Source organism: Dipteris shenzhenensis, chromosome 6, assembly GCF_047967505.1.
Source record: "Dipteris shenzhenensis isolate YYH24624 ecotype China chromosome 6, Dip_SZ_1.0, whole genome shotgun sequence".
In the NCBI taxonomy this organism is placed as follows: domain Eukaryota; kingdom Viridiplantae; phylum Streptophyta; class Polypodiopsida; order Gleicheniales; family Dipteridaceae; genus Dipteris; species Dipteris shenzhenensis.
The window spans coordinates 6613118-6901475 of record NC_141601.1 but is presented as its reverse complement, the minus strand read 5'-3'; the positions used below and the strand labels follow the sequence as shown (position 1 = coordinate 6901475).

Sequence of the window (288358 nt, the reverse complement as noted above, 5' to 3'; positions counted from 1 at the left end):
GCTTGATATCTTTAAATTTTGAGGCAGAGGCTCTAATGGTTTTGCCATATCATGTGAAGAACAGGCCATATGTGGTCGAGAAAGGTCATACCTTTGCCCTCAATTCAAATAGCAGGTCCATGTTCAATACAGTTTTGGGAGAATGCCTGGCATTACTTCAGATGCTTGTAAACATGGCAATTCTAAGGTTTAATACCATCGGATTCTTGTTTTACCTGTCTTTTCCAGTGGCTCCATGTTATCTCTATCTGTTAATGCTTTTTTATCGCTATTCAAAATTTGTGATCTGATAAGTTCAATGTTTTACTGTTTTCTGATCTGGCCAGCCTGGACATTTGGTTTAAAAATGCCTGATATTTGGTTTCCAAGGTTTTGGCAATCCCATTCCATGGGATTCTATACCACGTTTGCCTCTCAGATTCTGTGATCCAGGTGGGATCTGTTTATAATTCTCTGAAGGGTTGTTTGTTCCATGTCCTCTTGCCCCTGCAAAATGAATTGGGAGGGAGAGAGAGAGAGAGAGAGAGAGATGAACTGGAGCTCTCTATTATTAATTATCATGGGAGACATCGGAAAGATTGGAATGTACTTAATATAGCTTTCAATTGTTTTGTTGCTTTAAAAGGCTTTTTGGTGACACGTAAACCATGTTGTGTTTCTGTCTCAGCTCATCTTAGCCTCTTTGAGCTGCATATCTTAAAAGTTCTATTTTCTGTTAAATCTTTATCCATCTATAATGGGTCTCTATTTCATGTATATATTTATTTACATGTGTGCGCACATGTGGGGGGGGGGAGAGAGAGAGAGAGAGAGAGAGGCAGGGTGCAACAGAGAGAGAGAGAGAGAGAGAGAGAGAGAGAGAGAGAGAGGCAGGCGTTGCACCCTGGACACAACACGGTAGAAGTTTTTATCTACTTTCTATGTCTCTGCATGCAGCCAGCACTCTGAAGTGGGAGAACTTGAATTTTTTAATCTTACTGCCCACACTGTGTGTGTGTGTGTGAGAGAGAGAGAGAGAGAGAGAGAGAGAGCTTTTAAAATTCTGGATCAATTGGCACTTTCGTAGTCTAAGGGTTAGGCCTCTAGTCTCGTTTGCCTTGGGCAGTGAAATGTTGTAGTTATGGTCAGGAGTTTACTGGACATGAGTGCTGGACACAAGGTTTACCTCTACGTGGTTCATTTTGAGACTTGGACGCTGTAAGTGAAAGAGAGAGCTTCAGCAGGGGGTTTTTAAGCCCAGGAGAACAAAGGGGAATATCCATGGTCGAGGGAACTGAATTTGCTAGCTATTCAATATTTGGTTCCACAGCTGTTCAATAGATCTTTGTGAGCCAGCCGTATTGTGTAGTTTTAGGTCATCTAACTCAATGCTTTGAGATGTATTTTACAATTTCTCTCTTTGATTCTCGATTGTGTTTTCTTGTAGTTAATGCTTGTTTGCAGCACTGTTTAGAGCAGTAGTGTGGTAAATATCTGAAACATTCCATAGGTAGGTGATTTTAAAAGAATTGGATTTTGATGATTATTTCTACCCAGCTTCGATCAGTGTACTTTCTAACAACTCTGTGCAAACTGCCGTGCTTCTGTGTACGTGTGGTTTTATCTCACAGTTCAAGGTTTGAAGCTGCTGTAGGATGCCTGTTTTCAAGGGATTTGTAGAAGCCAAAATATTGTAGCTCTTTGTTTCAGCTGCATTGTTGTACAAAAAGATGCTTGGTACAGAGTTTCACTATTTTTATTTTGCAGCATCTAGATGATATTTTACTGGAGGATTGATGTTTCCTTGTTGAGACTAAGTTCTGTAACGTGACATCTCAGTTGCTGAATGTCTTTGATGAGCAGCATTCCTCTCTGATGTTCTGACAATCATCACAAGGTCAAAAGTTTGAAATTTCAGATGATACAACCGTCGAGCATGCAAAATTTCCTTTTTTCCCCAAAATGTGAGGTAAAGGTATGCCGGGATGGAAATATTGTTTCTGAAGACTATAATTGGAGTAAAATATATTCTATGGGCTCTGTATGTCGGCTCTGATTCTAATGTAGAAAGTCTGAGATGGTTGTCAATTATTTTTCATTGGTATTAGAAATCAATACAACGTTATTGTATGTTTGTATGCTTTGCTACGTGTGCATGTGGTTAATAATTGTTAGTGGCTTAATTAGATTAATGAGTAGATTCTATGAGAGTTATATGTGAAACATATGCAAACTGAAAAACTGCCATAGATGAATTTTCCTACTCTATTAGGAATGTACATAAAGTATATGTATAATGTTAAGATACAATAAAGTTGTTCAATACCTATGTGCTCTTGTGCTCATTTGCTAGTTGTTGTGGAGTTGCGAGTGGTGAAGACCCTTGTGGAAATGACGTGCTGTTTTCAGATTTGGAGAGTGGGAAATCTCTTTCGAAAGTTTACATGAAGAATTTTATTTCTAATCAAAATACTTAAATTTGACCCTGAAAATTATGCTGTTGGATGTACTTACATTTGTAACTTCCAATCTTTATGGTGGGGGAAAGTTTTCTTTTTTGAGCTCTCGTTGAGCGATGTGTCACAATGGGAGGTGTTGATTTCGTATAGATCTAAGGGTTGAATTTCACATTATCTTATGTTAATAAAAGTACATGCTTTAAATTAGTCATCTTAGCTTTTAGCTTTTGATGTTTTTGGCTTGTGTTACAAAAACTGAAAATCGAACATGCTCACAGATTCATGATTTACCAAAACCATAGAAACTAAGAATAAGGAAACAAGTGGGGGAGAGAAAAGAAGAGAGTTACATTGCATGGGGTCCAATTTGCCTCCCCTAGATGGTGGCTCTTTGCTTCCTATCTAGAGTTTTATAATTGTAATTCCAAAAAGCAAAGAGCCAATAATAGAACATCCAAAAGCATCCCTTGTCCATAATTAGAGGGATTGTCTAACAAAGCTTCATGAACTTAAAATATCACAAGGCTTAATATGCCATCGTCCATAATTAATTAAAATAAAATAGCCCACGGCTTAAAACTCATTACTTTACAATATGGCCCAAGGCCTTTGACATCCAATAGATACTACGATCAATCCAAATCACCTTCACCATCTCCATTCCTCGTTATCCAACTCATCATGTGTACTCAAGTCACCAATTGTGTTGTTACAATCAATTGATGAATCATCATACCAACTAATTTCAACACAATTGTATGCTTGCTATATAGACTGATATCAAAATACACACCGTGCGACCAATTGCAATAACACTAGTAACACTAGTGACATTAGTATTAACATGGAATCACCCACAATACTAACCATCTAGTCTGGCAAAACACAGGTAGTTAAGCGTCTCCAACCAAACCCCACAAAGCATCCACTAGAACCCATGTCGCATTCGGTGCGCTCCTATGGAATACTTTACCATAGTCACACTTGATAAAAATAAAATAATTTTCATAGCTCAAGAAATATCGGAAATACAATTCTGTAACAGCAAGGGTCTTAGGGACAGGTGGTATTTTGGTGGTTAGGTTAGGAAAATGTGTTTGTGTGTAGACGGTCAATTTTAATTAGGTTAGGGGGACCATTAGGTTAGTGGGATTATGAGGTTAGGTTAGCGTTTGGAAATTTAGGCTTGGCTCTTACTCTTACACTCTAGTTGCTTCTGTCTCCTCCCTTTGCCTCACCCTCTTCCCTGTCTTCGGTTGTTTTTTGTTTTGTTTTGAGAGTCGACTTTGCTGTCTCCCTCTTCCCTCTTTATCTCTTCGCCTATCTCCATCTCCTCACTCTCTTCCCTCTTCGTTTTTCTCCATCTCCTCATCCTTTTATGGTCTTGGGTTGCCTCTATCTTCGAATCTCTCGGCTTGTTTCTCTCCTTTTTCCCTCTTATGATCTTGGTTTGCCTCTGTCATCGGATCTCTACCGTTTGTGTCTATTTACCCTCTTATGCATGGAAGGCGGTTGGTGCTGGATGCCATGGGCAAATTTTTGTTTGTCCGATTCTGCTGGTGTGGTAATTGTAGTTGCTCTGCGATTAACATAGACTTTTGGTACCCATATTTTTAAGTATATTCACTATTGAAATAGTTGAAATCTGAATTCATAATTATTGGGAGAAGTGTTCGAGCAATGCGAAAACTTTCACCCCCTATTAAAATCCTATATAACACAATATTGTTTGCACCCTGTAAGGCTAAACAATACTTAGATCCTTATTCTTATGGCCTACTCGAAAAAGCACCATCGTCTAGCAACTAGTTTACTGTGCTGTCGTTGATTATTTGTCCATAAGTAGCTATTGTGGGGTATTACAAAACGTGGCTATGACGATGATGATGACAAAACGTGACGATGACAAATAAAAAATAACAACAAAAATTCTACTTATCATGGAAGAATATAAACATTCCACCGCACGCTTCATTAGATCATTGAAGCCTCCGAACACATTCACAATTTACCACTTATTATGTGCAACTAGATGTACTAGATTGTTTGTTATAACAACTACTTGAAGCCAGACTTCACACTTATCGGACGGAAGTTTCAGCATCGCTCAACTACTTATCCTCGTGTTAATGTGATATACAAGACATCACTAACCTTTCAACACCTAATGCCTAAACATTTACTTTATTATATTCGAATTATTTTGGAATCACATCAACGTATAAAAAACCCATGTTAAAAATGAAATTGAATTTATACCATTGCATTCTAATACCAATCTCATCAACTACAACAACAAACCAATGTGGACATATCTTCACAACTTAATCTGTTCCTTTCACAACCGTACTCTTCCCCAATCTTTTAAGATCGATATAGACATTCATAAAAACACACTCTTCTACCAAATTTTTAAGGTCCACACAAATATTCAAACTAAAGTCATGGACATGGCAAGCAAACACCCTTCCGAAGAAATAGACATTGATCCAAAATTCCTTGAATTGTATTCATAAAATAGGTGCATCTTCCTGTGCATATCTTATATGCTAGAATTCCATATTACATCAAAAGTATTAACGAAGACAATGTACTTACAATGTATGAAGCTTCCGCAAATGCCTGACTTTGAATAAGCAGAATGGGGTTGATAGTTCTTTGAATCTAAGCTCTTTTAAGAACTTTACCCATGTTGAGAGTTCACGCTCAACATCATGTGATCATGTGTGCATAGCACCATTATGTGATCATATGTGCATAGCACTAATCCAATAGAGTGCTATAAAGGAAACCCTAACCATAAATGGGTTTGTATATATTCTACATTTTTAACTAAATCTAGTGTACAGTTAGTCATTTGTGCTGTGCTCTCTAGTTGTGCCCTCTCTCCTCATCTCCACTCTTCTTCTCTCCACTCTTCATATTTTGTCATGGTATCAGAGCTCCCTTGTCTTCCGATGAGGCATTGCGATTCTTGAGGGTGCGAGAGAGATTGAGTGATTGTGAGTTCTCTTAAGTGTTCTCCGTGAGAGTTCACTTCCGGTGAGAGACTCCCATCTATTAAGACAAATTTCCGTCCACTGAGAGAATTTTCGTCGAATCCTACTCATTTCATCATTGAGAGTTTTCTAATTGAGAGAAAGAGATTTCAATTCAATCTTTAAAAGAGATTTCCATTTGTTTGAAAGAATTTCGTCTACTTTGAGACTATTCCGCTTATTCATTTGGTGAGAAACTTCTGATCATCTCCTTTGAGAGTTTGTGGTAGAATTCTTCCTTGTTCGAGTGAGATTAAAGAGTTTTTTGTGAGAGGAGTTCTTGGCAATGATTCTCTGCCTTTGCTAAATGAATAGCAGAGCTAGGAGAGACCTAGAGCAAAGGCTCGCATTCGCAACACGCTCTAGCAAAGACTTCTACCTTTGCTTATAGTAGGACTACACGACCTGCAAACGCCTCGCATTATCTCCTAAGTCCAAGATCTCAGTAGCAAACGTCTCGCATGCCCGTCTAAAGCTGCTTCTCCAACAGTATAGCAAAGCTCCTAGCTCCTCCAAGAGCTCTACGCTCAGCCACTCCTCTGCCAAAGTTGGCTCTACCTCCAGCCAGCACTTGTGGCTCCAACGAAGCTCCAAACGACACTATAACTGGCTCACCTGCAGACTCCAGCTAAGGCTCTATAACGACTGCTCCTCCAAAGTGCTGCAACCGCTTCAGCACCATAGCCTTCTACTTGCAGCTTCCAACGCTCTCCTTGAGCGATCTCCTCAAACGTCCCCTCCAAGGACCTCTCGCTTACCAGCTTCAACGAAAGCTAAGCTGCCCACAGCAGCAACTCTAGGAGTCAGGTTAACCCTTGGCTGGTCACCAGAGGATGGTTTAGTTAAGAATTTGACACGTGGCACCTCTGACACCTCATCAGCCAGTCAACAATTGACTAGTCAAAGCTGAGTCGCCAGAGTGCCACATCAGCATCCAAGTCAGCTGCCACATCATCAATGCCACGTGGCATACAGTCCCCTGCAGGCACAGTTACCTCTACATAGGCACTTCATGTGACCACTCCTGCCACCTCAGCATAGGGCTCCATAGGCACACCTCTTGCTGGGAACAGTGCCACATCAGCATTCGAGTCAGCTGCCACATCATCAATGCCACATGGCATACAGCCCCCAGCAGGCACAGTTACCTCTACATAGGCACTTCATGTGACCACTCCTGCCACCTCAACACAGGGCTCCATAGGCACACCTCTTGCTGGGAACAGTGCCGCAGCATTACTGCATGTGACCCACAGTGACACATCATCATTGAGCACATTTGCACTCCTTTTTGCCCCTCCACCTAGATCAAGTTGTATCTCTTGATCCAAGAAGAATTTGAGGGCACTCCAAAAAGAAAAGTCGCTCGATTTTTTGTGCTCTACGCGCTCGTCACATCATGTGCACACTTCGATGCAACTATAACTCACTTTTGAGCCTTGCCGACAAAACCACTTCCTACATGCACATTTGTGCGAGAGAGATTGAGTGATTGTGAGTTCTCTTGAGTGTTCTACGTGAGAGTTCACTTCCGGTCAGAGACTCCCATCTATTAAGAGAAATTTTCATCAACTGAGATAAATTTCGTCGAATTCTACTCATTTCATCATTGAGAGTTTTCTAATTGAGAGAGAGAGATTTCAATTCAATCTTTAGGAGAGATTTCCATTTGTTTGAAAGAATTTAATCTACTTTGAGACTATTCTGCTTATTCATTTGTTAAGAAAGTTCTGATCATCTCCTTTGAGAGTTTGTGATAGAATTCTTCTTGGTTCGAGTGAGATTAAAGAGTTTTTTGTGAGAGGAGAGGTTTTTGGCAATGATTCTCTGCCTTTGCTAAATGAATAGCAGAGCTAGGAGAGACCTAGAGCAAAGGCTCGCATTCGCAACACACTCTCGCAAAGACTTCTGCCTTTGCTTCCAGTAGGACTACATGACCTGCAAACGCCTCGCATTATCTCCTAAGTCCAAGATCTCAGCAGCAAACATCTTGCATGCACGTCTAAAGCTGCTTCTCCAACAGCATAGCAAAGCTCCTAGCTCCTCCAAGAGCTCTACGCTCAGCCACTCCTCTACCAAAGTTGGCTCTAGCTCCAGCCAGCACTCGTGGCTCCAATGAAGCTCCAAACGACACTACAACTAGCTCACCTGCAGACTCCAGCTAAGGCTCTACAATGAGTGCTCCTCTAAAGTGCTGCAACGGCTTTAGCACCATAGCCTTCTATGCGGAGCTTCCAACGCTCTCTTTGAGCGATCTCCTCAAACGTCCCCTCCAAGGACCTCTCGCCTACCAGCTTGAACGAAAGCTAAGCCGCCCACACCAGAAACTCTAGGAGTCAGGTTAACCCTTGGCTGGTCACCAAAGCAAGGTTTAGTTAAGAATTCGACACGTGACACCTCTGACACCTCATCAGCCAGTTAACAATTGACTAGTCAAAGCTGAGTCACCAAACTGCCACATCAGCATCCCAGTCAACTGCCACATCATCAATGCCATGTGGCACACAGCCCTTGTAGGCATAGTCAGCTCTACACAAGCACTTAATGTGACCACTCCTGCCACCTCAGCACAGGGCTCCATGGGCAAACCTCTTGCAAGCAACAGTGCCACATCATCACTGCATGTGACCCACAATGACACATCATCATTGAGCACATTTGCACTCCTTTTTGCCCCTCCACCTAGATCAAGTCATATCTCTTTATCCAAGAAGAATTTGAGGATATTCCAAAAAGAAAAGTCGCTCGATTTTTTGAGCTCTACGCGCTCGTCACATCATGTGCACAATTCGATGCAAGTATCACTCACTTTTGAGCCTCGCCGACAAAACCACTTCCTACATGCACGTTTGCCTCTACATTGATGCATCTGACCCAACACTTAAAATATTTGTTGTTCTTTCATTGATTGAGGGTTGGTATAGATCTAGATTAGAGTAGACTAGATCGCCATAGAGGGAACGCTTTGAATCTCCCCAAGTTGCCAATCTAAGCCATGCTCGAAATTCTCGACTAGTACCTACTCAGAGTCAGTCCATACGCTCACATACGGTTTCACATTATCACATTACTTGAAACCTGGCGTTCATAAGTTCAGTGAGTAGACTTCAGAGTGGTCAAAGGCATTGCCGATACTTAAATAGGTGCATCTTCCTGTGCATATCTTGTATGCTAGAATTCCATATTACATCGAAAGTACTAAGGAAAACAACGTACTTACAATGTACGAAGCTTCCGCAAATGCCTGACTTTGAATAAGCAGAATGGGGTTGATAGTTCTTTGAATCTAAGCTCTTTCAACAACTTTACCCATGTTGAGAGTTCACGCTCCACATCATGTGATCATGTGTGCATAGCACCATTATGTGATCATATGTGCATAGCACTAACCCAATAGAGTGCTATAAAGGAAAGGGTTAGATGCCCTAACCCTAACCCTAAATGGGTTTGTATATATTCTACATTTTTAACCAAATCTAGTGTACAGTTAGTCATTTGTGCTGTGCTCTCTAGCTGTGCCCTCTCAAATCATCTCCACTCTTCTCCTCTCCACTCTTCATATTTTGTCATGGTATCAGAGCTCCCTTTCCTTCCGATGAGGCATTGCGATTCTTAAGAGTGCGAGAGAGATTGAGTGATTGTGAGTTCTCTTGAGTGTTCTCCATGAGAGTTCACTTCCAGTGAGAGACTTTTCGTCCACTGAGAGAATTTTGATCGAATTCTACTCATTTCATCATTGAGAGTTTTCTAATTGAGAGAGAGAGATTTCAATTCAATCTTTAGGAGAGATTTCCATTTGTTTGAAAGAATTTCATCTACTGTGAGACTATTATGCTTATTCATTTGGTGAGAAAGTTCTAATCATCTCCTTTGAGAGTTTGTGATAGAATTCTTCCTTGTTCGAGTGAGATTAAAGAGTTTTTGTGAGAGGAGAGGTTCTTGGCAATGATTCTCTGCCTTTGCTAAATGAATAGCAGAGCTAGGAGAGACCTAGAGCAAAGGCTCGCATTCGCAACACGCTCTAGCAAAGACTTCTACCTTTGCTTATAGTAGGACTACACGACCTGCAAACGCCTCGCATTATCTCCTAAGTCCAAGATCTCAGTAGCAAACGTCTCGCATGCCCGTCTAAAGCTGCTTCTCCAACAGCATAGCAAAGCTCCTAGCTCCTCCAAGAGCTCTACGGTCAGCCACTCCTCTGCCAAAATTGGCTTTAGCTCCAGCACTCATGGCTCCAATGAAGCTCCAAACGACACTACAACTGGCTCACCTGTAGACTCCAGCTAAGGCTCTACAATGAGTGCTCCTCCAAAGTGCTGCAATCGCTTCAGCACCATAGCCTTCTACTCGCAGCTTCCAATGCTCTCCTTGAGCAATCTCCTCAAATGTCCTCTCCAAGGACCTCTCGCCTATCGGCTTCAACGAAAGCTAAGCCACCCACAATAGCAACTCTAGGAGTCAGGTTAACCCTTGGCTGGTCACCAAAGCAAGGTTTAGTTAAGAATTTGACACATGGCACCTCTAACACCTCATCAACCAGTCAATAATTGACCAATCAAAGCTGAATCACCAGACTGCCACATTGGCATCCTAGTCAACTGCCACATCATAAGTGCCATGTGGCACACAACCCCCTGTAGGCACAGTAACCTCTACACAGGCACTTAATGTGACCACTCTTGCCACCTCAGCACAGGGCTCCATAGGCACACCTCTTGCTAGGAACACTGCTACATCATCTTTGCATGTGACCCATAGTGACACATCATCATTGAGCACATTTGCACTCCTTTTTGCCCCTCCACCTAGATCAAGTCGTATCTCTTGATCCAAGAAGAATTTGAGGGCGCTCCAAAAAGCAAAGTCACTCGATTTTTGGTGCTCTATGCGCTCGTCACATCATGTGCACACTTTGATGCAAGTATCACTCACTTTTGAGCCTCGCTGACAAATCCACTTCCTACATGCACATTTGCCTCTACATTGACGAATCTGACCCAACACTTAAAAAGAACAAAAGACAAGGAATTATTTGCTGTTCTTTCATTGATTGACGGTCGGTATAGATCTAGATTAGAGTAGACTAGATTGCCATAGAGGGGACGCTTTGAATGTCCCCATGTTGCCAATCTAAGCCATGCCCAAAATTCTTGACTAGCTCCTACTTGGAGTCAATCCATACATTGACATACGGTTTCACATCATCACATTACCTGAAACCTGACGTTCATCAGTTCAGTGAGTAGACTTTAGAGTGTTGAGAGGCATTTCCGATTCTTAAATAGGTGCATCTTCCTGTGAATATCTTATATGCTAGAATTCCATGTTACATTGAAAGTATTAAGGAAAACAACGTACTTACAATGTACGAAGCTTTTGCAAATGCCTGACTTTGAATAAGCAGAATGGTGTTGATAGTTCTTTGAATCTAAGCTCTTTCAAGAACTTTACCCATGTTGAGAGTTCACGCTCAACATCATGTGATCATGTGTGGATAGCACCATTATGTGATCATATGTGCATAGCACTAACCCAATAGAGTGCTATAAAGGAAAGGGTTAGATGCCCTAAACCTAACCCTAACCCTAAATGGGTTTGTATATATTCTACATTTTTAACTAAATCGAGTGTACAGTTAGTCATTTATGCTGTGCTCTCTAGCTGTGCCCTCTCTACTCATCTCCACTCTTCTCCTCTCCACTCTTCATATTTTGTGATGGTATCAGAGCTCCCTTGCCTTCCGATGATGCATTGCGATTCTTGAGAGAGCGAGAGAGATTGAGTGATTGTGAGTTCTCTTGAGTGTTCTCCGTGAGAGTTCACTTCCTGTGAGAGACCCCCATCTATTAACAGAAATTTCTATCCACTGAGAGAATTTTCGTTGAATTCTACTCATTTCATCATTGAGAGTTTTCTAATTGAGAGAGAGAGATTTCAATTCAATCTTTAGGAGAGATTTCCATTTGTTTGAAAGAATTTTGTCTACTTTGAGACTATTCCGCTTATTCATTTGGTGAGAAGGTTCTGATCATCTCCTTTGAGAGTTTGTTGTTTGAGTAAGATTAAAGAGTTTTTTGTGAGAGGAGAGGTTTTTGGCAATGATTCTCTGCCTTTGATAAATGAATAGCAGAGCTAGGAGAGACCTAGAGCAAAGGCTCGCATTCACAACACGCTCTAGCAAAGACTTCTACCTTTGCTTCCAGTAGGACTACACGACCTAGAAACACCTCGCATTATCTCCTAAGTCCAAGATCTCAATAGCAAACGTCTCGCATGCCCGTCTAAAGCTGCTTCTCCAACAGCATAACAAAGCTCCTAGCTCCTCCAAGAGCTCTATGCTCAGCCACTCCTCTGCCAAAGTTGGCTCTAGCTCCAGCCAGCACTCGTGGCTCCAATGAACCTCCAAATGACACTACAACCGGCTCACCTGCAAACTCCAGCTAAGGCTCTACAATGACTGCTCCTGCAAAGTGCTGCAACCGCTTTAGCACCATAGCCTTCTACTTGCAGCTTCCAACGCTCTCGTTGAGCGATCTCCTCAAAGGTCCCCTCCAAGGACCTCTTGCCTACCAGCTTGAACGAAAGCTAAGCCGCCCATAGCAGCAACTCTAGGAGTCAAGTTAACCCTTGGCTGGTTACCATAGCAAGGTTTAGTTAAGAATTTAACACGTGGCATCTTTGACACCTCATCAGCCAGTCAACAATTAACTAGTCAAAGCTGAGTCACCAGATTGCCACATCAGTATCCCAGTCAATTGCCACATCATCAGTGCCACGTGGCACAAAGCCCCCTGGAGGCACAGTTACCTCTACACAGGCACTTAATGTGACCACTCCTGCCACCTCAGCACAGGGCTCCATAGGCACACCTCTTGCTAGGAACAATGCCACATCATCACTGCATGTGACCCATAGTGACACATCATCATTGAGCACATTTGCACTCCTTTTTGCCCGTCCACCCAGATCAAGTCATGTCTCTTGATCCAAGAAGAATTTGAGGGTACTCCAAAAAGAAAAGTCGCTCGATTTTTTGTGCTCTACGCGCTCGTCACATCATGTGCACACTTCGATGCAAGTATCACTCACTTTTGAGCCTCACTGACAAAACCACTTCCTACATGCACATTTGCCTCTACATTGACGCATTTGACTCAACACTTAAAAAGAACAAAAGAAAAGAAATTATTTGCTGTTCTTTCATTGATTGACGGTCGGTATAGATCTAGATCAGAGTAGCCTAGATCACCATAGAGGGGATGCTTTGAATCTCCCCATGTTGCCAATCTAAGCCATGCCCGAAATTCTCGACTAGTATCTACTTGGAGTCAGTCCATATGCTGACATGCGATTTCACATCATCACATTACCTGAAACCTGACGTTCATCAGTTCAATGAGTAGACTTCAGAGTGTTCAGAGGCATTGCCGATTCTTAAATAGGTGCATCTTCCTGTTTATATCTTATATGATAGTTTTCCATATTACATCAAAAGTATTAAGGAAAACAACGTACTTACAATAATGTACGAAGCTTCCGCAAATGCCTGACTTTGAATAAGCAGAATGGGGTTGATAGTTCTTTGAATCTAAGCTCTTTTAAGAACTTTACCCATGTTGAGAGTTCAGGCTCAACATCATGTGATCATGTGTGCATAGCACCATTATGTGATCATATGTGCATAGCACTAACCCAATACAGTGCTATAAAGGAAAGGGTTAGATGCCCTAACCCTAACCCTAAATGGGTTTGTATATATTCTACATTTTAAAGTAAATCTAGTGTATAGTTAATCATTTGTGCTGTGCTCTCTAGGTGTGCCCTCTCTCCTCATCTCCACTCTTCTCCTCTCCACTCTTCATATATTGTCATGGTATCAGAGCTCCCTTGCCTTCCGATGAGGCATTGCGATTCTTGAGAGTGCGAGAGAGATTGAGTGATTGTGAGTTCTCTTGAGTGATCTCCGTGAGAGTTCACTTCCTGTGAGAGACTCCCATCTATTAAAAGAAATTTCCATTCATTGAGAGAGTTTTCGTCGAATTCTACTCATTTCATCATTGAGAGTTTTCTAATTGAGAGAGAGAGATTTCAATTCAATCTTTAGGAGAGATTTCCATTTGTTTGAAAAAATTTCATCTACTTTGAGACTATTCCGCTTATTCATTTGGTGAGAAAGTTCTGATCATCTCCTTTGAGAGTTTGTGATAGAATTCTTCCTTGTTCGAGTGAGATTAAAGAGTTTTTTGTGAGAGGAGAGGTTCTTGGCAATGATTTTCTGCCTTTGCTAAATGAACAGTAGAGCTAGGAGAGACCTAGAGCAAAGGCTTGCATTCGCAACATGCTCTAGCAAAGACTTCTGCCTTTGCTTCCAGTAGGACTACACGACCTGCAAACGCCTCCCATTATCTCCTAAGTCCAAGATCTCAGCAGCAAACGTCTCGCATGCCCATCTAAAGCTACTTCTCCAACAGGATAGTAAAACTCCTAGCTCCTCCAAGAGCTCTACGCTCAGCCACTCCTCTGCCAAAGTTGGCTCTAGCTCCAACCAGCACTGGTGGCTCCAATGAAGCTCCAAACGACCCTACAACTGGCTCACCTTCAGACTCCAACTAAGGCTCTACAATGACTGCTCCTCCAAAGTGCTGCAACCGCTTCAGCACTATAGCCTTCTACTCGCAGCTTCCAATGCTCTCCTTGAGCGATCTCCTCAAACGTCCCCTCCAAGGACCTCTCGCCTACCAGATTCAACGAAAGCGAAGCCGCCCACAGTAGCAACTCTAGGAGTCAGGTTAACCCTTGGTTGGTTACCACAGCAAGGTTTAGTTAAGAATTTGACAGGTGGCACCTCTGACACCTCATCAGCCAGTCAAGAATTCACTAGTCAAAGCTGAGTCACCAGACTGCCACATCAGCATCCCAGTCAGCTGCCACATCATCAGTGCCACTGGCACATAGCCCCCTGTAGGCATAGTTACCTCTACACAGGCACTTTATGTGACCACTCTTGCCAGCTTAGCATAGGGCTCCATAGGCACACCACTTGCTAGGAATAGTGCCACATCATCACTGCTTATGACCCACAGTGACACATCATCATTGAGCACATTTGCACTCCTTTTTGCCCCTCCACCTAGATGAAGTCGTGTCTCTTGATCCAAGAAGAATTTGAGGGCGCTCCAAAAAGAAAAGTCGCTCGATTTTTTGTGCTCTACGTGCTCGTCACATCAGCAATTACATTTATGAAAATGCTTTACTGCAACCCCATCTATTAGAAATGCATCTTCCGATAGGTCCAAGGCAAATCTGAGTTGAATTTGTCCACAAAGAGTGGCTGCAGCCTGCAATGAGGAATGCAACCTCAAGCTTTGAGGTTCAAGGTTCTGAAAATCAGGTTTATCGGCTGAAAAAAGCCCTCTATGGATTGAACCAGGCACCTCGGGCATGGTATGCCAAGATACATGCACATTTGACATGCCTTTGATTACAAAACAGCCCTACAGAGGCCAGAGTGAATCAGAACTTTGATTTTAATTTTTGATGTGGATGAAATGCCTATCACTGGGCTTGATATGCAAAAAATTGTAGATTTCAGGGCTGATTTGCAAAAATCATTTGCAATGACAAATATGGGCAAGTTGCACTACTACTTGGGCATCCAGTTTGCTTGTGTTGAGAGAAGAATAATGATGAGCCAATCCAAGTACATTAAACATCTCTTACACCGCTTCCAATTTGAGGATTGCAAGCTTGTTTCTACACCATTGGAGCCTGGCTTTCATTTCTCTTCAGAGGATGGGTGTGCCCCGTTTGATGCCAGCCTTTATCAGCTGGGTGTGGGTTGCCTCATTTACTTATGTCATACTTGGCCTGATCTACAGTATGCCATTTCCCAATTAAGTAGGTACATGCACAAGCCCAACACTCAGCATTGGCAAGCCGTGAAGCGGGTCTTTTGTTACTTGAAGGCCACGCAACATTTGGGACTGTTGTATGACGATGAGTCTTCACTAGTTTCGCATGCCTTAACGAGACAGTGATTGGGCAGGTTTTTATGACACGAGAGTGTCTCACAATGGCAGCTGTTTCATGTGGATCTTCATGCATTTCATGGCTTAGCAAGAGGCAGCCTACAATTACGACTTCGAGTTGTGAAGCTAAGTACAAAGAAGCCTTCGCAGCTTAGTAGATCTCCACAAGTTGCTTGCAGATCTTGACATTTGCCAGCCGTCTTCTACTATTATCTACACTGATAGCAAGAGTGCTTTAGCTATTGCACATAATCCAGTGTTTCATGCGTGTACAAAGCACATTGACGTCCACTATCACTATGTTCGAGAGCGACTATTAGCTGCAAATATACAATTGTCCTACGTTCCCACAAAGGATAACTTAGTAGAGCTCTTCACACAAAGGCTCTACCATGGCCCAAGTTTGAAACTTTTCGTCATGCCTTACACTCGGCACCATTTGTTACATGATGTTGATCTCCCTATACTATCATAGGCTACTATATCCATCTTGGACAAACATGTGCAACCATGATCTAGTTTCTAGGTATACTTGAGACATTTCCAGGATACTTCAGCCATACCATGGAGGGGGGTTTGTTAGCACTTAGCCCTGGTATGTGCCTTGTAGGATCAGTCAACCCTTAGGTTGACTTCTTTGGTCAACCCCTATGGTTGACTTTGAGGCCTATATTGGCCATCTCTTGTACTTTCTCATTATCCATTTGCAAGTACACTCAGTTCCTTCATCTTGTTGTCTGCTCCCTTGCATTTCTCTTCTCTTCCATTGCTTTCCCCACCCAAAATAGATAGTTGCCACATGAACAATAGACCAAGATCCTCTTTTAGGTTTATTTAAAGCAGTACTCATGTTCAAAATTTAGGCTTGATATATGGCTACATGCAGCTAGCCATGGGCTTGCAGAGATAGGCCAATTGGATGGGGCAGGGAAGCCACAAAAGCAATTATCAAGGGCTACCAAAGGGCAGTGCAAGGGACTGCAACAGCGTGGCAGAGGCTTGAGCAGTAAGCATGGGACAATTCGTGTAGGTATGCAGGCAATGCAAAGGCGCGAGACCCAAAAAGAGGCAATAGGTGCAGGGCCAGTAAAAGGGCGCATGAAGGGGATCTTACATAGGCCCCATGGGCATCTGGGTCTGTAGGGCAGGAAAGCCACAAATTGGGTTTGCCTAGTCTATGGGCAGACACAGACTAGTCGTCGAGTCTGTGAGGCTTTCCAGCCCTATAAAAGTCCCCCCTTGGATGGCATTCTTTAGTTGTCTTTGGGAAAAACAGCTTCCTCCATGGTGGAGACTTACAGTAGACTGTTGGAGAGTATAGGAGAGTGCTTGTGTGCTGCAAACAAAGTTCTCACAAAATAGGAGTCTTAGAGCTCAGGTTAGCCTGGGGAGGCTTAGAGCTAGGCAGGCTTGATTCTCGGGTTGAGTGGCAAGGGTACAAACTATTTATAGGTCTTCGCTATTTTTGGCACCGGGGCCCGAGTCTATAAAAGAGGCCCAAGGGGTTCAGTTCTCAGTGTGCAGTTGGGAGCAAGTCTCGTTCCCAGGTGCTAGGTCTGATCTTGGATCGTGTCGCAGACGCGCGCCTGCATCTTAATGTAGCCCAAGGCCCAGTGACAGATCCAGGGCTTCACAGCGCCACCTGGTGGTATGGGACACCAGGCTGGTTTGGATCTGATTGGGAGTTCGTGCCAGTAGCTCAGCTCGTGGCTCGGAGGGGACATCTTCTAATCCGGGATCACATCCCGTAGATGTCACGGTTGGGTGGTGAGCAGCCTGCTCAGATCTGATGTTGTGTGTGGTTTGTTTGTAGATCAGGGGTTTCAGGAGTGCTGGGATGTGTCAATTGGTATCAGAGCCAACTCCTGAGGTAGGAACTTCTGATGCGAGAATTTTGACGGATTTCTCTTCCAGGTATGCCCTAAATTTCGAAATTTCCTGCTGCATTTTTGCTGGCTACTTGGGATAGAAGGGGTGAAGAGATATCTGGAAAAGAAAGAAGAATAGGAGAGAGAGAAAATCGAAATTTCTGAAGGCCTCTGAGAGAAGTTTAGAGGGTGGAGAAATAGAGCAAAAAAGTAGGAGAGATGTGCAGGAAAAAGAGCAGCAAGGGAAGCGTGGAAGGGGCGCCTGTAATGGTACAGAGTAGGCGAGGCAAAGAGAGGCTTGACAGCCTGTGCAACAGGCTGTCAACAGCCTGCGCAATAGGGTGAGTACAACCTGCGCAACAGGCTGCGAACAGCCTACGCCTAGGGCTGCGTGCAGCCTACACAGGGGGGGTTGCTTTTTTCGAAAAAGCACCCCTCCAAAACTGGAGGGGCTTGGCCTTTTTTGGAAGCTCAGCTTCCAAATAAGGCTGCCCTGCACCCTATATAGGTGGGGGCAGGGTACTAGCCTACCCACAAGCAGCCTAGATCTTCGAGCCTCTACCTCGATTTCTGTGCCAGCCATCTAGCCTCGTCCGAACATCGCCTGCGTCAGCATCGCCTTGCCTCGAGCAGTCTCCCGCATCTGCCCCTACTTGCGTCAGCCTGCGCAGCCTTCGAAGGCCCTGCAACAGCCGTACAGCCTGTATGCCAGACTCCTATAAGTTGCAGATAAAGAACAACAAGTGCACAACGTTGCAGGAGGCCATGACATATGCACGCATATATGATGATACCATGGCCGGTACCAAGGCAACCACAGTTACCGATACGAGTGGAAAGAACAAACGCAAGTTCTTTCAGCATGCGACTGGTATTGGGGAGACGAAGTCTACGGACAACGCCTCCAGGAAAAGCTTAACTCCAGCAAAGAATGGTAAGGCCCGTTTCCTTCGCACTCTCAGGCTCAAGAAAGAAGGTCGATGTTTTTATTGCGAGGAGCAGGGCCACACAAAGAATGAGTGTCCTAAGCGGAAGAACCAAAAGTTGGTGCTAGGACCGAAGCTCCAGGCGGGTCCACGTACCGCAGCCAAGGGAGCCAACCAAGTCACGATGACAGGTATTTCAGTAAATGTCGTTACCTGCCCCCTTTCTTGTAATTGTACCTTTAATACTTCGTTGTTTGGTTCCCATGATCTTTTTCGAGTTTATGGAGAAGTTAGGGACCAACAGGTTCACATTCTCTTTGATTCGGGCAGCTCTCACAATTTTGTTAATTACAAATATGTGCAGAAGATGGGGCTGTCCACAGTACCTAGCGACCACACCTACGAGGTGCAGCTTCCAGCTAGGAAGCAGTTTTGGGATCGCAAGGTTGAAGCGCTTGCCATCCGGATTCAAGCCTACACGGGAGCTCTTACATGTTATGTTATGCATCTGGAGCATGTAGACTTGCTGATCGGGATAGAGTGGTTTAAAACCCACAATATTCAGATCGGATGGACGGAGCACACGCTTTCTTTTGTAGACAAGGACACCCAATTTTGTATTCAGTGTGATCAAATCCCCCCTTCTCAGGGGCCTATTGTAACTGCGATGCAGCTTCAGAATATATTAAACAATTCTCATTATGATGTCTATCAGTGTGTTTTGATTCCACTTTCTTCATTTGTTGTTTCGGTCATTAACAAAAATGAATTAAGTGTGTTTGAACACCGTGAATTGAGAATGTTATTAGATAATTTTAAGGACGTATTTCCAGCTGACTACCGGAAGGTTTACCTCCAGAACGGGCAGTAGATCATCGCATAGACTTAGTCCCAGGGGCTCAACCTATCAGTGTACCACCTTATAGGATGAGCCAGGTAGAGGAGGATGAGTTAGCTATCCAGCTTCAGGATTACCTGAATATGGGCTATATCCGCCCAAGTAAATCACCTTGGGGTGCACCTGTCCTCTTAAGAAAGAAGAAAGATTCTTCTTGGAGAATGTGTATAGATCATAAACGATTAAATAAAGTTACAATTAAGAACCGCTATCCTTTACCTCGTTTTGATGATTTGATAGACCGTTTTGCCGGAGCGAAGTATTTCACTAAGATTGATTTGCGCACGGGTTATCATCAAATCCGTATCTATGCTAAACACATAGATAGGACTGCATTCCGGACTAGGTATGGTCATTACGAGTTCCTCGTATTACCTTTTGGTTTGACCAATGCTCCTGCTACTTTTCAGCAGATGATGAACGATTTGTTCAGGGATTTTCTGGGCAAATTTGTTGTAGTGTTCTTAGATGATATCTTGGTATATAGTAAAACGCTTGAGGATCATATAGGACACCTCCAGGTTGTCTTAGTTGTTCTAAGACAGCATAAGCTTTATGCCAAGATGAGTAAATGTGACTTCTTTATGAAGGAGATCATTTACTTAGGACACAAGATTTCTTCTGAAGGTATTAGCATTGATTTGGATCGTATCCAGAAGGTTTTAGAATGGCCTATCACTTAGACTGTGAAACAACTTCGTTCTTTCCTAGGATTTACGGTATTTCTTCGGAAGTCAGTGCGTGATTATTCACATATCACGGCACCCTTGACCAACATATTGAAAGGTCATGGACGCAGGTCTACTCAGCCGATCCCTTGGAATAATGCAATGAACAAGGCTTTTGAAACCTTGAAGTTTTCTATCAAGGAAGCACCCGTTCTTGCATTACCCGATCCTACCCGGCCTTATGTTTTAGAGGCCGATGCGAGTGATTATGCGATTGGGGCAGCTCTATTCCAAGAGGACAGACCTGTAGCTTTCGAGAGTAAGAAGCTAGACGACACCCAGTATCGTTGGCCCACACTTGAGAAGGAACTTTATGCTGTAGTGTATGCACTCAAGGTTTGGAGACACTACTTGTATGGTTCAAAGTTCCTTGTATTGACTGATCACCAGTCAATTAAGTATGTGTGTGATGGATCAGAATTGAGAGGAAGGAAAGCTAGATGGGCAGAGCTAATGCAGGATTTTGATTTCGAAATACGTTATCATAAGGGTTCGTTGAATAGTGTGGTGGATGCCTTAAGTCGAGTTAAGTTTGTAAATGCTTTGTCATTTACGGAAATATCCTCAGACCTATTTCAATCCTTGAGAGGGCTATACGCAACTGATAGTCATTTCAGTTCTTATTGGCAGAGAGTCCAGGATGGGAGCTCCATGGTTGACCAGGACTCAGGGATTGTGCCACCTAGGATACAGGCGGCGGGAGGTCAGTGGATGATTAGGAACGGCTTGCTGTTCCGGAATGAAAAGATTTGTGTGCCTGATGTTCTGGACCTTAAATCCAAGATTCTCTGGGAGTGTCATGATGCTCCTAGTGCGGGACATCCAGGTATACATCGGACTCTGTCTCTTGTGAAGCATACCTTTTATTGGCCTAAGATGCATGCATTTATAGAGAACTATGTAGTAGGTTGCCGAGTTTGTCAGGTTACTAAAGCTGAACGCCTTAGAAGCACGGGCTTATTACAGCCTTTACAGATTCCAGGTAATAAATGGGAAAGTATTTCCATGGATTCTATTACTGGTTTGCCTCGAACGTGCAAGGGTCATGACTCTATTTGGGTCATAGTCGACCGTTTGACAAAAATGGCTAGATTCTTACCTACAAGAACAACTATTTCAACTGTTCAGTTGGCTCACGAGTTTGTGGACCACTTGTTCAAGCTGTATGGTTTGCCATCTGACATAGTCAGTGACAGGGACTCAAAGTTTACAAGTAACTTTTGGACACTTGTTTTTGAGAAGTTAGAAACTACTCTAAGTATGAGTTCCACGGATCATGCACAATCTGATGGCAGTACAGAGAAAGTCAACCAGTTGGTTGAAGACATGCTTCGGGCATATGTATCTAAGAGACAGTCTTCATGGGAAGATTATCTACCCATGATTGAATTTGCTTACAACAGTGCAAAGCATTCTAGTACAGGTTATAGTCCTTTTATGCTTATGTACGGGTTTCAACCTAAGTCACCAGTTATGGTAGGATTAAAAGGGATTCAAAATGATGCTGCTAAGAACTTTTTGCAAGACATGCAGAAAATGTTGCAGTTTGCCAAGGAGTCTATTAGAAGTGCCCAAGATCGGGACAGATTTTATGCTAATAGACATCGTTCACCCAGAGACGTTCACCCAGAGAGTTCTCTGAAGGAACGATGGTATATTTGAGAATTCCTAAGGAATCCAAGAGCCTCAGTACTGGTTTGGTTCCGAAATTATCCCCCAGATACTGTGGCCCATTCAAGGTCATTAAAAGAATTGGATAGTTGCATATCGACTAGAATTGCCTCCTGATGTTAAAGTACATCCAGTCTTTCATGTCAGTAGACTGAAAGAAGTATTGGGTGCAGATGATCAACTTGTTTCTCCTCATGAGATTATAGAAGTTACAGAATTGACTTTTATTCCTCACGAACCTGAATCTATTCTTGAATTTCGTGAAAGACAGATTCGAAATCGTACTATCACTGAATACAAGATTAAGTGGAAGGATCGTGTTGAGGAGGATGCAACATGGGAGACATTACAAAACCTCCAAAGAACATTTCCGGATTTCTTAGCGAACTCAAGAGTGAGTTCTTAGAGGAGGGGGAGTATGTCATGTGCACGGACTGGTATCTGACGTGTACTAGGTACACAGAACTAGCTCAGGTTCGCCTGGGGAGGCTTAGAGCTAGGCAGGCTTGATTCTCGGGTTGAGTGGCAAGGGTACGAACTATTTATAGGTCTTCGCTATTTTTGGCGCCGGGGCCTGAGTCTATAAAAGAGGCCCAGGGGGTTCAGTTCTCAGTGTGCAGTTGGGAGCAAGTCTCGTTCCCAAGTGCTAGGTCTGATCCTGGATCGTGTCGCGGACGCACGCCTGCATCTTAGCATAGCCCAAGCCTAGTGACAGATCCAGGGCTTCACAGCGCCACCTGGTGATATGGGACACCAGGCTGGTTTGGATCTGATTGGGAGTTCGTGCCAGTAGCTCAGCTCGTGGCTCGGAGGGGACATCTTCTGATTCGGGATCACATCCCGTAGATGTCACTGTTGGGTGGTGAGTAGCCTACTCAGATCTGATGTTATGTGTGGTTTGTTTGCAGATCAGGGGTTTCAGGAGTGCTGGGATGTGTCAATTACTCTATTTACGGGATTTGTTTGGTTGAGTATCTTTGTGTATTCTCTCCATATCTAGAAGTGTTCTCTCTATAAGTACACTAAGTACGTTGTGTTCCACATTAAGCAAAATGAGAGAGAGAAGAGAAACACTAATGTTTTGCCACATGTATGATGGAGGAAACGGATGAGCAGGACCCATCTATGCCATAGTGCTCACCAATTTCTCTCAGTTTTACCAATTTCTTAGCTGTTGTGATTTAACCAACATTTAGTAGCTCACTTGCAAGGAATAAACTTATCACTCTCTATTTGTATCAAAATTTTCCAGTTGCCTTGCTCCTAGAGCATCTCACAGAGCATCAAGCAATCTCCACACACACCAACTTCTCGTATTTGAAATTTTTTATTCACCCAGAACAGATAGATTGCAGTCGTGGAGTACTTACACTCATTCGCAAGAAAAACTAATTACACATTTCACCGAGGGTCAGTCGTAAAGAGTTTTTTATTGCAATAAAGACCTTCAAGGGGGTCCAGCCCTTATTTCTAGGCCCTGGTGCTGGTCTTGTTCTCTTTCTATCTCTCTTCCTCCATTGTGATTCATGTTTCAGTTACATCGTTGAGTTTTGATTGCTGAATTGAGTTTCTAGCCAATCTTCAAATTCATTTTTGAAGTGGTAAGTAACTCAGATTTGCTGCAAATGCAATATTGTAGCTGTGTTTTGGTTCAAGAGACGTTTCAATTCGTGAAACCATTGTATGCCATACTTTTTTTTCAGATGTGTTTAAACCTCTTGTAGTGTTGAATAAGTTTCATTGTGTAGTTAGTTCTTCTTGCATTCTCCATACAACTAGGAGACCAGAGGCCCTAATTTTAAATACTAGGTTAGCTAGCTAGAAAACATTTGCTTTCTAAAAGCTAGGCCTGCTTTTCTTGCAAAAAATGGACACTTTTTTTCTAGAAAGCAATAGCTTTCTTATCCAAGTAGGCGATTTCCTCGCTTTTAGCCTTGTGGGGGCCCTTTTAGGTTGCTCGTGTCCTTTGTGTGCTTTCTCCCTGTCACCACAATGTAAATATCCTAAGTCAAAGTACAGTTGACCATTTATTTGATCATAATTAAAGAGTTTTATATGTGTTAATTATGGTCAAAGAGTTCTTTTAATGGTCAAAGGATTGACTACGGTCAAAGATACTTGACTCTAGTCAAGTAAACCTGACTTCGGTCTGGGAGACTTGGTTTATTACCAAGAGGGTTAATTGCGGTTAACCAGAGAACTACAAAGCTGACTACAGTCAGAGAGTGTTGACTTCGGTCAACGAGACTTGGCATGCGCCAAGAGGGTTAACCACGGTTAACCAAGATGTGCCAACTTCGGTTGGAGAGTTGTGCCAACTTCGGTTGGAGAGACTTGGCTATAATTAAGGCGCCTCGACCCTTGGTCAAAGCTCCTTAATTATGATCAAGAGTGTTGACTCCGGTCAACTAGAGAATAAATATATATTTTTATATTTGTTATGTGTGCACACATGTGTTCAGTGGGGACGCCCACCGTGACTAGAACTAGTCTACAATGTGTTGTTTGCATGCAAAGCGCTAACAATTAATGGGTGCCATGGTGGTGCGCTTTAATTAATTGTTGCAGGTACTAGGAAGAGTTATTTTCCTAAAAGGTACAGGAGCCTAACAAGCATCTAGGAGGCGGTTCGCGTGACCAAGTGCTTCGAAGACTCCAGAGTTGCCCTTAGTGGCATGTAATAGGACTCAGTCTAGATTTTAGACAAGTGGCATGTTGCCAATTTGAAATGAGCTTGAAGCTCTTGTAATATGGATTCACATTGGATTTTTGTATCAGGCAGCTTTACGCTAAACTCTTGTAATGGATTCTCTCTTCAAGAAATAAAAAACCTTCGGGGGGTCCAGCCCGACATGTTTTTCGGGGCCCTAGCTGTGTGTAGAGAGAGAGAGAGAGAGAGAGAGAGAGAGAGAGAGCTCAGTTTATGCCTAAATAGTTTAGAGATCATGTTCTTCAAGATTGGGACAATTTGCATATGGATGCAGGAGATACAATGGATGTGTACAACCAAAAATTTTGGGATGCTTATTTGCAGGTTGCACCTTTCAAAAAGATCTCCAAAGGAACCCAAATGAGAAAGTACAGAGCAGGTCTCAGTCCAAGAATCCAGGTAGTAGTGAATGCATTGGGGGCAAAGAACATTCAAGACCTTATGCATTCAGCTTCAATAGCTAGTCTTGTGCCATTACAAGATCCATCCATGGTACTATCCTTGCATGCAGGACGTGCCGAAAGAAAGAAAACTGATTTTTTAAAATCAGAAAAGAAAGAGTATCCCAAGGTTGAAAAGAAAGGGTTTCAGCCTCAGAAGCCGAGGGGTACTCAGTTTTCAAAGTCATATAAAGGCAAATCTCCATTCACCCCTGAACAGATAGCTGAATTCCGTAGAGATGGGAAATGCTTCAAGTGCGGCAAAGAGGGGCATGTGGCTGCCCAGTGCCCAGAAAAGCCTTCAACTTCGAAGGAAAAAGAGGCAGAGAAGCCACGGGGACCGCAGAAGCCAATGGCAGGAGGAATTCCTGACATACTGGGTCATGTTTCAAACCCAGAAGAATGAGAATTGCTACTATCATGGGGCAAAGTCAGGGACCAGCAAGCGCTAATTTTATTTGATCCAGGGGCTACTGATAATTTCATATCAGAGGACATAGCTCTGAGGTTGGGAATAAAGACAGAGGAGTTGGGCAGGGCTTTGGATGCCGATCAGATGTTCTGTGGAAACCCTGTGCCAGTCACTCCCTTGATAGGGAAGCTCCGTCTTCATATACAGAGTTATGTGGATCAGGAAGAATTCTTCATTTATCCACTGAAACATCATGATGTAGTCTTGGGTATGCCTTGGTTTCATCACAAGGCAGTGAAGTTGACTCTTCCTGAAAGAGTGATATAGTTTGTACATAGGGGCAAAGAATATCGTATGGTTGCTAGGAATAGAGGGGAAACTATTCCCATTGTATCAAATAGTGTGTTGGAAAAGAAATAAAGTCTGCAGTTTCAGCTTACATGATTTTTGTAAAAGAGAGAGATGTGGAAATGTATGCTGAAACAAGTGAGGCAGATCGGAAAGATTGCTTTTCTGACGCTTTGCCAGGGGAGTTACCCCCTGAGAGACCTGAGGATCATGGCATAGAACTCATTCCTGGAAGCGAGCCATCCAATAGGCCCCCATACAGAGTTAGTGCAACTCAGCGAGAAGAGATTATGACTCAGGTGCAAGACTTGTCCAAGGGGTTGATTCAGCCCAGTTCTTCTCCTTTTTGTTCCCCTGTACTGCTAGTACAGAAGAAAGATTCCTCATTTCGTATGTACGTCGATTACCGCGCACTGAACAAAATGACCATCAAGAATAGATTCCCTATTCTGTGCATTGATGATGTGCTAGATCAGTTAAATGGAGCTGTAGTTTTCGGCAGGATAGACTTAAAGAGTGGCTATGACCAAGTGAGGATACAGCCTCAGAATGTGCACAAGACAACGTTCCGCACTACTTTTGGGTTGTATGAATATCTAGTGATGCCTTTTGGATTCACCAATGCCCCAGCTACCTTCAATAGGATGATGGATCGTATCTTCTGACCCTACAGACAATTCTTCGATGACATAATTGTCTTTTCAAAGTCCAAAGAAGAGCACAAGGAACATCTTGCTATAGTGTTTCAAGAGCTGAGAAATCATCAGCTCTATGCAAACAACAAGAAAAGTGAATTCTTCTTGGAAGAAATCCATTATCTGGGGATCCAAGAATGAGATACAGATGGATCCAGCAAAGATCCTATAATGAAGGTGGGAAAAAGAAGGATTTTAAGGGGGAAATAGATGGGAGAATAGTAGGGGAAATGTGGGAACTGTGGGGGACTATATAAGTCAACCCAAAAGGATTGTAAGGGACTTTTTGATGTGACATCTAATCCTATCTACTCTCCCTTCCTCCTTCCTGCCTACGCTCACTCACTCTCTCTCTCCCTCTTTCCTACTCCCTCTCAATCTCTCCCTCTCTTCCTACCTCATTCTCTCTCTCCTACCCTTCCTCTCCCTCTTCCCCCCCCTCTCTCTCCTCTCCCACTTCTGCTCCTCTATTCCCCTTTCTCCAAATCTGTCCCTACCCCCTTCTCTACATTAGTATCAGAGCGTCGACTCTGGCACCTTTGCTTCCCCTTTCACCTTTCACTTCAGCTCCTACACGAACCGCAGAGCGGTGAATCTGGCAAGAGAGAACAACTATGGTCTAGCGAAGTACAGATGCAGGAGTCAAGAGTTTAGACTTGACTAAGGTTGCCTGCGTCAGAGCTTCAATTTGGAAAGACAGCGCTCCACAGTAGCCCACGAGCAAAGAGCAAATCCACGAGCAAACAACTAACAAGAGCCCTCCGACCAGAAGCAAACAGCAACTTGCCTGATGACCACGAGCAAACAGCAGATCCACGATTCTACCACAACTAATCCGGAGCTCCACACCTCTGTCATCGACGGCAGTCTTGCCCTCGAGCCGCCCGTCGCCACGCCCTTGAGCTGCTCGTCCCATCAGACCACGCGACCAGACCTTGCTCTGCTGTGCGCCATCAACGTGATCTCCGAGCTACCAGTAGCTTCTGACCATTTCGGGGCCGCTCTCCTCTGTTGGGCTCTGCTTGGATTGCTTTATGCGTGGACCGCTGTGGCTGTGACCTCCGAGCTACCCATCCATCTTCTTCGCCACGCCCTTGCTGTGCTGCCATGACACCCGTCCCCCATTGTGCCGTGCCGTCGTCCACTGTCGCTACCCATCGCTACCCGTCGCTGCCATACTGTCGCTTCTTGCAGTTATCAGGTTAGTGTGACTCGGGTTAGTCAGGTTAGTTGGTCAGGGTTAGTTTGGGTTGGTAGGTTTGTTTGGGTTTAGTTAGTGGGTTAGGTTAACCTAACTAGGGTTTAGTTAGTAGGTTAGATTGGGTTAGACTAAGTCCTTGTACTAACTGTCATAGGGGTCTTAGGTTAGTGCTGTCCTAACAGTCTTAGGTGACAAAGGGACCCCCCTTGGGAAGGGGGCGGGAGGTGAAAAAGGGCAAAAACTCAGATTCCAGCCTCTTCACCGAGCTTTCTTCGAACCTCTTCAACGACTGCATTTGAGCCTCTTTACTGACACCTCTCGAGCCTCTACATTGAGCCTTCGACACTGGGCACATTTTCCTCGTGTCACTCATGGCACCCAAACGTGCACCCCGGTCGGATGAGTCATCTCAGCACGGTGACGATGTTGCTCAGCAGGAGCAGATGCTAGTCCCAGAGGGTGCATCTCCTTCACAAGCAGTTTCTGCTATGACTACCGACACACAGTTCTAGATGCATTGGCCTCGATGCTTCAGGGGGCTTTTCAGCAGATGGGTCAGCAGTTGGGGCAGTAGCTCACCACTGCTATGGCTATGCACGATATAGCTTTCACCCAAATGGGTAAGAACCTTGGGCAACAGATCACTACCACCATCAGTATGCACGATAAGGGTAAGCAGCCCGCACCCCAGCACGGGGATCAGTCGGATAGCCAGGGTGATTTTCCTGACCCACACAGGGGATTTATGGCTGATGGCCGTCGCACTTATGATGTTGGTTCTATGCATGCACCCCAGCATGGGGATTATGTTGATTTTGATGATGCCTTGCCCGTGCCGCCGAGCACTTCTCTTATTGATTCCAGGCCTCCATTTGGCTCGCAGATTTCATTGGCTGAGCTATCCATTTTGGGCCGGCCCATTGGCACATTTTTGCCAACGGCGAGCATGCCTGGATTGGGTGTTGGGTTTCACGGCAGTTGGGAGAGGGGCCAGTCCTCTTCTCAACCTTTTTCTATGCCACCCACCCACCGAGATGTTTATGGCAGGCAGACTCAGCAGGGATTGCATGCTTCAATGACACCTCCTGTTAATACATTCAGTCAGACTCAGCCTGCATATCAGGGAGGTAATGCTTTCAGTCAGACGCACTTTATGCATCAGGGGAGTGGTTCTCCTAACCAACATGATGCTGGAAGTAGGCAGCATGCAAACATGGATGATATGCTTTCAGATGCCTTACGTTCATATAGGGCTTTGCCTGAGGATGTTCGTAATGAGATGTCCTTTTCACAGTATGTGAGCTTCAAGCGTGAGTATGCTGGTAGTCACTATAGGAATAACGCAGCCAAAGATGTGAAAGATAAAATCTCTGTGCATAAGTTTAAGGGTGACACTCGCACTCCCAATGAGTTGGAGGAGTGGCTCACGAAGCTTGAAGATTATTTCCGCTTCTACCCTAAGAATGATGAGGAGAGGATCATTTTTGCTAGCATGCATTTACAGGATTATGCACATACATGGTGGCGTTACATGCGAGAGTCACCTCAGAAGCCTACCACCTGGAAACAGTTCAAGGAGCTTATGGTCACGACCTTCGTCTCGGCCCTGATCCTTGAACAGTACCTTGCTGAATTCTATGCACTATCACAAACAGGTACGGTCCAGGAGTACTTGCAGCGTTTTTGGAGACTTTCTTTGTTTGTACAAGAGTTGCTACGTTTTATACAAGGCTTAGATCCCTCTCTAGCTACTGATGTGAGAGCTCACAATCCTCTAACCATTGAGCGAGCAGCCCAGCTTGCTGAGGTGTTTGAGCCAAAATATGCTGGCAAGTACAAGCATGTGTCACATAGCTTCTATGGTACTGCTTATGATGCTGACAGGAAGACAAATTCTGCTGATTGGATTGATAAGAAACCAGCAGCTGCTTCCTCCCACGATATCCAACGGTTTCTGGAAGTAAGATGCCATATGCAAAGCCATACAGGCCCATGGATGCAAAGACAGGTGTCAAACCCAGCGCTGGTTTTGGCAAATCAGAAGTTAAACAACATTCCAGAGCCATAATGGACAGTAGGAAGAAGGCAAATTTATGCTTTAGGTGTGGAGAGAAATGGACACCTGAGCACCGAGATGTGTGCAAAATGAAGAATGTCAGCTCAGCCAAACTCAGCATGATAATTGAATTATCTGATGATGATGAAGTGGCTGATGTAGCAGACCCCCATGATGTCTCTCATGAGGAATTGACAGGAGTTCATGATGTAGATGAGTCTCCTGACACAGATGCCACAAAGGGGACTGTTTTTCCTTTTAATCCGGGTGGGGCTATTGAGCAAACCACTCATGTGATGCATGAGATTGATATTCAGCCTACATGTAGCAGGAAAGGCCGTAAGCTGACACTCTCTGTGTTGGAGCATCAACCTACAATGCCTTTTCCTGTCAGAGGTGATGCTAATGGTAATGTTCCTGTGGATGATGAACAGATTTATTGGGATGCCCAGCCCACACTGTAAACCATCTCACTACATGCCTTGATGGGTGCCAAAAGTGCTGACACAATCAGGTTGAAGGGAATGATTAATGGTAGATCTGTCCATGCAGTTGGTACTATCTGTTGTCCAGCATTGGCTGGATCCGGTCTCGGCCTCACGTCCACCCCATTAGCAGTGCCCCAAAGCTCGTATGCGCTTAGGATGGTCTTCATCTTGAACTTCTAGAGTGGATAGTTAGAGCCGTCCAACTTTCCGCTTTCGCCGAATGATGGGATTCGCAGTCTTGCGGGCTGGGCCATCTCTCACAATCTACTCACAAACAGAAACACACTACCAAATCTTCTTGCTAGAGTCCAAGCTCTGAGACCATGTAAGAAAATAATACAACGTCTGTGCTCAACAGATAACAGGATCTCGTACGCAAGAGAGAAAACAGGATAGTATGGAGAATCAAAAATTTGATTACTGTAGAACTGATACAATAGATGGCGCTGCCTCCCAACCGTGCGCTCCTGTGAAAGAATCTTCGATGGCATGCTGGAAACAGTAGAAGACGGAGGCTGGATGCTAAGGAATCAGGGTTGCTGTAGCCACAGCGATAAAATGGGCTTCACGGGCTTGCTCTTATATAGCCACCAGTCGTAGTCGGTTAGGCGCAATAGTCACATTATTGACCTGGGGTCTTCGGGACAAGGCATCTGCCACTCTGTTCCAAATTCCTAGGGTATGGACAATCTGAAAAAGATACATTGACAACATGTTTGCCCATTTCATATGCTTCTCGGAAAGCTTGGTCTGAGTCAAAAAGTATCTGAGACTTTGGTGATCTGTTTTAACAGTAAAATTTGCACCCAAAAGATAGTGCTTCCATGTATGGATGGCACGAATTACAGCCAATAACTCTTTCTCATAGATTCCCAGATATCTTTCTGCATCCCGGAGTCTCCTGTGCTCATAAGCCACTACATGACCATTCTGATGCAATGCAGCCCCAACACACTCCCCACAAGCATCACAATCCACATCAAATGGTTGATACAAATCTGGAACGATTAAGATTGGCTTTGTAGTCAGTCTCTCCTTGAGTGTGGTGAAGGCTGTCTTTTGAGGAATTCCCCATCTGAAAGCTGCATTTTTCCTAGTAAGATCGTGGAGTGGAGCGGCTATATCCATAAAATGCCTGATAAACCTTCTATAGTAAGAACACAGGCCTAGGAAACTTCAAACTTCATGCACAGTTTTCAGCTTTGGCCATTCTTGAATGGCACGGATCTGTAGAGAAGGGGGTAGGGACAGATTTGGAGAAAGGGGAATAGAGGAGCAAAAGTGGGAGAGGAGAGAGAGGGGGGAAGAGGGAGAGGAAGGGTAGGAGAGAGAGAATGAGGTAGGAAGAGAGGGAGAGATTGAGAGGGAGTAGGAAAGAGGGAGAGAGAGAGTGAGTGAGCGTAGGCAGGAAGGAGGAAGGGAGAGTAGATAGGATTAGATGTCACATCAAAAAGTCCCTTACAATCCTTTTGGGTTGACTTATATAGTCCCCCACAGTTCCCACATTTCCCCTACTATTCTCCCATCTATTTCCCCCTTAAAATCCTTCTTTTTCCCACCTTCATTACAGCCATCCCTTCCCAAAGAATTTTGCCCTCAAAATTTCCAAGAGGGTGCCCTGGATGAGAAGGATACAACAGAAACTGATCAGCTTTGTAGGAGATAGGGGTAGTCCTGCACAATGCTCTCAGGTTGCCAAGAATTCTCATCTTCCGTTAAACCTTTCCATTTGATGAGGTATTCTGTGTAGGCTTTGTTCCTGAGTACATGATCTCTGAAGCCCTTGATTTGCTCCGGCACATAGATTATGTGGCCCTCTTCATCCATAGGAGGCAGCTCAGGAAGAACCTGGACAAGCTGTCCGACATGTGGTTTCAACAAGGATACATGGAAAACATTATGGATCTTAGAGGTACTGGGTAGTTCCAACTGATATGCTACCTGCCCAACTTTGCGGATGATTTTGTAGGGGCCATAATACCTGTGGGCAAGCTTTGTGTTGGTATTACCTTTCAGCGAGGAATATCGATTCTTATGGAGGCGTAAATGCACATAATCCCCTTCTTCAAAAGATAAGTACCTCCTTTGTTCATCCGCATACTTCTTCTGCTTGGCTTGGGCATCCTGCATATTCCTCTTAGCCAAGTGCAGAAGGGCATTCATACTCTCCAAATCATTCCTTGCTTGCTGATTTTTCACAGCCAAGTCTGCAACCCTGGAAGGCATTCCCACTTTGCATCCATACATAGCCTCGAATGGACTCATGCCAATAGAGAGGTGTTTGGTGCTGTTGTAGCAAAATTCAGCCAATGCTAACCATTTGTCCCAAGACTTCTGCGTGTCATGACAGTAATGCCTTAGATACTCCTCCACCCACTTGTTCACCCTCTCTGATTGACCATCTGTCTGTGGATGATAAGCAGTACTAGGCGCAAGGGAAGTACCAACTGCAGTGAATAACTCCTGCCAAAAGTGACCCATAAATTTAGCATCCCTGTCACTGACAATCTCCTGAGGAAAACCATGGTGCTTGAACACATACTCAATGAATTGCCAGGCAACCTGTGAAGTGGAGTACTGAGTTTTAGTCGGTATGAAATGGGCCTGCTTAGTCATCCTGTCAACCACCACAAATATGCTATCCCAACCCTTATCTGTAGAAGGCAAGCATGTAATGAAGTCCATGGCAATGTGAGTCCATTTGCCTTCAGGAATGGGTAGCGGTTGCAGAAGGCCTGCGGGTAACCGGCTATCCACTTTATTTTGTTGGCAGGGCAAACATTCACTGACAAACTTAACCACATCTCACCACAAACCATCCCAAATAAAGCTCTCCTTGACTTTTTCATATGTTTTTGTGATACCCGTATGCCCTGACATAGGGGATGAGTGCATTTCCTGTAATACCATCAACCTGTACTTGGAGTCTGGCACAAGATAAATTCTGTCCCTGCACCATAGCAGTCCGTTGCAGAGCTGAAATCGAACATGTCCTTAGCTGGACAGATCTGTAACTCCACAAAAATAGGAGCTGCATCAGAATTTTGCATGTATTCCTCCTGAATCCCAAGTATCCACTCCTGATGAAGCGTGGAAATGGCAGACAGTTTGCATGACCACATCCTGGACAAGGCATCATCAACCACATTCTCTTTCCCCTTTCTATATTCAATGTCAAAATCATAGGACTGAACTGCAGCCAGCCATCTCTTCTGCTTCATGGATAAATTAGGCTGCGTTAAGAAGTACTTGAGTGTCCTGTGATCCGTTTTGACCTTAATCTTGCTACCGTACAGGTAGTGGTGCCATTTTGCAAAAGCATGCAAGATTGCCAGCATCTCTTGATCATAAACATGATAATTCATTTCTCTGGCATTAAACTTCCTGCTCTCAAAAGCAATCACACCATGCTCTTGTTTTAGGACAGCCCCTAAACCTTTGCCACTGGCATCCGTCTCAATAATGAAAGACCGTGAGAAATCAGGGCACACCAATACAGGTGCATTGCTAAGGGCATTCTTGAGGTTATCAAAGCTGAGTTGTGCTGCTTCTGACCATTGGAAGGCATCCTTTTTCAACAAATCAGTGAGAGGGGCAGCCCTTTTGGCGAAGTGCGTAATGAATCTCCTGTAAAAAGAAGCAAGACCCAAGAAACCTCTGAGCTGCGTGGTATTTTGTGGCTGCGGCCACTCCTTAATGCATTTCACCTTAGCTGGGTCTACCCTGATTCCGTGCCTGCTTACAACATGACCAAGATATTCAACCTCCTCTGCCATAAATGTGCACTTGTTGGCCTTGGCATAAAGCTGATGCATTCTCAAGATTTCTAGCACTTGTCGGACATGGTCAATGTGTTCCTGTGCATCCTTACTATAAATGAGAATGTCATCGAAAAATACCAGCACACATTTTAAAAGAAGGTGGTGTAAGATCTTGTTCATGAGTGCCTGGAAGGTGGCTGGTGCATTAGTCAAACCAAAAGGCATCACCTTGAACTCATATAATCCTCTTTCTGTACGAAAGGCAGTCTTATGCTCATCACCCTCTTTCATCCTGATCTGATGGTAACCTGACCTCAAATCAATCTTCGTGAAATACTGAGCACCCTTGAGTTCATCCAGCAGGTCATCAATCCTGGGAATAGGAAACCTATTCTTAATGGTGGTCTTATTCAATTCTCTATAATCAATGCACATACGAAAAGAGCCATCCTTCTTTTTCACCAGGAGTACTGGAGATGCAAATGGCGAGGTGCTATGAGCAATGAAGTTTTTCTCAAGCAAATCTCGCACCTGTGTTGCCACTTCTTCCCGTTCAACCTTAGAGAGTCGGTACGGGGCCTTGTTTATTGGTTTACTACCATGTTCCAGGACTATGGCATGATCAACATCTCTTTTTGGGGGCAACTGAGATGGCATATCAGCAAACACATCCCCAAATTCTAAGAGCAATTTCTGCATTTCACAATTATCCACATGGGGAATACCACCCTCCTGAGGTACAGAGACATTCAATGCATAAATGGCACTTTCGTTCTTGAGCTCCCTAGCTAGCTGCCTTGTTGAAATGACCTGCAATTTCTGATTCACAATGCCCTGCAATGTAACAGTTCTACCTTTGTAGCAAAACTCAAGAGATAAAGCATTCAAATCTATACTGATTTTCCCCAGGGATTTCAGCCAATCACAACCCAGGACAGCATCTATGGGTCCCATATCCAATGCCAAAAGATCACCTGCAAACTCATAATGATCAGAAAACTTGATCCTGGCATCCTGACAACAATGTCTGCTGATCATGTGCTGTCCATTCGCGATCTCCACTTTCAGACCATGGTCTATCTCTGTAGCAACTAATCCCAATCTTTGCAATGTTCTACAATTAATGAAACTGTGAGTGCTACCACTGTCTACCGCCAATGCTGGACAACAGATAGTACCAACTGCGGATGAGATTCTCGCGTGGACAAGAAGAAATGCAGATGCGCTGTGTTCTATTGTCTGCAGTGTTAGTGATTCCGTCATGGCGTTAATTCAACATGTCACCAAAGCGGAGGCGGTCTTTAAAAATTAGTACGAGACCACGAATCAGAGGCGGATTCAGAATCTGGAGACTCAACTCGCGAACGAGAAGTTGTCTGAGTCTGAAGCAGCACAGAAGTTCATCACCAGGGTGAAGAATCTGCGCGATCAGATGATTGCGATTGGCATCACCATCATTAGCGAGAATCTAGCACGAAGGTGCATACGGATTCTCCCACCAAAGTACGATGGTCTTGTTACGGCACTGTTGAATATGCAGAACAGAAATCCGCCCCTCAACTTTGAGGATTTCAGCGCGATGCTTCTGGAGGAGGAGATGCGTCAAAAGACGAGGACTAGAAAAGATTCGGCTTTCTGGACCGGATCAAAGAAAGGTAAGGGTAAGGACTCTGGTAACCCATCTTCTTCAGATGATAAAAAGAGAAAGAAGAAGATCAAGTGCTTCTATTGCAACAAGGCAGGGCACAAGCAGAATGAGTGCCGAAAGAAGATTGCAGATGAGGAGAACGGAGTAAAGAAAGAGTCCAGCAACAGCGCGCAGGCAGTACCAGTAGAGCTGTTCGTCGCAATTGAGGAGATTTGCACGCAGACAATTCATGTACCTGCGGATGAAGCGTGGATCATTGACAGTGGTGCATCACGCCACATGACTAGTCGGAAGGATTGGTATACCTCTCTACAGCCGGTAGGGAATAACATCCTGATAGCAGTCGGCAATGATGCAAAATGTCTAGCAAAAGGAAAAGGTACGATTGCTCTCAAGTCAAATGGAGTTGTAAAACAGTTGTCCGATGTTCTTTATGTGCCAGATATCAAGAGGAACTTATTGTCCGTTTCCGCGATCACGGATCGGGACCTCAAAGTTCAATTCGATAAGAATGATGCACAGATTTTGGATCTTTAAGGGAAGGTCATTGGTAAAGGTACACGGCGCAACAACATTTACGAACTCTCAGCTTTCAGTGCTCGAGCGGATGTGAAGAACACTAAGCTGTGGCATGAGAGGTTTGGTCATCTAAACCTTAGTTCTTTGAAGGAGATGCATAAAAGTGGAATGATTGCAGACCTACCAAAAATTTCAGATCTGCCCGATGTATGTGAAGCTTGCATGATGGGCAAGCAGCATCGGCAGCCCTTTCCTAAAGAGGCCAGCAGGGCAAAGGCTTCTCTAGAGCTCGTTCACACAGACCTCTGCGGAAAGATGGAGATGGAAGCTTTGGGTGGTTCCTACTACTTCACGACGCTGATCGACGACTACAGTAGAAGAATATGGATATACTTCATGAAGACTAAAGACGAGGCTTTTAGTAGGTTCAAGGAATGGCATGTAATGGTCGAGAAAGAAACGGGGAGGAAGGTGAAGAAGTTGAGATCAGACAGAGGTGGAGAGTTCACATCAATTGAATTCAAAAGTTACTGCAAAAGTCACGGAATCAAGAGGCAGAAACCCCCGCCACATACATCACAGCAAAATGGAGTAGCAGAACGCAAGATGCGCGTCATCTGCGAAATGGGCCGGAGTATGATGAGAGGAAAAGATTTGCCAAAGACTTTCTGGGCTGAAGCATGTAACACTACAGTTTACATCCTGAATCGTAGCTACACGAAGGCTGTGAACGGGATGACTCCACTGCAAGTCTTTTCTGATAAGAAACCTTCAGCTGCACATTTCAGAGTTTTTGGATGTGACTGTTTTGTGCATGTCCCTGATGCTACCAGGACCAAATGGGAACCGAAGAGCCGGAAGTGTATTTTCTTGGGCTACAGTGAAGAGGCGAAGGGTTACCGTCTCTATAACCCTGTTACCAAGAACGTAATTGTAAGTCGCGATGTGGTCTTCTCAGAACAGCCGCATCAATTGGAGGATGCTTCCTTCCCAGACAACCGAGACCAGGATATCCATCCAGTACCGCCACCAATAGCAGACCGAACTTCCCCAACGGTGCTTGGGAGGATTCAAGACAAAGAAGATGAAGAAGAGCCTGCAGAACCACAACGGCAACGGCCATTCCCGAAGTGGGTAAAGCAGCTTTTGGACGGCAGAGAACCTCCAGCCATTGAGGAGGAACCATCCCAACACTGCCGGTCCAAGAGATTAGAGGAGCAAAGAAGGGCGCAGGAACACTGGGTCAACTATGCTTTGATGACAGAAGTGATCCGTGCTGATGAACCCAAGTGTCTTGAAGAGGCACAGGGCGATGATAGGTGGATGGAGGTTATGCACTCGGAGTATGGCTCCATAATGAAGAACAACACTTGGGACCTTGTGGATCGACCACCAAAACGTAAGGTAATCGGAACCAAGTGGGTGTACAAGACCGAATACAAGTCCGACGGCACGTTGGATAAGTACAAGGCTCGGCTCGTGGCAAAAGGATTTACACAGGTACATGGTTTTGATTATCAAGATACTTTTGCTCCCACAGCTCGACTAACCACATAATACAGTACATAGCTCTATAGGGAAAGTCCCCTTTGAGGTCATTTATGGGAAGGTGATTTTGCCACCTATCCTGAGGACCAAGGATGAAATATTTGTAGCTGATCAGTTTGTGAGAGACCTCCAGACAGCTTACAGCCAAGTCCAGACAGCAATCGAAAGGTCTCAAGAGAAACATAAAAGAGCTACCGATAAGCATAGGAGACAGTTAGATCTCAAGGAAGGGGATTGGTTACTTTTGAAGTTTGAAAAAGCTAGGCTCCGCAAGTTTAAAGGCAAACAGAAAGTGTATGCAAAGGAGATGCAAAGTTATCTCCCAGATGATACTATGGCCCTTTCAAGGTTACATAAAGAATAAATGAGGTTGCATACATGTTATCATTGCCAGAGCATTGGAGGATTCACAATGCATTCCATGTGAGTCTTCTAAAGAAATTCCAGGGGCTAGAGCCTACAGAACCAGTATCAGAGGATCCACTAGAAGTGGATGAGCTGGAGGAGGTCCTTTAGCCAGAGTAGATTGTGTACCATACTGTATGTACGCAAAGGCCCTCAGGGCAAGGAGTTTTACAGGTATCTTGTAAAATTCAAGAATTATACGGCATTAGATGCCAAGTGGATGGACGAAGACATGTTATCCGATCATCCACAGCTTTTGGATGTTTACAAGGAAGCTTTTCAGTTGAGGTCAACTGAATAGAAGCTGAGGGGATGTCACCACAATGAAAATATCCTAAGTCAAAGTACAGTTGACCATTTATTTGATCATAATTAAAGAGTTTTATATGTGTTAATTATGGTCAAAGAGTTCTTTTAATGGTCAAAGGATTGACTACGGTCAAAGATACTTGACTCTAGTCAAGTAAACCTGACTTCCATCGAGGAGACTTGGTTTATTACCAAGAGGGTTAACTACGGTTAACCAAAGAACTACAAAACTGACTACGGTCAGAGAGTGTAGACTTCGGTCAACGAGACTTGGCATGCGCTAAGAGGGTTAACCACGATTAACCAAGATGTGCCAACTTCGGTTGGAGAGTTGTGCCAACTTCGGTTGGAGAGACTTGGCTATAATTAAGGCGCCTCAACCCTCGACCCTTGGTCAAAGCTCCTTAATTATGATCAAGAGTGTTGACTCCGGTCAACCAGAGAATAAATATATATTTTTATATTTGTTATGTGTGCACATGTGTTCAGTGGGGACACCCACCGTGATTAGAACTAGTCTACAATGTGTTGTTTGCATGCAAAGCGCTAACAATGAATGGATGCCATGGTGGTGCGCTTTAATTAATTGTTGCAGGTACTAAGAAGAGTTATTTTCCTAAGCGCTACGCGAGCCTAACAAGCATCTAGGAGGCAGTTCGCGTGACCAAGTGCTTCGAAGACTCCAGAGTTGCCCTAAGTGGCATGTAATAGAACTCAGTCTAGATTTTAGACAAGTGGCATGTTGCCAATTTGAAATGAGCTTGAAGCTCTTGTAATATGGATTCACGTTGGATTTTTGTATCAGGCAGCTCTACGATGAACTCTTGTAACGGATTCTCTCTTCAAGAAATAAAATACCTTGGGGGGGGTCCAACCCGACATGTTGTCCTGGGCTCTAGATGTGTATATATAGAGAGAGAGAGCTCTCTTATGAGAGTGTTTCTACAGTAAATTATGAGCGTGAGGTTCCACGAGAGAGCTAGCTATTGCACTCCCCCAAATTGGGTGCTACATATCTCCTTTTCTCCTATGGGATTGATTTTTGTGCTCTTCCCTCTAAAACAAGGGCTTGTTTGCACTCTCCAAGGTCCTACCACAATATCCAACACACTTTAACCCATTAAAGGTTAGATAATGCATGCGTTCTACTTCTTTGGACTAATCCTAGTTGTCCCCACCATGTTATTTAACCAATGCAGTGAAAAGGAAAATAAAACTTGTTCTAGTTAATTGAAGTCAATTTTCTTTGACCGAAGTCAATCCTAAAGATTTCTCTTTATTTCTTAGAAGAAGAAAGAATTTCGTGATATCCCCTCAACTTCTAATCAATGGTCCTCCATTGAAAAGGTTCTTGTGGATACTATGAGGAACACTCCTCATCCACCTACTTGGCATCTAGGGCCAAGTAGTTCTTGAGCTTCACAAAGTACCTGCTAGGAACCTTGAGCTCTTTCTTTTCTATGTAGTCTAAAATCTATTCTTTCTTAGTAAACACACGTCTTTTGAAATCACTCAGAGGGTAGTGGAACTAAACCTTTAATCACTTCAACACTTATTTACAGCTCACAAAGAGCTCACAAAGCATATATCACAACCATTAACCATTAACCATTGCATGATCACCATTTGGCATTTACCCATTTGTTCACAAACAAAACCACTGAAAAAGGGATGGAGGCTAGAATGCCCCTGCTCAACAAACATAGACAAGTGCACCCGATTGGCCCCAAACACCGTGGTGCCCCTTTTGATTTCTTTATATTTCACAGTGAAATGATTACAAGTTGCATCTGGGAGACCTTCCCTGCAATTGAGCACGCATCCCCAACTCATTGAGCCTTCGCAAGGCTTTCAAGCATAGAACACCATCACATAAGTGCACTTAACCCATAGGCTCAATCCAAAGGAATTCTCTTTTCCAAGTGCAATTCCATTGGCTGTCCAGATGCAATCACACTGTACCTCAGCTACACTCTCTTTGAGTGGTTTTCACATGGCATTCACAAAGCTTTTCAAAGCTCCAAAATAAAATCAGCAAAGTACCCAACCAAAGAATGACTCATGTAGCACTGCCTGGGCACCTGTGAGCCAAGAAAGAGGCGGCACACGAGGCCAACTAATAGCTTATGGCAAAAAGAAATTGCAGCAGCAAAATCACAACTCACCAAGCCTTGAAAACTCGAACCAAGTCTTGAATCGCCAAGAGGACATAGTAGCCAATGCCCAATTGCATTCTCAGCCAAAGAGGAGTGCAAAGGCATGAAGAAAGAGCATTTACAAGAGCCGACCAGCAAGAATTCCACTAAAAAATGCGAAAAGAAGCACTACTGCGCGAAGAAGTGGGAGTTCTTGGGCTCAAAAGAAGCGTGCTTCAGAGAGGAATGCATTGAGAAGGTTTTGGAGAAGTTTCATCGCCGGAAAGTTCTCCAAAACTGAGAAAAAGCAATCAACCAGCATGTGGGACCACTCGAAATTCAACAGAAAGCTGTAGCTTTGCAAGAGGAGAGGCCCAAGAGAAGCAAAAAGGTCCAGCTAAAGCCACTTTTGCAAATTCGACCAGCAAAAGAAGTGCTCAGCTCTGCCCGTTCTTCTACCAAACGCACGGAGGGAAAAGCATATCACTACGAAGGGGAGGCAGAGGGGAAGTCGAGGAATCCAAACGGGTGAGGAGTTATGAAGAAAAACGATCCGTTCAAAATCTCAACAAAGGGAGAAGATGAGAGAGAAAACCACACATGTGAAGTTTAGAAGGCCCAAGAAGATCCAGGAATGGCAAAGGAGCATGTAGAAGGTACTAGAGCCACCTGGAACTCTAGGGGGGCCACTGAAGGTACATGGCCGTCTAGGGGGCCCATTAAAAAGGCCACGTCATCATTTCCCAACAACCACTCTTTTAATTCCTTGGAATGCCTTTGGGCCTAGGGATTAATTACGCTTATGTGCTAGGCACCAAACAGCTTGTGTCTTTTCAACTCTTGAAACACAATAGTAAGGTGTTTCTTGTGCTCCTGCTCATTTTTAGAGAACACAATAATGTCATCGAAAAAAGTGCCCACAAACTTTCTGTGTGCTCTAAAAATTTTGACCATCATTCTATTGAAAGTGGCAGGTGCATTAATCAAACAAAAAGGCATCACAAGGAACTCATATAAGCCAAATGAAGTGCGGAAGGCAGTCTTGTAGACATCTTCAGGTCGTATCCTTATCTGATGGTATCCACTTTTAAGGTCAATACGACTGAACATTGAGAAACCTTCCAACCGATCCAATATATCATCAATGCATGGAATTGAAAAACGGTTCTTAATTGTGACTTTATTCAAAGCCCTATAATCAATATACATTCTCCAATTGCCATCTTCTTTTGCACAAGCAACACAGGGGAACAGTAAGGAGAATTACTTGGATGTATTAATCCCTTTTCCAAGAGTTCCTTTACTTGTGACATTATCTCTTCCTGTTGTGCCTTACTGACACGATAGGGAGGTATATTAGGCGGTGAGCTTCCTGGAATTATATCAATTTGATGATCCTCGGGCCTCTTGGGAGGTAATTCTTGAGGAAGTGCATCTGAGAAACAATCCTGAAAATCTGAAATAAAAGCAGCCCTTTCTCTATCTAAAGCGGAAAGAGTAGAGCCTTCCTGAACTGGTTGGATGTCCTCTTTGACAAAAATCGAGTACGCTAAAATACGACGCTTTATTACATTGGAAATACAAGAAGCTGAAACTACAGGGATGGACTCCCCTTTCAACTTTACATCAAGTACATGATTTTTGCCTCTCTGAGTGAAAGAAATCTTCTTGTTTCTCATCTGCACATCAGCCCCCACCCTGTACATCCAAGGCATCCCAAGCAAAGCATCACACTTTGGCAAAGGCATAATGTAGAAGTCCTCTGCATCCTGATATCCCTAAATATGCATCCTCAACTTGCCAATGATAGGAGTGTCAGGTGTGTTGAGTTCAGGGTTGGCCATATCACACATGTCGGATGGCCCCATTTCCTCAAGCTTGATGCCAAGCCTTCCTGCCATATCAGGAGTTATGAAATTCGCCTTTGCCCCAGAATCAAAGAAAAACAAACAATTCTGATTTTGATTTTTCCCCATGCTCTACACATCTCAGTCTTTTTTGTTTCCTCTTCATCATGTGCATGTGTCAAACTCCCAATCATATCTGGAAGAAGTTTTGCGGAAGGTTTAGGCCTTTTGCCCTTCCGATCAGCTTGTTTATCATCATTCTTATCATTACCTGACATGTCTCTTTTCTTGGATGGGCAATCATAAGAGCGGTGTCCCTCTCCTTTGCATATAAAACATTTGTTTTGCTCCATGAGTGACTTTTTCTCTTCATCAGATAACTTGGTACGGGGCTGTTTATTAGGCTGTCCACACCTTTGACCAGCTTTGAATTGGGCTTTTCTTTTCTGTTGAAACGGACGGTCGTTTGCCATAATTTTTATTTTCAGATTTGATGTCCTTATCCTGGTGTTTGGCAGATCGTTTACTATCTTCTTTCTTGCTGTCCATAAAGCCCAAATTATTCTCCTGCATCCATGCATATGCTGTCCTTGCATTCTCAATTAATTGAGTCATAGAACCCACCTTGGTTTTGATGCAATAATCACGTAGCTCACTAGGCAATCCACAACAGTACCTCTCTATTTGCTCTTTCAAAGAAACATGCCTGTAAGAGCTAAATGGCAGCAAAACATCCCAAAACCTCTGGGTGTAATCATCAAGATTCTTGCAAAGTTTGTATGACAAGTCATGCCAGTGTGAAAGTACTTCAACTTCAAAAGTTGGAGTAAGCCAAGTAGAAGAGAACACTTGCTTAAATTCCAGCCAAGTGGCAGGTGCATCTTCATGAAGCATAAGGTTGGTGTACCACGTAAGTGCATTGCCTTTCAAAAATGTGGCAACCTTCCTCATCTTGGATGCTTCTGTAAACAAACCCCCAAGAAATGCAGCATCAAACTGTTGAAGGAATGTGAGGGCTTTGTACCTGTCCTGTACTCCATTATATGTCTTAAACTTGACATGAGAACCATCATCCTTAAATTCTTTACATACATTTGATATTGGCTATCCCAAAGATGGTTGTATTTTTGCAGCATTCCCTTCAATAGGGAGAGCCATGCTTGGTTGAACATTAGGCATGGGAGCATGTGTTGTGACTTGCATGCCTGGCTGAATTCCCACATTGTCATACATGGCTTGCTTTCTATGCCCAGTGGGCAGTGAAATCAACATAGCATCAAAGATAGAATCTGTACCAAAATATTCAAGTTGTTGTCTCAAATATGGCTGAGGTGGCTGAGCCACATTTATGGATTGCACATTATTATTTTGAGGAGTAGAAGTACCCAAACCAAGGCCTTGTGCTGGCTGCTCATACTGTTGCACTGGCTGTACTTTTTGTACCTCTTTCTCAAGTGCTCCTTTAGGGGATTCCTCTCTCTTGGAAGTCACTTTCTCAGTCATTTTTTATGGCTGTCCCTCATGGGAAACTGATGCATGAGTGTGCTGTCCGCCATGAGAAGCTGATGCATGTGTGTACTCACTCTTTCCGTGCTTGTGCTTTCTTGATTTCTTCTTCTTCTTGGCATTTGTTTGCACAATCTGAGCCAAGTTTTGAGTCAGCTGAGTCAAAGCAGTCAGTGCACTTGCAAGTTGTGTATTCAACATAGTAGCATCATCTGACTCACTGCTAGAACTAGTATCACCGTTGAGCTGAGTTGTAGCTTAATGTGTGGCCTGCTCAAAAGGCATTTGTTGTGCTCCCTGCAGTTGTATACTAGCTGGATCATTAAGGCTTTCCTGCCTTATCCTTTGAGGAGTTGTGGAGCTCTCATGGGTACTCACCATGTTTATGGTTGTAATATTCAGCTGTCAAAAAGTGCAACAAAGATATCCTTCCACCAAACTACCGAGGCCCACCTCTTGAGGAAGAGTGTGTGGTATCCCGGCAATGGAGCCAATGGAACCGGCCTCTAATCACTTAGAGGGCACTGGAACTAAACCTTTAATCACTTCAACACTTATTTACAGCTCACAAAGCATATATCACAACCATTAACCATTGCATGATCACCACTGGGCATTTACCCATTTGTTCACAAACAAAACCACTGAAAAAGGGATGGGGGCTAGAATGCCCCGGCTCAACAAACATAGACAACTGCACCCGATTGGCCCCAAACACCATGGCGCCCCTTTCGGTATTTCTTTATATTTCACAGTGAAATGATTACAAGTTGCATTTGGGAGACCTTCCCTGCAACTGAGCACGCAGCCCCAATTCACTGAGCCTTCGCAAGGCTTTCAAGCACAAAACACCATCACATAAGTGCACTTAACCCATAGGCTCAATCCAAAGGCATTCTATTTTCCGAGTGTAATTCCATTTGCTGTCCAGATGCAATCACACTGCAGCCCAGCTGCACTCTCTTTGAGTGGTTTCCAGATGGCATTCACAAAGCTTTTCAAAGCTCCAAAATAAAATCAGCAAGGTACCCAACCAAAGAATGGCTCATGTAGCACTGCCTAGGCACCTGTGAACCAAGAAAGGGGCGACACACGAGACCAACCTATAGCTTATGGCAAAAAGAAATTGTAGCAACAAAATCACAACTCACCAAGCCCTGCAAACTCGAACCAAGCCAAGAGGACATAGTAGCCAATGCCCAATTGCATTCTCAGCCAAAGAGGAGTGCAAAGGCATGAAGAAAGAGCATTTACAAGAGCCGACCAGTAAGAATTCCATTGAAAAATGCGAAAAGAAGCACTTCTGTCGCGAAGAAGTGGGAGTTCTTGGGCTCAAAAGAAGCGTGCTTCACAGAGGAATGCATTGAGAAGGTTTTGGAGAAGTTTCATCGCCGGAAAGTCCTCTAAAACTGAGAAAAACTAGTCAACCAACGCGTGGGACCACTTGAAATTCAACAGAAAGCTGTAGCTTTGCAAGAGGAGAGGTCCAAGAGGCTATAGAAGCAAAAAGGTCCAGAAAAAGCCACTTTTGCAAATTCGACCAGCAAAAGAAGTGCTCAGCTCTACCCGTTCTACCAAACGCACGGAGGGAAAAGCATATCACTGCAAAGGGGAGGCAGAGGGGAAGCCATCGGGCCAAACAGAAGTCGAGGAATCCAAATGGGTGAGGAGTTATGAAGAAAAACAGATTTCAGCTGAAGGAGGCTGAAAAACCAGTCCAAAATCTCAACAAAGGGAGAAGATGAGAGAGAAAACCACACATGTGAAGTTTAGAAGGCCCACGAAGGTCCAAGAATGGCAAAGGAGCATGTAGAAGGCACTAGAGCCACCTGGAACTCTAGGGGGGCCACTGAAGGTACATGGCCCTCTAGGGGGTCCATTAAAAATGCCACGTCATCATTTTCCAACAACCACTCTTTTTCTTGTGGAGTTGACTGCTTCTTTGGTTTACACAAGCCCTACCTCTTGAAATTAAGCTAGTGGTGGAAACCCATGAGTGCTTCCAAAGATATATACTCTACTTTTGCCTTAACATCTTCCTTATGGAATGATTCTGGAATAAAACTGGCTGTCTCCTCAAACGGTTTTGTGTTTCCCCTCGACTTCTTTAGCTGAAAGTTCGTCTTTCTACTTGTCCATAACAACTGTATGAATGATCATAAAAGCTCCAAATCCTTCTCCAATTATCTACTCTCAAAGAAAGAGAACCATAGAATTGCAGAACACTTGGTCAATGATCAATATATAAACTACTGCCATATAAACAATTCTTAAGCTCATGCTAATTAAGCTTCTGATTCATGAAGTGTCTTCCTGCAACAAATTTAAAAAAACAATTCATGTTTCTCCTTGCATTGACATACAAAGGTTAGGTCTTCAAATAACATAAAGCAAACTTTATAATCATGAAAGAGATACTTAGACATCATCTTAGGTAGTCTTTCCAAATCTTCTTTAGCAACCTTATAAAAGTTACCCATATTCCCACATTGGATCTTCAAAAGCAGCTTCCTATCTATGATAAATCTCTCTATACAATGGGAGAACGACTTTGGACCACAAAAGTATCTCTGTGCATTTCGTGACCGTATTACCCATAATAACCTCTCTGAATCCTTTTTGTCTAATGTCAAGCTGCCCTTGGTAGCGAGAATGACTGATATCTACCCTTATCATATGGACTGATTGCTTTGGAATTAATTGAGAGACCAATCTTTGCATCATGGATCATATAAGGTCCAACAGCGTAGTTCTCAATATCTACAAAAGATATCCACACCCCTTTGTAATGGCAAAACTGCAAGTCTGTAATCTTGGCTAAATAGAAGAAACTGGCTTCATAATATAACTGAGATATTATAATTGAAATCTTGCAGAGCTTGAGATAATATAACTCGGAACGAAATAGCTATGTGAAAACTGATATCATACCCCCTTAGTTGAAGTCTTAGCCTCGAGATTAACTTTTCAAACTACCTTGAGCTATAAAAATTCTCTGTTTCTGAAAACAACAGACTTCTCTTCAAAACTTTGTTGGAGCAGATTCCCAAAAATTAGCTCACACATCATGGACTGATTAACCAAGAGACCAATCTTTGCACCAAGGATCATACAAGGTCCAACTGTGTATTTCTCAATATCTATGAAAGATATCCATACACCAATGGCAAAACTGCAAGTCCATAATCTTGGCTAAATAGAAGAAACTGGTTCCATGATATAACTGAGATATTATAACTGAAATCTTCCAGTGCTTGAGATAATATAACTCGAAACAAATAGCAGTGTGAAACTGATTTCATACCAAAATTAACTGAAGTCTTACGCCTCGAGATCAATTTTTCAAACCAGCTTGAAGTTTGAACTAAGTATATTCTGTGTCCTTGAAACGACAGACTGCTCTACAAAACTTTGTTGGAGCGGATGCCCAAATATTAGTTCAAACTCATGGAGATTACGTGATCACTTACAGCACAGGTGTGGAGCTGGCAGGATTCATGACTCAGATTGGGCAAGTGATTGGGACACCAGACCCTCGAGATCAAGCTACTGTTTCATGCTTGCATTAGGTGCCATCTCATGGCTTAGCAAGAAATAGCCGGTAGTTTCCGTTTCTTCAACAAAGGCCGGGTACAAGGTTGCTTCTATTGCAGCGTGCAAGACACTCTGGCCATAGTTAGCAAGGAGTGCCGTTCTCCCTTTCAAGATGGGGAGAACGCCATTCCCTAATTCCGAAACGTGGACCACAGACCAGGGGCCGGTGTTGGTGATATTCACTGACCATTGTTGGCTTGGTCAGTGCAGGGTACTACCTATATAAAGGAGGGCACACAGCCCTATTCCGTATCCCACTGAAGCCTTTCCTAGGAGGCACGCACGAGCAAAGATAGGGTGTCTTCCTTGGCTACCAACTTCAGTTTTTCACACTCAAATCAGCCTGCCCTTTTGCCCAGCAGTTCACGAGATGACAGAGCTTCTGCCACTCTTGTGAATGGCTATTCTTGGAAGTACTTTTGCTGCTCTGTCTCTTGTTCATTTACAGTTTGTGGGTTCAGATTAGTTGTGCGGTCATAAGTGTTTGGAAGGAGTTTCCTAGATCTATCCGCTGCTGTGTAGACTTTCAAGTTTTTTTACCTTTATTTCTAACAATTGGGCAGATGGGTGGATGGCAAGCACCTCAAATATGTGCCTTGGTGCTTGCCTTGGTTGCTTTGATGGCAAGTACAACGAGATCTATTCTCAAAGGAGGCTACATGGGTAGTCAATTCCCTGCTTGAATTGGCGGACTACGACATGGGTAGAGATGACTATTCCCTCTCTTTCATTTGTGATTTCGATAGACATGGTCTAGCTAGATATTCTCAGGGATTTGGAGATTGGAATGCTCATTTCCTTTAGGACAGACAAATGCGGAGACTTCCATGTAGAGGAATTTGATACCTTTTGAAAGATGGCCGTGGTGCATAAATATGTGGTCTTTGAGGATATTGGGTTTTTGTTAGAGAGTTGTTTGAGAGGCTACTTGAAGGTTCCCAAATGCATGGAGCCACTAGCGAAGGAAAATGCTATGGAGACTATGTAGGATGTGTGACAATATTGAGTATAGCTCATAATGAGCCATGAGATTTGAGACAAAGCCGGAGAAAGAGTCAAGTTTTTTTAATCAAATGTTTGTGGAGGAAATCAATGTCAAGCAACCACAACAATGTATCATATGTGGAAGTGTGCATACTTCATACAATGGTGTACCGCTTAGGCCTAGAAAGTTTGGTACCAAAGCTTTTAATACCATAGGGGGCATCAAGGCCTAACCTAGGGTAATATTTTGTACAAAAGCAAGCACATATGGTGCACATTAGAGTTTTGATGTTTCTTTCCTCCTCTCTATCAACATCATTTAGGTGGCTATTGAGGGGACGATTCATTGTGTTAAACACGAGCTTTGACACCTTCCATTGGTTGAGATGAGGCCATGAAGGAAGGAAGGAAAAGCTAGAAATGGGCTGAGGATGAAAGGATCAAGGAAGGAAGAGGAAACAAAGGATTCTCCGCAAGAGATCAAGAGTAAAGATGCTCAAGAAGAGACACATGTTGTTTAAGCACTTAACAGAAGCAAGGATGTTGATAGGAGTGACAAACCAAGGTTAGAATAGACCATAGCATACGTGATTTGTGTTAGCACTTAGCCCTAGTATGAGCCTTGTAAGTCAGGTCAACTCTATGAGTTGACTTCTTTGGTCAACCATATGGTTGACTTGGGGGCCATATTGTTATGTCAATTGTAATACCAAGGTCACGATAGAAGATGGGAAACCAAGAGGGCTCGACAATGCTTGCATAAATGGGAGTGTAGAGGGTCAGGGACTAGGGATTACCCTAGGCGTAGGCAACAATATGGAGTGCATACGTAAGGGCCTAGGCACATGGCACTTAAGAGGACACCATGTGGAAAGCACTGGGCTAGGAGGGAGGATTGGGTTAGGAGGGAGGATTCCAGAAAGAACTTGAGAGAGAGCAAGTTCACGAGATAATGGGATCCGTGGCAGGGTGGAACGATATGGTAGAGTCCTCTATGAAGTTGGAGACGTTACATCTGGTATCAGAGCTAGAACCCATAAGCTACGTTGTTCTACTGCAATTCAAATGATTTCGGGTTAGTGCGCAAAGATACGGCAGCACCACCCGGCAATACAAGTGCTGTATTACCATCCAAAACGGTTTCAGCAAAGTTTCTACGTGACTATTACTAAGAGCAATTCGTTCTTGGACTCCCAATCAAGAGCCTCTGAAGCCGTGGTAATATATTGCGTGCCTCTGCGTTGAAAATAAAAGTCTACAACTTGTCGTCAATCTTACGCGAATACGTCAACGACTTGAGAAAAGAGCTGGGCGAAGCAGTTGGCAAGACTGCAAGGAAGTAGAGCAATGTCGCTGCAAGCATCAAGCAGAAATCGGAACAACTGCAGGTTGACAGCCGAACATCCGGGTAATTCCTTCTCCACTTGGCGATGAAAGCAGCAGGCTGCAGAACCAGCGAGCTTTTAAGATGTAGAGACCGATTCCAGGTGTAGCGGCCAATTCCGTCTGTTCAGCAACATCGACCACCGAACGATGAGCCCACAAGGCCACCTATGCCTCCACCTCGTGCCTTCCTTCTGACGGGCTGCATGCAGGAGTTCAAAGCCATCCAACCATCACCCCTTCATGGTTGCAGCCGCTGTCGATCTGTTAACAGAAACCCTGCCTACTTTGCAATAGAAGCACAGAGCCACATCATTCAAAGTTTCTATACTTTGGAAAAAGCCATGTCACAATAGTTTTTTTTTTACCCTGCTCTCTCTAAGTTTCATTCTTTTTCCCCCACCACCAAGGACTTAAAAAGTCACCTTCTCTTTCCTAACTCTTCCAACCTTCTTAGCCTCTCCAAATTTAAAGAAGAATATCAAAGAACTAGTCAAGGAATTCAAAGCATAAAGTATAACGGAGAGAAAGATTGAAAGGCGAGATTGTGAATTAAAAGAACGAGATAATAAAGAGGACGGTTCGACTTCAAAGACAAATCCAAGGCCATCGAGCAAATCCCAGAGAAGTGGCAATCATATTCTTCTCTCGATAAAGCTTTTTGCTTTATAAAATCTAGAAAGTTCTCATTTTAAAAATGGCAACTCTAGAAAAAGATGAAATGGTCAGGAAGAGCGAGGAAAGGGCTAGAAAAGGAAAAGCTATAGCTGGAGAGGAAATGCATGAGGAAGTACAAAATGAAACTCAGGAGGATAACGTGGAAATATAAGACATAGACTATGGTGATTATGGAATTCTATATACGGAATTCATAAAACTTGAAACTCGAACACAAAATATGGACACATAGTTAGGAGCTATTAGTGATACATTGAAAACCCTAACTAAAGTCATGACCAAGTTATCCGATTCTCAATCGGTAACTCCTATGGAAAAATCACCGACTCCTCCTAATCAAGTAGAGAGGTATGTCTCTTGACTTAGAGAAACCTCTAACATTCTTAAGGATTTGAAACCGCCAATTTTCAATGGGGAAGAAAAGGAGCGTAATATAGATGCGATTAATACGTTCTTGCAAAAATGGCAAGACTTCCATTGACTCAGGAATACCCATCTTGAAAATTAAGCCGTGGAAGCAAGTCTTTCCCTTGGAAACAAGGCCTATAAATCGTGGATGAGCCTCATAGAAAATGATAGAATTCCTAGGTATTGGGCTGAGTTTGAACAAGCCTTCTTAAAAGAGCTTTTACAAGAAAATGGATTAGAAAGAGCATGTGAGACTTGGAACAATTGCACTATGGGTAAAAATACTCTATTCCAATATATAGTGAATTAAGGGAGGCAGTCCTTAAGCTGAAAGGAATTGATAAATTCTAGAAGATAAGGGGTTTCGTGAGAGGTCTCAAAGACACTTATAAGGTTGAGGTGAGAAGAAATTCTTTGAAAACCTTTGAAGAAGCAATTAAGTATGCCCAAATATATGACAGTACGATGGGGAAATCCAAAGTTGGAACTTCAGAACAAACATGTTTTGCTCCTAAGTTCAACAAATTTTCCAATTTGAAAAGGAAGGGGCACTTTAAGAAGGAGGCTCCTCAACCACCTAAGAAATCTCAAACACAAAATTATCCTCTCTTGAAGAAATAGGATTATGAAAGTGCCAGATAGGAAAATCTTTGCTTTAAATATTTGGGCAAAGACCATGCTGCTTGGAGCTACCCTAGAAATAAACAAGAGGGAGCTAAAGCCCCAAATAGACCTCCAAAAAAACAAGTACATACGGTGCAGGTATTGTCGCTTCATGGTACTGAAGTAGAGGTCTATCATGAGGATAGCACCCACATGTGTTGTCTATCATCAGCAATGTGACAGCCCACCTTTAGTCCTCATTACTTAATGAGGATACATGGAAAAATAAAGGGGCAAAGGGTAAGAGTCATGGTCGATGATAGTGCAACACATAATTTCTTGAACTACTCATTAGTTAAGAAATTAAAATTGCCTGAGAGTCTAAGTGTCCATAAATATGTGGTCTCTTTGGCAAAGGGCAGTGATAAAAAGGTTTGGGACACCATGATACATGGTGTAGAGGTGGATATTCAAGGCTATCAGGATGTCTCGGATTTCCAAATCATGCATCTCGATGATGTAGTGCTTGGTCGACAATGGTTGTATAGTCTTGGGCATAGCTTACAATGGAGTTATCTTAATAACTCCATTATTTTTGAAAAAGATGATAGAGTCTTCCAGATTTAGGGAGAACATGATTTGCCCAACTCCTCTCCTCTTATTTGTTCGATGGAATTAGAACTACTACTATACCAAGAAGGATGTGAGGTATATCTCTATGAACTTACGTTTATTGGTGATTTTATGTCTTCTGCATCGGGAAGAAGTAATATTGTTTTTTATAATGTTAAAAGTATAAATCTTCTTTCAATGATTTAATGCTTGAATTTAAATATATTTTTTTGTCTGATTTGCTTGATGGTTTACCCCCTGAGAAAGAAGTAGATCATAAAATAGATTTGATTTCTAGATCTATCCTTGTTTGTAAACCCCCATATAGGCTTAGTCAAACGGAGGAACTTGAGGTCGAGAGACAATTAACTGAATACCTTAGAAAGGGCCAAATTCAACCAAGTAGCTCACCTTGGTCTACACCAATTTTACTGGTAAAGAAAAAGGATGGTACTATGCACTTATGCATAGATTATCGAGCACTAAATAAAATCACCATAAAAATAAGTATCCTATGCCTTGCATTGATGAGCTCTTTGATCAATTGCAAGAGGCAAAATATTTTACTAAAATTGATTTAAGGTCAGGATATCACCAAGTACGAATTAGGGAAGAGGATGTCCCTAAGACATTATTTCGTACTAGGTATGGGCATTATCAATTTAAAGTAATGCCATTTGGATTAACAAATGCTCCAACAACTTTCATGACACATATGAATAGTGTCTTAAGGCCATATTAAGGAAAATTTATTGTAGTATTTTTAGATGATATCCTTATATATAGTTAAACTAGAAAAAAGCATTAGAACATTGCGAAAAGTGTTCCAGCTACTTAGAGATAATTCACTCTTTGGTAAAGAATCCAAATGTGAATTCTTTGCAAAAGAAGTGAAATACTTAGGACATAATATCCCAAGAAAGGGTTCGTATGGATCTTGAAAAAGTAAGGGCCATATTGGAATGGCCACATCCTACAAACCTAGAAGAATTACATATATTCTTAGGTTTGTCTGGATTCTACAGGAGATTCATCCAAGATTATGCTAAGATTGCTGTTTCGATGACGGACCAGCTTAAGGGAAAGGGAAGCACCTTCATATGGGATGAACCTCAAAAGAGAAGTTTTGAAAAATTAAAAATAGCCGTAGCAGCAGCTCCTGTCTTAGAGGTAGTGGATCCCAATGAACCATTGGTGGTGGCTGAGATAGATGCCAGTGATTTCGCTATTAGGGTGGTACTTTTACAAAAAGGTGGACTAGTGGCTTTCGAGAGCAAAAAGTTAGATTATGCCCAATGGAATTACTCGGCATATGAGAAGGAATTGTTTATTATAGTCTATGTTTTGAAGAAGTGAAGGCACTATTTATATGGTGCCAAATTCGAGATCATCTTTGACCATGAGAGCATTAAGTGGATTTGAAATCAGCCAGGGCTTAAAGGTAGAAAATCTAGATTAGGTGAATTAATGCAAGAGTTTGATATACAATTGACATATTGAAAGGGGAAGTTTAATGTGGTGGCACTCTTAGCCAAATGCCAATTGTTAATGAATTGAGTTTTACTCAATTTCAGAATGATTTCTTAGAATCCTTAAAGGGGAAATGTGAGTTTAGTCCTCACTTCTCCGAAATATGGAAAGCAATTAGAAATATGGATTCAACTAATTGAGAGGCTTTCACTGAGGAGTCACATGGAAATGGTGGCACACCACATGTTGGTGATAAAGGAATCAAGTGGAAAAAATGATGCTATTGAGGATGGCTACTTGCTCTACAAGGGTAGAGTATGTGTTTTGGATAATAATGACATTAGGCATTGAATTTCCCGAGTGCTAGACACCTAAGAATTCAAAAGACATGCGCGCTTTTGAAAAGGCAATTCTTTTGGCCTGGAATAGGTAAGGACGTCCAAGATTATGTATTGAAGTGTCAAAAATGCCAGGTCAATAAGGCTGAATGCTTTACGAAAGAAGATCTCCTACACCAATTGGAGATTCCATTTGGTTAATGGGAAAGCATCTCCATGGATTTTATTGTGGGATTCCTTAGGACAAAAAGGGGGCACAACTTTGTGTGGGTAATTGTTGACCAAGATGGCTCATTTTATTCCTGTCAATGAAGATGTTAAAACCCCATAATTAGCCGGGCTGTTTATGGAGCATATTTATAGATTGTATGGGCTACCAGCCGGTATTATTAGTGATTGGGATAGCAAGTTTAATAGCCATTTTTAGAGGACTGTGTTTATGAGGTTAGAAACTTGATTGAATATGAGCACCATGGATCATCCACAGAGTGATGGTCAAACTGAAAGGGTCAATTAGATCATTGAAGATATGCTTCGAGCATATATAAGTAAATGGCAAACTAATTGGGAACAATATTTGCCCATATTAAAATTTGCATATAACAGTGCCAAATATTCAGCTACAAGATTTAGTCCATTTATGATGATGTATGGATTTCAACCAAGAGCCCCAATGATGGCAATTCAACTATAGGTTTTAGTCCATTCATGATGATGTATGGATTTCAGCCAAGAGCCCTAATGGCAATGAGAATCAAAAAAGAGAAGGTTCAAGTGGCCAAAGACTTTCTTGAAGATATGAATCCAATGCTTAAGTTAGCATAAGAAGAGCTTAGGATAGAGCAAGAAGTTATGCAAACCCCCACGTAGAAGGTTGGAGTTTAAAGTAAACGAGAAAGTCTACCTCAAGGTACCTGAATCTTCAGAATCTCTAAAGACAAGTAAATGTCCGAAGTTGTCTCCTAGGTATTATGGACCATTCACAATACTTAAGAGAATTGGAGAACTTGCTTACAAATTAGCCTCACCTAAGGGATGTAGAGTAAATCCAGTTTTTCATGTTAGTAGGCTAAAACGAAAATTAGGAGATGATGATAATGTCATTGGAAATAAAGTCCTAGTTGAACTCATTGAACCTACATCTTTACCACATGAACTAGAAAAATTTTTAGATAGACAAGAAAAAAGAACACGACATCCAATATGGCAAGAATGTCTGGTTAAATGGAAAGATAGACCTGAAGAGAGTCAACTTGGAAAAGGGTAAGCAATCTCCAAAGGAGGTTTTTTAATTTTGTTTTCGAGGACGCAAACCATTCTTAAGGGGAAGGGAATGTTATGTCAATTGTAATATCGAGGTCAGAAGATGGCTAACCAAGAGGGCTCGACAGTACTTGCATCAATGGGAGTGTAGAGGGTTGGGGACTAGGGATTACCCTAGGCCTAGGCAACAATATGAACTGCATAGGTAAGGCCTAAAGGGACACAGAGGTTCTAAGGTCCATATGGACACATGGCACTCAAGAGGACACCACGTGGCAAGCACTGGGCTAGGAGGGAGGATTTCAGAAGGAACTTGAGAGAGAGCAAGTTCGCGAGATAATGGGATCCATGGCAGGGGGGAACGATATGGTAAGAGTCTTCTATGAAGTTGGAGACATTACACATATAGGCCACCCTTTATATTTCCCTCTTACCCATTAGATCAGTACTACATTTTGCTCTAGCTTGTTGTTTGCTTCCCGTACTCCACTCTCGTTCCATTGCTTCCTGCACCTAACAGTGCTATCAGAGCAGTTTCTCTTGCTCCTACCTGCCGTCCCTCATGCTCTCCCATTGCTCCTACTTGCCATTTTGCTCCAGCTCAGTCCGATGCCTCATTTCATTGCCAAAAACCTATTTTCTAAGCAGAAAAACAGTCCAGCGGCTGTTTATTGACTTTTTGAGGTCCAATTTCGATGTTTTTTGAATTTTTTGAGCTGCTCGCTTACAAACGACCCTGTCCCATACCATCTCGTGCGAATCATTGAATAAAGATTTTTGTTTCATCATATTTATAGATGATTCCTCTAGAAGGGCATGGATCTATCTTCTCAATTGAAAATCCAATGCACTCAATGCATTTAAAGAGTTCAAAGATTTAGTGCAAAAGGGAATTGTAAAGTGTATGAAGATCCTCTGATGTGGCAATGAAGGAGAATATGCATACAAGTCAAATGAGTACGATCAATTCTACACACATGATGGCATTAAAAGACATTTTTTGTACAACAAAATGGAGTTGCAAAAAATAAAGAATGGAGCAACGTTATAGCATGTCTATGGGAGGAGTGCGACATGGTTTTTCATCAATCTGATGAAACAATCATTCTCAAAATGTTCTTCTTGATCATTTTGACCATTGATTGATTGTTAGGTTTTGAGTTTGTATGCAAAAGCTATCAAATATGCTTTAAAAATTGACACTTCAAAATTGTGATTAACAAAAATGGCCCGTGTTTGCTTGTTCAAAGTAAAAGTTAGTCAAATTAGCATGATTGTGTTCTACACTAAAAAAGCTTCAAATATGTCTTCACACCTTGAATTTGGATAATACATGACAAAGTTACATGAGTTTGAAAGGAGTTGGGTTTTAATATTTTAGTTTTTTATTTTAAACCCCCCTCATCAAAATGACCCCCCCAATGGGTCTCACATACTACAACACTAATAACAACGAAAAGCACATTTTTTTTAAAAAACGGGTATGCAAAGTGTCAAAAAATTATCAGTATATGAGCGTCGATATTAGTGTCAGTATACACTGACACTAATAAGCATCTGCATATACTAACACCTTACATAAGACTAAAAAAATTGTGGGGCAGAATAGGGCTTGTTTCAGCCCCATTCTACCCCTCTATTGTATGTATATTATTAAAAGGTAAGAGTTACAACATGCCCGTGCAAAATTGCCTAAAACTCTCAAATCATCATATCTTATTACAAAATGTTCCTTTTGAAGAGGGTAGTAAAAGATTTGAAGTTGAGATACAAAATGGAAAAATTGCAGAAGGTATGCTAATACAAAATGGGAAATTTGCAGAAGGTATACTAAATACAAAATGGTAAAATTGCAAAGGTATGCTAAATACAAAAAGGCAGTACTACTAATCTAACTCCGAACTACTAGAATCAACCCCACCTCTCCCTAATCCCTTGGCTTCTCCCCCTCTACTTGATCTCTCGACATCTTTGCCTCTATGGTCTGTACAGTTGTACATACGGTCGTATGGTCGTATGACCTATACAGATAGGTGTGTGATGCTGCCAAGAATTCGTACAACTTATCAGAAGTTGATTTTGAGCATTTTTGGACTGTTTAAGGAGGTTTTTTGCTCAAATTTGGACTCTTTTCAATCATTCGGACCTTCCTCCATGTGCTCCAACTTGCTCCAGCACTATTTGGTTGGGATTCTCTAGCTCTTGACTCAAATCTACGTGGTACAGTCGGATTTGAAGCTCACATTGCAGTGACATTGATGCGATTCTTCTCTAGAAATTGGGGCTTTTGTGCCACATTTGCAGATTTTGCAGTGACATTCACTCCTTTTGGTCACATTTTGGGGCTTTTGAGTATTTGCCCTATTTGACTTCATTTCCACTCCAACATTGGGGATTTTGGATCTACTACTAGCAAATTGCGGGATATTCTTAGATGTGTAGGTTATTTTGTCGCATTTTCTTTATTTTGGCAAAAAATGGGGCTTTTGGTCATTTGCCCCAAATTTGACAGTTTTGCCCTTGCAGAAATTGGGGGTTTTGTCAATTTTGTTGAAATTTGCAGTGACATTAGCTTGAACTAGTTTTGGGCATGATATTGCATGTAGGAACATTGACATTGGCTTGAAATTGCAGCACATTGAGTCACAATTGCAACTTGTTGCACAATTTGGGGCTTTTTTAATTTGCCCTCTTTTTGGCATATTTTTGCCATATTTGTTGTCCATTGCAGTGACATTTGCTTTATTTGGCTAAATTTGGGTATATTATGCATTTGCCCCTTGATTTGGGCTTGTTATCCTATCAAATTTGAGGCATACAACCTCCATCTAGAACATTTACAACTCAATTGATCATTGGATACATTTGCCCCTTGTTTTGGGTTGATATTTTTGCAGGACAGCTATCTTTGGCAGGGGGTGCTTTGATCGGACATATATTGTTTTGCAAGTCATATTTTTGGAGACATCACATGCATTTAGCTCATTGTTTGAGCAGTAAATTTTTGGTTGGTCACTGCCTGACATTTGCTATCGTTTTTGGACAGCTAACTCATTTTGCAGTGAAAGCCTTCAGGCTACTCTTGAGCATGCATTTTTCCTTTAGGGATTTATTTTTACAATGGGACACGATACAGGACCAAAGGTGAAGGTCATCAAGGAAAAACTCTCAGCAGTTGGTCAAGTGACGGATTCGGCATGTATGGCTAGGCTTTTGCTTGGCATGCTTCCCAAGAGCTACAAGCCTTTCATCACGATGATGATAGCAAGGCAGAAAGCAGTGCTAGTGACATTTGAGGAGTTGGCTCCATTGCTTCTATAGGAAGAAGATCAAGAGCTGAAGTACAATGGGTTTGGAGAGAATAAGGCCTTGTATGCCAAGGGTAACGGCAAAGGTGAGAGCAAGGGCAAGCCGAGCAACTACAAGCCTAAGAAGAAAGGTGAAAAATGTCACGAGGACATGAAATTATGGGACTTGATTTGCGACTCTCATAATTTGCGCATGATTGCCTTGAGCCTCTAGGATGTGAGGGTCTGGCCATGGGGTGGCACTTGGGGAATTAAAATTCCCCAGTAGACTCTTGGGAATGGTGAATGTGCACCTAGTTTACTAGGCAATTAATTCATTAAAAGAATTGCTAATTTTAGCACAAGACTCCAAAAAGAGCAGAGAGCATTGTTTTTGGTGATAGAAGGCCAAAATTAGTTCCAGGGGAGCCAGATCATCGATTGTGAGCTGCCAGAGCCTGCCAGGTATTGCTAGAGCGAAATTGCCATCACAGCCAGGGCCAGAGTTCCAATGCATCCAAAGCCTACTAGAAGAAATCACACCAGATCTAGGAGCCTGTTGTTGCAGATTGCGATTTCTGCCAAGGTGTCTTCTTTAGATTGCGATTTGATCTCCAGGTCTTCTGGGCTATTCCAAGTGGCTGAGACTTGTTCTAGGGCCATTCTAGGTCATTGTGACCTGTCCAGGCTATTGTTGGAGATTGTGATTTGCTTTCTAGGATTTCCAGGCTCTACAGGGGACTTGCGATTGATTTTAGGAAGCTTCTGGGTGTTGCTATTGATTTTGGTAACTTTCCAAGCGTGGGTGTTCTCTTTTAAGCTACTTTTGGTGCTGTGCCAAAGTAGAATCATCTTTTCTCTGCATGATCTATGATTTTCCAGCCTCGGTGACCTATCTTCTATGGATACTGGGTCAAAGAAGGCTTGCTTTTTGCCTGCATTTGCCATTCCCTGATTGGTTACTAGCTAGTTATTGCGTTTGGGTTTCTTTCCTCATAAAGAAAGGTTGATTTATGCTATTGGGCAGTGGCTAGAGAGGCTATAGATTGAGGCAACCTGTTTGGAAGTGCTTTGTTGATTGATTGCACCAGAGTTTGGCTGTTGAGGGCTTGTCTTGCAATGGAGTTCCAGCATGTTGTTGAGCATCAGGATGATCAGACTGATGAGTTTATTTAGGGCACAGATGCAGAGTTTCATTAGTGCTTTTACATAGTTCACACAGGATCCTTGCTTCCATAAGATGCTGAATTCTGATCTGTAGCCGAAGAAAAGGAAGCCCGATGAGGGGATAGGGATGTTGAAGCCAACAAGAGACCACATGTCTGCTTTTAGGATCAGCCCTCTCAAAACCTCTATGGTCTCAGCAGCCTAATGCTACTTCAGGGCCAACTCAAGGTAATAATTTTTAGTCCATGGTTTCTGGAAAGCAAGGATTTACGGCACACTCAGTGCAAGCAGGTTATTTTGGTGGTGGTTCAGTGTTTTAGGCCATGGTTAACCCACAAGCCCAATTCTTGGGTATGCTTTCTAGTCAAACAGTTGGGTTTTAGCCTAGTTTACAGCCCATGGGACAGAATATGATGTATGCAAATGTTGGAGCAGCCCCAGGGATGCAAACAGGTATGCCTAATGCAACAATAGGTAACCTTGGTTTGGGAAATATGTGCACATTATGGGTGCTGGTCTGAATAATACAGCTTTCCCCAATGCTGGTAGTGTGGGAGATAGAGTGAGTGCTGATGTCCCTTTTGCCCAGGCACCTGTGCCTAATGCAACAACAGGTAACCTTAGTTTGGGAAATATGTGCACAATATGGGTGCTGGTCTGAATAATACAACTTTTTCCAATGCTGGTAGTGTGGGAGATAGAGTGAGTGCTGCTGTCCCTTTTGCCTAGGCACCTGTGTATGATAATTTGGCACCTCAAGGGAAGATGAAAGACTTTAAAGAGGCTGGTGCACCAGTAAAATTTGAGACATTTAGTGGGGTGCAGGATAAACTTAAGGCCTTGACCTTTTTGCAACAGTTTGATGCAACCTACATAAGAGGAAATTTCACAGAGTCATCCAAAATACGCGGGCTGCAAGTGTTCTAAAGGGGAATGCACTTCGGTGGTGGACCACTATGCTCATGCAAAACACCGCACCAAACACATGGGTAGGTTTCAAACAAGTTTTTTTAGCTATGTGGCTTACCACCATGACTTTCGAGGTGGATATCATGACTGCTTGACATGAGCTGAATTCCAATAATTACCATAATTTAGAGGAGCATAATAGTAAGTTTTGGTGGCTTTGCTACCTGTTAGCTCCTACCAGATTGTTCCTTTTGCTAAGCAGGTTGAGAAATATGGATGCGGACTACCTACAAAGTTGAGAGACTACTGCACGAAGACCAAAGTCTTCTCTAATCCTTTAATGGTTAATTATTGTAGTATTGTAATGATATGAGGGATTTTGCTAGAAAGGTCCTCTAAAAATATTATAAGTTATCTATTGCAAATATTCCCTATGGCTTTAGATTAAAGGAAGTGTAAATGATACATCTCTAGCTCATAAGTAGACAGATGCCATGGTGTCAACATTTAGAGGACACAACATGGCTCCCAATTGGAGCATCATCATTTTCATTCCATGGCCTGTGCACCATTTCTGACTACAACATTGATGGACCACACGCATTCACAAGAGAGTATGACCTTGTAAGTTTATTGTAACTTTGCCTATCATCTTTAATTTGTGCTAGATGTTGTTGCAATAGCTTTAGATATATCATAGTCATTGATTTTATTGATCTGGTTAATAGGGTAAAGAGAAATCAAAAGCATGTACCAAGTAGCAAGATGATACATGCTTTCAACATGATGAGTATTATTACTTCTCCATAGCGGAGGTGTAATATAGTTATGCATTTTTCTAGAAGGAATGTAAAAAATGTTTTTCATTGACATGGAAGCTACATTATACAGAGACTAGTAAATCCATCATGAACCTATACCAAAAGCCACAATGCTCGATCAACCAGCTTTTGGTTTCTTTTATGAGTTCAAATGATTGGGTTTGCAATTTTTTTCCTAGGACAAGGGCAACCATAGTCTATGCTCTCAAGGAAAATAGACACTATGTGGTGGTCAAGAAAGATCCCTTGTAGGAATCATTCATCTTGTAATGGGTGTGTGCTACTTCTTGGAGCATATATGCAAGTAGTTTCATGGTGTTCAAAACACACTTCAGAATAGAAGCGACACAACCCATGAACCCTTCTTGCACTTCACAAATTCACCATCTTAGAGCTGACAAAGTGGTTTAGAAATGGCCATCCAATAGTTCATATACTGCCAGCACTGTGGTATGGCCCTTTTGTGGCACAAATAGGCCACGATAGCAGTAGACCTTCCTAACAATACCCACACCCACCAAGGTGATACTATAGGTACTAGGTACCATACATGTAGCACAAGCACTGGTAGGTTGTGATGTACGGGAAAATGTAAGGTACTTCAACTTTGTAAAAAGAAATCCCAAAAAAAAAAAGACGGGGGCAAGGGGGAGGGGGGGAGAGAGAGAGGCAAGAGGGACAATATTCTAGTAGCTATAGTCCATAGAATGCAATACATTGTTAATCACCATCAACAATTAAGAGATTCTCCCATAGTTACAATTGATGTACATACATCATACATGGAACTAAATAATACACAAAGAGATTCAATTTAAACTAAACGCTGAAAGTTTAAACCAATCATTAGATCGACATTGTACAGCATACTATGGCAACAATTCATAAGTTGGAGTCTATAGTCTACAGTCTATGGGGTAGCTTGGAAGAGAAGGATGTGTAGAGGGGGCTGTTAGGGCTGCAAGAAGGGGTAGAAACCAGCCTTGAGGTAGGATGACAAAAGAAGAGGTGGCAAATGTACACAAACAAGTGCAAAATTGATTTAAAGCAACAAAGGAATTCAGGTACATCTTATAATTACAGGTATACATTAAGTGCCAAATCGATTCACATTATAGCAAAATTCAAGATGCCTACAGGCACAGCAACATACCAGGTTCATAGGTTAGTCAAGACTAGCTCATAGGCTGACAGATGCAAAGTCAAACAACACTAGCAACCTATCAAAGCCTATCCACCCTCATCAAGGACCTAGGCATGCACGAATTTGACGTTCACTTGAAGGCGTAAAAGATGCCCACAAACCGTTTGGGGGCCGCAGTCCTGCCATTTGATTCCTAACGGGGCTGAATTGTCAGCCCGAACCAACAAGTTCCATCACTCCCCGTTGCCTTGTGTCGTGACCTTGCTTGCATTGCCTCAAACCTGCTCGCGTCATGCACACCACCCGCACCACATTCCGTCAGACCTGCTCACCTTGTGCATACCGCCTCGTGTTGCCTCTTGGATGGCTGAGCTCAATTCTAAAGCTACTTTATCATTACTCCTCATAAAATCAAGGTACTCATTATGAAAGAATCTAATCCTCTAAATAAACGAAGTACCGTGCCGATAGTCATTATCATTTTTATGGTCCCAAGCAAGAGGGCAGCTTCTTCCTTTGTAAGCTTACACTCTACTATTTAAAAATGCATAAAGTGAGGACATTCTGTGCATAGCTACCTATAAGCCCTTTCACTATGACATCCTCCATGATAAAATAGTCATAGGAATTGGCATTTGAAATATCAAAATTGCCCTTGTCTAGGCAGGGAGCTGGATCTCAACAATCATCACCAAAAATCACACATTGGCAAAGGGATTAATCTTCATTCTAGCCCTTAAATTTACCACATTTAGTAGATGTGGCTCTCTAACTTCTAGGGCCCTCTTCTTCCAATATTTGGATTAATAGGGGGCCTTCAAATCTCAAAAGTCCTCATGTCCACAAGCTTTGTTAGGTGAATACATTCTTATAGAGTATTCTGTTGTCTTCATCTTTGATAAGGGTACTATTGGTTATTCTATGCTTTGGGATCTTCATTTGGGTATTGTTCTACTGTTGTTGCTAGGAGCCTTTGTGAAGGTAATTTAGGGTTAATAAACCCTCTATATTGACCATGAGAAGCAAATAACTTTGATTTAGCAACCAAAGATATAAATTTAGTCTTGTTTTTCTTTACAACCTTGGCAGGTGTATGCTCAAGGGTAGAACCTAGGGGATCACTTTCCAAAGTACTCCTCTTCTTTTGTACAATGTTCACCTTGAATGGACTACACAAAGAAAAGGAAAATTTTGGCAATTGGATTAAAATCCATTGTAAAAATTGAACAAAACTATAAATACAATAGAAAATAGACTTTCTCAAGGCAAAGAATTTGTTTGTTATCACAAAAACTTGTGAAAATGGGAAAAAAGCTAAAGATTCTATTAATAATGATGAGAAAACTCTAAGGAAAACTACCCTAAAAAACATATGAAATCGATCTTGAGGGTCAAATTATAGAATTAAGACTGCATCATATGAAACCAATCCTTGGGGATCAATTTTCAAATATCACGTAAACTCATGCCAATCCCATCCCACAAGCCAAAAAGCATGCAATCTCACATGAATCCAATCCTTAAGATTGGGTGTGTGTAAGCTTCCAGGCTACTAATCTGATCCTTGAGATTGGATTAGCAAGAGACTTCAAGCTAATCTAATCTTGGGGATTGGATTAGCATGCATCCTCTAAAAGAACTGCACGCTATCCGATGCCTTGGATTAGATTAGCATGCTAATCCAATCTTGGGCACATGCTATTTTGATTCATGGAATCTAGATTAGCATGGAGACTCTTAGATTTTTTATTAGAAAAAAAATCTTTGAAATTTTTTGTTTTCCTTTTTTATGAACATATTTTTAAAAAATAAATGAAAAACTTTTATAGAAATAACTTAAGAGAAAACCAAAAAACAACAAAGCGGAATCTTTATATTCTAGTTACTTCTTTGGATTTGTGCCCGTTTTGTCTACAAGTATGGGTTTGGAAAGATGTTAGTGTTGGAAGTAGGGAGATGTCAATTTTGGGGAATAGTGAACAAGGGCAAAGACTTGGGATTTTATAAGACTAAGATAATCAAGTCAACATAAATAAAAATTTTAAGTCAGGTTTATATTTTCTAAAGTAATATAATTATATTTACTTCTTCAAATAGAGACCTCACAAGCCCATTTTTTTCTCTTAGTTTAGTGGGCTTTTTGGGTTCCATTTCTACCTTCGAATGCCTTGTCTCTATATAACCAATGGCTTTTATATGGGCATTTCATAATTGTGGGTGTGCCAGTTTCTCTTTGTGCTTGCTGTGAAGTTTAAGATGTCAGTTTTAGTCTCAACTTAAGGTCTTTCAATTGCATCTTCCTCTATGTCATCCCATAACTTAAGCTTCATCAATCCCCGAAAGCCTTCAATCTCATTATACAACCCAGAAGTTAATTATGGGGATGTATTTATCTCTTCATAGCAAGCCATTGGGGTTTTCAATGTCCTCATATGAACATCAATATTTTAGAGGGATTGAGCTAAATGAAGTAGTGCATGAATTTTAAAGCTACTAATGCATGTCTAATGTGTAGTTTACTTCCACTAGGACTACAAATGGGCCATTGTCACATGTGATTTCTTTAATCGCATATGTGCCTTCACCTCCAAGAGCTGAACATAGTGCATCTACTCCTTCTAAGAAACAAATAAAGTGAATGCTGCATTTTGATAAAAGATTCATGAGTTATGGGAGGAGGAGAATGTCACTTCAAAATTGTTTAGGGAGAGTAGGGGTGAGAAAGCTGAGAGTTATGAGGATGCAATACTTTGGATTGAATTATGAGAAACTAGAGTATTACGATGCAACAATCACGCATTTTCTAGAATGAGAAGGATAGAGTATCATTTGGGGAGTATGCATAGATCATATTAAAATATCATGAAAAGGAGAATAAAATATGATAGCCTATATAGGATCTAGGATAATCTAGGTGAGCTAAGAGTTTTTTATGACCAAATAAGCATGATTATGTGCATTGATAATTTTTATTCTCGTAACACTGGCATCAGAGCCTGGCTACACTCTAGCCTAATTGTGGTAGGCAAGCGACATGATTTTCCTTCAAAATGACAATCGTTCTCAAAATGTTCTTCCTGACCATTTCGACTACTTGATTGCTAAGTTTTGAGTTTGTATGCAAAATTTATTAAAGGTTCTTTGAAAATTAATGCTACAATTGTAATTGATAAAAACGGCCTACAATGGCTTGTTCAAAGGGTATGTGCTGGTTCATTTGAGTGGTTGGATCACTATAGTCTAACTTGAGTTAAGAAATTTATGGTTGTTTCTTTTCATAGCCTACTGTCAAATGAATTGATTTTGGATAGGAAGATGAATAGCCACGACCAGACGAGTACTTCTATGAGAGTAAGGAAAATAAAAATATGGAAAAACAAAAATATGGAAATAGATAGGTATCTCCTTTGTCCTTTAAAATGTTTGCTTGCTTGCTTGAGCTCCAATCAACTTTCTTTTGCTTCCCGTTCAATCGTCAGTCTGATAACTTTGTGGTTTGAAAGAGATTCCTTGTATAGCCTCTCTTTCATGTGACCTCATCATTTGCAACTTAAGAAAAGCAATTAAGAAAGAAGAAGGATAAAAGGTGCATCTAAAGATGCCTTGGTCGTCTTGTCACAATGCTTGTATGCTTGATTGTGTCTGCTAAGCTAACAAGAGAAATTGTCAATTGTTATCGAAGCAATAACATGTATATAGTGCATCTATTTGTCCTTGTTTCATTTACAGCTCTCGATTCTTGATTTAGTCCTATTGCTTTCTTCCAAATTAAATCGTTGTGATCTTTCGCTTACAAGAGCGACATCCATGTTGTGATTTTCATATGACTTCCATTCTTGAAATCACATGATGCTACTATTACTTCAAATATCATTCATTCTATAAGAATATGAATCTTTTATATCCTGATGCCTTAAGGTTAAGTCTTTTTCATTGGTATGTCGAGCGTAGTACTAATTTCTGGTACCAATGAGACAACCTATTTTGGTTTAATCAGGCTGGCTGGATGCACTATAGTTTTTGCCTGCTTGGGAATCTCAGGTTGTTTGGGCATCCATTTTTCTTTAGGACCTTGAGGCTAATCATAATTGTTTTTGGTCTTAATCATTTGTGGACAACTCTTAACTGTGTGGTCTGATAGATTGCATAGAAAGCATGAGTTGGGAAGGTTCTTATATAGAACCTTTTGTTCTCTTAGTACTCCTCCCATCTAGTTAAGAATTACGATTGTATTAGGAGGCTTGGTTGGGGTTGGGGATTACCTCTAGGATTAATGAATTATTCCCTTTCTACACTAACTACCTCTCCTAGATTGCTGCATATTGATGCAGCTTGGTTGCACAGTGAGAAAGGCAAATCTGGAAGCTCTACCCAAACCGAGAGAATAGCTGAGCATGGGTTATCTGAACAAGCGAGACCACTTGTCGAGGTATAGAGGCTAGTTGTGCACTGTCTAGAGACCATGCAATAAGACTCTCATAGCATGTTCAACTTTCTTAAAGAGAAAGATGAAGTAGCCTCGACGAAGGAAACAACATAAGTGACTAGATTTCCTCTCCTACTCCAGCTGGTTCTAAACCAATTCTCAAGGAAAGTGGTAGGGGCACATATTTGATAAGTGCATGCGATTCAAGCCATTCGACCGATTCATTAAGATCTTCATCAACTTGAGCAAAAACGGTTTTACCTGGTTTAAAAGGCATCCTCTCTCTTGGAACGCTTGAGCTCTACTTTTGAAAGCCTCGTGCAGCATCAGATAATCTATTTCCAGCTTCTGTTCTTTTGGGGGTGAGGACATGAACTTTGCGGGGGATCTTAATGGACAACTGGCCTTCCTCTTGGGTCGACTTCATAGCTGTGGTTTGGGTCCCGTTCTTCTCTTCTTGTATGCCCACTTCTCTGGGAGCTACTAGAATGTTTTTTCTTTCTCTAAAAGGGGTAAAGAAGAAGCCCCCTCTGTTTTGCTGAAGAGCTTCCATGTACATGGCATCGGGTGTTGAAGCTTGTCCAAGGTGGCCAGGAGACGCTACTTTGGTGTTGAGAGAACCATGACCTGTGGCCCTTCCAAGTCTGCTACCTCCATGACTGACGATGGCAAAGGAGTATCCTCGATCACTGGTTTCTCTTTGGGTTCCTTCTTGGGAACTAGTAGGTGAGGTCCAGGTATCTTTGTTTCCATCTCTGACATTTGTTTAGGTTTGCACAGGGAAGTTTCTACTAGCGGCGGGAAGGCAGTGAGGTTTGTGAAGTCAGGGTCAAAGTATTCTCTTCCAAAAGAGGGAATGAGGGGTGTAACCACCACTACCACATCTTGCATGTAGAACGAGGGATTCTCAATGAGTGTCATATTTTGTGACATGTGAGTTGAGTGGGACAAGTATGACACAGGGAGGGAGCCATACGTAGGTTTGAGAGGGAGCCTAGATTGCGAGGGACCCAGGTTGCCATCACGATCTCCATCATCATCCTCCATCCAACCCTATCTCGCCCTCTCGTGTCTCTACAATTTTAGCTCACTTTAAGAGCTTATTGCTCCTCAAAATTTTTTTAATGATGTCATTTCCAAATCTTTGATGGGGTGTAGAGGCAAAAAATGAGAAGGTGCCTTGCACCTCTTCTGGTGATTGTGCTACGTACACCTTGCTCCTCCATGATCACAAATACTATGTGGATAGCAATAAAAGGTGGTGATGATGGAAGAGGTATGAAGGTAGTAGTGGGTGAGGAGAGTAAGGAGCCAGTTGGAGACACAGAGAGTAAGGAGACAGTAAGGAAGTGCAAGAACAAATGATTAACATGACTGAGATCCAAAGTTAAGTGTGGACGATCACGCACTAAAAATGGGCGTCTTGTCACTTGAATGATTGCATGGTTAAGTGGAACACCCCCTTCTTGGATACAACCATCCTAAATTAATGCCCCCATAATGTTCAAACTACCACATGTCTGCATGTAGCATATCCTTTCCACTGTCACCAAATGGCTGACTGGCATTTGTGTTGGCACAAAATTCACCAAGGCATTGTCAACTGAGTGACCCTCAACCAAGTTCTGTGTACTTCTTTTTCCCTCTCTTTCATCCTCTTTTCTCTCTTTTCATAAGCATATGTATTTGCGTATGCTTATGCTCATATGCTTTCTCTCTTTCATCCTCTTCTTTCTCTTATTTTCCCCTCTCTTTTTTCTTCTCTCTTCCTCTCTTTCAATCGCTTCCTTCTCTTCTTTTCCCCTTTCTTTCATCCTCTTTTCTCTTTTTTCATAAGCATATGCATTTGCATATGCTTATGCTTATGCATGAGCATATGCTCATATGTTTATGCTCATGCATAAGCATAAGCATATGCTTTCTCTCTTTTTCTTCTTTCCCCTCTCTTTTTTCCTCTCTTTTCTTCCTTTCCCCTCTCTTTTCTTTCTTTTTTCCCCTCTTCCTTCTCTTCTTTTCCCCTCTCTTTTCCCCTCTCTTTCATTCTCTTTAATCTTTTCATAAGCATATGCTAAAGAAGATGGAAGATGAGGTCTCGAGTGACAACTCATGATGTGTTGCCTTATATGATGTGCTAGGATGAGGTGGTAAGTAGGGCCTTGCATGGAATGGTGTGATAGTAAGCACATTGATGACAATGTATCTTTCATATGTCAACATGTATAAGGTGGTAGCATTAGTTGGCAAGGTGATATGGCATGATGTGTCACAGTAGTAGCTAAGGTGGTAGATGGCATGTATCTTATGAGTTGTCACCACATATATGAGGTGGCAAATGATATGTGCTTGATTACATGTCTTTTTAATAGGTTGCAATATAAGGTGGCAAGGGATGGTGATGATGATTGTGTACGATGACTTGAGAGGTTAATAAGGTCACCATTGTTGAATTTGTATGTTGACACTGACCATCTAAGATGATTTGATAGGTCAACAAGGTCACCATTGCTGACTTGGTATGTTGAGGTGGCATTGTGATGTTGTCAATACGGTCTCAGTTTGATGATGTGGCAATTCATGCTTGAATCTAGATGATGTGTCCTTTGTGTCAGAGCCAAGAATGGACTTCTACATGGATAAGGATTGGTATTAGCCCAAACCTAGATTTCCAAGACTAATACCAAGCCTATGTTGCCTTCCTATTGCCTTAGTACTTGGTTGGTGTGACCTTTTTTTCTTCCATGGAGTGTTTTTCATGTAGGAAGGAAAAAATTTACCCTTATCCCTCTCCTACACCGATGGCTTAACCTACTGTCCAGCCGTCCCCTCTAGCCCCTTCGACTGAGGGGTCATCACTTGGGCATGTCCATCGTAAGGGAAGGAAGAGTAGGAGGGGTCACTTATGTTATGCTGACTCGGGAGATGTAGACGAGTCAGCACACTCACATCCCTACAGGTCTCCACTTGGTAGACCTAGTACTAATCAGGTCCCTTGCCCTCTCGTACTCCCATTGCTACTCCTCGCTCCGTAAGCACTCGCAGTAACACCACTCGCTCTTACTCTGCCACTACCATGAGTCCTCCTTACCCAGTTGAGGACCTGTCCTATGAAATCATGACTGCTAGAGAGATAATAGAAAATAAAAAGGGCTCAGCAATGATGGCCACCATGAGGCGGTTAATGAGCCACCACTTCAGGAGCGGCATATCTACTGACTGGTAGTACCAAGATGAGAGAAAGAAGCAGGTAGTCATTGATGAATTGAGAAGACAATATCCTAACCCTCCAAATTGGGAGTTCAATTTGGATTACATGAAAGAGCACATGGGGGTCCTCTTGAAGCATCGTAGGTCAACCTTGCATACTTAATTGCAAAAGGTTAAACCTAGCTGGACAAACAAAGCTGGAGCAAAGCTGATTGGAAGTTTTTCAAGAAGTAGTACAAGGACCATCCCGAACTATTCAAGGGTCAGAGGAGGATTGCAAGGAGATGGCTGGACTTCTAGGTACTTCCCACTTTAGTGCAGGCAGACGATTGGCATTCAAGGCAACCATGGTAAGTCTACTTCTTCTCATTTAATGTTTTGTTCTATTTTGTTTAACTACATATTGCATGCACTTTATCTAACTCTCAAAAATTGTGCCTACAGTAAGCTGCAATGGTCGCCTTCCTAACGACACAGAGATGAGACGCGCACTTTGCATAGGAACAAAGCTGTGGTTTATTGAGCAGGAGGCATTGGGAGAGATGGTCGATTGGGATAAGGTGGCTACTTGCATGGTATAAGTCTACTCCTACTTATAATCTCACTTTTTAAACTGTTTTATTCTTTAAGTTCCAATCTAATTTCCAATTAATATGGTTTCGCTCTTAGAATTAAAGCTCGAACGTCCCATCAGTAGAGGTGAGTGGCGATGATGAGGGATTAGGCTTACATGGCTTCGACAAGGGCCAGGGATCAGGCTAGTAAGACGAGGACGAGGATGACGATTCGGATGAGTAGTAGTAGTAGTAGTTTGCATATACTTTGCCATGTATATGCTTTTGTATATCAGCTCGTTTGAGCGATTTTGTATCACCCTTTTTGAAAAAGTAATTTTGTAACAAACAATGTTGTGTATCTTCGACATGTATATGCTTCTGTCGCTCAGTTCATTTGAGCGATTTTGTATCACCCTTTCTATAAGGAAAATTTTATAACAAAAAACATTCTTTTGTAATTACTAAATAAAAAACATTAGTGGGGCAAAACAAGGCTTACTGTGGCCTTGTTTAGCCCCACTAATGTTTTTTTAAAGCTTCTGTTAATCGTCACTATATAGCAATGTTTACCAGTGTTACTATATAGCGACATTTACCAATGTCACTATATAGCGACACTTATATAGCGAATATTCTTTTTCGATGCTTATAGCAACATAAATACCGACCTTTGCATCCATCAAAGAAAAACTTTTTAGTGTAAAAAAGGTCGGTATTTCCATCGGAAAAGGGCCTTTGCCTTGTAGTGAAATGAGGGAGGTATAGTTGATTTAATATCATAGTGTCTACTTGTTAAAATCTATATCGGCCTGGTATACCTAGACTATACACATGGAAATGAGGACTTATATTTCTCCAATCATTAATCAAATGGTGACAGAAAAGGGCCTTTACCTTGTAGTGAAATGAGGGAGGTATAGTTGATTTGATATCATAGTGTCTACTTGTTAAAATCTATATCGGCCTGGTATACCAGACTATACACATGGAAATGAGGACTTATATTTCTCCAGTCTTTAATCAAATGGTATTATTTCATGCACAACTAGAAGTATTATGCTTTATTAGAAAATTACAAAATGATATTTCTTAGGGACCTAGGGGAGATTGGTGATTTGGTCTAGAAAAATGTTGCTTTTTCCCTTAAAGTAGTTTGAGCAAGGTCCATTAGAAGCTTGTAGCCAACCAAATATTCTTTCAATTGTGAAAGATTACAACACATTATCTAGAAAACACTCAAATTTAAAACACATAATAGCCTCTAAGAACTCACTGAAAACAAATACACAAATGTTCCCTCTTTATGTAAAACCTTCAATATTGCATACACAATCCAACATGTCTTCCTCCTTTTATCTCTTTTGCTTGATTGAAGAGTCAAGCATGATAAAACTATCATGGACTTTGAGCATATATAAGAAATGTCATTCTTACCTTTATAGAAAATGTCATTCTTACTGATAAAGGTATTCATACAAATACATAATTCATAAGCTTTAAAATACTCATACGAATACTAAATAATGACATGCCCAATTCTTAAAAACATGTGATGTGGCATTTTATTTTCTTTGTCATTTATATGTTGGTCTGAATATGCTACAATAAATAAAGATGTGTTTCCAATGATGAGGCTTAATGAATATACACTATAAGTACATTAAAACTCAAATCTAAGACAACAAGTGTGTAGAGCATGATCCATTGTGTATTTTTTCTTTGTATAGTACCTCAGAATTCTAAAAGGTATGACACTTTGCATATTTGCCAAACTTTGTTTAGAAGAGTGCTCAAAATACCGATATGGCATGCATAGGTAATGTCTCACTCTATGGGCATATGTTACATTAAAAAATGCACCTATGTGGAGTGCCTATGCTATAGAACAAATGTGCCTCTATAGCACAACTTAGAAGAGGTATCATTGTACTAGCTGGTTTGCTTCTTGACTAAGACCCATATTCTTATCATTGAATATCGCAAAGCATGCATGTAAGGCTATATCCAAATTTAGCCTCTATTTTAGTTCCCATTAGAGTTATAGTTCCTCACATATAGGTATTCAAATGGGAGATGAAGGTTGAACTAAAAATTGAAGAAGAGAAAGTAGTGTGGTGAAACAAAAATTGCAGGTGCCATGGAAGACGGGGAAAATACGATCTCAAGAATAGTATGGATAGTTAGGGTAGAGCAAGTGGACCTTGGATAAACATAAAAGAATAAGAATCATGGGTGCCATGGAAGAGGACGTCAATATGATCGAAAGAAGGGTACATATATCTATGATGGAGCTTGAGGATGTATAAAGAAAACAAACAGATACGAGCCTTATCTAGAGACTAGATCGTAAGTGCAACCAGCTTAGTGTTTGAAAGTCGTTGATAGTACATGCATTAAAGCTAACAAGACATGATGAAGGATTCAAATTCTTAGCCTTCTCATGAGCAACTATGATAAAAAGAGCAAGGTCCTCGAAGTCTCATGATAGAAAATCATGAAGAAAGATGGGTACGAAAAGGATGGTAATGAACCTCTAATAATTAAGGTATTGCATCTAGTCTTGTAGAAAATTCTAAACAAAGGTGGGAAAAGAATGGGAGAGGTCTCTAATAAATTAAGATATTACTAAGAAATTGTAAGGGTATGTAATAGGGTTTACAATTCTTGGAAACGGCGCTGTCATAAGCTCACCACGCGAGCTATCTTATTAACTTCTAGACACGGCTTCTCAAGCTCAAACGTGGTAGGATTTATATGAGGTTGCAACTATTAAGAAGTTTGTAAGCGGAGATGTAAGGTCACGACATCACTCATCGAGTTCGACGTCTGACGAATCAGCACCCACTTCCTCATAATCCTTTTCCAGAGCTGCAAGATCTTCTCTAGCTTCGGAGAATTCGCCCTCCTCCATGCCCTCCCCCATAAACCAATGCAGAAAGGCTCTCTTCGCATACATCAAATCAAACTTATGATCTATCCTGGAAAACACCTCTGCCACCGCCGTGTTGTTGCTTATCATGCACACAGCCCTCTGCACCTTGGCAAGATCCCCTCCTGGTACCATCGTTGGCGCCTGGTAATTGATCCCGCACTTGAATCCTGTTGGGCACCTGCTTCAGACCAGTTCACGCACTAAATCTGGTTGATTTGGGTGTGTAAGATTGTTAAAGCTTGTAAATCTGAGGAGATCCTCCGTTTGTAGCAGCTAGCTCTTTGAGGCTGGTTGATACGGTTCTGGAAGGTGGTGCTAAAAGCAAGTCTCCGCTCAGATTAGCAATTATCTTACCAGTCGACAAATCCAACAGTTCGTTTCGATTTAACAGTAGCAATTGCATCATTCACGTCCTTCGGAACCACGTCCCCTCTATACAGGAGGCAGCATGCCATGTACTTTCCATGTCGCGGGTCACACTTTGCCATCATGCCGGAGGGCTCGAAGACAGCGCTTGTGATCTCTGATACGGACAACTGCTCGTGGTAGGCCTTCTCTGGCGAGACAACCGGAGCGTAAGAAGAAAGCATGAAGTGTATCCGGGGGTAAGGCACAAGATTTGTCTGGAATTCTATCACGTCGACGTTCAAGGCCCCATCGAAACGTGAGGAGGCGGTGATAATTTGTGAAATGAGCCTGTTCAAGTTCTTGTAGGTCGGCCGTTCGATGTTCAAAGATCGCCTGCAAACGTCGTAGATGGCTTCGTTGTCGAGAAGCACAGTGACGTCGGTATGTTCAAGGATGGACTGGGTTGACAGCACGCTATTATAAGGTTCCACAACTGCTGTAGAGACCTGCAAATCGTTATGAGTGTCACATGAATAAGTTGTACAGACGAATGAACGGCATTACAATCAAGACGGCGCATGCGTCTGCAAAGCATGGCAAATCGACATCCACTTCTCTTCTGTGAATTTGGATGCTGATGAAGAAGCATGAGAAATCGCCATTCATTTTCCTGCCTGCAGCTGCGCCAAAATGTGAACCTTGTACCTGAGGCGAAGGGTAGATTGTAAAGCCAAGCTTGGCTTTCTTCCCGTAGTCCACTGATAGGCGCTCCAACAGCAAAGAGCCCAGGCCTGAACCTGTCCCGCCTCCCACAGCACTGAAGACCAAAAAGCCTTGAAGCCCACCGCAGTTATCGGACAATTTTCTCACTCGGTCGAGGCACAGATCCAGGATGTCGTTTCCGACTGCAGAACAACAAGCGACTTCTTTAACAGGTTGAGATCTCGTGCATGATGGCCAAAAGCTTAAGTGACACGTAAAGAACATCCTTCTAATCTAATGTAACTTAAAGAAATGAGACCCCCTAAAGGCGGAAGTAGCCAACTACGACTTTCTCGGAAAAATATTAGAGAATGAGTGGAAGTTCATGGGTCATGTTTGTGGCATTAGTTACTCTTATGAGTGACAAATAGCATCCAAATGTACCTCTCTAAAGTCCCATCATATCAAAATAGCATCCAAATGCACCTCTTCATAAGAAACTTTATCGTTGTGAAACAAGTAGACAATAAGCAATCGGCGCTATCATAGCCACATTTAACCTCTTAGGACCCCATCAAGTCCCAATGCCCATCCTCTCTATGGTGGAAGCATCGGACCCCATGGAAGGCTTATCCTGTACATGACCTAGTATGAGCAAATGATCAATATGAGGAGATTTCTAGGACATCATTATTCTAGATTTTAAAGATTCCCATATAGTCAAGAGTTGAAAGGTCTCATATTAAATTTCTATAGGCCCTTTATGTATATGAATGCTATTAATCAAGAGTGACATGTAAGGATGTGCACTAAAAGGTATGTTACCCTTGGCCCTAAGATCTAAAGAAGGGTATTTTTCACATTTATCTATATACATTAAAGAAGTTTTAAAAGTTTTGAGTTTTTAAAGAAAAAAATATGTTACAGCACATATGTAAGGAGGAATTTTTAAACAATCTTTTGAATACACATCAATATATATTGTATAGGGTTGTAGCCACTCCCCCCTTGAGAGGAGGCTCACAAACCCTTCGCACAATGTGGTTTTAATGTATTATTTTCAAGAAAGTTCATGTAATGTTCTTGTGATATGACATGTAAGTTTCTAGTGTGTTCCTTTTTAGAAAGTTCATGTAACTTTCTACTGAGGATAACATGCCTCACATCTCAAATTCTTAAACAACACAATAAAAGTCAATTGGATGGTAGAAATTAATCTTCAAGGACTAATATTCTTCACAAGTTCCAATGTGAGATAGGAGGGAAGTAGTTGGTGGCAATGATGCCACACAATCATGCAATCTAGAAGTGCAAGCATTACATGGGTGATAAGGGGCAAATGATGATGACCTTATATCAATAAACAATGTACAATAGTAGTTAATTCAAATAATGCCAAGGGGAAGCAAGCATATCACTTTCTTGAGAAAGAAAAACCTTGCTTGAAACTTGATTCTTAGAGTGACCTTAAAACATAAGAAAAAGACACATATTTTGGGCTTTTAACTATGACAAGAGACTAGTATGGACCACTATGAAGGTCCCCTAACAAGAGAATTTAGAGCATAAAATACATTTGATCAAGCCATCAAATGGCTATGCAACAACTTGGTTATAAATGAGCTACATGCTACCGTTCCAACCTAATTATTGACTCTTATTCTAGCATAAGTCACTTTTTATTCTTTTACAAGAGAGCATGAAAGCTCATGGGCACTCCTCTTTGTTTTACATGCATTGATCATGAATGAAAAGAGAGAGGGGAGGGGAGATCCCAAAACTAGGTTGACGGGAGATGGGGAGGAAATTCCCTAAAACGAGTTTGAGGCTCCGGAGGGGAGATTCCATGAGGATTTTCTTTAAAATGAAAAAGCATGTGGAAATTCCTACAAATCAAAATCCAAGTCTCCATTGGGTCTCCAGCATTACACATTCCCCTATGTAAGGAGTGCTAATGTGGAAAGTCCTACAAATTAAAATCCAAGTCTCCATTACACATTCCCCTATCTAAGGAGTGCTAACAAGTCTCCAATCATTGCATATTTTACATAGAATAGAATAGTGTTTTGGAAAAATCTTAAAAGCTCTAAGACTTTTGGTAAGATGTTCCTCATCATTTTTAAGGACTAGACCTCCTCTCGACCTACTAGCAATATCATCAATTGAAATGCACTTCAGATTGCATTGGGATAAGACTAACCCAACGAAGGTATGAAATTTTTTCCACCTAATGGTCCTCATCTTCATCACATCCACATTGAATGATATTGCACCATGAGCTAGTCACAACATCCATTCTGAGTTTTCTTACCTAACTTAACTCCACGATCCATCAAGATTAAAATCTACCATTAAATATGCACTTTGATATGGAGCATTCAATTCTAGCGAGCTTATGTCATCGAGGGAAAGGAGTAGGAGATGTTTTTTTCATGAGACAAGAGCATGGAGTACTATTTCCCTTGGTCCCCTCTATTTCCCCTACTTCCCCTCTATTTGTGTTGGTGGTGGAAAGGAATCCCTATTTCTCCACGTGTTCCCGGGAGTCCATGACAAGCACTGAGATTATAAGGTCCGAAGCGTGAAGACAGGAATAAAAAGAGTGTGTAGGACTTGAGCGAAAGGTCCTTTGCTGCTGTACAAGGATGGCAGTATACCTGTATAATGGCCACGCGCGAAGTTGTTGGCTGCATCTTCTTTTCCCGATATAAGCTGTTCCGGATGGAAGAGTTGCCTGTACATGCCCGTGCGGATCTCGTCGATCACAGTCGGCTCTAAGTCTAGCATGATCGCCCTCGGTACATGCTTCCCTGCCCCCGTCTCGTTGAAGAACGTGTTGAACGCATCGTCGCCTCCTCCGATTGTGTAATCGCTGGGTGTACAACGCAAACCGCCCATACACATTTTCAATGCAATGCCATTTCAGTTCCATTCACTTTCACACTTTCTAGCCTTCGGTAGATTAACTAGCACTTCGCGAGCTCCACTACGAAGCACATCCAGGGTCCTCTAGCCAGCACATCTTGACAATGTACACTGAGGCGTGAACAAAGGCTATGTGGGCAAGCGCGATTTCATGTCTTAGCTAACGTTGGTGCAATGGTTCAGAAGTTATCAGAACATGCTTCAAGAAAGTTTGATGTCTTTAAGGTGTGGAAAGAGCTGACCAGGGATCCCAGTTCTACAGTGCCCATAATTTCTTGGCATTACCGACGATCAGAGACAGATAGAGGTGGACCTGGGCATGAGTCCATCGGGTAGAATGCCATGTTCTAGGCAAAACAGTTCCCAGCACGCGTTGCCCACCTGCACGCCGGCCTGCCCTATATGAATGCTAATGACTTCTCGCATGGTGGCGGACAAAGGCTCAATATGATCGGAAGCCCGAGATGCAAATGGCAGCTGCTTGATCGTGGGATGGATCCGCGGTATGACCAAAATCTCCAAATCCTTTAACCTCGTATCGTCTCCGGTTACAGTCGGACAAATCGCAGTTGAGGGTGCTACGGCCTAGTCTACTAAAAATTCTTGATAATGTAGTCGCGAAGGTAGAAAATCACTCAAATTTTTATCAAGGAATTGATTTGTTAAATCAGGCGGCAAGGAGAGCATAAGGAGGAGGGGTAGGGGAGCTAGACGGAGCGGGAACCGAGAGGGATGAAATCACGGGTTTGTCCAAATCTCTCAGCAGCTGCGGCAGCACGATGAAGAATGATCGGCATGGTGCAAATTCTTTGCGAAAGAGGAAAAAAGAGTAGAGGGTCGATTTCAATGGGGAGACGAGGATCGATTTAGGTTGTGCAGGAAGGCGAAGGAGGTGAAGCAGCATGTTGCAACCAGAGCGCCGGAATCAAATCCGATGAGTCAGGATCGATTGAAGAGACATGAGCATCGAATAACATGTTGCAAGAAGCAGGATGGAGACGCCAAGCATCGCGTTGATGGCCTCTACGTGATGCTTCGCATGCAAAAATACGAGTATTTTCAAATTATGTTAAGTAGACACTAAGGGGCTTAGCACATGGAAGAAATAGGATCTAATGGAAAAGGTGGTCCCAAGTGGTCCCATGCATATTTCTATCTTATTCCCATCCCACCATGTGCTAACAAAAAAAGAACTAGGGATGGGTTTAGGCAGAAGAGGACACATGGCATCATTTCATGTGTTTAGAAGGTGGGGTCCACGTGGGGACAAGGACACTTGCCATCCTCCCATGTTTTGGAATCCCAAAAAAAGAGGAACCCATTCTGGTTGCCAAGGTCTAAATTTAGGCCATGGTCTAGGATGGGAGAAAAAGTGGCTACTCCCATTCTAAATCCATGCTAAACCATTTGGTCTAGGATGGGTGTAATAATGACAAAAAGATTCCCATCCTAAACCCATGCTAGCCCCATCCATGTGATAAGGCCTTAAGCCTCCCATGCCCAAATTGAACTCCTTCCTTCGCTCCTTCGCTCGTGAGGTTTAACAACGAAGGTCCAAAAACAACCCTAGCGTGCTTATTGGTTGGAAACTAGCAGCACCTGACCAGTCAGCCCTATCTTGTGTTTAAAATTTGGCTCATGTGCGTCGTTGATGGTGGTCAGTACGATCAATATGGCTGAGTTATCATAAAACTTTTTTAAAACCCTTAAGAATCAATCTTTTAACCTCAATGATATAAAATAGCGTTGTTTTGATCTTCTACGTCGTGCACAATTTTACTTTGCACATAAATGCTAATTTGGAACATAATGCATTTTTAGAAAAGAGGCTAAAAAAGTAGAAAATTTTTAGAGACGAGACACAGCATCAAGTCTATCAGACCTAATCTTTCCTATAAATATCAATTATTTGTACAAAGAGTAGCGCTTTTTGAAAACGGAAGCCCAACAAAGACAAAAATAAGGAATTGCTTGCATGAGATTGTGAGTTCTCTTTTCGACAACATAGAAGCAATCTTATGTGACGTAAGAGATATAATGACATAGACTATGATCACTTGAATGATAGATTATTGGTGCTTCATGATGGTCATTTCTTTCAATTCCCTAGTGCTCGCTCACCATCAAATTTAATTTATGATGGACTCTCACCCAACAAGAATGTAAAGAATGGGGAGACAAGTTGTGGATCTCCACCCAATAAGAAGGGAAAAAAGAGTAGTGAGGATCTCTATAGAAAAGCTCCTTGAACATAGAATGGATGGCGGAAACCTTAAACTACCACAATGGCAAACATTGTTTGCATATGCAAATCAAATTCAAGGAGAGAGCAATGATGTTCATGATAAAAGGACGTTTGAGCACTTTGTAGTGTTTTTTAAGCACTTTGAGTAGCACTTTGTGTGTTTTACAGACTTTCTAAATGCGGTATAATTTGAGCACTTTGAACTTTTAAAGCACTAACTAGCACAATTATTTCGTTTTATGCAGTTTTAAAGCACTTTTAAACACTTTAAGCACTCTTTGAGAACATTCAAGCACTTTTAGTACATTTTGTGCACTTGTTAAGCACCTTCTAGCAACTTTCAAGCACTTTTAGGGACTCTAATTTATGCCTACATAAACAAATTATCCAGTATCATACAATTTAACCAATCCAAATAGACAAGGAAAGGCATTGCCACTAGATTGCACTTGTGGATGTCATGAGTGAAGAGCACAAGGCCAACATGTCCATTGCATATTATACAAAATTCTATTACATGGTGTTATATGAAATTAGCTTGACTTATATATGAAATAGTTAGATAATTTTTCACATCTTGCAATTTGAATATGTATCTTACATCTAAATGATTTAACACCATGTTGCTCATTCATTATCGGCATGGTTATGAGACTTTCACTTGCTCTTTCTCGCAATGGAATCTTCCTTGCAATGCTCAATACAAGCGTCATAGCAAGATAGCCATCAAACATATAATGGATGTGGCTGACACTACCCGCCAACCAACAAGGAGGGAAGAGGCATGTGTAATAGCGGCTACAATGCGAGTCTCTACCATGATCCATAGGGTCAGAAGTGGGAACGTGTGAAAACTTGGTCACAAACGAAGAAATAGAAGCAGTAAATAAGGGAGAGGCAATGCCACACATGGATGTTGGCCCATAAAAAAAGAGCTATGAAGGAGAATTCACATTATCTATATGAGATAGTGCATTTAAAGAAGCCTCATATCAAATGCATTCCACTATACTTTGCAAAGATGTTGTATGAATCCAGTTTCATTCACTATAGGAGTTGCTACAAGGTTGTGACAATACTTTCATAGTCGAGGCTTGCAGATGAGGCATGGATGTTCCACACTCTTCCCATCTCGTCTTTCATCCTATTGTATTAGGCATTTAACATGTTGTGACGGGCAGCATCATAACTGGGCATTGTGAAACTAGGTCCAACTCTTACCACATAGGCCATGGCTTTTTTCCAATGCGGGCTTTTAATCATGCTCAAAGTATAGCTAGTGTGATAGATAGCTTCAATCACATTTTGTTGTGCCTTCTCAATGTGTTGTGCTTTGAAAAAGGCTTCCAAGGACTGTTGTTGAACTCGTGCACGTGCATGGGAACAAGCCACATTACTGCATTGTCCCCTTTCCATATGCATATTCGAGCAACTCATCAACTATTCCACGAACCTTGTGCCATTACTATGCGCTGTTGCACTTTGTGAGCAACTTTCTATAGTCGTTGACTGCTCATTGGGAGATCTAAGACCCATGCTTCTATCTTCCAAGTTGGGATTGGTGGCCATATTGTCCACATTCATATCTGCACTTGCAGATGTTTCTCCTTCCAAAATGCTCCCAACCTTCTGCACTTCTTGATCTATCTTTGAGGATTGCCTAATTCGTGTTTACACATTCTACTACCTAAACCTGTGTACTTTTTGTAGCACATGTTCCATCTCCACTTCGTACTACCTAAAAGCGTAACATAATCGCTTGCCTTTACAAGGTTTTTTCCTCGGTTCTCTAGAGCCATGTTCTTCTCTATATACACATATAAACAATTCAATAATGTGAATAAGTTTTGTATTCATTTTGTCAATAAGTTTCTTATCTATGTTGTAACAGGAACAACGTGAGTTATCGCTTATCAACTAACTTACTTTTTCTTGGTCAAATTTGTTTCTTAATAAGTCTTGCATTGAAAATATAATTTCATTCAACATTATTCTGACAACATTATGTAAGTGAGCTAGACCTCGAGAAAGAGCAACCATCCAATCACCTTGCCTCCTCCTGACTTAATTGGATGATTATAGATGTGGTAATCTATGTATGGAAATAGGCGTGGGATGGCAAGTTTCCTTTTCCCACGTCCCTCTCTCTCTCTCTCTCTCTCTCTCTCTCTCTCTCTCTCTCTCTCTCTCTCTCTCTCTCTCTCTCTCTCTCTCTCTCTCTCTCTCTCTTTCTCGTAAGCATTTATCTACACTATGATCATTCGCAATATCGTGTTTTGCAAACACATATTGGTATTTCACACACACTAGTGCACTAGCTAGCAATACTTACATCTATGTGGCAGTTCTTTGGCAGGACGATGACTACCTTCCAACCATAATCAACTATTTCAAACATTTGAAATTTTTTGACTTATTATAAATGGTCTAAAATTCGTAGACATTTGAGCCATGTATTACCAAACAAGGCATGTATGAAATTAGCATTTGATTTGCAATATCCATGTGCTCCAAATTGTTGTCACATTACATTGGCATATTTGTACATGTTCCAATATCACTCATCTACAATTTTAGGCTCTTCATGCATTAACTACTTTCTATGTGGGTAATGCCTCGTAGGATGGCAGTAGAAAATTTGACACCTAGTCCCTTACACCTCTTTATTTATTTTTGTTCATTGCCCATCAAATGTTTTCTCATCCTTAAGGAAGATCTTGTGAACACTCAGTTGCAAATGTTGCATCTCCACTTCTGATGATCTAACATTGTAACAAACATTCAGCCATCTCTTATCTCCAACCTAAGATGTCGAAGACATATCCTGGTGTGATATTTCATGTAATCAGAATCAAACTCATAATCCAAAGGGTTTGGAAATTCCCTCCTGAGCTCTTTATGATAGCATCCTTTGTTGCCTCACTCTGATTGTGCCAGTCTTTGAAGATATCCTTGGGAAAATATACAAACATCAGGTGCCTCATATGAGCAATCACTTGTTTCCCCTTCTTACCTCAAAGATCTCTCCCAATTGATTGAGAGTGTATGAGACATCCTCGGGGTTGATATGCTCTCGTACCGATGGAAAGCGTGACGTGGGAGTGGCAGAGAGGCAGAGAAATCAATGGAAGCATTTTGATGTGGAGAAATTTGTGGCAGAACAAGAGCTCTAAGAAACTATGGATTCAAGACAGAGTCGATGCTCAAGCTACTACAAGCTTGAGAAGATATGAAGATGAAGCTGCAAGGCTCAGCTTGAAGAAGAGGTTCAGGCCTGCAAGCAGCGATCATTATTTTCAAGATATTAGAATCAAGAAGGAGAAATGGATAGAAGAAAATTATAAATGAAGCTGAAAGAATTGTCAAGCTCGAAAGATGATGAGATGGAAAGGCATTGCTGCTAGATAAGGCCATCAGAAAGTATTGAAAGCCTGCCAAATTTAGAGGGGATGTTTAATAACAGATTCATTCGGCAATAACATTCAACAGTTTATTACATCCACTTGCCATTAATTTATATCTCGCGAAGACTAATAAATGGGATTTCCATTTAAAGTTGAGTATGGGGACTTATTAATTAAACTATGAGCTGCAATGGAGATGATGTTCTCTTGCAATGGAAATTGTGAGAATGTACGTGTGCATTATTTAACCAATGTGATTGATAAATGACAATAAATTTTAACTTTATTTCACATCTTCTCCCTGCCATGAAGGTATCTAGTTGAACATGACCTTATCTAGAATAGAAGCACACAAGCAACTCATTAAAGGTAAACCTTCCACATCTAAACTATGAAAAGCAAAACACGAAACTAAGCAGAAAACTGATTTGAAAGCAGAACTTAAAGCAAAACTGAAAACAAAAGCTGACCAAAGAAGGACACACTCTCCCATATTATAAATAGCTGGAGAGAAAGTGTGCCACCCCTCCCCATACGTCATGTATCTTTTTTTTATTTTACAACTTTCTTACTTTCCTCAATTTCTTAACTTTTACACTGCTATTAGTTTGGAGTTTTTTCATGCATTTTTGTATGTTCTCACTTACAAATTGTATGCATAATATTTTCTTTGTGTGATGCACTTGTCCCTTTGTATCTCATGCAATGATATGTGGCTAGGAACATCACTATACAGCATGTTTACATGCCAACCGTCCTCCCCTCAAGGAAATAGAAGAATATACATGAGTGGCATGTATGATCAATGCAAATTAGATATTCTTTGACACATCCATTGTAGCTTAAAATTTGAATGTCTCTATTTCCAACATCAAAGTCACCTCCTTGTCTTGGCATGATAGCAGCCTACAAAGATAGCTTAATCACATCATTGCAAAATGGCAACCTAGCCATGTGCACCTCCTGTGCTATGCGATTACCTCAATTTGCTTATGGACTGAAGCTAAGATTATTGCCTAGTCACACCCCTCCAGGCTAATTGGGTATAAGGAATATTTCATAACCCTAGAACCAAGATTCCCACACAAAAGTTGAAATAGAATCATTTTTGGGGGACTACCTATGATAGAGAAACCTTATTAACACAAGCACACAAAGAACAACTCTAAAAGCCCAATAATTTTCAACCTCCTTGAGGTGGAGGTGGGCAGTTGTAACAATGATTTCCTTATTTTCTTCTCTTTCTTTGGGTTCTTCCATCCCCAAACAAATCGACATTTTATTCTTGTTATGACTTCTCCTTTTTCTTAAAGAAAAATGCTTCCTTGTGTTTGAACCTCTTGCATTAGCGGCATTGGATCTTCTTTCCAGATTTCCACTTGGATGAAGATGTGAATGTTCTATCTATCTCCTCAATGCTCTCAGATTTGTCTACTTTATTCCTTCATCCTTCTCAAGGAGTAGCACAAACACTTTGAATGTAGGAAATGTGACATGAGGTGCTTCCTAAGAACACTAGGAAAATGGAGTGCTTCTTTCATGGAAACTAGAACCATCCTCATCCTTAGGAAGAATTTTAATACAAGTGGGTTGATTGGTGATAGAATACATACCAACTAGATGATCATTGAGCTCAAGAAATTAAAAGATTGTAATCTCATAGCATTTTAGCTTTAAAGACAAAGATCTTGAAAATGGTAATCTCTTTACCGAAGATACCTTTGAGTTAACCCAGACTTATTTGCTAATAATTTAAAATCAATATGGTGAATGAGAGAACCAGCAAGTACAAGACCAAACATGGCAATGGCATGCAGATTTCATTGCTTCTAGGTCTTAAAGTACTTGTTTTGTGTGGTGGTGGAGTATTCTCATCTCTAGAGAAAATTTCCCGTAATTCTAGCCTCTCAAGGTCAATGTTCATAGAAAACGTTTTTCCCACCAAATCACAAAACTTGTGGTTATAAAAAATTTGAAGGTTTTTTCTTGAGAATTTTCCTAATTTAAAGCTAAAATATAACTAAATAGCCTAAAGTTTTGCAATTTTTGTAAATTTGAGAAAATATTTTTCACAATTGAAAATGAAAATATTGCAAGTTCATTGTATATAGTTTACCGGTTTTTCTATTAACACTTTCTAAGTCAATCAATAGGCTAAAGCTAATGTAAATTTTTTGTATAGCGAAGGGCTGGTGCCTCTCTAAGAAAGTAAATTAGGATCTTCATCTCTGCTAGCTCTAATTTAAGAAGCAACCTCAAATAGTTCAAAATAGCATCATCTAAATAACACTGACGAGGATGTTGATAGCAACGTTGGTCATCTTTATTCTTCAAAACAACAAGCAGATCACAGAAGGTTGCAACAAAATTTACCATGGAAATGGGAAGTAGCTCCTCCATGCTAGAACCTCAAAAAGTGGTGGCCTCTATGTAGATAGAGAAATGCAACAGCAAAAGATGTGGCCATTTTGGCTTGAGTTTGGTGTCCAAGATGAGGGCAAATCAAAACTGAGTGTCAATTCCTCCATGAAGATAATGAAGCACAAGATCTCCCATAGATGATGCTAGAAAGTATCTCAAGAGCTCCGAGCTCTCATACCATGTAGAAAATACACGAGAAGAGAGAGAGAGAGAGAGAGAGAGAGAGAGAGAGAGAGAGAGAGAGAGAGAGAGAGAGAGAGAGAGAGACGGCATCAAAGAGATGGAGGCATGACTGGGGCAACACCAAAATCCATCAATGTGATTGATTAGCAAGTACAAAGATGCCTCCTTTTGAAGGCAAGGCCTGCCTTATCTTCCATACATATCTACATCATAAATGATGTACTAGAAAGAATACACTTGACAACATTGATGATGTCACACAAATCAAAAATAAAATTTGATGTATCCCAAGAGCCAAGAGACCTATCAAACTTACGAAGGACAAACCCAAACTCTCAAAAGAGAACTCTTGTAGTAAGTGATGGTAACATCCATGGATCTATATTCCCTTCTATTGGTGATTCAGAAGGAGAACTATTAGTTAGGTGGTGATACTGAGGATGATGCCGTCTATAGTAGGATGAATGAGGATGAGTCCAGCCATAGTGAGATGAAGTGTGAGGTGGTTGGTAAGAAAGACAGTAGCGTCAGATTAGAATATGGATGTCAATCTGGTAGGAACATCAAGGAGGCATGGCTTGTTGGCAATGTAGAACAATGAGAAAATGAACCAAGGTATGTATTCTTTTGCGTATTACATTTTAAAGAATCTTGCATGCTACAAGAATGTTTTTTGTTCAAGTGTAAGCTGAATACATTTTGAGCAAATAGTGGGAGAATTTGCATCAAACAAGCACTTTAGGCCTTTTGCTTATTGGTTATGAAAGTTGAGCTCCCAAATGATGAGGAAATGTGGGTTGGCAAAAGAGCGGGGGGGATGATCATGACATATAGCATAGGATGGGATGAAGGGGGAAGGATTAGGGCTACACATGGGCAACTAGGCCCCTTGGGTAGAATATTCTAATCCTTCTTGTATTTTTTAAGGGTAGCCACATACACCATGCTTGTCAATAGTTTTGGCTAATTGTATGCTAATATCGAGGTTGGTGCTGTGGTTAATTTTTCTGATAAAAATAGAGTATACTTGAAGTGAACATAAGTAAGCTATGTCTTTTCTTGGCACAAATTTGTGTAACCACTGAGGCCCCAAAAACACTAGTGTATAAGAGGAAAAAACTGGTGTTAAAGCTGAAATTCCTGACTCATTTGGTGCGAGGTATACTTTCTTTTGTGTATCAATGGATGAAATCACCTCAGTGATGACATGTGCATCTATCTTTGCCCCGCTAGTAATTGGCACTACTAGTACTGCTATTGTACTATAAGGGAATACCAAGAATATACTAATCAGATCAAGGATCCAACCATGAGCCCGTCTAGCATGCCAATTGTCTAGAGAACTACAAGCCATAGAAGGCAATGCAGTAGCACAAAGATTAGGGGGCCACATGGTGCTAGATTGATAGACTACTAGGTCAACAATCTATTAGGTTGGCTGAGAGTGGGGCTATGTCAATTAGGTCTATAAATATCATAGGTCTGACTAGGTCGCCCAATCTTTGAAATCGTTCCCTATAAAAGAAGGGCCTTTGGGTCCCTCTTGGTAGTCAATCAATAGTAGCAAATTTTGAAGCCTTCTAGAGTAGGTTGTGGGGCAGATCTACACATAGTACGGGACCGAGTAGGATATACTTGTAGCACTTGAAGACTACAAGAAGGCATGTAGCACAGAGGATTCATATATCTCAATACGTATATATGTCTAGAGCCATCTACAACATCTAACTAAGTGGTAGTGTGATGTATGCACTTGTACCTATATTGGCAAGTTTGTAATGGGTTGGATTAGTGTCATGGCAAGCTCTCCTACTCATCTGAGACCCCATACTTAGCTTTAGCCACTCAAATCTCCTCCACTTAATTGTTAAGATATCACTCTGGTACAAATCATCTGAGACCCCATATTTGATTGTAGCCACTCATATCTCCTTCATTCAATTGTTAAGAGATCACTAACCTAGAAGGATGATGTCTATGGTTGCACCAAGGTATTAAGCAACCATCCCTTTGTCAAGAGAGCTTAGAAATATGCCTAAAATCTATGTCACTCTATTCAATGGGCCAAGCTCCCCAACCTCTCATTACATGAATCATCATGAATACTGACCCTATGAGGGCTGCCCCTAGATAAGTGTAGGGATGTGTAATCTTCCCTAGCTTCCATTGGACTATGTAGATGCTATTGACACTTAGCCGAGTATGACCTCGTAGGCTCGTTAGGACACTTAGTCCTAAGGACACTAGTCCATTGGGACACCTATACACTTAGGGCATTTTATTCCTAAGTTGACTTTGGCTTTTTGGTCCATATATCGGCCGTTGTTGTACTTTCAAATTATCCATTTGCATGTGCATTTTAGTTCCTTTATCTTGTTGTCTCCTCCTTGTATTTTATCTTCCTTCCATCACTGCCCACATCCAATAGTGGTATCAGAGTAGGATCTCTTGCTCCTACTTTCCTCCCCTATGCCCACCTTCCTCTCAAAGATTTGAACGCTATAGGTGAAGATGAGAGCCGACCTGATACGTGATGGAGTAACGGTGGTATTTTCTTCTATTTGTACAATTCAAGAATTAGTGCAGGGTAGGCAAGGAGAAATGTAGGGCCTCAACTCACAATTCAAAGTTCCAGGACCAGTCGACTAGATTTGTGCCACCATAACTTTTGCTTCAGCTCCAAGCAACCATGACATATTCCACATAGCTATAAGCTACATTGTGCCGCTAATGACTAAAATTATAGGATCTCGAGTCTCACGGTTCGTAGTTCTAGGTCGATTGACTAACATTTTCTCCACCATAACATTTGCTTTAGCACCGCGAACAACCTTAACCTGTTCCACACAACTATCAATTATGTTGTGCCATTGACAACTAAAAATAGTAAGACCTCAGCTCATAGTTCATAGTTCTAGGGCTAATCGATTCGTAGTTGTGCCACCATAACCTTTTCTTTATCTCCGAGCAGTCACGACCTATTCCACATACGTTTTTCCTACATCATGTGACACTAACAACCTGCATCAAGATTTTGGGCTACACTTGAGCTGCTCTTGCTAAGCTACCTTCTATGCCATTTCCTACGAGTCCAATCCAACCACAAGATGCACCCATAAACAACCCATAAGGGTTGGAGTTAGCATCTCACCTCCCAGCCCTAGGCTTTGTATGTCAAGCCACCCCCGAGCTAGAGGTCTAGACTATTCAGAGAGCCAGCCAGCCTCAAAGGCCATGCATCCCATACCACATACCCTTAGCTGTAACTGTTGGAGAACTGTTGCTCTCAGGCTAGCAAGTCTATGTCCAGAGGAGCTCACTCCTCGAACCCCTGATAATGAGCCCCTAGTCTATACTTACAGACGAGGCCTGACTATCTTTAGTTGTGAGCCTATAGTTTAGCATGTGAAGTAACTTTACTTTGTGGCCACCCTTTACCAAAACTATAGCTCCATGCCTTTCCTTTAGTGAGCCGCTAGCTCTATCCATAGGATCTAGATCACACCTTTGCTAGCTCTAGTCCAAACACTAGGTTATTCCTTACCCCAAGTTAGACCACATTCTAATCTTAGATCTATAGGTTAATCAGGCCTAGGGTTTGATAAGCCTATACCATAGCTACTCCAGTCATGGATGTAAAATTATTTATATGGACATAAATCAAGGTAGGAGAGTTAAATGAGTGATTCTTGCCAAATCACAAAAATGGCACTATTTTTGGATAGCTAGTCTATTAAGGCAGAGTTGGAACAGGTCGGTGGGGTGTGTGGGGGGAGGGGGATTTAAGACGTCCTTTGTAGATGGCCTTTTTTCTTGATTTTTTTAAAGAATTGTCTATTTGGGGCCATGGAGAGCCAATCCATTTTTTTTAAATGAAAAAAAACGGGTCAGAGGGCCCTAGTGTGAGTAGGCACAACTAGGGCCAAACAATGATGGTCCAAGTTTGTGCATGCTCGCACTTGGGGCCTCCAGACTACTTTTTTTCAAAATTCTTTTGGATACTTTCTAATTGGGGCCAGGGAGAACCATTGCCCCAAAAAAACTTTGAAAAAAACTAGCCCAGAGGCCCTAAGTGGCTCAAATTTGGGCCACACGAAGTCACAGTCTGGTCCAAATTCTTGCCTCCTTGCAATTGGAGCCTCTGCTCAGCCTCTCGGCTATTTTTGTTCAAATTTTTTTAAGGGAAATGGTACTTGGGTCCATGAAGATGCATTCCCCAAAAAAAAAAGTGAAGAACAATGGCCCACCAACCCTAAGTATGAGCAGGCGCAAATTTGGTCCAGACCGCATCATCGTCTAGCCCGAAAATCACACCTACTCACATTGGGGCCTTTGGGCCTTTTTTTGGGGGGGGGGAATGGATCTTGGGTCCATGGAGAGCCATTGCCCCCAAAAAAAATCAAAAAACAAGGACATTTGAATGGCTTTTTTTTCGTGAGGAATGGCTGTGTGAGATAGTGACAAATTTGATAGTGAAATTGCATCAGATTACCATTATTTTAAAAAATTTTGATTGCATGTTTTCCTTAAAAATGTGAAAGGATGAAATAATTATATGATTAAGCATTATATTTTTTTCCCCTTTATCTTACCACGAATTCTTCCTCTCATGCACAACCCTTAAACATGTAACACACACACACACACATTTTTCTATTTTGTATCAATTAGAATCCCATAAAAGAGCTTTTGTTAATTGACAAACCCGCACACACCTATACAATACACCCATTCACACACCCATACAGATACGCATACAATGCAAACTTTGTTAAATGATTTCTTGATCTTGCTCAAACTTAATTGACATGGTCACTTTTCTTTGTTTATACAGTACTTATTCTTTTTGGCACAACTAAGTTTTAGTATAGATGTTTGGCTAATGGATTGTATTGGTTTTCATTAAAGAAAAAATTGCTAATTACTATGAAGGAACTCATGGCATAAGGCACATCAAACAGTTAAAATAAAAAAAAGGCTCTTGGTTAAGCATGCATTCAAGTAAAAACAATGACACCGTCTGACCACAGATTAGATTCATTATCTTTAAATTAAATATTATTTAAAAAATTTTATTTGATTAAAAAATAGAGAGTTCATACTGCTAAGTATTATCATTGTGTCCTTTTTAAATAACCCTATGAGCCATAATTATCATGGAAGGCATCATCATCTTTCTCTTCATCCACCAACCTCTCTCTGATCGAGTCATGCGAGTCCATCTCTTCATCATCATCATGTGGGACATTATGATCTTCAAGTTCATCATCCATGTCATCAGTCTCCTTGTGCTCTACCTCTTTTTCATAGCCTATGGTTAGAGCCACTTGAAGCTGAAAATAGGCCATGAAATGCTTGTTTTCAATAATATTTGTGGAGTACCCTTTTCAGATGAAATCCTCAAATAGATATCCCATCCTGCACAAGGTGACCTTCGGACAAGAGGCTTTTCTTTGAATAAACACCAATAAGTAGCAAGAATAAGACAACAAGAACAAAGCAACAAAAATTGTTACTTTATCTCATGAGAATGGTGCTTGAGCTTTTTCCAACTAATTTAGATAGGAACCCTATACTCTCAGCAACATCTCTATTGACTTTTTGCAAAAGATGATATCTTCTTAAATTGCATTATAAAGGACAAGTACAAGGAACCTCCATTGGGGAGCCAAAATATAGTGTCCATAAAATGACATGCTACAATCACTAGGTGTCCTCTAAACGATAATAAATCCTACAAGCTACATATAATATTGATGGGTTTAGTGGTTAGTGCTAAAGAATGGACTTGTACTGGATCCACCTCAAAAAATGATGAATACCATATAAGATTCTTCCCTTTGCCAAATGTTTTTGTCCATCAATGTTCAATGCCCTTGAAATCCATTCGAGATTTCTCCCACATGTTTGGAAAGTTTGAATGATTTTCATACAACCACCTACAAGGAGAAGGTAGCTAAGAATCTCTAGAAATCGTCCTTCATGCAACATGTAGCCCTATCCTTGTTGCTCCACCGCGAGCTGCCAAAGTACACATTTTGTCACATGAGCTTGTACCATTCTGAAATAGAACCATGATGTAAGAAACAAGATTGGAGTGGGAGTTAAGGCAATAAGAAAATTTAGATTATTACAATGAGAATGCACCATGTCGCATGTATTCTATGCTTTGTTGTTGCACTTTCAACTACCAAGCACCACGTCAAAGGGGAATCTTGCAATGGAGCCATGACAAGGGTTGGAAATAGCTTGATAGATTATGGTGAGAAGAAGGATTCAACAAAGATTTGGGATTAGAGCATGGCAATATGGTGAGAAGAATAAGAAGAGAGTTAAAGCAACAAAAATTAAGATTGGAATGTAACAATATGCTAAGAGGAATAAGGATTCAAGGGTTGCTAGTTGGAAATGATATGACAAAGGAATGATTTAGGGGAAGGTTTGAAAGGGTTGGAAAGTGAATGTGGTGAGAAGAAGAACGATTCAAAAGTTGGAAAGTGAATATGGTGAGAAGAAGAAGGATTCAAGGGTTGGAAAGTGGATATGGTGAGAAGAAGAAAGATTCAAGGGTTGGAAAGTAATTATGGTGAGAAGAAGAAGGATTTAGTGGTTGGAAAGTGATTTGCGTGCATTGCCATGGTTTGGGGGAGGGTTGGAAAGTAATTATGGTGAGAAGGAAGGATTTAGTGGTTGCAAAGTGATTTGGGTGCATCGCCATGGTTTGGGGGAGGGTTTGGAAGGGTTTCAAGTCATTTTTGGCACTTTTAAAAATATGCAAATTTTAGGGATAGTGGTACCTGCAAGATATTGTTTGAGACTGGAGACAACATTGGGGTATAAAGAGAGTGAACTTCGTGCAAATAGGGCTCCCCTCCAAGTGGGAGAGGATGGTACACTTTTGGGGCCACCAAAGCCTAGGGACATATACCTTTTTGGACTCATACGGGGTGATGGAACCTCTGTAGAGGCCTTCTTAGTTCTTAATCCATTTTGCTAATGAGGTCGCTTTTTAATCCTAACTTCCCTAATGGGGACATCTAGTATAATTAGGACATTTTAGTTCGAAGTTGACTTTGGTTGACTTTGAGCCATATATTAGCCATCTCTTGTACCGTCACATTATTTGTTGACTTTGAGCCATATATTAGCCATCTCTTGTACCGTCCACAAACCTTAAGATAGCCCATAAAAACCAAGAACGCTTCTACTAGACAAAGATCTAGACACCGACTAGGCAAACTTCAAAATCTTTAATAGACAACAAGCCGGTGACATGCCATATTATTACTTGAAACTAAGATGCCACCTTCGATAGACGACCTATCAAGTTCTTCTTTGAACTAAATGATGTAGCCTTTAATCTCTAAACTCGCATCCGTTAGATGACCCAACATAAACGAAGGAGGATAAGCAAGCCTAGGAGCACTATAGAAAGCTTGAACCTTGGCTCTTAACGCTACTCGAGAAAGGCAACACTATTTGAGAAACACAAGGCACTAACGGTAGCGAGCATAAAGAATTATACGCTTGCTCCGCAGGACAAAGGTATAAGAAAGAAGCAACTTGAATAGGAACCCCCCAGCGTGAAAAATTAATTAATTAGTTCGGGTGTGTTGGGAGGTATGTTTTTGGGGGGGGTGGGGGGGGGTTATGAGGGGGTAATGCATGTGGTGGCACGTGGCACGATCGCGTGCATGTCAATACATGTGTCTTGATCTGGCCCTTTATTCTGTTATTCCGTGAGAAACCGAGATTGCAGGTGTGTTCAAAAAAAAAAAAAAAAAAAAGTGTGGTGATCGGTGTGATTTCGCGGGTGTTCGGGGTGATGATGCTTTCCTTCAAGGATTTCGTTCATGGTGGAGAACCGGTTGATTTCGAGCGTCGTTTCGATGATGGATTGGAGGCTGATAAAGCCGCGCTGTGGCGAGCAGGATTTGCTGTGGGCAGGATGAAGGCACAAAGTGTTTGGCGAGGCGGCGAGCGGATGAAGTTGCGAGCAGAGGGTGGATGATGTGTAAGGAAGGTGTCTGCTGTTTTTGTTGTGTAGGAGTCGTCGATAGCTTACTGATTAGTCTGGAATGTTGTTTGCAGGACTAGAAGGAAGGTTGGAAGGCCGAAGGCAAAATTAGATGCAGAGAAAGTTTTCGAGTTAAGCGTGACGATTGGTGTAGGAGGAGATGATGTTGATGTCCGTTTGATCGATCGTGTGGAAAGGTTTCTTCAAGAGGCTTGTGTGTCTGGTTTTGGCGCAATTGAGAAAGGGGGCGCACTGTCGCATCTTCATTTCCAGATGGTGATAAGGATTTCTGCGAAAAGTATTCAGTCGGTCAATAAGCTACTGGCGAAAGCGTCCTGAGGGTAGATTGATAATGTGTAGGGCTTTGAGGCAACGTAATCTACATACCTTCCACGGTATGCTGGGTTACTGCCTCAAAGACTATGCGGAGCCTCACTTTAAAAGTGTGTGTAAGAACGTCAGTCGTGAAGATGTTCCGGTCTGGAGCTGTATGTGCGATACGGAGCTGACGAAAGAAAAAACAGGGTCTGTCTGAGTAGCGGAAATCTGTTCGATCGTTGTTTCATTTACTGGAAGTTTAAATTGGGTTGCAGATTGGGCATGCCTCTGAGCAAATGTTTACTGAAGATGCTGAGGTCGGGTCAGTATTATCCTTCAGCAGCGTGCGTGATTCCTTACCAAGGGAAAGGCATGGACGCGAGTAGAGTGCAATCTTTGTGGAAAGCGATGATTACCCCTGGCGCACTGACGGCAACTGATGTTAGTTTTATCTTCTTTTGTAATGACTCAAGGAGCGTGCAACCTCGAGCAGATACCAAATGAAGGGTGTGATAGAAGCGCCTCGTTATTTCGATTTTGGCCTAATGCCATCTCCACGTATTGTTCTTCCAACTGATATAGGCAATCTTCATGACCGTATAGATGTTCCTGATTCGAATACGTTGCTATGTAATGAAAGCCCGATATCTGTATCTCGCCCGAATAGCGTGCAGTCTGTTCAAAAGCATAGACCCGGCAAGGAGCCAGTCGTTTCCGTTGATTCAAGTGAAGAATCCAGTAGCGCTGCACATCGTATTCCTGATTTTCTGCCTCTAGTAAATCGATGCGACACCGGAATCCATATCGGTTAGAGACTTGTATACACATGCAAAAGTTTTGTTTTTTGCAATGCAGTCACCAAGAAGTCACAACTAGGTGGTCGCGTGATAATGTAAAGCACTAAGAAGAATTTCCCTTGGACAGAAAGAATACTCTCTCCATGTTATTTCTCTCTCCATATTCCCTTATCTAGATTCAATTTCACATGCTTATGTTGAACTAAGCTCATAAACTAATGGCACAAAATAATAGAGAGTTAGTCAAGAATACCCAAAGTAGAAGCACATAAATAGTCTATAGGAAACTACACTATATTGCGTGGAGAATCACAAAAGAGTTTTTTAAACATCACTTTTTTGTTTAAAAATGTATGCACCATTTCACCATTTTTTTTGGATCGCATCTTAACACGGCGAATTACTTTGATAATAACTTTGTTACAACCTGTATCAATTGTGGTATTTGAAATCCATGTGTATGTAATCTTTTAATACTTGACATATTTGTTTTGGTGCACCTCTTTCCTCTTTCATATGTAAAGTAATGCTTGGATTTGCGAAATTATGACCTTGTATGAGTAGGAAATAGATTTATTTGATTATCTCCGCATAAATTTTGTTATTTTAATTTATAGGCACTCTCTTTTCAAATATTTGGTAATAAATTATGTTTCAAGCTGACTGACATGACAAATATTTCTGTCTTCAAAAACGTTGTGCCCTTCTTTACATTCGATAGTTTTTAGTTTCCACTTTAATATCCACATATCTAAAAATGATTGGTTTGGAAGAGACTTGCTTATTTATTTATGAATGCTAGAAAGTATATTAAAGTAGAAGAGGTAGAAATTGCACCATATAGGTGAACAAGAAAAGCCCATTGGTATTGCTTCCATACCTTATCTACCAAGCAGAGATACATGTTTTCCATGAGCCAATTTGTTAAGTTTACTAGAAGTTTTTTACCATTTTTATCTTCTTATCAATCCACTCACTGCAAATTGGTTTCTTTGGTCCAAATGGGAGATGAGTATGTTTTTTCTTCTTAAAATTGAAGGCTAAGATAATTACCATTTCCATTATTTCTTGTAGCCCTTTTAAACCCATTATTGGAATTGCCCCATAGCATTTACTTATATCAACAGCATACACAACACTATATATGTCCTTGGGTAGATTTAATGATAATCATGTGTGTATCAGCATATAACATCTTGCCCCACTTCGCAAATCGATTTCAGCTTAAGTTCTTACAAACTTCTTGAAGTGGTTTCATATGGCTTTTTAATAAACATGTTGCTAGCAATGCCACCTATGAAAACAATTATGAGCATTAGTCATCCATCTAAATATTTTTTGTAAGCCTTATAAGAGGCTGTGTTTTGTGGATATCTGCTCATTTGAATTTTGACACACGTTTGTGAATCCCTCATCTACAATTTTGTCAAGTCATATGAAAGTCAACCCCTCACTGATATCTTAGTTTCTGCATATAGAGGCTACAGTATTCTAAGCCTTATGCGTATAGCACATATATAGATCTATCGTCAAATGGTCTATTTGACTTTTCATTCATCTCAGTATGTCAAGAGTTAGTCGTCTTTTCCCTGAGATGATTTTTTACATTTTTCCTCTAAATAGTTTGTGAGGATTTGAATAAAATCTTCACTCCCTTTTATCTACAGGTTTCGTGTATGTTAACATTGTAAAACCTAAGCTTATGAGAGAACAAAAGGTGAACCCTCCATTATAACCACCTGCAAAACAGATTATCATGTTTTGAAGAAAGCTGTTTCTAACCTTAAGACGTGACTCAAACTTTCTTATTACCATGACTGTTTGAAAGGTTCTTCTAAAGAACCTAGAACGTGTGTTTAACTTCACACTAGCTTCCAATTGACAGTTACTGAAAAACTTTCTTATTACCATGACTGCTTGAAAGGTTCTTCTAAAGAAAGAACATGTGTTTACCTTCACACTAGCTTCCAATTGAACGTTGCTGAAAGATGAAGACATACACAAATATTGAGTTATGTCATGACAGAATGATCTAGACGTAACAAGACGTTCAATTTTCCTTTTCATACGTGCTCACGTTCATGCATAAAAACAATAAATAATTCTGATAAGCTAAGAATACAGATGTATCAGGCATAGGAACTGTGACAAAAAGTGAGCTTGCTAACAATTACAGCTACTGAAAAGGTAAAACAGCTCAAGTTCTGACTCATGCAAGGAAAAACTGTTCCTACAAGTGTACTTAGTCACCATCAGAGTCCATATTCTTGGGAGTAACAGTCACTGAATCGCGAGTTCTAGCCAGGATCTGTTTCTACAAATCTGAAAATTTTTCAGTCTCCAAAAAATAATCAGATCCTTAACCACCACCACCACCCACGCCGGCCCCCCCCCTTTTCGCACCCCAAAGAAAAGAAGGAAAACCCTGCGAGAAACCCACATACCAATGGTGTCACCTGCTCTAAGCATCTCACTAACCAAGCACAAGCTCAGCAGCTGCACTCATAGCATTACAACCTCCCCTCTCAAGGAGTGCAGCAGCAAGGTCATATTCATGCCACATCCGTAATCCTAGAGCTATCTTCTTTAAAATGTCTACTTCAATGTCCAAAATCCAATTTGGTATGCTTGCTACTAGCAGGGACACAAAACCCAGAGTATATGCTTTCCAAGTAGTTGACTCACATGCTAAGGATATCGTACCATTTATTGCAGTGGCTAAGAATCCCATGTGGAGTCCTACCGCATGTCTTCTTCGTGAGCTAATTGTTGAATTCAATTTTGGTTCAGAGACCCCCCATGCAAGTACCCCTGACATGATTGTAAAATATGCCATCGCATAACCTTCAAGCAGTGGACTGCTTCCCCTTTTGAGACCAACTGACTTTTCTCTAGATTTGTCACTGGATAAAAACCAAGTGGGCAATGTCTCTGTATACAGCAATTGTGCTAAGGTTGTACCGCCAGAAACGAATAGTAAAATGGCTGCCAGGTTTGATGCCTGTGACATTCTTGCAGCAGTTGTAGCCAGCGAAGGATGTAAGCATCGCAATCGTGACCCAGTCTTGACAAGACCATGTGTTCCCCCTTCATTTCCAATCAACCCTAATTCCCTCACTGAGTTCACCAACAGTGCAAGAATTTCTCCTGGAACAAACATGATATCATGTAGGGATGGGAAGACGCGCAGGTAAAGAATGCCAGGTGGGACAGGATATCGACCTCCAGGAACTGCATGTAACCAGTTACCATGGCCTAACAATGCACCAACCCCTCCATGAACTGTTAACTTAGAAAGTGAGGTGCTTGTTGTGCCCAGAGTGACTCCAAAGCAGCTACGTAGTAGCTGAACAACGGTTTTTTTATCCTGCTTAAATATGGTATTTGTTGAAGAGAAAACAATAAAATCATGCCATCTACGAACTTTCTGTGCCCATAGAGCTGCAACAACTGGCATGCTAGGCCATGGGCTGCCACCTCCAGCACTCTCTAAGGCTGGACCAGCAACACCAACAACTAACTCTGTAAGCTTATCCACTTTAAATGTGATTGTCAGGCTCACTAGTGCCGCTAATGGAAGAGGAAGAGAGACTGGTGCATTTCCAAAAATGGATCCTGTTGCAAAGCATTCAATTGCAGCACAAAGACGATGCTTAAAATTCTCTTCATAATCGAAAACTTCCTAGTTAATCCAATGCCAAAAGAAAGTCTATACCTGCCACTGAACTAGGTACATCAACCCCTGTAGCTGCTAGCATCTCCCTGATCTCTGTTACTAAAGACAGAAGATTGGCAGAGGGGCTAGGCCAATCTTTTCCATTCATTGGTGCTGGCTTCCATAGCCCACGTGTCACCTCAGCTGCCAAGTAGCTCACAATACTAGCAAGGGATGCAGGGAAAAAATCCACCAAATCTCTAAGCCCTTTGGAGTACACAGCAGTGTCAGCAGATCAATACAATCAGTTCAAAACTGGATATTACTGGTAATTTGACTTGCAATCATACTTTCTTGACTCACAGGGTATTAATAATAGAACATCTCTCTCTCTCTCTCTCTCTCTCTCTCTCTCTCCCTCACACACACACACACACACACTTTTTTTTTTGGTGAGAAGAATATTTTCTTGCTGTGAAATAATTACATTCATAGGTACTCCAAAAGCGGAGTAACTACTACTCAACCGAAAATTTCAGTATAAGCCATATATACATCATGGTCAATCAAATGAGTTTGAAAGCAATCATAAAACGATTGCCGCAGAGATCGTTTGAAAAAAACAAAAGATGGAAAAGTAGGATCACCAAAGACTCTATGATTTCTGTCCATCCATAGAGTCCAAAGTGCCTAGTAGCGCACTCAAACAAAAAAATAAATTAAAACCGTGTCTAGCTGGATGAAAACCAAATAACCAAAAGAATCTCTCTCTCTCTCTCTCTCTCTCTCTCTCTCTCACACACACACACACACACACATTCCTATCCACAAGGCAAGGGATCCCATGGATACAGGCAGCTACCAAGCCATCATGGTTGGCTGCTTGATGGTCAAGGTATATGGATTAGTGCTTAAGATACATGTCAGTGAGTGTGCTGACATGCAGGCATGCAAACGACTGCTCAGGCAGATTTCAAACAATACACTCCATCTTCACCTTCAAAGCTCTCATAGAGGAGGCCAGACACCCAAAAGAAACATATATTGCTACTTTGTGGATTTCTGGAAGGCCTTCGTGTTTGTACATGGGCCCACCTCACCTTACAAAATTCGGACTTTGGGTATTGCACACAGTTATATATGGGCAGTCTTGGCTTTGTATGAGAGACTGCAGTAATTGTGCCTGCACAGATTATTTGAGTAGGTGAGCAGCACCATTGGAGTGAGACAAGGGTGCCCCCTATCCCCTATCATGCAAGTCCTAGTTTATCATGAAACCAGCAGCATGCTTGACTAGAGAGCATGCATGCATCACTAGCAAGATTGGAACAACAATGTTTTAAAGCACACATCCAACACATTAATACGAACCCCTACTTTTCAGTACTGTAGACAAAACAATAGCCCTATATACAGGAGCTTTTTGGGGGTGAACCTGTTACCTAAGAGAGGATGATTGGCAGAATTTGAGAGGTTATAGGGCATGGTGCTCTCGGACATGATTCCGGGAAAGACAGCATGACCTGACTGGGGAGGGCAGATAGGGGTCACCATGGAGGGCTCTTTCATTATCCATGCAGCTCACAACCGAGGAAGATAAGCCTTGTTGGTATACAGTGGTTACCAGAGGGTTTAATGCACATGACATGTCCGTTCATCATGGTATTCCCTAGAACCTCCCTTCTTGCCACTGACTAAAGATCCATCAGGTCACATGACTATCCATGGCCATCCCAAACCACAGCCACATGCCGCCAAAATGGACTTCTACAAAGAGCATTTCCTCCGCTTGATTAAGAATGGCTTTATTCAGGCACCAAGGTACCTTTGTATCCACCTCTCCCATGTGGTACAGCTCACTATGGCTCAGCTCCATATCTCATTTGGAAGTAATAGAGGCAAGGCACGAGATTCCAAGAAGAACTTGTTTGTCAATTCGCAACCTACTTGTGTTGGCAAAATTTTATCATGTGGCAACAGTTCTTCTTATCCTATAAAAGGAGTTGGGAAGATTATTCTATAATTAGAAGATGGTACTGACTTGTGTCTTCCACGCCCTTCATGTTCCAACCATGAAGAAGAATTTGCTTTCTACAAATCCTAAGAATGATCGCAACACGGTCAGACTCAGAGGGATTGGCCAAGTTAGTATCGCAGCCACTTTCTTTGGATCCATTCTACCCCCTCTGGAGTAATTATGAATCCTAAATATTCAAGGCTAACCATACACAGTATAGTTTTCTTTTTATTTACATAAAGACTGGCTTTCCTCAAAGTATTGAACACTATTCTTAAGTGTTCACGATGCTCAGTAATACTTTTACTGAATATCAGGATATCGTCAATAAAATGTACTACAAACTTTCCGATATACGGACGTAGTAAATCGTTCATAAGCATGACGAAGGTCGCTGGAGCATTGGTAAGTCCAAAGGGCATTACCAAAAACTCATAATGACCAAACCTGCTTCTGAAAGCGGTTTTATGCACATCCTCGGCTCTAATCCGGATCTGATGGTAGCCACACTTAAGATCTATCTTGCTGAAAATCACGGCTCCATGTAATGCATCTAGCAAATCATCAATCCGAGCCATCGGATACCTGTGCTTAAACGTGATATTGTTCAATGCTCTGTAATCTATACAGAGGCGAAACGTATCATTCTTTTTCTTCTTTAATATCACTGGCGAAGAAAAAGGTGAGAAACTTGGTTGAATCTGCCCCAACTTGAGGTATTCTTCCAGTTGTCTACGCACCTCTGCCTCTTCAGTAAAACTCATTGTATAGGGAGGTCTATTTACAGGTTCTGCCCCCGGAATCAGTTCAATCTTATGCTGAACATTCCGCTCTGGAGGTAACCCATAAGACAGTTCATCCCTAAAACATTCAGAGAACTCCTCTGTTATAAGATTAGCCAGCTTGGCCATCTCACCACTTTGCGTAACATCAGTGCTAGCCGAAGAATCATCAACCGGCTCTACCGATACTGTGCAAAGGAATAAAAACTCTTCTTGAGCTTTTCGGATTTCCATCACGGAAACCAACGGTCCCTGAGGTATATCTTTCTCACCTCGCAAGACATAAAGCACATCATTCATCTTGAATTGATATACGTGCTTTTTCCAATCAATGGCTGCATTCTTCCTAGAATGCCACGCCATACCCAGGGCTATATGCGCATGAGCAAGCTTGGTCATTTCAAAATCAAGCTTCTCAGCATAGTCCTGAATACGAAGCTCCAACTGGGTAACCCTTTGGTCCAATACTTCACTTGAACTTCCATCTGCCATCCTGACTGTATACGCATAGTCAGATGGACTTGTCTTTAAATTCAGCCTCTTCACGAGCTTGGAGTTAATCACATTGTGAGTTGACGCCGAGTCAAACAACACAATGACATTCATGATTGGCCACTTGCCCTTTCATTTTAATTAACTCCGTATCATTAAAGGCTTTATATCCCGTTGCTGCGCACGCTTAGATAGGATGTTATCAGGTGCACTCGTTACTAGCTTAGCAACAGACACACATATCAAAAACATACGTGAAAATCACATTCTCTTCTCTCTCTAGCTTCAACAAGCCTCATCTCCCTAGATGGATCTAGATGCCACATGTCATCATCACAGGGCCTTCCTAATGCAACATTTCACCCCTCTCTTGGGATGCATTAAAATCCTTTGCCCCTAGGCACATTCCTTGCATTAGGCCCTTAGCCTTAGATCCACCTAGTCTGGTGCTATCAACCCTCACCTAGGACCTTGACATTAATTCCCTCCCGATCATTTACATTAAGCGCAAACAAATAATTACAAACATAGATCCTTTAGGGGAAATGTCGACTGATTCTTCCGAGGTCATGCTACCTCGGCTAGAGCGTAACATTCCTTCCCTCTTCAGACATCAGCGTCCTCGATGATAAAATCTGGGAACACTCTCCGCAACTGGTATACGGATTCCCAGGTAGCTTCGGATAGAGGTTGACCATGCCAAGCAACCAACACCGTGGGTATCTTCCGATTTCGTATTTGCATTGTTCTTCGGTCCAGGATTCTTGTTAGTTTGCGCCTCGCATTATCTTCTATCTCCTCTGAGAAGATCCCGCTAGCTGAATCTGCATCTCTTCCTCCATCTCCACGTCGCATTCTGAGATCACCATCTCAGCCATCCGACGATCTTTGTTACGTGGGCGTGACACCTGCTGGGTCGGCCGAACTCCTGACTCACCAGGGTCCCTCCTGGAAGCCCCTTCTTCTGCTTCCATTCAGTTCAATGGGTGTTTTGTTTTGGTTTGTTTTGGTTTTTTTTTTTTTTTTTAACACCGCTAGAAAACTGCAATCACAAACTGACGCAATTCGGTGTACTGACACTCTGACACAATTCCCTACACTAGGGAAGCAATCCCAGATTCACACTGACTAGGCATTTGACACAGGCATATATCTCAAATAGCGCTTTTCCCTTTCCTAGGGAAGCTCCTGCAAACTAACTCTGACTGAAGCACATAGGCATAACCTCAAGCATAATCTGTCCCTGCTACAGCATCAAACCTTCATGCAGCCTAATTCTTTACGAAATCCTGTTTATGAAAGCAGAGCATCAACCGACTAAATCGAGAATTCTTCGAGAAAAATCTATATCCTCTATCACAACTTGGTCTCGTAGGCCATGTTAGTGTTGAGATAACATGGTGAAAGTAAGAGAGAGTGAGGATCACATGATGGTGGAGACAAAAGATTGAGGCAAAGTACTCATAGATTGATGTGATATGAAAGCAAGTACATAAGGCCTCCTTTTAGGCAAGGGCTATCTTATCTTCCATACACACACACCTCACTAATGATGTCAATCAGAGGATGTCACACAATCCAATCTAATCTAATCTACTCCCAAAGGTCAAGTGACCTTGAACACTCAACCAATCAAAAACCCAAAACCCCTTTCACACTCACGCCTAGTTATCACACTAGCTCCTTAATACCCAACAAACTCCCCTTTGGGAGCAAAGGTGGTGAGACCCAAACACACAAAAAAAGTAAATAACCTCCAACTCCATCACATCATTTCAGAGAGGCGACCTAGCCATGCGCACCTCCTGGGACATGCTATTCCCTCAATCAGCTTATTCTTGAAGCTGAGATTATTGCTTAGTCACCTCCCTAGCACCTAAGTAGGTATAATGCATATTTCAGAAACTAGAACCTAAGACTCTCACACAAAAACTCAAATACAATCATTTTTTGCATACTACCCAAAGTAAAAAAACCCTTATCAAACAACACACTCGAGTCGTCGATGTGATAGATGACAATTTAATATTCCGAGTAGTTAAGTAGCAGCTTGGATCTCTTTCCAAATATGTTTGGCTATGGACTTGAAGCCAATGTGATGCACAAAAGAGTTTGCAAGACTTAGGCCAATTAGAGCAATGGCTTTCTCATTGCATTGTAGCCACACTCTGTCTTCATCTGGCTCAATTTCTCCTATATCTCCATCATCTCCTGTCTGAAGGTCTACCACGTGGCAGAGTGGTATGTATTTGACTTCGTATGATGCATTTCATCATCCAAATAATTGACACGCAATCGTTGACAAGCGGTCGGTGCACGATTTGAGAAAAAATGGGTGAGTGCACATTCACCAACCAGTTAGGCTTCACTTTTCCAGTGCCTGTATACAAAATGGTGACATTGAGGATTTATTCACGAGGCCTAGCCATGGCATCGAGAGGCATTGCATAGCCAGGTGGTTGGTAAAAAAGAGCATTCAAAATTGGTGGTTAGAAACAAGTTGGTCATCTTTGTGCAATCTTGTGGTCAGAAACAAGTTGGCCATCTTTGTGCAATCTTGAGGTCTACTAAGTATGAAAGAAACTCCAAGAGCAAAGCTCATGGGAGAAGTACATCATGCAAGGCATGAGAAAACAAACACCTAGTAGCGCAAAATCAAGCTCATGTAAAAGAGCTAGAGAAAATCCAGGGTTGGGGCTGAAAGCTCCACCTCAACCCTGAGGAGGACTCCAAGAAGAATAGGGAACCACTCTACACCCTGAGAGAAATGGTCATTCTAGTAGAGGCTACCCAGGAAGACCCTTGCATGCTCCCCAAAATGGCTACCAAGGTGTATACAATATTTGTCCAAATACTAGCCAATGTGTGTGCACAGTGGACAATCTAAGGCCACTGTGATCTTGATCTATAAATATGCCATGCTGATATGCTAGAATCTCCCATGAAGTATCCAGAGGCATGTGCACGTCTATAAGGAGAACCAAGAATGTCATCTAGAGAGAACAACTCTACAAAATGTCATGTCTCTCATAAAACACTCGAGGCCCCAAAAGAGGAAGTCAAGCCACCAAGCCCCGAGCCATGAAGAAGGTAGAAGAATAAAGATGCTCAATAAACTAGCTATCTGCCCAACCTAGCAGTACCCAACTGACCACCACCACTCTCGAAGCAAAGTTGAGTTTGGTTAAACTCTAAAAAAGGAGTTTTCTCTTTATACTCTTCAACACAGCACGGACAAACTACTGTGAAAGAGAGATGACCATGCTAACCTGCCAGCCTAAGTATTTGACAGAAACACCCCTTTGCACAACCCAATATGAAGCCTCCCAAAATGAGAAGATATTATCAAAATGCTTCTGGCATGCACTATGTATCATAAATAAGATCCGTAAGAATGGGCTACAAACGTAGACTCATAGCTTTGGCCAAAATCTTATAAAAGGTTTCCAAAAGAGTGATGGGTCTCCACTAGGATATCAAATTTTTACAACCTCACTTAGGACAACATGAATGAGACCCTCTGTAAGTGAATTAGGCATAGTACCAAAGTTCCAAACTCCTTGCAAGGCTAAAGTAACATGTTTCCCGATCATGTCCCAAAAAGCAATAAAAAAGGAAGGAATCTGAACCCAGGCATAGGGCATTTGCTGTTGAGAAGGCCAAGAGGTGCAATCCTAAATCCCAGATTGGTGAAAGGTGCATCAAGTGAGACTCTCATATGTGGTTTCACTAATGCTGGAATACCTTGCCAAAATATGTGACAGGCATCATCTTTGGTAGGTGTGTCACGATTTGTTGAAAGATGGGAGACACAAAAATCTATAGCTATACGCAAGACAGCATCAAGACCTACAATGCAAGGGGGCAGGGACAGATTTGGTGAAGGGCCAGAGATGGCAGAAAAGAGGAAGAGGATAGGGGAGAGGAAGGAGGAGAGAGACATAGGAGGGAAAGGTGTAGAGGGAGAGGGAGAGGGAAAGGGGTAGAAGGAGAGGAAGAGGGAAAGAGAGAGAAAGGGGGTGAGGGGAAGAGAGATAGAGAGAGATTGGGGGAGAGAGTGTAGGCAGCACGTAGGAGGAAGGAGGTGGGAGTAGATAGGATTAGATGTCACATCAAAAGGTGTACAATACGGGGTGGATGGTCCCTCCATATTTCCCACCTAAGACGCCTCTAAAGGTCCACTAAATTGGCCCCTTTTCCCCCTTCATTACAGCCATCCCTTCCCATAGAATTTGCCCTCAAAATTTCACAGCATGGCTGTCCAAAAAGTGCAGCAAACAGCAACTACTAATCAGCCCGGTAGGAGATGGGGGTGGGTCCCAGACAATTTTTTCTGTCTGCCATGGATTCTCATCCTCACGGAGTCCCCGCCACTTGATAAGATGCTCTATGTAGACCTTGAGTCGGAGTGCATGTCTCTGAAACCCGTGATGCGCTCCGGAACATACAGGATGTGGCCCTCCTCATCCATAGGTAGTAATTCAAGAAGAATTGGACATGCTGTCCCACATGTGGTTTCAGCAAGGACACATGGAAAACATCATGGATCTTGGAGGTATTGGGTAGCTCCAATTGATGTGCTACCTCTCCAACCTTGCGGATGCTCTTGTAAGGTATGTAATACCTATGAGCAAGCTTTGTGTTGGTATTACCTTTCAGTGAGGCATAATGGTTCTTATGGAGACACAAATGCACATAATCTCCCTCTTTGAAAGACAAACATCCATCTCTTGCGTTCGTCTGCATATTTCTTCTGCTTGGCTTGGGCATCCTGCATATTCTTTTTAGCCAACTGTAGAAGGGCATCCATCCTCTCCAAGTAATTCCGTGCTTGCTTATTTTTCACAGCCACGTCAGCAATTGAAGAAGGCATCCCAACCTTGCACCCGTACATTGCCTAACACAGGCTCATGCCAATGGAGAGATGCTTGGTACTATTGTAGCAAAATTCAGCAAGTGCCAACCATTTATCCCAAGACTTCTGAGTATCATGACAAAAGCACCTCAAATATTCCTCCATCCATTTGTTCACCCTTTCCAATAGTCCATCAGTCTCAGGATGGTATGCAGTGCTAGGTGTGAGTAAAGTACCCACTACAATAAATAACTCCTGCCAAAAGTGACCCATAAATTTCGCATCTCTGTCACTGACAATTTCCTAAGGGAAACCGTGATGCTTTAAGACATGCTCAATGAATTGCCAAGCAAGTTGTGAGGTTGAATACCGGGTCTTAGTGGGTATGAAATGGGCCTGTTTTGTCATTCTATCCACCACAACATTGATGCTGTCCCATCCCCTCTCTGTAGAAGACAATCCAGTGATGAAATCCATTGCTATGTGCATCCATTTGCCCTCTAGAACACCCGTAATGGCTACAAGAGACCTGCGGGTAATTTCCTGTCCACTTATTATGTTGGCAAGGGAAGCATTCAACCACATATATAACCACATCCCGCCACAAGCCTTCCCAGGTAAAGCTCTGCTTGATTCTTTCATATGTTTTATTGACACCTGCATGTCCAGCCATGGGAGAGGAGTGCATTTCTTGCAAAACCAACTGTCTATATTTTGAGTCTGTCCTGGCACCACAACAACAGTCCATGATGCAATTTGAATTTCAGATGACCCTAACTAGAGGGCTTCTGCAAATCTGAAAATATGGGATTTGCCTTGGAATTCTGCATATACTCTTCTTGAATGCCATGAATCCACTACTGATATATGGTAGAGATAGCAGACAAATTGCAAGCCCACATCCTAGACAAGGCCTCTGCAACTATGTTTTCCTAACTTTTCTATACTCAATGAAAATCATAGGATTGGACTGCAACCAACCACCTCTTCTGCATATATGACAAATTTGGCTATGGGTGAGGAAGAAACTGAGTGTCCTATGATCTATTTTCACCTAAATTTTACTCTCGTATAGATAGTGGTGCCATTTCTTGAAAGCACGCAAGATAGCCAACATCTCCTTATCATAAACATGGTAATTGAGTTCTTTGGCATCAAACTTCTTGCTTTCAAAGGCTATTACCCTTTGTTCCCTCAGAACGGCCCCCACTCCTTTGCCACTGGCATCTGCCTCCACAATGAAAGGACGTGAAAAATCAAGACAGGTGCATGAGTGAAAGTGAATTTCAAGTCTTCAAAGCTACATTGTGCTTCCTTTGACCACCGAAAAGCATCCTTCTTCAAGAGGTCAGTAAGAGGACCTGCCCTCTTGGCAAATTTGCAAATAAAGCGCCTATAGAAGGAAGCAAGCCGTAAAAATCCTCTCAACGGGGTGGGATTTTGTGGCTGTGGGCAATCTTTGATGCATTTCACCTTTACGGGATCCACCCGAATGCCATGTCTACTAACAATATGCCCCAAGTACTCAACCTCCTCTGCCATAACAGTGCATTTGCTAGCTTTTGCATAAAGCGGATGCATCCTCAAAATTTCCAGCAATTGCTTTACATGCTTAATGTGCTCCTACCTATCCTTGCTGTAAATGAGGATATCATCAAAGAAAACCAACACGCATCTGAAAAGAAGTGGCTGCAATATCTTGTTCATCAGGTTCATCAGTGTCTGGAAGGTGGCCGGTGCATTAGTCAATCCAAAAGGCATCACCTTGAATTCATACAAGCCCTGTTCTATGCGGAAGGCCGTCTTGTGCTCATCTCCTTCTTTCACCATGATTTGATAGTAACCAGAACTCAAATCTATATTTATGAAAAACTGAGCACCCTTGAGTTCATCCAACAGGTCATCTATCCTAGGGATTGACATGTTCTTGATAGTGGCCTTGCTTAGATCCCTGTAATAATCAATGTGCATGCGGTATGATCCATCTTTCTTCTTCACCAGAAGCACAGGGGAGGCAAAAGGAGGAGTGCTATTAGAGATGCAGTCCTTCTCAAGTAATTCCCGCACCTATACTGCCACTTCCTCCCTACTCAACGTTAGACAGACAGTACGGGGCTTTGTTTCTGGGCTTACTGCCAAGCTCTAGAATAATGGCATGATCCACATCCCTCTCGAGAGACAATTGGGATGGCATATCAACAAATACATCAGCAAACTCTGAGAGCAATTGTTGCATATCACAATCCTCAACACGGGGAATGCTACCCCTTGAGATACTGACACATTCAATGCATAGAGGGCATGCTCCTTCCCAAGCTCTATGGCCAACTGCCTTGCTGAAATAACCTGCAATTTAGGAGTGGCAATGCCATGCAATGCTACAATGCTACCCCTGTGGACATAGCTGAGTGATAGGGCATTTAAATCCATGCTGATTTTAACCAATCGCATCCCAGGACAGCATCTATTGGGCCCATGTCTAGTGCCAAGAGAGCCCCAGCAAATTCATAATCCTCAGAGAGCTTGATCCTTGCATCTTGGCAACGAAATTTACTAATCAAATGCTGTCCATTTGCCGCCTCTACTCTCAGCCCATGATCAATCTCAGTAGCAATCAGTCCCACCTTTTGTAAGGTCTTAGAATTGACAAAACTATGAGTGCTACCACTGTCCACAAGCATGTGAACAATCCTGCCATTAATTTTCCCTTTCAATCTAATAGTTTCAGCACTTTTGGCACCCATCAAGGCATGAAAAGAGATAGCATAAATTGTTTGCTGCGCATCCCAATAGATCTCCTTGTCCACAGGAGCATTTCCATTTGCATCCTCCCGCGCATGAAAAGGCATAGCAACCAGGTGCTCCACATGAAAAATAGTAGGCCAACGGCCTTGCATGCCACAACTGGGCTGAGTGTCATTTGATTGTATACCATGCATATTATGTTCAATAGCACCACCGGGATCAAAGGGGAAATCAAACCCTTTGTGGCTCTAGTATCTGGAGCTTCTTCCATGTCATGTGCATCCTCTGAATCATCATGAGTGGCACCCAAGGTCTCAAAAGCATCCATTAAATCCTCATCATCCAAAATCTCAATAATCATGCGGAGTTTTGTAATGCCACTGTTACGGATTTTGTAAACTTCTCAATGCTCATAAGTCCACTTCTCACCACACTTAAAGCATAAGTTTGCTAGCTTTCTGCTGTCCATAATAGCCCTAGTGTGTTGTTTAAATTCTGATTTTTCATTTCCAGCACTTGGCTTAGCATCAAATGACCTGTATGGCTTAGCATATGGCATCTTGCTACCTGTAACAGTGGGAAACCTCGGAAATGGTGTTGCTGCTGATGTCCTATCATGCCAATCAGTCACCTTAGGCTTCTTCTCAGCCTCATTTGCAGTCCCGTATGCGCTGCCCGCTGCCGTCTTATACTTGCTGGCATATTTGGGCTCAAACACCTCTGCCAATTGGGTTGAACGCTCAATTGTTTGAGGGTTATGTGCCTTCGCATCTGCAGCCAGGGAAGGACTCAATACCAGGATGAAACGCAGCAACTTCCCTTTGTCATATACGTCATGTACAAGCAAGGAAAGCCTCCAAAAGCGCTGCAAATACTCTTGGACTGTACCCGTCTATGACAATGCATAGAATTCAGCCAAGTATTGATCCAAGATGAGTGTGGATACGAAGGTAGTAACCATCATTTCTTTAAAACCCCTCCATGTGGTTGGCCTTTGAGGTGAATGCCTCATATACTGCCACCAAGTATGTGCATCTTGCATATGCATACCCGCAAAGATTATGCAGTCCTCATCCTGCTTTTGGTAGATGCGGAAATAATCTTCCAGCTTTGTAAGCTACTCCTCCAGCTCATTAGGTGTGTGAGTGTTCCTTTTGAACTTATGCACTGTGAGTTTGTCCTTGACATCCTTTGTTACGCTCAAGTCGAGGTAACATGACCTCGGAAGGGTCAGTCGGCATTTTCCTTTAAAGGATCAATGTTTGTATTATAAGTGTTTGGAAATTGGGTTTCATGTAAATGATCAAAAAGGAATAAAGGTCAAGGTCCTTGGTAAGGGTGACATGGCACTAGACTAGGTGAATCTAAGGCTAAGGGAATGCATTAAATGTGCCTGGGGGCAAATGTTTTAAAGATATTCCAAGAGAGGGATAAATAATGCATTAAGGAAGGACCCTACAATTATGACATGTGGCATACTAGATTCATCTAGGGAGTTTTGGGGCTCATTGAAAAAAAAAGCAAGCATGAGCTTTTACGCAATTAGATCTATCCGTGAGCTTGCTACCAACGAGGTTGGCTGGGAGAGAAACCAAGTGCCGGTGCCCGTGATTCCACGAAAGGAAGGCAGAAATCAGTTCGTAATGGTTCATTTGGTATCAGAGCACAGTATGGTTGGGATCAGTATCGAAACCTTCGTCAGAGAAATTTATCAGTGGCAGAATACACTGATAGGCTTAGAGAAAGTGTAATGAAGGTTGATGAACCCCTACCTCAGTCAATCCAAGTAAAAGATTTTATCTTTGGATTGAATGATCCGATAAAAATGGAAGTTCGGGCTAAATATGTGACTACATTAGATGAATCTATTGCAGTAGCCCTGAACTATGAGGATGCCAGAGGCAGACCTAGTGGGTTTGTGCAGGCAAGGACTCAGCATGAGTACCCGAGAAAAGGGGGATTTCAGAGGAAATGGACTTCAAAGGCAAGTGTCTCGCAGCCAAGTGGCCAAACCAAGCAGGTGAAGCCGGTTGAGGGACAAGCAAAGACAAGTACCACCGTTGGGGTAAAAAGAAAAGTAACTCCAATGGCAGCCCGGCCTTGGTCAAAGTCCTCGTTGACCCCTGAGCAAAAAGAAAAAAGGATTGTGCTTCGGCTGCCTTCAACAACATCAGTGGAAAGATTGTCCACTAAACAAAGACCGTCGCACGTCCAATATGATAATATCTAAATGCGACGCGGAAATGCAGGAGAGTCCCAATGCGGAACATATGCAGATGCAATTGGCGGGACCTTCTCAGAGGTTAGTTACCTGTGTTGTTAAGTGTGTCTGTTACTAAGTTAGTAAGCGGTGCACCCGATAACATCCTTTCAAAGCCCGCAGCAACGAGATATACAACCTTTAATGATACGGAGTTAATTAAGATGAAAGGGCAAGTAGCTAATCATCAGGTCATTGTGTTATTTGACTCAGCGTCAACGCACAATGTAATTAACTCCAAGCTCGTAAAGAGGCTGAAACTAAAGACTAGCCCATCTGACTATGCATATACGGTCAGGGTGGCAGATGGAAGTTCAACTGAAGTATGGGACCAAAGGGTTACCCAGTTGGAGCTTCGAATTCAGGACTATGCTGAGAAGCTTGATTTTGAAATGACTAAGCTTGCTCATGCAGACATAGCCCTGGGTAAGGCTTGGCATTCTAGGAAGAATCCAGCCATAGATTGAAAAAAGCACATTTATCAATTCAAGATGAATGATGTCTTGTATGTCTTACGAGGTGAAAGGAATATACCTCAAGGATCGTTGGTTTCCATGATGGAAATTCAAAAAGCTCAAGAAGAGTTTTGTTTCTTTGTACAGCATCGGTAGAGCCGGTTGATGATTCTTCGGCTAGCACTGATGTTGCTCAAAATGGGAAGATGGCCAAGCTGGCTGATCAAATAACAGAGGAGTTCTCTGATTGTTTTAGGGATGAGCTACCTTATGGGTTACCTCCAGAGCGGAATGTTCAGCATAAGATTGAACTAATCCCGGGGGCAGAACCTGTTAATAGACCTTCCTATAGGTTGAGTTTTACTGAAGAGGCAGAGGTGCGAAGACAACTGGAAGAATACCTCAAGTTGGGGCAGATTCAATCAAGTTTCTCACCTTTTGCTTCCCCAGTGATATTAAAGAAGAAGAAAGATTATACTTTTCGTCTTTGTATAGATTACTGAGCATTGAATAATATCACTATAAAGCACAGGTATCCGATGGCTCGGATCAATGATTTGCTAGATGCATTACATGGGGCCGTAATTTTCAGTAAGATAGATCTTAAGTGTGGCTACCATCAGATCCGTATTAGAGCCGAGGATGTGCATAAAACCGCTTTTAGAAGCAGGTTTGGACATTACAAGTTTTTGGTAATGCCCTTTGGACTTACCAATGCTCCAGCTACCTTCGTCATGCTTATGAACGATTTACTACGTCCGTATATCGGAAAGTTTGTGGTACACTTTATTGATGATATTTTGGTATTCAGTAAGAGTATTACTGAGCATTATGAACACTTAAGAATAGTGTTCAATACTTTGAGGAAAGCCAGTCTTTATGTAAATAAAAACAAAACTATACTGTGTATGGTAAGACTTGAATATTTAGGATTCATAATTACTCCTGAGGGGGTAGAAATGGATCCAAAGAAAGTGGCTGCGATACTGACTTGGCCAATCCCTCAGAGTTTGACCGCTTTGCGATCATTCTTGGGATTTGTCCAATTTTATCGAAGGCATATCAAAGGATATTCCAAAATAGTATCGCCATTGACTGATCTGACCTCAAATAAAGTACCTTTTATATGAGGACAGAATCAACAGGAAAGTTTTAACACCATAAAACAAGCTGTGGTCTCAGGACCGGTGTTAAAAATAGTTGATCCCCAGAAACCGTTGTTCCTTGAAACCGATGCAAGTGGCATTGCGGTAGGAGCAGTTCTCCTCCAAGAGGGAAGGCCAGTAGCCTTTGAAAGCAAGAAGCTTTCTCCCTCTCAACGAAATTTACCAACTCATGAATTAGAGTTGTATGCTATTGTCCATGCTTTGAAAACATGGAGACATTATTTATATGGATCATAGTTTTATGTGGATGTTGATCATGATACTCTGAAACATTTTTGTAAACAACCTGACTTGAGAGGCCGCCAAGCTAGGTGGGCAGAACTCATGCAGGAGTTTAACTTGATGATTCGGTACTGAAGAGGGAAGGATAATAAAGTTGCTGATGTGTTGTCACGCATTATGCATAACATGAGTTTCACAGTATTAGAGAGTGCTCTGATGGCCAAGATTAGAGAAACTCAAAAGGTGGACGAGTTCGTCCAAAGCCTATGGCCTAAGGCTCATATGTTAAAACCCGGGAAAAAGGATGACCTAGCATCCAGAAAAGGCCAAACTTATGCAAGATATGCCATAAGGGATGGTATGCTGAAAAGAAATGGCAAGGTAGTAGTACCTAATCAGAATGATCTCAGGCAGAGAGTCATTCGACAATGCCATGATAGCCCATGTGCGGGACATCCAGGAGTCGAGAAGACATATGATCTCGTGAAGCGAGATTTCTTTTAGCCAAAGATGAAAAAGCATATTCATGAATATGTGACACGTTTTTCGTATCAGGTAAGTAAGGCAGAACGGGTGAAGCCACCCGGACTTTTACAGCCCCTGGAAATACCAATAAGTAAGTGGGAGAGCATTTCCATGGACTTTATTGTAGGTTTGCCTACGACACAAGGTGGATATGATTCTATCCTTGTGGTGGTTCATCGTCTTACCAAGATGGCTCACTTCATTCCAACTAGAGAGTATGTTAGTGCCCCGCAAGTGGCGGATCTGTTTATTAGACATATATTTTATTTGCATGGATTACCTAAATCCATAGTGTCAGACAGGGATGTCAAATTTACCGGTCGTTTTTGGACTGCGGTATTTGAGACACTAAGGACTGAGTTGGGAATGAGTAGTGGGGATCATCCAGAAACGGATGGTCAGACAGAAAGAATCAACCAAATTTTAGAGGATATGCTTAGAGCATATGTGTCATTGAGGCAACATACATGGGTTGCCATTGTTAGAGTTTGCCTACAATGATAGAAAACATTCCTCTACAGGGTTCAGTCCGTTTGAACTGAACTATGGTTATAGACCAGCGAATCCAACTATAGTTGGAATACCTCAGAAAGTGCCTAGTGCCGCGAACTTTGTGGTTTAGATGCGGGAGATGCTAGCACTTGCGAGAGCTAACATCCGCCAAGCTATGGATAGAGCTAAGGCGTATGCGGATGAAAATCGATCCGCTAGAGAATTTAAGGAAAGAGAAAAAGTTTTTCTCAGAGTTCCTTCGCACTCCAAGTCTTTGACTGCAAGAGAGTATGCTAAGTTATCACCTCGATATTGTGGGCCATGGTTAATTCTAAAAAGAATAGGCAAGGTAGCCTATAAATTAGAATTGCCACAGGGTTGTAAGGTGCACCCAATGTTTCATGTTTCTCGTTTAAAGAAATTTTTGCATACATGTGACTCACTAATCGAGGGTGTTGTTTTGTTTCAGGAGATAGAGGATAATGCAAGACGCAAACCAACAAGAATCCTGGACTGAGGAACAATGCAAGTGCGCAATCGGAAGATACCCATGGTGTTGGTTGCATGGCATGGTCTACCTCTATCAGAAGCTACCTGGAAATCCGTATACCAGTTACAGAGAGTGTTCCCAAACTTTATCATCGAGGACGCTGATGCTGAAGAGGGAAGGAATGTTACGCTCAAGTCGAGGTAACATGACCTCGGAAGGGTCGGTCGGCATTTTCCTTTAAAGGATCAATGTTTGTATTATAAGTGTTTGGGTTTCATGTAAATTATCAAAAAGGAATAAAGGTCAAGGTCCTTGGTGAGGGTGGCATGGCACTAGACTAGGTGAATCTAAGGCTAAGGGACTTTAATGCATTAAATGTGCCTAGGGGCAAATGTTTTAAAGATATCCCAAGAGAGGGGTAAATAATGCATTAGGGAAGGACCCTACAATTATGATATGTGGCATACTAGATTCATCTAGGGAATTTTGGGGCTTGTTGAAAAAAAAAGCAAGCATGAGCTTTTACGTAATTAGATCTATCCGTGAGCTTGCTACCAACGAGGTTGGCTGGGAGGAGAAACCAAGTGCCGATAATGATAGGAGAGGCCACGAATGCAAACTCAAAAGTCCTGCAATCCCCTTCAAGACAACCCTGGCTTGTCTGCAATTCCATAGGCAATCCTAAATGGACTCCTTCAAAGAAAGGCAACACAATCCATGAAGAGGGAGTCCCAAACCTAAATCTCCACCGATTTATTGTCAATCCCTCTATGAATAGAATGCCAAAAGAAAAGAGTGAACTTTCTATTCCTGAGAGACTTCTATAGCCTTCTTCGAGAAAACTTTGGCAACTCTGAAGAATAGCCCCCTCCCAATGACAGGATCTGGAGGGATTCCAACCCCCCTCGCTAAGCTAGAACCTCCTTGCATTGCTAACAATGTAGTGGAAGAATAAAGGCTCTTCTCATGGTTTCTTGCATCAATTCACTCCTACTCCACCGAGTCCCACTACAAGTACTTTATGGGATCCCACGACAAGTACTTTATGCGAACACTCTCATAAAGCCAAACCCTCTAGGAGCCTAGGGGGATGTCCTTCGGACAATGGTTACGAGGATCGACTGAATGGGTAGCCATTCACCAATCTTAGATCGAAGGCTGACTTGAAACCTTTTGGCTCTCCCTCCGATATTTGCAAGCGTCACCAAGAAAGGGAGGGGAAAGAAAGTAGGTGGAGAGAGAGAGAGAGAGAGAGAGAAGAAGAAGAAGAAGAAGAAAATATTATCGTCCTCTGAAGACCAAAACCGGCCTATGGGACCTGAGCAATACAATATCACAAGTACATGAAAGCTCCTCCCGAAGATGGGAGGGTGGAAAGAGAAACCACCTTCTAGGATTCAGGTGGATTCCTATGCTTGAAGAGCTTATACACAAATGTTCCTAAAGCTGAAGGTGACCCTTTATGCAGCAAATCAGCCAGTTTGTTATGTCCCTCAAGGAGGTGATTGAACTCTTCCCTAATGTGTTGTGTTCTTCTGTTTCAACCATACCTTGATCACATAGTTGGCATATTCTACTCTCCCTTGGCATCTTTTTCCATCCCCCTGTTTCTATTTGCAGCAAAAGGTCTATGAGACTGATACAAAAGGTCTCAGGAATACCAAAAGGTCTATGAGACTGATACAATGATCTAAGGGGTGGAGCCGCAAAACGGGCATCAACGCCCATGATAAGTACAAAAAAGGAAAGTCCATGATCATCATCATAATGGCACCAATACATAAAGAAGCTCTCCGAGGTGAGGCGTCAATCCTAAGAGGGGGGCGTCACCATGTGAGGCTAATGTAGTAGTATAAAACCTGTGATGGGACGCTGGCGGCTATCAGCTTGTGTGACCTGTTGTGGTCTCCTGGCTATTGGCCTTGCAATGAGCACATGCAATATTCACCCCTATGGGTCAAGACTCCGGTCTAGTGAGCACGGAGGGAAGGCCCCCTACTATGATTTGTGCCTCAATCAACTCGTGAGTCTGTCATATCTCTAGCTCGAGTTCTTGAGTCCCGCCGTCTCCGTAAGTCTTGCTAGTGTTGCTATCTCGCTCAAACAATTCAGTGATCATGCTCTGAGAGGAGTCTAGTTGTGTACCCTGATCTCGCCTACATGTCCGGAGCAACAACTCCCTATGTCAGACTGCCTCATGAATGAAAGCTGCCGAGCATCTCTGATCTGGGTAGGAGAGGAAGCTGGACCGGGGTCCGAAACCATCCCTAAAGAGGCAATGATAGCAATTCTAATCTCATAGTACACGGGACATCCAAAAGCCAAGTGCTCCTCTAACTTGAGCTCTTGGTGATCGTGTAGAGTGCACATGCAACCCTCAGTGGGTATGCCCTCTGCCCGACTACTCTCAATGCAAAGGCGGTGTAATGAAACGCGGAACTGTCCGATCTATATCCTCAAGGAGTGGGGGAGGTGGATTCAAGCGTATACTAAGAAGTTCCTGAGCTGCTAACCAAGTCCAGAATGTAACTGTAAGAGATCCTCATGGATGACCTCGTTCACCTCGTGATATGTAAGTGGGATGGAGGGGGCCTTGACATTGTACTGGAAGGGAGATAACCTATCAATGAGAAGCCCCAAGCTTTCAAACCATCTGCATATGTGTTCATACCAACACCTCCGGTCGCCCTCTGCCGCCAGTATTATGGATGAGGACAAGGCCAGCCAAGGAAGCCTACGTCACCTTGTGGTACTCGAGCCATACTGTCTAGTGAGAGAGAAAGAGAGAGAGAGGGAGAGTATGTGCAAACTTTGGAGAAGAGAGTGGGTATGAGAGGGGGCGAGTGTGAGTGTGAGTGGAAAGTGTGAGTGTGAGTGATAGAGTGTGTGAGCGGAGGAGAAGAGTGGGTATGGGAGAGCTGAGGGTATGAGTGTGAGTGGACAGTCTATGAGTCTGAGTGTGAGAGTGTGTGAGTGTGGGGGGAAGGCAAGCATGAGGAGCAGGTACGGGTAGGAGCAGAGAGGTAGAGCAGGGAGTGGAAGAGAGACAGGAGAAGTAACAGAAAGCAGATGGGAGAGGGCAGACAGTACAGGCAGGGAAGAGGTGAGCAGGGGTGGAAACAGAGGCAGAAGAGGAGAAAGGGGCTGAGGGAAAGCAGGTGATGGGGAGAAGCAGCAGCCCTCCTAGCTGTCTTTTTTTTCACCGCCGTTACTTTGCCTGAAATTGGCACTTTATAGTGGAATCAAATAGGATCTATTGGATTTAAATCGATGGAAGTTGTATGCCCTCCTCGTTAAGTCTAGTGTTTTGAAATTTTTGAAAATAGGTTTTATGCTTGTAAACACCTATATTGTAAAATGACCAGACTATACTGAACCCTTTATTTGAATTTACTTCTATTGCTTAAAAAGCAACATGCTGTAGATACAGGTTCTTGAGAGAACTTTATTGATAAAAAGATTAACTAATTTATCGTCTCTTTCTTTGAGGATGAAATGACGCTAGTAGCTCACAAGTGAGAAAATATTCTACATTTAACTTATTATCTGCAAGATAAAGATGGAGGCAGGTAACTAAAACTAGTTATCTCTTACAAAATCAGAGAATATTGCATTCCCTTGTTTTATATAGAATGTACGCCCAAGTACTTTTGTTGCAAGTATAAATTGGAATGCTTTGTGCCAACAATACGTGCAATAAGAAAGCCCAAGTACTTTTGTTGCAAGTATAAATTGGAATGCTTTGTGCCAACAATACGTGCAATAAGAAAGTTTAAAGTTAACTTTTCTCTTTTAATTTCCTATATATGTCTACTGCTCTTATTTATTACCCCCCACAAGATATTTAGCCATTTCATGGTGAAGTTGTTTCCTATCAAAGTCTATGTTGCATGGAGGATGACCAAAGCCACATGCGCAAGCCATATAATGACTTCGTTCTAGCAAAAGTAGTAGCTTTTGCAATAAAAAATTTCAGTCATCAGACTGCTTTGAAACACTGGAATAACTTGATTCCTACTAATCATGCAGTCAGTAACCATAAGCTAAGCATCATGCAATAAACCAGGTTTGTCACCCACATCCCTTGGTAATTTATATAACAACGAAGTGGAGGTTCGGCTACGTAATTTAAAATATGTATTCCTTCAAAACGAAGTTTTTTACCAGCTAGTAAGTAACTAAATTGTAAGAATGCAGCAGCATACACTTCAAAAAAACAGATAAAGATAACACCTTAGATGGTGTAGGCGGCATATGATCAGATTATTGGATCCAGACCATACTGTGATGCAAAAACCACTCTCAAACCTCAATTCCCAGGCTTCAGATATCTCCAAAGGATGATTGCAACCAAGTATCAAAAGCAATTCATGGAATGTGCTGTGAACATGAATATGCCAACATGTGAAGCTTGTGCTGCATTCATATTTGATTTCCTGGCACATATATCATCATGATATAACAAGGGCATGGAGAACAATATAACATTATTTCTAGCATTCATGACATAATAAAGGAAGTATATCATTCCATAGTCTCTAGCAAGATATCTTGGTTGGAAAACTGCAAACCTGTTGTTAAATCACGAGGAGAGAGCTTGCCATGGCCACATGCTGTCAGCAATGCATCCACAACAAACGGAACTGCTGCCAAAAGATCCCATGCAGGTACCAGTGGTTTGCCTCCTGTATCATCACCCCCACTATTGTTGGCTGAAGCAGCAGGTGTGGTAGACACATTTCCAACTTTACCAGTCTTTTTCATCATCATGTTCAGTAACCTGTCAACCACCTGATGCACTGGATCACCATGTACAAGTCCCGAAAGAGAAGAGGCAATGCACGCCTGATGTTGCAAATACCAAGCCTTCAGCTTGGGGAAGGAGTCCAGTGTTATGTACCGTGGCGAGGGTGGTGACACCACAAGCCCTTTACTTGCCTGAGAAAATATGCTGGGTTGCATCCTTCTATGCAGATTCTGATCATCCTTGCCTGCCTTCTCCATAGGGGTCCCCATCAAAGAGGACACTTGCATGTTGTGCCGGACAAGCAAATATTCAAGGCTTAAATCAGAACCAAGTGGGGCTCCTCTTCCTAAAAGACGATACTCAAGAGGAGGCCGATGGAACTTCCATAGCTTGATTACTATCAAAAATCCCAAGGAGAATAGAGTAAGCACAGAGATCTCATCTCCAGAACCTGTTACCAGAGGCACAGAGGGAGATAGAGACCCGAAAACCTCACAGATGGGCAGTAAGGCGGCAGCCAGTTCAGGAAACTGTAACATGAGAAGATCACAGCCCATCAACAAATTTAAACAGATTCGATGAGCTTATAATACCAAACAGATACGCCAATAATGACAAGAAGACTGAGGAGCATACCATGCCATACATTGACAAAATATAAATAGCATCATCCGAAGAGATACCCACAAGAGCAGAATGTAACATTGGTGCATATGGAACTAGAAAATGGTTGCCCCCCCTCGAATCAGATGGAGGAGGTGAAAGTAAACGTAAAACTAATTGGACGGCATGTTCCTGCATTGCATTGACAAAAAATAAACTTTAGAAAACTATGATCAACAATGTCACCATAACATATGGCCTGTCTGTCTACTGAAGCTCATCTAATGACTTACGTAGTCAATCTACACAGTTTGAAAAAACTTGATGGAACCTCTCTGCCCCACATTTTGGATGAACAAGTTACAAGTATATATATTACAAAATCATGCTAATTTGGACTTGCCGAAATAGACTACATGCTGCTGTTGTTTACAGGAAACCTAACAACTTATAGGAAACCTTATGACTTACTAAACACAAACTCCATGAGAAAGCTGCGACAATCCCAGGCATCGATTGCAACAACATATAAAACCTACCAAAAAATGTGGGATTGTATCTTCCCCCATTTTATGAATACATCAACTAAGAGTTCAGAGCATGCTCTGAAACGTTAGTTTCAAGCAAAAGAACCCCATGGCATACATGTATACACACACACACACACACACTTTTTTTTTTGTGAAACCAGTAGCTATAAAATTAACATGAAATCAATGTACATGACATTAGACTCCAAAAGAGAGCCTAATGGAAGAACTCAAAAACAGTGAGAAAACACTTCAAGGCTAGTAGCATCCAAGTCCCTCGTAGCATAACTATCATATAAAGATTGCTTGAGGGACATTCTGAAGAAAGCATATGCCTGAGGAAACTGTTGTCCCATCCTAAAATGCAATCTCTGTGTCCAAATAGTCCATAGTACCCAAAAACGAGCCCAGTGAAAGAAAAGGAGGAATGGAGACATCTGAGATGATAAGCATCCAAACATCCAGAAGAGTTTCCCGAATCTAATAGAGGGAAACCGAAGCCGCAGCAATTGAGAGACATGAGTGATCAATATCCGAGAGTGCGGACAAGACCATAACAAATGGGAAACTGTCTCGCTGTGATGAGAGCAACGGGGGCAGGAAGAGGAAGCAATACGACGTGCTTTCAATTTCACCCCAATGGAAAAAGCTCCCACTATACATCTCCAAAAGAAAAGCCTCTGTTTCAATGGCAGTTTAGCTTTCCAAATTTTCTTGAGTTTTGATTGCCACCAAGATAAAGGCCTATCCAAGTTCCAAAGAGTGTTGGCATGCTTATCAATCCATGGCGGTGGAAGAAGAAATCTGTAGACCATCGAGGATGTCAAATTATGCATTGAAAGTGAACAGGTAGCAGGAGACAAGGAATTCAGATTCCAGTCCAGTAATCTGTCCTGTACAAACAGCGGAGGGACAGGAACAAATGGCTGCAACATAGTTGTAAGTATTCTCCAAATGGGCCTATGATGCAGACCCAAGGGGAATGTCCTGCAAGCTTGTGGAAATGAAAGCACATAACCATGTTGATCCACCACATCTTCGACCAATCTTATGCCCAATTTCATAAGATTATATGCTTTAATAGGTGCCTGTAAAGCAAGAGGCGATTCAAACACCTTGCTCCAATGGACGCTTTCCAAGCGAAGAGAATTACCATGATGGGAAGAAGCACCTGACCATTTAGCATAAGAGAGAATTCTCTTCCAATCATGAATAAAAGCAGTAGAAACAGGACAGCCAGGAATTTTTCCCTGAAATGTGGTCATGACTGCTTCCCAGTGATCTGTAATCCAATGCCCATATGCGTGGGACTTCATGTTTCCACACATACACACACACACACACACATACGTGTATATATATTTAAAAAGTCATGATTGTTTATATTACAAGAAAAGCCACCTCAAAGCGAGGGGCTAGAAATTACATCAGCTGAAAATCTTTGTATATGCTGAATATACATCATGATCGATGTAGCGAGTCTGCAAGCAGTCAAAAAGAGATTGCTGCAGAGAACGCGCATGCACGCACACACGTGTGTGTACATATATACACATATGTGTGTGTGTGACGTGTGTGTGGGTGGGTGGGTGAGGTGCGCCATGGAGAGCCATGCTGTCTGTCTCCTCTTCCCTGGTCGTACCCTTGCAGCCCTCCGTCCCCCTCCAGCCCTCATCCATACACCCTCTGTGCCTCCTTGTGCAGCCCACGCCCTCTTTTGGTCCCTCTCTATCCTCGTCCGCACAGGTGCCGCTCTCCGTACGGCTTTCTGCTTCATCAATATCTTCTGCTCGTCAGCCTGTTTCGTTTCAGCTGCCCTGTACAGCTTCTCCGTTGCTGTCCGTACCTGACCTGCAAGTGCCTTTTCCATCTGATGCTACTGTTCCAGCCGTTCGGCCTGCCGTACAATCTGTAGAGTCGATTGTTCAGTCTCAGCCTGCTGCAGATTTCGATTTTGTCCCTAGTCCTTCAGCTCTTGCTTCGTCGTCTATACCTTCTTCCCTGTCGTTACAGCCTATTTCTGTTCCTCCTTTCCCATCTTTTCAGTTCCAGCAACAGTCCTCTTCACCTTCGTCTTTTCCTGATGTATCATCCTCCTTTCTTCCTGCTGCTTCGCCAGATGGGTCCTTTGTTTTCTCTGCTTCTACTCCTCCTTCTGCTTCAATAGGCTCAACAGTTTGGGATCTGTCTATATTTTATGGGCAGGATTCTTTCTGCAGCTCAGCTCCGTCACTGGGCTGAAGTTGCAGTGGGCAGGCCCAGATCTTGTTTCTTCCTTTATTTTTCTGGGCAAAAGTTTTTATTATGCTCGGTGTTCTTCGACTGAGGTGGAAAGCCTTGTCAGCCGTGCTGGTGTTCCTGGGGCTGGTTTCTTTGCTTACGTGATGCCCTGGGATCCACTTTTTGATCTGGCTGCTTCTCTTCTCACTCACTGTCCAATTTGGATTACTCTAAAAGCACTGCCTGTTCCTCTTCTTCTGCATCTTACTACCCTTGCAGCGCTTTTGGGGAGGCCTCTACATGTTCCGAGACAGGAGTTTCTGCAAGCCACTCGGGATGTTCGCATTTGTATTTTATGGGATATGCTGCAGCCGGTGCCCCCTTCTCTGGATCTGGATTTGGGATTTGTTCATCCTTTGCGCATCCAGTTGCAGTTTACATCTTTTCCTACGGCTTGTTATCGGTGCTGTCAGGTTGGTCATTTCACACGGGCTTGCCCTTCTGCTGCTAGGACCACTCCTCCTGCTCCTTCCTCAATTGTCAAGATTCCTCTACCTTCTCCTCTGGTTTCTACTATGGCTTCCCTAGATAAGCTTTTTTTTTCTGCTCCAAAGCACTATTGGAGGAAGGTAGATAAATCCAAGGATGATCTTTTTGTTGCTGCAGTAGTTCAGGCTTCCTCTCCTATTGAGCACCATCAGCCTCTTTCTCCTCAGGATATGGATGTGCCTTTTGAAGAAGGGATTATACAGGATGTTCCTGCTACCTCTCAGGTTGATACCCTCACTGAAGCTGACATAATAGGTCATGATTTGTCTGATGCAGCTCTTTCGCCAGATGCTCCTTCTTCAGAGAGTACAGATGTTGATCCAGTTCACATGCCTATGAAGACTGTGCCAAAGTCTACTTCTGTTGCAGATGTTTCTTTTTCTCTCGAGTCTTTTCATCCTATGTTGCAACAGGTTTTTGACCCTGTGATTCAAAAGTTCAGGCTCCCTGCTTATATTAAAAAGAATCACAAGGACAAAAAACAGGTGGTTTTTTTTAACGGTGCAGTTTCTTCACTACATCTCTTTTTACAAAGCAACAATCTTAAACTGGAGGATGTTGTGTTTGATCCTCCTCCAGTTTGATCTTGTAACTTTTTACTTGGCTGCCTCATGACTTTTGCTCTGAGGCTTTACTTGTAAATTTTTCCTTTGTATTTATTGGTGGGTTTTTACCTCTTTTTGGGGTTTCCCACACAAAAATATAAGATTTCACTTTTTTTTTTGAAAGTGTGTGTGTGTGTGTAAGGGGTACATGAAATGCTTCTCCTCCAATACTTAATGATAAAGGCAAGGCAAAATTGTAGGCCACACCTTCCAAGGTGGTTGACAAATCTTCAGAGAAGCCCTCCTCTTCAGATTGGCAATCAACGCAAAAGGTTTTTAAGCCAAGGACATTAGCGAATAGAAATTGGACAAAAAATGCATCTTCTTCTAAAGAAAATGCAGCAATGGATGGATTTGGAGTTGGTAAGCTTTGGTCGGCAGTGGTTCATGCAAATCCACTATGTTTGCCTTTGATGTCAGTTGTGCCTCTTGAGAATCTTTCTTTCCCCCCCTCTTCTCCTGATCCTATTCCAGATGATGACGCCAGGAATGCAATGTGCATATCAGGAGGTTGCAGGTCCACCAAGGCCCAAGTAAGGTTTCCCACCATCCCTAGTCCCTCTGGCAGGAATAGTTTGGAGTTTTCTATCACCTATACCAGTTTGTAAATATGTGCATACTGCTTAATTGTCTTACTTATAATGTTCAAGGCCTCTGCAACATAAATAAAAGAAGGCTACTTTGGGATTACATTATTGCTCATAGGCTATAGGTGGTTTGTTTGCAAGAACTAATCAACATTCTTTCGTGGGCCATGAAGGCTTCTTTGCGGGTCTTCACTTCTTTTATGCAGGCTGAACTTCTTTCTCGGGGGTTGCAATGCTGACTCATTATGATTTACAGCCACACTTTATTTATCATTTGGCTCAGCATCCCTGGAGACATCATGCATTTGTATGTAGATCAACTGGTACGCCAATTGGGCTATCCTATAGGATAGCATATTTCTTTGTCATAAGAAACTCTGGGTGTTGCAAAAGCATTTCCACAAGTTAGATTATTGCAAGTTATCTACTTGCCGATACATGTTCTCCTTCAAAATGTTCAATCTATTGGCACGGCTTATGTGCAATTTTACTTGCCTCTTATCCGTTGGCCTTCTCGGGATATTCAAAAGTTTATCACTAAGGTGATGGAATGCTTTTGACGCACCAAACATGATCGTAAGGCTCTCTGCCTTCTCAAAAGCAATTATGTATGTTCGCCCAGGCTCCATGGAGGTTTGGACATTCTTGATCTTCACACTATTTGCTCGCCCCACAAGGCCATGCTCATGCCCACCTTTTTTGGAGTAGCGTCAACCTTGGACTCTCACGTTGTCTTATTTACTTAGCTCTTTGCATACGGATACTTTTGGCCATTGCGTTCCGGCTATTTTTGATGTGATATTTTGGCCACTTTTTGGTTCGTATTCCCCGTTCTCTACTCGAGTGATTCAGGATTGGCAACAATTTGTGGATTATCTCCACTGGTCTGGTAGAACTCCAAATCCTAGTAACACACTTCAATTGTAGAGTCAACACTCGAGTCGGGTCTTTCCTGTTCCTTTGCCTCACTTGCAGCCCCGCAAGGCATATTTCATGCACCGTTTGGGAGTTTCTATAGTGGCAGATGTTGTGGATGATCAGGGTTATACACTTTCCTTTCCATAGACCACGAGACAGTATTGCTTAGGGCTGCATCACTGACCTATCTGGCGTATTATTACTACCTTGTTGCAGCCTCTTCAACCTGTCCCGTGTCTATTTTCTACTCTCCCCTTGCTGGATTGCCGGTTTGATCGTGAGACTCTAGAACACTCCTCCTTTTCATTTGCAAATCTTTTTGCCAACAAGGCATATCACTTCTTGCTTCCACGGCCTTGTATTCAGGATTATGGCAATCACTTTTGGCACTTAAATAAGTATCTTTCTTGGTGGAGAACTTCGCTTCGGCGCATCTGGAGCAACAAACTCCCTCTCAAGCAAAGAGTCTTCCTATGGCGATGTTTGGTCGGGGCTTTACCAGTGAAATCTTTCTTGGCCTCCAGGTGCATTGCTTCTTCGACTTGTCCCACTTCCTCTCATGCAAGAGAGACCTTCTTACATCTCTTCTGCACCTATCTTTGTGCACAAGATTTCTTTTTCCAATTGATGAAAGGGCTTCGAGCTCGTTTCCATCCACTTCCCTTGGAAAGCAGTTTTGGTTGTTTGGAAAGTCTTCTATCCCAGAGTATGATCATTTCTTCTCCTGGTGTCACTATTCCGCTCTTTGACATTTATATCTTGCTCTTACCATCAACTTTATAAGCACTCTTCAGTAACTGTCTTCCCATATTTCCGAGCTTCTTTGCTTCGGTCTCTGCAAGATACTCATTCCTTTGAGGGGGTTTCCATTTTTTGAGCGAAAACCCCCGAGTAATGTGTGAGGGAATGGAGAGTGAGAGAGAGCAAGAGAGTGAGAGCTGAAAGCTGAAAGCTGAGTTGCAATAGAAGAGTGTGAAGAGTACAACTCAATGAATGAGAGATAAGGTTTTGTCCTAGTGACAAAACCTTAGTAGTCACTAACCATAGTTAGTGAACTAACTCCGGTTAGGGGGGAAAACCTCTTAAAGAGGGAAAAGTGCCCCTAACTAGCTTATTGAATTACATTGGTCACTGCTGAATTATATCTATAATTCTAACACCCCCCTGCAGTGCCAATGTCATGTACAAGGCTGATCAATCACCAAACGGATATAAGTTCAGGGCACTGCGAAATGCCTCAAACTTTTCACGTGGTAGTGCTTTGGTGAAAAACTGCAACGTTGTCATGTGTGGACACAAAGATCATACTGATCTCTCCTGCATGCAACTTCTCTCTGACGTAGTGATAGTGAACCTCAATGTGCTTCGTGCGAGCATGAAACACTGGATTCTTTGCCACTACAATGGCACTCTGACTATCAGTGAGAATTGGAGAAGGACCCTCCAAAGACAGATGAAGATCAGTAAATAGACGTCGCAGCCAGACACATTTAACTATTGCTGTGAAAGCTGCCCTGTACTCAGCTTCACATGATGAGGTAGCCACTGTAGATTGTTTCTTGCTCAGCCAGGAACTGCAAGATTTACCCAAAAAGAAACAATTGCCACTAGTGGACTGCCTAGTGTCATAATCACCAGCCCAATCTGAATCACTGTAGGCATGCATCTGCAAGTCACCCCCCCTGGGAAGGAAATAGCAAGCCAAAAGACTTCGTGCCCTGCAAATAACGGAAGATGCGCTTAACTGCCTGCCAATGCATAGTTTTTGGGCTGTGCATGTACCTGCTCACCTGAGATACTGCAAACTGAATATCAGGTCTAGTGTTGCAGAGATATATGAGGCATCCAACAACCTGACTGTAAAGTGTGGCATCAACTAATTCTCCTCCATCATGCATTGTGAGTTTCAGCCCCGGCTCCATGGGAGTGGCTATGGGCTTACAATCATGCATGTTAAATCTGTCCAAGAGTTTCTGAACATACTTGGTCTGAGACATAACAGTGCCACGTCTCTCATGAGAGAACTGGATCCCCAAATAAAACTGAAGCAGCCCAAAATCTGACATGTCAAAGTTGGTATGCAAATCAGCTTTGAAATCTGCAATTTTGTCTTCATTGGACCCTGTGAGCAGTAAGTCATCAACATAAAGAAGGATGACTAAAATTTCCCCCCCATCCATCTTGATGTAGAGGGTGCTCTCAGTAGGACTATTGTGCAGCCCCTTGCTGGTCAAAAAGGCATGGATCTTGGCATACCATGCACGAAGGGCCTATTTCAGCCCATATAAAGCTTTGTTGAGCTTGCATACTTGAAGTGCATTTGCTGTAATTTCAAAGCCCGGAGGTTGTTTGACATACACCTCTTCCAGCAAGTCCCCATTTAAGAAGGCTGTTTTTATGTCAAACTGATGAACATTCCACTCAAAATGTGCAGCGAATGTCTCCTCATAATCTATGCCCTTTTTTTTAGCATAGCCTTTAGCAACCAGCCTTGCCTTATATCTATCAATGGAGCCATCTGGCTTCTGTTTGACCTTGAAAACCCATCGTGTGCCAATGGCATGTTTACCCGGTGGCAAGTCTACAACATCCCAAGTCTGATTTTTTGCAATGGACTGCAACTCATCGTGCATGGCATTCATCCAATGCACATTGCCCTTTGCCTCTTCGAATGTGGCAGGCTCCTCCTCATCAAGAAGAGTACCTGCATATGCTGATTCCACTGAATTAGCACCTTCCATGTGCCTTGCTGAGAGTCTGTAACAGCCAGTTTGGGACTGTTTTTGCTGCATGTATGTCTGCAATTTCTTGCTGCACCACCTGTTCCACTGCCTGTGGAGGGGGCAAGACATCCTGTGGCGGAACTAAAGCATCTGGAGGTGGCTGTAAATTCTGATTTGCATCAGAAAAATCAGCAGGGGAACCCAAGCCAATGGGTAGCAACCCCTCAAAGACATCCTCTGAAGACGAAGGCATTTGAAATTCAGCCTGAGTGTGAGCTGAATTTTCAGAAAATATCACATCTCTACTGACTATGATCTTGCGTGTAGCAGGATTGTAGAGACGGTACCCCTTGCTTTCTGCACTGTACCTAACAAATATGCACTTAATGGCTTTATCAGACAATTTGTGCCTAAATTCAACTGGCACATGAGCATAAGCAAGGCATCCAAAGACTTGGAAGTGATCCACTGAACGCTTCCTATCATTCCAGACCTCATAAGGAGTTTTTGTTTTTAAAGCCTTAGTGGGAGCCCGATTCAAAATGTAATTGGCACACATCAGGCCCTCAAGCCAGAATTTGCGAGGCATGTGTTTGCTTTTCAGCATACATCTGTCCATCTCCATGAGAGTTCTATTTTTCCTCTCAGCTTTGCCATTCTGCTGAGGGCTCAACCTGACTGTCAGCTGATGCACAATACCCTTGCCTTTCAGAAATGCATCGAATTCTGCAGACATAGAAAAGCATCGTATTCCCTACCTCTATCTGTGCGCAATGTCTGTATCTTGAGTCCGGTTTCATTTTCAACCATGGCTGAAAAGTGTTTAAACACCGTGAACACTTCTGATTTGCGTTTCAGCCCAAAAACCCAAGTGAAATTGGAGTAATCATCAATAAATGTAATGAAGTGGAGATGACCACCCAACGATGGAGTCCTCATGGGACCACAGACATCACTGTGTATAAGCTGTAATTTGCAGACAGTTTTAACTGAACCATCGTTCTTGAAGGGGAATCTATGCATCTTGCCTAAAATGCACCCTTCAGAGGCATGTGGAGGAGGTATCTCAAGAGGTGGCAATGCATCAACCATGGAATACTTCTGAAGTGTCATCAAGCTGTTGTAATGCATGTGGCCATATCGGGCATGCCATAATTCTGCATTTTGCATGGCAGATGTAGGGGTAGAAGCTGCAAGAGCATGGGCTGCTCTTTTCTCAAAAAGATCAAGCTGAAAAAGCCCACGCAGCAGAGTACCAGATAACCTTAAGGCATAGTCATCTTCCCTGTCTCGGACAGCACATTTGTCATCCTCAAAGATGACCTGAAATCCAGCTCTGTTAAGAGTGGACACTGAAAGAAGATTTTTGGTTATACCAGGCACATACAAGACATCTGAAAGTCTGAAAATTGAGCCATCAATGGCAGTGAGCTCAACATCTCCTGTGCCACGTACTGAATATGATGAGTTGTTGGAACAAGTGACTTTCTTACCAACGGGAGGTGGATGCAAGGAAGTAAAAAGACACTTCCTAGAAGTGATGTGTTTGGATGCACCGCTGTCAAAATACCAAGTGTTCAGTGTTTCATTGACACTGAAAGCAGATGCATCCGTAGAAGAGTCATAACTGCAAGTCAAAAATGCATATGTATCATCACTGCAAGTGGCTGTACTATCCCGAGCATTTGGAGCAGCCAGCCTAGAATCTGAAATGCAAGATAAAAAGGCATAATCCTGTCCAACAAAGTTGGCTGCAGCATCCCCACTGTCAGATGCATGAGGAGCTGAATCTGAAACAGCCATACCTGAGCTGTTTTTCTTTTCTTTTGCAAGCCTTTTCCTGCATTCTGCTATGTGATGACCTGGCTTTTTGCAGTAGTGACAAAAACCCTTCTTCTTGGGCTTACTTGCATCATTTTTAGCCTTTTGTGAAGGCTGTCCTGACCCACTGGAAGGCTGATTTACTGATGTCTTTGCCTGTCCCTTTGTTTTTTATTTAAACTTTGGGAGCATGGCTTGTTCACCTGCACATGAAGCCAAATTTTTCCTGGTCTGCTCTTCCTAAAGCAGAAGTCCTATCAACTCATGAAAAGTGAGAGGATTTGCACCCCCCCTCAATGATAAGTTCAGCGAGGTATGAAAGCTGAGATAAGACTCAGGAAGAGAATTCAGAGTGGTTGTAATCATCTCTGAATCAGGAATAATTTCATCTATGTTTAACAATTGCTCTCTGAGATCCTGTAGCTTTGTGAGGTGGACTAACATGGAGTCACCCTCTTCCATATGTGTATTACTTAACTCTCTTTTCAAGAAAGATACCCTTGCATCATTCCGGGCTGCATACATGCTTTCTAAAATATCCCACGCTGCCTTCGAGGTCTTACACGACCGGATATGCGGAATGATAAATCTTTTCACTGAAAGAGAGATGCATGAAAAAGCTAAGGCATCCCGTGAATCCCATCTCTTCTGCTCTGGAGTAGTGACTGTAGCTACACCACCAACTTGTCCTGCAGCTGCACCCTGTGCACGACCTCTTCCACCTCCTTGCTGGGGAGGGGTAGCAGGTGCAATATCTGCTGGTCGGATCTCACCCCCATTCACATAATCCCATAAATTGCGAGAAATCAGAATATTGCGTACCATGAAACTCCATAGGGAGTAGTTGGTACCATCCAACTTGTCTTCCTGTGAAAGACCACCGAACTGGAAGTCATTCTGATTTTGATGGGCCATATCTGAGAAACAGATTTAAGCAGATACAAAACTGAATTCCCTTACTGGGAATGAAATGCACAACTCCCAAAAAACACAGCCAAGCACGGGCTGTAAATGCAACTCAGATTTCTGTACTTGCACTGTCAGAAATATGTCCAAGCATCAAAAACTCTCCAGAATCTGCCAAAAGTGCTGCAAAACACTCCAAGAAAGGCAGTATGAACTAAAACTCCAGAAATTGCTCTCCCAACACAAAAGCCCCAAAATAGGCCTGAAATTGCAACCGGAAAGGGGCAAATAGATCAAAAGCCCCAAATGTTGCAAGAATTGCGCTCTGTCTGCAAAAGCCCCAAATTTCACTGCGAGATTGCAGTGTAATTACAAAATCCCCAAATTTCTTCAAGAAATTGTACTGCAGGACTGAAAGCCCCAAATTTCGAGCTTGAAATTGCAACCAAAAAGGGGCAGAAGTACAGAAAGCCCCAAATTTTGCAATTTCAGCAGAAAGCCCCAAATTTCAGACCAAATCTGCAATGTTTGCTCCAAGTGTAGCTCCGAAACTACAAAATGATTGCAATGTCTGCAACAAACAAAATGCCCCAAATGTACTACCAAAAAAGTGAGCCAAACAATGGCTATCTGCAAAATGTGCCTGCCAAAGATCACCTGCGAGTTTCTCCTGTACGAAATCAAAGGACTACCTGCAGTACGGAAGCAGGTTCAGTACGGAAGTACTGTACGGCTGACAGTACGAAGAACGTACGTGCTGTACGGAAGTACGAAAGACGGCGAGCTGTACGACTGGTGGCGGCGAGCTGTACGGCGAACCGTACAGTCTGACGGCGAGCTGTACGGACGACCACATCGAGCTGTACGGCGCAGATCTGCAACGCAAGTACGGTACGGTACGGTACGGATTTTGAGTCTACACGTATGGATGGTACGGATGCAGCTGAAGCAGTACAGCAGGTACGGAAGTGCAGGGACCACGTACAAGTTCCGTACAGTCGTACGGACTGTACGGATGAGGTGTAGCAGTGAAGCATGGATTGTAGCTGGAGCTCAACGGGGAAGTCGTAGGGAGCTGGATCTAATGCTCTGATACCAAATGTGAGAGAATGGAGAGTGAGAGAGAGCAAGAGAGTGAGAGCTGAAAGCTTGGAAGCTGAAAGCTGAGTTGCAATAGAAGAGTGTGAAGAGTACAACTCAATGAATGAGAGATAAGGTTTTGTCCTAGTGACAAAACCTTAGTAGTCACTAACCATAGTTAGTGAACTAACTGCGATTAGGGGAAAAAACCTCTTAAAGAGGGAAAAGTGCCCCTAACTAGCTTATTAAATTACATTGGTCACTGCTGAATTATATCTATAATTCTAACATAATGAGCAGACAAAAGGTGGGAGGGGTCAAAATATATAGTCTCAAGTTATTTTTGGGGAGCACGAATTCCAAAAATTTTCAAGGAATATGTAAGTAAATATGAAATATTGATTAATAGAGATAAGTATAAATATACCTTTATATAATGTCCAAGTGGTGACTTATTTTATGACTTTCAAATATCCTTTTTTTTTATTTTCACCATTGAATAGATCATGAAATTTTGAACAAACCTCCTTTTTACAATTCCTGAAGTTGAGCTAAGAAAAACATATAACCCCTTTTTGATAGACCCTCGAAGTATATTCTACCAGAGGAATATGGTTTGAAGAGCTTGCCCCAACCCTATTCTGCAAGCGTAATACCCTTGGAGGGAAGAAGGGGTCATAACTTTTGCTCCTTAGCTCGGATTGAGGAGCTATAAAAAGGTAAAAGGTCATAATCTGGTGGCTTTAAAGTATAATTTTGAGAGGTATAAAAGAGATAAATTGGGAATTTCAACATGTATATGAGAGTTACAACTTCTCCCTAATTCGTATTATGGTAGGAAGGAGTTCAGTAGGGACCACTTAGGTTTGGAGAATTGGGAATATTTTGAAAATCCCTCCCTTGCCTTCCAAGTATGAGGGTTTTCAATATCTCTTTCCTACTCATCCAAGGAATATGGTATACATTGCTACATGAGGTCTTCTCAATACTTCAAATATGGAATTTCTAAAGCTAAGGGAAACTCTTCTAAATCTATTGAATTACCATAATCCTCAAAAGAGAGTATGATAGGGAGGGGTTTATTAGAGTTTCTAAAGTGTTCACTATTTGTTCATATATAGATGATGTTTGAGGAATTAAAAAAGAATCGTATATTCCGTTGAGAAATATTCCCACTCTGGGACAACTATGAATGTAAATTCTTTCCTAATGCAAAATATGTTCTACAAAAAAAAAATTTGTGTGTGTATGTGTATGTTTGTTTCCCTCATCTTTGGTTGGTGCATTGCTTTCTTCATTCCCTTGAAGACCTTACTCAGACCCAGTTGGAAGTTTCTTATTACTGTTTTTAATTATCTAAATCCATTGAATTACCATAATCCTCAAAAGAGAGTATGGTAGAGTATGCCACTCCAAAATCATCCCGTCCTCATGAAAAGGAATTGGCACCTAATTTTCACCCTTGTTTTCGATACCATCTCTGCTATGAATATGTATATGCCACTCAAATGCGTTACCTATAATGGATGTGGCCAATAAATGGAGGATTTTTTGGGATTGTGTGAATAAAACCAAACCGCATATCATTTGCCTTCACTAGCACAACCAGAATGCTTTTGCTGATAGACAATGTTTTTTTACACGCTATCATATATTCTATGCTGGACAAGGTTCTCTTTCGAGTGTTGCTATGCTGCAAAGATATGAAGTTCAGCCAATTATGGTTTTCAAGGTCGATGAACGGTCATACAATGTATGCTAAATGGAGAGATTTATGAATTTACATCCTTATATGACCCACAAAACTCTATTGAAAAGACAATCATGTGGAGGTGTCATAGGGATGTGATTTTTGTTGTGCAAATAAACCGGAGGACATTGAAAACCCCTAAGGTTTGATGTAAGGAGTAGGGTCTAATTCCTAGGTGCACCCACTAGGCCCAAATGCTAGGGGCAAGGCAAGGTTTAGAGGGGTCATAAAGTTAGACCCAAGGGAACACCAAAGTGTATCATTGGTTAGGGATTGGAGGCTTTAATAGCCACTAGGCAATCCCATGTGTGCATGTGTTTTAAGTGTTTATTTTCTCTCTCTACTTTGGACCTCCTCTCTCTAGCCTTGGACTTTGGAGCTTGTTGCATGTTTTGACATACAGTGTTCTCTCTCTCTCACCTCCCGTGAGCACCCTTCACGCAAATCGGAGCGCATTAATTGCCGTGTGGATTGTACGGGCACCTTTGCACGTTAATTGAGGTTGTTGCTGTTGTACGGTTGATAGCACGCTTCCCAAGACGAGTCATACAGCTGATTGGCATGCATTTTTAAGGCTATACGGACTGGTTTGGCATGCATCCTAAGGCAGATTGGCTACTTGTACGGTCTATTTGGCACACATGACAATGTTGTTGTACGGCAATTTCACGACTCCCAAGATCTTTGGCTGATCATACGATTCATTTGCCACACACTCCCTCTTGCCTGTGATCCTCTTGCACTCTCTCTCATTCCAGCCCATTCTCTCTCTTCCTATCTCTCTCCTAGCTACCCATTCTTCCTGCTATCTTTTGCTTGGTGGATCTACTGCCCTCTAGAGGTGAACCCTTCTTCATTTGATCGTGACCGAGGGTCAACTGTGCATTGTTGGGGGCCTAGACAGAGGATAGATGCAAGAGTAGAGCTTGCCCCTCTTCCAAGGATAGCGGGTACGGTCATTCTGACCCTCATTTTGGTTTCCATTTGCTATTTTCAAAGCTTGTTCTTGCTCTTTTGTTGTTGGAAACTCCCTCTTGGCCAATCAGGCTGTGGACAAACACTCAATTACTAAGGGTGTGCCTAGATTTGGTGCCAGAGAGGCAGTGTTGTGGATTTCTTCCTGCTTTGAGGTCACGTGTGCAGTTTGATATCTGTGTTGTTGCACTGTCACCCTGAAAGGCTGGACATTGGCTTGTGGGACTGCCAAACCCTTTGGACTAAGTTGGATGCCTTGTGGAATGCCAGGACAGCTTTGCAGTGGACACAAACAGTGGGAAATGTCTTAGCCTTGCCTTGACAAATGGGTTCTAGTGTGTGTTGGAATTAGATGCAGTTTGAAGCCAGGAATAGGCTTGGACAGTGGATTTGCCAATGAAGCAGAGTGTAAGGGAAAGAGCCCTTGTTGTAAAAGCATTTTTCCATTGTAAGAAGATTTAAATAAATATCGAAAGGGGCGCCGAAGAATTTGGGGCCATTTGTGTCTCTTGCATCTGGTTTCTGAGCAGGGGCACCCTAGCCTCCCTTTAGTGTTTTCAAAGGTTGCGTCTAAGTGATGTTTAACTAATGGAAGTGGCTGGAAATGATGCAATGTGGCTGTAAATAGTGTGGATGCTAAAATAGTTACAGTTTACTGCTCTTTAGTTTACTGAAGGCCAGTTTCAGGAGGTCATTGGCCACTTATCCATGCATAGCAAATGCCTTTTTGTGTGGGGGCTTTGGTAATAGCACTTCTCACCATATGCGCACGACTGTTACTAAAAGACGTGATTGGACAACTGCAATGGCCTTCATGAATGCGAGTGACTTAAGGAAATACCCAATGCCATGAATACGTATTTTGGAATGACTGTTAATGCCCAGCCACTGCCATGCAAAAGACTCTTGCTGCTGAATAATGCCTATCTTTCACATGATGATTCACTGCAGCGGTTGAGCCTTTACAACTGCAGGCTATGGTAGACACTAATATGGCATGGCAATGCTTTGTGACCCACATCCAGGATATCATGTGAGATTATGAATGTCATTTTATAAGTGTACAAGGACAATTACTTACTGGCTGATGCAAACACACTCTGCAAGTTTTATTAGTAGCAAGTCATTCTCGAGGGCTTGCTCCTCATGAGATTGATGCCTTGACAAGAGCTCAGCTTTTTATTCAGAGGAATGATCAAAGGAAATTGCTTGAATGGCAAGTTAGAGCACAAAAGCCCCTAATGGATTAAGGTTGAAAAGCCTTCACACTCCTCAAAGAATGCATGCTCTCCATACGCAGTTAGTGGACTCAAAGCTCTCTTGAGCTACCAAATGAAGTCCATAGTCACTTTCAGAGCCTCTTTGCTGCCCCTGTTCCATCAAATCAGCAGGTTATAGATGCTGGAAATGCAATGCTTGATCTTCTTAATCCGATTATCATTGCTTCCCAAACACAATAAATGGAGTCTTCTTTTACCATGGACGAATTGGATTCAGCAACGCACTCTCTAGGTAAATGGAAATCCCAGGTTGGAACGGTCATAACTTTATTCTTTGTGGCTTAATGAGTTCTCTTAAAAAATCCACCGTTGTTCATGATCGATCGGTCTTGGATTTCTGGCTGTCTCCTTTCATGCTGGAGGAAGGCTTGCTACGTCGCTGGCTAAGAAGCAGTTATGTGAACATTTATCAGACTTGTACCCAATCACACTCATGCATGAGTGTAGTGTGATCTACAAGTTGGTAGCCAAAATGATTGTCAACCTCATCAAAGAAAGTCTTTGTTATGGTATGCACCTGAGGCAATATGGCTTGTAACAGCATGGATAACATTGCAAATATTTATGTGGATATTGAGTATGCTAAATATACAAGCCAAGATGCACTTATTATGCAAATTGATATTGAAAAGGCTTTTGTGATTGTCATGCCAAGATGTGGAAAGCGCTCTTCTGCAGGAAGAGGTGAGGCGTAAGAATAGCAGTGAAAATAAATCCATTGAAATTTTGTAGCCTTGGTCATGAAAGGATACGGTTTGGTAATGAAATGAAGAATGTCATCTAATAGCTTTATAAGGATGGCCAAGCAGGGTCCATGTATGCCCTGGAAGATGGGTCGTTCTGTTAGACAGGGCTGCCATATGCTATTGCAATGCACCCAATGCTATTATGCAAAGACAAGCTGGTAGAGAATGCCATCTTACATGGTATCACCATACCTGGAACAAGAGATTTTGTCGGTCAAGCGTGTGTCGATGACTCCTTCCCCAAAAACACACCAAAATATCTTCAGAACGTCATGGATGCCTTGCATTTATATGGATTGGCTGCTGGCCGTTTTGTGTATTCTCAGAAATCCGAGCTCTTGCCCCTAAACTAGTGTGACTAGCATAGTGCTATATGGCTAGGACAAGTTTTCTCACCCACAGAAATTGTAAGACAATTGGGATATCCTACCGGTTGGGATATTTGAGCAAGAAAGGCAACGAGTGCTCCAACATAAAATCAACTACTGGAAGCTATTACGTGGCCCTTGCATGAGCATCTAAGAATTGTACAATCCATTCTCATGGTGTATGTTCAGTTTCACTTGTCATTATTGCCTTTGACAAAATCAGATTTGGATGTGTTCATGTCAAAGCCCTTAGAATGTCTATGGCCTACAAGTACGGATCATATTAGTACGGATCAAAAACCTCTCCGTCTTCTCAAAAAGGACTTGGTTTGCACTCCAAAAATGCATGGTGGACTCAGCATACTTGACATTCATCTACATCTCATTGCTCGAAAAAGCACCCTTGGACCAAAAAGCACCCTTGGACCATCATGGTTTCTCAATTGGTGGCATCATGCAAACCAAAGCTTTTGGGGTATTGATCTATTTCTCTCACACACACACAGGTTTTGTAAGATTCAGAGGACAAATCCCAGGTTGCTCTGTATGTCACCAGGCTGATTCAGGATTGGCAAGTTATTATGGAATACCAACATTGGCATGGGAGGCAGCACCCAATCGGTAATTCCTTGTGCCTTGAAAACATTCGTTGGCGCAGAGTTTTTCAAGAGCCTCTGGCTGCTTTAGAACCTCGCAGATCTTATTTCATGGATGCACATGTGTTGTGTAGCATAGATGATGCCGTTGATATGTATGTACTATGGCATGATACTCTCCTTCTCTGAAGCGAGGCAACAAAATGGATTGGGCATGCATCATTGGCATATTTGAAATACACTGGTGGAATTGATTGCCCCATTACAGCCTCTGCCTCCTCTTCAAAGCCACGAGAGACTAGATGATCCGTCATTTGTTCCAGGGAGCCCTCAACTCCGCCCCTTTTTTATGCCTTTCCTTTCTGCTGCAAAAGACATCGCTTGTTATTGCCCCCCAAACCCCCCACCCATTGATTCAGCAACATGGCAATCGCTTATGGAATCTAAACAAGCCTGAAAGATGGTGGTGTGATGTGCTCCACGTGTTTGCAAAAGTAATCTTCGGCTTGAGCAAAAGGTCTTTCTCTGGAGATGTGTTGTGCGAGGCATTTCTTAGCACGCACGGGCATTGCATAACCGGATTGTAGAAGATGCTCTGAAACAGAGGAAACGGTTCCCCAATTGCTATGGTTTTGCACCTCTGCTCATCAGTTCCTCTACAGTCTCTCGAGATGTTTATGCATCAGATTCACAGGTTGGAAATTCGGTCAAGACTTCTGGCTGTATTCCACAGTTTCACCACCAGATTATACACCCTTCCTTACTTGGACGGGAGTTTGGGCTCTGTGGACCAATGATACAGTCCAGAACTATCTTGTCTTTCATATTGCTGACTTCTCTTGCTTCAGTACATCATGCGATCCATTCTTTTGTCTTTCCAAGATTGCCATGGAGTTGGAGGTGTTCTATCACTATTTCTGAGTAGTGTGTGTCTTGCACTACGTCACACACACATGTATAACAGATGCAAGAGACATGTAAGCACAAAGTACAGGTGAGCAAGACGTACACGAGGCCTCAGGACTGGGGTACTTACCTGTACATTCCAACCACGGATTAAAGAGGCACCACACAAGATGCTAGCTGCTGCTGGTCTCTCATCTTCTGGACCATTGATTGCTGCCTGATAAACCCTCTCCAATTCTGCCAGACTACCATAATGAAGACTAGAGTAAACATGGAGTGCACAGGAAGGTTTACATGAGACAGAAACTCAAAGTTCATTTTCTAATAAATTCAAGTTTTGTTATGCTTGCAAAATGCACAGAACTATACCTTCCTGCAGGGGTGGTCATTAAAGAGCTTTTAAGAGAACCAGTAAGTGAAGCCCCATCCATATATGCATTCCAGGGGGAGGTCTGTGATGCAGGAAGAGATAATGTGCTAGCCAGAGTACCCAGATATCCAGGCCAATAGTATGCCGTGGTGTCTATCAAGCCTCTGGCAATGCATGATTCCACAATTAGATGTCGCAAATTTGGAACTGCACCCAATTGAGCTTCAAATTAGACAAAACAAACCACAAGCAAGGTAGATTTTAATACTACAGAATTTCAAACAGAAATCTACAGTGTACACAAGCGTTCAAAACACATAGTCTGTGACGCCCCCAGGGTGCATCCCTCCCTTTGCTTTACTCCTCCATTCCCTCCACCTGTCCTGACCACTTCACCCTTCTGCCTCCTGCACAGGAGGATGAGACACACCCTCTGCCTCCCCCCTGATGTACCCCACTTTCTCTCCCAAGTTTGACCTACCCTTTCTCCTTTTCCCACCTATGCCCTCCTCAATGCCCACTCCATCAGCCTTCTCTCCGAGGAGAAGTGCAAGCCAGGATCCCCAGACATCCAGCCAAAAGCATGCTTCAGAATGATTATTATTACTATTATTTGGCAATGCAGGTTTCCACACTAATATACATATTTAATTAGCACTCACACAAAAATTGGGCTTCAAATTACAAATAAACGAACCATAAGCACCTTATATTTTATGTAGACCTTACACTCCCAACATGTGACACTAAAGCAACATGCAACAGCACACACGGTATTGCAGGTCCCCTCCCCCACCCCCTGACCCAGCTAAATGCCTCACTTTGTGTAACTGCCCCTCAACCTTCTTTCCCCATCCCTCCCACTGCACTGACCATGTCATCTTCACCGGAGGCTAGCATGCTCCCCTTCTGCTCCCTCCAAATCTGGCCCTGTACAGCTTACCCCCAGTTCACCCTTTTCTGCCTGTGCCCCTCTACTGCCTCTTCAAACTCCGGCATAGGAGTATAAAACATGGCAGCCTCCTCAACTCGCACATCCTACCACATCATTTTACACTTAACTCCTACATTCATATCAATCGACTATGGATTCCACACCAGGTGAGTCAGAGCGAGGAGACAAAGATGCGGGGTTTGATGGGGTCTTGGACTCAATGGAGTGACAGAGGATCAGAGAAGTAGGTTGTTTGGGGCTGAGCTGGACCATTGACCCGTGCCTTTCGTTATGGGAGGGCAGATCCATGCGTAGTCGTTATGGCCATCCACGGTAGGGTACTCAGAGCAAGTAGAAGAGATACCTTTGTTCTCCTATACCACCCGCATTGGCAAAGGACTTCACTTGGATGCGTTGGCTTGGACTTACAAGCGGCACTGGCTTGAGAAGCAGGTGCCACATGAGGTCCTTACCAGGCTTTAGTCCCGCTTCTAGACTAGCCAGATCTCTTATTTCCTCTTGCTAGTAGCCCATGGAGGTCTACCCATAGGATCCTAGTTGGAGCAGATGAGGGTAGATTTTCTCCTTTGTCATTACTTCACCCCCTGTAACCCATGTACAAATGAATAATACCAACAATCTTGAAACCCAAGATAACCTACTTGAATACTCTTTACGATGTCTTTCAACCTCATCCTCTTCCAATATGCCTTGCAACATGAAACAGATCCATCATATGATGTAAATCTCCAATCACACCAAACATTAAGCAAACCATGAGCAAACACATTATAGACCCTAGACAAAAGTTCTTTCATAACTTGATTCTTTTCTATCTCAAAACAAGAAACACGAAAAGTAGTGGGTGTGGACATGGGCACAGACAGGGACGGAGCAAGGGCAGGGGCAGGGCATGGGAGCATGCATGTGTGTAGCCATCCAATGACAAAGCTAACTGTGAGTTTTCAGAAATTATCTCACAAACAATTGCTAAATACCAGCACAAGTTAACACCAGGAACAAATCAAGAGAATGAAGAAATCCATATAAAAGACTGATCAATCAAGATCATGGTAAGACCAGTCTTACCTGTTCTATTACTCGAGCTCCCATCGTTTGCACCCAACCCTTCCATGGTCACACTTCCACCGTTGAATCCAGCAACAAACACAACTGCTGCTGTTGCTGCTTGATGCGCAGCTGCAGCCACATGCTGAGGAGCAGAAAGGAGACCCTCAAATTGACCTAGAATCTGCAAGCTGGATACAAAGGCTGAACGACGGTTGCCAAAAATCTTTTGTTCCTTGTCATCGACACAGTTGGTCTCTGAGCTAGACGCTCCACCTATTGACTGCCTTTCTTCTTCTTCAATTATCAATGCTGAAGCAAGTGGCACAATAGACAGCAGCATACAGAAGCCGGACTCAGAGTGTTGTCTAGGACCTTCCATGTTATCACGCTCCTGCATTTCATTCATTCAGGCTCCTGTTACTCTCCATCTTTCAACAGTGATCTCTCTTCCACAACCTGTCAGCAGCAACCCCAAATTTCTCACAATTCTCATATGAATTTACAGAATCTGAACTGACCCGTTGAACTAAGCGCAACGCTGAAATCCAAAGAGCTACAAATGTATCATGCCATGAAGCACCTTGAACGGCCTGCAAAGACTTAACAACCTCTGCATGCAAACAAAGATACATAAGAATGAGGGAGCACAAAGTGGAAAGCAGCACCTGAAGCAAATATATGAGCTAGCTAACTGACCAGCCAATGTATCAATTACAGAATTGGCAGGAACCCGTCTCCCAACCATGGCGTCCTCCATAAAAATATCAAAAGGTATCCATGCAGCTGTGCGTCCGACACCAGAGCAGTTCCCAAAGGACCAGCTACGAGAGCTTGTTTCCATAAGGACTTGAATGACTGGGAACTGACTAGGTTTCCACTCTTGGCACAGGCCTTGCTGCATAGACCCAACCAAGCGTGTTAAGGCTTCGACAGCTCCTTTTGGAGCTGCAGATGACGCATCACGTGTAAGGGCCTCGAGTGATTGTAAACAGCGTGCAAACATGCTCCACTGATCAGACCTGCAGAGATGCAGCCTGCTTATAAAGAGCATGTGTGCCTCTTCAGAGCAAACACCTTTTTTAAGATGTGACAAAATTCATCATACATGTTGCAAGAAACTGAACCCAAAAATAAGGTCTTCAGAAACCAATAACCAAAGCAATCTACAGAAAAATTCGCTTCAGACTCCGCACCCAGAAGATTTAACCAGTTAAAGCAAATGCAAGTTTTGATAGTCTACAAAATGAGCAGCTTTGAACTGCCTTCGCGGGCAAAAAGATGCAAAGTAGGCCCACCGCTTTGTATTTGGACATGTCTGTATCTATACTATATTAAGGAGACTAAGTGGTTAGGCCCATTAAAAGAGTCTCAGCCCTTGGATTTGATCTAATTAATTTGGATCGTTAGATGAAATAATTCAGTTACAGAGTCCATCCTCTCACATCTCAAGTCGCCTCTGTACGCCTCTCTCTCTCTCTCTCTCTTTCTGTTTGATAGTTTCTTTTGCTCTAGGTACTCTCTCTCGTTCTGGCCTCAATTACTCCTTATTAAAGGTGCTTTCACTGTACTTAGGGTCTTTCTTCATCACACGCTGTGGATTATGTCTCGAGGGATGAAGCTTTTCTTTCGAGGGGATTGCATTGGTGGGTGTCTTGGATGTAGAACCACGAAATACAATCACTTATATTTGTGCAGGAAAAATGCAATTGGATGGAAATCTTGTGGACATAAGTTTCAAGAGGGACGGAAACTTCTGTGTAGGTGGTCACCGAGAATTTTCCAAACAGCTTCAAAAGACACTAAGGCTGGAGGGAAATCTGCAACAATTGCCTTGATGTTGCTCGCCGTCAGGCTATCCTTCCATCCAGCTAGCACGAGAATTAATGGGCCTCTGGCCTGCAATCGCCTGGCGATGTTCTTGAAAGAAAATCAATTGGGATTTTGCATGTAAAGGATGAATTCTTGATGCGCATCAACTACTGATCAGCGGAGGAAAAGGATTAGATACAGTGGTGACTGCATCCCAATCAATAAAAACAAGAGAAATTAGTGGAGATCATGTACTTAATTTACTACCGGATGCACGGTGAAAGACTCCAGTAAGAGACCCTTGCCTTTCTAGACATGCTGATCATTGGCGCTGCTTGTGATGCTACCTAGGCTTTTTGAAAGCGAGTGAGAGTTCTCCCAGATCAAGTAATTCAAAATAGGGATGTCCTCAAAGAAACCAAGACACGGAAATCAGTAGCAATGCTGCTGAGCGGCAGGCATAATGCTTTCACCTTCTTCCGTGAAGAAAGCATGATTCCACGCAAGAGATTGAAGTGACCCGTTTTCTTATTTTTCTTTTTCGCAAATGGCTCTAAGGGTGACAGCACGTCCGTTTGCTACCCTGGTTCAGCACAAGCTGGCATTCATTCTTGTGCTTGCCGGTCGTCCGGTGCGACAGGACTCAATTTGAGATCCCGTGTATCTAGTGCTACACACATTGATTGGCAATACCACTTAGTCAGAAGAAAGTTTCGAATTGAAATGAACTTGCATGCTCCAGGATCAAATGTAGTTGGACCAGAATCACACAAAAATAGTCGCTACAGACCTTGGACAGAGAAACTGCAGAGAAGCTGCAGTGAGATAGCATTCCGATGCAGACCACCTACAAAACAAAGGGGACGAAAGCAAGATAGAGTTACTGGAGGGCCAATGAGACACATTGTGAGATCTCCACTAAATTAATTCTTCTCCGAAGGCAACAGGCTGCCATCCTTTGCAGAAACATCAATGAGAGAGAGCTGCGATTGCTTACTTTTGGAGGAGGAAGCGGGCGATTTTCCGTAGGGTCAGGTCATCTTTGCAAGGGGAGGGGAGGAAGTCTCTGGACCATCGTCATGCAATAGCCATGGCAAATCGACTTTTCTATGCAAGCTACCTCAAAGGAGCATCTCTCCTGCACTAGCATCTATGGTGAAGGTAAAGGGAAGGGGGAGGTAGGCGATGCGTGAAAGAAAGATGAGGGTTGAAGAAGCCGTAGCCACAGCCATAACCGTAGTTGGAGGAAGAGCGCAGCGAGTACAATCACATCTGCACATGACACTACCGAGTTTCACCAAAGCATCAAGGTTGCGCCCGACAGACGTCTAATTTTGTGAGCAAAAAGCTCGCTCTGTCCATTACAGTCCAGCATAATGGATACAACATAGCCCTAAAAGCAAAACAGAAGAGAGCAGAGCTACAATCTTGCCGCAATACTGGTTGCCTACTATATGTATCGAGGTAACATCTTCTCATTGTTACTTCTTGTTCAGTAACAAATTAGCATGGTGATGTGCTCCACACTCATCACCAGTATCTATAGGAAAGGCTTGGTTCTATCTAGCTGTCATGTGCACGGATCGGTATCTGACGTGTACTAGGTACACAGAACTAGCTCAGGTTAGCCTGGGGAGGCTTAGAGCTAGGCAGGCTTGATTCTCAGGTTGAGTGGCAAGGGTATGAACTATTTATAGGTCTTCGCTATTTTTGGCGCCGGGGCCCGAGTCTATAAAAGAGGCCCAGGGGGTTCAGTTCTCAGTGTGCAGTTGGGAGCAAGTCTCGTTCCCAGGTGCTAGGTCTGATCCTGGATTGTGTCGCGGACGCGCGCCTGCATCTTAGCGTAGCCCAAGGCCCAGTGGCAGATCCAGGGCTTCACAGCGCCACCTGGTGGTATGGGACACCAGGCTGGTTTGGGATCTGATTGGGAGTTCGTGCCAGTAGCTCAGCTTGTGGCTCGGGGGGACATCTTCTGATTCGGGATCACATCCCGTAGATGTCACGGTTGGGTGGTGAGCAGCCTGCTCAGTTCTGATGTTGTGTGTGGTTATTTTGCAGAGCAGGGGTTTCAGGAGTGCTGGGACGTGTCAGTTGGTATCAGAGCCAACTCCTGAGGTAGGAACTTCTGATGCGAGAAATTTGACGGATTTCGCTTCCAGGTATGCCCTAAAATTCGAGATTACCTGCTGCGTTTTTGCTGTCTACCTGGGGTAGAAGGGGTGAAGGAATATCTGGAAAAGGCAGGAAGAAGGAGAGGCTTGATTTCGAAATTACTGAAGAGCCTAAGTGAGAGAGGGAGTGAAGTTCTAGCTAGGAGAGTGTGGAAGAGAGGCGAAACAGGGCTGTTAGGTAGGAGATGGAATCGGGATGCTGGTCAGGGCTGCACAGAGGTAAGTGTCGCTGGTAGGTGAGGCTGAGGAGTGCGCCATCTGATGGTGCAGAAATCGGCCCAGGTAGGGGGTGCGTCAGGCTGAGCAGGGTGCGGTCAGTAGCATCTAGGGGTGGCTGAGGTGCGAAAAAGCACCACCTTCCAAGCTTGGAAGGTGGCGCAGAAAAAAGCATCGACCCTCCAAGATTGGAGGGTGTGCATGCTAAATTTAGCCCCAAGCCCCAATTTTGGGAGGCCAGCTTTTCTGGAAAGCGTGGCTAGGCTTTTCTAGAAAGCACAGCCTCCAGAATAGCTGTGCTATCTTCTATAAAGACTGGCGAGACCTCAAGTCCAGCCATAGCCTCAAGCTTGACAGCGCAAGAACAGCCTGCCCCTACCAGAGTTCCGCCATCTAGCTACGGCTGCAATAGCAGCAGCTCTGCGACCTGCCTCTGCCTGAGATCCGCCTCCACGAAACGGCTGCAACAGTAGCAGCTATTCCGTACTGTACGGCCTGCAGCGGACCTGCAGAAGGACACCATCACCTACGCGAGCTGATCGTTGGTGCACGACATCTTCTTGTTCCAGCCAGCTTCTCTGATCTTGGAGGGACGGTTTCTTTCCTCTACTCTTCTCCTTCTAGTTTCGATTCTCCCAGCTATTTCTCTCAGCCTGTAATTGAGTCAGTATTCAGCCATGTCTGATGCTCCGAATCCCGAGTTCACTATGGGAGAGCAGGAATTAGATTACACTCCAGTGGGAGAGGATGATCAGGGTCTCTATGATGACCTGATCACTAAGAAAGCCTTCAGTGAGTTCACGACTGCTCTGGATGGTAAATTTGAGCAGGTCAACGCTAATCAATCGGGGTTGACACAGCAACTCCAAGGGATACAAGCTACTTTGACTCTTCTGGCTAGCACAGTTCAGGCACTCACGCATGTGGATGCCATGGCCTCCGTGCTAGGCCCGAATATCACTCCGGATCCCTTTCCAGGTGACCAGAAATCAAGAACAAAGGAGGTGGTCGACACTTGGTTGCACAAGTGGCAAGTTCACTTCCAATTTCACCCCTACCCAGATGAGAAAAAGATTCAGCTAGCAGCAGGGTTTATGTCAGGTAAAGCCTTGCTTTGGTGGAAAGAACTTCAACCTAAGCCTGACAATTGGACAGAATTTGAGGGTATCTTCAGGAAGGAGTTCCTGAAGAAGGAAGATGACTATGATATCGTCGGCAAGCTCAAAGCCCTCGATATGTCAAAATTGAATTTAACTTTTGAAGTTTATCTTCAGAGATTTAGGGATCTGCAAACCAAGGCCACCAAAATGGATCCTATAACCTTGTTAGGTTTTTTCGTGGATGGTTTGCCAGACTCCTATAAGTTACAGATTAAGAATAACAAGTGCACAACATTGCAGGAGGCCATGACATATGCGCGCATATATGATGATACCATGGCCGGTACCAAGGCAACCACAGTTACCGAGACCAGCGGAAAGAACAAACGCAAGTTCTTTCAGCATGCGACTGGTATTGGGGAGACGAAGTCTACGGACAACGCCTCCAGGAAAAGCTTAACTCCTGCGAAGAATGGTAAGGCCCGTTTCCTTCGCACTCTCAGGCTCAAGAAAGAGGGCCAGTGTTTTTATTGCGAGGAGCGGAGCCACACGAAGAATGAGTGTCCTAAGCGGAAGAACCAGAAATTGGTGCTAGGACCGAAGCTCCAGGCAGGTCCACGTACCGCAGCCAAGGGAGCCAACCAGGTTACGATGACAGGTATTTCAGTAAATGTCATTACCTGCCCCCTTTCTTGCAATTGTACCTTTAATACTTCGTTGTTTGGTTCCCATGATCTTTTCCGAGTTTATGGAGAAGTTAGGGACCAACAGGTTCACATTCTCTTTGATCCGGGCAGCTCTCACAATTTTGTTAATTACAAATTCGTGCAGAAGATGGGGCTGTCCACAGTACCTAGCGACCACACCTACGAGGTGCAGCTTCCAGCCGGGAAGCAGTTTTGGGATCGCAAGGTTGAAGCGCTTCCCATCCGGATTCAAGCCTACACGGGAGCTCTCACATGTTATGTTATGCATTTAGAGCATGTAGACTTGCTGATCGGGATAGAGTGGTTTAAAACCCACAATATCCAGATTGGATGGACGGAGCATACACTTTCTTTTGTAGACAAAGGCACCCAATTTTGTATTCAGTGTGATAAGATTACCCCTTCTCAGGGGCCTATTGTATCTGCGATGCAGCTTCGGAATATATTGAACACTTCTCATTATGATGTCTATCAGTGTGTTTTGATTCCACTTTCTTCATTTGTTGTTTCGGTAATTAACAAAAATGAATTAAGTGTGTTTGAACACCGAGAATTGAGAACGTTGTTAGATAATTTTAAGGACGTATTCCCAGCTCAACTGCCGGAAGGATTACCTCCAGAAAGGGCAGTAGATCATCGCATAGACTTAGTCCCAGGGGCTCAACCTATCAGTGTACCACCGTATAGGATGAGCCAGGTAGAGGAGGATGAGTTAGCTATCCAGCTTCAGGATTACCTGAATATGGGCTATATCCGCCCAAGTAAATCTCCTTGGGGTGCACCTGTCCTCTTAAGAAAGAAGAAGGATTCTTCCTGGAGGATGTGTATAGATTATAAACGACTCAATAAAGTTACAATTAAGAACCGCTATCCTTTACCTCGTTCTGATGATTTGATAAACCGTTTGGCCGGAGCGAAGTATTTCACTAAGATTGATTTGCGTACGGGTTATCACCAAATCCGTATCTATGCTAAACACATAGATAGGACCGCATTCCGGACTAGGTATGGTCATTACGAGTTCCTTGTATTACCTTTTGGTTTGACCAATGCTCCTGCTACTTTTCAGCAGATGATGAACGATTTGTTCAGAGATTATCTGGGTAAATTTGTTGTAGTGTTCTTAGATGATATCTTGGTATATAGTAAAACGCTTGAGGATCATATAGGACACCTTCGGGTTGTCTTACTTGTTCTAAGACAGCATAAGCTTTATGCCAAGATGAGTAAATGTGACTTCTTTATGAAGGAGATCATTTACTTAGGACACAAGATTTCTTCTGAAGGTATTAGCATTGATCTGGATCGTGTCCAGAAGGTTTTAGAATGGCCTATCCCTCAGACTGTGAAACAACTTCGCTCTTTCCTAGGATTTACGGTATTTCTTCGGAAGTCAGTCCGTGATTACTCCAAATCACGGTACCCTTGACCAACATATTGAAAGGTCGTGGACGCAGGTCTACTCAGCCGATCCCTTGGACTGATGCAATGAACAAGGCTTTTGAAACCTTGAAGTTATCTATCAAGGAAGCACCCGTTCTTGCATTACCCGATCCTACCCGGCCTTATGTTTTAGAGGCCGATGCGAGTGATTATGCGATTGGGGCAGCTCTATTCCAAGAGGGCAGACCTGTAGCTTTTGAGAGTAAGAAGCTAGACGACACTCAGTATCGTTGGCCCACACTCGAGAAGGAACTTTATGCGGTAGTGTATGCTCTCAAGGTTTGGAGACACTACTTGTATGGTTCAAAGTTCCTTGTATTGACTGATCACCAGTCAATTAAGTATGTGTGTGATGGATCAGAATTGAGAGGAAGGAAAGCCAGATGGGCAGAGTTAATGCAGGATTTTGATTTCGAAATACGTTATCGTAAGGGTTCGTTGAATAGTGTGGCGGATGCCTTAAGTCGAGTTAAGTTTGTAAATGCTTTGTCATTTACGGAAATATCCTCAGACCTATTTCAATCCTTGAGAGGGCTATACGCAACTGATAGTCATTTCAGTTCTTATTGGCAGAAAGTCCAGGATGGGAATTCCATGGTTGACCAGGACTCAGGGATTGTGCCACCTAGGATACAGGCGGCGGGAGGTCAGTGGATGATTAGGAACGGCTTGCTGTTCCGGAATGAAAAGATTTGTGTGCCTGATGTTCTGGACCTTAAATCCAAGATTCTCTGGGAGTGTCATGATGCTCCTAGTGCGGGACATCCAGGTATACATAGGACTCTGTCTCTTGTGAAGCATACCTTTTATTGGCCTAAGATGCGTGCATTTGTAGAGAACTATGTGGTAGGTTGCCGAGTTTGTCAGGTTACTAAGGCTGAACGCCTTAGAAGCGCGGGCTTATTACAGCCATTACAGATTCCAGGTAATAAATGGGAAAGTATTTCCATGGATTTTATTACTGGTTTACCTCGAACGCGCAAGGGTCATGACTCTATTTGGGTCATAGTCGACCGTTTGACAAAAATGGCTAGATTCTTACCTACAAGAACAACTATTTCAGCTGTTCAGTTGGCTCACGAGTTTGTGGACCACTTGTTCAAGCTGTATGGTTTGCCATCTGACATAGTCAGTGACAGGGACTCAAAGTTTACAAGTAACTTCTGGACACTTGTATTTGAGAAGTTGGAAACTACTCTAAGTATCAGTTCCTCGGATCATGCACAATCCGATGGCAGTACAGAAAAGGTCAACCAGTTGGTTGAAGACATGCTTCGGGCATATGTATCTAAGAGACAGTCTTCGTGGGAAGATTATCTACCCATGATTGAATTTGCTTACAACAGTGCAAAGCATTCTAGTACAGGTTATAGTCCTTTTATGCTTATGTACGGGTTTCAACCTAAGTCACCAGTTATGGTTGGATTAAAAGGAATTCAAAATGATGCTGCTAAGAACTTCTTGCAAGACATGCAGGAAATGTTGCAGTTTGCCAAGGAGTCTATTAGAAGTGCCCAAGATCGGGACAGATTTTATGCTAATAGACATCGTTCACCTAGAGAGTTCTCTGAAGGAACGATGGTATATTTGAGAATTCCTAAGGAATCCAAGAGCCTAAGTACTGGTTTGGTTCCGAAGTTATCCCCCAGATACTGTGGCCCATTCAAGGTCATTAAAAGAATTGGACCAGTTGCATATCGACTAGAATTGCCTCCTGATGTTAAAGTACATCCAGTCTTTCATGTCAGTAGACTGAAAGAAGTATTGGGTGCAGATGATCAAATTGTTTCTCCTCATGAGATTATAGAAGTTACAGATTTAACTTTTATTCCTCACGAACCTGAATCTATTCTTGAATTCCGTGAAAGACAGATTCGAAATCGTACTATCACGGAATACAAGATTAAGTGGAAGGATCGTGTTGAGGAGGATGCAACATGGGAGACATTACAAAACCTCCAAAGAACATTTCCCGATTTCTTACCGAACTCAGGAGTCAGTTCTTAGAGGAGGGGGAGTATGTCATGTGCACGGATCGGTATCTGACGTGTACTAGGTACACAGAACTAGCTCAGGTTAGCCTAGGGAGGCTTAGAGCTAGGCAGGCTTGATTCTCGGGTTGAGTGGCAAGGGTATGAACTATTTATAGGTCTTCGCTATTTTTGGCGCCGGGGCCCGAGTCTATAAAAGAGGCCCAGGGGGTTCAGTTCTCAGTGTGCAGTTGGGAGCAAGTCTCGTTCCCAGGTGCTAGGTCTGATCCTGGATTGTGTCGCGGACGCGCGCCTGCATCTTAGCGTAGCCCAAGGCCCAGTGGCAGATCCAGGGCTTCACAGCGCCACCTGGTGGTATGGGACACCAGGCTGGTTTGGGATCTGATTGGGAGTTCGTGCCAGTAGCTCAGCTCGTGGCTCGGGGGGACATCTTCTGATTCGGGATCACATCCCGTAGATGTCACGGTTGGGTGGTGAGCAGCCTGCTCAGTTCTGATGTTGTGTGTGGTTATTTTGCAGATCAGGGGTTTCAGGAGTGCTGGGACGTGTCACTAGCCTTGACAGGTAGACCCCACCCCGGACCGATCGTCAATTACATGTCCGTGGACATGCTTGATAGGTTCCAGAATCCATGCTTCAAACCTACACTATTTAGGCTGTCGCCCTAGCATTTTTTTCAACATCGTGGGTATTTCCTGCTTGGCATCTTTGTGTGTAATGCTGATGAACCTACTTCACTATCACAACAGTGCAGAGGAAGTGCTAGGGGACAATTATGATTTTGGACCACGGATGCACTCAAGAGCATGAGGAAAATCAAGCGACAAGCATGCAAGCATACTTTCCTAGGAAAAATCAATTAGGTCTGCAATCTAAAACAACACTGGCTTGCTAAATTATCTATGTCAAAGCCCTGGCTATACACATTTTCATTCTGTGATTCAAGAATATCAGACCAAATGCAATGGTTGCAAAGAAGTGCCTTTATAAGCTCCCTCATTCTGTGATTCAAAAATATCATAGCAAATGCAATGGCTAAGCGATGGGATATCCTTACGCCGTGGCTTGCCACGGGCTTCCCACTAGTATGTGTGAACAACATTGTATTTTCCTTTTGCATGCATGTATTTTTGAGCGACTGAACATTCCATTCAGTTCAACAGGCTAAACTCCCAATTAAATATGGGTGAAATAGGGCTTCAACACAGTATGAGTGTGCATGAAAATTTGTGAGTGCCTGCAATTGTTTCTGTATGCACACACGTGTAAATTTGCACCTAATTGTTAGTTGCTGATAGTATGTTGTCATTATTTGAAAAGGTAGTATTTGAAATACAAAAGCGTAATTTACCAGCCCAATGTTGATAACTCAATTATCATCTATCATTACTTGTGGTCTAAGAATGACCATCCTTCCCTTGGCACACTACTATGGAAACACAGCATCATCAAACAAATAGTGGGAACAAGAGCATTGAAAATCATACCTGAGCATGTTTAAAGTGAATTTCGGACATATTAGAATATCAATTGCAAACTACAATCTATAGGAACATTTATTTGCATATCTATGGGCAGATTTGGTCACGTCTCTTCCAAAAACACGACACAAGGCTCTGATGAGAAAAGGAAGGAACTGACTATTTAATCACAAGCTTTGCTAGAAAGGCTTGTTTCTCTTAATCCGGGTCTAGACTAAAAATCCTAGATGCTTAGCATTCTACTTCCTTTTTGCAATAGAACATCCGTCTATTAAGCTGAAAAGAAAAACACAAGAAAAAGTGTGCCATTTTTTATACAAATCTCTGCAAGAAAGCCACGGCAACCTAAACCTGATGGCTTGACACTTGAACAACAAACAATCAGCAGATCACGGGAGAGTACTGCTAATCACAATCTCAAGCACCTCAACAGAACAGAAAATTGTTTCCGTGTCCGCAAAACAGCCTCCTATCGGAATCTAGCATTCCGAATCCAATCACAACCTCAAAATGCCTGAATACAACAGAAAATTGTCACAAAACAGCCTCCCATTGGAATCTAGCATTCCAAAGCCAGCTCATGTGTTGTGCAGTCAGACACCCCTATTGAGCAGAACATGCAGGCTCCTTACCAAAATGGGTGGGTATCCAGATTACAACAAGCAAAGGCATCACTTCTTTGCAGGCAGGCCCACTTGTTAGGATGTCTTAGAGGCTGAAACAAACATGCAGAGAAATTTCCTTCCATTCAACATGCAAGCTCAGACTAAGGCCTCTCAACAAAAAACTTGGAAGTATGCAAGCTGCCTAAACTGGGAAAACAACACCATGCAGATGACACTTCCTGTGCAGCTTGCCAGCCTTCAACAGGATGATACTAGAGTGGACCACCTCAAGGACAGTCAGAGAATTCAATATACGAAAACAAGTACAGAAAGAGAAAGGGTTCTTGTGTTGAAATTGCATGTCAGCCTCTGCAGAAGGTCGTCATGTTAGGACAGGGCGATAGGATCTATTAAATATGCCTAGTCAAGAAAAGCAGTCAAAGTGTAACATGAGCCAAACCCTTCCACATCAGTATGCATGCAATGCAGCTTTCCTCCTCTCTCCACTGCAACTGCCTCTTGCTTCACTGTCCCTTTTCTATCTCCTTTACTCACTCCTCTTACTGATTGGTCAGTAATGCTAAGTTGGAGCACACAGCTTATATCATTATTTCTTTGCAGGAAGGCCCAAACATGCAGATAAATTTTCATACAAACTAAGGAATCTCAACAAAAAACTCAATAGGAACCATGCAAGCAGTCGAAACTGGGAAAAACATAGCTTGCAGATTACCAAAACAGGAAACTTTTCTGTGCAGCTTGCCAGCCTTTGAGAGGCTTATACTAGAGCGGACCACATGAAGGACAGGCTGATCATTCAATATAAAAAAACAATTATTCTTGTATTAAAATTTATGGTGGACACAAACACACCAAGCATGCAGACACATGCCAGCCTCTGCAGAAGTTAGAAAAAGTCTTGCTACAACATGGCGATAAACTCTATCAAGCCTAATCCAGCACAAGTGAGTTTAGTCCTAAAACGTGACCACATTCAGGTCATCTATGGGAAGGAAGTTTTTCCACTCCAGCTCACTCAGGCCCTGGTGGAGCAGAACCCAGCTTACCTTAGGTCTCATTTGGTTTTCTCATCCCTTGGCACCACGGCTTCACAGTGGATGAGATGAAGACGACGCATCATGTACCGAGGTATCCCATAATGGTGTGCCTCCCAAGCCTCCCCAAGGAGTACATATCCATTTTGCCTTCTATCAGGGCCTATTTCAACACTACTCAAGACACTGATCACAGCAGCCTTGGTACTCTAAGGAGTTGTCCCGAAGGTCCAATTGATGTACATGCCCCAGATACCATACTAAAGGAGGTACTTCTAGAGACCCTAGTGGACAGAGGGTCAAGGTCTCAGGTCTACCGGAGCAATCCTACATTGCAGACACATGGGCCACTAGACAGTGCCCGCCCACCCTTTGTGAGCAATCCCTCCTCTCACCCCTAGGGCCCCTCAAACCGTCAACGAAAGGGCGGAAAGTAGGACCTACCTCCACCCTACCAAAAACCATAGCCTCCTCAACCACAAAACCCTTACGTCGCCCCTTCAGAGGGGGTTTGGACTAGTGTAGAGGGAAAGAAATTTGGTAAGAACAGCAAAGAGCCGAAGGAGACTGGCTCACACGCAATAGCCGGCAAAGATGGGACCTCAACCAGAGGCCTCTGCATAGACAAAAAAAACTAGACATACATTGTAGAACTTCTTTGGGATACTTCTGCTCTAAGCTTCTAGCAGCACTCAAGAAATTACCTTTAAGTCCATTTACACAATTTTTTTGGTGAAATTCTTGTATCTCTATATTACAAGAAGCTGTCTCCAAAGTGGAGATTAGCGAATACAAGCTCGGAAACTTTCATTGTAAGACAAGTAGAGAGTGTAATCTATTTGACGAACTGACAGGCAATCATAAAAGGATTGCCTGAGTGACATCCGCAAATAGTAGAACAAGGAAGAAGTAGGCTCTCGAAAGAATCCATGGTTCCTGCTCTCTCCACAAAGTCCAGAGTGCCCATTATCGAACCCATGTGAAAAACAAATCAAAATCCACTCTCCGTGGGTGAATGCCAAAGATCCAAAAGGACTTGCCAAAGCAAGCAACGGGAAAGCGGACCCAAAAGCGTTGTTGAAGAAATAGCAGAAGTCATGGTGACAGGGCAGTTCCAAAAAACATCGAGCAAGGATTCCCTAGGAGCGGTGTCACAAGAAACGTTTCTAGGTTCTAACAGGCGAAACACCTAGAAACGTGGTCAAAATGCATTTTTTTCATAAAATAAATATATATAGTATAAATATTTACCTCCAGATTCTTCTCTCTCTCTCAAAAGAGCTCTCAAATACATTGTTACAGCCTACAGGTGACAGGTGAACCGTGACAACCTACAAGCTACAGTCAACTCAGTGCTGCGGCCTGCCTACAACCTATAGGGCCATGGCCCATAGTACATAGGCCAAGAGGGCTTAAACTTTAAAGTTTAAACAGCCTATGCATAATTTATATAATTTAAACTTTAAACTTTATAATTCACAAATCAAAATCAGTTTAAACTTTTCTCCCAAGACAAGCCGTTTCGAGAATTTCGGCAAAATGTTTCGGGGCGTTTCGGTTTCGGTGCCCCGAAACGCGGTTTTTGGTAACACTGCCTAGGAGCCAAACATATGTGACATAGAGTAGGAGCAATATGTCTACGTGCCAAGAGTCTGTGAAAAGGAATAAAACCAAGCATCACTTGCCATTTAAAAACTTGTTGACGAAGCGGAAGTTTGCAGGACCAGAGCTGCTGAAATCTTTTATGCCACCATTTGGCATTACGATGCAAAGACCAAAGCTGATTCGCATGATGCAATATCCAAGGAGGAGGCATCAAAACCCTACATAAACCAGCCACTGAAGGAAAGAGTAGCAAACCCTGACGATGTAAGGTCTTGTCAAAAAGGCGATACATAAGCTCCAACTTGGGTACCGGTAAAAAGCAATGAAGCATCTGAGAAAGATAGTGCCAAAGAGGTCAATAATGCATCCCCAGTCCATATTGTTTTGCCACCAAAGGAAAAGGTAATAAAGTACCATCATCACAAAGTACATCATCAACAAGAGCAATTCCCTAGGATGAAATAATATATGAGTGCCTGGGTGCTTGTAAAGCAAGGGGTCGATCAACAGCCTTTGATCAATGCAGGTTCTCAGCACGCAACAAATTCCCATCCAAAGTCATGACCATTCTATTTAGAATGAAAAAGAATCTCCTTCCAAGCCAAGAACATTTTGGAAACAAAAGGACAGCCTTTAACCATGCCATCAATAAAAACCAGAATGAAATCCCATGGAGTAGGATGCCAATGGCCAAAAGCAGTAGTAGTCAACTGCGAGAGTAGATGACACATCATGGCATCCCAAGGCTGATCACCCTGCAAAAATTGCAGCATCAGTTTTCCCTTGTGAGCTAAAATATGGATGTGAATATTTATAAAATCAAGATGTTCCAGCCACCATGCATCTTGGGGAAACAGAGATGCTCCATAAAGAGTACTTTGATACTCTTACGGCCATGTTTTGAGCACCAGAAAGTCCACCAAAATTGATTGCACAATTCGGAGCCGAATATGAAGATGCCAAGTGGCTAACTTCCAATATTCCAATTTCTCCCTGAGCTTTGCAAGGGCCCAACCTGTTATCTGACAACGAGTGATATTCCATTCCAAAGGATAGCCCAGATGACGAACAAGCTGATTGGGCAAAACAATTTCCCCAAGCCACAGAGAGCTATGCCAATCCTTAACAAGCAAAGGCAGAACTAGGACTTTTGAAAGTTTACCTGCAAGCCAACAACTATTCCATACAAGGATAAAGCACTCATGAGTTGCAAAAGATCGGTTTTTGTGTTCATTGCAGTGAAGAATGAATCATCAACATAAGCTTGCGCAATCATTGGGCTTTCTTCCGTGTATCTCTAGACCATGCAAAACATCAGTGGCCACATGATGATCAATATAACAAAGCATCCGATGAGTAGCGATTGCATAAAGCAAAGCACTAAGAGGACATCCATGTCTCACTGAATGATGTAAAGTCCATTGATCATAAAGATCTCCTGAAAAAATACGCGCAGCTTTACTATCAAAGTAGAGCCAGTAGATAGCATGTTGCATTCGATGCCCAAACCCTAAGGATTGCATGGTCTACGAGATAAAATCCCACTACACAGCATCAAAAGCTTTGGCGATGTCCACTTGGAGCAAGAGTACATTCTGTTGAGTATACTTTGCATATTCTATCCCAACATAGGCATCTGCAATATTATCAATGATGTGTCTGCGACCACCATTTTGGCCACCACCTTATAATGTCTGGCATAAGTGTAATAGGCCTCCAATCAGCAAACGATTCACAAAGATGCTTTTTGGGAATCAATTCAACCAGCCCTTTCTTCCAAGCAAGTGGCATTTGCTGATTTTGCCTGACACTATTAATCATATACAATAAAACATGCTTAAGAGCATCCCAATAAGCCAGAAAGCACTCCAATGTAAGACCATCTTTACGTGAAAGGTGACTCGGGCTGTTGAGCCTGATCAGGAGCAATAATGGGAGAAACATGCTACAATAGCTTCCGTCTTACCAACGGAACTTGTGAACAGTACTACAAATTCCCAAATTATCGGGCAAAATGATCAACACACTCTTGAGCAAGGTGTGCCTCTGAGGAAGTCCAGAGACCATCAGATGTCGAAACTCGACAAATATTCTGAGCCTGCTTTTTATAGTGTAAGCTTTTGAAAAACTCTTTAGAAGAGCAACCTTTATACAAAAGAGCCTTCTCCTTAGCCCTGGTTTCCCATTCGACAATTTTCCTATGATCATTCTTTTGTAGCAAATGCTTTGCACGACATAGGCAGTCAAGCTCAAGCTGAGTTAAATCCCTAACATGGCTGAGTTCTAACAACTTTTGATAGTTGACTTTAGCATCTGCAACCGCTTTCCTCAAGTGATGCAAATAATGCTTGCCATAACCACAAATAACAGATTGCATGCAAGAAGCGAAAGCATTCCAAGCACAGTCAAGATCAATCTAGCAGTGTTCCCACAAGGGTGCAATGGCATTACCAACCATTTGCTTGTACTCATAATGCTGCAAATAACTATTATTGACTATAAGAAGTCTTTTATCCGACAGCCTGTCATGCGGCATCTCATGAAAAGACAACCTCATCCATTGTGTAGCATAGAATGACGGAAGGCATAATCCACCCACTTTCGATAAGTAAGAGCATCATATTGCTGCTCCATTGTGTAACATGATCAGAACCCACATTTGATAAGTAAGAGCATCATAATCCACCCACACTTGATAAGTAAGAGCATCATATTTATCATGTACCAACGGTTTAACCTAGCCCGATATGCAATGGGAATTATGTTGAAAAGTATATCCCAAAAGTGTAGGCTTCAACTCTATCCAAAGACCTACAAGACAAAGCTCATTGATCAACTGAGACCAATGTTGATGTTCCAAAGCCAGCATGTGAGTATTACCAGAAGTATTATCCCCTTGCTGGGGTGCATTTTTTAAAATCCCCACAAAGAAATGCATGTTGCCTCCAAGGGTATTGGTGCATATCCTCCAAGGTATTGCTGCATATCCTCCCAAACAAAAGCTCTTCGATAAGAAGATTGAGGAGCAAATTCAAGTATTTCACCCTAGATGAGACACGGAATGATGATCCACCTGCCTTCTTTATCATTTAAAGCCAGAATTGGGTGAAGAGCATGCTTGACAAGAAAAGCCAAACATGAAAAGGAGTGCTAGCCAGCATAGAATATATCATAACCAGCATAATGACATGTCTTGCCTGCATACATATGATGATTGTGCTCTTGTAGAACCACTATACCAGGCTGTAACTCATTGACATATGCCCACACAAGTTTTCCGAGTGTCACACAGACCCTGTACATTGAAGGTCAAAGTTCAAGCATATTTATAGATGTTTTATACAGCTATGTGCAGCTGAGAATCTTCCAAAACATAAAATACATAAAGTTTGCATGTCCACCTCAGGGTCTGGACCTCATCCCTAAGGTGACACAACAACCTAATGGGAAGACAACAAACCAGCAACTTCTTCTTCTGGGAACAAAGTACGGCTGGCTGTTATAGCAACCCAGGTAATCTCAATCCCTGAGTTTTTTGCAAGAGTATGACCATTGGAAGAACCACTATTCCATGTTCGAGGAGGTAAAGGTCTCCTACCTGAGACAATTTTCCTCAAGAGTCTGTCAAGTTTTAGAAGCATTCTTTTCCTTAGCTTTAGGCTGAGACATAGAAGACACTGAGCCAGAGGCATTCCCATTATTCAAGACTTGAGCCTTTCCCTTATCCGGTGCTGCATTTGCAGGTTTATTGCCTTTATTTTTTATTGCAGAAGGCCCAAGGGTATCCTTATTTTGCACTGGAGAAGGCATGGCATCCGGGGCATTTTATGTAAAACCCAAGGGACATTGCGAAGCCATGTGCCAAAACTTTTTGCACTCAAAGCATGCACTTACAAAAAGACCCCATTTCAGCCTATAAAAGGCACTTCCCGTAGCCACATTGTCAACTGTGACAAAGTACGATTCTAGTATGGGTGTATCCGTGTCCCAAAGAATGCAAAGCCTATTAGAATTTCCATTTGGGCGAGGTGGGCATGCAACCTTTTCCAATGACGTTGCAATTTTTGACAAAAGTGAAGCCCAGCATTGAGGAAATCCACTACCTCCACCCAAATCGGGCAACAATGCCTAATCAATGCTTGGTAATCCCGAGTAGGTGACCAAGGTAAGACATGCACCATTTGTTGCCCATAAAAAAGCGGAGAATGCTCAATGCTATTCATGATAACTTCAAAAAAACCCTTAGCTGCATAATGTACCTTGCAAGCAAAACAACCTCCCAAAGTCCTACGAACCGGGAAAAAGATAATGACAGCATGCTTAGCATATTCACGAACCAGGTCTACTATTTCATCAACTTCCACCATAATACCAATAGTGGGAGGAGCATCTTTCCATCCTTACGTGTGTCTTTAAAACCTTTGTGCATAACGTCAAATACCAACTGCGTTTCTTGAGAGGTGTAGACAGGGTCATCCTGATCCAAAGCCTACTGCTACTTCTTGTTCTGAGCCAATCTTTCTTTGTTAAAAGTCTTTTCACATTCATAACCCGCCATTGTAGGCAAGGAGAGAAGAAAATCTGAGAGCAAACTATATATGAAAGGTGAGGGAAAACTGAATTTACAAACCAAGGTAAAGTAATGGGCAAACGAACGATGGCAAAAGTCCCAAGCAGACATGCCACAGAAGAAGAGAATAGAAAGTCGAGACTATTTGTGAGATAAGAGAATAGAAAGTCGAGACTATTTGTGAGATAAGAGGCTTGCAAAAGAAGAGAGAAACAAGGCGAAATGAGCAGAGTTGAAAAAACGGAGTAAAGAGAGTCCAATGCTAGAGAAAGAGAAGGCAAAACGAACCTATTCACAGATGCTTGCACTAAGCACTCAGAGACGAACTGGAAAACCCTAAAAAGCACGCGAAACAAGAAGAGGCAAGAGAGCAGCAAGTGACAAAATCTGCAGCAGCTGCAACAGACGCGCACACAACTCGAAAACGCCCTAGAAGAGCTCGAAATGCCCCTAGAAGCAGGAACAAAGCTATCGCAAGTAGGGCTGACAGCATTCAAACCCTGCCCTCCTTCACTACACCTACTCTCCACCTCTCACACGCACTGTCCATTTACACACACACACACACAGTTTCTAGAGGAAAGAACCGTGTATTAGAAAAATTTGAGAAAAAACAATCCAAATTATCAATCCATGAGACACATGAGTTCTACTAAAGACATTTTTTTGCTATGCAATGGGCTTCCTAGGGTCCCAGCTCACTATCTAGAGTATCCTGGAATGAGTTGCCAACAACTAGAATAGAGGGCTATATAACCAGCGGATTCCTCAGTTCGTAAGAGTGTAAAAATTGCCTTGTAAAAAAGCTCCTGCCTTTCGCCCTCTATTCCCTGATCCCAAGTGGCTCGCGCGGTATCGATAATATCGTGCCAAACAAGGGTGGCTACAAGCCAAGTTTGGTTGCCCTTCCCCCCCATTAGAACCTATTTTTACATTGGTTTAGGGGCCTCTCAAAGTTGAAACCCTAGAACAAGTAGGGTGGAGCAGCGAGCTACACGCTGCTCCGATGGTGCCTCCTTTGGGAGCTGCAAAAACAGAACTGAGATCTCCAAGGCCAAAGGGTAATCCTCCACTACCTCGTGTAATTCCAAAGCCCCAAGTGCCAAAACCCACATGGGAGGGGCTGACCCTGGCTAGGCTTTCATCCTAGAAGCTGAAACATCGGGCAAAGAGTCTGGGAAGACTCTAGGCCACGAAGAGCTTGAAGAAGCTTGTGTATGGCTTTGAGAGGTTGGGGGGTGGGCAAGAGGACAACGAAGGAACCTAAGCGTACGGAGTGGGCTCAACAAGGGGTGGTGAGGCTTGGAAGGAGGATGGATGACAAGAAAGTGGAGAGGCCGTCATATCTGCTAGAAGAGAGGGGGAGGAAAGGAGCGGTAATAGTCAATGAGAGGGGAGCGAGGGGAGGCACAAGGTCAGGCCAAGGGCGGTGGTGGAAAGGGAAGGGGTGAAGAAGGAATCAGAGGCTGGGGCAATGGCAAGGGCAGCGATTGGGAGGGTAGGATGGAGGAGGGAGGGACATTTGGCACTGGTCATGGAACTGTATGCACATGTGTCGACGGAACCTAACCTATGCCTTGAGGCACCACATTTGGTTGAAGATCGAAGAACTCCCTCTCTAGGAAAACTGACCACCCGGGAATGGAGAATAAAAAGCCACCTAAAAGAAGCCTCGTTCCAATAAGCAAACATCAGAAAGGGTGGGGGGCAAAGTCCAAAGGTAAGGCAGCAAGCATCCAGCCCCTAGCTGGTGATCAAGAGGGGTGGGAAAAATGGACGTGTGCAAAGAGGGTGGTGGAGCTCTTGAACTCCAAATTCTTTTGAAGCTGCAGAAACTATTCTTAGAAAAAGTGCAGGTCCTTGAGGCCAATGGTAGTCGTCAAGGATTGGTTGAAATGGTCTGGCTGGAAAAACTCAGTGATCATGCTCTAAGAGGAGTCTAGATGTGTGTCATGATCCCCCCTACATGCCTTGAGCAACCGCTCCCTATGTCGTACGGCCTCATGAATGAAGGCTGCCAAGCATCTCCAGTCTAGGTAGGATAGGAGACTAGGAAGGGAGCCAAAACCATCATTGAAAAGGCAGTGGCACCGACCTTTAATCTCATAGTACACCGGGCACCTAAAAGCGAAATGCTCCTCTAACTCAATCTCCCGAAAATCGCACAGGGTACAAATGTGGCCCTATCTAGGTATCCCCTCTGCCCGAACACTCTCTATAGGGGCCGTGTGATTAGACCCAGAACTGTCCAATCGAAATGAGGTGGATTTGCGTGTATACAGGTGGGTCAAAAAAGCCCTTCTTTGAAACCCATAAGCAATCGTCTCTATAGAAGCTGAGCTTCACAAGGAGCTCAACCAGGTCCTCAATGTGTGTGACTAGAGGAGATCCTCTCGGATGACCTGATTCACCTCGTGATGTGTAAGCAGGATAGAGGGGGCCTCAACACTAACAGGAAAGGGATAGAACGGGATAGAGGAAAGGGGAGAGACTGAAAGGAGAGGATAGGCTGAGAGGGAGAAGGATGGGGAGGGGCTGAGAGAGAGGAAGAATTAGGCAGCAGGGAGAGGCAGAAATTAGCAGCAGGGGGGCGGTTTAGCAGCAGCAAAGGGACAAAATTAGTGTGCCTGGAGGCTGGAAGGGTGGCAAGGAAGTAAGCAGCCGACTAGGCAAGGAGTTAACAGGGTGAAGCGGGTTAGCAGCAGGCGGAATAGCCTCCAGTAGAGGCGGGGAGGACATTGGGCTAGGATTGCAGGTGGGGAGGGCAGAAGAGTGGCAGGGAAGGGCAGGAAGTAGGCGGGGAAAGGCCGGAAGGTTTGAAGTAGGTGGGGAGGGAAGGAGAGAGGAGGGGTGGGGCAGGGAGGGCAGAGGGAGGCAGGGAGAAGGAGGGAGCTGCGACGGGGAGTTGCTGCAAAAAGGAGATTTAATGTATGTCCAATTGCATGATCATTCTCTGCCAAATCCATTCTACAGTATCATCCAGTCTAGACTCTAAAGATGATTCTCTGCCAATCCATGGTGAGAAATGCTCCTTAGAGCTAAACATTAGCCAATTCTAACTATGGTATAACACTCTTTCAAATGCCAAAATAGATTGTATGACAGCACTTATTACAGAAAAGTCATTAATGAATGGCAACGGATATTACAAGTTCCTATGTGCAAGACGAAGTAAGGATGCAGTCTTCTTCTTCTGCATGATTTTTGAGACAAGGTCGATAGCTGCAATGCTATTAGCCTTGCGTACTTGCTCACGCTCTTCCCTTCGCTTCTCTTCTAAAGCTTCATCGAGTTCGATGCCTGTGTCTTGTGCAGTTTGATTCTGCAAGATTTTATCTCGTCTATCAGATCGACCCACAGATACACCCCAATCTTCAGACGTGGCATCCACCAATCTCCAAATAAAAGTAAGCATGAAGTGCACAACTGCCGAGCCTAGATCGCATACTGCCATCCCAGATGTTGATAGCTGAAGTATCTCATCAACAGCTTTGACGACCCTGCAGCAACAACAACAGATTCACAATCACTGCTTATATCAAAACACCAAATTTTGATACACATCTAGAGTTTCATTATGGATCACAAATTATATGAACATCTTGAAAACTAAATGATTACAAACAGGTAAAAACTTCAAAACTGGAGGATACAAGTGAAGGATATGCATTGACATGCAAGTGAAAGATTGGATCAGACCCACAGGAACAAATAGAAGTTAGATTGCACACAGAGAGAGAGAGAGAGAGAGAGAGAGCTTGTAACGTTCATGCAGGAAAACATTCTTAAGGTGGGCATTGGCATCAAGTGAAGGATTGGATCAGACCCGCAGGAGCAAATATATTACCTACAGCAAGAAGTTAGAGAGCTCAGGCTTCTAGTCACAGCTCTTGGAAGAAAGGTGAAGGAGATGGAGAGTAAAGGCAAGCAGGAAATCATTGACGAAGTCATGGAAAAATGCAGCACATCTCCACCAGCACCAACGCTTATTTCCACGGTCAAAGAGATGATCAACACTTAGGTCAGCTCAGCCAAGGAAGAGATGGCCATTGTGGCCAACAACAAACTTAATAAAGCAGGTCTATATGCAGAAGTTAAAGAGTAGAAGCTATAGTATGGAATAAAAAGATATTGTGTATTGGGGGGCTGCCCAAGGATTGTATTGGCTATTTTAATGAAGACAAGGGCTACACAGAAGACAAGAAGATCGCATGCCTCAAGAAGAATATACCACAAATTGAATGGGATTGAGAGCACATTAGCTATATCACTCAACAAGGAACACAGGTGCAGGTTTACTTCAAGGAAAGGGCAGGAAGAGTCGACATTCTCCGACAGACAAATAAGTTGAAGGGTACAAGGATATAAACATCTGAAGAGCTCACTCTAACTCAGCTCAAACAAAGGAACACTGAACTTATTAAAGTGCAAATGCACGCAAAGCTGAAATATGTGGTCTACCAAGATGGAATAGCATTGAAAATCTAAACTAAAGACTCTCAGTATTACAATGATGTAATAAAGGCCATTTTGATATAGGACTACAATATAGGGGACCTTGGAATGCAAAAACAGACCCTTCTTGGGCCTCATTGGGCTGGCTTTCAGGTGTGTGCTAAATAATCTCAAGATGTGCTGCCATGTGCACTCCTCGACTCTTTGAGATTCAGAGATGCAGTTGTTTTTCTCTTTTGCTGTGTACTTTGTCTCATAGGCCCGTACGGCCTCTCTCTCTCTCTCTCTCTCTCTCTCTCTCTCTCTCTCTCTCTCTCCCCCCACTACAGCTAGATGCAGCATTCCAGACTATCACCTACCTCTACTGCATGTGCGCCTATGGCTCATGTACCACAGGGCGACGCAGGCTACCTTGGTTGGCACTAGCATCGTCTATGGCATTAGCAGCTCAAGGTGATCAAAGATGTTGGTTTGTGCGCACATGCGGGTGGTTTGAGAGATTGGGTTTCCATATAGACAGGCTGCCACCCTTCCAATACAGCATTGACGCTCCATTTGTCCCGTTCCAAGGCAACGCATTCAACCCAATCATCCGGGAGGATCTCTTACAGCAACTACACACATTCAGGACCTGGCTAGCATAGGCAGAGCTTCCTGTGAAGCTCAGTTTCTATCGGGACCACTGCTTGCACATTTCAGCGGAGGGTTTCATCATCCCACCGGAGTACACCCACATCCACCTACCACATTCACCCAGGATTGCCCTTGGACTCTGGGATGGGTCAGGCACGGTCCCCTGCTCCTGTCTCCTCAATCTGATGAGACGATCTCTATGCCAGACTACCTCGTGAATAAAAGTTGCGAGGCATCTCTGATCTGGGTATAGGAGTCGTCTGGAGAGGCCCTCGAATCCCTCTCTAAAAAGGCAATGGTATCGTCCATGAAACTCATAGTAGACTAGGCAACGGAAGATAAAGTGCTCCTCTAACTCCACCTAAGGGCACTCACATGATGTGCAGATACGACTCTCTCTAGGTATCCCCTCTGCTCGCCCACTCTCGATACGGAGTCGATGCGATGACACTTCTTCCAAAAAGAGCAGGTTATCCTCCCAGCCACAAATAGCAGAAGAGGCAGAGACCCTAAGACCGAGACGCAGCACACCCGACAAAGGATAGACGCACAGATCACACTCAGTGCTGATTTTGTCTGATTTGCGAAAATCTTTTCATGTGCACGCGGATGCCTGTGGTAAGAATGGTATTGGAGCTGTTCTAACACAAGATGGGCACCCTATAGCCTATGAGAGTCATATATTACAGCCATCTGAGAAGCATTTGCAAATCTATGAGAAGGAGATGTTGGTTGTACTTCATGCCTTGTCCACCTTGAAACATTACCTCCTTGGAGCTGATTTTATAGTGCAGACAGATGATCATTCCTTGCGTTACTTTTTACGCAATCCAAGCTCTCTGAGAAGCACATGAGGTGGGCAAACTTCTTGTCTATGTTTCATTTGCAGATTATACATGTTGAAGGCAAGAAGAATGGGGTTGCACATGCCTTGTCTCGAAAGCCACAAGTTTCAGCTGTGACAATCGCCTATCATAATGAGCTTGAGGTTATGAAGGATCAGTATGCACATGATGAGCAATTTGAGTAGGCCATTCTATGGGTTATCCATAGGTGCCACTTATTCCTTGGTATGTGCCTTGTAGGCCTAGTTATAGTCAGTTAGGACTATTGGTACAGTTAGTTCATGTACCATCTAGGTCAATTAGGACAATTAGTCCAGTTAGGGTAGTTAGCCCTAGGGTTTTGTTAAGTTGGCTCTCCCTTGAGCCTCCACTCTTCCTTGAGCCTCCTCACTTGTACTTGGCATTTTCAATACAACATCTCGTTTTTGAGCTTCCATCACTCTTTTTTGAGCTTCCATTGTCTCCCATAGCCAACATTGGTATCAGAGCACATCAGGGTTTCACCCTCCAGCCATTGACAGCCTCCCCAAGCACTAGTCCTTGCATTTAGAGCTGTTTGGCAGCCTACTTCTCTGCTGGTCGGCCCATTTCTCTGTGCATTTCCACACGTGCACATTCGAGGCCTCTCCAAGCAGTTTGGTCACGGGAAGCTTGTGTTTTGGAGCATCTGCTAGATCCTTCGCTGCATTTTGCACCTCCTACAGCCATTTTTGACCAGTTTATGCTGCAGCCGCCTCACACGTGACTGTACGAAATCCGTACAATCTGTACAGTCTATACGGATTGCATGCAGCTTCATTTATTGATTGTACGATGCTGTATGGGTCATTTATTGCAGCTAACTTCGCACGTGCAGGTCCATACACAGTACGGACTGCTGTACGGGGTGTTTATTGACTGTATGGAGGTATTTGCAGCCTATACGGACTCTATCAGGGTCTTTCACTGTAGGTACAGCTGTCGTACGGACTGTCGGTGCATTTACTGCTGTATTGATTGCAATCCTGCATCCGTACATAGCTGTCAGAGCTGTACGGATTGCATTTACTGCATCCAGCTTCAGGTTTTTGGTCTGTACACCCTGTACAGAATTTGCAGCAGAGTTTTTGAGCAGTTTCAGTTCACCTTGGGGCTCGTGCCAGCTGTACGGACAGTTTTTGGACAGTTTTTTACTGCATTTATTATTCTGCTATTGCAGTACGGACGGCTGTACACTGCTGAACAGTTTGCCTCGTGAAGCGTGCCTTCATTTTCAGCCTTTGGGACTGTCATACATTTGCAGTTGAAAGCCTTGAGGCTTGTGCAATCATTAGTTTTTGTAGTTGAAAGCCTTGAGGCTTGTGCAATCATTAGTTTTTGCAGTTGAGAGTTGAGTCTCTACTTTGCCTTTCTCCGTTGTAGTGTTGCTCCCCAATTATCCCATGTGGTCATACATGATGGGACATGTTTTGGTTGCCAAGAATCTATGGCATATTGTTTCAGATTCTGAGGTCAAGCCTACACGCACTGCTACTTCTGGTGCTGCTCCTACTGCCTCTGGTTCTTCTTCAGGTGATGGGTCTTCACATGATGGTTCTAATGCTACTTCCAAAACACCTGCCCCTCTTGCTGCTGCAGGTGCTTTGCCTCCTACACAAGAGCAAATTCAGTGGGATGGTCGTGATGCCAAAGCACATGCCTTGATTGCTCTTTCAGTGAAACGGGTTATTATCCCTCATATCCGATCTTGCAAGACAGCTAAGCAAGCATGGGATCAGCTTACATCTTTGTATCAAGTGCGAAATGAGGCGAGGGTTGCCTATCTCCGCAAGTAGTTGAAAGACTTGAAGCTTGAAGAGGGTGGTAACATGGATGCCTATCTCACTAATGTGAAGGATTTGAAAGAGCAGTTGGCCAACATTGATGAGATTATGCCTAATTCTCAGCTTGTTTCTAATACCCTTGATGGGCTGCCTGATTCATATCAAGGCTTTGCTACTACATTGAGGTTGGTTGTAGGGGGTGATGCCAATCATTTCTCATTTGACCAGCTGGTTGCTCTTCTTCTTCAAGAGGAGCAAAGTCCTGCGAATCGCAATGCTTCTATGGCTAGTGATCAAGCATTTACTGTCCATCACAAACACAAAGGTAAAGGCAAGGTTTCAGCTGGAAAACCCTCTCATTCCCATGCTGATCATTCACATGGTGCCTCTTCTTTAGGGGATAACAAAAAGAAGAAGAGATGTAATTATTGCAGGAAACCTAGGCATGATATTTCTAAATGCAGGAAGCGCATTGCATCTGAAAAGAAGAAGAAAGAGTCTGGTCTTGCAGTATCTAGTTCTTCTAGTGCAGAAGATCGACATGAGTCCGTTAATTTCGCACAAGACCAGCTCATTAGAGCATACATCTCATGGGGGCAATGTCACATGTGCCAATAATGCATCCTATACCGGGAAAGGTATTGGGCAAGTTGCTCTTACTTCCGTCACTGGCGGTATTGTTACTCTAGAGCATGTGCTTTATGCTCCAAGCATTCGTAAGAACCTCATTTCTATTTCAGCCATTGCTACATGTGGCTTTCAGGTTCTTTTTTATGGTGTTTGGTGTGTAATGTATGATGCTACACATGCCTTTACCATGGTCTTGACTGGCACATTGACTAGAGGTCTTTATAGACTTGATGCTTATGACAAATGTTTGGATGATGACGTTGCACTTGCACATGCACATGCCTTTGCTCTTGATTCTACCATGGCAGATACTCATTTGTGGCATGAGAGGTTTGGACACCTCAATTTTGGAGCCCTGGTGAAGTTATATAAGGAAGATATGGTTGTTGATCTTCCCAAAATGCATATGCCTACAAAACATGTTTGTTAACCATGCTTACTTGGTAAGATGCACCGTGCTGCGTTTCCTAGGACGGGAGAGTTGGTGCTTCACGTAATCTTTAGTTCATAGTGATGTTTGTGGACCCATGAGGGTTGTAGCTCTTGAGGGGTTCTACTATTTTGTCACTTTTATTGATGACTTCACTAGGTACACTTGGATTTTCGCATTGAAATCCAAAGCTGAAGTTTCTTCATGATTCAATCACTTTATTGCCTTGGCTGGGCTGCACATTGCTCACCTTAATACAGACAAGGGGGATGAATACATGTCAAAGGAGTTTGCTGTTTTTTTGGCTTCCCGTGGCATCAATCATCGATGCATGGTGCCTTATACTCCTCAACAGAATCCCGTGGCTGAGCGGAAAAATAGATCAGTGATGGAGATGGCCAGGTGCATGCGGTTATGTGTGCAAATTACATCTTGAATAGATGTCCTACAAAGGCACTGCAAACTATCACACCTTATGAGGCTTGGACAGATCGTAAGCCTCGCATTTCCCACGTGAGGACTTTTGGATGCTTAGCTTATGCTCATGTGCCTTCACAGACACGCACTAAGTTGGATGATGAAGCTGTCAAGTGCATTTTTCTTGGGTATAGTTCAGAGAGCAAGGGCTATAAGCTATATCAGCCCCGCACGGGCAAGTGTTTTGTCAATCGATCTTCCACTATGCCTTTGCTGGACTATCAAAAACAGCCCGTTGTTGATGTTGAGCAGCTGTCCGAAAACAGCGTGCTAGTTTGGTTGCTACAGCATGCAATGAACAGCCATTATGTCATCAAGATGCCTTTCAGAATGATTGTTGGATGAAGGCCATGCAAGCTGAATTGGATTCTATCCATCAAAAATAACACTTGGGAGCTGTGTGATTTGCCTCCTAGCAAGAATGCCATTGGAACTAAGTGGGTTTACAAAATCAAACAGAAAGTTGATGGTTCAGTGGACTGTTTTGCTAAGGGCTATGCTCAGCAGACTTTGAGAAGACTTTTGTTCCCACTTCCAGGGTCACTACTATTCGCATTGTTATTGCCTTTGCTGCCCACTTTCATTGGCAGATACATCAGCTTGATATCAAGACAGCTTTCCTTCATGGGCATTTGCAAGAAGAGGTCTATGTTTCCCAACCTCCTGGCTTTGAGATTGAAGGTTCTGAAAGCAAGGTATGCTGCTTGAAAAAGGCCCTCTATGGATTGAAGCAAGCACCTCAGGCTTGGTATTCGAGGATTCATACTCCTTTGCTCACACTTGGCTTTCAGAACAGCCCTACAGAGGCTACCCTTTACATCCGCAAGCGAGGGACAGATTTGCTGATTTTAGTCCTTTATGTGGATGACATGCTTGTGACTGGGACACATGCTCATCAAATTGCAGATTTTAAAATTGATTTGCAGCAGACATTTGCTATGTCTGATCTTGGTCTTCTACACTACTATTTGGGCATTCAATTCGCTAGCAATGAGGGGGGTATTTTGTGTCACAATCCAAGTACATTGGACAGCTTTTGCAGCGTTTTCAGTTTTAGGATTGCAAGCCAGTATTCACACCATTAGAGCCTAGTTTTCACTTCTCTTCTGAGGATGGCAGCGGTACATGTGATGTCACTCTCTATCAGCAAGTAGTTGGTTGTTTGATTTACCTATGCCATACGATCTACAGTATGCTGTCTCACAGTTGAGCAGATATATGCACAGCCCATCTATGCACCATTGGCATGCCATGAAGCGTGTTTTCAGATATCTTAAAGGCACTCAGCATTTAGGCCTTCTTTATGGGGCTGATACTTCACTTGTCACGCATGGATTTACAGATATTGATTGGGCCGATTGTTCGGACACTTGTGTGTCACATAGTGGCAACTAGTTTATGCTTGGTACTTCATGTGTTTCTTGGTTCAGCAAGAAGCAGAGTACAGTTGCTACTTCTAGCTGTGAAGCTGAGTACAGAGCAGCCTTTACAGCTACTGTGGAGTGTGTTTGGCTTCGGAAGCTACTTGCAGGTCTTTGTGCATGTCAGACTGTTCCTACCCTCATCTTCACTGATAGTCAGAGTGCTTTGGCTGTTGCACGGGATCCTATTTTCCATGCTCGCACAAAGCATATTGAGGTTCACTATCACTATGTGAGAGAGAGATTATCAGCAAGTGATATTGAGTTGTCTTATGTTCCCACTGAAGACAACTTGGCAGATCTTTTTACGAAGGCTCTACCTCGACCTAAGTTTGAAGCCTTGTAGGCCTAGTTATAGTCAGTTAGGACTATTGGTATAGTTAGTTCATGTACCATCTAGGTCAGTTAGGACACTTAGTCCAGTTAGGGCAGTTAGCCCTAGGGTTTTGTTATGTTGGCTCTCCCTTGAGCCTCCTCACTTGTACTTGCAGCATTTTCAATACAGCATCTCGTTTTTGAGCTTCCATCACTCTTTTCTAAGCTTCCATTGTCTCCCATAGCCAACAATTTGCTGGAATTTATGATCAGCTTAGCAATGGACAGAGACATGAGCATTATATGCTTAAGGATGGTTTTATGATGATGCATGGCAGGTTGTGTGTCACCCAGCAGTTGAGGCAAAAGGTCATGAGTGAATGTCATGATCCACCGCATGCAGGACATCGGGGTATTGATGCTACAGTTAAGGCGGTGGAGCATTTCTTCTATTGGCCTACGCTGCGTTGTGATGTTGAAGAATATGTTTGCACATGCATGACCTGTCAGAAGGTGAAGCATGATCGTCGGAAGACTCCAGGATTGTCACATCCTTTGCCCATCCCAAATAGACCATGGGAAAGCATAGCCATGGACTTCATTTTTTATTTGCCCAAGACCCCTATAGGTAATGATGGAATATGGACGATCATTGATCGATTTAGCAAGCAGGCACACTTCATTCCTATATGGAAGAAGATTAGGGCAGATCATATGGCAAAATTATTTATGCATAATATTTTTGAATACCATGGCATGCCTAAGTCTATTGTGAGTGATAGAGATCCTCTCATGACCAGCTTGTTTTGGCGGGGACTTTTTGATAATATGGGCACTAGCCTTCAATTTTCTTCTGCTTTTCATCCGCAGTTAGATGGCAATCGGAGGAGGCTAATCCCACACCATTGGATTTGCTGAAATGCTATGTTTCGGAGCACCAGTCACGGTGGGAGAAATTTCTACCGTTGGTTGAGTATGCACATAATAACACAGTACATTCTTCTACAGGTAAAGGTCCATTCGAGATAGTGGAAGGCAGCCATAAGATTCCACCCATCCTATAGACCAAAGATAAAAATGTTGAGACTGATAAGCATGTGGAAAGCTTGGATGTAGCCTATCAGAAGTTGTTCAGCCGTGTCTCGCTGGTTAGGCACTAGGTTGTGAAGGAAGCGTGCACTCAGTTGATGCCTTTGGGGTTCTACTGCACACTTGGTTTGGTAGGGAGATTGTAGGATTGCCTAGTGATAGGATGCCTATTCGCCATATAAGGTTGGGCAGGGATTGCAAGGTGTGCAGAATATTGGAAGTCTATGGGCAATGGTTTGCATGTGGTGTAGCTTTCAGGAGACCTTGTAATCAGCCGCTTGGCTTTATATGAATATTAAAGAAATACTGCAAGGGGTGCCAGCGTTTGGGGCCGATTGGTGTCCTTGCTTTGAGTAGGAGCGCTCTAGCTCCCTGTAATTAAGTTTGTGGTGATTGATTGTTTGGTTAATTATTGTGTATGATGTAGTTAAAGTGGATCCCACCACCCTTTAATTTGTGAAGGCTGGTTTCACCTGCCCTAGGCTGGCCGACCAGGTGGACCCACCCAAGGAGGGCCAAGCCGACTTGCTGGTCGATCGACTGCATGGGGTTGGGGCCCCATCAAACTCCCTAACTGAGGCGTCACCTAGGCACCATGAAACCGGCCTCTAATCACTCAGAGGGCAGTGGAACTAAACCTTTAATCACTTCAGCACTTATTTACAGCTCACAAAGCATATATCACAACCATTAACCATTGCATGATCACCATTTGGCATTTGCCCATTTGTTCACAAACAAAACCACTGAAAAAGGGATGGAGGCTAGAATGCCCCTGCTCAACAAACATAGACAAGTGCACCCGATTGGCCCCAAACACCGTGGTGCCCCTTTCGGTATTTCTTTATATTTCACAGTGAAATGATTAAAAGTTGCATCTGGGAGACCTTCCCTGCAACTAAGCACGCAGCCCCAATTCACTAAGCCTTCGCAAGGCTTTCAAGCATAGAACACCATCACATAAGTGCACTTAACCCATAGGCTCAACCCAAAGGCATTCTCTTTTCCAAGTGCAATTCCATTGGCTGTCCAGATGCAATCACACTGCACCCCAGCTGCACTCTCTTTGAGTGGTTTACAGATGGCATTCACAAAGCTTTTCAAAGCTCCAAAATAAAATCAGCAAAGTACCCAACCAAAGAATGACTCATGTAGCACTGCCTGGGCGCCTGTGAGCCAAGAAAGAGGCGACACACGAGGCCAACCAATAGCTTATGGCAAAAAGAAATTGCAGCAGCAAAATCACAACTCACCAAGCCCTGAAAACTCGAACCAAGTCCTCAATCACCAAGAGGACATAGTAGCCAATGCCCAATTGCATTTTCAGCCAAAGAGGAGTGCAAAGGCATGAAGAAAGAGCATTTACAAGAGCCGACCAGCAAGAATTCCACTGAAAAATGCGAAAAGAAGCACTTCTGTCGCGAAAAAATGGGAGTTCTTGGGCTCAAAAGAAGCGTGCTTCAGAGAGGAATGCATTGAGAAGGTTTTGGAGAAGTTTCATCGCTGGAAAGTCCTCCAAAACTGAGAAAAACCAGTCAACCAGCGCGTGGGACCACTCGAAATTCAACAGAAAGCTGTAGCTTTGCAAGAGGAGAGGCCCAAGAGGCGGTAGAAGCAAAAAGGTCCAAAAAAAGCCACTTTTGCAAATTTGACCAGCAAAAGAAATGCTCAGCTCTGCCCGTACTACCAAACGCACGGAGGGAAAAGCATATCACTACGAAGGGGAGGCAGAGGGGAAGCCATCGAGCCAAACGGGGCGTACTACCAAACGCACAGAGGGAAAAGCATATCACTACAAAGGGGAGGCAGAGGGGAAGCCATCGGGCCAAACGGGTGTCGAGGAATCCAAACGGGTGAGGAGTTATGAAGAAAAACGGAATTCAGCTTAAGGAGGCTGAAAAACCAGTCCAAAATCTCAACAAAGGGAGAAGATGAGAGAGAAAACCACACATGTGAAGTTTAGAAGGCCCAGGAAGGTCCAGGAATGGCAAAGGAGCATGTAGAAGGCACTAGAGCCACCTGGAACTCTAAGGGGGCCACTGAAGGTACATGGCCCTCTAGGGGGCCCATTAAAAATGCCACATCATCATTTCCCAACAACCACTCTTTTAATTCCTTGGAATGCCTTTGGGCCTAGGGATTAATTACGCTTATGTGCTAGGCACCATGCCGCGTTTAATTACAGATTATTAAGCCCATGCTTGGACTTTTAAAACCAAAGTTGTCACGGTCTTGTAGTACATTAAAGTACTTAGAATTTCACGCCCCCGTGACATACCCCTCTCTTGAAACAGCAAACCACAGTTTGCTGCCCCAAAACACAGGAGCGAGCATGAAATATAGCATGAAAGAGTATACAAGAAAGCCGCAGCTATAGTATACAGAGACAGTGAAAATATGGTTAGGAGAGGCATGCATCCATCCATATACACTGCTCAAAATCTATGTGATCCTCGGCGATCAATAGTCAAGATGCATTAATATCATGAAGTCTCACAGTAGAAATACTGTCAACTCAGTATCTCGGATGAAACATACAGTGTCATCAAGCAACCTCATGAAATCACGGTGAGCCCGTCTGTATTGAGGGAGTGGAGGTGCTACCCCCCTCTCGAACACCAAGTAATGCTCCAGACGCTCGCTCTGCTAAACTACCTGTAGGAGCCCGGACCGCAGTCAGCTCTAATTGAAAAGCATCAAGGTAAAGCTGTAATATCCCAGGTGAATCTGCCAGTTCACCTTCCTCCATCCATTTCGCATCAAGTGATGGGTAATTTTTAAAATTTAACCAAGTAGCGATGGATAACTTTACCCTTGAGCTTTCTATCTCTGTGTGCCGGAATCTGCTCTGGGACCAGAAGTTCATCATGTTCTTCCACTTCAGGCTGCACCTCATCAGGTAAATCCTCGGGAATATCTCCATGATATTGCTTTAATAAGCTCACATGAAAGGCACTATGTATCTTCCAATGCGGAGGCAACTTCAGCTTGTAAGCTACCTCGTTTATCTTTTCAGAAACCTAGAAAGGACCATAGTAACGCATGTTCAGCTTTGTGTACAACCTTTTCTTGCCTTTCTTATTTTTCAGCCTTGCCTTCTGAAAACGCAGCAAAACCCAATCACCTTCTATGAATACCAATTCCCTGCGGTGCTTATCTGCTGCTCTTTTCTGCTTGTCCTGACTTCTTTGCAAGGCATATTTGATCTTCTTGTAAGCCTCTTCAAAGCTTTCCACAAAACGATCAGCTTCGAAGATTTTCTCTTTTGTATGCAAAATGGGAGGTATCTTCCTAGCACCTTCCACTATTTCAAAAGATGCTTTACCTGTGGATGTGTGCACCATATCATTGTAAGCATATTCCAGCAGAGGCAAATACTGCTCCCATTTGCTTTTGTGGTTTGAGACAAAGCATTTAAACATATCCAAGATGGTAGAGTTTTCCTGCTCCGATTGTCCATCAGACTGAGGGTGAAAAGATGACGAAAAATTCAGCGTAGTGCACATATTTTCAAACAGCCCTCTCCAAAAGAGGCTGGTCATCCTCGGATCTCTATCACTGATTATGGATTCAAGCATCCCATGATACTTGAAGACATGCTACACAAACAATTTGGCCATTTGATCTGCTGTAATTTTCTTTCTTACTGGCACAAAGTGGGCTTGTTTGCTAAACCTGCAAATTATTGTCCACAATCCATCATGTCCAGTAGGAGTACGTGGAAGATCAAACACAAAATCCATAGCTATGCTTTGCCATGGTCTATCCGGAATTGGCAAAGGGTGTAACAACCCAGGTGCCTGCTGCCTGTCAAACTTTACTTTCTGACAAACCATGCATGTTCTCACATATTCTTCCACATCTTTCCTCAAAGATGGCCAATAAAAGTATTGCTCCACTGCTGTAATTGTTGCTGTAATTCCCCTATGTCCTGCATACGGAGGAGCATGACTTTCCATTATAACTTTCTGTCGCATCTGATCAGTGACACAGAGTCGTCCATGCATCAAAATGAAACCCTCTTTCAACATATAGTGATCATGCCTTTGACCATCAAAAGCCTGATCATGAATAGTTGAAAAATCAGCATCATTAACATATTGATCTTTCATCACATCTAACACATTGTTGTAAGCAATGCTCACTGCTGAAACACTAGGTTTCTTGGAGACTGCTTCAAGCTGTGGTTTCCTAGAAAGCGCATCAGCCACTACATTTTTGTTACCCGGCACATGTATAATTTGAAAATGAAACATTGAGAGGAAGTTAGACCATCTCATGTGCTTTTCAAATAATTTTCTCTGCGTGAGAAAATATCTAAGTGACTGATGATCTGTCTGCACATAAAAATCAGCTCCAAGAAGGTAATGTTTCCATGTGGTCAAAGCATGTATCACTGCTAACATTTCCTTCTCGTATGTCTGCAAGTACAATTCAACATCTTTGAGAACTCTACTCTCATATGCAACCACTCTGCCATCCTGCATCAAAGTGCCTCCTATGCTGTTCCCACATGCATCACAAGTTACAGCAAAGGGTTTTGCAACATCTGGCAAGATAATAACGGGTTCAAAACACAACTTTTGCTTCAGCTCTTCAAAAGCTGCATTTTCCTTTGGTTCCCACCGAAACGGTACAGCTTTCTTTTGTAAAGCATGCAAAGGAGAAGCAATTTCTGCAAAGTACTTTATAAACCTCCGATAGTATGAACACAACCCAAGAAAGCTTCTGACTTGATGCAGATTTTTCAAAATTGGCCAACTCCTTATGGCCTCAACTTTTGCAGGATCCATCTTGACTCCATCCTTTGACACTATATGACCGAGAAAATGAATCTCATGCATAAAGAACTCACTTTTCTTGGTGTTTATTAATAGCTTGTGTCTTTTCAACTCTTGAAACACAATAGTGAGATGTTTCTTGTGCTCCTGCTCATTTTTAGAGAACACAATGATGTCATCGAAGAAAGTGCCCACAAACTTTCTGTGTGCTCTAAAAATTCTGTCCATCATTCTATTGAAAGTGGCAGGTGCATTAGTCAAACCAAAAGGCATCACAAGGAACTCATATAAGCCAAATGAAGTGCGGAAGGCAGTCTTGTAGACATCTTCAAGCCGTATCCTTATCTGATGGTATCCACTTTTAAGGTCAATACGACTGAACATTGAGGAACCTTCCAACCGATCCAATATATCATCAATGCGTGGAATTGGAAAACGGTTCTTAATTATGAGTTTATTCAAAGCCCTATAATCAATACACATTCTCCAACTGCCATCCTTCTTTTGCACAAGCAACACAGGGGAACAGTAAGGAGAATTACTTGGCTGTATTAATTCCTTTTCCAAGAGTTCCTTCACTTGTGACATTATCTCTTCCTGTTGTACCTTACTGACACGATAGGGAGGTATATTAGGCGGTGAGCTTCCTGGAATTATATCAATTTGATGATCCTCGGGCCTCTTGGGAGGTAATTCTTGAGGAAGTGCATCTGAGAAACAATCCTGAAAATCTGAAATAAAAGCAGCCCTTTCTCTATCTAAAGCAGAAAGAGTAGAGCCTTCCTGAACTGGTTGTCTGTCCTCTTTGACAAAAATCAAGTACGCTGAAATATGACGCTTTATTACATTGGAAATACAAGAAGCTGAAACTACAGGGATGGACTCCCCTTTCAACTTTACATCAAGTACATGATTTTTGCCTCTATGAGTTAAAGAAATCTTCTTGTTTCTCATCTGCACATCAGCCCCCACCCTGTACATCCAAGGCATCCCAAGCAAAGCATCACACTCCGGCAAAGGCATAATGTAGAAGTCCTCTGCATCCTGATATCCCTGCATATGCATCCTCAACTTGCCAATGATAGGAGTGACAGGTGTGTTGAGTTCAGGGTTGGCCATATCACACATGCTGGATGGCCCCATTTCCTCAGGCTTGATGCCAAGCCTTCCTACCATATCAGGAGCTATGAAATTTGCCTTTGCCCCAGAATCAAAGAAAAACAAACAATTCTGATTTCTGATTTTTCCCCATGCTTTGCACATCTCAGTCTTTTTCATCATGTGCATGTGGCAAACTCCCAATCACATCTGGAAGAAGTCCTGCGGAAGGTTTAGGCCTTTTGCCCTTCCGATCAGCCTGTTTATCACCATTCTTATCATCATCTGATCTGTCTCTTTTCTTGAATGGGCAATCATAAGAGCGGTGTCCCTCTTCTTTGCATATAAAACATTTGTTTTGCTCCATGAGTGACTTTTTCTCTTCATCAGATAACTTGGTACGGGGCTGTTTATTAGGCTGTCCACGCCTTTGACCAGCTTTGAATTGGGCTTTTCCTCCCTTTTGAAACGGTCGTTTGCCATAATTTTTATTTTCAAATTCGATGTCCTTATCCTGGTGTTTGGCAGCCCGTTTGTTGTCTTCTTTCTAGCTGTCCATAAAGCCCAAATTCTTCTCCTGCATCCATGCATATGCTGTCCTTGCATTCTCAATTAATTGAGTCATAGAACCCACCTTGGTTTTGATGCAATAATCACGTAGCTCACTAGGCAATCCACAACAGTACCTCTCTATTTGCTCTTTCAAAGAAACATGCCTATAAGAGCTCAATGGCAGCAAAACATCCCAAAACCTCTGGGTGTAATCATCAAGATTCTTGCTAAGTTTGTATGACAAGTCATGCCAGTGTGAAAGTACTTCAACTTCAAAAGTTGGAGTAAGCCAAGTAGAAGAGAACACTTGCTTAAATTCTAGCCAAGTAGCAGGTGCATCTCCATGAAGCATAAGGTTGGTGTACCACTTAAGTGTATTGCCTTCCAAAAATGTGGCGACCTTCCTCATCTTGGATGCTTCTGTAAACAAACCCCCAAGAAATTCAGCATCAAACTGTTGAAGGAATGTGAGGGCTTTGTACCTATCCTATACTCCATTATATGTATCAAACTTGACATGAGAACCACCATCCTTAAATTCTTTATATACATTTGATATTGGCTGTCCCAAAGATGGCTGTATATTTGCAGCATTCCCTTCACTAGGGAGAGCCATGCTTGGCTGAACATTAGGCATGGGAGCATATGCTGTGACTTGCATGCCTGGCTGCGTTCCCACATTGTCATACATGGCTTGCTTTCTATGCCCAATTGTCGGTGAAATCAACATAGCATCAAAGATAGAATCTGTACCAAAATATTCAGGTTGCTGCCTCAAATATGGCTGAGGAGGTTGAGCCACATTTATGGACTGCACATTATTATTTTGAGGAGTAGAAGTACCCAAACCAAGGCCTTGTGCTGGCTGCTCATACTGTTGCACTGGCTGTACTTTTTGTACCTCTTTCTCAAGTGCTCTTTTGGGTTATTCCTCTCTCTTGGAAGTCACTTTCTGAGTCATTTTTGATGGCTATCCCTCATGAGAAACTGATGCATCAGTGTGCGGTCCGCCATGAGAAGCTGATGCATGTGTGTACTCACTCTTTCCGTGCTTGTGCTTTCTTGATTTCTTCTTCTTCTTGGCATTTGTTTGCACAATCTGAGCCAAATTTTGAGCCAACTGAGTCAAAGCAATCACTGCACTCGCAAGCTATGCATTCAACATAGTAGCATCATCTGACTCACTGCTAGAACTAGTATCACCGTTGAGCTCAGTTGTAGCTTCATGTGTGGCCTGCTCAAAAGGCATTTGTTGTGCTCCCTGCAGCTGTACACTAGCTGGATCATTAAGGCTTTCCTGCCTTCTTCTTTGAGGAGTTGTGGAGCTCTCTTGCTCATGGGTACTCACCATGTTTATGGTTGTAATATTCAGCTATCAAAAAGTGCAACAAAGATATCCTTCCACCAAACTACCGAGGCCCACCTCTTAAGAAAGAGTGTGGTATCCCGGCAATGGAACCAATGAAACTGGCCTCTAATCACTCAGAGGGCACTGAAACTAAACCTTTAATCACTTCAGCACTTATTTACAGCTCACAAAGCATATATCACAACCATTAACCATTGCATGATCACCATTTGGCATTTACCCATTTGTTCACAAACAAAACCACTGAAAAAGGGATGGAGGCTAGAATGCCCCTGCTCAACAAACATAGACAAGTGCACCCGATTGGCCCCAAACACCGTGGCGCCCCTTTCGGTATTTCCTTATATTTCATAGTGAAATGATTACAAGTTGCATCTGGGAGACCTTCCCTGCAACTAAGCACGCAGCCCCAATTCACTAAGCCTTCGCAAGGCTTTCAAGCATAGAACACCATCACATAAGTGCACTTAACCCATAGGCTCAACCCAAAGGCATTCTCTTTTCCGAGTGCAATTCCATTGGCTGTCCAGATGCAATCACATTGCACCCCAGCTGCACTCTCTTTGAGTGGTTTCCAGATGGCATTCACAAAGCTTTTCAAAGCTCCAAAATAAAATCAGCAAAGTACCCAACCAAAGAATGACTCATGTAGCACTGCCTGGGCACCTGTGAGCCAAGAAAGAGGCGGCACACGAGGCCAACCAATAGCTTATGGCAAAAAGAAATTGCAGCAGCAAAATCACAACTCACCAAGCCCTGAAAACTCGAACCAAGTCCTCAATCGCCAAGAGGACATAGTAGCCAATGCCCAATTGCATTCTTAGCCAAAGAGGAGTGCAAAGGCATGAAGAAAGAGCATTTACAAGAGCCGACCAGCAAGAATTCCACTGAAAAATGCGAAAAGAAGCACTTATGTCGCAAAAAAATGAGAGTTCTTGGGCTCAAAAGAAGCGTGCTTCAAAGAGGAATGCATTGAGAAGGTTTTGGAGAAGTTTCATCGCTGGAAAGTCCTCCAAAACTAAGAAAAACCAGTCAACCAGCGCGTGGGACCACTCGAAATTCAACAGAAAGTTGTAGCTTTGCAAGAGGAGAGGCCCAGGAGGCGGTAGAAGCAAAAAGGTCCAGAAAAAGCCACTTTTGCAAATTCGACCAGCAAAAGAAATGCTCAGCTCTGCCTGTACTACCAAACGCACGGAGGGAAAAGCATATCACTACGAAGGGGAGGCAGAGGGGAAGCCATCGGGCCAAACGGAAGTTGAGGAATCCAAACGGGTGAGGAGTTATGAAGAAAAACGGAATTCAGCTTAAGGAGGCTGAAAAACCAGTCCAAAATCTCAACAAAGGGAGAAGATGAGAGAGAAAACCACACATGTGAAGTTTAGAAGGCCCAGGAAGGTCCAGGAATGGCAAAGGAGCATGTAGAAGGCACTAGAGCCACCTGGAACTCTAGGGGGGCCACTAAAGGTACATGGCCCTCTAGGGGGCCCATTAAAAATGCCACATCATCAGTTCCAACAACCACTCTTTTAATTCCTTGGAATGCCTTTGGGCCTAGGGATTAATTACGCTTATGTGCTAGGCACCATGCCGCGTTTAATTACAGATTATTAAGCCCATGCTTGGACTTTTAAAACCAAAGTTGTCACGGTCTTGTAGTACATTAAAGTACTTAGAATTTCACGCCTCCGTGACACACCATATAGGCGGCCTGGTGGCATCCCTAAATGGGGCCATAATAGGGCCCTAGGGTGGGCAGAACAAGCCTATAACCCCCTCGTGACACCCCGTGACAATCCGTTGTAGATCCGGGCCTGGAAACGGACATGGGGGAGAGTGCAAAACAAGACAGCACCCCTCTGTACTACCCTCCATCTGAGCAGCTCCTACAAAATTCCCCTCAACCTCTCCTGGGCAAGCAAACCCAAGAGTATGGCCAAACCCAAGAGTATGGCCCTCACTCAGCCTCACATGGGCAGGCACACCCACAACCAAGGCCCTCGCTCTATGATACAAAAGATGACCTCTAACATCAGCAATGGTGCAGTCAAGGTAAGAATTTCCTTGACTGCCCCCCAAAACTAAGTGCCAAGAATTATGCTCTCTACCTCCTTTCCCTTCTTTGCCTTGGAGATTTTCCACTTGCCCCATTCATCGCTTACAACCATCTTGTACAAGCCAGCATGTACCTTCTCATTCCATAAATTGGCAATGACAATGTACACGTAAGCAAACCTCATGTCACACGGCTCTAAAAGCTCACGAGAACTATGCTTTCGAAAGAGAGCAAGAGTCTTTTGTTTCCTTGTGACAAAACTGACCACCTTCTTTGCTTACTCCAATACAGGGGCAATCCAATCGAGCTTACCTATATCTTCAAATAGAAGATCCACACAATGACACGTGCAACAAATAAAGAAGATATGGGGGTAATCCTCTTGCAAGAGATCACCTGCTCTCAAGCAATTGCTTGCATTATCCATTATCACCTGCACCACATTGTGAGCCCCAACCTTCTCAATGACTTCTTTCAAATGTAAACTCCCCCGATTTGTAGAAACCACTCATGTCCACAAACTTCAAGAACACGTTCTCATAAATAGAACATGCAAGAAAGTTAATGATGGGCCTCCTTTTATCAAACCAACCGTCAAATACTTTGCTACATCCATATTTGCCCCACTTCTCTCTCACCCTGTCCACCTCAACATCTAGGGATTTCACCTCTCCCTCAACTCTTTTGTGCATAGACTCTCATAAGAGGGTGGTTTGAACAATGGGCCAAGGGATTTCACCTCTCCCTCAACTTTTTTGTGCATAGACTCTCATAAGAGGGTGGCTTGAACAATGGGCCAGCCTCTTGGATAGCCCACACCATATCAAAGAAGTAGGTGCTTTTCACAAAATTATGTGCAATGGCATTAGCAAAGAAAAATCTTCGTGTGGCTACTCTTGCCTTGTCCCTATGGAAGTTATCCACGCCTTTTTAACCGGAGGTTGGGCTTTGCTTCCAAGCCCATGGCCTCTTTGGCATGGCCAATGGTGAGGCACTGCATCTTGTAACCATGGTATCTCCCTCTTGCATGGATGCCTGTCCCTGCTCATACTGCATCAAGGATGCATCTACCTGACTAGTCTCTGTCTTCATGCATATTTCCTTTGCTGAAGTGGGTGCAGATGGACATGCAATTACTCCAATCCTAGAAATGCCCAAGATGTGAACTCGAATCCTCTTAGCATCACCTTGGAATTCATGTCGGCAATAGATGCACTTGCATAGTGCCATTCCTGAGCCAATGACTTTCAAAACCTGCACATGGCTCCACTCATGCCCCTTGACCTGCCCATTGCAAGAATAAACCTGCAAATCTGCAAAATTTAGAATCTACAGAGTCTGTACAACCTGCAAATTTTTGTTCTGCACTAGCCTTGCACAATGTGCGATAGGTTATTCTGCACAGTCTACAACATCTGCACAATCTGCAACAGATTGTCCTACAAGTTTTCAAAAGCCCAAATATCTAGTTCTGCACAGTCTGCACGATGTGCAATAAATTGTTCTGCAAATTTGCAAAAGCCCAAATAAAGAATCGTTTCTACAAAACAAACTCCAAATGAGTCTTGAACACCATTGCAAGCAGCAACTTCTTTAAGCACAACAAAAGATACGAAATGCAGATTGCATTAGAGGAATAGAGAATAATGTTTGAAAGTTGTGACAAAGGGATACCATCGTCGATCAATGGGATTCTGAAAGCAAATGAAGTGAGATAGCAATTGCAAAACGAATTGTAGAATCTACATGCAGGCACTTAGTCTCACACTATGCTAGCGCAATGTCAACGAAGCAAAGCCGCAAACGTGATTGTCTCAGGTGCCTATGCATTGTGCAAGTCCAATAGCAAATGTGAGTGAATTCGAACAAGGAATTCAACCAAGCATAGTAGCAAATGCCAAGAAGGCAACCGTACTGATATAGCTTTGCAGCTTAAAGCAATGGTCGTCGATAAGAAGGTAGTTGGCCAATAGCAAGCTACGATGTAGACCGGACTCTATAGAGCACTTAAGTGTATCGTGCTGCATTGGGAACGTGAAAATGCGGTGAAGCGCCACCAAGCAACTTGTGAGTCGGCATATGGTGGTACGTACTACGGTGGAATAGCGCTAGTTTCAAAATGTTTTTTAGGGCTTTTGACCAAAAGCCCCAAACTTGCAGGTTCAAAAAAACTTAGCGTTTGCAAATGTGATTTTCACAAACGTTGGCAAACATTTGCCTCAAGATGTAAACGAGTATGTTTGCAACTATGTCCCCCACATGGGATGTACTAGAGTCTAGCATAATGTATTTAAGTTCTTGGTCTCATAGCTTTTGTAGATGTTAAAAAGTCTCTCTCTCTCTCTCTCTCTAACGCACCCTACTCGTCCCATATTGACACCGCTTGCTTTAGGAAGAATCCATGAAACAGCACTTACATTTCACAACAAGGCATAGCTTTTGTGGAACCAAGAGAGAAGATATATGTGCTTGCAAGCTCCAAGAACAATGAGTACATTTCTGGATGGAGGAACCGAATTGGCAATATCCTGAATCCAAAAAAGAAGGCCGCCAATAAGAAACATAATTTTCCCACCTAGAGATCCAACTCCCTTGAACGAAACGCAAACTAAGAAGATATACACTTTCATAAGACTGGAATAATTCGACCTTACAAACTAATTTCTTTCAAAAATGAGCAGCTGAATGATGTAAAAGGGGGAGGAAGGAAGGGGGGCAGGGGGAGAGAGAGAGAGAGAGGAGGAGGAGGTCCAAAAGAGACATGAAACAAACCTAAAAAGAGTAACGAAAAGAAACGAAATAAATCAAATAAATACAACTTAGTAAGCAACGCATGTTCTCATTACTATCCAAGCATATTTGCCATCTAGGTTTCAAAAGATTCTAAGATCCCTTCGGTAAACCAAGTTATTACAAAGCTATTAAATCCAACCTAGCAACAACTACAATTGTAACTACAAAAAGGAAAAAGAAGATGAAGATGAAAAATTTTAAGAAGACAAGACAAATGAAGTTGTGCTACATGTGCATGTGAGTGCGCCTGTGTGTGCGTGCGTGGGTGGGTGGGTGGGTGTGAGAGAGTATTCATAAGATAGATTATTGGAAGCTGTCCACATGGCCATTACACGTTCGCCTTCGAATAGTGCAATCCATTACAATGGCCTATGTTCAATTTCATTTGCCATCAATTCCTTGGTCTTTTGCAGACATTGAGAAATTCATATCCAGGGCAATGGAATGCCTCTAGCGCACTAAAACAGATCTGAAGGTAGTTTGCCTTCTAAAAATATTTGTCACCCAAGATTCATAGGGGTTTAAATGTTTTGAATATTCACACTCATGTGATAGCTCACAAGGCCACTCTTATCCACTGACATAGAAATGTTGGTGCTACTCCAGGAACTGCTGGGGTGATGATAAAGCCAGTAAAGCTAGGCAACTGAAAACCTAGTAACTTCTGAAAACCAAAATTGAAAACCTAGTAACTCCTGAAAACCAAAATTGAAAACCTAGTAACTCCAGAATACTCGCATGCACACCTAGAACTATGGTATTGTTGTCTACATGACTGTGGTGAGGGAAAGCAGGAATACACCTGCCTCCTCTACTGGCGTGATAACTGCTGAGGGTAGAGACCCTGCGACCCTGGAACTCTGGATGTAAATGTCTCCCGAAGTACTTATCTGATGCCAGGGATTGCGAAAACTATAGCTGACTCTACGAGAAACTTTGAGAGAGGTGATATTGTGAATGTCTCCCCAAGGAGCTGAGATGCCGCTGGCACTGCAGAGTACCTCTCCAAGCAGTAGACTGTATTGGATGCTCTCCGAAGGAACGGAGGAGCTGCTGGGCACCCCTCTAATGAATCAACTAACTGGGATGCTACCTGAAAGAACTGTGAGATGTACGGAACTGTTGAGAACACCTCATCTACAAAGAATGACTGGTATGTCTCTCAAAAGGACTGAGAGATTGAGGCTTCCTGAATTGAGCATGTCCCTCTAAGGTACTGAGGAAGGACGAAGACTGCTGAGCACACCTCTGATGAATTGATCAAATTGCTGTCATCACCAAGGGCACTACAGATACTGGTCACTGCTAGTGGCTCGCGATCTGATGGAGAGGACACTGTATGACTAACCACCCCGAGTGTAGGACACAATAATGGAAAGGCCTTGTCACCTCTCTGCAGACTGGTACTGCAACTGCTAGTTGGTACTGCAACTACTGACTGGTACAACAACTACTACCTCCCTAAAGAACTGAGAAAGGGGAGATGTGGAGCGTACTGCATGACTATCCTCACGGAGTGCCAAAGAATCATCAACCTCTGTACTGTTGACTGCTACACCTATGACTCAGGACTGACACTGATCCGGCAAGAATTGAGCATCCTTGAGTTCATCCAATAGGTCATAATCCTAGGGATCGGAAGCCTGTTCTTGATAGTGGCCTTATTCACGTCTCTCTAGTCAATGCACATGCAGTATGAACCATCTTTCTTCTTTACTAGGAGTACTCGGGATGCAAAAGGAGAAGTGCTGTGAGAGAGAAAATTCTTCTCAACCAATTCTCACACCCGTGTTGCCACTTCTTCCCGTTTTACCTTAGAGGGATGGTACTGGGGCTTATTAATTGGCTTACTCTAGGTTCTAGGACTACGGCATGATCAACATTTCTCCTTAGGAGCAACTGTGAAGGCATATCAGCAAACACATCTACAAATGTTGAGAGCAATTTCTGAATATCACAATCCTCAAGAGTCAACACGGGGAATGCTACCCTCCCGAGAAATTGACACATTCAGCACATACATTATTCCTGAATCCCATGAATCCACTCTTGATAGATGGTGGAAACGGCAGATAAACTACGAGCCCACATTCTATACAAGGCATCCGCAACCACATTTTCTTTCCCCTTCCTGTCTCAATGTCAAAATCGTAGGACTAAACTGCAGCCAACCACCTCTTCTGCTTCATGGACAAATTGCTATGCGTAATAAAGTACTTGAGTGTCCTATGATCTGTCTTAACCTTAATCCTACCACTGTACAAGTAGTGGTGCCATTTCTCGAAAGCATATAGAATAGCCAACATTTCCTTATCATAAACATGATAGTTCAATTCCTTGGCCTCAAATTTGTTGCTCTCGAAAGCTATAACTCCATCCTCTTATCTCAGAATAGCCCCAGGCCTTTGCCACTTGCATCTATCCCTACAATGAAGGGCCGTGAGAAATCAGGGCATACTAGTACAGGTGCATTACTCAAGGCATCTTTGAGGTCCTCAAAACTGAGTTGTGCTTCTTTTGACCACTTGAAGGCATCTTTTTTTAACGAGTCAGTGAGAGGGGCTGCTCTCTTAGCAAAATGTTCAATAAATCTCCTATAAAAAGAAGCAAGACCCAAAAAGCCTCTGAGTTGGGTTGGATTCTATGGCTGTGGCCACTGCCTTATGCATTTGACCTTGGCTAGATCCACCCGAATTCCATTTCTACTCACAATATGACCACGATGTTGATGTAGACCAAATGAACGAGCCCATCCTTGATGTGATGCTTGATATGGTGATAGCATAGATCAATATACTTGCTACGATCATAAGATTTGTTGTTGGAAATGGCTATACTTAACTGATTGTCTCATAGTACATTGTGAAAGGGGCCATTGAATCTCAGGTGCCAAGAATGCCAAAAATGCACAAGCCATCCAACACTAAAGTGAAAAGAGAGATATAATCAACTTTTGTAGTTGAGGTTGCAGCAGTGCCTTGCTTCTTGTTGTACCACAGAATAGGGGTTCAAGATGACTTCAAAGAAAACCTTGTGGTTGATGTAGTACGATCAACGTCAACACCCCATTGAGCATTTTGACTAGATGATCAAAAAATACCAGCACATATTTGTAAAGAAGAGGCTGCGAGATCTTGTTCATGAGTGCTTGGAAAGTAGCTTGTGCATTATTGGTCAATCCAAAAGGCATCACGTTGAACTCATATAAACTCTCTGTGTAAAAGGTTGTCCTGTCCTCACCTCCTCCTTTCATTCTAATTTGATGGTAGCTTGACCTCATATCAATTTTACTGAAGAATTCAGCATCCTTGAGGTCATCCAATAGGTCATCTATCCTAGGGATCGGAAACCTGTTCTTGATAGTGACCTTATTCAAGTCTCTGTAGTCAATGCACATGCGGTATGAACCATCTTTCTTATTTACCAAGAGTACTCGGGATGCAAAAGGAGAAGTGCTATGAGATAGAAAATTCTTCTCAAGCAATTCTCGCACCTGTGTTGCCACTTCTTCCCGTTTTACCTTAGAGAGATGGTACTGGGGCTTATTAATTGGCTCTTCCCGTTTTACCTTAGAGAGATGGTACTGGGGCTTATTAATTGGCTTACTACTAGGTTCTAGGACTATGGCATGATCAACAACTCTCCTTGGGGGCAACTGTGAAGGCATATCAGCAAACACATTTGCAAATGTTGAGAGCAATTTTTGCATGTCACAATCCTCAACACAAGGATTGCTACCCTGCTGAGATATTGACACAATACCATGTGATGGTATAGATCTACCCATGTGAACAAAGCTCAGTGACAAAGCATTCAAGTCCATGCTGATTTTGCACAATGATTTCAACCAATCACACCTTCCACTAGAAGAGCCCGAACGAACCAGCCCGAACCAAGACTTCTAGGTTTGTCCACTCGAATCAGCCCTTCTGTTGGGGCTGACAAAGAACCAAGACGAATCAGCCCCACGAGATGCCTCCGCCTCGCAACTTGTGCACGATAGGCCTCACGACCTGTGCAAAACCCATGGCTCTCTGTCACCCTATCCACAATTCCACTACCGCCTTCAAGCCAACCTTAGAAATTAGCATTGACTAAAACTTAGGTTAAATTGGCCAAGGTTAGTTAGACGATTAGGTTGGGTTGGCAAGTTTGGTTAGGTTTGGCTAGTAGGTCTAGGTCGGTTAGTTTAGTTTAGGGTTGGGTTAGGTTAGGTTAGATTTGTCGTCTATGGTTAGGTTAAGTCCTAGGTTAGGTTAGGTTGGGTTGGATTGGGTTGGGTTAGGTTAGGTTAGGTTAAACTAACCAAAAGTAATAACTGTCTTAGGTGTCCTAGGTTAGGAGTCCTAAGTGTCTTAGGTGACTTCATAGTTGCATATGAAACGCGTTTCATACTTGTATGAAACCCGTATGAAACATTTACACGTTTCATACAGCCCCAATTTTTGGGTAGGGTTCAAAAGGGGGCAAAAAAGCGATTTGACGCATTTCGCTGTCCGTGCAGCCCGTACGCTCCCTCTTGCTCATTCTCGAGGTATGTGCCCCCAATCATCCCCAATATGCATTCAATCGTCCTTTCTACAGTCTACCCTTCTTCTTGAATTTGGCGCTGCATCCTTTCATGCAGGCTGAAATCTGCTCTTTCTGATTTTTCTGAAATCTAACGCTCCTCTCTTGATTTATCTAGGCTGCAAAGCTGCAATTACTTTTGCTGTTCTACATCGCTTTTTGCGAGCAAGAAGATGCCTCGAAAAGGTAGTGCGTTGTGGAGCAATGTCACCTTCAATTCCTCTGGTGCACACTATGATAAGAGTGGCACAGGCAAGTGGACCTGCAACTTTTGTGCTGGGCCGCACCATGGGACATTTCAGAGATTGCAGGCTCACTTTTCTCGAACAAAGGGCTTTGGTATTGGCCCTTGTTCTCGTGTGCCAAAGGAGGTGTATGATGGCAACTAGTGCCAGTACTTCAATTGCACCTGCATCTCATGAGGATGCTTTTTATGAGTCTTCTGGAAGTTCCAGTAGCAGTGAGGAGGAGGCTGATGAGGACATGGATTCAGTTGAGGAGGAAGCTGCTGACATTGATGATGAGGCTTGACTTTTGATTTGTGACTTTGTTACTTATTATTGATAGACAGTACTTTGGATTCCATTTGTAGTTTGACCTTTTTACCTTCATGGTCCATCACCATGGAGGTCTTGGGAGGTTCATTGATGACTCTAGTTTTTACTATTATCAATATTCAGTATGTATGATCAGGATTCAATATGTATGATCATTCAGTATGTATGTGTGAAGATGATCATTGAGTACTCTAGTATGTATAATGTATGATCTCCCGTTTCAAAAACTCCTGGCAACTATGGGTGACTTAAGGACCCCCCCCCCCCCCCCGCTCCCCAAAAAGGGGGGGGGAGAGACAGATGCTCGTGAGTTACTACATGACATTGATGAGAATGCTCAGCATGAGCATGTGCCTACCACCGTGGGTGCACCCACTGATGGTACAAAAGTTCCTATCACTCAGCCGCTCTCTGCACCTTTGCAAATGGAGCCATCTATCTTGGGCCGAGCTACTAGCATGCATTCGTTAAGTACTCCTTTCACAGCACCAACCAGCATGCTTGGAGTTGGTTTGGGTTTACAAGTCAGTCCACAGCATTGGAAGAGAGGTCCATCCTCCTCTCAGCCTTTTGGTCGTAGAGAGATGCATTTTGGGGTTCATGCTCCCTTTGCTCCACCTATGAACAAATACAACCACACACAACCTGTGCATCAGATGGGTCGTTCTACTTTTCAGCAGGGTGTTAGTGGTGGGCAGTAGGCCACTAATGAAGAGATGCTTTGGACATCTTCCTTTCTTACAAAGCCCTACTTAAGGACATCCATGATGAGATGCATTTCCACCAGTATGTGAATCTTAAGCGTGATGATGCCGCCCTTCTTGAGGCTACCAAAACAAGCATTATGTAGCCAAGGATGCCAAACACACGCAAGGCTGGCTCACAAAGCTGGAAGACTACTTCTTCTTCTATCCCGAGCATGACAAGGAGAGCGTTATATTTGCCACATGCATTTATAAGATTATGCTCATGCTTGGTGGCAGTACATGAGGGACTCTCCACAAAGGCCAACCACTTGGGCAGAGTACAAAAAGCTGATGGCCAATACATTTGTATCCCCATTGATACTAGAACAGTACTTGGCCGAATTTATAAATTATCTTAGCTGACGAGCACAGTCCATGAGTATTTGCAGAAATTCTGGAGACTTTTCCTTTTTGTGCACGACATTTCCTAGAAGGTAAAGTTGCTGTGTTTCATTCATGGTTTGAACCCAGCTCTGGCCTCCGATGTGAGGGCTCACAACCCTCAGAACATTGAGCAAGCTGCCCAGCTTGCGCAGGTCTTCGAGCCCAAGTCAACCTGTAGGTACGAGAGTGCTACAAGCGAGCCCACATGGGACTGCATTCGAGGGTGAAAAGAAACCCAGATGCTTGACTGGCATGACAGGAAAGCTGCAGCAGACCATTTCCAAGGTTTCCCACAATATCCAGCAGCAAAATCCCATATGTCAAGCTCTATAGGCACCCGGATGCAAGCCAGGAGGGAAAGCATGTGCTGTAACAGAAAAATCACAAATAAAACAGCACACGAGAGCATCATAGACAGCAGAAAGAGGGCCAACTTATGCTTTAAGTGTGGTGACAAATGGACTCCCAAGCATAGGGAGGTGTGCAAGATGGAAAACTGTGGCGAAGCCAAACTCAGCATGATTATTGAGCTATCTGATGCTGAGGAGTTGATGGATGCGTGTGAGTCCTTAGATATGTCTCATGAAGAGATAGATGGGGCACACAAGTTAGAAGAAGCTCCAGATGCTAGAGCCGCAAAAGGTTCTGATTTTCCCTTTTATCCAGGTGGTGTTACCCAGCTTGGAAGGCACACCAGTGACACACAGGGTTCAGCCCAGCAAGGGTATTCCAGGTCGTATGTCCAAAGGCTCCTTTGTGGAGCATATACTGTTGTGCCATTCCATGCACGAAATGATGCTGATGGGAATGCTCCTATAGATGAGGAGAAGCAATATTGAGATGCTCATCCAGTACTTTATTCGATTTTGCTTGCTGCATTGAGGGGTGCCAGGAGTGCCACGACATTGAGATTGAAGGGTGAGATCAAGGGCAGGCTGTTCATATGCTTGTGGACGGCCGAGTACACATAGCTTCATCAACACCAAGATGCTGGAGCCACAAAAGGTTCTGATTTTCCCTTTGATCCAGGTGGTTTTACTCAGCTTGGAAGACACACCAATGACACACACAGGGTTCTGCCCAACAAGGGTGTTCCAGGTCATATGCCTAAATTCTCCTTTGTGGAGCATCATACTGCTCTGCCATTCCGTGCATGGAATGATGCTGATGGGAATGCTCCTGTGGATGAGGAGGAGGAATATTGGGATGCTCAGCCAGTACTTTATTCAATTCCACTTGATGCATTGATGGGTGGCAAGAGTGCCAAGACGTTGAGATTGAAGGGTGAGATCAAGGTAGATCCTACAAAGGTGAAATGCATAAGGGAATGGCCACAGCCACAAAATCCTACCCGGTTGAGAGATTTTTAGGGTCTTGCCTCCTATAGGAGATTTATTCGAAAATTTGCCAAGAGGGCAGCTCCCCTTATTGATCGTTTGGAGAAGGATGCTTTTCTGTGGTCAACAGAAGCACAACTCAGTTTTCAAGACCTGAAATTTGCCTTGACTCAATTGTAATTTAAAGTGAGTTTCAAATAGGCAACAAGTGGTGTGGGTTCAATTCAACAATGACAAAACTGGGCAACAGTCTCACACGTGCAATGCAACACTATACCAAGGAGCATTCCTGGACACCAATTTATCAAATTACAAGTGAGTTTCAAATAGGCAAAAAAAATCACAATACAGTTTTCCAGCAAACGGTTTCCCATCCAACCATCAGCAGAGCAAGAACAATCCATCATTCACAAGGACTATCCATTGAGTCGGTATGCCCTGATTCTTACGGTCATTGATTGTGGAGGCAGATGCTAGTGGCAAAGGCTTGGGGCTGTTTTACGACAAGAGCATGGTGTAATAGCTTATGAAAGCAGAAAATTTTGGACCAAATAGCTCGACTACCATGTTTATGATCAGGAAATGTTCGCCATCCTACATGCCTTCAAAAAGTGGCATCACTACCTGCACAGGAGCAAAATCAAGGTCAAAATTGACCCTAGGACACTCAGATACTTCCTCACACAGCCCACCTTGTCTGTCAAGCAAAAAAATGTTTGGCTTCAGTGCAGTCCTATGAGTTTGACATTAGTACAGGAAGGGGAGTGAAAATGTCATTGCTGATGCCTTGTCCATGATGTGGGCTTGCACATTGTCTGCTATCTAGCATTTATCAGGATTGGATTCATGGTTTCAGGAGGAGTATATGCAGAATTCACAGGCAACACTGCATATTTTCAGATTTGTAGGAGCCCTCATGCCAAAGTCACCCTGACTTTAAATTGCATAATGGGTTGTTGTGGTGCAAGGACAGAATTTACCTACTGCCAGACTCTCAATATAAACAGTTGATCTTGCAAGAAATCCATTCCTCTCCTATGGCTGGACGTATAGGTGTCACCAAGACTTATGAGAGGGTCAGACAGAGGAGCTGCCACCTATTGATGAAAAAGGTCATATCCTCTATGTTCCCGAGCGAATTGTGGGTTTCAGAGATCTAGTAGCTTGCAACAGAGTATACATTGAGTACCTCATCGGATAGAAAGGACTTGAAGAGGATGAACAATCATGGCAGCCATAGAGCATTTATATACCTAGATGAATCCAGGAACATTCCCAAACTCATCCTCTAAAAACACAACATAGTGCAGTTTCAATCTCATGATAGTCACTCACAAGGTTGAAAACCATAAACTCCATCATGCATAGCAGGGACTAGCTACTATGACATCCCCACTGACGTCATCAGCGCCCAACAGTGGGTGTAGACCATAGTATAAAAATATGCTCTCACACATACAAATCCACACACCCACACATACTTGAGCATCCATTTATACAAAGTCTTCGTACTGAGTTTCTGTCGGCACTCCGGAGGTGAAGGGCAGACTCAGCCATGATGAAGGCTAGCACTAAAGGAGAAGGCTAATCAAAAGGTAGTCCAAAATCTCTTCATTCAAGCTACAACTGCTTGTGAAGTCTAAACATTTTCATTTTAGTCTCTCCCCAACGAGCATCTAAATCTAAATCTAGCTGATAGGGCAACGCACCATTTAAGATAGAAAGAATTATCACAATACCAGCAGGCCACAACTTGGACGAAAACTTCACAAGGTGAAATTTGCATGTCCGCTAATACGGCAGAAGCATATACCTAGATGAATCCAAGAACATTCCCAAACTCATCCTCTAAAAACACAACATAGTGCAGTTTCAATCTCACGATAGTCACTCACAAGGTTGAAAACCATAAACTCCATCATGCATAGCAGGGACTAGCTACTATGACATCCCCACTGATGTCATCAGCGCCCAACAGTGGGTGTAGACCATAGTATAAAAATATGCTCTCACACATACAAATCCACACACCCACACATACTTGAGCATCCATTTATACAAAGTTTTCGTACTGAGTTTCTGTCGGCACTTGACTTGGACATGACTTGACATGTCTAAGTTGCGGCCTGTTGGTATTGTGATAATTCTTTCTATCTTAAATGGAGGTGAAGGGCAGACTCAGCCATGATGAAGGCTAGCACTAAGGGAGAAGGCTAATCAAAAGGTAGTCCAAAATCTCTTCATTCAAGCTACAACTGCTTGTGAAGTCTAAACATTTTCATTTTAGTCTCTCCCCAAGGAGCATTGTCCAGGAGCACCCTTATCTTTAGCCTGGCTGATCAGCATCACTTTGCTGTCTCAGCACCTTGGTATGACAGCTGGAACATGTATATTTTAGGGCAAATTTCTATGGGAAGGGATGGCTGTAATGAAGGGGGGAAAGGGCTACTTTAGTAGCCCTAGCTAGAGTTAGTGGGAATGTGGAGGGACTATATAAGTCCCCATCCACCACTCATTGAACACTTTTGATGTGACATCTAATCCTATCTACTCCCCTCCCTCCTCCTACTTACAGCCCACCTCACATGTGAGTGAGCACTGGGACACTTGACTTCACTAGAGACACAGCGGATCTCACGCCGAGTGATACAGCGTAAGAAGCGGGATTTCCTCATACACAGGATGGATGAGGTGATCGGATCATTTCGCAGGGGGGATCATACTACGGACTAGGCGCTCTTATCGGACGAGGAGCTGCCCATCCCCATCACGGATCCAGATGTTTGGCACACACATGCATGCTCCCTCTATGATGTCCCAGGTCAGATACCACCTGACATGACCAGCCCACTACGTGCCACTTGTTTACTGCACAGAATGTAAGGGTTGCCCTTCATAACCGGAGATCACCAGGAGGTCTTGACCTTGATATTAGCGCAACTACTCAATCATGCCGTATGCCATGGCTTCCCGGCTACCTGGAGCACTACCACCATAGTATAGATACATCAGCCACACAGAGGGTCACGGGTAATGGGCTCTTGCGCAGGCAAGTTTTCGGCGAGAGCACTCCACCCTAGACCACATCTTCACCTTGAGGGCTATCATTGAGGAGGCGAAGTCAAGGCACCAGAAAGTCTACAATTGCTTTGTAGACTTTCTTCAGGCATTTGATACTGTCCCACGTTCCCGCTTGATCAGGAGGTTACAGGAGTTACAGCTCCAAGAGATCACGATTTGGGGGGTTATGAGTCTATATGAGTCCATCAAAGGGAGAGTATGCGCCCCAAGAGGTTTATCAGATTGGGTTGAGAGCACAATTGGAGTGAAGCAAGGCTGCCCCCTCTCACCGACTCTCTTCGGGCTCTATATCGATGAGATTACATCCTTTGTAGAGAGTCTAGATGGAGAGGGTTCACTTCTGGCTGACCTAATGGTGCAGATAGTGTTGTACGTAGATGACATAGTCTTCATATCATCCTCAACAAATGGATTGCAGAAACATCTAGAGGCTCTAGAGATCTTTTAAAGAGAGAGAGACTTGACTGTGAACCTTGGAAGGCCAAGGTTATGATCTTCAACACCTCGTGAGTAGTGTCCCGTTGCCATAGCTTCACATACCGAGATGAGCCAATGGAGATTGTTAGAAACATGGTGAAAGGAGAGAGAGAGAGAGAGAAGGTTAGGGTGTGAGGAAATGATGCACAAATGAAGACATAATGAAAAGACTCTCATTCATTCATCAAGTATGACAAGACAAGTGAAGTACAAGCCTTATGTAGGCTACTCACATACACTCTAGCACCTAGTGCATATGCGATAAGTCCCATGATGACACATGGCACTCACACAAGACTCACTCACATAGACTAGTAGATCACCTAGTACTTCACACTAACACATCACATCACCACACTCTTTGGCTACGATATCTCCAACACCCCCCTTCAGAGCAAAGAGGTGTGAGACCCAACATGCAAGAGTAGACCGATCCCCCCTCCACCGCAATACTGCAAAGAGCAAGCCAACTATCCGACACCTCCCGTGTGATAGTAACTTCTCAGTCAGCTTGCGACCGGCAAGGACAAACCATCACTTGTCATCCCCCCTTACTCTTAACTGGGTGGTCAATACCATCAACCAAAGTAAAACACAATACCATCATTTTTGGGGGACAACCCAAGGCAGAGGACCTCTTATTGACTTCAAATACATTCAATTTAGAGGGACAGCTCAAGTCTGAGAACCTTTATTTGACTCAACACAAACACATAGCATCATTGATGATCATCTACGATCTCAGAGAGGGATAGATCATGTAATATAGCAGATAATGCTTGCTGCTCATGTCCAGTAGATGTGGCGTATATATTCTCGAGCTTGGCTTTGATCTCGGTAACTGAGGTAGTGAGGTCAAGTTGATGAAGCAACTGATTATCCAACCTCACACCAAGAAGGGCGATTGCTTTGTCATGTTGGTCATCTCTAGCGGAGGTGTCTTCACCACGGGGATGAGGCTCCATATAGGGCTTTGAAAGAGATCAGCAGCTGTAGATATGCATGAATAAATGTGTCCAGCAGCTGGTGGATTACCTCGGAAGCTCCAAAATGCAATTGCTGATGAAAACGCAGCAACAGGGTGTCTAGAAAGGCAAACCCTAATGAAAAAGCACCAAGAATACCCTCAAAATGCAGCAAGACAGCTCTGAATGCTGTAGCAGATCACGAGGTGAGGGAGATCTTCACAAGTCGGTGCAGTAGGTGCCTTGAAAAGATGCTAAGTGCCAAATTCGGCTGAAATATCCTCCAAACAGCAAGAAAAATCTCTGAAATATTGAGGCGGTTCTGCAGCAGCAACCCTAAAACGACTCGAAAGTGCAATAGGAGCTCCAAAACAGGTTGAAAAAGCCTTCAAAAGACTCGAAAGTCTGCAATCAATGCGTGTAGATGGACAGCTCTGTTGCAGCGGCCTGGAAACCCTAAAAACGGGAATGGAAATGCTCCGAATCAGCACGTATACAAGCGCCACTTGAAGGAGATGCCAACCAGCAGCACGTGTGCACACGCCTCTTGAAAACAAGCCGACCAGCAGGGCAGATATGGACGCGAAAAGGGTTGCGAGAAGAGGCGGCTATGGAGGCAGGTTATGGAGATTTTAGGTGGACAGGTAGGAGTTAAAAGGGTTGTAGGCTCACGGAAGCAAAAAGATGCACAAGAGTGGAGCAAGAAGTGGAAGCCATCACATCAACTAGTAGAATGAAAATGAAAGTACAAAGTACTATAAAAGAGAACCCTAGGACCTAGTGTCCTAGTGGTACCACTAGTACTAGGTGTCATAAGACACTAAAAGTACTAGGTGACCTAAGTGCCAATAACTAAAGCTACATGGCACATACCAGGGCCCAGAGGGCATCAATACGACCGGGAGAAGATGGCCTACAAAACCCCCTCCATGGTATGGGCTGAAGTATTCTGGAAACGTCTCAGAATACCTGGTATTTTCTGGTCATGGTGGCACATGTTCATCCAAAAGGATATAACCACCTATGAATGTACAAGGTATGCCAGATCATGTAACAAAGGGAACCAAGTGTAAAGCCTATCGAAAGACTTCGAACTTGGGACGAGGAAGGGCCTTATTAAAATGGCAGCGGAAGATGCAAACAAACTGAAATTATAGAGCCATACAGAGAACACTAGAGATAACAAAATGTGCCACAACTGATCTGCTGTAAATCAGCCCTTAAACCAGGGCAGCAACTGAAATACAAGATATCTTGAATAAGATAAGAAAACAGGAGCTGCAGGAGAGGCTGAACTGAAGCAGAGAAAAAGGGGGGGGGCACAAGAAAGCTGAAGCCTGAGAGCACGGAGGCAGGAGAAGCCTGAAACGAAGAGGCAGGGGCCTGGAGTGAAGAGGCTAGAGGAGCCTGAACTGAGGAGGCAAGAGCCTAGAGAAGAGGAGGCTGAAGGAGCCTGGGTGAAGAGGCAGGAACCTTGGAACAAAGGAACTGTAGAGGCCTGGAGCGAGGAGGCAAGAGCCCTGAAGAGGCAAGATCTGCTGCGGGAGTGTGGGCAGCCAACTGAGCAGCTGAGAGGGGGCTCTGAGGGGATGGTCAGGAGCAGGCTGAGTGCTGGAGCCTTGAGGAGCTGCAAGAAGTGATAGAGGAAGTGAAGGGAATGAGTCCCTTTTATAGGGCAGGCCAGGGGGGAGTCGGCCAGATTGCCTGGACCGACCAGCCTGGTCGGTCAGGCCAACTGGGCCGACCAGCTGGTCGGCCAGCCTACCCCCTCTGGCCCCCCTTGCTGCGTGGGAGCTCCTGTTTTCTTATCTTATTCAAGGTGAACAAATGCAGGAGTAGGGGTAAGGGAAGCATCAGCCGCAACGGCCAGAGGTGCGTCAGCTCGTTTGTGTTTGCGGTAGGGACAATTGCGCCAATAATGGCCAGGAGTGCCACAGTGATTGCAATTACCTTTGGGAGCAGGACGGTCACTGGAGGGATCTGAAGGAGATGAGTTATTGGCAGAGGACGGGGCATTCTTGGATCGTGATTTGGGACGATGAGCCACAAGAGCCTCAGAAGAACCATCAAAGGTTTTAGTGAACCGTTCCTCCTGATCCATCATCATGGGGACAAGTTCCTCCCAAGTGATGGTGCTGAGGCGGCCAGAGGTAATAAGAGAAGAATAGAATGCTGCATATCGACTGTCAGTAATAACATGAGATAAGAGAGTAATAGCCATATCTTCGGAGGAGATAGCCTTGCCTGCATGGAGGATGTCCTGATGCATGCTCTGCATTTTGTTGATGTGGTCCCGTATGGAAGAGGAAGTAGTCGGATCGAGGCGACGAAGCTGAACTTCCAAGGAAATACGTTTCATGGGAGTGACGCGAAGATACATGCCATCAAGAAATTCCCAAATAGCACGTGCAGAAGAAAGATGCTTGATATGATTGAGAACCCCTGGTTGACAATTGAGAAAGATGAACGAGCGTACACGAGCATTCAATTTATCCCAGATAAGAGAAGCATGTGGCTCCTCCTCAGGTGACGGACGAGGGATCCCGGGATCAACAAACTCAGCAAGATCATAAGATTCCAATACAGACGCCATCTGAATTTTCCAAAGAGAATAATTGGTCCCATCTAACTGCCGAGCATCTGGAAATGTAGGAAGAGTGGGAATACGTACAGGCTTGTCAGACTCTTGAAAGAAACTGGACATAGGGGATACGCGAAGATCCGGAGTAGAATCCTTTGTTTCATCAGCCATAACTGAAACCAGGGAATGGACAGCAACAAGGGGCTGAAGAGAACGGGGCTGGTGAAAAGATCAAGGTCTAGAACAGGGCTGCCGACAGGCAGCAAAAAAAAATATATAGGGAGGGGAGAAGAGAGCTCTGTAGTCAGTGGGAAGGAGAGTTGCTGACGAGGACAAACTTCTTCAACTTCATCAATATAGAAGTTCCCAGATCAGAGAGTATTCTGGTGCTCTGATACCATATTAAAATGGCAGCGGAAGATGCAAACAAACTGAAATTATAGAGCCATACAGAGAACACTAGAGATAACAAAATGTGCCACAACTGATCTGCTGTAAATCAGCCCTTAAACCAGGGCAGCAACTGAAATACAAGATATCTTGAATAAGATAAGAAAACAGGAGCTGCAGGAGAGGCTGAACTGAAGCAGAGAAAAAGGGGGGGGCACAAGAAAGCTGAAGCCTGAGAGCACGGAGGCAGGAGAAGCCTGAAACGAAGAGGCAGGGGCCTGGAGTGAAGAGGCTAGAGGAGCCTGAACTGAGGAGGCAAGAGCCTAGAGAAGAGGAGGCTAAAGGAGCCTGGGTGAAGAGGCAGGAACCTTGGAACAAGGGAACTGTAGAGGCCTGGAGCGAGGAGGCAAGAGCCCTGAAGAGGCAAGATCTGCTGCGGGAGTGTGGGCAGCCAACTGAGCAGCTGAGAGGGGGCTCTGAGGGGATGGTCAGGAGCAGGCTGAGTGCTGGAGCCTTGAGGAGCTGCAAGAAGTGATAGAGGAAGTGAAGGGAAGGAGTCCCTTTTATAGGGCAGGCCAGGGGGGAGTCGGCCAGATTGCCTGGACCGACCAGCCTGGTCGGTCAGGCCAACTGGGCCGACCAGCTGGTCGGCCAGCCTACCCCCTCTGGCCCCCCTTGCTGCGTGGGAGCTGGTCGGCCAGCCACTCCTGGAGATGCTTATTCTCAACAGGCCTTTGTAAACATATCTACTATGTTGTCCTCTGTGGGAAGGTAGGACAACTGTATGTCTCTTGTTGACAACCGCTCTCGAACATAATGATAGTGAACTTCAATGTGCTTGGTACGCGCATGAAACATTGGATTACGCGCAGTGGCCAAAGCACTCTGGCTATCAGTGTAGACCATAGTGGAGGATGTCTGGCGAATACCAAGATCTATAAGTAGCTGTCGAAGCCAAACACACTCTACTGTAGCGGTGAAGGTTGCCCTGTAGTCAGCCTCACAGCTGGATGTGGCAACTGTTGGTTGCTTCTTGCTGAGCCAAGAGATACATGAACTGCCAAGCAAAAAACAATTGCCGGTATGTGACACTCTGGTGTCGGAACAACCTGCCCAGTCACTATCCGTGTAAGCACGCATGGTAAGTGAACCTTGATCACCATAGAAGAGGGCTAAATCCTGAGTGCCTCTGAGATATCTGAAGACTCTTCACTGCCTGCCAATGCTGTGAACTGAGCATGTGCATGAACCTGCTGCGCTGGGATACTGCATACTGTAAGTCAGGTCTAGTGTGGCATAAGTAAATGAGACATCCAACAGCCTGCTGGTAAAGAGTGATATCACATGGTGGGCTCCCATCATGAGCTGAAAATTTGAAGCCAAGGTCCACTGGAGTAGAGATTGCTTGCAATCCTCAAACTGAAAACGATCAAGGAGCTGTCCAATATACTTGGACTGTGACATCATGATACCCCCCTCAACATGAGCAAACTGAATGCCCAAATAATAGTGCAGTTGTCCCATCTCTGACATTTCAAAAGCTTGCTGCAAATCAGCCTTGAAAGCTGCAATATGCTGAGTATTAGGGCCCGTGATCAGCATGTCATCCACATATAAAATAGCACTAAAAAATCAGATCCACTCCCACGGACATAAAGAGTGGACTCTGTGGGGCTATTCTGAAAACCAAGGGATAGTAAGTGTGCATGAATTTTAGCATACCATGCACGGGGTGCCTACTTCAAACCATAAAGGGCTTTTCTCAGCCGGCATACCTTGTTTTCGGAGCCAACAACCTCAAAGCCAGGAGGTTGTGTCACATCAACGTCTTCTTGCAGATCCCCATGAAGAAAGGCGGTCTTGATGTCAAGCTGGTGCACTTGCCAATGGTGATGGGCTGCAATGGCAACGATACATCTAATAGTAGTAATCCTGGAAGTGGGAGCAAAGGTCTCCTCAAAGTCAATGACTTGTTGTTAGGTATACCCTTTTGCAACAAGACGGGCTTTGTGTAGATCTATGCTGCCATCAGATTTCCTTTTTAATTTGTAGACCCACCGGGTACCAATGGCATGCTTGCCGGGAGGGAGATCTACTAATTCCCATGTGTCATTTTTGGCAATAGATTGTAGCTCAGCTCTCATTGCATCCATCCACTCTTTGCTGTCAAAATCATCTTTATGGCACAAAGGCTCTTCATTGCAAGCTGTAGCAAGGAGTGCAAACTCAAGAAAGTGACCATGCATCTGTCTATTCCTGATCTTGTCCAGGCAGCAAGAGGTTGATCTCGTTTGCTGTCCCTCAATGTTCAAGAAGCCATCTGGGAACTTGCCTTTGCTGTCTATTGACAGCTCTTTCTTCAATCACTGCATCATGAATAGTGGGATCATTTTGTGCTGGAAGAGGAACCTGCAAATCAGCATGGGGTGCTGGCTGATCATTGCTTGTTGGAGGGCCTGCAAGAGCCGCATGTTGCTGGTCAAAATCCCCCTCTGAAGGAAGCAGAGGTAACCAAGAGTCAAAGGCATCAAACATGTCAACTTATGGCTTAGCTTTGCAATCCACCAGAGGAGAAGCCGAATCTTCAGCAAAGATTACATCTCTACTGACAATAATCTTCCCAGTATTTGGTTGGTACAACCGATACCCTCTGTTCTCCTGTCTGTAACCAATAAATATGCATTTGATTGCCTTATCATCAAGCTTATGTCTCAGCTGAGATGGTACATGAACATATGCAAGAGACCCAAAAACTCTCATGTGTGAAAGTGAAAGCTTCCTGCCTTTCCATGCTTCATAAGGTGTAACAGTCCTCAATGCCCTTGTAGGTGATCTATTCAGCACATAGTTGGCACACATCAAAGCATCAAGCCAAAATTTGTTGGGCAAGGACTTGGCCTTAAGCATGCATCTGGCCATCTCCATAGTGGACCTGTTCTTTCTTTCAGGAACAGGATTATGCTGAGGAGTGTAAGGAGTAGGGCATGAGTGAACAATGCCCCATGAAGCCAAAATGCATCAAACTCCTTTGACATATACTCTCCCCCCTATCTGTGTTGAGGGTGACAAGCTTGCATCCTGATTCATTCTCAACCATATTCAGCCACCTCTGAAAGCATGAGAACACTTCAGATTTGGCTTTTAAAGTATATACCCAGCAATATCTTGTGAAGTCATCAATTAGAGTCATGAAATATTTGTACCCTCCAATGGCATTTGTCCTCATTGGGCCACAGACATCACTGTGCACTGGCTGCAATTTCCTTTGTGAGAATTTTGGACAATCCTTTTGAAAAGGAAACCGATGCATCTTACCCAAAAGACAATCCTCACACACATGTTTGGAAACTGTGTGAGTTTGAGGTACATCATTTGCCATGCCCTGTGAATGTAACTTGGCAAGAGCTCTATAATTGAGATGACCCATTCTCTCATGCCAAAGATGAGTTTCAGCAAGCTGTGAATCTGAAATAGCAAATGCTTCAATAGAAAGTGCAGCTGAGTGATGATCAAGGTGATAAAGCCCCTTTTCCAAAGTGCCAATGAGAACTATGGCATTGTCATCACGAAGATCATATAGTAAGCATCTATATCCATCAAATATCACTCTGAAACCTGAAGTGGCAATTGCTGAAATTGAAATCAAGTTGACTTCAATTCCAGGCACAAAAAGAACATTTGTCAAAGTGACAGGATGGCTTGAAATGGATGTGAGCTGCACATCTCCAATCCCTTTTACAGCATAGGAAGCATTATTAGCACATGTGACAGTCCCCCCTCGAGGTGCATTAGCTAAGGAATGAAACAACTATCTGCAAGAAGAGACGTGCTTGGAAGCACCACTCTCAAAATACCAAGACTCAGCATCATTAGCAGTGAAGAATGCATCACCTTTGGAGCGATCAAAAGAGCAATGGACAACCCATGCCCAATGATCCTCGAGAGCATGTGCATGTGAGGCATCTGCTGGCTCATGGGATTCAATTGCATGTGAGGCATTGACTGTCAATCCTGCTTTCTTTTTCTCCGAAGCAATGCCCTTCTTGCATTCTGAAATTTCATGCCTTGGCTTGCGACAATAGTTGCATCTTTTCTTCTTTGACTTATCTGCTGTATTTTGAGATGCATTGGAGGAATTGCCACTCTTAGGCGCATATTTAGGCTTGCCCATAGGCTTGGAAGCCTTGCGTTTTCCTGTGTGCTGTAAAGCAAATGCATGATCCGGGATAGTAGCTTGCCTATTAGCACGACTTTGCTCTTCCTGCAAAAGCAAAGTGACTAACTGATCAAAGGAGTAGTGGTCTAGATTACCCATGGCCACTAATCGAAGGGTTGTAGCAAACCCTTGATATGTATTTGGCAGCCCATTCAACGTGGTACTGACAAGCTGAGAATTTGGCACCACCTCATCAATGTTGGCAAGTTGTTCCATGAGGTCCTTGACCTTTGTCAAGTATGCATCCATACAGTCACCTTCATTCATGCTGACTTCCTGCAACTGCCTTCTTAAATATGCAACACGTGCCTCATTGCGAATCTGATAAAGAGAAGCCAATTTGTCCCAAGCATCCTTTGCTGTCTTGCATGACCGGATGTGTGGAATGATGATTCTCTTGCATGATAAAGCAATACAGAAATGTGCATTTGCATCTCTTGCATCCCATCTTGTTGGTTCTTGAGTTGGAGGAGCAGCAACGAAAAGCATCAAGAGAAGTACCCTCTGCAGAGGGACCAGCAGTAGGGGCAGCCACTGTAGCATTGGCTGGCCTCAGATCAACCCCAGAAACAATGTTCCAAAAATGCCTTGCAACAAGAATATGTTTCATGAGATAAGACCACATCAGATAGTTGGTGCCATCCAACTTATCACCTTCACGAAGAAGCCAAATAAATCATGATTGTTGCCAGCCATTTCAAATGGGACGAGTCAAAAAGCACTGACAAAGTGACCCAAAAGATAGCCTCAAGGCTTGCAACAACAAAAAATAGGACTTGCTGTCCAAATCTGGGAAAGCCCCAAAATAAGCTGTAATTTGCAAATGTGATCAAATGGCCTACAATTTCTTGCCAAATTCACTACAAATCTGAAAGTATTGTGCAATCTACCTGCAATAGACCCAGAAGCCCCAATTTGTAGAGCAAAACTGAGCCAAAAATGGGGCAAATTCAAGAAAAGCCCCAAATTGTCTGCAAATCTGCAATCTACCTGCAAAATCATAGCCCGAATGCAAAAGCGCAATGTCTGCTCCCAAAATCGAAGCCAAACAATGGCTGAATTAACAGCTGAGCCTGCAAGTACAAAACAGTATGGACGAAACTATACTGTCGCATTGTATGGACCGTACGGACAGCTTTCTGACGTGTTGTACGGAACTGTACGGACAAAAAAATTGGTTTTTTTTTAGACAGCTTACACACCGTACGGAAATCCATACTGACTGCACGGAATCGTACGGACAGCAAGTCGCGTCGGAGCTGTGCGGGATGTCCGGTAGCTGAGCTTGACGATGGAGCTAAAGTGTGGGAGCTGAAGCTGGAAGCAAGAAGCTAGGAGTAGGGAGCAAGTTCGAGAAGGAAGTGCTCTGATACCACTGTAGGCTCACAGAAGCAAAAGGATGCACAAGAGTGGAGCAAGAAGTGGAAGCCATCACATCAACTAGTAGAATGAAAATGAAAGTACAAAGTACTATTAAAGAGAACCCTAGGACCTAGTGTCCTAATGGTACCACTAGTACTAGGTGTCATAAGACACTAAAAGTACTAGGTGGCCTAAGTGCCAATAACTAAAGCTACATGGCACATACTAGGGCCCAGAGGGCATCAATATGCCCGAGAGAAGATGGCTACAAGGGCTGCAAGGGAAGGAGGCAAAATGAAGAAGAGATAAGGTGGCTACAGAAGGAAAGAGGCTGAACTGAGGCGGCTGCAAGAGGGAAAAGAGCTTGAGCGGAATTAGGGTTAGGGCAAGAATGACGAATTAGGGTTAGGGCAGCTATGGAAGGTGGCCCTAATACCATGTTAGAAACATGGTGAAAGGAGAGAGAGAGAGAGAGAGAGAGAAGGTTAGGGTGTGAGGAAATGATGCACAAATGAAGACATAATGAAAAGGCTCTCATTCATTCATCAAGTATGACAAGACAAGTGAAGTACAAGCCTTATGTAGGCTACTCACACACACTCTAGCACCTAGTGCATATGGGATAAGTCCCATGATGACACGTGGCACTCACACAAGACTCACTCACACAGACTAGTACTTCATACTAACACATCACATCACCACACTCTTTGGCTATGATATCTCCAACAGAGATAGTGTTCACTGGGCCAGGTTTCACGATGACCCATGTAGCTACAACACGACTCACACAAGGGCAGGGTGTTCTGGGCCGACTAGAGAGGCAGTGCTTCCACGCACACTTCCAAGACCCTCCGACTAAGGGTTGGCTTTTTGACACCCAAGTGAGACTGACTGCCATGTATGGAGGAAGAGATTTGAGAAGCTACGGATGACTGTGGGATCTAGGATGATTCGGAGTAAGCCCTCGATCCCTCATCGGATTATACAGGTAGAGTTCTCCATGACCTCTCCAGGTTGATGCCATCTTTCAGACAAACATTCCTCCACAAAGTCTGGGCCTTACCCCAGTGGAGATTTTTGAGGCTAGCATTGGAGTCTTCTAGGCGATTGGCAGAGAGTGGTGTTGATACAGCATGGTACACAGAGGTATCCACATGGTTTGGTAGTCACGGCATTCAGATGGAAAAACTTCCCCCCTTTCAGTAGAGCATGGATGCACCACCCAAGATGATCCCGCGAGATGAGATCAACAGTATCATACAATTGGACCTCCTCCAGCTTCATACGTCTAAGGCTTGGGGGGGAGAGGAGTCCCCACCCAGATACAGTTCTACCAGGACCACTTCCTAGGGTCTCGGAGTATGGTCTCGTCATCAAACCTTAGTATCTCGAGGATAGGAGAGTCTCACATGCACTAAGGATCGCCATCGGACAGTTGTGAGTCTCCTCAAATCAGGTGAGGATTGAGGCGGGGAGAGCTACATGCATACCCAGAGAGTAGAGGATCTGTAGACTATGCCCGATGGGGGAGGTCGAGACAGAGTAGCACTTTCTATGTGTCTGCCCAGTCTACTATGAGATCCGAGGGCGATATCACTGCCTCTTTCACAAGGGGCATGACTTTGGTCCGCTTACGCGGCTGATCCATTTTCCCGACCAGGTTTTTGTTGGGCTCTATCTAATTGAGAGAGATACAATGATGACCAGAGAGCAGTAGGAGGCGATGCCACAGGTCACCGAGATCGACCAAGCACAAACACGTGTTACAGACTTCTCTGCATCTGCGTCAGCGACCGGGGAGGCTTAGAGAGAGGAGCTTGACGAGATGAGAGCATCATGGATTAGCAGTGAGAGTCACCGCCACCATGCTACCAGACGAGAGGCACACACTCCACATGCGGCACAATGAGTGACCAAAGCACGCACAATCGAGGTCCAATCTATTTCAGCCCTCCTCAGAGACAAGGCATCACCCTTGACGTAGTCCATCGGATACAGAGATCGAGGAGACAACGCCCTCTGCCACCTCAAGAGACAGCTCGACATACAAATATACGAGAGCTCCTCAGAGAGAGGAGCTTGACGAGATGAGAGCATCATGGATTAGCAGTGAGAGTCACCGCCACCATGCTACCAGACGAGAGGCACACACTCCACATGCGGCACAATGAGTGACCAAAGCACGCACAATCGAGGTCCAATCTATTTCAGCCCTCCTCAGAGACAAGGCATCACCCTTGACGTAGTCCATCGGATACAGAGATCGAGGAGACAACGCCCTCTGCCACCTCAAGAGACAGCTCGACATACAAATATACGAGAGCTCCTCACATCCACCAAGGTATCTGGATATATGGAGCCTGTGTGTGTACTAGGAGCATCAGCTCTGAGCACCTGCTACTATTTTGCTATTTTGCTTGCTAGTTTAGCACTTTAGCTTTCACCAAGGGCCTTAGTGAGCCCTTTGCTTCAGCCCATAGCGGCTTGTATGAGTTACTTTTGGTTTTGTACTTTGTCTCATCGGCCCGAGAGGCCTCCTGCAGACATTAATACATCTCTCTCTCTCTCTCTCTCTCTCTCTCCATGCGTCTCGAACTTGGGGGGGGGACCAAGAGTTCCCCACCAAGATCCAATTCTATCACGACCACTTCTTGAGAGTATCGGAGGATGGACTCGTCATCAAACCCCAGTACCTCGAAGACAGAGGAGTCCCATCCCATCAACTGAGGATTGAGGTAGGAAGAGCTCAGGCATACCCTGCAAGAGGTGAATGCGCCCTAGGATGCTGAGGTAGACCGAGCAAATCGACATGTCACAGACTTCTATGCATTTGAGTCAGCTCCAGGACATAGGGGTGGAGGACCTAGTTGACATGATGACAGTGTGGATCAATGGGGAGAGAGAACGCGACACTGCCGAGCGAAGGACGCAAAGACCACACACGACACGGAGACCGACCAAAGAGCACACACGATCGAGGTTCAATCTATCTCAGCTCTCCTCAGAAGAGAACGCCAGAGACGAGGCGTCACTCTTGACATAGCCCATCGAATACAGAGGTTGAGGAGAACGCGTCCTCAACCACAATGAGAGACAGCTCGACAAGCGCAGATCCGGGATATCTTTGTAGCCCACCATGGTGCTAGGTTTCAGCTTTTGAGTTTCAGTTTTCAGTTTCCAGTTTTCTGTGAGCTCTTTATCTTAGCATAGTACTCAGCAAGGGTCCTAGTGCGCCCTTAGCTTCAGCCCACTGAGGCTTGTATGAGTTCCTATTCTTGGTATACTTTGTCCCATAGGCCTGCAAGGCCTCCCGAGGACGCTAATATATCTTTCTTTATTTCTCTCTCTATCTCTCTTCCCTTTCCATCTCTCTCTCTCTCTCCCCCCTAGCCTTTCTCCTTCCTTCTCCCCCTCATCCTCTCAGCCGCCATGCCAATCATGAGGAGAGCTCCCCCCGCACCCACTTGTGTTCAGATCCACTTTGACCGTGCTCTTGACCAGGTATACATGAGCCACCTGGCCTCGGAGCTTCCAGTCTTACTTGGAGATGGGATGGACCTCGTCCATGCCTCAGATACCCTTGTCTCAGTGATACAGGAGGCTGCCACCAAATCCTTTCCCACGACTCGAGCTACATGTCCCAGACAAGAAGATGCCCCAAAACCTCTGGTTTGATGATGAAAGCAGGGAGATGAGAGCCCCTTTACATGTGAGAGAGCACTGGGACACTTGACTTCACCAGAGGCATAGCGGATCTCATGCCAAGTGACATGGCGTAAGAGGCGGGCTTTCCTCATACACAAGATGGATGAGGTGATCGGATCCTTTCGCCGGGGGGGATCCTACTACGGGCTGGTGGCTCTTATCAAAGGGGAAGCCACCCATCCCCATCACGGATCCAGATGTTTGGCACACATATGCATGCTCTCTCTATGATGTCCCAGGTCAAACACCACCTGATATATCCTCTATGCCCAGACCCACTACGTGCCACCTATTTACTGCACAGAATGTATGGGCTGCCCTTCTCCTGCTTCATAACCGGAGATCACCACCATGAGGGACTACGCACTAAGCACTTTGCACATGGGCAAGAGTCTTGACCTCTTCATGGAATAGAATCTGACTCCTTAGCACAATCAGGAATGTACCTCGATATTAGCGCAACTGTTCAATCATGCTGTATGCCATGGCTTCCCGGCTACCTAGAGCACTACCACCATAGTACTGATACACAAGGCAAGTGATCCCATGCATACAAGGAATTACTGTACTCTCATGATTGGCCACACTCTGGCTAAGATATATGGGTCGATACTAGAGAGGGAGATCAACAGCCACACAGAGGGTCACGCGCAGCGGGCTCTTGGGCAGGCAGGTTTTTTGAGAGAGCACGCCACCTTGGACCACCTCTTCACCTTGAGCTATCATTGAGGAGGCGAAGTCGAGGCAGCAAAAAATCTACACTTGCTTTGTAGACTTAAGTACGTCATTTGAGGTGTGAGGGAGAAAGAGAGAGATAGGCTAGGGAGTGAAGAAGTGATTGAGTTATCATTGAGGAGGCGAAGTCACGGCAGCAGAAAATCTACATTTGCTTTGTAGACTTTAGTACGTCATTTGAAGTGTGAGGGAGAGAGAGAGATAGGCTAGGGAGTGAAGAAGTGATACTCAATGAAGACATAATGAAGACTTTCATTCATTCATCAAGTATGACAAGATAAGTGAAGTACAAGCCTTATATAGGATACTCACTCACACACTAGCACTTAGTGCATATGGGATAAGTCCCATGATGACACATGCCACTCACATGACTCACACATAGACTAGTACTAGATCACCTAGTACTACACCAACACACTCTTTGGCTATGATATCTCCAACACCCCCCTTCAGAGCAAAGAGTGTGAGACCCAACACGCAAAGAGTAAACCGATCCCCCCTCCACCGCAATACTACAAAGAGCAAGTCCAACTATCAAACACCTCCCGTGTGATAGTGACTTCTCAGTCAGCTTGCGACCGGCAAGGGCAAACCATCACTCGTCAACCCCCCTTACTTTGAAATGGGTGGTCAATACCATCAACCAAAGTACAAGACAATACATTCATTTTTGGGGGACAACCCAGGGTAGAGTACCTCTTATTGACTCCAAATACATTCAATTTAGAGGGACAACTTAAGGCTGAGAACCTTTATTTAACTCAACACAAACACACATCGCATAGGGGCATAGGGGCCTAGAAAGCCCAACCTTGGTCAAATGGATCCTCGTCGTCAAGAGAGAGGCCTAGTGGTGCTCCAAATGTGAACCCGAATCAAAAAGCATTAGGTAGATGCCCCGAAAAGCAGAAATAAACCACGAGGTGAGCACTTGTGGGCGTGATAACTACCCCAAGGTGCTGCAGTAGGTCCGAAATATGCAAGCCGGCTCAGCAGGACAGCTTCAAATTGATGTAGCAGGTCACCAAGCTGAAAAACGGCTATTGTGGGTGTGCTGGAGTGCTGGAAATAGCTCGAAAATGCCTTCAAATGACTCGAAATGCTGCAGAGAAAGCTGTCAAGTGGCCGACTACACAGCAGCAGCAATAGAGAGCTGTTCTTGGCATTCAAAACGAAACAGTTCTGTTGAAGGCGGCTATGCAGCAGCAGTGCAGAAGCGAGTCGAAATTGCCTTCAAAGGCCTCGAAGTGCTGCCAAAAACGCTCGCAAGGTGGTCGGCTCTGCTGCAGCAGCCTAGGAACCCTAGGTTCGGCAATGAAGAGCTTCAAAATGGCTTCAGGGAACCACACCTGCATGTGCTTGTAGACCAGGGTACCGACTCTAGATAAAAGGCACCTAGAGCACTCGAAATAGCCCAGGAATGACACTATTGGAGGCGGTTATGGAGGCAGCAAGCTATAGAGAAGGAAGCAGCTAGAGACGGAAATGAGCAGGCTGCATAGGAGAGGCGGCTGAGCAGAGTTAGGGTTTAGGGTTTGTTGGAGAAGATGATGACCTGGCAGGGCGGGCTAGGGCTCTGATACCATGTTAGAAACATGGTGTGAGGGAGAGAGAGAGAGAGGCTAGGGAGTGAAGAAGTGATACTCAAATGAAGACATAATGAAGACTTTCATTCATTCATCAAGTATGACAAGATAAGTGAAGTACAAGCCTTATATAGGCTACTCACTCACACACTAGCACCTAGTGCATATGGGATAAGTCCCACGATGACACGTGGCACTCACACATGACTCACACATAGACTAGTACTAGATCACCTAGTACTACACACCAACACTTCACACCAACACACTCTTTGGCTATGATATCTCCAACAACTGTCCCACGCTCTCGCTTGATCACGAGGTTACAAGAGTTGCAGCTCCCATAGATCATGATTTGGGGGGTGATGAGTCTATATGAGTCCATCAGATGGAGAGTACGTGCCCCAGGTGGTCTGTCGGATTGGGTTGAGAGCACTATCTGAGTGAAGCAAGGATGCCCCCTCTCACTTGATTCTCTTCGGGCTCTATATTGATGAGATTACATCCTTTGTAGATCGTCTAGGTGAAGAGGGTTCACTTATGGCTGACCTGATGGTGCAAATACTGATGTACGCATATGACATAGTCCTCATATCATCCTCAGCAAAGCCATTGCGGAAACATTTAGAGGCCCTGGAGATGTTCTGCATAGAGAGACTTGACAATTAACCTTGAAAAGACCAAGGTTATGATCTTCAACACCTCGCGAGCAATGTCACGTCGCCATAGCTTCACATACCGAGATGAGCCAACGGAGATAGTGCACTCTTACACATATCTGGGGATATTGTTCACTGGGCTAGGCTTCACGATGACCCATGCAGCTACAGCAGGACTCACAGAAGGGGGGGTGCTCTGGCCTGACTAGAGAGGCAGTGCTTCCAGGCACACTTCCAAGAAAGGGTTGGCCTTTTGACACCCTAGTGAGACCAGCCGCCATGTATGCAGCAACCTTTTGGAAAAGTAACATTTTAGTGACATAGTGGAAGAGATTTGAGAGGCTATAGGTGACCATGGGATTTAGGATGATTCGAAGTAAGGCCTCGGTCCCCCATCAAATTATACAAGCAGAGTTCGCCATGACCCTCTCCAGGTTGATGCCATCGTTCAAACCGTGACACTCCTCCACAGAGTCTGGGCCTTACCCCAATGGAGATTATCGAGACTAGCATTGGAGTCTTCCAAGCGACTGGCAGAGAACAGTGTTGATATAGCATGGTATGCACAGGTATCCACATGGTTTGGTAACCAGGGCATTCAAATGGACACACTCACCCCCTTTCAGTATAGCATGGATGCACCACCCGAGATGATCCCACGAGATGAGATCAACTGTATAATATGGTTGGACCTCCTCCAGCTTCATACGTCTCAGGCTTGGGGAGGAGAGGAGCTCCCCACCAAGATCCAGTTCTACCATGACTCACAGTATGGTTTCGTCATCAAACCTCAAGAATAGGAGAGTCTCACATGCACTGAGGATCGCCATCGGACAGATGCAAGTCTCGTCACATCAGCTGAGGATTGAGGCAGGGAGAGCTGCAGGCATACCAAGAGAGCAAAGGATCTGTAGACTATGCCCAATGGGGGAAGTCGAGACAGAGGAGCACTTTCTATGTGTCTGCCCAGTCTACTATGAGATCCAAGGGCGACCAGGGCACCTAGATATATGGACCCTGTGCATGTACTAGGAGCATGAGCACCTGATACTATTTTGTCATTTTGCTACTCTGCTATTATGTTCACTAGCTTATCACTTTAGCTTTCAGCAAGGGCCTTAGTGCACCCTTCGCTTCAGCCCATAGCGGCTTGTATGAGTTACTTTTGGTTTTGTACTTTGTCTCATAGGCCCACAAGGCCTCCTGAAGACGTTAGTACATCTTTCTTTCTTTCTAATCTGCCCCTACCCCTTTTCTACAATGTTTATGCTACCTACTATCCTCATTGCTTCTCTTGGGGCCTAGCAATCACAAGTAATACTCCCCCCCCTCCCCCAATACATATGTTAGTCTTCTTAATTGAAGAAGGCTTGACTGAGTTTCACTAAAAGGGCTATGCTGAGGCTATGAAGCTATCGATGGCCTAGGCATGGCTGAGACTCTACTATAGAGGCTATAGCTGATATTTCCCCATGAAAGGGAGGATCCTGAAGAGCCTCTGGTATGGTTAAGCAGCATAAAAGGCACCTCTGGTATGGTTAAGCAGCATAAAAGGCACAAGAGCCTTCCCATCTGTATGCTGTGCTCCTACCAACTAACGATTGTGCGATGGTCGGCCAGCCATGGTGCGCGCAAAATGACATCTACTGGGCCTCGATGGGTGACAATGAAGGTTCACTTCTCTGCCATCCCACTAATGCGAAGCTCCACTTCTCGCACTGCCACTATGGTACGAATCAGTGGCTGCGTACTCCCAAATGCACTGAGGAGTTGGATTACCATGGCCGACTTTTCAGTTGGAATCCAAAGCTTTGTGGCGACAAACTCGCCTAGTAAATCCTTCAAACAGCCACGATAGTGACCTTTTTTCCTGCTACTTGTTCAAACCACATGCGAGCTTCCCAAACTAGTTCTCTTGAAAGATCTCCCTTCTGCTGAATTTCTGCCAACAGTGAGAATGCTGAGATAGCTGCTGAGGTTGGGGCATATCTTGATGAAGGGAGTTCTCGATGCAAATGAAGCCAATGCTGCTTGCAGTGGTTTGTCTTGATACTGATTTTGCATTCGGGCATTTCCTACAAGCTACATATCTTGTGGTTGGGCATCTTACAAAAATTGTCAATCCTAGAGGAGATTGACCACAACTTGTTCTAAAAGTCGTGGGTCCTTTAACGAATAACTGTTTTGGTTGAGATTTTTTCACTGATCAATTTCTGCTTTGCACATAGCAGAGTTTTGGAACATCTTGGAGGTTCTACTTAATTTGGCACTATATAAGAAAGCGATAAATTTTGCATTTGATTGAGCTTAATTTTTGTTCCAAAAAAAACACAGAATTTGAGGACATCTATATATTCTATTATTGTATTCACTTCTTGGGTTCATAAATTTCTTAGACATCCTTGGTAGGGAGATGCCCTCATTTTCTCTAAATCCTACCTATGTGTGTGCCTTATGTACAAAATTTCAGTTTAATTTCAATTTGGGCATTTGTAGTCTGGATAACTTCGTTGGAATTCAAACTGTGCACGCTTTAGGTTGTCAACCGGGCTTCTTCAACTTTGTATTTGTCGAAAGGGGCATCAAACTCAGAAAGAAAGCCATACTAGATTGCCTCGTGGTACCATTCTCGTCAAGGTCTCTATATGATTTTTCACGTGCAGTTTCTTGCAAGAGGAAAGGAGGGTGCAACATCCTGACTGAAGTCCTCAGAAATCGTCAATTGCAGGCTTTGAAAGAGCTAATCTATCGCCATCCCTGAATGCAAACCATTTACAGTCATTTGCACTCACATAGATCCCTAAAGGCTGCAAAGATGACATACCTGGCGGTGAGCAAGGCTAAGGTGTGAAAGGACGAGACGAGATGCGAGGCCATGGCCTGGTCGAGGTAAGTCCACAAGCTGGAGAGGGGCCCTGAGCTACAAATACAACCGACCAAAGTGTGCCCCAACTCAAGACTGGGAATCGACAAACCAGCATCCTGGAGGCACTTTGCGACATCCACAGCCCACAGAAGGGGGGAATCACTGCGATCAAGAGCGTCTTTGGTAATCTCAACGACCTTCTTCATGGGTGGGCTAAGCTCTCCATCCATGGCCGTAGACCTGCTCAGTAACTCAGTCAAAGTTTTACATCTTCATTTGTTTCCTCCGAAGAATCCCCCCTACCGTTTCCCCGAGCCATTCCCAACACCATCAAGGTCGCTCCCCGAAACTGGTGGACCAAACAATGGGCCAGTAGCCACGTGGCAACGACCATCTCTCCCCACTTCCCTCGATGGCCGGAAAGGGCCTCGTGTCGCCCTTTTCGGTCAGATTCCGTCTCCTGACCTCCAACCGGTTGTCGAAATCGTCCCAGCTTCCTCCCCAAAAAGGACTCCCCTTGACCCTTCCCTTCTTAGTCCTTTCCAAAATACCTTGATTGGTGGTGTTGTAGAAACTCTTAACATGTCCATTTCAAGATTACATTAAACACCTTCCGCACGCTCTTTCCTCGAAAAAATCCCCTCAAGTAATGGCCATAGGGAAGACTTCTTTAATAATGGCGGCAAGCCAGCCCTTCCCCGACAAGTTCCTTCCCAAAAGACCTTGACCAACGACTTTAAATAGTAAAAGACTTTGACTAAATATGTTTTCCCCAATAGGATCCTTCCGACAAGACTTTGAACAATGGTGTAGCTGTAAGCGGTGTTGACTGCTACAAAGCCCATCTTGTTGCCCCACCTTCACACATTACTTGTGTCATTGCTATTGCAACCCATAGGCATTGGGAACTGCGTCAACTACGCATTAAGACTACCTTTCTTTGTTGGGACTTTGTCGAGGAGATATATGTCAGTCAACCTCCTAGATTTGAGGTTAAGGTATGTCAGATACATAAGGCCTTACATGAATTGAAGCAAGCACCTTGGGCATGGTATGCAAAGATTCATACATTTTTGCTTTGCCTTTGGTTTTCAGAAGAGTCCCATAAAGACGACACTCTATGTCCAAAAGTGAGTAGATTCACTCATTCGCATTCTTTATGTGGAGGGCATGCTTTTGATTCGGCCATTAACTCAGCAAACTGCAACCCTTAAGACTGATTTGTAGCAATCATTTGAGATGAGAGACATGGGTCAGTTGCATTGCTATCTTGGCATACAATTTGCTCACTTTGAGGGGGATTATAATTAGCGAATCTAAGTATATTGGAAAGCTTTTGCATTGCTTTTAGTTTGATGATTGTAAGCCTAGTTTCTAAACTTTGGAGCCTAGTCTTTGTTTCTCATTAGAGGATGACAATGATCCATTTGATGCCACTGTATATCATCAAGTTGTTGGTTGTCTGATTCATTTGTCAAACTCGACCTGATGTCTAGGTGAGCAGGTTTATCCACAAAGAGTACACAAAATTGGCAAGCAATGAAACATGTCTCATTACTTAAATCACTTAGACTTTGGGTCTCCTTTCTGATGACAAGTCTTCACTTACTATGCATGCTTCTGTGGACAGTGTGACTAGGTATGTTGTTATGACACTAGGGTGTCACACAATGGCAACTCCCAACATGCATAAATCCTAAACCCTAAACCTCCTTCTATTACTAATTTAGCATCCTCTTTCACAGTAAAATGCCATTGAGGGTCTTATTTTTGTGGATTTTTTGCAATATTTGAGGGAGAATGCCAAATTTAGAATTGGTACAGATGATAGCTTTAGGAAAAAATAGAGAGGGACAAGGAAATTGCATATTTACATAATTACATAACTTTTTGATGATTTGCGATTGTGAAAATGCTTTCACAAGATCATGCATGTAATGACTACAAAACCTTGCCAATTAAAAAAATTTAGAAAACCAGCTAAATATCGTTAGTAAATGACAAATATGTCAGTAAACGTGTAAAATACTGCCGGCAACAAGCAAAAGACCTCTGGGAAATATCCTATTACTGATGGTAAAGTAATAATACCTACGCATAATTTTGATGCAAATTTTCTCGTCGACAATACGCATATAATTGCCTGTACTAAAGGCTTTATTGTTGCTATTTATGCACTAACCATTGGTACTAAACGCTTTACCACTGATATTTATACGTTAACCATTGGTAATGGTCTTTTTATTGTTGGTATTGATCCATATACTAGTACGTACCGCTACTTCTATATAAGCATTCCACCAGTTTAATTTTAATTGATGAGGTAAATCTCCTCTCCTATTGTTAGCCCCACTCTTGGCCTGCAGGGTAGTCCTTGGCGCCTATGTTCACAAGGCATGGGAGTTAGATGGGACCACTCAAAGGGTCAGGAGGTCCCTAGGTTCTCTCAAAGAGGGAGGTGATTTTTTTTCACATGCTTTGTCTCATGCACTGATGTTGCACTAACATGTGGATTTTTGTATGCGCAAAGCTCGATACATGTCACTCCACACCTTTATCGCATGAGGGCCTTTACTCCATGGGCATACAACATTCTCAACAGAGTCCAGAGCATGAAACGTCTTTATTGGAGAGGAACATAGGAATACATGCCTTTACTAGACAGCAATATGGTGTATGACACGTTGCAGTCCATAAACTAGTGGGACTCTCGCACTAGTTCTTATGCACCACCATTGCGTTGGTATACAATTCTATGACCACTGCACTTGTTCAACAAGAGAGATACTTTAGCATTTCTAAGGCTATTTAAAACTAGCACAGTTGTCTATGGAGCTTTTGTTATAGCTATTTGGTGCAAATAAGTAAATCAACCATTTTATTGTATGATATACCAAACTTCCCCTAAAAATCCTTGCCCAACGCAAAAATCATGTGCCCATTGCATGCTATCCAGGTGGATTCACTTGCAACGCCAAATTAAGTCTTGTTGCTCGTCGGTAATTAGCTGCTCACTCTACTTACTCTATACACAAGCTTGGTGGTTGTCATCGTGGCTACAGTTTGAATCATCATTACAGTCTTAAATTGATGCTACCTTCACACAAACTCAATTCAAGTTATATACTTGCGTCTAATGCATGCTAGCCAGGTGCCTCCATTCCCAATGGCTAGGCCACCAAAATCAGCCTTAGTGAGTGGTAATTAGTTGCACACTCTACTTACTCTACATGCAAGCCCAACAATTGTCATCGTGACCAGTGATGGCTCAGTCTACTTACTCTACCTGGAATCCTAATGGTGCATGCATGCAAGCCCGATGGTGTTTATCGTGACTGGTAATGGCTCACTCTACTTACTTTGCATGCAAGTCCGATGGTTGTCATCATGATTGGTAATGGCTCACTCTACTTGGCATGCGAGCCTGATGGTTGTTATCGTGACTTCACTTCGAATCATGATTACATTCTTAAATTGTGATTTGTTACATTCTTAAATTGATGCCACCCTTGCACACTCCCCTTGTGTCCAATGCATGCAAGCTACTTACTCTGCAAGCTTGGTAATTAGTCCGATAGTTGTCATAGTGGTTGCAATTCGACAACCCCCTTGCACATAAATAATCAATCATAATTCAAGCCATATACTTGCATCCCATCTAGCTACTTACTCTGTATGCGATTTTGGTCGTGCATTTTACTTAAATAGATGCCACCCTTTTAGAATATCTTGCACTCAACCATCTTACCCCCTAGCACTCCCTTGCAATTGTGTTCTCTTGCACTCAACCATCTTGCAAATTCCATCCCCTCCTGCAACTTCTATCCCCTCTCACAATGGATCCCTCAAGGCTCAACGAGTTCCAAAACTTGCCATCCAACCACTTCTCCCCAATGGATCCCTCTAGATTGCCATCCAATCCCTCATCACCATTGGATCCCTCTAGCTCATCATCTAGCCCCTCCCATCTTGAAATCGTGAGACACAATCCCATCCAGGTTCAAATGCCCTATCTTGAAATTGTAAGGCATAGTCCCATCTAGATGCCCTATCTAGGTTCTCTTGTAAACTTCACCAAGATCACAAAATAAGGCAATGTGAAGGAGGGATATATTGTCTATCATAATCAAAAAGCTCCTATTGACAGAAACTTGATTGAAAAGGCGCTTAGCATCCCTAAAGGCAGTTTGCAAGCTTATTACTTGGAGAAGGCATGGGAAAAAAATAACCTTTTCGACTAGATTAGTAGAGATTGTGGAGTCAAGACTTTGAGCTTGCCAACAAATATTTAGGCTATTTTGAAGGGGATAAGGCATTTGTTTTCTGACGAGAGGAACCATGAAGTTCTGGCAGGTTCAAGCAGCCGTAGAGCAAGTGAACGGGCATCCAATCTCTTTCTCAGGGGTTATCTCCAAGAGCATGCTAAACAACTTAAAGAATGTAACTGATGGCAAGTCCTTAAAATTGTCGTTTGGGACTATCAAGGTTGGAGTCACCTAATGGGCCCTTTCCTCAAAAAAGTCTTTTACCACCAATACAAGAAGGAGATGAGGCTGCAAATGGAAGCCACCCATGCAACATCAGCAGTGCAACATGAGAAGATCCTTAGGGAGGATGCAGAGGCTAAGGTAGAGCTGATACAAGACCTACTAGAGGAGGTAGTAGCAAAGGCCGTGTAGGCACAACAATAAGCTAAGGTCGCTGAGGATCTAGCAAGAGGAGCTTAAAAACTGGCCAAGAAGGAAAGGAAGAGAAGAGAATTTGCAGAGAGGCAAGTCAAGCACTTGCATTTGTAGCTTGACAACACGAAAACGGATGAGAACCAAGTAGAGGCCAATATATGAACAAGTTTGAAGCTCATAAAGCAGAAAAGGAAGTTCTTTACGAATGGATCTCCAACATGCAAAAGGTGTTGAACATTGAGAAAGACGATCTTACAGCTCAGCTGAGAAGGGACAATGCACACATTGCGGTGGTGATGTAGGGATTGCAAGAGAGCCTTAAATTCTAGAAGGATGCAGCTCGGGAAGAGAATAGGAAGGGTGTAGAGCGAGAACTCTTAGGGGTGCCACTTAATCCTCCCCACACCATCATTTCACATAGATGGTGCTCTCCACTCCATCATTTTCCCAACTACCGTTATGTTATGTTACATAACCAAATCTATAAGGTACAAGGTTTACAAGGTCTTGACTAATACTTACAAGGTTTACAAGGTCTGGTAGTGGGAATAGTTAGAAGTCACACATGTGATCACTAACTATTCATAAGTGGTAGTGCCAACATAGTGGTTCATAATGAGTGTTCACATCCCAATTAAGCCTATTGAATGATACCCAAGTGAAATTTAATAAAATAATTCAAAAGTCCTAATAATTTTATAAAATTTCAGGACTTTTTCAATCTTTGCTTTAGACCATGTGGTGTTTGTGATCCTGCATGGTATATGCAATTCATGCATGTGCTCACTAATCGGTAGTAATTGGTAGTGCCAACACAGTGGCCAATTTCCACCATCATTATTATAAGTATCCATGTCCTCTAATTAATCTGATTTCCTCTCATAGTCCTCAACCAACACATCATGGCTGCAACTAGCATGGTGGTTGAATATCAACCACCCTCCACCCCCCCCCCCCCCCAAATTTCATAAAATACAAATGAAAATTAACTAGCATAATAGTAGTAAACAACTAGCACAGTGGTTGCAAACATTGGCCTCTTTTGCTTCTACGACTATTTCTTCCCTCCTCGACACAAGAAGCTCTCTCTTGCTCACTTGCAAGCCTCAACAACAAGCTATAGAGTCATGGATTCAACAGACAATCTTCCTTTGCAAATTGACCTAGCATGGTGGCTAAAACTAGCAAATGAATATTGGCTCTCCATAATCACCTTGAACTTCACAAAAATGGCTACACCCAATTATGCATTATCCCCTAGTTATGAAAGCATGCAATCTCAAGTGACTGACCATTGTTATGCACAGTCAAGATTCCTAACTAGTCCAACTAGAACCAACACAGTGGTTGTTATTTCAACCACCGAGCTTGCAAAATTATATTCTCTCTCTCTCTCTCTCTCCAAAATGTTATAAGATGCAAAAATAAAAATTAATTAGTTTGCGAGGAAAAAAGATAGCCAAATTTCAGCATTGCAAGTTTGACTATTGGCTTACATTGTGTCAAGCATGTGTATGATGTGCTCCTCATACTGCTTATTTGTCCCCTCCACAACCTATAGATGTCCTTCTTGTTTGAAGGAACTCTTATGCTATTGTGCTTGAATAATGTCACTGCAACGATGACTTCCTGACTTCCTCTTTGCAGCTATCTGATCTAAGCTAAGACACCTTTCACATTATTGAGGCCATTCCTCATGTTAAAGAGTACGATCTCTTGGCTGGAGAATTGGAAGAGTGGACACTCAATGAATCCTCAGGTGTAGGGTAAAGCTTCTAAGTGCGCAATCCTGTTAGTCCCCCAAATGAAGTCATGTTACTGCCTCAAAACCATAGCTCATGTTCTTCCTTTTATGGCACTACTTGAATGTGTGCATCTGCAATCCTCAAGGCTAGTTGCTCAACAAGAAGGCCATTTTCTTGGTGTTGTTGTCTCTCCCTCTGTATTCATTGCAAATGTGTCTTCCATTGCCATTTGGATAATGTATCATTGATTTCCATGGCCTTCAACCTCCTCCTCGTACCTTGACCAGATATATCAATAATTCTATCTCGCAACCTTAGGTTAGTTCTCTTGCAGCCCATGATAAACTACATCACACCATGTGGTCTTGAAAGCTTCATGACTGCATGTTCCAACTTCCAAGAGAGCCTAAGAACTGTGAAGATCCATTGTTAACTACATTAGTTGGCAATGTCATTTGATGGATAGTGAAAATTTCATAAAGCAAGGATTATGCCTTGGAGCCAAATGGGCCCAAGATGATTGTAAATAATAAGGAAAGAGAGTGGTATAACGGAAATAGGTTTGGCCCTCCCTTCAAAAGATGGCATGTATACAAGGCTAAATGGTTGATTTTGGTCTTCACTTGTTGGTAGCACACATTGGAATACAAGTTCTCCTCCTCCTCTTTCGAGTTGTCTCTCGTTCCCTCATATTGCCTTTCATGAATGCCATGTTCTCTTCTTCTCTTTCCTTCTTCTCCTCCTCCTTTCCCTTCTCCACTCCCCTCTTCCCTCCCTCTTCTTCTCCTTATGGATTCATGATCGCAACAAGCCAAAAGTCGCTAGAGTGACACTAGTAGACACCATTTGCATGCATTTCTCTCAACCCAAAATAGCTTGGAGGAGTACTCCAATGGCATTCCTACAAGATCCCCATGACACGTGAGTCATCAACTGACTACACATTTTTGGCACTATTGGTGAGGAGTTCTAGGTATGCTTTTGCATTGCATTTGATTCTCTCATCCACCCACCCATCGCCCAACACTAAGTATTATAAGGAAAAACTATTGGTTTTGGTATATAGGAAGGTGTGAGTGAAGAGAGGTGTGGAAAGTCATTTGGAGTGATTTTGAAGTGGTTTTGGTGATTTTTAAGTGTTTAAAGTTTGTAGGAAGGTAGCTTGGGTGATTGCTAAGTTGTGTGCGATAGCAAATCCCAATAAAAACACTAAGAAATGATGGTAGGAGTGATTTTCAATGTGATTTGAAAGGAGAAAACTACCACTTTTTCCAAAAAAACCCATATTTTCTTTAAAATTTGATATTTCTACTTGTTTTTTGCATTGAGTAGGTAGAATAGGTAGATTAGCACCCCCCCCCTAAAAAAAAACTAAACAAAACTCCCAAAATCAAGGAAATGCCCAAAAACTAGTTGACAAATCTAGGTGCATGTGTGTTGCTATGTTAAGCTCAATGTAGCAAGAAAGTTAGTAGTCTCGCTGCATTATTGATGCTAGTCATTGTGTTATTAATGCAGCAAATTGCTACATTGAATGCTGACACCACCTAACACTAACAGTTCACCTACCACCTACCATGTGTCTACGAGGGATATAGTAAGAGGTTGTAGGGGCTTCCACTAGGGAATCTAATACGAGCAACTAGTTCAGGTGGGTGAGCTTGAGCTTGAGCTAGAGCTAGAGCTACTAGGGCTCCACAAAAGAAGCCATAAGATCCTGGTCACCCTTGCTGGCCAATTTTTGAATCTATGACGTGGCACCTACTCTGACACGAGGGTAAGTGCGGTCACGCGGCACCCATCAATTCACCATCATGCAAATTGAATCGCTCTCTAATGCGAACCAGAGCCCCTCCTCTAGAGGAGCGGTGCTGCTTGCAAACTGTCCCTTTGTGGCGAGCCCCACTGCTAAACACGCCTATAGTGACCACTCCAACCAGCAATTGCTAGTTGATTAGCACAATGCATGCATGGTTGCATGCACCAAACCATTACCCCTTTCACCCCCTTCCCCCGTCACCTCCTTCCCACCACTCTAATTTACCCATGACCCTCTCCATGCATCCCTCTAGAGCCACAAAAATCAGAGTAGAGAACCTAAAAGTTTGAGCTTATGACATCGACAACCAAGAATATACTGGTACTAGCTACATAAGAACCTACTCCTAATGATGGAGAAGATCCATAGGAGCCTACCATAATGGAAGATACCAGAGACCTTAACAAAATGTTGCTACCATGGAAAGAAAATCGTCACCAACAAACATTATGTAACCTTAATTACTAGATCAAGGTCTAGGGCTGGTCAAAGATACATCAACCCCTGGTGTCCTAAGGCACTCCTCTTGCAGAGTGAATCTGATGACATCAACATGAGACTAGATGAGTTTCTTATGATCCTTAAAGGTTTTTTTCACTTTCAGTTACTAACCCCACCCTTCATTACCTAGCTCCAACTCTCTCTCTTTTTATTTCTTCTTCGTCTTCTTCTTTTTTATGGTTGAAACTAGTGCCCATTACCTAGCTCCAACTTTCCCTTTTTTTATTTCTTCTTCTTCTTCTTCTTTTTTATGGTTGAAACTAGTACCCACTTAACCAATTGAGCCTCCCAATGTAATATCAATTTTAATTTTGAGGACTTTCCTATGACCCAAGATGATCTATACCTTTTCATCCATAGTCCTAATTTTAGGAGTATGGTGTATTATCAGACTCCACTTGATTTGATGACTCACAAAAATAAAGCTCCAGATTGTAGCAACCTTATTGGGCTCAAAGAAGCTACCAAGCAAAGCTCTCAATGTAATGTAATCCATCAAACTGATTCAGAAGGAAGCTCTATGGAGAGAAGCAAGAAAGAATGCCATGCAAAACTTTGGACTTACAAACATGGCATGTCAAAGACATAGTTTGATGAGAATCCCATTTAAGTTGCTCAAATCATATATGGGACTTAAGGAGAAGTATGACAATACATTGGTACTTACTCCACTAACACTAACACCACTAGGATCTTACCCCAACCCGTACTAACACCTTCTTCGTACTAACTTACACCTTAGATTTTTCTTTTTCTTCCTCTTTTTTTGAAAGGTCACAAGTATAAGCTTGATCCAACCCATCCACCCAACATCTAGCCATTGCAATCACTCATGCCATGTAGTGCCAATTACAACAAAAGTTGATGCTGGAACCACCCCTGAACCACCACATCACCAAATGAAATATCCATCCTCGCAATAATAATTCCACCACACAAGATCCACTAAAGCCCTATGAAGCAATGCCAATAGGGAAGGTTTCCACAAGGGCACAAAAGGAACAACCCTCCAATAACCATGACCTTTGCACAAAATCCATAGGACTAGATCGAGAAGAGGAAGGGGGGCATGTTGACTACATTAATAGGCAAGTCCATGGAGCTAGGATTGTGCCTTGGAGCCAAATGGGCCCAAGATGATTGTAAAGAATGAGGAAAGAGAATGGTATAAAGGCAATGGGGTTGGACCTCCTTTCAAAAGGTGGCATGTATAAAAGGCCAAATGGTTGAGTTTGGTCTTTACTTGTTGGTTGCACACATTGGCATACAAGTTCTCCTCCTCCTCCTTGGAGTTGTCTCTTGTTTCCTCGTAGTGCCTTTCATGAATGCTATGTTCTTTTCTCCTCTTCCCTTCTTCTTCTCCTCCTCTCCCTTCTCCATTCCCCTCTCCCCTCCCTCTTCTTCTCCTTATGGATTCATGATTGCAACAAGCCGATACTTGCTAGAGTGCGACTAGTGGATGACATTTGCATGCATTTCTCTCAACCCATAGTAGCTTGGAGGAGCACTCCATCGGCATTCCTGCAAGATCCCCACCACACGTGAGTACTACTGGACTACAAAGCCACAGGGGAAAATCCCCCTAAGGAGCATGGGAAAACAATTTTTAAAAAAGTAGGGAGGGGGAAGAAGCCGAGGTCATGGATGCAAGCGAATCAAATTCTGGGAGAACGTTTAGGGGATAGGGTGAAAAGATAGGAGATAGGTGATGTGCAAAAGAGAAGTAAATTTAGTGGAAATTTTTGAATGAAACAATAAGCATTGTCAAAATTTGGGAAATTCAGTGTCTGTGTCATGCAAAAAGGCACAAAATGGCTGAAAAAAGCTCGCTAGCGGGTTTGATGCTGTGGACTAAGAAATGGAACCACCTTTGAGATGCTTATGGATCTCATTGCAAGGTAGTGACTCTAAAAGGAACCAATGCAAAAATATAAATAATGTGGGATTTATTCAAAGAGCATTGCACATGTATGAAACCATTTTTTATCATGTATCCATTTATGGGTGAACGAAGCTAAAGATTAAAGTTCTGAGACCACCATGTACCATCTCCATAAGTGTGGAGTATATTTTTCCAAAAAATTTACCCTTTTGACCAAATGAGAAAAAGTTATTGAGCTTGAGCTTGCCCCAAATGTACATGCGCAATTGCACCACACTCACACACCACCGTCTATGAGGGATATAATAAGAGGTTGTAGGGGCTTCCACTAGGGAATCTAATACAGGCAACGAGTTCAGGTGGGTGAGCTTGAGCTTGAGCTAGAGCTACTAGGGCTCCACAAAAGAAGCCATAAGATCCTGGTCAAGCTTGCTAGCCAATTCTCGAATCTATCACATGGCACCTACTCTAACATGAGGGTAAGTGCGATCACGTGGTGCCCATCAATTCACCATCATGCAAATTGAATCGCTCTCTAATGCAAACCAGAGCCCCTCCTCTGGAGGAGGAGCGCTGCTTGCAAACTGTCACTTTGGGGCGAGCCCCACTGCTAAACACGCTTGCAGCGACCACTCCAACTAGCAATTGATTAGCACAATGCATGCATGGTTGCATGCACCATGCCATTACCCCTTTCACCCCCTTTCCCCGTTACTTCCTTCCCACCACTCCGATTAACCCATGACCCTCTCCATGTATCCCTCTAGAGCCACAAAAATCAAAGTGGAGAACCTAAAAGTTTGAGCTTATGATATCGACAACCAAGAATATACTCGTGCTAGCTACATAAGAACCTACTCCTAATGATGGAGAAGATCCATAGGAGCCTACCATAATGGAAGATACCAGAGACCTTAACAAAATGTTGCTACCATGGAAAGAAAATCGTCACCAACAAACATTATGTAACCTTAACTACTAAGGTCTAGGGCCTGTCAAAGATACATCAACCCCTGGTGTCCCAAGGCACTCCTCTTGCAAGGTGAATCTGATGACATCAACATGAGACTAGAGTTTCTTATGATAATTTAAGGTTTTTTTCACTTTCACTTAATAACCCCACCCTTCATTACCTAGCTCCAACTCTCCCTCTTTTTATTTCTTCTTCATCTTCTTCTTTTCTATGGTTGAAAATAGTGCCCATTACCTAGCTCCAACTTTCCCTCTTTTTATTTCTTCTTCTTCTTCTTCTTTTTTATGGTTGAAACTAGTACCCACTTAACCAATTGAGCCTCCCAATGTAATATCAATTTTAATTTTGAGGACTTTCCTATGACCCAAGATGATCTATACCTTTTCATCCATAGTCCTAATTTTAGGAGTATGGTGTATTATCAGACTTCTCTTGATTTGATAACTCACAAAAATAAAGCTCCAGATTATAGCAACCTTATTGGGCTGAAAGAAGCTACCAAGCAAAGCTCTCAATGTAATGTAATCCATCAAACTGATTTAGAAGGAAGCTCTATGGAGAGAAGCAATAAAGAATGCCATGCAAAACTTTGGACTTACAAACATGGCATGTCAAAGACATAGTTTGATGAGAATCCCATTTAAGTTGCTCAAATCATATATGGGACTTAAGGAGAAGTATGACAATACATTGGTACTTACTCCACTAACACTAACACCACTAGGATCTTACCCCAACCTGTACTAACACCTTCTTCGTACTAACTTACACCTTAGATTTTTCTTTTTCTTCCTCTTTTTTTGAAAGGTCACAAGTATAAGCTTGATCCAACCCATCCACCCAACATCTAGCCATTGCAATCACTCATGCCATGTAGTGCCAATTACAACAAAAGTTGATGCTGGAACAACCCCCGAACCACCACATCACCAAATAAAATATCCATCCTCCCAACAATAATTCCACCACACAAGATCCACTAAAGCCCTATGAAGCAATGCCAATAGGGAAGGTTTCCACAAGGGCACAAAAGGAACAACCCTCTAATAACCATGACCTTTGCACAAAATCCATATGACTAGATCGAGAAGAGGAAGGGGGGCATGTTCATTACATTAATTGGCAAGTCCATGAAGCTAGGATTGTGCCTTGGAGCCAAATGGGCCCAAGATGATTGTAAAGAATGAGGAAAGAGAGTGGTATAAAGGGAATGGGGTTGGACCTCCTTTCAAAAGGTGGCATGTATAAAAGGCCAAATGGTTGACTTTGGTCTTTACTTGTTGGTTGCACACATTGGAATACAAGTTCTCCTCCTCCTCCTTAGAGTTGTCTCTTGTTTCCTTGTAGTACCTTTCATGAATGCTATGTTCTTTTCTCCTCTTCCCTTCTTCTTTTCCTCCTCTCCCTTCTCCATTCCCCTCTCCCCTCCCTCTTCTTCTCCTTATGGATTCATGATTGCAACAAGCTGAGACTTGCTAGAGTGAGACTAGAGGATGACATTTGCATGCATTTCTCTCAACCCAGAGTAGCTTGGAGGAGTACTCCATCGGCATTCCTGCAAGATCCCCACCACACGTGAGTACTACTGGACTACAAAGCCACAGGGGAAAATCCCCCTAAGGAGCATGGGAAAACAATTTTTAAAAAAGAAGTAGGGAGGGGGAAGAAGTCGAGGTCATGGATGCAAGCGAATCAAATTCTGGGAGAATGTTTAAGGGATAGGGTGAAAAGGTAGGAGATAGGTGATGTGCAAAAGAGAAGTAAATTTAGTGGAAATTTTTGAATGAAATAGCAAGCGTTGTCAAAATTTGGGAAATTCAGTGTCTGTGTTATGCAAAAAGGACAAAATGGCTGAAAAAAGAAAAAGACAAAATGGCTCGCTAGCGGGTTCAATGCTGTGGACTAAGAAATGGAACCACCTTTGACATGCTTATGGATCTCATTGCAAGGTAGTGACTCTAAAAGGAACCAATGCAAAAATATTAATAATGTGGGATTTATTCAAAGAGCATTGCACATGTATGAAATCATGTTTTATCATGCGTCCATTTATGGGTGAACAAAGCTAAAGATTAAAGTTCGGAGACCATCATGTTCGATCTCCATAAGTGTGGAGTATATTTTTCCAAAAAATTTACCCTTTTGACCAAATGAGAAAAAGTTATTGAGCTTGCCCCGAATGTAGGTGCGCAATTGGACCTTACTCACACACCGCTATCTACGAGGGATATAGTAAGAGGCTGTAGGGGCTTCCACTAGGGAATCTAATACGGGCAACTAGTTCAGGTGGGTGAGCTTGAGCTTGAGCTAGAGCTACTAGGGCTCCACAAAAGAAGCCATAAGATCCTGGTCACGCTTGTTGGCCAATTCTCGAATCTATGATGTGGCACCTACTCTGATACGAGGGTAAGTGCGGTCACGCGGCGCCCATCAATTCACCATCATGCAAATTGAATCACTCTCTAATGCAAACCACAGCCCCTTCTCTAGAGGAGGGGCGCTGCTTGCAAACTGTCACTTTGTGGCGAGCCCCACTACTAAACACGCCTGCAGCGGCCACTCCAACCAGCAATTGCTAGTTGATTGGAACAATGCATGCATGGTTGCATGCACCATGCCATTACCCCTTTCACCCCCTTCCCCCGTCACTTCCTTCCCACCACTCCGATTCACCCATGACCCTCTCCATGCATCCCTCTAGAGCCACAAAAATCAGAGTGAAGAACCTAAAAGTTTGAGCTTATGATATCGACAACCAAGAATATACTAGTGCTAGCTACATAAGAACCTACTCCTAATGATGGAGAAGATCCATAGGAGCCTACCATAATGGAAGATACCAGAGACCTTAACAAAATATTGCTACCATGGAAAGAAAATCATCACCAACAAACATTATGTAACCTTAATTACTAAGGTCTAGGGCCGGTCAAAGATACATCAACCCCTGGTGTCCCAAGGCACTCCTCTTACAGGGTGAATCTGATGACATCAACATGAGACTAGATGAGTTTCTTGTGATCCTTAAAGGTTTTTTTCACTTTCACTTACTAACCCCACCCTTCATTACCTAGCTCCAACTCTCCCTCTTTTTATTTCTTCTTCGTCTTCTTTTTTATGGTTGAAATTAGTGCCCATTACCTAGCTCCAACTTTCCCTCTTTTTATTTCTTCTTCTTCTTCTTTTTTATGGTTGAAACTAGTACCCACTTAACCAATTGAGCCTCCCAATGTAATATCAATTTTAATTTTGAGGACTTTCCTATGACCCAGGATGATCTATACCTTTTCATCCATAGTCCTAATTTTAGGAGTATGGTGTATTATCAGACTCCTCTTGATTTGATGACTCACAAAAATAAAGCTCCAGATTGTAGCAACCTTATTGGTCTCAAAGAAGCCACCAAGCAAAGCTCTCAATGTAATGTAATCCATCAAACTGATTCAGAAGGAAGCTCTATGGAGAGAAGCAAGAAAGAATGCCATGCAAAACTTTGGACTTACAAACATGGCATGTCAATAACATAGTTTGATGAGAATCCCATTTAAATTGCTCAAATCATATATGGAACTTAAGGAGAAGTATGACAATACATTGGTACTTACTCCACTAACACCAACACCACTAGGATCTTACCCCAACCCATACTAACACCTTCTTCGTACTAACTTACACCTTAGATTTTTCTTTTTCTTCCTCTTTTTTTGAAAGGTCACAAGTATAAGCTGGATCCAACCCGTCGACCCAACTCTAGCCATTGCAATCACTCATGCCATGTAGTGTCAATTACAACAAAAGTTGATTTTGGAACCACCGCCAAACCATCACATCACCAAATGAAATATCCATCCTCCCAACAATAATTCCACCACACAAGATCCACTAAAGCCCTATGAAGCAATGCCAATAGGGAAGGTTTCCACAAGGGCATAAAAGGAACAACCCTCCAATAACCATGACCTTTGCACAATCCACGGGACTAGATCGAGTAGAGGAAGCGGGGCATGTTGACTACATTAATTGGAAATGACTACATTAATTGGCAAGTCCATGGAGCTAGGATTGTGCCTTGGAGCCAAATGGGCCCAAGATGATTGTAAAGAATGAGGAAGTAGAGTGGTATAAAGGGAATAGGGTTGGACCTCCTTTCAAAAGGTGGCATGTATAAAAGGCCAAATGGTTGACTTTGGTCTTTACTTGTTGGTTGCACACATTGGAATACAAGTTCTCCTCCTCCTCCTTGGAGTTGTCTCTTGTTTCCTCGTAGTGCCTTTCATGAATGCCATGTTCTTTTCTCCTCTTCCCTTCTTCTTCTCCTCCTCTCCCTTCTCCATTCCCCTCTCCTTTCCCTCTTCTTCTCCTTATGGATTTATGATTGCAACAGGCCAAGACTTGCTAGAGTGAGACTAGTGGAAGACATTTGCATGCATTTCTCTCAACCCAGAGTAGCTTGGAGGAGTACTCCATCAGCATTCCTGCAAGATCCCCACCACACGTGAGTACTACTGGACTATAAAGCCATGGGGAAAAATCCCCCTAAGGAGCATGGGAAAACGCACATGTATGAAATAATTTTTTATCATGCATCCATTTATGGGTGAATGAAGCTAAAAATTAAAATCATGAGACTACCATATACCAGCTCCATAAGTGTGGAGTATATCTTTCCAAAAAATTTACCCTTTTGACCAAATGAGAAAAAGTTATTGAGCTTGCCCCAAATGTATGTGCGCAATGGCGCCGCAGTTGTTATAGGCTAAACTTACCCAGAACAGAAAGATAGATGAGCTATGCATGGCAACACGACAATGCAAAAAACCCAAGATAGTCGGACACAAGTCGGACGGTGTATTAACTTAGAAACGTATCATTCAAGGTAACAGTTGATAGAACAAAGAAAGATAGGAGCAAAAAGCTTTCTTCTTTGAACAACCAATAGTACAACTTGCTCTTCTCCTCATAATATTCAACTAGTGAAGAGAGAAGGCTGTTACACTTCAGTCTAATCCTTATCATATTACCATGACTATGTTTTGTAAGAGTCCAAATAGTTATAACTGCCCATATGCTATTTTCCCCACTACTACTATTGCTTATTTTGATAACAAAAGTGTGTTCCACTTGGTGCTAGGTTTGGTGTTGGGTTATCCCCTAACACCTGGCACTCCTAGTGGACCACTTTTCTTGGAACAAAAAAGGGATGACTCGAACACCTCAGAATATGTTCTGTATATGAAATATTTTTTGACATATTTCAAGTCAATTGTCTGGGTGCACATGATTTTAAGGGCTTCCTTCATGTTCAGCAGGTCTTTGGGTGGGCATCTCTAGATGTGGGACTGTTGCAATAGAGGGTCCACCCTGTTGTTCTATCTCCATGCTTTGGTCCACTGAATTGGTGTCTTCCACTCCCCCGACGTCCGAGGTTTCATGCTCCTGAAGTTTGTTATCTGTAGGACCCTCTGTGTCATTCTGAATCTCTTCCCCTTGAGTTGGTGGTGAAGCATCTCTCAGATTTGCCATGGTATTTAGGATGTGCATTGTATCTACAGTGTGTGTTTGTTCTACCATGAACATGTTGATGTGCATATTCTCCTTTGTGTTGTCCTCTTGGGCTCTAGTATAAGCAGCTAACACTTCTAGCTTGTATGAATAAGTAGGTTCAGTCTATTGTAGTGTCTCTAAGTCTATAAGGCAATCAATAAGATATTGGATTGGTGCTTTCAGTTCAATTATCTGTGATGCCATGATGTCATGTGTGTAGGAAGCCAAGGAGAATTCCTCATAGGGCCTCTTAGCAATAATCATCATTCTGCCTTTGATGGTGGCCCATAGTTCATGTGAGATCTCCAACAGTTGGATCCTCATATCATTTAGCTCCATGGGTGACATAAAGATGCCATCAATCTTTGCATCTTTTTAGTCATTGCTTTAAGCCATTGTTCGGTAGCTTCCATGGCTTTGACTCTGTCCTTCACTATTGTGTTCTCCACCTTGATGTGCATGTAAGCACTTGTGAGCATTTTCAAATTGTAGGAAAAAGTTGGATTTCATTTTGCCAAGCTAGTTTGTGACTGCTATTGGGAGGCACTGTTGTTGCACTGTCACTTGACTTTTGAGTTGAGCACTTAGGCCTGAATGAGACATGACTTGAGATGATTTTAAAATGACCTGCAAGGAGTGGGGACTCACATTTAGTTAAGGTGAAGATAAAATCATGAAAATGGTGGAAAACTTAGTAAGATTTGAGTTATATTTAATTTTTGAACTAGATGGTCCAACAAGAAGGAAAACATAAGCATGTTGGGCATGGTTTGGGTGGGATAAAAAAGAGGAGATTTAAGAAAGGTCAAGTCACGCCTCTGAAAGGGAATTGTGAAGGCCACTGAGACTATTAAAGGTTTTTTGCCAATCTAGCTGGCAATTTTTATTTTTGTTTCTACAACATGATTTTTTAGTCCAAATTTTTTGTAATGCATTGGGTCATAGGACCTTCATGAAGTGGAGCACTCAACTAAGTCCAATATATATAATGGGTGTTGGATTATCCATAACTGTTATATGCCTTGTGCATAAATAAAACAATTTATCAAGCAAAGGCCTGCGTAGCATACAAAGAGATGTGAGCCAGGGGAAACTATAAAGTTAACAAGAACAAAAAACAATGCAACAGAGCCAAATCTTAAAATTTAGAGGCAAGGGCAGCCTATACATTAACACAAGAGAATAAGACCCCAATTATAAAGATTCGAGAAATAGAATGATTGACAAAAACACACACACACACACACGCACGCATGCGCGTGTGCGCACACACACACACATGTACACAGAGTTGTATGCATACTCTTGCATACACATGCACACCCACTTACACGTACACACATGCTCATTCACATTCACACACACACACACACACACATTCTCTCACACACACACACACGCTCACATCATCATCACACTGGTACTACTTGCGGGTACCTTAATATTTCTTTTTTACCATGCTTGTAGCCCTATATTTTGTAATATGTGTACTGATGACTCATACCAACACTTATAGCATGGTGTTCAATTTATGGTTCACACACACACACACACACACACACACACACACACACACACACACACACACATACACACATTCTCACACACACATACACATGCTCACATCATCTGTTGGGGTTGCTAGCACATTTAGGAAATAGCACCACTATTGCAATGCATAACTCTATGCAGGATCTTCAAAGGGGGAACCAAGATCTTTATGATAAAGCCAAAGCATTGGACTTAGAGCGAAATGCATTTGACTTGGAGCGACATAAATTTGAAGAGTCTCTGTAAGCTAGCTGAGTCCAAAAAAGGCTTGGAAAGATCTATATACCATCAAGTATAACGAGCCGTAGAGAAGGAATGAGAGAAGGTAGAAGAACGAGTGCAAAAGATGAAAGAAACACCTTTGGGATTGAAGGAGAGGAAAAGAAGGTACTTACATAACATGGATTCCAACAAGTCACACCTTTTCCTTCGCTATACTCCTTTGCTCCACTAAAACTACCACCACTAGGATCTTACCCCAACCCGTACTAACACCTTCTTCGTACTAGCTTACATCTTAGATTTTTCTTTTTCTTCCTCTTTTTTTGAAAGATCACAAGTATAAGTTGTATCCAACCCATCGACCCAACATCTAGCCATTGCAATCACTCATGCCATGTAGTGCCAATTACAACAAAAGTTGATGCTGGAACCACCCCCGAACCACCACATCACCAAATGAAAATCCATCCTCCCAACAATAATTCCACCACACAAGATCCACTAAAGCCCTATGAAGTAATGAAAATAGGGAAGGTTTCCACAAGGGCACAAAAGAAACAACCCTCCAATAACCATGACCTTTGCACAATCCACAGGACTAGATCGAGAAGTGGAAGGGGGGCATGTTGACTACATTAATTGGCAATGACTACATTAATTGGCAAGTCCATGGAGCTAGGATTATGCCTTGGAGCCAAATGGGCCCAAGATGATTGTAAAGAATGAGGAAAGAGAGTGGTATAAAGGGAATAGGGTTGGACCTCCTTTCAAAAGGTGGCATGTATAAAAGGCCAAATGGTTGACTTTGGTCTTCACTTATTGGTTGCACACATTGGAATACAAGTTCTCCTCCTCCTCCTTGGAGTTGTCTCTTGTTTTCTCATAGTGCCTTTCATAAATGCCATGTTCTTTTCTCCTCTTCCCTTCTTCTTCTCCTCCTCTCCCTTCTCCATTCCCATCTCCCCTGCCTCTTCTTCTCCTTATGGATTCATGATCGCAACAAGCCGAGTCTTGCTAGAGTGAGACTAGTGGATGACATTTGCATGCATTTCTCTCAACCCAGAGTAGCTTGGAGGAGTACTCCATCAGCATTCCTGCAAGATCCCCACCACATGTGAGTACTACTGGACTACAAAGCCAAGGGGGAAAATCTCCCTAACGAGCATGGGAAAACAATTTTTAAAAAAGTAGGGAGGGGGAAGAAGCTGAGGTCAATCAAATTCTGGGAGAACATCTAGGGGATAGGGTGAAAAGGTAGGAGATAGGTGATGTGCAAAAGAGAAGTAAATTTAGTGGAAATTTTTAAATGAAATAGCGAGTGTTGTCAAAATTTGGGAAATTCAGTGTCTGTGTTATGCAAAAAGGCACAAAATGGCTGAAAAAAGAAAAAGACAAAATGGCTCGCTAGCGGGTTTGATGCTGTCGACTAAGAAATGGAACCACCTTTGACATGCTTATGGATCTCATTGCAAGGTAGTGACTCTAAAAGGAACCAATGCAAAAATATAAATAATGTGGGATTTATTCAAAGAGCATTGCACACGTATGAAATATTTTTTTGACCACCATGTACCAGCTCCATAAGTGTGTATATTTTTCCAAAAAATTTACCCTTTTGACCAAATGAGAAAAAGTTATTGAGCTTGCCCCAAATGTATGTGCGCAATTGCACCGCAGTTGTTATAGGCTAAACTTACCCAAAACAGAAAGATAGATCAGCTATTCATGGCAACACGACAATGCAGAAAACACAAGATAGTCGGACACAAGTCGATATTAACTTAGAAACGTATCATTCAAGGTAACAGTTGGTAGAACAAAGAAAGATAGGAGCAAAAAGCTTTCTTCTTCAAATAACCAATAGTACACCTTGCTCTTCTTCTCATAATATTGAACTAGTGAAGAGAGAAGGCTGTTACACTTCAGTCTAATCCTTATCATATTACCATGACTATGTTTTGTAAGAGTCCAAACAGTTATAATTGCCCATATGCTATTTTCCCCACTACTACTATTGCTTATTTTGGTAATAAAAGTGTGTTCCACTTGGTGCTGGGTTATCCCGTAACACCTGGCACTCCTAGTGGACCACTTTTCTCGGAACAAAAAAGTGATGACTCGAACACCTCAGAATATGTTCTTTACATGAAATATTTTTTGACATATTTCAAGTCAATTGTCTGGGTGCACATGATTTTAAGGGCTTCCTTCATGTTCAGTAGGTCTGTGGGTGGGCATCTCTAGATGTGGGACTACTGCAACAGAGGGTCTACCCCGTTGTTCTATCTTCATGCTTTGGTCCACTGAATTGGTGTCTTCCACTCCCTCGACGTCCGAGGTTTCATGCTCCTCAAGTTTGTTATCTACAGGACCCTCTGTGTCATTCCGAATCTCTTCCCCTTGAGTTGGTGGTGAAGCATCTCTCAGATTTGCCATGGTATTTGGGATGTGCATTGTATCTACAGCGTGTGTTTGTTCTGCCATGAACATGTTGATGTGCATATTCTCCTTCTTGGGCTCTAGTATAAGTAGCTAACACACTTCTAGCTTGTATGAATCAGTAGGATCAGTCTATTGTAGTGTCTCTAAGTTTGTAAGGCAATCGATATGATGTTGGATTGTTGCTTTCAGTTCAATTATCTATGAGGCCATGATGTCATGTGTGTAGGAAGCTGAGGAGAATTCCTCATAGGGCCTCTTAGCAATAATCATCATTCTACCTTTGATGGTGGCTCATAGTTCCTGTGAGATCAACAGTTGGATCCTCATATCATTTAGCTTCATTGGTGACATAAAGAGACCATCAATCTCCGCATCTTCCTTAGTCATTGCTTTAAGCCATTGTTCGATAGCTTCCAAGGCTTTGACTCTGTCCTTCATTATTGTGTTCTCCACCTCGATGTGCATGTAATCACTTGTGAGCATTTCAAATTGTAGGAAAAACTTGGATTTCATTTCGCAAGCTAGTTTGTGACTGCTATTGGGAGACACTGTTGTTGCACTGTCATTTGATTTTTGAGTTGTTGCACTTGGGCCTGAATGAGACATGACTTGAGATGATTTCAAAATGACCTGCAAGGAGTGGGGACTCACATTTAGTTAAGGTGAAGATGAAATCATGAAAATGGTTGAAAACTTAGTAAGATTTGAGTTATATTTAATTTTTGAACTAGATGGTCCAACAAGAAGGAAAACATAAGCATGGCTATAGTGTGGGCATGGTTTGGGTGGGATAAAAAAGAGGAGATTTAAGAAAGGTCAAGTCACGCCTCTTAAAGGGAATTGTGAAGGCCACTGAGACTTTTAAAGGTTTTTTGCCAATCTAGCTCGCAATTATTATTTTTGTTTCTACAACATGCTTTTTTAGTCCAAATTTTTTGTAATGTATTGGGTCATAGGTTCTTTATGAAGTGGAGCACTCAACTAAGTCTAAAGTGTATATTTTAGACTCATAATTAGGTGTCTTGCCTTGTGCCTCTACTTTGGTGCATACCTCGTAGCTGCTTCTCCTCTTGTGCCTCCACTCTAGTGTGTACCTCCTAGTAGTCGCTCCTCTTCATGGCATCTCCTCAAGTACCTTGGGCAACCGTAGTTCTCTGCTTGGAGCCTTGCCGTGTTGTTTTACCCTTCATAGTCTTGCAACAATGTGCAATGGGGAGGAGATACCTTTTGGCCTATGCTCCTTCTATACGTACCTCTATTATCTGTAGCTTGTCTGTAGCTTATAGCCAATGGTTTGTTGGCAGTAAGTAAATTGATAGATAGTAGTTATCATGATCCTTGAGCTAGCAGGAGTTTTAGAAGTTAGGGATCGCACAATGAGTAAGATGTCTGAGAAGCTCCACTTACTAAAGCGGCTCCTTATGCTTGAGTCTTTTCTTTGTATGTAATTTATCAGATCATTATGCATTTAACAGTTTATGAGTTGGCTCCATATCACTATAGTGGGAGACATTTGTGAAAAGCATTCTTATATAGGGTTTTTTAATGTATGCTTTGCAAGTTCCATTTGCTTTTCAAATTCAACGTGCCTTTTTCAACCGCAAGAAAGGTGTGCACCGTGTGTGTGTGTATATATATATATATATATATGTAGATGTTTGTATATTTACACTTATATACTTGTTTTGATATTTGTTGCTTATTCTACTAGATATCTATTTTCTATATTTATAATTCATAAAAGGCATTCTCATACATAGGATTTTTTTATATACATGCTTGGCTAGTTCTAGTAGGTCCTTAAAGATTATTTGGGTAGTTCTTTGTGTATATAAGAGTTGCAAGTTTCTCTTATATATACATAATTATATGTATTTCAAAAGAATAATTGGACTCTAGTTGTGGCACTTTAATCAATACCTTGATGTGCATGTATTTTTCATAACATTTTGATGTAATTATGGTGCATTTATTTGATATTCAGGAAGCACGCTTGATTAATCTCTATTGGAATATATTAAGTCATAAATTGCTTTCATTTGGCATCCATCCCTGATGGGAATTATTGTGCATTTCCTGGTAATTCCTAATATAGCACAATGGCTCTTACTACTACTAAGCTAACTCTTCCTTGGGGTTAATAACTACATGCATGTTAGTAAATCCTCACAATCCATTATGCTTTTATGTGGTACTAATGTTTATGTATTACTAGTGTTTTTTGAATTATTAATGTGTTTATGACTATTTCAAGCTATGATTACCTAAAGGATCCCTATTTAGGGGTACACTTCCATCTCTATAATATTCTTTCACAATGATTATAATTGCAGTTCAAACTTACATAATACTTTATGCTTTTGGATCTGGAAGGTAGTTTGGTTCTTTGGTATAAGCAATAACAAGCCGGGGTAAGCACGCATTACCTGTCTACCCATTTGAAGCTATGTTGTTCTAACATGTAGTTTCTCTTAGATGGTGGCAGGTAAGTTGACCCCGACCTCGGATCTCCAATTACTGGAAAGATTCAGCATTTAAACTTTGTTTTTCACATTTGGTATCGATCTACTATTTATATTCCCACATCTAAGGTGTTGTATGAAATAATCCACTGGTTGAACACTATTTCATTCGACTCTTTGAATGTAAATGTCTGACTTCTATTTTATCCATCTTATGTGCTTTTCATCAATTAATCGTAATGATGGGATTAACTATATGGTTCTATATTGATGGGATTATTAAATTTGAACACACACACACACCCCCCCCTCCTATTAATCTTTCTCAACATGCACACTCACACACTAGCATCCTTTATATTTGTCAAAAATTGATACATCGCTTTGTTTGATATAGCTCACCTAGATGACATCATATTGATAATGGTCTCTATGAAAACGTTGATGTAATGTGCAATTTTGACCAATGGCCTTCGAATTTATTGGCACCTTCTAAGCTTTGGAAGATGTAATAATTTATCGACATTATGTGGTATCATTCCCCCCCCCCTTTTTTTATATATAATCCTCAATTTATGGTTGCCAAATTGTAGTCACACGTACGTCGGTGCATACTTGGAAGATAAGGCATCGGTGCCTTGTGGCACTGGTAATGTTGATGTAACTATTGATTTTTTAAATAAAAATTTTCTAAGTTATCTCATATGGATCCTATGATTTTTGAGCCCTTTAAGCTTTATTTTAGGATTGTGTCTAAACTTTCCTCATTATAATACCTAACCTTAGTTGCAATGCTAAACATGGTCAGTGTAGAAAATACCTACGTATGGATAATTTGGATAAGGGAAGAATAATTAGTGTACCTACTCTAAGAGGTGCCTTTAATCTACTCGGTGGCAGCATACCTATTTAACAACCCACCTATCCCCCCACCTAGTCCCCACTACCTAAGCTTCCTGTTGCTCTACCCCTCATTGCCTATCTCCTTACCATTGCTCTCCCCCTCGTTGCCTATCCCTTACCAATGCTATGACATCCACTCAGGTATTCTCATGATCCATTTTCCCTGCTGTTATCGTCTCGTTAGCATGTTCCAAGATGTCACCTCTGCTCTATTGCTTACACCACTTCTTGGTATCTGTGTATCCCTCCCCACTATACTTCTTAGTCATGCTATGCCCATTGCCCACCACCTTCTGGCTCTCTCCCCTGACCTCTTGCTCGCTACGCCCTCCTTCATAGCCTTACAAGCTATAGGTGCAGATCACTAACCATAATGCTTGGTAGCCATCCGCGGCCACCCTGATCTCTCTCAACTCATGGACATCATAGGTGATGCTTAGCCCATTGTCCGTAATCCAGTACTTGTCTAGTCATCGCGTACTCTGTTCTTTACTATTACGTGTGAGAGAATACTACATATGCTTTCGCTCCCTTAAGCTCCCACTGAACGTGACCTCTATGAGCTCTCTTGCACCATGTCCTACGACAAGTTTCTTCCCTCAAGCCTACAATACTTATCTAACTTCATTTCCATGCTTGAGATGTGAAAGTCCTCCGTGCAACCATCCGCCTTTTCAACTTACTCTCTGTTGAGAACCAATAGCGCTACATGTGCACTCCCAGCATGATAATACTGTGCGTAGTAGGACTTCTTGTGCGCAGTTTGTTGTTAACCTTTATAAATATTGCTACATACCTCCTCAGGTCTTGTCAACCCTTTGGTTGACTGTAGGATTTTGTATTCATTAATTAAAGTTTTCATTTTATGATTTTTTGTTTAGTTTGCTAATTCTTTTTTACCTCTCTACGTTTTTATTCTCTTATCCACTTTAGTCATACTCTAGGTTTGTACTAACCTTGTACTAACCCTTTGGTTTAATTTAAGCTTTAGTGATAAATTTAGTTATGATTTTTTGTTATTTTTTGGCCTCTTTATGTTTTTATACTCACTTGTCATATTCTAGCTTTGGACTAAACCTTGTAATTTATTTGTTTCCTTTTCCCTCCCCCCTTTTTTTCTAAAAACTCTTTGCTTTAACCCCCCTTTTTTTTCTCTTTTAATGATACATTACTTCATTTATCGTTTAACCTTGATTCCTAATAATTTGAATTAATGTCTTTTTTTCAAAATAAGTATTCCTATAACTGTTTGCTTATATTATTATTGATAGAATATGTTGGAATCGAACACTCCTTTGTGTAAAAAGACCATTAGAATGTCTGCTTGCCTGGATCCTATCAAAATATATACTTCATCAACCAAATGATGGAGAAGGCTCGAAATGATTCTTAAAAAATTAAAGAAAATCTTAGGACTAGACCATACCTTCATAGAAAAGCCAAGACACTTCTAAAATAATGGTGGATTTCCATTGACACTTTTTATTAAATTATTTCTTTTGTCAGGCTAATTGTTTAGCTTGTTTATTATTTGTGACAGCAATAACAAACGTGGAGGGAATGCTTGGATACCTGTCACCTATTCAATGACCATTAAAGTTCTAACTTTGATCATTGTTTGTTTGGTTGGTAAGTATAGTTCCTTCCTTCTCGAATAATTGGCATCAAGTATGCAATTACCCTAGCCACACTATGGCTTTCCCTTATTATTACCTTGATTATTATATTGATCTCCCTCCCCTTTTTTGTAATCAAATACTGATTTCCTTTTTTGTAAAATACGAATTCCTTTCTTGTAATCAAATATTGAGTTAAATATTATCATTTTTCTCTTCTCATTTTTTAAAAATAGTATCTTTTAATTTTCACTATTTTGAATTAAATGTATGGTTCAATAGTGTGATGCGATATTAAATTGTCTACACACACACACACACACACACCCCCACACGCGCGCGCAGTAAGAGTTATGCTTGAAATGTCCACACAAGTAAACCTTGTCTCCTAGAACAATCTAGCTATAGAGAGTGAAAGCAGAAGACATGCACAATAAATAGATAGAGAATTCTTAACTCAAAAGTAAGGAAGCTAAAAATCTACAAGGCTAAACAAATTGCCACTACTCAATCTAGTATTTGTGAGGAATGGAAACCATTCAAAAGGGAGGGAAACCATTTGTGAAAATATATAATCTACATAGATACATTTAGTCCTTATTCTATCAAGTTGACCAATCTATTGTTGCCCATGGATTTGCAAATCAAGTTTCCATCTTGTCATATATTTCATTTTTTAGGAGCTATGCCCAAGATTTTACCATTGGATGGAGATGTCTAAGAATGTTGTTTAGAAGAAGCTTTTCTACAAAGATCGAGCATGGTTCTATCGTTAACCATGTATGTATTATTGCTTGACCTAACAAAGATTTGGAACAAAAGTTTGGAAGGTGGTGGAAAGCTTGCATGAGAACAAAGAAGTTGCGGATGAATTAATGCTTTTCAAGGATTTAAAACTATGTGAAAAAAATGAGGAATGTATGAAAGTGGACATAACATAGCAATATTGTCCATCCTCAATCGTAGATCTAAGTACCACCCATAACTAAGCTCTAAATATTACTCATAGATAAGAACTCCCATGGGGAGTTCACCAAGTTGTATGTGAGATAGCATGTGCATTCATAGAAGATGTTTTATTCTGTATATATATATATAAGGTATATTCTCTTAAATGTTTCCAAAAAGTCGATATGAAAATGAATTATGGATTTTCCAATGATCTAGTAACCACCCAATCTAGTAATCACCCCTTGAGCACATGCACACACAATATGGGTTTTTAACATAGTGAATGACCCAGGAGAACCGCTCAAGCAAATATGTATCTTGAATGATTGATGTATAACTTAAAAGTGGAGAATAAACCCAAAATAAACGTTATGAGAATCACATATGCACATTTTTTAGGAGTTTAAAAAAGTCCTTATAAAATTGTAAGAAGTCTTTTTATGCGTCTCTCACAAAGGTGATTTCTACATTAAGAAGTGCGCTAAAGTAATAATATTCAAACTCCTAGCACTCCAAAGATGACCCACTAGTTGCATAGGAAAAGGGCTCCCAAACTACCACTCTAATAATGGACATTTTAAGGGAGATTCAAAATTTAATTCCTATACAAATATATTATGTATACTTATAGATGTCATAAAGTTTGCACTCAAAGTAAAGAGTTTGAATGCTATATGATTGTTGAAAAAATAGGGGCACTTACTACATCAATATCCCTTGAGATGTCTCTTCCATTGTTGAAAAAAAGAAAACATAGAATAACTGAACTATCTAGGATATCAATGGATCTAGTTTGTATCTATTATGAATAGTTATGAGTATGGAGCTAGGATGTGAGATGAAACTAGATCCAAAAAGCAAAAGTAAGTGGATTCCATCATTTAAGGACAAGTCTGAAGCCGACTCAAAGTTTTCTCTTTGAGATTAAAGGCTAAACTCCATGGGCAAGTACCTATGGAGTGGATCAGTATGAGGAAAAACAAGGTAGCTTTGAATGGGTGCAACTTGATTTGAGTCAGTGCACCTTGTTGGTTGGAGTGTACATGCTTTGAAGGCCAGTCACAAAATTTATATTAGAGCTATATTATTAGCATTGATTCATTGTTTCAAAAGGTACATTGAAACTTATCACATGAATTTATCATTGTCTATGTAGTTTTGATAGTATTAGCCTGATGCATCATTTGCAAGTGCCTTAGCATGATAAGTTTTGGGTATAGAAACATTTGCAAGATACTATAGCCGAAAAGTGACATAAGGTCATTAGCAACAATTGCATAGTAGCATATAATTGGCACAACATGCTAATATGAACTTTGAGTGTGTTTGAAAATTGACCTAGAATGTTTATATGTGGTCCGTGTAATCGTTATTCTATAGCAATGTGATCCATTGTATCTGTATGATCGAGTGATCATAGTTCTAGTATTGCTAAATGCAAGTAAGGCAAGACTGAGAGAAAAAGGCATGCTATTTCACTACTCGTTGCTATAATGAATCCTTTGCAAATATATGCCAAAATACTTAAATGTAATGATAATGGGAATGTTATGCTGAAATGTTTTTGTACTATTTACTTAATCTCCATTGGTTATATTTTTTGTTTCCTCCCACTAAAGGAGGCACAAGTATCTCCTTTGGACATGGCTGCTATGATGTAGGCCATGATGCATATGCAACCTTTCTTCGAAGTTATGAACTAGAATCTAGTTTGGTTTTCATGATCCTACCAAAGGAAGAAAAGAATCATTGTGCCAATGGAGTAACCTTGTACCTTGAAAATACTATATTCCACAATACTTTAATAGAATGGCTCCTTCTTCAAGTCCTTGTGCCTTGAAAAGGTAAATATATGCTAGAATACTTATATACTTTGATAGTTTGAAATCTAAATTTACTTGCTATTTTCTCTATTAGCCATTGCACATCATCGGTATTTGCCTACCTTTTCTTCCAAGTCATGAACTGGAATGGAGTTTGGGGTGTTTGTACACCAAATCCACAAATGTATAATGGACAGAAAGACCAAATAAGAGACAAGCTCTTAGCACATATCTATACAAATGTACCAAATCAATAAGGATGATCTTGATGAGGTTCTTCCCTTTGCCTTCAATCAGTACATGACATAAAATGACATTGCTTTTGAGATTAAGTTGCAATTTCAAGATTTCAAGGGACTATTTTTCATACACCTTCAAAGTTTTTATCAAGTTTGTTGGGTAAATGGGGGCAATATAGAGGACTACATAAATTACTTTTCATGCTTTCTAAAGAAGAAAGCCCAATAGTGGCTTTGGAGCATTTGGCGTGTTACTTCAAGACCTATGACCAAATGAAAAAGCCTTGTTTACAAGATAATCAACATTATAGAGAAGCAACCTCATAGAGAATATAATCAACATCAAAGGGAAGCAAGATTCTAATGAGAGATGGAATGAAAAAACCTTGGCACACTAAGAACAAGTGTAGAGCCAACTATTGCAATGCTTGTGCTAAACCTTGCCATACTAACAAAGAGTCTTGGTATAGAAATAAGAGGATGGTGGCTGCAAACCAAGAAATAAGAGGGTGGTGGATAAAGTCTCAAGAGACAAGAAGGGTGCAAAGATCCACAAGAAATGATTGGCTGGACAAAATAGAACTAAACTGACTCGAGGGGTAATGATATCAAGGACCAAGACAACATGATTGAGGCAAACAAAAGTTTTTTCTTCTATTGTGAGATGAGGAAGGATATGCAAACTATGGATAGACACATGATGCTTATGATAGTCATAATGAGCACCAAGAAGTGGATTCTAATGTGGGTTAGAGATTCATTTGATGAAATCCAAGCCCTACAAATGTAGGCTAACTGAGAAGTTCAAGAAAAAATGTAGGCTGATGTCATAATTTGGTCCTAGGATTGATTAAAGGATGAAGACCCAAGGCAATGATGGTGTGACACTAAGCATCACTGGCAAGAGTAACAAGAAGCTACAACCATAATAAGGTACATGAAAGGCAAGGCCCCATTAGTGGGCCCTAGTAATGGAGCTACCAATCACTTGATTAATGCATCTATTATGCTAATAGAATGCTCACATGCCTTAACAAAAGCGATAGTAACATGGAGAGAGAAGCCCTTAGTGTGTTTAATAGTGTACCACTGAGATAAAAGACGTTCGTGTGATCTACATTGTCCAAAACATTTGACAACGCTTACTCAGCAACCCTTTCATATTTTATGTCAACCACAAAGCATTACTATAGTTGATCAACAAAAGTTAGTTGAGATAAATTTCAAAACCAAAATCATGTAAAAAAAGTGAGACTAGCCAATGTAGAAATATGCACTATCACGAAGAAGGAGACTACAATATACATGGTAATGTCCTACAAGAAGTCCTCTCATAACATGAGATTAATCCCTTGCCCCCCCCCCCCCTTCTCTCTCTCTCTCTCTCTCTCTCTCTCTCTCGTGCAACCCTTTGTGCATGCCCTAGCTAATAGGGGTGCATGCACGGTAAAAGGAGAACCTTCTTAAGTAAACCAAATTTTTTAAAGATGAAAGTATCTTGGTTAGGAAGCAAGAGTGGATCATGCATAGCTATCCAGTCAAGCTCTACTCCCTCCATTCCAACTTGTCAAAAAGATTATCAACATTGTTGTGAAAAGCATAATCATACTCTTCCTTTGTTGGTATAAAGAATCAAGAAGATTTATGAGACGATTCCTCACTAAGCATAAAGAAAAGAAGATCAGATGCATACATTGAGAAAACATCTATAGTGAAGACATTTAAGAAGTAGGCTATGAAGCAAAACTTGCCATCACCTCCAATGTGAGAAGCACCCTTCTTTTTGACTTGAGACATTCCTACTATTTAAACTCTAGGGGTCATCTTATAGATCATCCCTAGCATAACTTTGATCACTATGATGCACATTTAGTGACCTTTATAAACGTGCTATCATTGCATCTTAGATCTTTGATTTTCAATGACCTCATGACCAAACTAGCTAGATCAAGATGTAGGTGCTTAGGAATAGGAAACTCCTTATGCAATTGATTTATGATAATCTTTCTTATCCAAAGGTTGACGATGTCAATCTTTGATGATACTCTCTCTCTCTCTCTCTCTCTCTCTCTCTCTTGCCCCCCCCCCTGAAGTTGTTGCAAGGATTCAACTGAGACACCACACAAGGGGCACAAAGGATTCACCTCAAACCACTTGGTCAGACGCCCTTTGATTGAAAACCAATTGTGCATGAGCTTACAAAGTAAGAAGTTAACCTTACCCACTTGATACGACCTCTAGATATTCAGAATTTTATCAATCCACTGCTCCAAACCTCTCTCTCTCTCTTTCTCTCTCTCTCTCTCTCTTTGTCTCATAGGGTATATGCAAAGTAAGGTTGACTAAAAAAGCATGTCCAAGACATTGCTTTTTGGGTGCTTTAAAATCTACTCTATTCCTTGTATTTAAGACATTCTTATGTCTATGTGCACAAGCTGGCTGCTACAAAACTTAGTTTAGAAAGTATGTGGCATCTGCAAAAGATGGGGTGCATCTATCAGGCCTTTTATTCCACAGGTCGGCTTTTGTTGTACATGTAGAAGCTGATAGCATGGATTTAATGTTTCAATACAACTCTCATTCTCCGTTTGTTTCCCCCCCCAAATCTCGTTATACTTCTCTTTGTCTCCCCCACTTTTCTATTTTGAATTCTCAAATGCCAGCTGTGAGACTCTCCACCAAGCCTTCTACAGAAAACATTTCGCCAACATACACGATTGGCTAGAATGCGTTTACAACAACCACAAGCAATGATGCTCTACAATAGGTAATGTGTGGCTCAACAAAGCTACATAGACTAAAATGTAGAGTTGGGATTGGCTAGAATGCGTTTACAACAACCACAAGCAATGATGCTCTACAATAGGTAATGTGTGGCTCAACAAAGCTACATAGACTAAAATGTAGAGTTGGAACTAACAATGTAGACAAAGATCAAAACAGAGAGAAAGTGAATGCTATAGCAAGAAGTAAGCATTTCAAACGCACATGATATATGAGACATCAACGACAAACTACTTCCTCCTTGTAACTTTATGATTCATCCTTATAACTTTATTTGTCTTCTTGTATTTGCTTTGTTACCGCAACACTCACTGGTGCCATCATGATTGCATACCTTGCAATATAGTGCTAACCTACATTTGGTTGTGAGGTTACCTTGCTTTGAACATTTGCTGTACTAAATTTAATACCATCACAGGACCATTACGAGAAGGTGCCATCCCAAATGTGAAGTTAGTCCTCAAACTTTAAACCTGCAATCAAGAAAATGAGAACAAACAGTTCATTAGCATGCTTCATGGCACGATTCTTGGCAACTTGCTCAATAAAGAAGTCTAGGGAGTTGGGGAAATTCTTTGGAAGAGAAAGAACAAAGTGTAGCATTGTGACAAAGTGACAAATTTGAAGTAGAAAGAAGTGCTCGTCAAATTTAGAACAAGGAATAAGGGAAAAAGGGCCAAGGCAAAACTAGCCAACAACCAGAAAAAGATTGTGGTAGATGGAGAAGAGTATTGAAGGACATTAAAGAATAAAAGAAGCAAAAGTCAAACTACAACAAGATAATGTGGATAATGCCTGAGGAAATTTCAACAACTTTCTATTGATCAATTGCTTGAAATTGCACCACAATGCAAGAAGTTCTTTCAAGATCAACCAATCCAAGCCAAAGCAATAGTAGAAACTCTTAGAGCAAAGGTCAAAATAATCAAAATCGCTCTTGAGGATGAAGATGTTTGAATTATTGACATGAGGCTCCAGAATCAAACAATCACAGGAGTGCTAATTGAGTGAAAGTCATCCCCAAAATAGGAACAAAAATAGTTGAAATTGAAGAATTTAAAGTCATCACCATTTCGAGTTTGCATGGTGGACCAAAGGTTGGTCTTATACCTATGCTAAAAGATGTGTGTGTGAAGATATAAAATGATATAATAAAGGTATTGGTCTCTAGTGAGATGGTGCTGATAAAGCACACTTATAACAAAAATGACAACTAAATTGAATTGAAGAAAAGTAGAGGAAGAATACGAAAAAAGAACAAGAGAACGAGGGCATGAATCCTTGTGGTTTATTATGAGTACAAAGTATATGGGCAATAAGAGAGATTAGGGCAAAATGTAATTGTAATGAGAGAGAGAGAGAGAGAGAGAGAGAGAGAGAGAGAGAGAGAGAGAGAGAGGGAGGGAAGGAGGGAGGGAGGGAGGGAGGGAGGGAGACCAACGTAAAAAGTCATTGGAAATACAATAATTGTTGATGAAAAAGCCAATGAATTAACTTTTGGCCAAGAAATGTTTTTCAAAAAGCACTTAAAAAATCACACTTTTCGAATTTCAGGTCCACCACTAAGAAAGTAGCCACTAGGGAAGTGGTGCTAACAAAAGACAAAACAAGAGCAATGGACACTATATTGTGGCTCATTCACAATGGGGTCAATTAGTGAGACCATAGATAGTGGGTTGTAAAGATCCATGTTTAAAAACATTAACAAAGGGAGAGGTGGGGGGCAATCAATGAGAGAGATTGTATAAGAAACAAGCGAGTACAAGTACTTGGAAGCACTGCCCATAGAGGGACGAGTTGATTTGGGAAAGGGGGAGGGAAGAGAGAGAGAGAGAGAGAGAGAGAGAGAGAGGAGTAAACGTGGCCTACCAAATGGAGCATGATGAACATGCCTTGTACTCCCACTCGCCTGCATGCCTTGTAATGTCAATCACATTTGGAACTTGTTTCCTCGCTCCTTTGAAGCCTACCCTTAAAATGACTAGAGGGACACTTTTTAAGAAAAGTGTAAGGAGAGCACTGCCTGGAGGGCAGTGCTAACAAATTGTATTCCATTTTTGGCTTGCCCTGAGGAGGGCAGGCTTTAGTAAAGGCTACTTCCCTTCAGAAATGAAAATGACGTGGATGTTTTATGATTGCTATTTTTGTCCCCATCTTTTTCTCCCCCTTCTCTCTCTCTCTCTCTCTCTCTCTCTCTCTCTCTCTTCTTCTTCTTCTTCTCTCTCAGCTTCCAGGCAGGCCTTTTGAATTTATCAAACTTATTAGAAAATTCAAGGCCCGTGGAGAATGAGTTGGACATGTATCCAACCAATAAAGTGGAAGATGGTGTGGACAACTAAACAACCTATGATGTGGACTATATAAAAAATAATGAAAGTATTTCTAAGTCTTGTCTCATGCTTATTGTTGAGGGAGATTTATTTGTGGACACCGATCTAATCTATGAAGTGGAAGATGGTGTGGACACCTAGCCAACCTATGATGTGTAAAATATTAAAAAATTTAAAGCGATTAACATGACAAGTATAGTTAAGAGCACCACCAATATAGTAAATATGCTTAGGGTAAGATTAAACATGAGGAGGTGAATCGACAAGTATGCACGGATGCCCCACACACAGATGTCTTCCTATTGGCAGGTGCACTCTTTGTCAACATGAATAACACGTGTGCTTAGTTGGCCAAGACTATGGGCGCTCTCTGAATGACCAGACACTAAGTGATGGTCACGTGTACGTGCGCCCTTGTAGCCCATGTTTGGGCACTTGGTGTGTAAGAGGCCGTCCCCATACCCATGCTAGACTGTTGGTCTGGGGTTTAGGGGAGACTCCCCGTAGCCTCAAGAATTGCATCCTCCCAATCTGCATTATGCTCCACTGAGGAGGGTTTGGGGGGTGGGGGAGGGTACCCACCACCCCTCTATCAGACGATGCAAGGCATCATGAAGGAGGGCTACTAACAGAAAATTGGGTTTTTCACCCAGTTCGCTACAATTGAATGCTCCTTGCAGGAATTACGTTATAGAGGCCTGCTACTCTCCTAGAGGTTCACATGGATTATTTCGGAAGCTTTCCATGGGGACATTGTAGGCCTTGAGAGGCCACCTCTTGCGAAGAGGCCCACCATCATCGCTAGCCGGTGTATGGGCAGCTTAGACGGTGAGGGCCTGAGCGGCTCCGGGCGTTCAATTATGCACTCTCTAGGCCTATGCCCCACCTGACCCAAAAAAAAACCAGCAGGAGTGACTGATCGTTTCTTGCACGCAAAGTTCATTACTTCTTCTTCTTCTTGATCATCTGGTTGTTGTTGCAAAGGTGCGTCTGCTCACCTTCCACCTCGCATTTCTTCTGCCATGACGGAGGTCTTCCTCCATGTCTACGATGTTGCCAACACCCCCTCTGTCAAGACCAATAGCGCCATCCTCCAACTCAACAGGGTCTTCAAGGACGGCATTGGCCTTGGTGGTATCTTCCACAGCGCTATTGAGGTGAGTGCCTCTCTCGCCTTTGTCTTCGTCCCTTCTCCCCTCGTGGCAGGGTAGATTGTGAGCTTCTCAGTTGAGCGCTTCGAAGCCTCAGCCGCTGACGGAATTGAAGACGCCCTGTGTCATTTACCACACTACGATCACATAACACTGCTGCTTGATAGTTGTGGCCGCACCCGGGTAGCGCTTGCATCGGGCGAGAAAGTTTGCCGACTGGCCGGAAACACGCCGCACATGAGTAAAAAGCGTGGTTGGGTCTAGTTTGTCAATGTAGGCATTTTCTGCTCTGTACAATCTCGTAAGGCATTTTCTGCTCCCTATGCTACGAGTGGCGGAGTATCTCAGGTTTATTTCGGACAAAACGAATCTCTGTAGGCACCACTTCTTCTTTCCTTTTAGCTGATCTGCAGCAATTTGAATTTTAATACAGGTCTACGGCAAGGAGGAGTGGTCGTTTGGCTACTGTGAGATAGGAAGCGGCGTCTTCAGCTGTCCCAGAACACAGAACCCTATGTATATTTTCAGAGAAAGCGTATCGCTGGGTTGTACGTCGCTTCTGCCTTCTAAAGTGAAAGAGATCCTGAACGAACTTAGCGGAGAATGGCCTGGCCATGCTTATGAGCTTCTCTCCAAAAATTGCAATCATTTTTGTGATGACTTTTGTGAAAGGCTCGAGGTTCAAAAGCTTCCTGGTATGTGGCATGGTTTGCCAGTAATTATGTTCGAGCGTATAATCTTTAGAAACCAAATCCGGTATGCTTTTAAGTGACGCAAGTTAGTATCCGCCGTGTTTGAAATTGCTTATCTATTGCTATTGCTCCACGGCAAAGAATCGGAATGGAACTGGATTTATGCCTCGATCGGTGAGTATTGTGAAAAATGGCTTACATATCGTGGTATTGGCACGATAGGGATGCAAATGTATACCACAAATTGCCATATTCTTTCCTTTGGTTTTTGACAAATTCACACACTATCACTATAAATTTTGTCCCAAACTTACACAAGCATTGGGGCTCCCACGAGGCACCACGGATAGAGAGCTTTTTTCCCGTGATTATCCTCACCTCCTTGCCCCTTAGAAGGGGGCATGCAATTTTGTCCAGCGTTTTTCAGCTTCAGCAAAATGCCACTGGCACGCAACTAGCCTGTGGCCATCTGACTGGCTGAAAAGCTCAGTTGGCTGCCAAACAGGGCTAGCAGCCAGCAAAAACAGGGTCACCAGCAGTACGGCAGTCATGCAGACTGCCACGAGGATCAAGACTGGAGAACAAGCTGCAGCAGAGCAATAGCAGCCAATTCATCAAGTCTGCCACACGGACAATCGATAATTTCATGTCAGCACAGTCCAGGTCAGCAGGTTCACAGCAGACGGTTCCAAGTAGACGATTGGCTTGCAACTGACCTCAGTTGGCTGGTTGAGTCGGGTCAGTTTGGAGGGGGCAGCAGACTTTAAAGGTTATCCCTTGGCTTATTCTATCAATTCCCTCAGTAACGTTCAGCAAATAACCCCCATTGTACTTAGGATAGGGAGGAGCACTGTGCCCCTATACACTCCCTCTTCACAATCGAGAGTGACTAGTTGAAACCTAATCCACATCACATCACACCACACCACACCACAAACTCGTCACCCGGAATGAAACGCAGCTGCTAGAGTCAATTCGCACTTTGTAAAATGTAAATACGCCTGGAACCGGCCGGAAACTTCAATCGCAGCAAGAAGGATGAATCGCAGCACTGTGGAGCAAATCACAGATAGGGGTAGTCCTTGTCTGGAAGCTGAAAACTCCAGACAGTGCCTTATAAACTCAACGATGAAGGTGGTGGGTGAATCGCTGTAGAGAGAGAAGATGGGAGAGGGAGGGAGAAAACAAGAACATAGCACGATGTTGTCCCCCCCCCCCCGCGGTCGCCTTCCCTCCCTCTCAGGTCTTGATTGCAATAGAAAACTCTTTGAATAAGGCGGCTCACATGGGAGCAGAGGCTGGGTACAATTCTCTATACAACTGGGGGCCTAGAGGCCCTTATTTTATAGACTAGGCCAGCCAACTAGAAAGCACGTGCTTTCTAAACGCTGGGCCTGCTTTTCTTGCCTAGAATAGGCGCTTTTCTCTAAAAAGTCAAGCTCTCCCCAAAATTTTGGGCTTTCCCCAAAAGCAAGCCTTTTCTCCATAGAGTGGGGCGCCTTTAATGCTTTTAGCTTGAGTGGACCCTTCATTAATTGGCACCACTTGTCTTGTGTTTTTCCCCTTAAAAAGTGGAGGGATTTAGCATCTCCAAAGTCCTGCACAAACAATATTCAACATTTTAACCCATTAGAGGTTAGCCAAATGCATGCATTCTAGTTTTTGGACTAATCGTAGTCCCTTACAATGTTATTTAACCAATGCAAAGCAAATGAAAATAATTTTGTTCTAGGTAACCGAGGTCAACTTTCTTTGACCGAAGCCAATCTTAGATTTCTCTTTATTTCTTGGGAGAAGTTACAAACTTGTGACACTGATGTAGGGCGAGCGTCACTTTATCTTAAAAAGCTATGAGCAGCCCATGCCTCTTTGTTCCTGGCCTTGTTGCGTGGAAGTGCAAAGATCCTGGCTGGACCTGGGTAAAAATAGTGTCAGGAAGCCCTTCTTCTGTTGACCATCTTCCTCATATTGTTGCCTGGGTGTGAACCATATTTCCTCATGAGCTTTCAGTGCCCCAAACTTCTACTTCAAAAAGGAACCCGTTATAGAAATTCCGTCTTTCGATGCTTATTCGGGGTGAAGTGTTCGCTTTTTAGCTCTCCGACATGGCATCCTTGGATCTTTAAAGCCCCAATTATAGTCCATCTTTGTCTCGAGAAAATTTGCAAATGGTAAGGCTGCAAGATCTTAGGGCTGCTTTGGAGAATACTATAGGTTGTGATATTGAGTAATGCTTCCAAATCTTGAGAGTACATATTATTGCAAGACATGCCTTCTCATATGCTTGATGATTTAGTCTGGCATCGTATGACTGTCAGGTACTCTAGAAGAAACATATTAGAAACGCTTTTAATAAGAGTTTCCAAGTGCAAATTACAATGTTAACACATGTATATTATCTGATTCATAACATCACGGTTTTATATTTATCAAGAAGAAGACTATAGAAGTTGATAGCTTCAAGGGCTGCGCTTCAAATGATGAGATATGAGACACAGGAGACAGTACAGGAGAGGTGATTTGTGATGCACAGCATGAAAAACAATCATGAGTCAGAGGATGAGCCTCCCAAGGCTGCCACATAAGGACATTGATGATTGGGGAGAGATCTGCAACATACATGCGATCATGAGGACTGCCACGCTGGCAGAGTTGAGAGGCTGCCACATAGGCAGCAAGACGCTCGAGCTACATAAAGGCAGCATGCATTGGCTGCATGCGTGCAGCGCATTGATTTGGCTGGCACATGAGCAATAACCGACGTGGGCTGTGTGCCCCATCAAAGGGGGAAAATCCATGGCGACATGGGGACTTATATAGGCCCAGAAAACGGGCCAAAAAGGACCAATCAGGGGCTGAAAGCCGCCGGCGGGTTGGGCTACATAAAGGCCAGATCGGCGAGGGCAGGTTGGCCAGGATGGGCCAAGGAGGTGGTTGGCAGAGGGCTGGTTAGGCCCTGACTGTGGAGTCAGTCCAGTACACAGGTTGGCCAGCCTAAAGGCTAAACGGCCTGAGGGAAAGAGGACAGCAGCCCTCGTGTATGAAGGGCCATCAGGGCCTTTGTAATGCTGGCACATACTTCAAGATGGTGTCAGAGCCAGCATGATATTGCAAATAGGAAAACAGAGGATTGCAGTAAAAAATAGTAACAACAAAATGTCCAATGTAGAGGCAAAGAAGGATTCATTCCCATCATCTCATGTACACGACTGCATCAATGGTTTGTCTCATGTACATAACGGCATCAATGGTTTGCTATCTTCGAATAGACAGCAAACTCCAAGTTGGCAAAGGAACATTTACTCTAGGATGAGGGAACTCCCAAGAATGTCATTCATGAAAAAGGAAGCCAAGACCTTTAAATGAAGCCTAGAATCCCTATTTAGAACTTGCCCCATCAGGGACCCATGTTTATAGTATGAAGGTTAATAAGCCCTTTAAGAGATTATTAACTACTACTTGCTTTATAAATAACAATCCTCATAACTGAAGCTAGATTAAACTGTGTAAATTGGATCACCCTCGAGGAATTGAGTCAATCAAGTCCATATGTTGGACCTTTGTTCAAGGAAAGACTCAGGAACCCATGAGTTATTGCAAGTACATAACCTTTTCCACTTTACCAAATGCTCAGTCACCTTTTCTGAAGTCTCTGCTTCTTTACACTAGAATTGCTCAAGCCGGTGATATCCTTCCTCATGCATTGTTTACACTGGAGTGCCCTGTGTGCCCTAGATGTTGCAATTATTGGGCTCCACACCTGTGAGCCCCCAAATGAGGGGGACATGGGGGAGGTGTACCAGCAGCATGTAAGGTTGCAGGGCATAGGGCTACCAGATGTGCTGAACGGGGAGGGGTTCATCAGACGGTCTGCCACGTGGGCAGCGAACAGGTTGCCACATGGGCAGCGTGGACAGTTCGTAAAGCTGACTGTAAGGCGCTGTACAGGCTGGCAAACAGGCTTGTTGCTGGGTCTGGTTTAGGGCCTGGCAGAGACGGGAACGAGGCCCAGGTGAAGGGCTAGAAGAGGCTATGGTCAGAGCCTTGAACAGGTAGCAGAGCCTGCAGCAGCGGGCCAGTAGAGAAAGGGGCAGATGCGTGGCAGTCTGCGCCGGCTGGTCGACCAGCAGGAGAAGGCAGCCCAATATGTGCCTACCACATGGCAGTAGACTGAAGTGCAGTTGTATCGGTCGAGCAGTCAGTGGGGCCAGTCAGAGTCTGCCTCGTGGCAGACTGGTCGGCTGTTACAGATTGGGTTGGCCCAGTCTGTAGATCTGGTTGGCCAGATCAGCAGGGCTCTGTTGGCGGCCTTGTAATTCATTCAGCGAGCCTTACAATCGGCTGCAGACAGGAGCAGCAGGGAGGCCAGTATCAGGGTACAGATGTAGATAGAGATAGATACAGACACAAATCTTGAACAATGCAGAGCAGAGTAGAACAGCAACAGATGTATAATAGATTGCTCAAATGGAGAACAAAACCTGGTACAAAAGGTGTGCTCATTGTGCCACCATCTAGCTGATAGGGTACTGCCTAGATGTGGGCCCTTGGCAACTTCAGAGCTGTCTTCTGCCTCCTCCTGGCACATTCAATCCTCTGTCGGTTTGTGTGCTCCAAGGGAGCTTCAGTGGGCAGCTTAGATGCCACTCCATCAGACCTCCTTCCTGCTCTGCAATGCAGCCAATGGAAGAGGCACGGTATATGTGCTGATCCTAGACCTCCCCGCCTCCCTGCTGCTCCTGTCTGCAGCCAATGTCCGAGGTACAAAGGTTTGCTTTTAGCGTTGTGTGATTCCTGGGCTACGTTTCTTGACATTCTTCCACTGCGGGAGTGTTGGGCTACAGCAAGCAACCTCCGTCTCTGTTTTCTAACACTAGATCACTACCTCACAGGTGCTTTCCAAAGAGGCTGTTGGTCTGCATGCTGTGGACTTGGGGCCTTTAATAGGCTGAACCCCTCCCAAAACTGCCTGACCAGTTTGGGTTCTGCCAACCAGCCTAGCCTTTCATATATAGACCTGACTAAGGTCGAGGATAAATGCAGTCAGTTAGTGAGCTTCTCTGATGCATAGTCATTTTAAGAATCCATGAATGCAAGTTATCTTATGGGGCTATTTGCCTACTGCTGAGTCTTAGTGCAAGGGCGATTGAATTTCTGATGTATCAATGCCACTGTATTTATTCATATTTGCAATGTTTGCTGCTCTTTTTAAAAAAAATGGACAGCTTGGGTGAACCGTTTTGCCAATGTCGGGGAGACTGCAGTTGAAGTAGCAGAAACAACTTTAAAACGGGTATGGACAGGCTGATGCTGCTTAAATGCTTGTATTCACAATGGGACACTTCATTTCCCTAACTGAACGAATTTACTTGATTTTGCAGCTCAGGCAAGCGAAGACCGAGGTCGTCTCTGCAAGTAAGGTTGCATACCGTGTTCTGTTTGGTGGTGCTTCTACTTCTGCTGTAAGTCCTGACCCTGGGCTGCTAGAGAACTCTGCTTCAAGTGGAAATGGGGGGATCCCATTCCGACTATCGTCTCTTAAAACGTCTGCAAATTTCTTCTCAAGGTACCGTCTAAACATTCGGAATCAGTGTACAAGTGAAAGGGCAGATGCAGAAAACCCTGCTATTGAAGATGCTGAACGTGTTTCATATTCATCATGATGTAAGAACTCAGACATGTCGAGAACCCAAAATCGTGATAGTGTGGAGGTTGAATGTGTACATTATTCCAGCAGAGGAGCGAGCAAGATCTCTGCATTAGATGCCTAGAACATTTTATCGGAAAGGAATGCAATAGATGATACACTGGATTTCTTTGTTCTTTTCGTTTTTATGTAAATCTATACAAGAAACTAGATGCAGTGCATTGCTTGTGGCGTAAACTTTAAAGGGTAGATGGAAGTTGCATCTGTGAGCTTCAACTATGCATGCTTGGCATCCTGCTAATATAAGTGGCAATTTGCAGTGGTATCTTTTCGGCTTCCAATGGTACAATTAGCAAATGAAACATGTTCCAAGGATTAAAATACAGGATAGTGTACTATCTTAGAAAATGACGTTTTGTAGTTAATTTATAATTGCCTCTCAGCCAGTTCTTGGGAGAAGGAATACAGTAAGCTGGCACCCTCATTTTACCTGAATGGTAGGGAAACTCTCTCTCTCTCTCTCTCTCTCTCTCTCTCTCTCTCTCTCTCTCGTGAAGGTAGAGCTTCCAGCTTTAAGGAGATCATAGCCAGTCATTCGTGGACGAATCAGGCACAGCTTCTCAAACATCAAGCTCCATTGTACTCAACATGAAAATTTATCTTGGCATGCTGTAAGCAGGGATGTTAAGTCATTAGGCCTTGCTTCATTGCAATCCTAGGCCTTGAATGTGTGACGAATTGCCACTTAACTAGACGATGGTATTAGCTTTGTAGAGAATCTTAATGTCTTTTATTGCTAATGTATCTTAGGAGGAGCATGTTTGATCTAGCACTTTGGATGTAAATCCAATTTGCACCGTGCCATTTGTCTATGGGTGAGATATGGATACTGCAAATTTTTTGAGGATGTCGGGAAGGCTGCCAAGAGAAAACATAGGATGAATGTGAAATGTACAATTTAATAATTCCATTGTATTTGTGTAATTTTCATTGTGGAGAAAGCCAGAGGTATTATAAGGTTATGTAATGTCTAGTGGTATTTCGAGAATCAAAGTTGACAATGGGCATGCTTTTAAAGTACATTAAGAAGGAATCTCTTGGTTCTTCTCCTAAAGCACTCAATTTGGAAGAATGGCCTTGTATTGTGGAAACAATTATACCTTGCAAGGATTAAATGCCAATTTGAGAGGTTAAGATGTCTGGAAGGCTGCTAAGAGAAAACATAAGATGAATGTGAAATGTACAATTCCATAATTCACTTGTATTTGCAGATTTTTCATTGTGGAGGAAGCTAGAGGTATTACAAGGTCATGTAATGTCTAGAGGTATTCAAGGTCATATCGAGAATTAGAGTTGACCATGGCCATGCTTTTAAAGTACATTAAGAAGGAGTCTCTTGGGTTTGCTTCTAAAGCACTTGAATTGGAAGAATGGCCTTGTAATGTGGAAAGAATTATGCCAACTTGAGAGGTAAGGTGATGATTGGAAGACGAGGTATTGTCTTCAAAGCATGGAGGAATGTGGCCTCTCCCACCTAATCCATCCCTAGTTCTTTTGAATGCTAGCATATGGTGAACGCCAGCACATGGTTGATGGGTATAGAATAGAAATACATTTGAGTGTGGATGAGACCACCTTTTTCCATTTCCATCCTATTTTCTCACATGCACTAAGACCCTTAGTTTAGATCATGCCATGTTACTAGTTATGTTAGTAACTCCTAAGGTTACGTTAGGCAAATTGCATGTGATGTCTTAATGCAAATTTAAAGTTGCGTTTCATCTTAATGTACACTTGCTTGAAACCATCTCAAACATAGCTAGAAATGTCTATAGTTTGGCCATCCAACGTCAAGGGCTAGGTTTATGCACTATTGTCAAGGCTAGGTGACGAGAAGAGCAAGGGAATCCAACCACGAGGCACGCAGAGTTGAAAGTTGGGTAGGTATGATGTTGACTTCTCAATGGGTGAGGGAGATAGTTTGAGAGGAAGGGATTGCATAGGAGAGAATGACGAGGATGTTAATTAAGCTTGTGGCGATAGATTTGATATAAAGAAGGTGGCAGTCTAAAAATAATCGTGGAAGGAGACTTTGTGATGACGAAGAAACTTCAAAGAACTTGGAGGCTAGTAGCACCTCCAAGACAGAGGGCCTGGAGCCATAGGGAGCTTGTGGAAGCCCCTTAAGAGGCTAGTAAGGTAAAGGCATTGAAAAAGTAAGCAAAGCTACTCACAAAGGCTTGTGGGACTACACAAACTCGATGCTTTACCATTGACCACTAGTAATTGTAATGGACAAAGCCTCATGAGAAGCCTATGCTGTTTACATGTCATGTGATTGGAGGTGCAAGGAAAGGGGTTCCCGAAACATCACTGGGGCCAAATATATGACACATGGCAAGAGGTGCTATGTGACATGTCAACACGAAATTCCTCTTGTTTAACTCCCCATCCATATCCCAAAGTTTTCTTGGGGTTAGATCTTAATGGAGGATGATGAGTAGGTCAGAAATAAGCAATTGCAAGTCATGATGCTATCACACAAGGGAGGAGATGTAACTCCTCATACTATCATATTAGTTGAGCTTGCAAAGAGAACCCTACCCAAATTTTGCATTCCAAATAATTAGGTATCTTGCCTGAGTTGGGGAGTATTCCAAGATGAGCTATGTGGTCTGCAACTCACTAATACACCCATCCCTTGAAAACTTTGTCCAGAATGTACAACCCATAACGTCAATGCTTATGACTTTTTTGATAATGGATCTCCTATGGCACTCACTTTCCATATGCATACACAAAGCCAGAGTTATGAAACTATAACATCCAACTATCCTCCACTTTTCCTTTAAATCATGATCGAGCACTTTGTATAAGCAAATGATCCAAGATTAAATTCATGGCATATTTAAAAATGTGACACCTAAGACACTTCACAATCACTTGAAATGACAAAGTTGTAACTTTTGATTAATCCAACTCTCGAAAGTGTACACATGACAACCATAGTAAACATCACAAGCAAATCAATAAAATCCTTGGCAATTGAACTAGATAAGACAGATACGTAGCTTTCAATCTCTTTAGTTGAAGGTGACTAAATCACTCGGGCTAAAATATACAAGAGTTTGGCTTGTGCATCAAGCCTATCTTATCAATTAATATTCCCCAAGCTCAAGCATTCATAAAAATACAAAGTATGTGAGAGAAGTCAGCTCAGTTCACTTGATCCTCAAATCCTACGGTCAGCCACACACTTCACAATATACATTAATGGAAAACTCCTCTTCAAGATGGTCTCTTATAACTCCTTGACCATTAGTGGATTAGATAAGCTTTCTAGATCGTCAAATCGGTCTCTCACTTCTTAGACCATTAGTTGGTCTCTCACATATATGATCATGGATTAGATAAGCTTTCTACGGCATTTTACAAGTCTTGAGAGAAGCAAGAGTCTTTGTATAAGATAGCCCAAACTTAAAACAAACCTTTAAAGGAGCTTGCAATAAAGGAGCTTGCAATTATCCTAAAAACAAAAGATTGCTCATCAAGCTACCTCATCCCTTTTGAACACTCACCAACAAGTGGCAACCGACCTTTTGAAAGGCCTCCCATATGACCGAGACCATCATAGATTCCCAATGACTTTTTTTGCAAACCCTTCATATTCCCAAAAAAAACTAGGACAAGAACCCAAGTGTTACAAGCAAATGGCCCCTTTTCCACATGAATCATAAAATTTGTTTTGCAAACTAATGTCTTAAGGAGGTGGGGAGAAGGATACAACTTATCATTTTGTGCTTTCCAAGCTGTACAAAAGAGACTCTGATTCTCATTCCCAGGGTCTTGAGGCCATGTTCCAGAATGCAAGAAAAAGTTGCCATGATCCAAAAAAGGGAGAAAAGCGGCTACTCCCATCCTAAATTGATCCTAGATTGCTTGGCCTAGGATGGAGTATTGATGATAAATAGATTCCTATCCTAGACCCAAGCAATTCCCATCCATGTGCTAAGGCCAAAGACAACATGTCTCACAAACCAAACACATATATTAAGCAGCAAAATAACCAAATCCATGCGAAAGCATTAAACACAACACACATGTAAACATCACACTACTTCAAACAACAAATATGGCCAAGCACATGACATAATGCTAGCTATAAAGCCTTAATGACATACACTTGACCAAAAAAATACACATAACCAACATAATACACCGAGGAACATGACAATAATAGGAGTGAGGGGATTAACAAAGCAATTTTATTATAGACTGCCCATATATTAGTTGCAACACAACTAATATAAGTGTTAATAGCAGGAGTGATGGTATTAGTGTAACATATTATTATAGGCATAGCCATGCCCGTTTAATAGTTGCAACATGACATCATCATGGCCACCCATGTGTGTGGCCATATAATGTCACTCCACCCTTTAATAGATGTAACATAAAAGCTAGTATGTATGTGAAGTAAAGGTGGACTTGCAACTTTGGATTAACTAATGGTATGTAACACTTGCATGCTTCTTTTAATGATGGACACATAATTTTCCATGCTAGTACATGCTTCTTTGGATGATGAACATGTGCAACCTTGGATTATCTAATGATGTGTAAAAATTGATCAAAGTGATCAATTGGATCAAAGAGTGAATCCAATGGCACACAAGTTGCAACTCTTCTCCCATGATTCAATCTCCTTCTTCATCGAAGGGTCATGATCCATGCCCATCATAGCCATTGGATGCTTCTCTTCCCCTCCCATCACAGATGCCTGCCCTGACTTGACATAGCCAATCTAAACCTCAATAAGAGGCATGTGTGGTGGCTAGTGCTCTCAGGTGGTAGCTGTTACTCGATTGTCACCTAGAATAGGGAGCACACCAAAGTAGGATTGCAAACATGCCCATCATTTTTCACCCTTTAATCATTGCATGCTTTAAAAGATCCTACATGATGCCTGTCATGAGGAGGGACTATTTACCATGCCAAAATTTATGAATTAACAAGAAAATAGAAACCATGTACAAAAGAGTCAAAGGAAAATTAGGAAAGGGAGAAGAAAAGAGATGAAGCAGTATAGTGCAGGGTCTAACTTATCCCTCTAGATCATAGCTCTTGCTTCCCATCTAGAGTATTTATAATTGTGTATTCAGAGAAACAAAGAGCCGATAATGGTATATCAAAAGCCATCCCTTGTTCATAATTAGAGGGATTACTCAACATAGCTTCAAGGTTTAATATGTCCTCATCAAAGTTAATGAAATAAATTATCCTATGGCTTAATATTCATTATTTTTACAATATTTTCCCATGGCCTCTATCAACCATTCAATACTTTGCTCAATCCATGTTATCTTACAATTTCCATTCCTCGTTATGCAACTCATCATCTGTACTCAAGCTGCCAATTGTGTTAGTCATTAATAATCGATTGATGATACATCACACCAACTTATCCCAACATAGTTATGCTTGTAATACAAACATCATGCATTACATGACATTAGTATTAACATGGAATCACCCACAATACTAACATCTAGCCTGGAAAAACATAGGTCTAGTTAGGCATCCCAACCAAAACCATACAAAGCATCCACCTAGACCCCCATCACTTCTGGTGTAATCCTATGGAATACTTCGCCATGGTCAACATGATTATAATATAAAAATAATATCCCTAGCAAGTGATGTAGGAAAATAAGTTTTGTAACATCACTCTTGCTTGGATTACAACTAACTCATTTGTGTATTTGACTTTATGAGTCATCAAGTAGAGATGTGAAGAATCTCTTGGATATCCATCAAGTATCACCATTGATATGGTCAAACATGATCTTTAAGAGGTATTAAGCTTTTATTAGTCAAGGCATAATGAATGCATAAAATTTAGAACTGATGAAAAAATATGTAAATTCTTATTAGCTTTTATTGTCTTGTACCAATAAGAATTACTATACAACATCAATTCATTATTCATGTTAACTTGGTATGTATTTATAAAACTTATCAAAATCTATACCATCCCATACTAGTATGACATTGAGAAAAGTAAAAATTACAATGCTTAGAATAGCAATAAATGACATATATCATCCTATGGCCAGCGAAAAACATATATGTACATCATTGTCCAATCACACTTTAAAATTTTGAAGCATTGTCCAACCACACTTCAAAATTTTGAATCATTGTTTAACTTAATGCTTTGGTAGCTAGTAATGATCCAATATGTATTTTCTTCAGCTGTTAGAAAACACATACAAGACATTATCTAGCATACCAACTAATTTTCATTATCCACCATAAAATTAATGTAGTATCACAAAGAAATTATCAATGCTAAAAGCTTGCTAGTGAATAATCATGGCTTTCCCTCTTGCTTAGCAAAAATGTCATTAGTCATATAATTTTTATTTTCTTTGTCCACCTAATAACACATATTTGTAAGTATGTCATATGATTCATCATTTAAAACAACCATGCTAACATCATCTACTAGAACATTTTCACACCTTTAAAATAGCTACATGAAATATTTCCTTACCTTCCTCGGTGAAGTCATGGTATATGATCAGAATATGATCATAGATATAACATAATACAAATTTTAGAATTTTTGAAGAAGAAGGATTCAATGGACTATGGTCTTGAATACTTGTCAATGCCCTAAAATTAGCAATCATAGTATAGTTTATAGTCTTCTCATCCTTAGCAGATTTTATAAATTTGTGATTATTCTATCTAGGAAAAAACATTAATATCTCTAGGCTATGTAAGTCTATGTCATTCCTATGTTATTGATTTGAATATATAATGACTAGGTTGTCAATACAAGAGCATAAATATGCTATGATTGGTATCCGACCATAAATTAGACTATGGTACATATTTCTTTAAATCATAATATAGGGATCATTAGTGTAGGAAGTAAAACAAAATCTAATGACAAGATTTTTAGTTATCATCATCACTCATTAGCATGAGTACTTATTCATCCTTTCCCAATAGTTGTTTGCATTACCAACTTGAAAGTTCATATTCAAAAGAAGTTAAACAAAGAGAACGAAATAGGATAGAATTTGTATATGTAAGTCTTGTATAAGACTTTGCCATGCAATCATCACTTTTGTATCAACTTCTTCAAGTTTCACTTTGATTTTGTCTTCCTAAAAGCAAGAGTCAGCAAAACAATGAGCAAATTGATAAAGTGCCTACTTATACCCTCTAGTAAGATTTTTTGCTATAACGCATCCCAACATGCTCTACATAAAAGCATCAATCCTTTATTCTTTCTATTTCAAACTAGAATCCCTATTACCACACTAAACACCCTCACTCATGTCTATTTGCATTGTTCACCTAATAACAATATAATTATGAAGCTTTCATTGATTCGCATAATAAGTCACAAGAGGAGGCTATATTCATGATCTTGATAAATACTCATCCCAATATGTAAGTAGTCCATAGATCTCTTCGTATACTACTATGCTTATAAGCTTGTCACAAACTCCTATGTTTCCAAGGCTTTAAAACATCCAAATGAATTGCTCATGAAAATCATGGTATAATTACCTTATACAACTTCGCATATTTCATAAACTATGCACAAGTGCTATATGATTTACTACTTAATCACAATCCATGGTATAAGATATTCTACATATGACCCTTGCACAAACTGTCACAAACTATTGTATAACATATATCAACATAATCTTTCGGGTTTAGACGCTTTACCTCTCTGATAGTGTATGAAACATAATCATTTGGCTCTAGGAACTTCTCTTTCTAATACTGTATAAAAAATAAATAAATTAATCATGAGAGAGAAGTAATTATATCTAATTGTTGCATAGAGATCCATCTTGTAGAGATATCTACAATGATATGGTGTTGTAGGCCATAAGTCAACTATATGGTTGACCAATACTATACAACTTCGTATATTTCATAAACTATGCACAAGTGCTATATGATTTACTACTTAATCACAATCCATGGTATAAGATATTCTACCTATGACCCTTGCACAAACTGTCACAAACTATCGTATAACATATTCTATATCAATATAATCTTTTGGGTTTAGACGCTTACCTCTCTAATAGTATATGAAACATAATCATTTGGCTATAGGAGCTTCTCTTTCTAATAGTGTATGAAAAATAAATAAATAAATCATGAGAGAGAAATAATTATATCTAATTATTGCATAGAGCTCCATCTTGTAGAGATATCTACAATGATATGGTGTTGTAGGCCATAAGTCAACTATATGGTTGACCAATACTTGGGTAGTATATATACCAAGTACTTGTATTGTTTCATTTGAACATTTCAGTTGGAGTTCATTTGTGTTCACTTCTTGTGCTATTGTGTTCACAACTCTTATCCATTCTTGTTCCTACATGTGCTATCAGAGCTAGTCCTTCTAGCCCTATTACTTGCTTCCCCGCTCTCTTGCATGCTCCTGTTGCACTTCTGTCATGGAGAAGAAGTTAGTTCTTGTTGCTCGACTTCTATTTTGGCTATCTTGAGCTCCCATAAGCTTTGTGTGATCTTGAGATTTAGTTTTGTTGCGAGATTTTGAACCAAGAAGCATTCCTCAGCTGGGTGACTTTGTTTTGCATTGTGCTGGTAAAATTTTCGGGCAGTTTTGAATTTTGGAAGTTGTGTAGTTGTGTCGAGAAACCCGAAAGAGTTTTGACTAGTTGTACTAGATTTCAACCCCCCTTTTGGAGTTGTTCATGCTATCAGAATTTCATTTTGAGCAATAGATCAGAAGATACCAGCAATATCATTTATGTTTTGTTGATTTTTACCGATTTCTGTACAGTTCACCTCTCCACCTCGCCTCTCCACCTCTCCATTTAATTTGCCTGCTTGCCCGTTGCCTCTCTAGATCGCCACTTGCATCTCCAGCTCTAGATTTGGCTTGATGGCCTATACAGCCTCTTCCAGTTGGTTCTTGCAGATAGTAGTGTGCATGTGTCTTGCAGATTACAGTGCACAGGTTCAGTGCATTGGCTACACATTGAGTGCAAATCATTGCTTAGGTGTTGTGCATATTTGAAGCCAAGTGTTGGCTGTAAGTTTATGCACTTTTGCATGCCTATTGAGCAAGAGTTTGCTATTGCATTGTGAGCCATTATTTCAGGCTGATTTTTTGGGGTAGAAACACATTGCATTTGAGCTAGTGTTTGGCTGTGGTTGAGAATAACTTTTTTGGGGCAAAAATATAGTGCTTGATTGCTATTTATCTCGGAAGGGATTGAGGTTTGAGCAAAATTTTTGGGGCAAATCTATAGCTATTTCAGAGTAGCCACTGTCAGTGAATGCCATTGCAGTGATTGCATAGCAGTCAATGGTCTTTTAGTTGTCCATTTGCTATCTTTTCCTTTGCAGGTACACTTGCCTTTATTCTTGAGCTTGAAATCATGTCTCTCAAAGAGAAATTTGGTATCATAACTGAAGCAGATAAGTTGGATGGACCCAACTATGCTTTGTGGCCATTTATACTCAAGAATATAAGGGCTTATGGGACATTGTGAATGGTGATAAGGCTAGACCCGCTGGATCTAGCATGAGTGCATCATTCAATTTTGGCACCACCACTCAAGCTTCTACTACTGCTCCCGAGGAGGATCAAAAGAGGTTTGATGATCGTAGCAGGGATGCCCAAGCGTTTGTTGTCTTTGATTGCATTGTTTGTGAAGACACACATTAAGTCCACTATCAAGCCTTGCATGACTTCAAATGTAGCTTGGGATAGAGTGAAAAGTATGTGGAATGTGAAGAATGAAGCAAGAAGCATTTCTTTAAATAATAAGCTCAATAACTTGTCCATGCAGGAAGGTCAAACTATTTTAGCTCATATTGCAAAGATTACTAACATTCGGGATGAGCTCGTACCTATTGATGAGGATATAGAAGACAAGAAATTGGTCTCTATCACCCTCAATAGTTTGGCACCCTCATATTTGTTACTTACTTGACTATTATGCTCATGGCTACCCTGCTCTTTCGAGGAGTTAGTTGGCTTGCTCAAATGCGGACTTCCAATTCAGCCCATTTGAATGAGCAAGCACCATTACTTGACTATTATGCTCATGGCTACTCCACTCAGCTTCGAGGAGTTAGTTGGTTGCTCAAATCCGGACTTCCGATTCGGCCCATTTGAGTGAGCAAGCACTTGCCACTCATGGAAAGGGTAAATTTTAGAAAAAGACCAACCATGCTTATTAGCCCAAGAAGGAGGAGAATGCAAACAGAAATGCACGAAATGTAGATAAAGGTGCAAAGGTAAAGAAAGGAAAATGCAATTATTGCAAGAAGCCTAGTCATTACATTTCAGAGTGCCAGAAAAGGATTACCAATGAGAAAAAGAGGCAAGGAACAAGTAGTAATTATGTGGCACCAGCTAAAAATACCAATGCTTCACCATCTCATGCAAACTTTGCATAAGAGGGAAAGGATTATGTGTTTACTACATTTCAGGAAAGCTTTGGTGCTAGGGGGGATTTAGATGCACATAAAGCTTCTCTTACTTTTTTAGGAGATTCTTCATTTGCTGCCATAGATACTTGGTATCTAGATAGTGGTACATTGAAACACATGAATCACAGGAGGAAAGAATGGTTTGCAGAAATCAAACCTGTTCATGGCAGATAGGTTACTTGTGCTAATGATGCAACTCAGGACATCATAGGAATGGGAGATGTTCCCATCCTTCTAGATTCAAGAAAGAAAAAGTATATCCGTGATGTCTAGTATGTTCCTGGCTTGAGGAAAAATCTTATTTCAGCTCCACATCCATGGCTCACATGCTTGTGGAATTTTAGGATGATCAATGTAGGATCAAGGATCCAAAGAAGCACATGAATCACAGGAGAGAGTGGTTTGTAGAAATCAAACCTGTTCATGGCAGACAAGTTAGTTGTGCTAATGATGCAACTCAGGACATCACAGGAGTGGGAGATGTTCCCATCCTTCTAGATTCAAGAAAGAAAAAGTCTATCCATGATGTCTGGTATGTTCTTGACTTGAGAAAAAATCTTATTTCAGTTCCATCCATGGCCCACATGCTTGTGGAATATCAGGATGATCAATGCAGGATCAAGGATCCAAAGAAAGGGTGTGAGATTGTGGCTCCAGGCTTTTATGAGGCCAGCATGGGTCTTTACAAGCTTGATGCTCAGCTCTATAATCATCATGCTATGGCTATCTCTTCTGCCACTCAAGGTGATTTATGGCATACCAAGTTTGGTCATGCACATCACAGAGCTTTGGCATATTTGCATAATCATAAATGGTTGAAGGATTGCCAAAATTATAGCAGTGTGCTCAAGAGGTGTGTGAAGCTTGTGCTCTTGGAAAGTTACATCGCCTACCATTCCGCAGGATGGTCTAGGTTCAATAAGAGCACAACAGGTCTTGCGGATTGTGCATAGTGATGTTTTTGGACCAATGAATGTCACAACCCATAGAGGGTATCGGTATTTTGTAACATCCATTGATGATTATTCAAGGTTCACTTGGCTCTTTTTGATGAAAAGCAAATCTGAAGTGTTCAATTGGTTTAAAGAGTTCAAAGCATTGGCTGAGAACCAAACCAATTCTAGAATTGGAACACTTAGTTTTGACAATGGGGGAGAGTATACTTCACATGCTTTTGAGGGATACTTGAAAGAGCATGGGATAAAGCATCACAAAATAGTGCCTTACACTCCTCAACATAATTCGATTGCAGAGAGGAAGGATAGGAATCTCATGGAGATGACACAATGTATGATGAAATTTAAGAGAATGTCAAAAGCATTTTGGGGCGAAGCAATTGTTACAACCATATATATTCAGAATTGCTGCCCTACACAAGCATTGGCTGACATGACACTTTTTGAGGCATTTTATGGGTACAAGCCCAAGGTGAATCATTTCAGAGTGTTTGGGTTTGTTGCATATGCTTTGGAACTGGCTGAAAATCGATCCAAGCTTGATGATGAAAGCATTAAATGCATCTTTGTGGGGTATAGCACTGAAAGCTGAGGCTTTAGGCTTTATGATCAAGCCACAAGGAAAGTAATCATAACCAAGGACGTTTTTTTTGTAGAACATGATAGCATGCAACCCATCAGTGAGAGGAGTTGCCTCCATATGATGAGACACTTTGGCCATCATTCAATATGAGGATGATGCTGATTTGGGTTCTCTAGTTGATGTTCCCTCTACCTCTCAGACTCTAGTATGGTTGCGACATGTTGAGGGTTCTTTTCCCTCAAATGTTTTAGATTTGCAGCCAACTCATGGGGAGGGACAACATAATATTTGGAAGCATTATCAATGCTATGCAAAGGATGTTACTCCAGATGCACTTGAAGATCCTATTCCCAGCAGGACAATTGAGAATTCAGTTCCTAGATGGGCTAGGTTGACACTTGCAGATGCTAAAGATCAGCCTATATTGGGGAGAACTAGGGCCAACACTCAAAATGCTGACAACCAAGTGTCATGACCCAAGTGATGGAAGTTGAAATTGAGCCTCAGCACTTTGAGGATGCTCAAGGCAATCCGGTGTGGCAGAAAGCCATGGAAGCTGAGATTAGATCCATTCAAAAGAATGCTACACGGGACTTGGTTGATGTGCCCATTGGTAAGAATGTGCTTAGCACAAAATGGATTTACAAAATAAAAAATCATGCAGATGGTAAAGTTGAGAAGTACAAAGCCCGTTTAGTTGCCAAGTGGTATGCACAAGGAGAGGGGATAGATTATGAGGAGACTTTTGCTTCAGTGGCCAAGATGACTACCATTCCCTCTATCATCTCTCTTGCTGCATTTTCTGGGCACCAGATGGATGTCAAGACCACCTTCCTCAATGGGAATCTCAAGGAGGAGGTCTATGTGCATCAGCCCTAGGGTTTTGTTGTTCAGGGACAAGAGCACAAGGTATGCAAGCTCAGGAAAGCCTTGTATGGGTTGAAGCAAGTGCCTCGTGCATGGTATCATAAGATACATAAGCTCTTGCTGTCCCAAGGCTTTGTGAACACTCACATAGAGCCAAATATATAAGTTTTGCAACAAGAATTAGATCTGGTCTTGCTTGTTCTTTATGTTGATGACATCATACTTGCTAGCAATAATTCTCAGCAAATTGCAGTAGTGCAGTCCGTTCTTTGTCAGACATTTGACATGATAGATCTGGGCCTCTTACACTATTGTCTTGGCATTGAATTTTGGCAAACCCAAGGGGGGATTTCTATGTCATAGAACAAATATGCCAAGGGGTTGTTGCATAAATTTAAGATGGAGAATAGTAAGCCTATGGCCACTCCATCGGAAAAAGGACTCAAGTTGAGTAAGCATGATGAGGTTGAAAAGTTTGATGGTACTTTGTACATATAGCTAGTCGGTAGTTTGATTTACTTATGCTCTATGCGACCAGACATTGCCTATGCCATAGGGCTTCTATCTCAGTTCATGCATTATCCCACAGTCATGCATTAGAATGTAGCAAAGAGGGTACTCTATTATGTACATGGTACACTTACCTATGGGCTGCATTATGCTCTAGATGGTGACATTTCTCTGAGTGGCTTTAAGGACTCAGATTGGTCAGGGGACATAGATGATCATAGGTCCACTTCCACCTACTGCTTATCATTGGGCTTAGCATGTATCTCATGGCTCAATAAGAAGCAAGATAGAGTGTCTCTCTCTAGTAGAGTGAAGCAGAGTACAATGTTGTGAATTCAGCCACTAGGGAATGTATGTGGTTGAGGAAGCTTCTGCATGACTTGCATCATGCTCAGGATGGTGACACAACTCAGATCTTCTGTGACAGTCAGAGTTGCATTGGTATTGGAAACAATCATGAAGTTCATGCTTGCATGAAAGACATTGAGAATCACTATCATTATGTGTGGGATTCTATTACAGATGGCTTCATCGATCTCACATATTGTTCCACTGAGGACAATGTGGCTGATATCTTCACTAAAAGCCTGTTAGTGACTCTTTTCACATGACATCGACATGGCTTGGGGATACGAGACATACAAACAATGTCAAGGGGGGTTGTAAAATGAAATTATTGTTTTGTAGTCCCATAGGTTGCTATATCCACATGTGGATGAATTTGTGCAACCATGGTTCTTTAGGTAGTACTGAGACTAGACTCTAGAGTACTTCAACCATATCATTAAGGGGGGATTTGTAGAGATATCTACAATGATATGGTGTTGTAAGCCATAAGTCAACTATATGGTTGACTAGTACTTGGGTACTATATATACCAAGTACTTGTATTGTTTCATTTGAGCATTTCAGTTGGAGTTCACTTGTGTCCACTTCTTGTTCTCATGTTCACAACTCTTCTCCATTCTTGTTCCTACAAATCTTGCTATGTTAGTTGTAGTCTGCAAGTCAGCTCCACTTTGGACTACTTAAACCATTGTTTACATGGCCAATTATTGAAACAATTTTTGTTGTAGTCTCACGGTGCTAAAACCTCTGGGAGGCTGTCTTATGGGTTATTGTAGAGCTTGTGGGTATTACTATAGCAAAACAAAGTGTTGCAGGCAGTGTCTAAATTTCAACGGCCCCTTTTTGATGTGTTTTTTATCATGCATATTTATATGTGTTTTATATAAATTTTTTGATGTGATTCAAATATGATTTGTGTCGTAAAACATGCGTATTTTGAAGTGTTAATAAAACGTTCTTCTACCACTATGTGCATGTGTTCGAATGTTGTGACACTTTGCAGAGGCATTAATATGAGTAAGATTCATGTTCTCACAAAGTTTTATTTGATTTGGATATCATTTTGCCTCATAAAACATGCATATTTCTATGCTTTTTTAATCATATACCATTCATAAGTGTTGCATTGAATGCATTCGTGGCACATACATGCATTGTAGTATGAAGAAGAGGCAATTTGATATCTGCCCAAATGAAATGAGGGAAGACAATCCCGTTGCTCTAAACCTGAGGATATTTGAACATGTTCGTGTTGAAAGATCAAAGAAAAAGTCATGGCTACTATCATATAAGAGCACTTTGTTGAGGGAGCTAATATATCACTTGGTTCATTCCATCCCAAAATATGTGGTCCACAATTTTACGGCCAACTGGCAATGTAAGAAGTTCAGGATGTGCCTTGCCACCATGACACTATTGTGTCTATCATCGATTTTGCAAAAAATTACTCATTTTTAAGAACAAGATGAGATAGAAAATGCTTACTGGCACAACAAGGAGATAACAATTCTAGTGCATGTCACATATAGTCATTTACTTGATTCTTCTACAACTGATGCCAACCTTCTTTTGCTAACTCAGAGGAGTCCAGGGCAATGCATCACACATACCATATCTACATCTTGGCTGATAGGGAACATGACACCTTATTTATGTAGCATGCTTTTCTATTGCATTAGTAATGGCTAAAAAAAGATGACATCCATGTATAAGGAAATATAAAACAACATTTGGTGTGGTTAGATGGTACTTCCTTTCAATTTAAATTAGCCCATGGATTCTATTATGTCTCAAGGTTTAATCCTTGACTAGTCTAAACAGGATGTGGAATTTCTTTGGGTCTAGCCATGGCAAGTGGGAACATGATGGATGTGGTGCTTTTAATACGCGAGATCTGTTTAGAAACCAATTAACATGTCGTCAAGAAAATATCAATGATGCCCATGATGCTGTAAATGGCTTACAGCCAACCTCTCCACAGGTGCGCAATAACATACAATAAACAAAGCCTCAAGAATAGTGTAGTGTGTAGAGTGTTCCATGAAGTGAAAGTGAATGAAGTGCAAAGGAGAAGCATGCGCGATTGTGAGGCCATTAGAGGAACTCCTAATTACACTATATATGGGGCTTTTCAAACAACCACCTCCTCAAAACAAGAAAACTTTCGTGTTTCTATAGTGCATGCATTATAGGGGATCATGACAATTGTGAGACATTACAACTGTGAAGAGATAGGAGCCAGTTCAAGTCTTTCCTCTACGTGAAGATGGAGTGACAAATGGAGAGACAAGCAATGACTCACCACAGTTTGGGAAGTGTTTTGGTGACCTCACTAATTGCCTGGAAGGGAGTATAGCTTTGCAGTTGTCGCACACTCTGGCGAGAAGGTGGATGATAACCCATACTTTGTGTTGGAATGTATTAAACACAAGAACAAGGTTGAGGAAGCATTTAAGGATCATTGGGAAACAACCTATGAGAAGTGGGATGTAGTAGTTAGATCTATCTAGTATTAAAAACATCCAAGAGAGGCCACAATTTCATTTTGTTATATAAGACTCTCCAAACATTTGTATACTCTCATCTAGTAAGAGCTATTTAGTTCTAGTTGCAAGCTATGCCTAGACAAAAGAAGGGGGAAAGTGTCTTCAAAATGGATTTAGAAATGCATGAGCACACATCATGGGATACCTTGGAGTAGTGGATGACTAAGATATCTAAGAAAATGTATTCTCATTGCATGGGTGAAGTTAATCCTTAAACCAAGGAAAATATATTCCACTTATCTTGGAAAAAAGGAAAATGTATTTACAGTTAGCTTGTATAACCATTGTGCTTATTTTTAGTAAATGCCAAAAAAGAAATTCCAAACAACCTCATGCTTGTTGTAGTAATCCCAAATGAGATAAAATGTATGCCAATTATCTTCTACAACCACTAGGATAGTGACCAAAAATCCTAAACAAATGAATTGTATGCCATTGGTCTTGTAATAATTAAAAAAAAACCACCACACTAGTGGCAGTACATCCTAGATGACTACTCATGTGCAACCAATCACCGTGCTAGTTGCGATCCTAAAACAACTTATATAAATCCAAAGGTCAATATGGCCCTTGAGGGGTCCCCTTTAGGGGTAAGGGTTGCCACGATTAGACATATATGGCATGTTGATATGGCCCTTGCTCCTAAAGGGGACCCCTCAAGGGCAAATCATGCAAAATATATGAATGGGACCCATATATTGTATGCAACCAACCACCCCACTGGTGACCACTTATCCTATACCACCACTGTGCTAGTTGCGATCCTAAAATACTTTGTATAAACGAAACTTGTGAGACTACTTATCTTGTACTATCACTGTGGAGGTTGTGATCATAAGACAAATTGTTTAAAGAAAACTTGTATTTGAATGGATGCAAACTTTTGACAACTCTGGCAATAATCAAAGAGCGTTTTCATTAACAATTGATCAGATACATCTCATACATTGAGGTATTTCAGCTATGTCTAGTTGCTTTGAGGTCTTTTAGCTCCCTTATGGCAGGATTGGCCCTTCTTGCTCCTTTTCTTCAAGGGGCTGGTTCCACATTTACTTTTTGCTTTGGATTCCCTTCATCAAGTCACTTTGAGCTCTTTGAGCTAGGGAATATTAGCCCTTCTCTCATCCTGAGCCTTGTAGATATTCTCCTTCAGCACCTCCACTTGTTGCTCACTCTCTGCAAACATCTGTACCTGATTCCATCAACCTGCTCTTAAAGCTTCTTGAAATTGTTTAGCAATGTCTGTGTAAGCATCTTCCAAGACATCCAATCCATGTTGGGTTTCAGTCAAGGTGGAGGACTACTTTTCAAACGTTGTAAGAGCCATGGCAAGCTTGTGCATAGCCCTTCCATAATTCAATTGTAGGAAATTATGCTTATCTCGCCAATATTGCATAGTCTCATTGACCATGGCTACTCTCTACCCGATCACCATGGCTATTCTTTTCCTGATCTACATCCTTTGGAGCCTTGAAGCTCTCTTGTAGCTCCTACATCACTGTGTTGGTTTCTACATTCTCCCTTTTCAGTTTCTTTATCATTTCATCTTTAGCAATGTTCACTGCATATTGCACAACCTTTTGTAAAGACCCTCCTTTTTGGTTCTTTGATCTTCAAAAGTTTTTTGATCCCTGCTAGCTCTTGCTTTGCATCATCCTAATATAGTTGGTTGATGCCCTTCTCTACTTCTTCTCTTTATGCCTTTTCATCTTGGCCATTTTTTCAGTGGCCACAGCTTGCTCTTGTGCCTGCAAGGCCTTTGCTTCTGCCTCCTCTTACTTGGCTTTTGCACCCTCTTTGAGCATTCTCTCATGTAACGCTATCTTTGTTGCATTGGTGGATTTCATATATAGAAAAGTCATCTTATTGTATTGCCCACAAATTGATTTGAGAGAAGTTCCCATTAGGTGCATAGCAACTTCAATTGATTGAGGTGACACTTTGGAATTGCCATCCCTGTAATTCTTCAAGTTAATCATCACATTCCTAGAGATTACCCTTGAGAAATGTTGGGGTTAAGGCCCTGTGCCACCTCATGTACACCTTTTCTGTTACAGGTTATAGTGTGAACACGGTTGGTTCCACCCAAGTGTCTATCCTAATATATTCTTGAGGGTTGTGGTGTGCCCTTGCTTCTCGATTCACACCCACCACACTTGTGGTCTTGGTCTCACTCTCCTCCACTCGCTTTCGCTTCAACTCGTATCAGAGCTTTGGCTCATCAACTCTATCCTATGTCCTCACCCTCAACCGAGAAGTTCCCCTTCTGCTTCCGTACAACGCATGTCTTTTGCTTCCATACAACGTACTGGCCCATACAACTCCAATTGTACGTTCCGTACAACGCGTGTCTTCTGCTTCTGTACAGCGTACTGGCCTGTACAACTCCAATCGTACGTTCCGTACAACGCGTGGCTTCTGCTTCCATACAGTGTCAAGGCCTGTACAATGTCAAATTCAGTCACGTTCTGCTGCTGTTCTACGCCCTTTGTTCGTCGTGACCTTATTAATCTCGTGCATGGGAATATCCTTCTTTGAGGTATTTAAGACGTGGTTTTGCAGGTACACTTGACATTTGTCAAGTGGGCAGTTGGATTGTGTGACATTTGGTCACATTGGGCAGAAATTTGAGGATTTGGTGCACATTGTGGTGCATTCTCGAAATTTGCAGAAATTGCATGCAAGAAATTTGGGGCTTTTGACGCTAGAGTGCTTGTATGCACTTGTGGATGCCTATCTGACGAAATTTCTCTTCAATAGATGCCAAAACAAGGGGCTTTTGCTCAAATTGGTGTCATTGGCTATTGTAGACAGTTTTGGAAGGGGATTCACATGTCTATGTGTCAAATGCATTGACAAAAGAGGAGATTTTGCAATCAGGTCAGTTTTGGGTAAATGCTTCTTATTGTGGACAGCACATTTGTACACTCTTGGAGAGTGTGAAAACTCAGTTTAGTTCTGAGTTTAGCCTTGTGACAGTGTTCATATGCCTATTTGAGGTGGGAGAGTTTGCCTAAACACCTGCTAAACAATCTGGGATATTTGTGTCACTTGATCATTCATTCTATAGTGACATTTGGTCACTTGTCAAGGCTCAGGGACCTTTGTGACAGTTTTGTACAAGTGCAGGCCAATTTTGGAAGAGATTTGGGGACTTTTTAGAGTTTTTTTAAAACTGTTTTTTTACAGTTTTGGAGAGTGGACAACATTGCATTAAGTCACAGCACATGACTTTGAGGCTCTCTGTGCCTTAGGTGTATTTATTTGCTTCTATTTGGGTTTATCATTATGTCTTCAAGCAACGAAGGCAACTATTGGAACATCGAGAAGTTGGAGGGGAATGCAAATTTCTCTTATTGGAAGAAGCAAATATATAATGTGTTGGTCCAGAAAGATCAAAATATGCCTATCAAGTATAAAGGGATCAAGCCCGATGAAGTTAGTGACCTTCAATGGGAAACCATGAATGAGAAGGCCAAGAGTACCATTCTTTTGATCATCTCTAAGAAGATCTACTTCAATGTAGAGAATGAAGCCACCGCTTACAGCATATGGAAAAAACTTGAGTCCCTTTTCGAGAGTCAGAGTGCAGCTAGTAAAGTGTTTTGGTTGAAGAGGCTTATGAAACTAAGCATGAAAGAGGGGACAGCCCTCTCACTTCACCTCAATGAGTTTCACTCTATATTCAGCCAACTCATAAATCAAAAAATGAACTTTGATGATGAGGTGAAGGCCATTTTTCTCTTGAGTACCCTCCCTGACAGTTGGGATACTTTTGCTACAGCCATAAGCAATTCAGCCCCTGCTTTCACACTTCTGCAAGAAGAGGTGAGGCATAAGAATAGCAGTGAAAATAAGAATGCAAGTGCATTGGCTGTGGGCAGAGGTAGGCATCAAAATAGAGGGGAAAACCAAAATAAAGGGAAATCTCGTAGTCAGTCCCGTCCTAGGAAGGACCTTGAATGCCGCTACTGCCATAAGAAGGGGCATATTAAAAGGGACTGTTTTCAGCTGAAAAACAAAGGCAAGGATAAGGAAAGAAAAGAAGAGGACAAAGATGCAAAAAGAGATGCCAAAGACACCAAGGGCAAGGCTAAACTTGAGGAGCTCAATGCAATGATTAGCAGTGATGAAGATAATGACGATGTCATACTTGTTGCCTCCTCTGGTGATAGTTCTTTTCTTGTGGCCAATGAGGGCTCATATGCATAGGATTGGCTATTAGACTCAGGTGCATCCTATCATGTTACTCCTCATGAGCAATGGTTTACTTCGTATGATGCAGGGAAGAAAGGATGCGTGAAACTTGGGAATGATTATGCCTGTGATGTTGTTGGCATTGGGGATGTGCATCTAAAATTCCCAAATGGCTTTGAATTTGTATTGCACAATGTGAGATGTGCCACAGCTCAGGAAGAGCTTGATATCCACTGGGCAACTTGATGATGCAGGGTATCTCACCCAATTTGGTCATTCTATGTGGAAGGTGCTTAAGGGAAATATGGTTGTGGCCAAGGGCTGCAAATTAGGCACCTTGTATCCATTGTATGTTGAGGGTGTTGATGCTAATGTAATCCATGTAACCGAGCAGCCACACACTTCATTGTGGCATAGCCGGTTGGGCCATATAAGCCAGAAAGGAATGAAAGTATTGTCTTCTTTGGGTTACTTGCCGAGACTTAATTTTTCTGATTTTTCAGCATGTGATCATTGTATTTATGGCAAACATAAGCAATCAGCCCATAAAAAGGCTAGAAATGTTAAGCAAGAAGTCCTAACTTTGGTACATATAGATGTATGTGAAATGCCCAACCTTTCTTTGGGCGGTGCCAAGTATTTTGTCACTTTTATTGATGATGCATCCAGGAAGATATAGGTATATCCCATTAAGCATAAGAGTGATGTGTTCAAAGTCTTCAAGACTTGGTTGGCACTTGTTTGAGAATCAGACTGGAAAGAAGCTTAAATGCCTCAAGTCTGATAATGGAGGGGAATACCTCTCAAGGGAATTTACTACATTTTGTGATGAGAAGGGGATAAAGAGGGAGTTGCCCGCTCCCTACAATCCTCCACAAAATGGCATGGTTGAAAGGGCAAATAGGACCATTCAAGAGAGAACTCTTAGCATGCTCTCACAAGCAGGATTGACCCATGGTTTTTGGGCAAAAGCTGTTAAGACAACAGTACATCTCATCAATAGGTCACCCAACAGGGCCTTGGATTTGAAGGTACCTAAGGAGGCGTGGTCCGGAAAGCCACCCTCTTACAAACATCTCAAGATGTTTGGCTGCTAGGCCTTTATGCATATCAGAAGGGAAATACACAGCAAATTAGACCCAAAGTCATGCAAGTGTATCTTTCTTGGGTATGGTGACAATGGAGAGATGGGTTACAGGTTGTGGGACCTTGAATCTCACAAGATTGTGAGGAGCAATGATGTGATTTTTCGAGAAGATAGGATGCAAAAATAGCCTATCAATACATTGGAGTGAGAAGAGTCATTTTTGAGGAGGAAAGACCTCCAGCACGACCACAAAATGCCAATCAAAATGTTGTCCAAAATGGTCAAAATCAGCAGCCACCTCCAGCTTTTAATGCTCCATATTATCCTCCACAGGAAGAGCCACAAATGCAGCCTGAGATTCAGCAAGATGTGCTTCCAGAGTAGGCTGTACAGCCCCAAAATATGCAGGAACAGCAAGCAAATCAGCCACCTAATCAAGATGGTTGGGTTAGGCAGAGCACCAGGGCATCCCGGATGCCTGACAGGTTTGTTCCAGGGGTGAATGCACTTGATGATTACATCATGGTGACAGATTGTGGTGAGCCCTCGTGCTTTAAAGAAGCCATGAAGAGGGAGGATGCAAAGAATTGGCAGAAAGCCATGGTTTCAGAGATGCAATCTCTTGAGAAGAATCAGACATGGAATCTAGTGCGATTGCCTACAGGCCAGAAAGTCCTACCATGCAAGTGGGTTTATAGGTTAAAGATCACTCCAGGGGATGCTAAGCCCAAGTACAAAGCAAGATTAGTTGCTAAGGGGTTCAAGCAAGAAAAGGGAGTTGATTTTGATGAAATATTTTCTCCTGTAGTCAAGATGACTACATTGAGGACTGTTTTAGCTTTGGTTGCTTGTCAGGACATGGATCTTGTCTAAATGGACGTGAAGATGGCCTTACTTCATGGAGACCTTCACAAGGATATTTATATGCAGCAACCAGAGGGATATCAAGTCAAGGGAAAAGAAGGGCTTGTATGCAAATTGCAGAAGAGTCTCTATGGGCTCAAGCAGGCACCCAGAGAGTGGTATCACAAGTTCGATGCTTTCATGAAAGCACAAGGATTCAGACGGTCTGATCATGATCATTGTCTCTACACTAAGAAGGCAAGAGATGGTAGTCTTCTTATACTCATTCTTTATGTGGATGATATGCTTATGGCTGGGAAGTCATCTATTGATATGAATGCTTTGAAGGCAAAACTGCACAAAACCTTCGACATGAAGGATCTTGGTGATGCAAATCACATTCTTGGTATGCGGATTGTGAGGAACAGGTCAAAGGGTTTACTCTATCTTTCTCAAAAAGAGTACATTGGCAACGTCCTGGAGAGGTTCAATAAGGGGAAGGCTTTGAGCACACCCTTGCCACCATATTTGAAACTCAGCCAAAAGGACAGCCCTCAATCAAATGATGAAAGGGCTCATATGGCCAAGGTTCCTTATGCTTCTGCATGTGGCAGTCTGATGTATGCCATGGTTGCTACTAGACCAGATATTGCTTTTGCAGTGGGAGTGGTCAGTAGATATATGGCTAACCCTGGTAAGAGGCATTGGGAGGCAATTAGGGGTATATTGAGATACCTTAAGGGGTCTCAAGATGTGTGCATATGTTTTGGAAAGCAAGATGCAGAAGTGCATGGATACACAGATTCAGATTATGCAGGGCATGCAGACAATCATAAGTCCACCATGGGCTATGTGTTTACTTTCACAGGTGGTGCTATTTCATGGATATCTAGGTTACAGAGATGCACAGCATTGTCTACCACGGAGGCAGAGTATATCGCAGCCACTGAGGCTTGCAAGGAGGCCATATGGACTTTCACGTCTGGTGGGAGACTTGGGTTTTTTAAGGGATATTCCTTGAGGTATTGCATGACAAGTTGTTAGAACTTGTCAAAATCCATACTGATGATAACCCTGCGGATCTTTTCACCAAGATCTTGCCAGCAGAGCAGTTTGCACATTGCAGGGCACTGATGGGTGTTGGATAGGCCATATATCACGTTTTGGCCTTGTACATTCTATATGTACTTGCTGTAATTTTTGATTTTTTGAGGCACATTGCCTTCAGGTGGGAGGTTGTTGGGGTTAAGGCCCTGTGCCACCTCATGTACACCTTTTCTGTTACAGGTTATAGTGTGAACACGGTTCACTCCGAACTGGTTCCACCCAAGTGTCTATCCTAATATATTATTGAGGGTTGTGGTGTGCCCTTGCTTCTCGATTCACACCCACCACACTTGTGGTCTTGGTCTCACTCTCCTCCACTTGCTTTTGCTTCAAGAAAGAGACTGTACATCCAATCAATTGCTCTATTGCTGCTTGAACATGCCAAAACTTCATGTTTCTCTCGTATCATGAAAGTATTGCCTTGTTTGTTTTAACACATCTTGAAGATGTGTAAGCAAGCTCAAAACCTTGATTCCACCATTTGCACTAATCTAAGTGTTGGGGTATGAAGCTAAAATGTCATATCTCTTCCCTGAGTTCTCTAAGAATTATGCTTGCAAATCACCTCCAAAAATGCCTAGCGCCTTTTCAATCATGCTTTCACTGATGTCAATCTTTTGACTTTGATAGATAATGTATCCCTCCTTAACGTTCACTTCATCTATCAACTTGGTGAAGTTGGTGAGAGAATCCAAATAGCACTTTTGAAGATTGTATGAGGAGATCTTGTATGTCACGATTGTGGGGATTAGAGGGAGGAAAGATTATGTGAGGAACTCTTGTATGTCACGATTTCAAGATTTGGGAAGGAAAGATTGTGTGTACTATGCAAAGATGGAGGAGTAGGATGAAGTGTTTAGGAGCTTAGTGTCTCTAGGGGAATCCATTGTGAGAGGGCATAGAAGTTGTAGGACGAGTGTAAGGGAGAAATCTCTAGAGGAAACGGTGAAGGGAGTTGAAAATGGAAAAGGAGTAAGGTCTTGAAAGGAGTCAACAATGGTGAAGGAAATGGAGTAGTCAAGGCTTAAGTAGAGTGAGGGCCATTGCATGTGAAGAAGTGGGATCGCACTAAGCCTAGACTAACACTCCATGAGCATATAGATCATGGAGGATCAAACCATATACCAAAACCCATGAGGAGAGAGACACAAAGTAGGAAACACTCAACCTATTGCAAATGTGCATACTTCAATAATACAAGAAGGATTCTTATATAGAGATAGCCTTTAAAATAGTCAAACCCATGTGGGATCCTATGATCCACATCTCTCCTAGTGGTAGGCCTTGTTTCACATCATCTTCTCATGTACTACACATTCTTGGGTGGCTACTTTAATTCACTCTAATTATGTGCACATGGATACCATATCTCTCAACACATCCCCTTGGTGCCATGATGCATTGGCTACTATAAGGTGATTAGATGTGAGTAAAAATACATCACCTCCCCTTAGTGCATACTTGCTACTCCTTAATGCATACTTGCTACTTAAGGTGGTCAAGTGTGGTATTACAAAATGATCAATACCTCCCTTGGGATCTTACATAGCTACTCTCAGTGGTCAAGTTTGATATTAGAAACCCAGATCTACTCATTTGGTGACCTTTATAAAACATAGGCTAAAGGTGGCAAGGTTTTCTTCTTAATATATTCTGTTGATGGTGTACTTCTCTTCGTTTGATGTATCTTGATGCATGATGCTATGTCCTTCATGTACCTTTAATGCTTTATGTGTGGATGCCATGTTTTGTGAAATGATCATCTCATGCACTGGTGCTTTTGGCATGCTTATGATAGCGATTTGTGCATTCATGATTTGCTTTGAAGTCTGCGTGGAGCACATCTAGAAGAACAAAAGTGGAGAAATGTGCAGCTGAAATGGTGAATGTACTTATAGCATCTAGTTTCTCACTATGGATGGCTGCAATAGGCAAGCACAATTGATCTACCCATGACCTGGGTAGTGGCAAATGACCATCTCTTCATCTCGAGGCTGCATCCACAATCACCCTAAAGCAAAACACATGAAAATGGTGGACCCACTAGGATGATAGGATCATGCACTCATGTATGATGTGCCCATGGTAGACCAAGCACATATGACCCTACCACATGTTGAGAGGGTAGTCATCCAATTTAACTATTGTGGCTATCAACATCACAATTTGACCCTATACATGAGCAAGCTGGACACATTATCTATAAGGGTCATAATTCAAGGTGAAGACTAGTCATCAATGTATTAGGCATTTGTTCACAAATCGCAACTACTTTTCATCTCCAAACCAATGGTCAAGTGAAAGCACCAATAAATCTATCATTAGTATACTATGAGCTTATGTCCATGACCAACCTAGATTATGGACTTATTATATTCCTTTACTAAAGGTTGTCCTACAATAGCATTGCTCATACATCTAATAAAAAGTCTCCTTCTGATATATGTATGCCCAAGTCCAATCACACCTATAGAGCAAAGGGTTCTCATTGTTGAACAATTTGCAATAAATATTGCAGGTACTCGCCTACGTTTTAAGAACAAATTAAGGCAGCTTAACCACAATACAAGAGAGTAGCCAATAAGAAGTGAAAAGATGTACAGTTTCAAGGAAGAGATTGATTCTTTTAAATATTGATAAGCAAAGGATTAAATCAATTTGAGGTCATCAAAAGTATGTAAAACTATGAGTCTTTTCAAGTGAAGAAAATGATCTACTTGGTGAAAATCAAGCTACTTTTACAAGATGATACTACTAAATTCTTGGAAAATGAAAGATACTTTTCATGTAAGCAAAAGGATGCTTTTCATATTAGAACAACTTTAATGGATTATAAAGGAAAACCTCCACCACAACCTCTAAATTGAAGATCTAAAATTTGGGCATGCAATTGGGTTATTGTGACACTGGAATATATTCTTTGCCATCAAGAGAAGGGCACTAGCAAATAAATCACAATCCAACACCTATTGAATTTTTTTAAATTAAAAAATACAATCGAATACCTATTGAATTTTGATAGCCCTCTTGCATCGTCAGATGCTCAGTGCATGGAAGAGTCTTCTTTGAGCACAGTATTCATACATATTGAAGCTTTACTTCACTAATAGGCATTGGTGGACCAACTAACATTATAGGTGATTCTTACCATATTTAGTAGGTGCACCAATAGGTAGTGTAGGTGAAATAGGCATTCCATGTGCTAATAAGCATTTCAGGTGCTAATATGCATTCTAGGTGCTAAATAACATAGTTAGTAGGTGCACTAACATGCATTCTAGGTGCAAACTGGCATGTGCTAACAAGCTTTGTAGGCACTGCATGTGCTAACATGCATATGTAACCAGGCATTGCAAGTGCTAATTAGCACACTTAGCAGGGGCACTGGCAGGTATTGCAGGTGCTAACAAACATTGCATGCACTAACAGTATATGATAACTAGCATATGTCAGTGGTAGATGGTAGTGCTAACTAGTAGGTGCTGACAACACCTACTGGTGCTAACAAGCACTGCATGTGGTTACTTCTAGCATATGACAGTTTAGCACTGCATGTACTAACTAAACATATGGTAGTGGTAGATGAGACTACACTAACAAGAATTGCATGTGCTAATAGGAATTCAAGGTGCGAATTAGCATCGTTAGTACTTACATAAAGGCATTGCAAGTGCTAATTAACATGGGTAGTAGGTGGTGTAATAGGCATTCCAGATGCTAACATGCACTCAAGGTGGTAATTAGCATAGTAAGTTGGTGCACTATTAGGCATTGCATGTGCTAACAGACATGTGCAAACATGCATTGCATAGTGCTAAAAATTAGCACACTTAGAAAGGGCCCTATCAGGCATTATAGGTGTTAATTGTTGACATTGTATGCAGTGTGCACTAACAACATTGCATATGCTAACTAACATATGTCAATGATAGATGAAAGAGCTAATTAGTAGGTGCTGACAAGCAATTGTTGGTGCAAATAAGCATTGCATGTGCTAACTAGCATATGATAATTTAACCCTTAATGTGCTAACTAGCATATGATAGTTTAACCCTTAATGTGCTAACTAGCACATGGCAGTGGTCGATGAGAGTGCACTAACATGCATTGCATGTGCTAACTGGCATTCTAGATGCTAATTAACATAGTTTGTAGGTGCACTAACATGCATTGTAGGTACTAACAGGCATTCCAAGTGCAATAGCCATTGCAGGTACTAACAGGCATTCCAAGTGCAATAGGCATTACATGTGCTAACAGGCATTCAATGCAAATAGGCATTATAGGTGCTAATTCTGATAGGTAGTAGGTGCACTAACAAGCATTCTAGGTGCTAACATGCATAAAGGTGGTAATTAGCATACTAAGTTGGTGATCTATTAGGCATTGCATGTGCTAACAGGCATTGCATAGTGCTAATTAGCACAATTAGTAGGGGCACTAGCAGGCATTGTAGGTGTTAATAGACATTGCATGCACTAACAACAGTGCATATGATAACTAGCATGTCTCAGTGGTAGATGACTGTACTAATTAGTTCATGTTGACAAGCACTGCACATGCTAACTAGCATATGATAGTTTAGCATGGTACATGGCAGTGGTAGATGAGAGTGCACTAATAGGAATCGCATGTGCTAACAGACATTCTAGGTGCTACTTATCATAGTTAGTAGGTGCACTAATAGGCATTATAAATGCTCACAGGCATGTGCTAACAGTCATTCCAGGTGCAATAAGGCATTGCAGGTGCTAATTTGCATGTGCAAATAGGCATTGCAAGTGCTAATTAGCACACTTAGTAGGGGCACTAGCAGGCATTGCAAGAGTTAACATGCATTGCATGCACTAATAGCACTACATATGCTAACTAGCATATGTCAAGGGTAGACCAAAGTGAGCACTAGCAAGTGCTCGTCAATGCCTACTAATTAGAACAAGCACTACATGTGCTAACTAGCATATGGAAATGGTAGATGAGAGTGCCAATTAGCAGGTGCTAACACAGATTGCAGATGCTAATAAGAATTGTAGGTGTTAACAAGCATTGTAGGTGCTAGCAAGAATTACGGGAGCTAGCAAGCACTACATGTGCTAACTAGCATATGACAGTGGTAAATAGTAGATGCTAACAAGTGTTAATAAGAATTTAGGTGCTAACAAGAATTGCAGGTGCTCGCACAAATTGCAAGCTAACAAGCACTGTATGTGCTAACTAGCTATGACAATGGTAGATGAGAGTCCTAATTAGGAGGTGCTAACAAGCATTGCAAGTGCTAACTAGAATTGCAAGTGCTAGTAATTGTAGGTGCTGGCAAGCTTTGTAGGTGCTCACCATTGCATGTACTAATTAGCATATGACAATGGCACAAGAGAGTGCTAATTAGAATATGACAATTGTAATTGGCAAATGGCAGTGGCAAAAGTGAGTTGAAACCAGCCCATGATTTTGATTAATAGCATATGATAGTGGCAATCAGTATATTTTGGTTAATGAGCATGCAAAGATGGTCCAAACATTTTGTTTTTCATTGATGGGAATTTAAATATGATTGGTGGCTAGAACTTCATATAAAATGTTCAACAATTTTGACAAGCAAAAAAGATAAGGAAGCACCAGTTCTGGTGTGGTGCACATGCTTACAAAGGCTCAAGAAAGGTCGCTTGCGAGGAATCTATCAAGGCCCACATCCTGCAAGAGTGCAGTCCCTTGCTCTGCAAAATGGTGGACAATAAGAAGGGCGGAGGGTATGGCAGCCCAGCTACCCCTTCAATGTGTTGTTTGAGGGGGGGGAGGGGGAAAGCACATGGTATTAATAGAAAAAAGAGAGAATAGTGTGGTAGTGATACAAATTTCTTGGCAAAGCAAGAGCAATTTGAGAAAAAGGAGAATGTAATGAAAGAACAAGTAGAAACTGAGTAAAAGGTCTATAAGAGGATATTCTCATGTGTCTCATGATCCTAAGAAAGTTTCTCAGGCTACTTGCCTATTCGATGGTTTAGTTAGCTTATTTTGAATGCTAATAATGATTTTTCAACTTGATGCTTGTCTCATGGTTGTTTGTTAGCACTGCCCCTAAAAGGGACAAGCTATAGCATTGATTTCAATAACCCTTTGAATTCGGGCTGCTAGCCAAGTGGCAGCTATGCATGGTTTAGATTGAGTCCGCTTGGAGCTTCATGGCACCCATGCGAGAGATGTGCATGCGCTTGGCAACTTCCCTTGCCACCCCCCCATGCTTAATCGTTATTGCCTGCATTCATCTTTTGCTTTAAGCCTGCTAACTTGTTCGTACTCTCAACGATGGTCTTGTTCGTGCTCTCAACGTTGGTCTTGATCGTACTCTCGACGTTCCTCAAGATCTCGAGGTTGGTTTTCCATAGCTCTTACCTGCTTGTGCTATCTACAATGGTCAACATGCAGAATAGGAAAGAGAATCCTCCAATTGCATGTTTGTCTCCACAGATCGATCTTGTGCTGCCATAGGTTTATGGTCTTGTAAACTTGACGTGAAACCCATCATCTTGCTCGATACATTTTTGGAATCCAGTGATGCAAATCCTATGCCATTGTAGATGGCACTTACATTATTGGACCAAACTAAGCTCCTTAGCATTGTAGTAGTTATTCGCAAATGCATAAAAGCTGAGCTTGCATGGAACGAGCAGTGGGTACTTGGCAATCAAGGAATCATAGATGCATATCTAACCATAGCACAAAAAACATGGCAATAAAGGCCTGCTCTCCACATTGATACATAGGTTGAGATTGCTAGATAGGAGGAGGCTACTCTTTACTAGGAGGAAGCTGCTACACAGTTTATTTTACAAGAAGTAGGAGGAGGTTGCTCTGTGGGTCTCCCAAATGCACAATGAGCTGGGGTCACTTTTTCTTTCTTCTAATTGAAACTATGATGAGGTTATAGTTGGTAAGACGAGTACTGAATAAACCTGTGCTTTGCACAGGCAAAGATGCATGACCATCCCTCGACCATCCTCAACCACTCCCCATCGAAAGATGGATCTTTGATTCTTAAATTGCTAATGAATTCACCTTGCATACTTGGATTGGATTTTGAAATTTAGGCTAAGTCTTAACCCATGGCTTTGAGACCTTCCATCTCCTCCTTTCATTCCACTAACCTTCCATCTCCTCCTTCCTCTTGAAGGTAGAAGTATAATCACGTTGCAACGGAATGCTTTAGTGTCAATCCTCCTTGATTTTGTAAGGCACAGGATATCTATTCACTTTGCTTTACTATAAGAAAATTGGTGAAAGGAATAGAATGTGAAAATTTACCCAAGATAAGATACACGCTGAATAAAATATATGATGTATGTGGAAAAGTGCTTTCTGTTGATGCTACCTTTCGCCCTACCATTGATAGCCTTATGGAGGTAATGGCTAGTGCTCATTGCCTTGGCACACTGAGTTGTACAAACTCTAGCCTTTGATGTAATAATGAATAGACATGATTTGAGATCTATTACAGTATGTTTGAGAATCAAGGTTTTGTTATTATTTATTCAAATATTCAATTGTTAAAATTTTTACTTTAATATTTTATTTTACGTATCAAATGTTTCTTCACAATTATGAGCAATAGAATACAAAATTCATAATGTTGTTTTTAATATCATTTTAGCTACATTTATTAGCAATATCTACCTACATTATTAAATAATTTCTAAATGGCATACTCCCGACAAGCACATAATGTGCTTGATGAGCATTAAGTAACATAGACGCATTGCATATTCTCAAATTAAAAGACTATTACGTAACAAGTAATGCTTTAGTTGCAATAAATTACAATTATTAAATTTGTATGTAATGTGTAACAATTTATCCTAGCTCCAAATAGTGGTTACATAACTTCAAAAAAGTGCCCATAGGATTAATAAATTATGAAGTTTTATGG

At 42.5% G+C, this 288358-nt stretch overlaps 4 protein-coding genes across 4 annotated transcripts in view; 2 read left to right on the top strand and 2 right to left on the bottom strand.

Annotated features, from left to right (window-relative positions):
- Positions 1-194, top strand: part of LOC147900705 (uncharacterized) — a 3300-nt gene extending 3106 nt beyond the window's left edge. Inside the window, exon 5 of the mRNA XM_087375827.1 lies at positions 1-194. This exon is cut by the window's left edge and continues 364 nt beyond it. The gene's annotated coding sequence lies outside the window, so the exon portion shown is untranslated.
- Positions 195-67310: 67116 nt separating this feature from the next.
- On the bottom strand, positions 67311-77804 carry LOC147900704 (tubulin alpha-2 chain-like). Its single transcript, XM_087375711.1, has 6 exons — positions 77692-77804; positions 77111-77325; positions 74457-74656; positions 73758-74257; positions 73296-73581; positions 67311-67751 (listed from the first exon to the last, which is right to left on the bottom strand). The coding sequence occupies exons 1-6, from the start codon at positions 77802-77804 to the stop codon at positions 67311-67313; spliced, it is 1755 nt and encodes a 584-aa protein (XP_087231837.1).
- Positions 77805-97159: 19355 nt separating this feature from the next.
- LOC147900703 (mediator of RNA polymerase II transcription subunit 33A-like) lies at positions 97160-215443 on the bottom strand. Its single transcript, XM_087375445.1, has 12 exons — positions 214881-215443; positions 184325-184435; positions 163107-163457; positions 141901-142223; positions 141723-141814; positions 141223-141595; positions 139199-139406; positions 138960-139074; positions 120303-120461; positions 119491-120196; positions 98479-98685; positions 97160-98378 (listed from the first exon to the last, which is right to left on the bottom strand). The coding sequence occupies exons 1-12, from the start codon at positions 215150-215152 to the stop codon at positions 97237-97239; spliced, it is 4059 nt and encodes a 1352-aa protein (XP_087231571.1). The 5' UTR covers positions 215153-215443; the 3' UTR covers positions 97160-97236.
- A 34876-nt stretch (positions 215444-250319) lies between these two features.
- On the top strand, positions 250320-257057 carry LOC147900702 (uncharacterized). Its single transcript, XM_087375470.1, has 4 exons — positions 250320-250548; positions 250976-251237; positions 256460-256527; positions 256616-257057. The coding sequence occupies exons 1-4, from the start codon at positions 250414-250416 to the stop codon at positions 256895-256897; spliced, it is 747 nt and encodes a 248-aa protein (XP_087231596.1). The 5' UTR covers positions 250320-250413; the 3' UTR covers positions 256898-257057.
- Positions 257058-288358: the final 31301 nt, after the last annotated feature.

Excerpts from the sequence above, each read along its gene's own strand:
- LOC147900704 (XM_087375711.1), bottom strand. The coding sequence starts at position 77,804 with ATGCGAGAAGTCATTAGCATTCATATAGGGCAGGCCGGCGTGCAGGTG. Across the intron at positions 77,326-77,691 it reads CCCGATGGACTCATGCCCAG|CGATTACACAATCGGAGGAG; the intron begins GTCCACCTCTAT and ends TTGTACACCCAG. Across the intron at positions 74,657-77,110 it reads CGCGCGTGGCCATTATACAG|TCGGAAACGACATCCTGGAT; the intron begins GTATACTGCCAT and ends GTTGTTCTGCAG.
- LOC147900702 (XM_087375470.1), top strand. The coding sequence starts at position 250,414 with ATGACGGAGGTCTTCCTCCATGTCTACGATGTTGCCAACACCCCCTCT. Across the intron at positions 250,549-250,975 it reads TCTTCCACAGCGCTATTGAG|GTCTACGGCAAGGAGGAGTG; the intron begins GTGAGTGCCTCT and ends ATTTTAATACAG. Across the intron at positions 256,528-256,615 it reads CAGAAACAACTTTAAAACGG|CTCAGGCAAGCGAAGACCGA; the intron begins GTATGGACAGGC and ends TTGATTTTGCAG.
- LOC147900703 (XM_087375445.1), bottom strand. The coding sequence starts at position 215,152 with ATGGATGGAGAGCTTAGCCCACCCATGAAGAAGGTCGTTGAGATTACC. Across the intron at positions 139,075-139,198 it reads ATGACCACCCCTGCAGGAAG|TCTGGCAGAATTGGAGAGGG; the intron begins GTATAGTTCTGT and ends TCATTATGGTAG. Across the intron at positions 98,379-98,478 it reads TGTACCTAGTTCAGTGGCAG|GATCCATTTTTGGAAATGCA; the intron begins GTATAGACTTTC and ends GCTTTGCAACAG.